This window comes from Anopheles moucheti, chromosome 3 (assembly GCF_943734755.1).
Source record: "Anopheles moucheti chromosome 3, idAnoMoucSN_F20_07, whole genome shotgun sequence".
NCBI lineage: Eukaryota > Metazoa > Arthropoda > Insecta > Diptera > Culicidae > Anopheles > Anopheles moucheti.
In genome coordinates this window covers 44457369-44744919 of record NC_069141.1, presented here as the reverse complement: position 1 = coordinate 44744919, position 287551 = coordinate 44457369, and the positions used below count along the sequence as shown (strand labels likewise).

Sequence of the window (287551 nt, the reverse complement as noted above, 5' to 3'; positions counted from 1 at the left end):
CGGAATTCAACTGAAACGGAACCCGACAATTTGTGCTGGTGACTCCTTTCACTAATACACTATTACTCTATCCATTAACGGCGCAACAGGCACCATTTTTTGCACTAATTGCTTAATGAGCAAACACACTAAGAGGAGCTTCCGATGACCCGTGTACACGTTTAATGGCAAGTTGCACATGATATCGTTGCTATGTAGTAGCAGGATTTGCTCTTTGATTCATGGTTTATGCGTTACTTACACCATTAGCTTGGCACGCACAAACAATGCACGGCCAACATTCACAGCAACAGATTTTGAAACAGATAACACACTTCCTGTGTTTAATGAACGACTTTCACTGGATATTTATCGGCCTGCGGTAAGCTCCAGCGTAAGATATACGAGGTAGGCTCTGGTTGCTATAACCCATATGTTGACAAGATTACGTTTGGGTGTTGAACAGATTGTTATATCAACACACTCCAACGTCTGGTTTGCACATGTGCTTTATTTTATGTTCGGCTACAGTGTAGATTTAGAACTTTGGATTTTTTATGTTACAATCATACTCATTTTGAATCAGTTTCAACATGTGCTTTAAGTTGATGCACCAAATACCAACACGTTGGCGTCTTTTAACGATTTTGTACGAGAAGCCACACCACACTAATTTTACATTTAAATTGATAGCTACTGCAAGCACCAGGTGATAATCACTGTGTAAGTCGATAGACTTTCCTTCAAAGCGATCCGCTTAGCACGGATGATTGCTTTCGAGGATTGTATGCTTCACACGGTGATACGGTACCGTGTCGCGCGAAGAAAAGAACAACTTTGCTCCTTCTAACTTTATCCATGAATTGAATAATACCATGCATGTGTATGTATATCGCATTAACAAATCTCATTTTACTTCTCGATATAGACTTTTTCACTGATTACGCAAATGCTATTATTCTTGGCGAGAGGGAAGTGAAATAACTCTGAAAGGAAAGGATTACTCCTCGTTTTCATTTCGATATTACCATTTGTGCCATGGTTTGTATAGAATAGCCGACAAGACAGACTGACTGAATGAAAAACGATGAAAATGATGGGTACATGTATTTGTGTTGAAATAAAAGAAGCTACATGATGTTTGGATTCCATAAAAGTGCTTTGAAATTTCAATTTTAATCACAACTTCAACTGTTAATTTAAGAGTTTTTTTTATATTATCGCCCCATTGTACACTCTTCAGCTCTTATTGGGTTAACTATACGATGAAAACCCGCCACATTAAAATAAATTACTACTAAATTATTGTTGGTTTTCCAAGAAAGAAATATCCCTAAAATATATCAAATCGAATATTCACTTCAATCCTTCATTCATTATAGCATATATAACTTTTTACGATTCAATTACATTCCTGATATTAAAAATGTCGCATTTCTATATATTGTAGTACAGAGTTAATAATTCGTCGTATGTAACCATTTTTGCTAATTGATATTTATATAGAATAATACGTGTGTGTCGATGTTTCTTGGCCATCTGATAGGTCCAGTGTCCTGTCACACGTAATAATTGCCCTAATGATTGATTGAACATATATTCTATTTATCGATGGCGTTTGCCCAACCTGGAATGAAAACACCTGGAATTTGATCCATCTAATGCAACTCAGCACCTCGAAATGATTAATGTTGGTTTGGTTGAATAGATCCCTGAAACAAACATTCCCCAACTTCCGCGAATGTAATATTGTGCGATTTTGTGTTCATATCCCAGAAAGAACTTTTTTAAGGATATATAATAGTTGATCATTTTCACTTTGAACCTCACAAGAAGCAAATTTACAGAGCTGTTTTCTGTAATGTAAAGTAATTACGATGCTTCTTAATTGTTTACCCTAGTGGATCTGTGGATCAGAAAACTTGAGTCCATACTGGTACGATAATATTCAGGTACGACAACAATCACAGAATCTATTAAATCTTTTTGAATTGAAGTGCTAGTTTTTCTTATAATTGCTATTAATGAACAATCTCCAAAAATAAAACTAACGAGATTTTTAAACTCCAACACCATGTAGATTCACAGTTAAACATTGCTCAAATCCAATATCTCTAGTTTACATACAATCGATGCCTTTAGATTATTAAATATTTAATATTGATAATATTAACATAAAATTTATAATAAATAAAATAACATAAATAAATAATTAACATTTGTCTCATTAACGTGACTCCCTGGTAAAGTAACTCCGTCATCAAGAGCATGTACGCAGTCATATGAGAAAACATAACATCTCATGCTTTCAATACCATTAGAATATCTTCGGTTAATTGAGGATTTATATTTGTTATATTCTACTACATGAACTATTTTCTTGACATCAGTGACATCGCTCTCCGTAAGTTCCATTTAGGACGATTTTTTTTGTTATATAAAATTTTTATGTATATTTATTTATATTCAAATCATCAGAATATCTTCAACACTTGCCATGAAACTGCCTTCTTGGCGGACATGGGATGATCGAAAATCAAGATTATGATAATTTAACTGCATAAAATAAAATCTCCACATTTGTTGCTAAACAATGATTAAGTGTATAAAAGCTTCGATAGAGCGAAAGTAATTATACTACTTTAGATATTCTAACCACTTCAGTGATGGACATGCTACTAATCTTAACACCTAAAGTATGATAATGGATCGACACATATGCTTATCAATACTTTAATCTGCATCCCCATGTATGAGGTGTTTGCCTACTGTTACTCGCCCCATAACTTAATGCAATTTCTATGACTTTTATTGCAAAATAAACTCTATTTTCAAGAGCATTATTGTGTTCACTACATGCATTACATTACACATTACGTAGATAACACAATTTAAACGAAGGCTTTGCGTACATATATAAACAAGAAACATGGAGTAAGAATAAATCCTAACTTTTCAAAAGCTTAATTATTTTATATATTTTATTTAATGTCTCACGGTCTATGCAGGATTGTCGAGCCAAATCTCGACTGAGGTTTACAATCATTTAATTCATTAGTAGACATTTCCTCCTACCAAACTGCCTTATCTCGAGCATCCCGAGGTTATAAGCCTTATTATGTTTAAGATGGTTAGAATAATTTTTAACAACATATATTTCTTCCTTATAGATACTGTACAGACTGAAAGACCATGCGTCTCCATGTGGGTGCAATTTCACCTACCACATTGTTTTGCTCATTACTTATCATTACACTACCTATGCTCATTACTATGATGAGTAGCAGTATCGTTTAGTTTGCCGTTTAACGGTGTTTTTCTTCACTAATGGAAAACTGACTAATGATAGCGCAAAACGTTACGGTGTTCCGAACCACCCGAGTGTATTTGTTATGCGGTTGGCTCCGGCACAGTGTTCTTACTTAACCCATGGGAATATTCGCGCTAGAGCGCAATATCACATGACAGATTCTCTCGCTAAAACGAAAATTTGCGCTAAACAACTTATCCACAACAATGCGTTTGAAACATAATATAAAGAAGCGAGTCATGTGGGGAGCTCGAAACCAGCTATGATCAATTCAATTTTCACAGCATGCACTATAACCGTACCGCCAATACTTTGGCTGCTACCTTGCACAATACGGTCAGATAGGTAAACAAATTTTACATACAACTTTTTCTTTCATCTTCACTTGTTTCAACTGAGCGCTGCGGGAGCTTGATCAAAGTTTATGAAATAACATCAGTACCCCAGCCGCCAGGAATGCTTTCCCTCCCAATATTGCCAACGCCACTGGTAGCGTTCTGCCGAGCAAGTAGAAACTGGTGTGAGTGATAATTTAGTAATCTATTCGCACGATTGCTTCCCCTGTAAATAACTGACAATGTTTCGGAATGATTTCATCTAACGATCTAACTGTGATTCATCATGATCAACAAAATTTTGAATGCAGACGAACCAAATCAGAGTTTTTGTTTTGCATTTAAAGACTTTAGCATACTTTTTTTTTGCTTATTTGGGAAAAACTCGCATAAATCACAAAATAACTGCTTGTATAACCTTTACGATTGAATTTCCTGCTAGGTCCAACTTGCCTTGAACTGATGATACCAGCGAGAAAAGGAACTTCAAACTTGCATCGCTTTAAAACACTCTAAAACCGAGAAATTATTTGGAGACATAAATTAACAACAAAAGAAAAAGAGACTGGTTCCAGGACATGTTCGTCCAACTTTCACCCAGCGAACGCTTCAACACAGAGCGTTTAACGCGCGCTACGGGTTATTAATATTTTATTGATTTTACATCATTTCCACATTTCTGATACTGATGTTATCGGGCAACTAAGGTTGCGCCTGATGTCCATATGCGCGCCTGATCCTGAGCCCGCCCAATGTGAAAGAATGTGATGCTCCGTTGCATGCAATGGGCCCCAGACGGGACCGTACCGTGTGTACACCGGTGGTCGTTGGTGGTGGTGCATCGGTCGCACTGGAAAGCAAGCGGAACCAACTTAGCAGAAGCTCTCCGTAAACGATGACAGAAGAAAGATACCTGTTGATTTTATATCCACCCGGATCGACCTGGGAGCATGTTTAGCCGTTTTCCTTTTCACCTGGCCCTGGCCTTGCGCCTTGCGGTGGTTTCAATTGGTTGGTATGTGATTCGCTTTATGCGAGCGATTGTTTTTGTTGTTGTACCACCGTTAGGAACGCTGTAAAATGCTCAAGTGCGAAGATGCTTAAAAGCAACACAAAATCGAACCAGATTGCTGCAAAAATAATATCAATAAAATGATACAACAATAAACAGCAGCACACACAAAAACACACACTCTGTAAACAGTTGCTCGCGAAAAAAATCTGGAGAGCAAAACAATAAATAAACAAAATGCCGTGTAATCTACTCTAATACGACTATCATTGGCATCCCGAATACCCTTGTTAACGATGGGTACGTGCCGTGCGCGAAAAATGCTCCGAATGATGATTGCAGTGCCATCACAGCAAGCTAACGGAAAACGAATCCACCAACGGGATGCACATAACTTTTTCCCGGTTCAATCGTTGGTCGTTCCTATGTTTCAATCCTACCCTGTGTAGGATGTACCCGATAAAACGGAACCCTTACAATAGCATAACCTTACAACCTTCGTAAAAACACCTGCAATTCGACTTTCCTAAACGTTTAATAGCCAACGCACCTTCGTCTAGCGCAACCGAGCGAAACAAATGAAATGCACTTTTATTTGTTCCCTGTGACCTCCAGCACCTCCAAGCTATTTTACACCGACAAGACATTCGAGACCCAGCTCTTATTGCTGCATTTTTATAGTTAAAGCTGTGCAAATGGTATTAATCTAACGCGAAAGGTAGCGTTTACCGGTAATGGTGACAATATGCTTGAACCGTTTGGTCCTAGGAATTGTATCCTCATTTTGATCCTTTTAAGACGGTGCCACCGTCCTGCGGTAAGCGGGTGAATTTTTATATCTTGTTGGGTACTTTGGAAATTAAATGAAGCAACAAATTCGTCCAAAGTGTCAATTCATACATAAAAAATGTTAAACTAAATAGCTGCATACCCCATTTACGTGTTACGTTTTTTTTCGTTTCTTTCCAGACTATGTATCGAATAAACCTGACCACGTTCACATTACTTTTAGCACTCACTGTAGGCAGTTTGATGTCGGAGTCGTTGCACCCATCTGACGGTAAGCGGCTGGTATTTATATGATTCCGCCTTTTTTCTCATTCATCAAGATTAGCGTAATGTTTTGCAACCGAACAGAGCACCAATACTTGTTGCTGTGGTAGCTTCTTATGGCTCATAAACTATAAAAAACGGTACAGCCAATCATCATACCACTTCCCATGCTGTGCCGAACAATAGCGTCTAAAACAATCCCAAAAAGCAACTCCAAACTCAAGAAGGCGAAAAGCAGATTAGGTCTTTAAGGTTCTCTCCCGACTCCACCTTACTGCCCCCGGAGCTTCCTATCATTCCACCGAGTTAAGTTTGCAGTTTCCACATTTTAACTCATTCCCCCGTTATACGCAATGCCGTAAGGGATGGCAAGGCTTCACGAAAACCTCGCCATACCCAACACTGACCGCACAGCAAATGGTCACGAGCGTGCAGGGGAGTTGTGGGACAGGGAGTAAATTGCAGAGCATCGGTTCGATCCGCAACTCCCTTGTCATGATACCTGCGGCACAAGGGCACATTGCCTCAGGTGCCGCAAGTGAAACGAAACAAGGAGCCCGGACCCGGGACGGTAGCGGACCCGCTCCAGGGGGAATGGATCTTTTTGTTTGACTTTTGCAGCGTCTTTGAATTACAAATGTTGCGCGAATTTAACCCCAAACTTTACGGTGTCACCCAAGTTAAGTATTTACATCTTACTCGGCACACTTCCTCTCCGCGTACCGCACGAAGTAGAGTGATTCCCTCTCAACTGACGTTAACTGATGAAACTGTAGGTGGAAAATACGGTGGGATTTTGCAAATAAACACCAAATGGATTTTACCCTCTCTAACGTCATACCCGCGCGCACACACACATACACACACACATACATACTTTCAACACGAAGTAAAGAAAAAAGTGCCGCAATCTGAGCGCCATTGTTGTCACCTTCGAAAAGTTGTCTTCGTACGACGAGATTGCCGATTGCCTACAGATGTAGCGATAGCGTGCAAATCTGAGAAATCAAATTAATAACGACAATGCACGTTTGCTTCAGATATAATAATTATACTGCCCACTAATTGCAGGTGCTATCAAAGATTTGTATGATTATCTTCTGCAACGGGAATATGCTGCCCCCGTATCATATGCTGATCACCAAATCAAGCGAAAGGCAGTTCGATCACCATCGCTGAGGCTACGGTTTGGAAGGCGAAGTGACCCTAGCGTGCCATTGCGCCCGGAGGTAAGACCAATAGCAATAAAGAAACGCAGCTTGTTAGTAGTCTTTCCTTTACTCCCTCCGTTCGCACGCAGGACGATGAGCTGATCGACCAAAAAGCTATACGAGCGCCCCAGCTTCGTTTGAGGTTTGGAAGAAATGACCCGCTCTGGACTTCGTTCAACGAAAACGCTCTGCTGGAGGAAAACTTTGAAAAGCGAGCACCATCGCAAAGACTGCGGTGGGGCCGATCGAACCTATTCGGCAATCTGGTCAACCAGGTAAGGGCGCAAAAACCCAACCAATCGGATAATGGGATAAGACGGCGGCCATCAACATTTATGAACACGCATACCCATTTCGTTTGCCAATACCATTTTACATCCACAAGTTCCAGCAGGACGATGTCATGCAGCAGAAAGCAATACGGGCACCGCAGCTAAGACTACGCTTTGGAAGAACCGATCCATCCTGGGCCATGTACAATGAACATCAGCTAGCACCCGGTCAGCAGACGCAGTTGGTCAATGATGCAAGTGAAAAACGGGCACCGACTCAGAGGCTCCGATGGGGCCGTTCCGATCCTGCATTATCGAAAGATTCCTCCGAGGTAGGTCCCGCATTTTAGACAAACGTTGAACAATTCGTTCGAAAGATATAGATATGAGCTACCGGTACGAAAACCGAATATAACTAAACTGTCCCACAACATACGTCGTACGAACATTACTAATCCAATTTCCTGTCTGTCTTATTTTGGCATCCAATCGTATCGGTTTAATTTGAATAAAACCCACATTCGTTTGACTGTGCCAGTATTCAACAGTTGTTTTAGCTTGCACACTCACCTTTTTCTCATTTTAATTTAAATCCTTTTTTTTTGTTTTGTTAGAACGGCCAGGCCGTATCGGCTTATTTTTACCACGTAGCCGGATAGTCAGTCATTGCTACTGAGGTTTGGTCCGGATGGGATTTTGTTTCGGTCTTGTCGTGTCAAAACCGTGTGGCTATACCAATACGCCACCAATCCGCGCCGATCCAAATTTATTACGAACAATAAATTGACAAATAATTCAAATTATATAATTCAGCTTTTTTAAGCACTGTCTCATGCTGTATCAACAACACGTTCCTTCCACCGACACGTTTATTCAAATTTTTGTAATGATCAATAACTCTAGCATTTTTGTGAAGTAATACACAATTCTTGGCTTGATAATAAAGATGATGACGATGACGATGATGATAAGTCGCACCTTTAATGACTTGAGAGGAACTTAATTTTCTCTACGATATTTTAAATACTTAAAAATGCTTTAAAATGCTTCAAAAAATTCTACTATAACTCGTTATAAGGGCTTTATGTTATCGTCTATTGTTTTAAAGATTATTTATTATTATCAGGGCTAACCTACGGTAGCCTAACCTAAGTTGACGACTTCAGGCTGGTTTAATAACTGGTTAATAACAACTGTTTAATAACTGGTTAATAACAACTAACAAGATTAACCAGATCCATCGAGCAAGGTAATCCAAAAGATCAGTTGAATCATGTTGGAGCCTTTTAGAAGGTTAAACTTACCTATCAATGATATAGGTCGAAATTATAGTCCAGGTAGTATGATAGTATAACTCAAAATGTAAGTAAAAAGAAGAAAAATTGATCGAAAATACCTTCCCTTGTCATATAAAACATTTGTTTTTAATTATGATAACGTTTTTTTTTTTGACAAATCGCTTTAATTTCTGAATAGACAAAATGCAGAGATATAAGTCAACTATGTAACTTTGACGTGATTGATCTCCTTAACGATTGTAACTGTTACTGACATTGTTCCTATTGTATTATATTTTACCGAAATCGAAACAAAAATCTGATTTTCAAAATCTTTGAATATTAAAAAAAATAATATTCGAGCAGATTGTTTTTTTTTTCTATAAAACAATGATATGAACGATTGTTGGTTATACAAAACGAAAAGTTTGTAAAGTGAAATGGTCACAATGAAAATGTTATTAATTAACGAGTAGCTATATATTTTTTTATTTATGAAGAACGGCCATGCTATACGTAGCTATACGTAGTTTTTATTTTTGAGAGTAATTAGATAATGATTAGATTATTCAAAACTCAATTTAAACATGAATAAAACATATTCTCCTTTGTATAGGTGTTTACCACTTGGGAATATTGCAATACAAAGTCGACACTTTATGTTCTTCCTTTTATGTTCTAGTTTCGTAAACTGTCGAACTGCGAAGAAGTTTCACACGATTATTAACTTTGTATCCAATATAGCCGATCTGGTATCTGTATCCAACCATAGAATTGCCAGAATGCCAATCAGAAGTTCTGTACTGGTAACCCAACAAAAGGGGGCACTATGAAGGATGGTACAGTCTCTTAATTTTCCTATAGATTGAAGCAGTCATTCCAACAGTGAGGAATCATCTACAGACATTATCCTAAAGTGAGAACTCACTGAACTCATTCAAGTCCATAACGGAGTGGCAGTTGATCGTCAAGACCACAAAAAAGCTAAATGCTAACATTTTCCCCTCTGTCCACCTTTGCTATAGTTCTGACCGTGGTGACATAAATCTTTCAAATAAGGCTTCAAATGAGGGGGGGATTTTTAAGAAGGCTTATTGCCTATAAGATTCAAGATTCAAATTTGTCTGATGGAATTTCCGTTACCAGTAAATATTGATTACAATACTCATTCGCCTTAAAATTAATTATTTAAAATACCCAGTGCATAATTGATGAAAATTTACCTTCACATTTATTTTATTCTTATTTTTTATTTGTTTTCCGGTTACCCTAATTGATGCTTATTTGCATTGCTTAGTATGATTGTATGTATATTCCTGGACAGTGTATTTCTGTCCGAAACAAACTAATGAAATCACTGTGAATGCATCATCCTTCCGCAGGACAAAGGGCTAGAAGCGGAGGAAAGGGAAGGCAACAACGCTGATGACAAGTAAACAACATGCACGGTAACTAAACTACCTGTATCCCATCCTGTCGTTGTCGTAGACGTCGTTTGCACATTCTTGTACCCGGAAAACTCCTAATAACGAAACACAAGACAAACCAGCTTCTATATGAAGGAAGAAACGCCGTACCACGTGGAAACTTTCCCTACTCTGTTATACGTTGGCTATGGCTATGCAGTTGGAAGCGGCTAATTCTAGAGATCGCCATAAACATAATACCCGTGTTGTCCGCAATACCATATAACCGCAGCTGGACATTTGTTATTTATTTTTGCCCCCTTATCAATGGCAAATTTGGGTTCGCACAAGTTGGCAGCCATTTATCCAGACGCGATCGTCTCGCGGCGATCTAGAGAGTAGAACATTTTCATCGAACAATTACAATCCTACTAAGTGCAGGAATATATTAACAATCGTGTTGGAGGCTACCGTTGTTATACATTTCAACAACAATTGTACAATGGCAAATGACACCTTTAACTGTAACTTTTAACTGCACACAACTTTCAATCGCAAATCTGTTGAAATTTTATTGTTTTCGAATCTGAAAAAAATATGCAGCAAAATTCCAACAGATTTCATTTCCCAGCAGCTAAATATTAGGTATATAAACAGCAGCAGAGTACACACTACGCGTTAACGATGCGATAATACGAACCACCTGCAATGGATGTTGCTAACCTTACGGCTCTTACGGTTAAAGTTTTGTTTTTTTTGTTAGTTGTTCGAAAAGCATCTGTCTATAACACAGCGCAAAGGAAACGAGTTACGTTCATGAAAACCAGAAGAACCGCGTGTTTAACGGGCAGCATAAATGAAACTTTTGTTCCATTTTTATGCTTTTGCCTTAAGACAAGCGCGTGCTAAACCTTTAGTTGCCTAAAGCTGACAGAACAGACCTGTAAGCTTTTCACTATTCCACCCTAATCGCGCACGAACGCGTCAATGGTTACGCGTTTGAAGTTAGTTCTCCAGAACAAAATGGAGACAGCCATAAACAGTGTGATGGCCACTTCATATCAAACATACACACCTAACCGAATCCTATGCTGCTGCTCGACATCATGCAACACAAATGCATTCCCATGGATATATTTAGTGCGGTATATTAGCAGTAGTCGTATGCTATAGGGGCAATAAGATCCATGATAGCATGCATCAGTGCATTCGGTGAAAGTTAAGCTGCAGCTTATTACAAATAAAAGCAAGTCTACTACATATTTTTAATGCATCTGCAGCCGATCGTGAAAGGATAAACTAACAATGATCATGTGTATGTACATATATTTATAAACAAATAAAATATTACCTAGCGGATACAACCACCTTTTGCGTGATAAACTGTTGTTTGCTTTTGAAACATGATGACATGTGTACCTTATTTTGGTGTGTTTTCAAACAATTTCTCCTGACGTTCTATTCTGCTGTAAATTGTAAAATTATGAATTTATTTGCTATACTATTCTACCAGACATTTTGCGTCTACTACAACATTTTATTAGAACTTTTTCTCATTAAATTTTGTAAATTCATTATTTTAATTTATCTTGTCCTGGGTTCGACCTGATTTATCTAACTAACTGATAGACATCAGTTCTACCTTCGATGCAGTCCGCCTCAAATGTGCAGTCAGCGTAGTTTTATAACTTATGTCGAGTTCAGCTGAGTTGTTTACTTTACTTACTTACTTTACCACGTAACCGGATAGTCAGTCCTTGCTATGGGGGATTAGTCCGAAGGAGATTCTGGTCCAGGTCGTTCGTGTGAAGAATGGCACCGCCACCAATACATTATCGGATGCCCGGCAAAATCAAACTGGCTGGCAAAATCAAATCAAAAACATTCAAGAAAATTTATTTGTTTGACGTACTGACATGAAGAAAATTTTCGAGACAATCCTGAAAAGGAAAAAAATGTTTTGGATTGATCAAATACATAACATATTTCTTTAGGGAGTAAACTAGCGAATCTGCATATTCAATTTTTAGCCAACTGATTTAGATTTGAACCACAGATCACGCGTTACGCGTGTAACGCATAACTTTGGATTCTTACATAAATTTTATCGAAAATGTTGCTCTCACACATAACTTTGTAACACATAACTTTGGATTCTTACATAAATTTTATCGAAAATGTTGCTCTCACACATAACTTTGTAACACATAACTTTGGATTCTTACATAAATTTTATCGAAAATGTTGCTCTCAGTTAAATGCCTTCTCGATAAATTTTGTTTTGTAGATTTTATTTTGTCATAAAAATGCTTAAATCGTTGTTACATCGATGGATTACTTGGGTTCGAGGACACTTCAACGTAAGAAAAGTTTATTTTTTGTTTGTTGCATTCTAGAAAATGTGCCTGTATACGCTTCACATGCACCTTACAACCTTCCGCGAATGTTACGAACGGTTGAGAACGGTGATTGTAAAAACAGCCATAATAATAAACACTTTCTTCAAGAAACATGAAAAGTTCATATTGCGAACATCTTATGCAGAGTTTATGCGCGGTGGTGATGACATTGAATGTTGCTTCTCCACACCACATAGGTACACGTAGTTTTATCCTCTTGAAATGCAACCGCAATGCTATAAGTTGCCAGTAGTTTAGGGAATTCATGCCAATATTGACTTATTTCGTACATACACCCAAACAATCACTGCAGTTGAAGGCATCAGAATACATGCGTCACAATGAGGACACAATCTGGTTAGTTCAGTTATTGTTTTCACCAAAATCAAACGCAGTTGACTACATCTAATCTGAACTTATTTGTTACAAACACCAAAGGCATTCTATAAATGAGAAACAAGTGTCCCCAGGCGTACTATTTGGTATTGTGATCGTTTCACAAAGGTCAAACAATGAGGACGGTAAGGTGAAACATGCAAAAAGTAAATAATTACCTTGTCATGACCAATCACTACCATTAGCCCGAAGCTGCGACAGTCTCCGAAAAAGAAGTGCATCACTTGTTATCGTGATTTTGTGCTAATCCATAAACTTGTTATTCTTTATTATAATAGACAAAAAAACATTCATTACAAAAAAGTATCATAAAACATGGAATGAAATGATAAAATACATGACGAATATATATAATGTAAATCAATTTGAATTTCGATATAAAATAAATTTATAAATTATTAATCCACTATGATGTTGTTGTATTTTCAATATCGTGCTTGCTGAATTTTAAACAATTCGTACAAAGCAACACCTTTTTGGATGAATATTTCATGAAACCATGAAACCAAAAATATATTTTAATAATTTTAGAGTTACTATCGTCTTAAAAAGTAAAGGTAATATGTACATCATAGCTTGAGAAGCAACAGTCTGAAAAACCTTCTACATGCATCTCTATAAAAACATCACCTCATGATGTCTAATCAAAGTTTATACCACTCTGGTGGCAGATAATCTCACACCATCAATTGTCTTTGCTTATTGGGTTTGCTAAACTCATGTTATATTTAATTGCCACTATTTTCCATATGTCTGAAACAATGCTTGGATTCATTTCGCACTTTTTCAGTCCTACTAGCCATACAGTCTGACGTCTCGCTCCAATCATCCGTGCTTCTCTAGCAGTGTCACAGTGGCCACAATTACAATGTGGTCGTCTGGTGTACAACACTTTAGGGAGTCCTATGTCTTTCATCACGGTCCGAAACGAAACCAAATCCTCCTGCCTGTGAACGATGCTATTTATTATTTTATTATGCTCGAGCGCTTCCTGCGCTGATGATGAGGCCAATGTGACACTGCAGCACCATTGCCGGCAGCTAGGCTAGCTCATGTCCGGCACTTGGGTGCTTAGACTAAATTCAAGGTACCAAACTGTTGTACGGATCTGTGTATAACATTTCCCCGTGTTCCGGAATACCCTTCCTGTTACTATTCTCCATTTTTCAGCTCATGATCGTTTGCCGCTTGGATCATTTGGTCTGCTTACAGTTTACACCGAGAAGCTGTGGCTAAATAACACATCTTCTCATTTCCCTTCGGCAGTTCAGCTTACCGGAAACAACGGTGACTTAGTCAGGAACTACACTTATGCACACCTTTTAGTGATAATATCTTACATCGTCATCCACCACCTTTCGGCTGCAGTCGACTTTTAATTACTATTTAAAATCTAATCAACAGTCTTAGTTCTATTTTGTGTATAGTGTGGTCGCTGGTCACTGGTATGAATTGGTATGGATAGCGTTTATTAATACATAGTAACAATTTTGGAGAGGGTAAAACATAAAAAAATATGTTGTACAGATTTTATTTAATTACTGATAGCTATTAGATAGTTACTCCAATTGTAGAGAAAAAATACAGTGAAACTGATTGCAAACAATATCGATTTCAAATGCCATTATCAGCCCACATTCGACTTCATCTTACTTACCACGCACACGACGATTGCTACAATCATATGTAGATTTGAAACATGCTACTTCCGGTACGAAATCACATGGCACATTCCTGCAGTTCCATTTCTCATTGATCATGGCAGCACCAATCAAATCGGGGCAGCACACTATCTCAAACGGTAATTTGAACCAGTGATACATTACAACTAGTGAAACAAACCTTCCGAGGAAAAGTGGCCAGGTGGGTGACACGTTTGTGCTCGGCCAGTAGTCAGTGAACGATTTCGACTGCACACGCTTTGGTGAGAAACGTTACGCGTTGAATAATGCCGCTAGCTACAGCCCTGATCAGTAGCAGTCCAGAAGGGTAGCGATTGCAATTTCCGGATAGGTAATCATTCACTTTTCATTGCGACAAACCTACAAACCATTTTGGGTGACATTTTCGTTGTTGTAAAATGTGGTATTTCTTTATTTATGCAATGTAATGGTCAAAATTGCCTAGCTCAATCATTTTAATTAAAAATTAGTATAACATACTGCATTGAATTAGCGAATTATTGTTTCATGTTAGATGGGGATGCCTGGTACTTTTCAAACGCGTGCATGATGTTTCGAACACAGACATGGAGGTGCCCGGTATTTCACACAAGCATTGCATTACTGCAAAGATACCATCATACACGAATATTTGCAATTTAACAAAATAACCAACGAATAAGATTTATAGTCAAAGAACTATAAACGAATATATTATGGTTTGTAGAAGTATATTACTATAATAGTCTATTAATTTAATTGATTAGTTTAAGTATTTATAAGTGCCAATAAATGGCACATGATACATCCTAACCGATAATTAATATTCAAATGATTTGCTAAAAGCTAAATGAAATGCATTTTTGTCGATCGCAGACAACTCATTTATTATAACAAATTATAAGGGAAAGCAAGTCTTCTTGATGTACAATCGTTAGAAACAAGCAATAGCAATAGGACAAATAGAAAATAGTTTAAAATTTTTCATGTTGGCAATCGTTTGTGCATGCGTATAGTTATAGTTTATTATTAGTAACGATAATCAAATAGTTTACCTAAATTTTCTCAGTTTTCAAATATTGATACGCAACATATTGAATTATAATTTATGTTGTGCTATACTTCATTTTATATATTTATTTATTAATTTTTACAGTAGATTCAATTTCTCAATGTCTTTAATGACCCGCGATTCGAAGTTTGAAAACTCGTAAAAAACCAATAGAATAAAACAAATAAAAAGAAAAGGAAGTAAAAGACACTGGTTTGTAAGTCGTATAGCTAATATCACTTTCATTTTATTATTCGCATCATACCGTCAATTCAACTGTTCCATCAACTCATGTACTCAATAATAAACTATAATAAACATACTTAGCGAATATTGCTACTATTGTTGACACTGATTCTGTTGTTCTTCATATTGCCGTTGTTTTTGTCATTGTTACTATTTGCATTGCTGCCTGCGGTCGTAGCTTCACTCACTAAAGGTACACCGAAAATATTTTCCCACAGATGGCAAATGACACTGACGGTGCTTTCTTTCGCCGTTGGGGTAGCAAAATCAAGACTCCACGTTTCATATTTGTCCTCCTGCTCGTCTATATAGTTCAATCGACACGACAGCTCATTCACATCATCCAGCTCCACAATGTTTGTCATGAGTTGAGCAAATTTTGGCTCCACAGGATAAGCTGAGCTTTCGTTAAGCCATCTGATATCCGGCGTTAACATCAGACGGTTTTCTGTTACTACCAGTGTGGACAACTGAACGCTTTCCAGTTCATCATGCAGTAGTACATCACAAAAGTTTATTATCATTACCATTTTTACTTGTTCATCTTTAGCTGCTTTCTTTAATTTGCCGTTCAAAAGATGCGATGGATCGTAATCTACGGTGCAATACTGCGGCAGAGGATTTTCTAAAAGTAAACAAAAACAATAATATATTCCAGATCAAAGTGCTGCACAAAACGATTGCTCATCCATATAGCAATAACCTACCGTTGAAAAACATCATCAACTTATCCGTTCGAAGAATATCCTGAAGTATGACGTGTACCCCTCCAATCGCACTTATAATAAATTTTATTCCAATCTTCCACGGCAGTGATTGAGCTATTCCAACGCGTTCAATGGTCCCAGACAGGTGCTTCTTTAACCATGTAGAGGGATCATCACTGTGAATAGGCCGAAAGTAACAAAAAAAAATACCATCAAATAATCTGCAACACTACTTGCAGCAAAACGGATTTTACTTTTCTGCAGCCACTTTCTTCATAATGTAGAACTTTGTAGACGACATGATAAACAATCCATCAAACCCGGAAGGCCACTCTTCCACACGATTGTCGTCGAAAATCACACACGATACCAGCCATTTCAGTGATTCTTGCACATCCTCAAACAAATTCTGATACAGGTACAGCTTTAAACGATGATCGACGTTGGCAAAGTCATTGTAGCTGTAACGTATAGGTTCGTACATTTTTTTCAACAAATTCTCATCCGATTTTCCTTTTGGGTTCTTTGCCATGAGCATATTAGTGGACTGGAACAAACCCCCCAGTACGCTGGTAAGCACGGAACTATCAGTCTTCGATGTACCCCCACTATTTGGTGCCGGTACAATTTCATTGAACTCTTTACGATCATCCATTGATTGTTCCAGCGGTTTACCATGCTCAGTCAGAGCAGATTCCTTTCCAGCGTTTTTCAAAGCAGACCCGTCAGATGATATTCCTTGACTGGATTCGTATGCCGTACATACACTATCCGTTACTGAACCTGAACTGGAGCTCTCGGTCAAGTTTACATTCGTAAGAAACGTTTTTTTGGTACCGTGAGACGTGTGCTGTTTCGATGCGTTAGCACTTTTAGCCATCAATGTGTGTTCCTTGGCACTCTCCTTAACAGTGTTGCCAAACGTATGCTTCAAAGTTTCGTCCAAACTTTCATCCAACTTAGATTGCATGGCTGCACTCACATCTGCACGCTCTAAATTACCACCCATGATCGGCTCTTGTCTCATTGAATCCACACTACAATCATTTATCGTATCGAGACCAGCAATGCGTCGTTCTTCGGAGGCTTTTCTACTGGGATGATACCTGCAAAAGCATATCTTTTAGTACAACTTTGCTCGCATGTATGCTGAATTTATATAAAACTCACCCTCGATCCAACACCTCAATGCTGCTTTGACTTGGGTTACTCAAAACTTCTATATCGCTCTCGTTGCCCAGCAAATCGGCATCTCGATCTCGTTCTGAGTTGGTGCTCCCTGCAACACTTTGATTCGAATCGCAAGAACTTCCCGGTTGCGATATTCGCGAAACAGATGAAGAATCATTGAATGATTCACCGGATTCTGAACAAATTAAAGCATAGTCATTAAGCTTTGTTTCTTCGTTCAATGATGGGAAAATGACATTTTTTATCAATCACATCTTTTCGTTTTCAATATACTACCATGAATTGTATTGAAAGTCTACATAAAACTAAAATAACAATTAGGTTACTACAATTCGACGTCAAAAAACATAAATTACTCTTTTTTACCATAAATTAACCCGCAATCCGTTTCATCGGTAAACTGTTATCATATGTAGTTTCTAGATAATCATATCGAAACCATGCATATGGTTGTGATGCATTACAGATCGATAATTCAATGTTATGTGGACAGATAATAGGATAAATGTAGCAAAATGAACTAATGAACTGTGTTCAACAACCCTTTAAACCGCTATAAAACATTGCACTCCTTTTGAGATCCCCCAACAATCGTTCATACATGAAGTGATGAAGTATCGGTTAATCGTGTGCTTACTTTGGTCATTTTTCACCGATGATTTCCATACTTCCGGATGCACTAGAGTTGCATACACACAAGCATAAACACCGCATTCAAAATGCGATCAGTATAATTGAACAGCGCATAGAAAGTGTTGTTACAGTTGTTAATTTCAACCACATTCCATTTGTTTTAGTGTTGAAAGTTGTTCATCAAGTCGTGCAATTAAAAAATAAAAACAAAATAAACAAAACATTAGATAGCTTACTTTGCATCGATTCATATTTAGTTCATTTAATCGATGATACATATAAAAGGAACTGAGGACATTAACAAACGTGTTAAGAATATTTCAAACGTAAAGAACTAATTGTTATATGGATTACCACCAGCAGTTGTTAGCAGAAAGGTATGCACAATCCAGTAAGTCATAATGATAATACTACAAAATCAGAAAACAAACTTTTCAAGCGATTCAGTGACATTAAATGCAACCAAAATTTTAATCGTAAACATAAAGATCAGCATTCATACGTACCAAGGCTATTTTTCGATGAGCTATTATGTATCATGCTAGGATCCAGCATATGTGTACCAGATGGTCCGGGTACTGCACTTGCAACGTCAAAATTGGACCCTGAAGTACTTTGTACGGCTGTTTTGCTATGCTCACCTCCACCTGAACCGGACGCAATTACCGCATCCTTCTCTAGCTGTTGTTCTTTTATCTCAATACAATAGCCTCCGAAACATTCTGGGCATTGTAGGTCTACAACGGAAGAAGTTCGATTTAAAAAAAAAAGCCAAATGTGCAATGCAAACAATGCAATGTAATATTCAAATCGATCACTTACCATCAAACATACGCTTGGTATTTACTTCACGTGAAAATTTGGCATTGCAGACTACACATTTGTATAAACGCTGATTCATTTCGGACAGCGGTCTCTGGGATAGCATATTGCGAAGTCGATTCTCCAACAATTGACAATCATGTGCGTCCATGTCGTACACACGTTCCCGTTTGTCACGTTTCATAGTGTCAAAAGTTAATGTTATCCGTGACGAAGTGGATCTTTCGCATGATTCTAACGTTTTGATTCCCCAGCGTGTTTTTGTTCTGTGAAAAGACAGACAACAGTGATATGAACATTGATAATCTCAAAACCACACATCACTGGCAGATTGCATCGTAACACTCACTTTCCGACAACATCCTTCTCCTTGATGCTCCTGTCGGAGACTACGATTGACAAATCCGATTCATTCCCACGCGAGGAAACGTGATACAGCACTTCATTATCTTCAACTTCCGACTCTGAAACAAGAGAGTGGGTAACTTTATTGAATTAAATTCAAAAAATATCGATCCTTAATAAATTTGAACTTACCCTCTTCTACATCTTCTTGATTTCGGTAGATATCAGTTAAATTCAGCGACCCCTTTATGCTCGTACCAATCGTTGTATCCTGATCAACCGATTCGTATTTCGTATCATCATTATTACCGGTGACGCTTTTGTAGTCAGAGATCGTAGTCCTAGTCTCCGATAAGGCTTCATCATGCTCGACTGGCGATACTTTCAAAGTTTGTATTTGAAACGGAGCACGTTCATCACCTACCGGAGTACTGGTACGTTCTGGTCCGACATGTTGATGCTGTGTAGGTATTTCAGTTTCAGGGTCTACTGATCCTGCTGCCTGCTTGTTAAGATGCATATTTGAAGGCTGGTAATGTGCTACGCTTTCATACTCCTTGTCCGTCCCCGGGTCAAACCCAATCACGTTTTTAACCAAGTGACCTGCTTGACTTTGCAACCATTCGCTTCCATATTGGTTACGTAGTTCTTCCAAAGTTCTTTTTGTCTCCAAATGTTCACGATTACTTTCTGAGAAATAGAAGTTATGTACAATAATGTTATAATTCTTTTATGAACTGTTATGCTCTTCTGCTTTCTCTTTGGTTGAATGTAGTCTTCATGTCAGCTTTAAAACCACTTCAGTTCAGCGTTACTAACCTGAGTGAGTTATCATAGAATTGATCGCTTTGCTAGCGTCTACCGAATGTTTTCTTACGTTCGTATCTTCAGTATCGCTTTCCGATATAACAGCCCGCCTTACTCGCAATTTCCTTTGGCTGATAACTGACTGGTTCATTTGATCTAATGAAAACAAAAAAAATAGAAACATGTTGGTACATTTTCATCATTCTTCATTAACCAAAGAAGAAAATACCTCTTTCATCTCCTTTGAAGCTTCCCGCCGGAGGATCACAATCTCCATCTACAACAGCTATTGTAGTGGTGCTAGATGCGGGTGTGTTACGTCCGCTCAAATTTAAATTCGACCCTGTTACTGCATTCGGCACCAATATTGCTTTGTAGCTGTCGTAATTCCCAGTGAGTGTCTTTTCGTACCGAGAAAGTGGCTCGTTGTCCAACATGAACTTCGTGTCGGAGGTAGCTTTATTGAGATATCGTGCTGTTGCCTGACGATGCTTCGGATGACACGATAGCGGATTCTCCAACAAATTTACACTACGCAGAGAAACCAGCGTACTCAGCGGCAGTAATGTGCCATGATCTACAATAAAATTCCCGGACAAGTCCAGCTCATTCAAAGAGCACGACAAACAAGCCAAGCCTTCCAAATCTTCCAGAAAATTGTTCGATAGCAACAAAATTTTCAACTTGCGCATTGCATCGATGTGAAAGACAGGGATTTGATTGAGACGATTGTAGCTAAGATTCACCACCCGCAAATTTGGAAGACTGCGTAAAGCGCACACATTAACTAGTTGATTATGGCTAAGATTTAACTCTTCAAGCCACGGTGCATATTCCAGTGAACAATCCACGTAGTCCAACATGTTGTAGGCCAAGTTAAGACTCTTTAGCGAACGCCATTGTTTGCAATCGACAGCTTTGTCGCCACCACAACCCAACAGTACATCGACGGAGTCTGAAATGCTTCTCATGCAAGTCAGATCCTGCAGCTGGTTTTTCAAGTACTGTAACCCAACGATTTGATTGATCGGTATCTTCTGCACCTCGAGCGTGCGTAAGCTTCGAAACTTGCTAATATCCACCGCAAACTCATACGGGTCATCATTGACGAACTGATTCAGACTCAGAATGACAGTTTTCTGGACGAAATCGTAGACGAACTGCAAGTCCCGAAACACGTCCGATTTGGCATTGTTCGGTTTCACCACTTGAAAGCTCTGGGGCGGAAGCGTTTCATTTTTGTCCACGATTAAACTAAACGAATCGTTCAATGCGCGAAGCAGCGATCCTGTAAAGATAATTGAATGAGTGCTTAAGAAAAGAAAACGTCAACCCCTACATGCATTGCAGCATGATCAGTCGATCAGTCTTATCAATCCGATGCAAAAGGAACCGTTCAACCCTACCTGATAGAGATAGTTTGAACTGTGAGTTCAGCACTTTATCACCGCTTTCCTTCAAAAGCTTTGCGAGCGCCGTGATCTGTGTCGGATCCATTTTTGTCTTCTGATCTCGTCTTCCCCACTGGTTGTTGATCATGCATAAACTCACAGGCGCAACAGAATTTATGTTCAGTGTGATTCATTCACCGCCATACGTTTTGCAGGACAAGCGTTAGAAATCCGATTATGCATACACCTATACCGCGTAAAGGAGAAACTAACATTATGTATGATTCATTCCGTTCTGGCAATTAGCGCAAGAAGCTTTTATATAATTTCTAAAACGCAGAACATTTACATTGGCTGCAAACGATTTCCACACACTGAAGCAATGTAAAGAAACAACAATCTCGACACAACTCACGATCGCGGTACTAAACTCACTCTCGAAATCTTTTCACTTCACAATAACCTTCATTCGAATTGCAAAACAAAGAAAGGCCACCAAGTGCTTGCTATCCCGAAATCGAACGCTCTTTGACCTATTTACACACTTTTAAGCTTCGCGAAATGATCTAGCTCGGCAAAAAGGTAAAAGGAAATATGCACAGACAAGCGATTAGATGTTTATGTTTCATTAAAAATAGACAACGAGTGAAAAATATGGACGATGATTCCAAAACAAATCTACCAACACACACACGCACACTTTCGCTTCATTCGCTTGCAGTCAGCTGTCTTTCAATTCGCAGCTGTCAAAATACTTCCAGGAAAGTCTGACTTTGCCGTACAAAGATGGCGTCGCGTTGACGTTTACATCGAGAGCAACAACAGCAAAACCGGCTATGTGGTATTTTTTATCAGGAAAAGTGGTTCTAGGTTAAGGGTTTGGCTGATAAGCACGAGCGTTGTTGGCTTGTTTGTTTAGTTTAGCTGGGTACACACGCATCTTCATCATGAAGCTATCTGTTTACATTTTTATAGTAAGTACAAAATTATCGAACCGAAAATACGGGATTGTTTGCGACCAAAGCGACGCTACGCCTACGGTTTTTCGCTCACCACCATGTACGGAAAGCATTCATAATTTGCTTTGCCACATTTCCAGATGGCCACTATTGGCATATGCTTAGTGCATTCCAAATCGCAAAAAAGTCCCGTCATCGACAACATCGCGGACATGAAAGAACTGAAAAAACTGTTTCGCACAAAAACAAACGTACTGATACTGTTCGTGGCCGGGCTGAAGGAAAACAATGCTGTGCTGGCTGCATTCAAAGAGGCTGCCCAAACCGTAAAAGGCCAAGGAACGATGGTGCTGCTTGATTGCAATAACGCCGAGGTGAAGAAAATCTGCAAAAAGCTCAAAGCCACTCCCGCGCCATTCGCACTGAAGCATTTCAAGGATGGAGATTTCCACAAAGATTACGATCGACAGCTAACAGCAACGAGCATGGTGAACTTCATGCGCGATCCCACCGGAGATCTGCCTTGGGAAGAGGATCCTGTTGGTGTTGACGTGATGCACGTTCCTGATGCGGTGGTAGGGATTTTGCATTTCCGACTTGTTCTAGTTTTCGCCCGTAATGAATCATAAATTTTTCAGACATTGGGAAAATATTTGAAAAAAGAAGTAAAACCAACGTTGGTCATGTTCTACGCTCCGTGGTGTGGATTCTGCAAGACGCTTAAGCCAGAGTTTTCAGCTGCTGCTACCGAACTGAAAGGACGATATGTGCTGGCTGCGATCGATGTGAATCGACCGGAAAATTCCATCATTCGAAAGCAGTACAACATTACCGGGTTTCCCACACTGCTATACTACGAGTACGTATGATACGCATTCGTCAAGTTCATAAAATGTTGGAATATTCGATATGCTTTCCCGTTTTAGGAATGGTCGCATGAAATACACGTTCGAAGGTGAAAATAATAAAGCAGGAATTGTAGCTTTCATGAAAAATCCGGCAGCACCTCCTCCAACGAAACCAAAAGAACCGGATTGGTCATCCGAGAGCTCCTCGGAAATTGTGCATCTCACAGTGGGGAATTTTGAACCTGCGCTGAAGGATGAAAAGTCGGTACTGGTCATGTTTTACGCTCCCTGGTGCGGCCATTGCAAGAAGATGAAACCCGAGTACGAAAAGGCGGCCGAAATCATGAAAGCCAAAAACATTCCTGGCGTTTTAGCGGCCCTCGATGCGACTAAAGAAGCCCCCATTGGCCACCAGTATGGCGTGAAAGGGTATCCGACCGTCAAGTACTTTAGCAATGGTGAATTTAAATTTGACGTGAATGTGCGCGAAGCAGACAAGATTGTAAAATTTATGCAGGTAACATCGCTATACAGTTGTTAAGGCTCGTAGTTGTTTGTCAGTGCCATAGCACTTATGCTTTTTATATTGCAGAATCCTACTGAACCACCACCACCTCCTGCTCCGGAAGCACCGTGGGAGGACGAATCTTCTGAGGTGGTACATTTGAATGAGGAGACGTTTAAACCATTCCTGAAGAAAAAAAAGCACGTTCTTGTGATGTTCTATGCGCCATGTAAGTTTTAGTAGACGTAGCCTACAAGATGTTATTAAAACGAATTCTTCTACCACAAATTCACAGGGTGTGGCCACTGTAAACGAGCAAAGCCAGAGTTTGCTCGGGCGGCAGAACATTTCAAAGACGATCCCAAAACCGAAGTGGCAGCAATCGACTGTACCCGCCACAGTTCAGTTTGTTCGACGTTCGAAGTCCGCGGATATCCTACTATTAAATATTTCAGCTACCTTAAAACCGTGCGCGAGTACAACGGTGGTCGAACGGAGACTGATTTTATTGCCTACCTTAAGGATCCTAACGCTGCCCCTACGAAGACTGATAAATTAGCTGAACCATTCGGTGATTTTCCCGGCTCTGATGGGATACTCATACTAACGGACACGAACTTCGACGAAATGACCAAACAGGAACCAAATCTTTTAATCATGTTCTATGCCCCTTGGTGTGGCCACTGTAAGCACATGAAGCCCGATTTCGCGAAGGTAGCTCAACTGTTGGCCAACGAAAAAGTGTCCGCCAAGGTTGCGGCCTTAGACTGTACGGTGCATACTAAAACGGCAGAACAATTCCAAATACGAGGCTATCCGACGCTTAAGTTTTTCACCAATGGACAATTCCAGAAGAATTACGAAGGTAAACGCACCGCCCAGGATATGTTGCAGTTTCTTCGATCTGGTGGATCATCACCAAACGATGAACTGTAAAACGATTGTCACCTTCTGGTCTAGTACTTTTGTTCTCTATTTGTCGATCAAACTTTCTTTAGACGGATTGTTTGCGGCATCAAAGGTGCTGAAAACCATTGTGTCCATATACTCACTCAGTTTGGCCTACCTATCACTGTTGAAGGTTAGGCAACACATTTTCTACCTCTTGTCTTACATTTCTCTATATTGTATTTTTATCTAAGTGTAAATATTGTCGTCTTTGTGTCACGTAGCGTGAAACTTCGTGTGGAAAGCTGTGCAAACGTTAATTTTTGAACATAACAGAATCTTCACTACATCCATTTCTAAATCTGACCTTTCTCTGTACATTGAAAGAACTTCCAAATCTAAAGGTAGTGCGATGTGGTCTAGTTGGTTTCATTTCATAGCGGCACTTCCGGTGGTCATCAATGTTATCTTCATTAAAAAACGTTAAACAGTGCTATTTGAAGAATCGTCTTAAGTGACAGTCCAATATCGACCACTTTGAAGAACGACACAGGCAAAGTGCTGGTAGCTGTCTTTATATGCACACTGTTCTACTATCTTGGCATACGATTGGCACAAAATCCATTACGGATCGTTCCTCCCTATGGATCAAAGAAGCGTGAAAGAACCTCCAATACTTTCTGAAGTGAAGAATAATAAACGGTTTGACTCCAATTATCTAACCAAACTACAATAACTCCCTCTACATCATCAACAATCCAAAGTTCTTTCATTTAAACCCACTGACAAGAACGCGTTCCGTCAGCGTCAACCCGCTCAAAAAAGTTTAACTCAACTATTTTCCACATCCACCATAACCGACGGGTGTCTGTTTTCTTATTTCATACTCCCAATATTACATTTTCCACCTGCCCGACGTGACCAAGCTTAGATGGTACAAGCTTAATGGGAACACGCAATCGACACATGGGCCACGATACGTTCTGAGGTAAGAGACAAAAATGAAACCATATTCCCACTGTTTATCGCTTTCCTCCGACGCGTGGTGCAGCCTTCTGCGAGACCTTGGCAGCCTTCGTTTTCTGCTGCTTAGGATTGGGCTGAGCGGCTTTAGGCTTCTTGTCGGTCTGCTTGGCCTTCTTAGCTTCCTTGGCAGCCCTGTAAAAATCATGATAGCAGCGAATTACATCAAACACTTTTCAGTGACAGACATCGATAGGGATTTTGGTCGGCCAATCAACATCTAACAAACAAATTCATTTCTCGCTGTATCGTGCCGGTTTCATCGCGACTACCAAAACAGTGCTACTTACTTGATTGCCTGTTCACGCTGGGCTTTACGAACTTCGGGCTTCATGTTTCGTTTCGCCATAATGTCCGCAAGTGACGCACCGACAATGGCACGCTGGAACTTTTGCGTGCGGCGGGTGCGCTTCTTGGCTGCTTCTTCCACAATACCCTTCTTGTGCTTGCGGCGGTACAGCACCGTCCACTTCACCTTGCGCGGGTTGCGCTTCATCAGGAACGAGCGTTCACATTTTTTGTTCAGGAACGTGAACGTCTGAAAACGAGTCGGAAAATGAGCACGAGCTGTATCAAAAACAACGACCAGGCATAGAAACTACAACTCTGCCGACGGGGGAGGGCTTCTCCACACTCACCTTTCCATCGGCTTTGACAAGAGTCTTGCCGCTGGCGGGGTAAATTTTGAACCCACTGAATGCACACAGACCGATCCTGGGAAATAGAAACACACGTTAGATACTCCATTCAATGAATGCGATACCGCAAGCCATTCTGGAACGATAATTACTTCATTTTTACAGGCCACCAACTAGCTTAGTTTCACAAGCTGCTTGTTTCCCTTCGAAAACGTGTGCAGAAAAGAACCTGCGGATGACAGGGCTGTCACGGTGCTGCCAGCATAGCGGACCGCAAACCAAACGCAACGCTTCGGAAACGCTTCCAGTTGTCACACATTTTCTGTTTCCTCAATTGCGTTGGTTTTACTTTTTTTCTCTCAATCTCCCTTTAACACCACTTAAAAATTGTCTCTCTCGATTATATTTATTTCATCATTTCTCGAAACTTTTCCATAAAATATCGATGCTAATTTTACAATTTCGGGATTTGGTAAAACTGGCTACCCTGTCATGCCGGAAATATTTTTTTTCAAGCAATTGTCAACTTCGTGAACGTCAGTTCAGTATTGTTTTGGTGTTGGAAAAAATCGAACGCAAAAGTTTGCTGAACAACAGTTTTCACAATGCTCAAGTTGTCTCTCAAAAGATTTGCCTCGGTTCTTTTCTTTCAAATGTTGTTTCTCATGGTGGATTTGGGAATAAACAGCTTTTCTTATCTTGCCCGCGGTCATCATTCGGCAGTGATTTTCCTGTTCATGTACGGAAAACCCTCCACCCTTTTTTATGAAAAATCGTCGTAAACAAATGTTTCTATTCCGTCTGTTTTAGTGCCCAGGATGTGTGCTTGATGCTTTCGTTCACGGCATTCGTGTTCAGCCTGTATTCGACCTACGTCTATCAGGCGGGCATGGCCAATCTGCTGTACGAAAAGTTTCGCACACCGCTGCTGATAAGCATGGTCTACTTCTTCCTCAGCATCGCTCTCCACCTGTGGCAGGTAGTTGGAAACTCCAGCGAACCGTATCAATTTCAGTGGCCCAAAGCATTGACGGCACTGTTCATCATACACCGACTGTGTAAGTGAAACGTACCACACGAAGGAGAAGCCGATGATTGTTTTCGATAATGTTTGTCATTTCTTCAGTTTCGCCCATCTATTATTACCTCTACAAGAAATCCGCATTGAAGATGAGTGATCCGCGATTCTACGAAAATTTGGATTGGATTGCTTCGCAACTATCGATTAAATAAGTCCGAAATATGAATGAGAATTTATCGAAATGCACTAAATGATACATGTGAAAACAGTAATTACACTCTCTACCAAGCTAGTCAGAAAGCATTACACTCATTCTGTGGCAGTATAGTTTCGGTACGAATAATTTTAACTTATGAGACTGAGTTTCCGCGAAATAAGTAAGATCATTTGCGTAAGCAGCTGGTAAACAAACTAACCAAAGCACAAGCACATGAGTTGTGTGCGAAAAAGTAATCTCATTCCTTACTGTGTCTATCTGACTAATTAATCGCAAAGATAGAACTAGGTAATCGTTATTTAAGGCAAGCACCGAAACAATTATGAATTGTTAGGGATAAATCTTTAGTCAGGTTTCGTCTGGCATCAGCAAAAGGTAGGTTTAGTGAACTCACGTAAATGTCTAATTTATTCCACATATCAGAATAAACAGTTCAGATTGAAATTCAATGCGTGGTGTGCAGTTTGAGAAATGTGTAAATTAAGTAATTCAATAAGCAAATAATTCGATAAATGCTCCAGTTCGTTTCACTCCAGTTATTGTGTAAATGAGTACTGTTTTACCTTACAATTCGTTTGATATCACTATTTTATTATTTGAAGTTTTTTGTCATTCGGCTCCCATTTTCCACGACAGATAAATAATGGTACAATACATTATCTTACTTTCTTTCTCGATGCAAAATACAATTAACAACACTCAACAGCTGACCTCATTTTGTGACATTGTTTATTTCCATTTCCGTATTATTTACGCATTCATTCACCCTAAAAATATAGTAATCAACAAACGACCTTTCTGATTGTATACAAAAATATTGTAACGTATGGGGAACATAAAATGAAAATAGAAAAACACAAATTAGTTAGAGCTACATGTTACTGATGTAGATGATTGCTTCTAGAGCCCACAATTGATACCGTCGATATTTGATCATGTAGGGTTTTCATGCATATAAAGAGATTAGTGAAATCAGCTAGGGAATTGTGTTACCGATTTAGGGGAAATTTAACAGTATAGAAGAATTTTTGCAACCAGTCTGGAATGGTTTCATAAACTTTGTCCGCTGAGGTTATTGTTTAGTTATTCCATTAGCGATTTGCACGATTCCCCAAACCGATTGCAAACTTCTATTCTGTAAACCCTACTTACAAAATTCCCTTAATCGGTTGCACGATTCCCTAACTGATTGTACCATTCTCTTTTCATGTATGGAAACTCTTAATGTGGCAGAACGTGGCCACGCTTAAAAATGAAAACCCCTCTGTTAGAACCATTTTTCGATGCAGCAAAACAAACCTCTTTAGTGCACACTACCGATTGTTGCACATGCCAATGGGTTGTAGTACTGCATCCATTGTAAAAATAGAACGGCCAATCCATTCAAAACAGGCTTACTACCCTCCGGGGTATTGATGTTCAATATGCGTGCGTGCTCATGTATATGCGCGGGTGGTGGTATGTGCAAAAACAACATAAAATGATTAAGCATACTTTGTTCCTACTATTGCTGCTGCTGCTGCGGCGGCACCGGTGTAGGAGGCGCTAATCGGCTGATGAAACCGATCGCAGCATGTAGCGCTTTACGCACAAACGGCGGAGTGCCGGTTCCATTGGCAAAGTTATCGGCCACTAATCGCAACTCGTAGAACACATTGCGGGTGTACGGATTGCGGCGGGATGAGTAGCGCATTACCAAGAATTGGAAGTACACCAAAGGCGTCATGATACCGGCTTTGCCCCTGAAAGATAAAAAAATAAATAAAATCACCGCGGTTTGTATATTTCTGATGCTATTAATTCTGATACTTACAAAAACACAAGCATCACCGTCAGTGGCATAATGATAATTTCGCAAAATGCCGCAAATCTAAGAATGTTGCGCGTTTGGAATTCAACCACCGAAATCAGCAAACGGGCACCCCACCAAGAGTTTTGTCCGAGTGTCTACAGCAAAATCAAAGCAAGAAAATGCAACAAATACGTTAAGATCAATATGTTAATACCGACAAGATAATGATTAAACTGGTATCAACAAGCTTACATCAAGTAGGGTCAAAGAATAGCTCGTGGAATGCAGAACGGAGAAAAGTACCACCGGCAAGATAATCACCAGCATCGGGTACACGTACAGGAATATTAAGGAAAACAATAGATAGTGGAACGAGTCCTCTAGCATTGTTTGCTGTAGATAGGCACGAGACAGTTGAAATGGAGGTAGACGTTGGTGTAACCGTATGGCGCTGGTGGCCGCATTTGCCATCAGCACTTTGTAGTATGCATTTACGGAATTACTGTAAGAGAAGAATAAGAGTATTAAATTGGATTGATCGGCTTTAAATACTAATGAAGATGTACGAGTATTTATCTAAAACTATCGCTTGGAAACCGAACCCCGCATAACTATAGCGAGATAATATAAATCATGCACTGTGTTCAACTTGGCAATGAAAAGTATCGACCATTGCCGATCAAATATGTTTTTGCGTGTTCCAACTAGCTCGTCGTATTAAAGCATTATATTTTAAATCAATATTTGAAGGAATCGGAGCGTAAACTGATAACATTGATGTTCAGTTCATACTAATTATACCTTTTATCATACATAACTGTTACAATTAGCTGTAGTGCTATCGATACAGCAGTTCCCTACCAAGAGATTCATTACAGCAACATGTGCCTTTTTCCACCACACCTCGTGGGGAAATCAACGACTAAGCGCGCTGGAACTCGTAACTTCGCAGTAAATTTTTTTTTCCCGACCTGGACATTTCATTACGTAAGCCGATATATGTAGTTCGTCATCACACGCTGGCCGCATGCATGTAAGCGTGGAGTTCGTTCGAACTGTAGATGTTTAGCATTCGGTGTGCTGTGATGTGAAAATCGTTATAGCAATCCTGAGCAATCGTCAATGCACTTTTTGTTCTGTTGCATGCATCTCTTTGCTAGCTCGAACGCAAGCTAAGTTATCCACATAGCATGAGTGCCTATGATGCGAAAGTATGGAGTGGTTTGAGCTTCTTTTTTGTCTATCCTCCCTACCTAACATGCATTTTTTACTTCGCAACTTGTTAGGCGACGACCAACATGAGAAGCAGAAGTTGTACGTGTACACACGATTTGACAAGACGTAATGATATCCATAGCACTTACCCGTATAGGAACGGTAAAACGTATCCTAGCGCAAAGTAGATAGTTAGCACGCGGGACACCCATTGCGTCGTTTCCAGTTTGTTTGCCAAAACATGCTCCTTCAGTGCGGCAAAACCAGTTTGCCTCTGTTGCTGCTGCGACTGTTGATCTCGCTGTTGATCGCTCATCCTGCAAAGCGGGTTAAGGGAAAGACGTATGTTTACTTAGCGAGTGTCTTTAAAGAAGGTTTAGCAAAACGAAAAAACGACCATGAAACACACATTAAAGCAGGCTAAGCTATCCGAGACGGTACGAACGAAACACTTGGCTGATAAGCGATACCTCTTCTGCTATTGAAGGTGTCCAATTTTGTGTGTTTTATCACTATTATCAGCACGTTATACGGATCACTATTGAGCGGTCGCGTATCGCAGCAACGGCGCCTTTTCGGTTTACTATCATTGCTCGCATCCATTCACATGATGTAATGGTAACGAACAGCAAAAAAAAAGGTGCTTGGAATTTAATCAAGGTAAACCTCAATTCACCGAGATTTATCTACGAAAAAATGGGTTCGCGATAACCATCAATTTTCCTACCACGATGTGAAAATGAGTGCGAGTAGAAATTTCATAATTACATTCATTTTACTTAGCCTAAACCTAGCGAAAACTAATGCCCAAAATGCAGAAAATGAAATGAAAAGCAGAGAAGGAAAAAGAAAGTTGCCGTTACACTGTTGCAATTGAATGACCATCGGTGTAGTTAAAGCAACAACAACCACAGAAACGGGGAACAGAGCAAGCGGTTGAAACAAAGGCCTCCTACAATTACGCTGATCGCCATGAAAACATGAAATCGTGTTTATTTCACCGCCTGCTAGTATGCGATTAGAGATAAAATGATAGATAAACTGATAAACTAATGGGCGGTCCCAGTGGCTGGGCGCTAGGTACAGGGCCCAGTAACATAGAGACGGCGAGTGCGTACCAACCGAGTCATGATAATTATTGGACGTGGTGTCCAACCGCTGCACCTTTCTCGAGAATTGTAATGTTCTCGCAAAATACTTGATATACGCAACACGCAGATAGTGTGCGCTAAAAATAAAACATCTCACAACGAAAAGAATGTCGGAAAGAATTCATATCCGAATCTCAAAATCTCCCCAAAAAGACAGAGCACACAGGTTGGCTTTGTTTGATGCTTTGAATATTTTATGCGCGTATAAAAAGCTAATGAACGGTTGCTGCACACACATGCATACATCACATGTCCGCTGCATAAACACTGTCGCGTATTTCGAAAGTTTTGTTTGCGACTCGCGGTACCGATCACCGACAGGTACGAGAAGGTGGAAGCGAACTTCAATTAGGATGCGCCTTGGTAAAAATCTGCGTTTGTTCATCAAGATGATGCGTTTGTTCATCAAGGGATACGTGTTAATAGGAAATCCACTTTAACGGGGTACTTTACCCCCGTGCTACCCCGTTTTACAACCCCTTTCAACCCTTTTACTACACACGATTTCACCTGTGTGAACGCACACCCTCAGCAATCAATCGATTCGCGAAGCCAGTAAATGCTGTCTCAGCACAGCCACATTACACACACGATACCGATTTCCTTTGCGTGCGTAAGAAATATTACCTTCACTGTAGAATTGTGCCGAAAGAAATGCAACAAATGTATCACGCTTGCTTCGAGTCAGGTTCCTAGCTAAATAAAAATTCGACTGAATTATCAAAATGAGATCCAATCAAATTCCACGCACTTTCGTTTCGCTTTAGCTGTGTTTGACGTTTGAGCGAATAGTAAGCAACATACTGTCATCGCTCGCAGGGCAAACGACGGGTTGCATCAAGTTTATTTTCTGCATGTCATGCCAGCTGTGTTCGGTCATTTATTTTTCAAACGAAAATACGAAATTATGCACATAATTTTCGCTGTAAACCTGACGAAAAAATAAAATTTTCAAAAGATACGAATGCTCCACATATTGCAATATTCACATGATGTGAACTGTCCGTTGGTAATGAACTATTGTCAAATCGTTCTACATTGTACAGCCCCTTCAGCTGTTGCAGGATGCGTTTATTTTTAATTATTTTGTTTACAGCAGTTTGCCTACAGCATGGCTTTCCAAAATCATGAATCGTCCTCTATCCCTGGTGAAGAAATAAGCGATGAAGAGGACTGCGTTCTACCAGCAGATACAATGCTCATCTTGCAGCAGTTTTTGCAAGAGAAAGCATTGAAAGAACGATCTGAAGAAGCCGGTGCTGAACCAGAAGGATATTTTGAAGAAAATTGGGTATGGAAATTATGCGTATAGCGAATGTTTAGACCACTCGCATTGTGTGAACTATTTCGTGCTCTCCTTCCAGCAACTAAGCCAATTTTGGTACAACGAAGACACAAAAAAGAAACTAGCATTTATCGTAAGAAAATTACAAGAGCAAGATATTTCAAATACGTTTCGAGTAGCGCTGCTGTCGGCGCCATCCGCTTTTAAGCACGTGTTCAAGGAAAATGAACAAGGTAAGCTGCTAGCGCGTACAAAATGGATGAAGTAACTATCCAACGTTTCATTCTAGCGATTTTATTTGAGTTCGATGAACGATTCGCTTCGTACGGGGACAATTTCCAACAGTATGACTACAACAAGGCTTTCGACTCGGAGTACATGGACGCATTTGCCGGTCAGTTCGATTTGGTCATCGCCGATCCACCGTTCTTGTCCGAAGAGTGCATTGAAAAGATGGGAGTTATCGTGAAAAAAATCACGAAACCAAATTCCAAAATAATTCTCTGCTCTGGAGCAGTAGTGCAGGACTGGGCCAAGGAACATCTAGGAGTTGATATGTGCCAATTTCGACCAGAGCATGAACGCAATCTTGGCAATGAGTTTTGTTCGTACGCTAATTTTGATTTAGATGGTACTCTAAATAAAGGCAGTTGATTGGATTATTAATTTATTGTTCGTTGAATTCTACCACTTATTATTCCACTGGCTTTCCATTCGTTTCGGTCGTTTCTGCCTTCTTCTGTTGTACCAGCTCGCGGAGACTTTCTTCCTGATCCTTGAGATTTTTAATCAAGAAGTCTTTGTTCTTCTCGCACTGTGCGATCATTTCTTCGTAGGAAGCTTGGGTCGTTTTTAGCTGTTCGGTCAACGTTGGAACATCATTCAGCACGTACATACGACCAACCGATGCGTACACTTTGGTAGTGGGATCAAGGTTGGAGATGTGTCGATTCGTTACTTCGATACGCTGCTTCGAAAGCTTCAAACTATCCGTCTTCATATGCAGCAGGCGAATCTTCTTGGTAGATTCGATCTTATTCACCTGCATTTCGGTAAATGCCTAAAATGGATGTGGGAGACGACAAACCAATGAATGATTTAACAAACGGTTAACACCAAAAGCCCAACGCTCGGTATACCTTTTTTAGTTCAGGATCCATCTTCACAGTTTGCAAGATACAAGGGAAGGTTTCTAGCTCGGTATAAAACACTGCTTTTTCGTACTTTGTTTTCGCATGTGCACGTACGGCCAAATGAGACAATTTTTGGAATCAATTTTATTGACAATGAAAATAAACTGTCACATTTGACGTGCTTGCTAGCCGTCTGCACTTTGAGACGTCTTCGGTCATCAGGGATGGCTTTCATGGAACAAATCGAATCGTTTGAAATTATTATCCGTTGTGCAAGTTTACATACAACGGAAAGGGCGGAATGACCCTTTTAGCTTCTAAAAGCTTTTTCGTTCTGGAATAAAAGAAACGAGGATAATTTTAAAGCCTAGTTCAAACATAAAACTCTAAATTATTCTTATTTCTTCTTCCACGACGAATCTATGACAATCAAACTGCGCTTACTCGGCAGTATCCGATAAAAACATGTTATTCGAGAACTTTGATTACAGCAAGACGCTATGTTGCCAATCTGAAATAACTACAAAAAGCTATCTATTTTATGCGCAAAAATACAGTTTATTTAAGAATGTCAATTAAAAATATGTAAAATGATTCAACTGATGTCGTTCTGATGCTTCGTGATGTCAATTCTAACTATATGTGCGATGTAAAACATGGAAAGTTTGTAAACATTACATCGATGTAAAATGCAGGCACAATCGGTATCAATGGCGTATACTACCGGGTATTATAAAACACGATGCCTAATACTATCGGAATAAAATGGACGGATTGTACCTTCATTCAGGATTAAATTCGCATGTTTTTGCTGGCACGCGCTCGTCTGGCGTTAATTACCACCGTCCAGATCCATAATCCAACGCAAACCCATGAACAGACTAAACCAATTATCAGTGCAGCAGCCGTATTGATTCTACCTTCGCGGCGTCTATCGAATGCAACGTCCAGATGCAAGTAGTCCATAAAATCAAACACCGACGAACACGAAATGCGACTCTGTATGATTGGCACCAAGCTGCCGTTGGCCTGCATGTACTTGATTAGTTCGTTGCGTTGCTGCTTGCAGGTGTTTAAGAATCCATCCAAATACATCGCGGCATGTACGAGCGTTAATACGGCCATCAAGCTTCCAAGTACACTGGCTGGTATCCAATAGTATGGATTAATGTCGTCTTCTTCGACATCAGTCTTAGTTGTCATTACAATTAAGTCCCCGGATCTGCAATTAATACAGTTAAGGAATGCATCCGATATTAGAATCTGTTAGCTTAATTGCTTAAAATCTAGACTAAACCGGAACCGAACCGATATTCATGGTAGAACTACAACGATTTTTAAAAAGAAATATTCAAAGTAATACAACTACAACTGTATTTCTTTTTCTTTTGACACTTTTGAAAAATTAAATAAATAAAACCTAAAATCATTCAGTTCAGATTAATGAAATCATATGAACAAAAACAACAGTTATCTATTCTCCTGTCTTGTTGTGGTCCCAAAAGCGCTTCTTATTCTTCCAAATACGCCTACTTACCTTTGTCTAACAGTGGCAGTTTCAGGGTAACGTCGACGTCGGCCAAAGCACACCCGGAAAACGTGAAATATTCCAAAGATAAAGCAGAATATAATGGGTAACACTAGTCCATAGGCCGCCCAGTGGCAGTACGCGACATGTCCCCCGGTGAAATGGGTAGGTGTTGATCTGCCATGTAAAATGCATCCGCAGTTCGTTTCAACACAAGTATCCAAAACGTAACGCCAGTGCTGCCATGCTACGGTTGTCGATATACAGCACACGAAAGATAAGGTTGCGATAATCGGATACAGATAAGCAAGTTGCTTTTCGCTGCGATACTGATTCATACTGGTATTGAGCGGCGCCTGCAAAAAGAACAAGAACGTAGTTTGAAAAACAACTATATAATCCAATCAATTCATATACATATTATTGAAGACAGCCAAAAGTCAGAAAACTGGGCGTGGGGACCACCATATGGATTGGCTCGAAAGCTTTCCCTATCTGGTCACTTTCCCCTTTTCAGAGTGGCTAGATCAATCGTGAAGCATCGAGGGCACTTGGATACACTTGGTGCAGTGCGCTGAACGTTTATGAGGCTGTACAATAGAAAGCGCTATACTTACACGGCGGGTTACCAAATTTCCAACTAGATTTTATAAATAAACTGAGAAACTGCAAATGAAAACACGATGGAATGTAAACAGCAAGCCAAACGTTTGACGTTTACAAGCGTCGCTTAGCTAGTGGTTACACCCAACATCAGAATTGTACTTGTCAAACAATTTGTGATTTTCAATCGTTGCATTTGAATACGGCGCCAAGAATTAGCAAAACAAATTGAATCAAACATGTTAAGAAAATTCATGATGAAATTCTGTTTTGCATGATACGAACTAGAGAATTTCGTTAAATAGATAACATACTCAAAATTGTTACTCTTTTTAATGAATATACGATTATATTTCGCTCAAATCAAGCACTGCACTTTCGTCTAGGCTTTTAAGTTCTGTGAAACGGTTATGCTTTTTGCAAAACCTGAGTGAAATTGAAGTAATATTAAAAATAAACCCAATTCACCATAGAAATCAAGAAAAATCGTGTTTTCGTAGCTCCAATAGTCTGTATGAGCCAAAAGCCGTTCATTAATTTATTCACTGGTAATGCTTCGCGTTATACGACGGTGCTGGAGTTATGCGATGTCGCAACATTAGAAGAATGGTCTACTACCTAAATGAGCCTATGGTAATACACAATTAGCTGAATGCTCGTAGTTAAACCACGCTTGCTCTCAAATGACTCCAACATTTGATAGCACACTGCACTGAACGATTCCCGGTACAGTTGTCACTTGAAGTATGTTTAAAAATTAACAGTACATTCTATAGCCTGATTTGTTGCTTTGATTACAAGTATTGTGATTTAAGATCGCTCAACTTTTTCGAACCACCACCAGCCATACACCAAAGCACGTACATAGACGATAGTGCCAATCCAATTCCTCCACCAATTGCACATTTCCTTAGTCCGGCTGTGGATTTGTACAGCAGTCCAGTGGCACCACCAGCAGCAATTGTGTTGATTTCATCGTCTTCACCCCGAGCGTATTGCAACACAACGCCAAAGGCGGAATACATAACCGCTATCGTACCGAACGTGTTGGCGGTCGCAGCACCTTGCTTCATAACGTGATTTAACAGTCTGTAATAGAGATAGGTATTCATTTACTGAATGGAATATGCGATCAATCCTACTAGCGCACATTGAGAATACTTACTGTGTTCGACGCAACTTTCCAGTCTGTTTAGCTAGTCGCGTTGCATTGATACCATTGTACAGCCCTCCCGCACCGCCAATGCAGGCGCCTATCATCGCTGAGGAACCTATCTGTGAGAAAGCAAGCTCGAATCTGCCCCGCTGTTTGGAGGCTCCTTCGGGAAATATAAATTCTGGTTGCGCTTGAAGGTATCGGGCATCGTAGTTTAGATACGGTGACAAAGGTTGCAGCTGAGGGCTTGCTGCGATTCCTGTTGACAGAAAGGAATACAGCGTGGTGTTAAAGACTGTTGCGTAATTTGCTTATAAAACTTGGATTACAAATAACTACCTGATGTCGGCGGTGCTCCAAAGGATATAGGTTTATTTAGATAATCGTCGGTCATTGCGTGTTGTGTAGTGAATTTGTTTGGTATATATGAACACACGATAAGTAGAATCGAGGAAATGTGCGAGCCGCTGATTTATTTTTTTGTTTTGATAATTTTTCTTTTTGACGTTACTGACAACTGGTAAACCATTGTGGAATGCGCTCGGTCATTACGTATGACACTGCATTCATATTCTGAAAGCTTTTACAGCAATCTGCACACAAACTCTTGGTACATGCAGCTTTCGTAATTTTGCTTCACTTTAATTAACGAATTGTCTAAATTTGAAGGCGCATTTCGGATTAATAAATGTGTTTCAATTACTTATCCAGCGCTAAACCGCATTCATGGCTTGTTACTGTCCACTAACTCGCACACGGCAAAGCACCATCCTCCACGCCATCTTTTTCGTGGTGTAAAGACCTGCTAGGTCATGCCTGCCATTTCTGGTTTGTTAGACTTATTTTACCGCGTAACCGGATAGTTAGTATTTGTTATCACTGTATCTCAATTTAGTCCTATCGCGCCTCCTCTGATCACGTGGACTACCTAAAAAGATTTTACGAACTGGTTCGTTCGGTGTCATTCTAATGACATGAGTAAGCCACTAGTGCCTGGCGTGTCGAATTCGCCTTACGGTAGTGAGTTTATCGCACAGCGCGTAGAGCTCCATTGTCCTTTCACACATACGGGGCCAAAACACCTACTATGCATCTTCGTTTCGAACGCATCTATGAGGGTTTCGTGAGTTTTGGACTATGTCCATTTTAAATGCGTATCATAGTACCGGGACTGTGTGAGTTCTAGCGTCCTAGTCCTAGCTCCAATCGTTGCGACAAGTGTTTTGAGTACAGAAGTTTCATCGGATCGTAGAAAACCCGTTCAGCAGCCTTAAGACAGCTAGGATTGGTAAAAGGAACTTTGAAAGAACATTTTGTGTTGTTGCTGTACTCCCGATGAACAATCAAGCAGGTCTTACCGTATTTGTACGTCGTTCTTCCTTTAAAATATTTCGGATTCTTTAAAAAATCATCAAAACAAAATGCTTTCTCCATCCAGGTACGAATTCTTCCTACAGGCAATCGGAGCCTACAATCGATTTGTTAAGCAGCGCACTACCATAAATTTAGTAAGTTCAATCCAACAATTTACATTATGTTTGAATTTTCTTTTATTTTCTGTTTTGTTCTTTAAGCTTATCTTTTCAATGTTTTTTTTCTTTAAATACCGATATTTCTTATATGATTAGATTGTTTAAACCTAAGTCTCCATCCTCAGACGTCACCGTTTTCTTCTTGTATTCGATTCACTCGCTTTGCTTCACTGAGTGCACCGACGTAATGGCCTCACTTACGCACAGAAACAAATATTTTTCTCTTTATGATGTCATTTTTGTGAATGTTTCGAATTCATTATCGTATGTCAGCTTGTCGGCGAAAACCCCTTTCTCGCATTATTGCAACTCTGGCATAATGAGAAAAGTATATGTTCGGCTTCGTTTGTTTGCCCGCCTGTGTTCGCCATCTGTACGTGGATGTTTTTATTTCTCCATGCTTTGTTTCTAGTTTTTTGTGTACACGTAAAATGTAACCATACTAATCGTATCAAGTTCTGTATTATCTCTTAGAACATTGTCTATTTTGATCATTTCAATATTCTTCCACTATATCCATCTTCCTTTTCAAATGCCAGTGGCAACAGTGTTGGGCGCGTGAGTGAGTGATTCGGTAGGTAGAAGTGTTCAGTGGACGTTTACTATGTGGTAGTTTTGTTTTTGTTTTTTACATTATTTACAATCAGCCTTCATTTCGGCTCTTTTATTTGCTATTTGCTATTACTTGCGCAATTAGTTTCTGTCCACGCTGTAACCAATGTATAAATCTATCTGTAACATTAGCCCTTTTGCATTAAGTCAAAGTTTTTCCCCGTTTAGTCCATTCTTATTGCAAAGTTAAGTTAAAACAAATAGAACATGCCAACCGAAAATGAAACAGAAACCAAAGCTTCGATTTTGTTTGCGCTTTAAATTATTTTGTCTAAGGAAGTTTACATGAACGACCGTGCCTCGAGAAGCTGCGCTTGAAAGGAACGATCCAAAAGCTTACTGGTACACTTTAAAATATCATTCTCTGGTGCGTTTCAGTTTGAAGGACATTATTGTTTGCTTCAATAAAAGCTGTGTGCCGCATATTGCCATCCGATTGTGTTCACCGTCCGTCGCTTAATGGAGCTTGGGTGTCTGGGTTTTGTGTGAGCAAAGTTCTTAAGGGCTGCCCTGCATGCTGTCGTCACTTTCGAGATAGGTTACGTATGAGTCCGTACTGTCCGGATGATGATGCCCGCTGAGATCCATGTGTGACCCTATCGGGGGGACCTGTCCAACCTGGCCCGGCATCGGTGGCATCCCACCAGGACCGCCGCCGGGACCTCCACCGCCTCCACCGCCATTGCCGACATCGTATCCATGCATCTAGAAAATGGAACAAAATAACAAAAAAAAATACATATTTAGTTATGATTGAGTTGCCAATTAACTGCCATCCACTGTCATTCAACATCAACTTCGCTTGTATAATATATGCAAGGATATTAAATTTCGAGATCAAACAAACTGCAACATACGCACAAATGCGCATCTGCCATTACAAAGATTCGCTAAGCTCAGTAAACGAACTCAGACTGCGAATAGATCCACCAACATCAACCAATGCAAACGCAATATTGATCAGTGCATATTTCTTGGATTGTTATAGCTGCTGCTACAATACGATCGAGTCATTTTGCGTGTTTCTTGATTGGCTTGGCTCTCGATCGTCGAGCATTCTTTTGCCATCGTTCTTCCGGCTTAATCAACGGATTAGTGGCGGCAGAGCTGGCAGCAAATTGTGTATATTTTCAACCATTCCATTCTCTATCCGTTCTTTGTTCGTCGCATTCAACGGACAAAACTTCCATTTTGTATGTTCACCGTCTTCCATGATAGTCTTCTGATTGCGATTCAACATCGGATTGTGTTGTAAATTTATACCCTGCTAGCGGTAACGTTGGGAACTCTGATGTCCTCGTATATGGCAGTGTCGAATAGTCAACAGTGTTTCGTGTTTCGTGAGGAAACACTGCCGACTGTGGCAGTTTAATTGAACAAAAAGCTATAATTACATCATCGGTATAATATAACGACAGCTTGTACTATATCTCCACTTAATTTATATTTGCAATTTAGGGTTTTAGTATGAAAAGTACTAAATAAACAACGTACCTGATTGACTAAATGCTGGAAAGCAGGTGTGTGGGTGTTGATCGATCCGTTACTATCGAGATCGGAATGGAGGGCGAAATCGGACAGTGCTTTCCACGGTGGTTGATACGCGGTCACTTCGAGGCCGTGCAGATTAAGCGGTGAGTCGTGCCTCACAGGTGAGCTGGCCACCATCGGTATACCCTGCATGCCATAGCCCAACTTTCGTCCTTCCTGTGGTAGTACAGTGGAATAGAAGTGAAGAGCAGTTGGCTTTAATTAATCGATCCTCGTGTTGACGTGCTGCTGCCAGTGAAAAGCATCGGCCATTCCAAAAGCTTACCTTCTCTTGCTGCATCTGCAATTTCATTTGGATCGTTTTTTTCTTATCCTTGCAGCGCTTGTTCTGGAACCAAACCCGTATAACCCGCGGTGAGAGACCGGTCATTTCAACTAGCTGCTCCTTCATCAGTGCGTCGGGTCGTGGGTTTGCATTGTAGCACGTACTGCACAGCGAGAGAGAGAGAGAAAGAAAGGAAAGAAGAAAGTGGACATGCAAACGTTAGAGTATATTATTGGCAGTGTAGCAACAGCTCGATAGCGATGCATCTCAAATTGCACACATGTGCATTATGTGTTTGGGTCGCGTGAAGCGCTGTGTAAACACTGTCTGTACAGCTGAGAGATTGTACGGACGCTTAGACGCGTGCTTGTACCAACGCACAAGTTGCCGTTCCGGGTGGCTGCAACTGCATTATGGTAATAATTTGCACAATTTGTATTTCGCTTGACAGTCAATATTAATGATGGGCACCACCGTCCACGCTTGTGATCGCGTGCGTGTATGCGTTTCTAATTAGAGATAATTCACAGGCAGACTGGAGAGTTCGCTAGGTCACAGCCAGGACGGCGCTGACTTGGAAGTGTCTCAAGTGATTCTGGAGACGTGGTGGCGCTTAAGCCGTCTGTTGGAAGATTACCCCTTTTGCATCCTCTTTTGCACATCGAACAGTAAAAGCAAATGTAAAAACCCCCAAAGTACCTTGTGTAAAGTTACTGTTTGTGTTTACTAAACAAAAGAACAAATCATCCGATCATGAGAAAAGTTTACGTTTCATACAATTGATTTGTTCCAACCGTACGTTTATCTTTCTTCCATTGCAGTCCAATCATTTAGACACAATACCTGACCAATGGTTCAAATTGTAGAGAAACGTAAGATGTAAGATTCTAAAATAAAAATCTATTTCTTATCGAATGGTGGATAAAGCTCCAAAGAGAAGAAGTAATAAAGTTCCAACGCTCAAGTCAAAATGGTGAAAATTCTGAAACGGAAACAAAGTTTTGAACCGAAACGCAATCCAAACGCAAAGAAGGATCAACTTTTGGGCTATATATTGTTTCTCTCCATTTGCTTTGAAATTTTTTTCTATTGCAAAGAACTTTTCTACATGCGAAGAACTTTAAACCTGAAAGTTTCAGATCGCGCACGGGTGTTGTGCAACATATCATGCAGTAAGAACGAAAATATTGAAAAAGTGAAAAACTGAACAATCTTAATGTGTAACAGATACATCTTGAACATAAATGATCTCAAAAATTGAAACATAAAAACTAAGATTAATCAGTTAATATTTTCGTGTTTAAAAATTATTAAATAAAAAAATCCAAAAAATCTTAGACAATTTTAAATCTCAGGCCAAATTCTGATGAGTATCACGTAACATAAAAATGCGTCCAAAGAACTTACCGCATCTTCATTTCTGAATGTCAATAAAAAAACTCTAGAGATTCTTCACCTAACTCTTTTGATAAACTTCCTTGGAATTCATTTAAACACATTGAATTAAGAAAATAACATTATCTCTCTCTTCAAATTGTGGTCTCCATTCTTATCATACCCTTTTTTCTGTTGCTTTAAAGCTACTTCAAATTTTTAATAATTAATATTTACTAGACTCCACCAACGATCGGAACGATTTGCTGGGTAATTAAGAATAGCTATCGAACAACTCCGCTTTTATCTCCGATATTCACTAGAGTACGAATGACCTGTAATATTCCTACCCTGAGTGTAGCTCGTATTGCAAGAGATTGTTTTATTCCTCAAAACAAATATTTCACCAAAAATTGAGATAGTTTTCGGTTTCGTCTTCTTTGGGATCTCTTTTCAACTTTGATTCAGCTGTGCCTAATTCGCCACTGTTTGTAACGAATAGCTCATACCATATGCACGGTCGGAAGATCGGAATGTAACGATCGTAATTTTCCCTTGCATGCACGGTACGGTATCATTATCATGAGCATGAACGTATTTCGTATCGCATTTCATTGTAAAGAGCATAATTACCGCTATTACAATCATGCGCCATTTACGACGTTGAGCAGAATCTGCTAATCCTTGCCATCCAGCTACATATCACATATCGCTAAATGATTGACGCAGTTGTGGCAATGATTATGGTGGGAATCGTTATTTACTGTTGAGATGCGATAGATTTGATGCTTACCGTAGCGTGTGTAGCTGTTTCTCGTTTAGCACCGTCCGCACACGTGTTGGTTTACCGTCCGATGGTCCGGTGGGTCCTTTGCCACGCAAACTTTTGTGAGATCCCGATTCACTGCCCGAATCTGTTGGTTTATAAAGAAAAATAATAATCACAAAAAAGAGTTAATCAAATGTCCAAACAAATTCCCAATCAAATTGAGGGTTTCACATTGGACCATGGTTTCAGTTAGTTAAAGTGTTACATTTTTAGTAATGCCAATATATTCCTGTCACATGAGTAACTCCTATTGTTTGGCGCATTTGAGCAAACTCTGTAAACTGCGGAGAGAAAAAAACTTCACTCTAGTACCGAAAGGAAATGAATCCGCAATGATTGAATTCATGTCAAAAACTTCGGTTCACATGAACTACATTTGTGCGCTGGGTCGGTGAAGATTGCTGCTTTGCGTCTTTCCCTGTACGTCTACCGACCTGCTGCTGCTGTCCCGGTGTATATCTACTACATCAAACCGCGAGCCAGCCGCGATTACATCTATTATTATTATTTCTCGTGTTTTATTGATTTGCCGCCGCACCACAAAGTCCGGCATTGAATTGTACTACTCCCAAAGCGCAATTGGGAACGAACCACAAGAAGGTATCCGCCGCCCCCGAAGTGAGTCAATTATTTCATGTAAGACAACAGTGCGCTGGTGTGGAAGGTCTGGGACTGGGAAAAGGCCATGGCCACGTAGCCTTAGCGTAGAAAAAAGGGGGTGAAGGTGTAGGGTTAAACAAGCTACACGGTGCAGCAAACCACCGAAGAAGAAGAAAGGAGGAAACAATATCGAAATATACACAACTCCCGCTGGACTGAACCGCATGTGAGAGATAGTGTGTAGGTGAACCCAAAACGGCCACCAAAGGAAAACGCACGCACAAACACAGTACCGCCAAATTCGGCAGAATAGTAGAGATCCGCGATCAGTACCGATAATTATCAATACACGTCTAATTACGGGCGGGAAAATCGTTACCGAAATCGGAAACTCGAGCCAAATGCTTGCCCCCCTCCCCCATCCCGCTCCATCTTCCCTTCCCCGTCCTTCCTCATGCTTCTGCTTGCCTTCAACCCATTGGGCTAAAGGCAGGAAAAGACAGACGTAAGGCAAACCACCACCGCCGGCACAGTCCAGTCCAGGGGAACGCATTTTCTCTGCAACATTTTCAACGATATTAAGTACTACAATGCGCGATCGCGATTGCAATTATCGGTACTGCGATACCCATGAGCAAACCGGCACGATACAAACGCGCCAACGAACATAACAACACCAAGGGGCACCTCCGTGGGACACACGGAACAAGCGAGAAAACGGTCGTGGTGATGATGGCGTTGGCGGGGGTGAGTTTTGTGGGGGGTGAACATGTTGGGCGAAAATTGGAACATTTGTACTGTATGTAGGCACTGTTTTATGCTTCGGCTTTATGTTTTATGTTTTGCGCTTTGCGCTTGTCTGCTTTTACTTCCTTGCGCGTCGGTTTGTGTCGTTTTATCGTAATATCGATCGAAGATGTTGAACAAGTTTAGTAGAAATCTTTGGGTATCTATATTTAGGGTTTTACTACGATATGCTTAAGTATCACGAGACTATTGTAACTGAAATTCACTTATTTTGGTGGTTGGAAACCCACCATTGCTTCGTCTTTTGCAGTTATACAATTGTGCAAAAACAAAATTACACCACGTTATTAGTTAATTTGTAACAGTTACACAGAAAGCAGTCAAGCAACTGCTTTCGAAGCTTTATTTAAACTGCATGCGTCTCCACTCGATGGATGGATTGTCGATATGGCATCCTTAATAACTTTAATAATAGGCCATCTAAAGAAAGGGCAAAGTGACAAACAGGAGCTGTGAGCTGATCTCCTGACTATAGACATCACTGAATATAAAAGAGAATAAAAGTGAAAGAGAATATAAAGACGAATAGCAGAAGTAAAATGACCTCTTCGTTCTCTCTGGAAGTTGAAGCGATCAGCATTGTAGAACCACCTTGACAAGATGTACTTAGAAGATGGACAGTATGGAAGTGTCCAGTTGCCGAAAAGACCAGTCGTCTAAAGGAAATTCCCTATCGTCTATAGATCTATGTTTGAAGATTACATTTTACGAAGGTCAACCGCGATCAGATGCGGAGTACAACACTTTTTGGGGTTAATTACAATCGGAAGATCTAATCTAATAATTTGAAGGTCACCAAGGAAAGATAGGTGATCACCAAGGTCACGAAAAAGCTAAACCAAATGTTTACACTTATGTTTTTGGCGATTTTAGCTAAGGTTGTGATCAATTGGCGTATAGTAATCCAATAAGGCATTAACGCCCTATTTTTCCTAAACGATTTTTTATCATAGAATTCAGGCAATCCTGCATTAGGTTATTTTCAATACATTTTTGACTGACTATCCGGCTACGTGATAAAATAAGCCGGAAATGGCAGGCCAGAATAGTAGTAGGTCGTTACGCCAACAAAATAGAGAGAGAGAGAGAGAGAGAGAGAGAGAGAGAGAGAGAGAGAGAGAGAGAGATATTGCATTTCTGGAAAGAAATCGACACGACGAAAACAATATGGTTGAGAAGCAAAGTCACTAAATTACAAACAAATGAAACAAAAAAAAAACCAAAGTGAAAAAAGAACGAAAAAATACATTCTGGTAGATAAAGCTAGAAAGCAACAAAAAATTGCGGCGCATAACCCGTTTGAAGTTGTTCCGCCGCACTCTCTATCATCAGTAGGCTGAAACTCCGAAAGGAGAGATTCCGATCGGGCTTTCCGCTTGTCGCCCTTTTTCGCATGTACCGACCGGTGCCGGAACAACCGTTCGTACAACAAACCACGGCCGGTGACAAGTTTCGGTCGATGTAGACCGTGTGTCTGGAGTATTTACACAACCGGAACATAAGTGGGTACAAGCTGATCGAGAATCAAAGCAACGGAGACAGGCAGCAAAATAAATACCGAAACCGGACATTTTGCGGTGTAGCGTGTGGGAGTGGGTGCCCCCTGGAAGAGGCGAATGATTGGAGGAGTTGAGAGAAAGGCAAGACGACGACTCATCATCATCATCACCATCATTATCATCCTGGGTTGAAGAAAGGGCACCCCAAACACGCCCTCGAGTGGATCGTTACTGGATCGTCGTGGTCGTCGTTGTCGCCATCAACCCGGACGTAAGTTTGCCATATGGTACCCTAGCGACAACCAAACGGGACGTTCGGCAGGAAGGGTAAAGAAGAAAGGGGAAAGCAGCAGCTGACAATATTTGTCCATGAAGCACTTGACCATAAGCATAAAGCGATGCCGATCATTGTTACCGTTTGAGTTACCTTCAAGCCGCCCAGACTCAGCCGATTGACTAATGCCGCCTGGCGGTTGGCGCAGGTTGATATGTGCCGGTATTTATTTGGGTATTTTTTGTTGCTGTTTTTGTGTTGCTTTGTAGCTGTGCCTTTGCCTATGTTTTTTTTTTCTTTTTATCAATGATGCCACCTGTCGTGCATGCGACGATTCGGTTTCAGAGCACGCGGCCCGGACAAATGCTTTCGCACAGAGTGAAGCGGGTGCGGCATTTGCGGTTGGTTGTTTGTCAGGCTGATGGTATTGATAAGAACTGATTAGCTATTCAATCGATAACAGTGCTAAGTGTCAAAGAGATCATTTGCATGAAAGGGGATCAGTTGTGCAGCATAGTTAATGAACGTTTATTAGTGCAGACATTCGAAATCGATTGCCAGTAGTTCTTCAACGTCATCATCCCCCTTTGCTGCAGCCCCATATTCCAAAAGCAGGTAACTTTTCGGTACAAAATTACACTAAACACAGCTTTGGATTTTTGCTATTCGAAAAACGTTCAAACGCTACAATGGGTTAATTTATTTGTGTGTTTCTATAGTCCCTGAGAACGTGAACCAAAAAAAAAAACGTATATCAGATATGCTCACTCACCTGACATGGACCCCAGTTCACTCGAGTGATTATTATTGCTTAAGCTATTATTGTTGTTATTGGTACTGTTGATGTTGTTGTTGTTGTTGTTGTTGGCATTGCCGCTGATATTGTTGTTGGGCTCGACGCCCTGTATGAGGCCATTTTGGGACGTTTTCTCCAGATGATCGTGGTCTTCCTTGCAGTAAAGCGAACCACCATCACGGAGCGCAAACTCATCACCTGTAGATGATAATGCAAGACCGTTAGTATACGCCGATGGTTCGGTGAGGAAATTTAGAAAAAAAAACCTCATGGGAAAACTACCCCTCCCATCGATATTCACCTGGTATTAGTTGCCGAGCGCAAGCCGAACATCGAAAGCATTCTATGTGGTAGATTTTCGTTTTGGCCCGCATCACGAAGTCGTTTTTGCTAAAAGAGCTACCGCACTTATCACATTTGGTACCGAATAATCTGAATCGGGAAGGGAAAATAAAGAAAAAGCAAAAAAAATTCCAGCGTTGAAGCGCATTGTGGTTGCGTATGTACTATGTGTGTGTTTGCGGAACTCGAAACTTACCTCACATAATCTCGCTTGCAATAGGTTTTGCCGTCACGCACGAAACAGGTACAGCTCTCGTCCAGAAATTGACGACATTCCTGACACTTGAGGCACGCTGCGTGCCACTCGAGGTCCGGCGCGACACGCAGGATGTACTGATCATGAATCTGACCACCGCATCCAACGCACAGGGAAAGGCGTTCTTTTTCTGTAAAACAAAACGTATCCTTTTTAGTACAGACGTAGTACATCCTTTTTAGTACAGCTCAACATCATGGCGCATTTTGAATAACTTCTTTCGTTAAAACAATTGAAAGACGAAATTTTTTAGTATTTTTCGAAAGATACACTTGCATTAACATTTAGAACAATCCTTTACATCGTTATCAACAATCCTAATGTAATGCAAGAATAACAATGCAAAGCAGCATTTGCTTAGGGATTTTAGATTCAACGAAATGAATAAAACTCAGCATATTGCTCGAGTAATAAGACCAATGTTATTTAAAGCTACCTATCACTATGAATATTACATGTGTATCGCATTGTTGTTGCTGTTTTGTTTAGCACAAAAAATTGCGGAACAATTTCCTGCATTAAAGCGTGAAATGATTCTTTACACATCACAGGTATATAAGCCCGTTCGCACACTACGATTTTACTTTGTAGGCGGAGCTAGCACGATGCATTCCACGCACACATTCGCGTGTGCTATACGCTCGACGTCACACACACTACTACTCTGCGTTATGTACAACCGCTCCGTACATAACAGCGTTACACACATTGTGACTTTTAAACCGTTGTAATTTGGACTATTTTGGTTACAAAAGTTTGATAAATCTTTCGTTTCTGTAAACAACTCACCTAGAAATATTTTAACAATAATAAGTAAATGTAAAAAATAACATTAATCATTTTTGTCCTTTGTTAGATTAATAAATAATAGATTTTAGAGGTGATTTTCACATTGTACCTTAATTGTTTTTTTTAAATAAAATAGATAAATTTAGTCATATTACGCTTAGAGCTCTTTTGCAAATTATTTTCGTACATTTTGTATAAATTACATCATCCCTCTTACTGGAACACGCCATATGCAAAATGTTATATCAGCAGTCAGACATTTAAAGGTCTGCAGCACAGTATTGTCAGACAAGAAAAGGGGACACGCAATTGTGGCATGTTTTTTGTAACATACTAGTACCTCCATAACACACGAAGAAAACATGCTAATTTCTGTCAGGCGATGCGAATGCACGAAACCCTCCCGAATGGTTTATGCTTCCTGATGACGGACCAATACATAACTGGGGCCACGATAGCAAGATTTCATGGAATCACGGGCAAGTATGCGACCACTGCTAATAATCGACGAAAATGTTCTCATCGGAACTGTTTCTTTGCTACACGCTAAAGCTAAAACACAGGGTACGGGAAGTGTACGGCATCATCGAGGTTTACCATCATTCGACGTACAGTTCCGAATTTTCCGAGGTTCGAACGATAACCCACCCCACCGTTTCGGTCGTTTTTCCCTTTTATCTTTATGGCGGAAAACACTTAAGCTAGCAAGGACTAACCAAGGGGCCTACGCTCAAAACTCAAATTTTCCCGATCTCAGCGGTCCTCCCTTTGCCTACTTCCCCAATACCATCCAGTCTACGCCCAACAGTTTCATTCCGCTGGGAATTTGTATTCCTCCGAACCCAGAACCGAACGAATAGAGACTAGTAGGGAAGCAAATCTTTCCATCAGTCTCCGATCCACTGTGTATCCATTTATTGCTGCGGTTTTTTTTTGAAGTGGAACGAGAAGATTTTCCCTCCAAAAGCCGTGCAACCATTTTCCATTCGGCTGTCCATCAACTTTGGGCGCCTACTTATACTCTTCAGCGACAGAATCGGAGAGCTCTCGTAAGCGGCTTTGCTTGCTATAGCTAAGGCATGAATTTTCAACAATTATTGTTATATTTTTCATATTTTGCCAAAAAGGGGTTTGATAGGAAATTGTTACTAGAAGACTCAAAAATTCTACGACTCTTAGTAAAATTTAGAAATGAGATGAGAAGAAAATTAAATTTAAAAGTGAAATTATTTTAGTTAAAGAAAATTTAGTTTTAAGTACATATGGCCATCTTATATCTAGACTAATTCGGTCTAGTATTATGCTGTAGGTTTTTTTACATACAATTTGTATGACAAGTTAAATTAGGCGTTCCTCATTGAAATTCATCGACCTGATAAAATGAAAAAGTTATGAAAATATGCTCCCTTCATTAATTTGTGGTTGAATTGTAATGAATTTATTCTAGCCATCGTTATTTTGATATGTAACTCACTAAAAAGCAATTGTCTCACATACAGCATCTTCAGGATGATGTCTACTAACATTTGTATGATGAAAAAATGTTTAATAATTTCATCGCTTTCAGAAATTCTTAGATTGTTTAGGAATTTGGTTAATTTTTTGCGGCAAAAATGTTATTTTTGGCATCAGTAACTTCAAAAGTTCTTGGGGGATATTGTGTTCTTCTGCGGGATGTTCTCAATACCTAACTAGTGACCAAGCTCTTTCATGATTTTGATGTTAGGTGCGTCTGAGGCGCGTAGTCCAAAGCCATTGCAAGGACTTCGCTTCCAAACAGAGAAATATAGTTTCAAAAGTCTTAATGCGAAATTTTACTCACTGTAAGAATTATTTTCATGAGTATATAGGAAGACTCGTTATGGTAAAAACTTGTTAAAAGGGGTGCTTGTTATAAAAATGGAAATATGTACTACTTATATAAATACAAGATAAACAAACAAAACAAAATATATAAAGAAACACAAAACTATGGATTCATTCGCGATTATTCGATCGATTTTTTTGTGCTTTTTACATTCTTCTGCACAAACACTAACACCGAGAAAACAAAACTGCATCAGACAAGAAGTAGCTAAACTTCTTGATAATTCCTTGTTTTATAACAAAAAAAACTTTGCTTGCTCGAAAAAGGATGTTGAGCCTCTTAAAAAGCTTCGTTCCTCCGCGTTTTATGATAAGATAAATGGACATCACGATCGTTTAGGATACCAGCGTTGAACCAGAGCCAAGAAGTGGTCAAACATTAGTAACGCTGTTGCGTCAGTTTACAGAAAGGGGTTGTGGTGAAAAAGGCGCAAAGCAAAAACATGCAAATGATTGTGTATGTGAGTGTTGGTTTTTTATACATGTAAAATTGTTGCACGAAATAAGGAAAACAGTTCGTCAGTTAACAAAAATCAACCTTAAAATAACCTCCATTAAACTTAAAACTTAAGGCTGGTATGATGGGTGTAAGTTCCAACACTCATAGGCAGATGGTATTAAAATTTGGACTTTGGGCTAACTGATCGTACATTGCTTACCTCGTAACAAACAAAAAAGACGAGTACAAGTGAAACACCTGCTTCAAAAATACGAAACGTTTTAATTATCGCGGCACACGTGGATCCACATTAACAACTTAATACGTTCAAATTATTCGTTCAATTAGTGACAGCATTAAACTGACACCATCAAAAACAAAAAAACGATGCCCAATCAACACATACCGCATCATATGGTGGATAAATAAATGGGTTTAACAGTTTTGGCAAGTATTTTTTGTTGCATCCATTCTGTAAATTGCTATGATTCAATTACCCTACATACGTAGTTTTGCATTCCGTGGAGTTTAATATTTGTCCATTAGCTTCAGATAGCTTTAATTCGTTTTCGTCTTTTCGTCGACCACACGTTACACATTACGTATTCCTACGGGTTCTGTCCCGTTTGGAAGATAAATATTCGTTGTTTGTAAGAGTCGAGCGTTAAATTGTGTAATTTTCTCCATACTTCGTTGAATCTACAAGCCGCTTCATCCTAAACAAAACACTGCAACTTTGAATGATCTTCCGTCACATTGCCGAAATAAATTATTCAATCAAACCCAAAGTCCAACAACGCCGATGCGGCGAATGAGCGTAAAGAACTCCGCCTGAAAATACCACGAGCTAAACAGGATTCAAGGCACAACACAATCTTCAATTCTTGCTACCGAACTGGCTGGCACGGCTGAGTGCTGACAGGCCAGTCCAGGAGTCATACGGGAAGCATCAGCATCGGCAAGCGGCCATCTTCATACCGGTTTTGCTTGCATCAACTACATTGACCAAACGCGTACCGTTTCGCCCAAAAACCGCTTGGGAAGACTTCAAAAAGTTTGCGCCGACAGTTCACGAGCCGCGTAGCGTGCGAGGCTGGGCAGGATAAAACACGTCCACCCAAAAATAACCATTTTGCATATTTCATTCTTCAATTGGCTCTTTAGTTCGTGGGGCGTGTGCGTTTTTTGGGAAGCGTAGCGTAAATGTTTCAAAGCTCTTTTCTTTTCGCTTCTTTTGGATTTCCTTTTGCAATGAAATATTCCATTCCATCCCGCAAGCTCTGAATGGCTGTTGGTCAAATCGTTATGATTTTGTGTGTTTGTAGAACGTGTTTGAAGTAAAATATGTAATTACAAAAAGACACATTTAAGGGAAAACTTCATGAACGTAAACAAAGAAAGAGGGTTACAAATTAGTATGATCGCTGTATGCTCCCACATCATATCGTGAACGTTTACAAAATGAGACAGCCTAACAGCTGATAAAAATACAAACAAAAAGTAGCTTTCGTTTCCAACTCCAGTCCATCTCATCTCGCTTTTAATTCGCGCCTAATCGGGCGTTTGCCGCACGCGCCCGCTTTTCATGGGGTAGAAAAGTTTTATGGTGATTAATTTTATATTCCCTCCTCCGCGGTATTCGACCCGTTGGCGGTTTGGGGCGCACACACAAAGCAGAAATGTCAAAGTGACAAAAGCCTTCACGATCGGTACCTTCAATAAAAACCCCAAAACAAACTCGGAAGATCAAAGTAAGCGAATTGTACAAAGACGAAAATTATATTCGATGCACAAATTTTGCTCTGAATAGAAAAACCGCGAACCACAGATCGATGGCAATAAAGCTAAAACAAATGGTAGGCGGAACGTGGGCCAAGAGTGCTCTAGGCCCAGCAAGTCGTCTAGTTCGTCGACTAGGGCGAGTAAATATCTCGAGCCGAAAAGGCTTCGCCGTGTTGCACCACGGAAATGCCTTTTTGCTTTCGGTGTACCGGGAGGGAAGAGATAAACAGCAAAGAGCAATCTATAGACGGAAAGATAAACTCCAAAAACAGGTATCTTGTTAGGTTAATTTGAGAATGTTTTGTTACTTTTCGGTTTGGTGCTGTTAGTTTGCTGTATTGTTTTATTGTTTTTAATTTTGCCGTGTCGTGCCGTGTGTGTGCGCCACCCAAAAACTGCTCGGTCGTACCGTACCTTGATCCTTGATGAATCGTTTGCATCGTCGCCCGAAAGGTCTCGGCGATCTTTTTGTTCTGCCGTAGCGATCGTCGCCGTAGCCGTCGACGTCGTGGTTGTCTCGTTTTTATTACATCTTTATGATCACTTTTTTATAGTTTTAGATGCGTGTTGCTTCAAATGAGAGACTCGGCGTGATGATCGCGCGTGTGCGTAGTTTTTTCTTTGCTTCTCGCTAGTTTTTATACCTGCTATCACCTCGAATCTTTCTTCTACGAGATTTCGTTGTTTATGGAGCGCACTACTAACGCTCTTTCGTATAAGTATAACTACTAGTCACTCTCGGTCCAATGCACCAGCTGTTGGGTTTTTGCGGGCCGACTGACAGCCAGTCAGCTCATCATCGGCGCGTCAGACAGACGGCGAAACGTCAAGGGATGATGTAAAACTGGCGAGTCGGAACCGGGCCATAGTCGTGCGTGTGTGCGTGCATGTATGTGTGGGACAAAATAATTAAAAAAAAAACAAAACGGGAGAAGTGCAACCCCCCTCCCTGTGATAGTCCAGTGCCACCAGTAATGCGATGGATTGGTACAAGATAAACCGATCGCAGTGCGCAGACTGGGAACCGTTTACTGACAGCGAAAGGTATAGGAGTCAGTGTCGTCGTTGCCTAAGCCGGCTGTTCCAACCGGGACCGAAACGATGACCCGGTAGACAGTAGTGTTTATCTAGTTTATTACGGACGCCTGTCCGTCGACGAGTCGCGCTAAGCAATCACGCGGTTTTGTCCTTGGTTGAGGCGAGAACCTCAAAAAAAAGCGACGACGACGCTCTAGCAACAGATAGAACGAACCCAGCATCCCTAACCACCGGCGGCAAAGGTCAACGAGGAAAGCTGCCGGTCTGGTTGATGGTTGGTGCCCGAACCATCGTAAATATGTTGTTTAGTTTGGCTTCCAACCCAGGCGCCGTCATGGTCATCGATAACTAGCTGTGGCTGCACCTCCGCTATGCATCGATGCATTTCTTCTCTATGCTGGTGCGTCTTTCGGTGTTTTTTTATTCCTTCATTGTTTCTTAGGACACGGCATGGTCCCGGCATCCCGGGCAAAGGAACTATGCTGCTGTACCGTTCCAGCGTTTAGCTGCTAATGATGATGAAGAACGATCGATTACAGTAACGATGCTGGACACCTACAAAATGTGTCACCTCGGCAGAAGATCGTTTACGCGTTGGAATTGATTTGATTATGGTTATCTTTCATTCGTAACTTTCGCTTGTTCGTGTCGTTTCGGTGCTTTTCAAAGAACGCTTTGCACCCTTCCTGTTGCAACTAGCTCGTGTTGTAAAGGAGAAGGGTGCCGTTGCGAGATAGTCATTTGATTGATAATGACACCATTATTGCAACGGGATTTACAAACATTCGTATCTGAACAAAACGTTATTGACTGTTACCTGTGCAGGTTATGGTATTGTGTAATGCAGTACTAGATAAATATTTAAAACAAATTCCTAATAAACCCCTTCCACACTTTTGCGGGCCATAGAATCTCGATGGAAGATCATGTATTCCATCTCGTGATAGTATTTTTGTACATCCACTAATTTGACTCCGCTGACTGGGAGTGCAATGGGATTGATATTTTGGGCTAGTTTTTTTATTTCTTGCACTTTCTTGGCTGTGTTTGTAAGAAGAAATGGTTGACTGAGTTCGAGTGTTTTCGAGGTTTTGATTGTTTTTTAGCTTCAATACAATTTCCAAGAAAGGTTTAGAATTTTTCTCCGTGAACCGAGTTTAGTTTTCATTCCGAGAAGCACCACGTCGTGTATTTGGTGGGACCAGTTGAGAGTGGTATATTATGAGCACCTAAATTTAAACGTATAGATCATCGAGTTCCAATGACTACAACTAAAGCAAACTACCTCAGCGCGTTGTGTTTGGACAAATTTAACAATGTGACTGAATTTGCAAATAATAATAAAAAATTAAAATGCTGGAATAATGAATAGAGCTGGTCTGTCATTAGATAAATGTTAAAAAATCGCCAGAATTAGTGGGTAGCGACGCACAATTCTTTGATATATTTTCCGATAGGAATAGAAATAATAAATATACAAATGTCCGAATTTAATATTTAGCTTCGGTCTGGTATAAAATATTGCAATGGAGAAGCTTTTCAAATTAATGCCAAACAAAGAACAAACGAATGTGTGATGTTGTATTGTAGTTTAGAATTGCTAACAGATCATCTCGAAGATCCATCCGTCAAAGTACTTATGGAGTTACTGCTGCCAAAAAATGCAACCAATGATTAAACAAATTCTCACTTTACCAATGATATTCTGAAGGTGTTGAAAGCTTGAAATGATGTTCTTTATATGATACCAAACATCATCCTGACGATGATCCAGATGAAGAGTGAAAAATGAAACAACCGACCGTAAATTCGTTAAAATCACGAAAACAAATTAAATTTAACGATGAAGAATAGTTGAAGATAGCAAACTTTCAAAACTTTGTCATTTTTATAACGATGAGGAACGGATTACTACGCACCTTTCGTATAACTTACTTAGAATAGATCATAGACCTTCCACATAACGAATGAAATAATGGAAGGAGGTTTTAGCTCGTTGGAAGTGGATTGACTGCACATTATCTCATAATAAGCTGGCGCCATGGCGTAATCAGCAATGGCATTATCCTGTAGCATTGAATATTATTCTTTATTTTAAAATTGAAAATTCTACGCAGTAATTTTGTAACAAGCTTACCATAATATTCAGCAGAAAGGCGATGCTCCTACAGTCTGTTTCCAACCAACCAGTCAAAACAGAACATTTTGTGGGTTGCTAGCTAATTCAAGAAACGAGTGAGTAATCGCTATTAATGACCCAATCAACCACAGCAGTGGTGACACATTGAAAATGAATGTCTGTCATCAAGTGGTTGTGGAATGACGAAAGCAATGTGGTCGTTTCCTTACTCTTCGTTCAATCAATTATCCTCACACCGAGGCGCTTTCCGGGATGTGTGAGGCAATGTTGAGTGAAGCGAAGAAAAAATTAACCACTCCAAACGTAAATGATTAAAATTGTAAACAATCTTTCTTTTCAATCGGAACGGCGCCATCCGTACTCATTACCAACGAACGGAAAGTTCACGCTCCGGCTAGAATCTTCTCAAGGCAAAGGAAAGCAAACGGGACAAATATAGCAAAACAATCGAAGTGTCTAAACACGGGAACCGGGAGAGGAATGAAGAAATGTTCCAAGGAGAAAGCCAAAAATCTGGTGATTTTTTTTTTTTTTTGAAAACTAGAATAACCGTTCGACCACTGAACTACCCGAGCTGGATGGCAATAATTCTCGTTTAATGGATTAATAATTTGTTATAAATTATGCTGATTTGCCGGTAGTTTGGCTCAGTTTTTATGACCAACCATAAATCATAAGAGTCGTCTCGAGAAGCTTTCGAGCCCGTGCGTAGCATAAGCGCTAAGCGAATTTCGGAAGCACTTTGGATACGGAGCCGACAGTAGAATACATTTTATGGAAACAGAGGATTCAACAAATCTACCTCCTGACGCATATGAGTAGCTCATTACGTACGATTTATTAGGTTTGCATGTAGGATTGTTCTTTTATTTTAACCATAGCATCTGGGGGGGGTTTGCTATAAACCGTAAATTGTACACTCAATACCCTTGAGCCATATGCAGTTTGCTTTGAAAATAATAGAAATATTGAAGATAAGTTACAACTATAAATTAAACACACAGACTCTCATTTATAACACTGCAATTGAAAAACTTGTGCATAAGTGAGAAGAATGTTCGAATGATCGTGTGTAGGTGATTCCATTAAAAAAAAGATCAAAGAAAAATGCATTCGCCCCCGGTGGTGCATGATGCAATCCGTGCGGCAAGCTGACCTTAGCGTGACCATGCTAGAAGCTCCTTGACGTCGGCGATTTTTCGCCACCTATCTGCCGCACAGCTCATTGGGAAAAAGTGTGCTGCTTCTTCCTTCTGCCCTCTTGAGTGAGCCCGAGTATTCTCCGAGCCGGTGGTACACTTCAACGACCATCAAAGCGCATCGGCCGAGTGGCAATGAGTTTCGATCGTAAGTTGGCGTTAAAATATTGTTCAACTTCGAGAGCAGCACATCACATCAGCAGATGGGGCTGATCGCGTTGGGGCACGATACCCGCAGTAATATGCATGCAGCTCATGCGTATCTGGCTCAGTTATTGCCGCGAATTTGCAGCGAGTTTGGAACCGTTTTCTCTCGAGAGACAGTTCCCCCCCTCGGGCCGCCGTTCGATCGCTACCCTTTGAAAAAAAAAACATTCTACAAGACAAGAGATTCTCGCGTGTGGAGAACAAATAGTTGGTTGTTCTGCGCTATGTTCTTCACTAAACCGCAATTTAACCATCTCCCTACATGGAGTGGGGACATTGCACTCTCGAAGCGTTGCCAGAAAAGCCCTGTTTGGCACTTGGGCGTTGTATCAATCTTTTTCTGTCCCGATTCTGTCTTAAACAAGCGCTTTCCTTTTCCGTCAGGGTGACTGTTTTGTTTGAAGCTTTGTTTTGTCGTCTTCACACCTAGCGGTGCTATAAAATTATAAATTTTATAACACCACGTCTGGACGTCCTTACCGCGCCGTATTCAAATCGCATTCCAACACTATCGCCACTGTCTCGGCAGAATTTTGCCCAACAATTCTTCGCGTGGAGTGATTGTTCGCTCTCATCACACAATTCACTCGAGATGATGAATGATTTCGATTGTCACTGGCCACGGTACGGTTGCACACCAGCGCCAAACCTACCAATAATACACGTCCGCGCTCCTACGCACATGTTTGAGATGCGCTTTTATACGCAACCACTACCATCGTAAACCGACTTCCTACGAGGTGTTAGTGTCCTTGGGAACTGATGATACACCCCGGCGCGGCAGCATCCAGACACTAGCGCGTATGTCACCAAGACTCTACCGTGCCGATGTGCCGATTAATGTTTGCCTTTCCGATTAGCGAGTATTAGCCATGTGTGGAGGGCCAATTAGCACGTGCGATCATTACCGAACGCAAGCCATCAAACGCCATGCACCTGTGAAGCCCATGCGGTTTCGGTTGAGGCAAAACCCGATCCAGCCCCAGCTCGGCCTCTTCCTCTGCCTGACACCGGCGGGGCCATAGGTAGCGAAGATAAATTAGCGAATATCACCGTGTCGGGTGATCGTGTCGCGATCGTCTCTCGCATAAGCGCTTTCGTCACCGGTCACCGATCCACGCCGATCCTTCGCACTGTCATGTCGCCCTGTCTTGTGGGCTTGGAACTTGGGCGAAGCCATAAGTCAGCACCAGCTCCGGCTTTAAGAGCAGAAGCGGCAACGGCAGCCAAACTTCAAACTGCTATTGCTCACCGTGAGGTTCGAGCATTTATTTTTATTTTTTGTTTTGGTTTTGTTTTGCTGTTCCGTTCTCGAGCCCGCGGCACTCGGTCTTGTACGCGGTGGTTGCTGGCATGCAGCACACATCCCATACCCATGGCCCATGGAGGAGGTCGGTGCCTAGTTTTATTTATCGCGTTTCTGTACCGCATCGCATGGCTGGCTACATGCAAAGCAGGAAAGATCGTAGCCTGGGCGGGGGTTGGAACCGGCGGACGGGAACCACGCAACCACGAACAACCACGACTGATAAGCAGGCATAAAACAGGACGAACCCGAACCGAAAAAGCGACTTTGATCTTTTGCCTCGGCCAATGGATTTTGCGGCTTGCTGCTGCCGGGATGCTGGGAACGCGCGTATAAAACAGAAATCGAACGAAATCGACGAAAAAGAAACAGGGCGATGATGAAAAGCGGAGTAAAGAACGGCATGAATAATGTCTTCCATCATTCTGGGTAGCGGCGCGCAAACTGTACGCCGAGCACGAGCACGCGGAAGAAAAACTGATGAAGTACCGACAGGCATTACCAAAACCGACCGACACTGGGAACCGGCCACGTGAAGGCTTGTACACTTCGGCGTGCCTGTGTGTGTGAGGTGGCGGAGAAGCAGCAGATTTTTCCCGTGCGTGGCGGAAAGATGGTGAGAAACGGTGACAAAAACATCATTTGGTTTTGAAACTGTATATAGGCAGTGGATGGGTTACCGCCTTGGAAATAAATCTTCCCGCATTCGGTACTGGTCAGGAAACTGGCAGAAGAGGAAACAGAACACTTTGATAATACAGTACAACACCGCCCAACAAGATCGGGCGATAATTTACGATAGTGCAAGGAATGTGTGTAAGGTGTACAGAAACTACAGTTGAGGATGCATTATTTATTATTTTAAGATGCGTTTTATTGAAAATAATCCCGCAAGTAACAGTCAACGCATGCACGGTAGTTGCTACCGTGACTCATGCACGGTAGTTGACACTTGGTAGTTCCACTTTTTCTTCATAAATTGTAAATAAATTCACCTTCAACATCGTTCAAATCGACTGACGTAACTACAGTAGCACTTGTTCGGAATCGATCAAATATTTTTTTAACACAAGTGTGAAAGCAGAGCTTACCACACGATGGCTTGTTAGTGAAGTGCGCGCCCTCGATCGGGTTGTATCGACTATGGGAAAACGGTCCGAGTTACCAACCACCAACCAGCCGTTCTTGCCCAATCCCACCAACCAAGAGTCTTTAACAGGGCCTCCTAAAGTGACGCTCGAAGCGCTCCGCATCCCGAACGGTCGTGCATTCGGTCGCGTAAGGTTTTGTTTCATCGTTTGCTCGCTGCGCTTTATACTGCTTTCACACTTCGACATGCTAATTTATGAAAAATGTGACTCTAATAAGAAAGGCATACATAATTTGTTTATAAATCTATAAAACCCGACCACACACAACGTGGCCGCGTGGTGATCGGTGGGCCACTTGTTGGGATTTCTTCCTCCGCGCTCCGCGGAGGGTGGTGGGGTGGGATCTGTGGAATCGGTACGGTCATCGTTTTGTGCTATTCGTTGCCATCGGCGTCATTTGTACGACGTTCCGTTCAACGACTTCTTCATCAACACAGGGCGTGCTGACAGTCAGACAGCGTCGGAAGCTGTGGCCGATCGGCGGAAAGTCACACGCACATGCGATCGGTGGTGATCGGTGGTCGCATGGTACCGAAACTAGCTTGCTCCTATGTCGGAGATTTATTGCACTAAATTCGGAAGGTGTAGCAAACCAACAGGCGAACAGTTTGCCAGCAGTATGAATCTTGCTGATATATCCGTCTTCTTACCTGCACACGTTTTATTGATCGGCAACACCATCGCTGGTGAAATTGTTTCGCACTGTACACCTTCCGCCCGACCTGGTGATGTGATCAAGCAGACGAAGCAGAAGCCCAAATGGAGCCGCCACAGGGTTGTTATCGCGCACCGCTGCTTATCGCATTTCCGATTGACAGATTTCCGATTCCAATTCATTTCTCTGGCCGGTGGTGCCCTTTTGTAGCGAGAGAGGAGCCGCAACTTCAGCAGCAACCACTCGAACTTTTCGAATCTGCGGCAATATCACAGGAAGACAAAACCAGCCAGCAAACGGTTCTCCAATCGATTCTGGGATAGGTCGTTTGCCGGTATCTGAAGGTAACTTGCGAACCCAAATCTCCTGCGTTGTTCTTTTTATCATCGGCGGAGGCTTTTTTTGTCTCTCCCATTCTCTCTCTCTCTCTCTCTTTCTGTCTTTCTCCCTCTCGTAACTCCTGGCAGCATTGCCTGCTTTTCGTTGCCGCCGTTTGCTGGAGCTTAATTTGCATTAACATGGCGGCAATTCCTTTGCGCGCGGTACGATCGCGGGTGATTGTGGTTTTCGTGATGGCTAAAAGTTGCCGGCAACGATCAGAAGCAAGGCAAAGCAGCAAAAAAAAAGACAAACGCAAGACAGTAAAAAACAAAACACACATATGGTGTACACCGTGCGATGAAAAGGTTACAAACAGGAATTAAAAAATCATTCCCGACTAGGACCATGCGTTGCGAGGGGAGTTTGCTTCGTTTTGGAGCTCCCATTATGTCTAGGAAGCCCTCTGCGGGACGGTATTTTTCAAGTATTCCACATTCAAAACGTTCATTAACACTATTTAGTGTCCTTACCGGGCGAAATCGTGCTAAACGTGGTGCAGCGGGAAAAATCATACAAATAAAATGGTGTCAAAACGGCTTCCAATGTTTGCGAGACACAGCATGTGATAGCAATCTCCAGCCATTGCAAGCCACGCCAGGCCAGAATGCATGCACATTTTTGTAACGCTTCCTTCGGTAAAGGGCAAAAAAAGGGCCCCGGCCAAAAGGAAACAAGGTATTCCGTATTCGTCTTCTGCCGGGTTGATATCGTTTCGTGCTGCTTGCTACATTCTCTTTCCTTTGCGGCACACGAATATGCCGCCCGACAAACAAAATCCCCGCCAACTAAACTGGCCCCACCACACGGAGCCCTCGACGTTAGTGTGTGTGTGTGTGCGCGCTTTTTTTTTTGTTATTTCCTCCCCAATAAAATAACCCAATGCGCGAAACAGGACAATCCCGGGCCCGCGTGACTTATAAGCGCTGAATGCCGCATGGTTGACCGAAATGGTCAAGGTGCAGACCGCAAGAAGCAAAAAAAAAAGTTCGGAAAGAACGGAACCGAACGAAATGGTAATCAAATTTGCATAAAACTGTGGTGGTGTCGTCATGAAGCGCTTTTGTTGCCTTGTTGTTTTTTTTTGTTGTTGTAACCCCTCTATTGCTATACTGCCTTGCACCACCACTTTTGAATGCCGCTCGCACGCGGTTTGTATTGGTTTTTAATAAATTATTTTGCAAATTTATTTGGAAGTTAATAGAGGAATTTCGGTAAATTTATTTTGTTTTATTATTATTCCGCGCTGTGCAGTGTGTGGCGGCATTATGGTGTTGATTTTTGCAGTGTCTTTAAAGTTGGCAAATGGACAGAGAATGAAGCATGCCGCCGCCGCCGCCGCTACAGAAAAGAGAGTACCGCCATATCGGTCCGGGTAACATCTGACTCGGAGCCGTGAGGTTCGATTCCACACGGTGCTAAAGGTGGTTTGGGTTTTGGGTGGCATTCTTGTGAGGCCGGGAGTTCGGGGAGATGAAGGTCGGGAGTTCTGATTTTTTTTTCTCTCGTGTGTTTTATTTTGACTTTTTCGATCGATCTTCCCGATCTATCTCCTTTGGGTGGACTTCTGTCGCTTGAACCGAACGTTCCGTGTGATCAGTATACGATCGCACACCCGTGCGTGTGTGTGTGTTTATAATTATGGAAAGTGAATCGATCGAGATTAACGCTACTGTTACACAACAACGCCAACGTGGCCACCAATATGGACAGTCCGTCATCACGCGGGTAAACGAGATAAATCCGAAAGCTCACCCGCAAGTGCTGCCAACCGCCGGATAGGAACCGGATCGCGCGGGGCACCTTCGATCGGATTCACGTCACGTCAGATTGACCAGCTGATTAATTCTTCTTCTAATATCGCTGCTAATGCCCAAAGTTCCATGAGCCGTGGAGATAGATTTTGTGTCAATGTTCATTCGTTGTCTTACGGGTTTCTCGCGCTGCACGCGGCACTGGGGAATGTTTGACGGTTGGTTGATGGGATCTGTCGCTGCCGATCGTGTCGTTGAGCTTGATTAGTGTACCACGCACCGGACACCGGACAGAGCTAGCGTGTGCGTCATGCACCCGGTAGCTAGCAATTAATGTTATCCAATTAGCGAAGGTCATGTGCCATCCAGTTAGCGAACTGTTGCCATCGAATATTTCACATAAACACGAACCATTTTGCGATTTTTGGATCCCACAAATACAAATAATTTGATTTGTTGCATTAAATGCATCTAAAAATCTGGCCGAGAAATCCCTCCTGTAATGTGGTTCTAGCATCCACATTCTATTCTTCGACCTTTCGTTCCAAAATAAATAGGAAACGGAAGTTGCTCTAGCACATTGGGGAATTTTCTAATAACGGTTGAGAATAAAACAGAAAGTGAAAAATGACAACATCAGGATGCAGCATCGTAAACAAAAGAATTTGAACCGAGAAAGTTATTTGTTCCGGTTGTGAAGTAGCAAATGCGCAGTTTTGCCTGTGAATATCAAATTCCATTTCCCATCCCAATTCCATTTAGTGTAAATAAAATACTCTCTCATCCGTCCATTAGAGAAATTGGTCAGTCGGATGCACCTGCATCATTTCATCATTTCCAGGTTCGACATGTAAGCGGTGGAAATGTGGTCAGTACAGGTTCTTCCGGGACGGAAGGAAGATTCCACGACACGTGGAGTCACTGGTAATAATCCTCGGAGATGGTCGCTGCCCGCCCGGGAATAATCGATAGTGATGAATGTGGTGTGGCCAAAAGAATGTAATCAATTTGATTCATATTTGGTTCGTATGTTTTGGTGGTGGTCTATCCGGTGATGCCATACGATCGAGACCAATTAGTAAAGGCTAGTGATACGCGTTTCCCACATTCAAAAACAACTTTCTCGCAACCTTGCCAGTTCCTCCGCCCTTGTCCGGCGATCGTCCATTTGTTTGTTTACACTTCGTCGATGGAAAACACCGAAACGGTTCGTTTTGTGCCGTTTGTGTGTGCCTCCGATCGAACGGGGCATCCGTCAACATGCTGTTTATCGAGCGGATCCCACGAGACCATGGATCGAATCACTACACCACCACCACCGCTGGGAACTTTCTTCTTCCGATCACGGTTCGGGTCAGCTTGGGACGACAGACCCCGGCGGTTCGGCTGGTTGTGCTTAGATGAATAATTTCTACTCGAATTGTAATTGAATAAACACAACACCAGCGACTTGTCTGCGATCGACGGCTAAACGCTCGCTTCCAAGTGTGTTGCTGCCGGCCTTTTGCGAGCCACGGAGGGAACAGATGTTGGAAATAATTGGAATATGATTGGATGGAGAGCATTGTGGTTCGGCGATTTCTGTGCCAGCTGCAACACTTGCGATGCGTAATGTAACATGCAACGCCGAACAGCAAGTGCAGAAACAAGACTAAACGAAACGGATCCGTGTCGTGTCGCATTCGTTGTTCATGTGTGGGAATCGTGGCATCGGGGCATCGAATGTTTATTCGATGTGAATAAATATATGTGTAGCAATTATAGAATTCAATTAGCCAAACGCACAGTGTGAGTGTATGTGTGTGAGAACGGAACGCTCTCGGGAACATAATGCATGCATGCAATTGCGAGGTTCCCAATTGCACACCGATAACGCTTCATCAAAGTCTCAGTTTCGCAGTTTCGCATCCGCAAGATATTCATACAATGTAAAGAAGCTATTTCGTTGCAGCAGGATTAACATAATTTCATAAACGAATCGTCGCAAGACTCGCTCCGGTGCGCGAAGGGAGTTGAACGAGTCGGCCACTTGGGATCTGGCCAGTGGGGATGGAGTGATCGCCTAGATAACGTCTCCGACTAAACTCTTCTGCAACTGCCTTAACGGATCTTATGACAAACGGCATCGCGATGACCAATATTCGTTGCGTCGGCCACCAGTGGGTTGGATAATGGAAGTTTAAGAAGACGATCAACTGTTGCTACTGCTGCTACTGGTTCTGCAGGCCTAATGAGGATGAGTGTGAGGTGCATTTGAGTGGAAAATAGATACAGTAGACGAGTGTCCAAAGGCATCCATTTTCGGCGGATGGTTGTGGTTTGTGGAAATGGCCTTCATCATTCCACGCCGAGTAGGGAAAATGGATGGTTTTATTTATTCTTCTACATAAGGCAAACCAGTCTTCTGTTCGCTAAGCCATGCAAAGGAAGTAGTAAGCCTTATTTATGATAATCCATATTCATATCCCTAGCTAATTCTACATTTTACTGATTATTAATCATGCGTATGAATAATTCGTACACGTTTCGAGCTGTTGCCCATATTCATCCGGGTTTTGCTGCGCTCCTTGACACACCATGCTAGCACCCATTTATCCGCCAGACACTTTTCGGGCACATGCTCAACCCGCCATCCAGTAACGCTATGCATCACGGGAAACAGTTGATCGGACGTGGAGGACCAAAAATTTCGCGGAAATTCATTCCCACTGCGGAGCGTCCCGATGTAAACGCCCAACAAAAAAAATGCTGTGATCTTGACAGTTATATGAGGCGCAAATAATCGCTTTCGAGGTGTGGTACAGTTTTATTACATTCCGCAGAAACCTTTACCTTGGGAAAAGCAACACCCAAGGAACCGCAAGTCCAGCCGAACAACACACAAAACAAAACTGTACCATTACGCGAAGTTACCATTTTGCACTGGCACAGTTCCACCGATTGGATAAAGAGATTGGGACGTGCAATGGTTCCGAATGGCCGAGCCGGAATGAAGGCTTCTTCTCGGTAATTAAATAATTTTCACTATCGTATCGTTACAACAGCAAATCTTGCCCCTTAATGGCATTCCCTTGCCCGTATGTGATGACGCGCGCGAGCGCAAAAAAAAAACACAAAAAGCGTTAAAACCCAACCCGCACCTCGCCAGGATCGCACCGATCCTAGGAGTGGTTTGGTTTGGGGACCGCGACCCGTCGGGCTTTCCTAGCGGCAATCACCTTTCTTCTTTCACTCTCGCCCACCAAGGGCGGTCGGTTACAGAATCTTCGCGGCAAACGACATTTCGGCCGGAGGCTGACTGACTGACTGACCGGAGGAAGAACAAGCAACAGATACGGACAGATCGTGGTCCGTGCTTCGTGCTCGATCGTAAAATAGTGTGAACTTTATATTCTCCTTAAATTATCTGGTCGTTTATCGGTTTTATGGAGGTTCCTGTTTAGAGGTTTCCATTTCTTCTATGACGCCGCACTGCCGACAGCCTGAGCTGTACGGTAAATACCTTTACTTTGTGGTTGCCATAGGTGTACACCGTTGAGGTCAACTGTGTGTGTGTTTTATTTTTTATTTTTGTAGTTTCACCCCTAGCTCGGTCAGGTGAGATTGCCTTTCGAATACCGTTTGGAAACTGTGTGTGATGAGTTTTTTGTTTGTTTGGACACTTGAACGTAAAGTTTTTTTTCTCTTAACGTCAAAACGAACCTCCGTTTGGTTGGAATGTCTTCGGTCGGTCCAATTATGATGTAACGGCGGGTGCCACTAACAGACCAACAAGTTAAGGGGTTTGAAACAGATTAATTAGAATATGAAAGAGCAACATGGTCTAGCCGACTTTGTTGAATAAAAGAAGAGGTATATCTATAAAAATTGTAACATGTTTCGAATTAGAAAAGGCCAAACTCACAAAATACGAATACATTTGGAAAATTCCGTCGGCGTGTGTGTTTTTTTGTTCAAACACAATATTATTACATCACATCTCATCCGCATGACAATGCTTTCAGCTTGATGCATGTTCTGCCAATCGATTTTCTATGTGCACTCTACTGCAACCGCAAACTCCCCAATTAAAAAACAAACGGGAAGCAAAAAAGCATACACCCGACACGAATGATTGACGTGCACAAACAATCAAGGCAGACAGATGGAGTAAATACTAGCCAATATTCCATTTGCAGCCCGAGTAGTGCCGACACATTCTACAGTAACACACTGTGGGCCCTGTACGCGCTGTATATTTATAAAGGCAAAAAGGTTCGACTTCCAAACACGTGAGTACACATGTTTTGCTTCTGAAAATTGCTTCAGATCTTTGGGGCATTTCCTTGCGCACCCGTTTTTCCGACGGCAAAACCGAAGAGCAACGAGTAAAAAGCGATCCTCGGGTTTTCACCCAGCGACACCGCACACGCTAGTTTTCGTTCCTCTTTTTTGAACTTCAGGTCTGCATCAGGGAAAAGTAGTGTCTGCTGTTGGGGAAAAATGACGAACAGACCGATCTGTCGGTGTAATGAAACTGAAGTGCATTATGTTGGTAGTCATAGTGCATTATGTTGGGCATCCGAACCGGAGCACAGCTAACCGATGCCATTAAACAGGGAAGTGAACTATTCAACACTGTGTGTCCTCCATTCCCGCCAATGAGCCGTTCCATTACAGTGCCGTAAGCTAATGGAGCCGGATGAACCGAAAATCTTCTTCGATCGTCAATAAAACACTTGCTTGCTTGCTTACTCGCTGTGATGATGGATGACGCGTTGAATTGTATAACAGCCCATTGTAGGGACGGTGGAGACCTTTGCTCTCGTGCGATGTTTTGACGAGTCGTCTGCGTTGCACCAAAGATTGACACTTTTGTGCGCCTGATGTGCGTAATGTGTTTATTGAAGATCCACACCAGCTGTTCCCGTATGAAGTGACGGGCAGGTTGGAGGGAGGGATGGGTGTTAGGTGTAAGCGGAGCATAAGAATGTTATCTTAAAAGCCATCGTGAAAAGCGGATGAGTAGAAATGTTATTTCGATCGGTTAAACCAATGTAGTGTCAGTTCCAATTCGTTCGAAAGAATATATTGCCGCGTTGGTGGTCGTCTAGTTGGAACATCAAAGGAAACGAACGATATTTCCTGGTTTCAACAAATCACGCTTCAGTCAAGAAAGTTGAGTGAAATACTCCACCAATGCACAACACTACAGCTCCACTACTAGCCGTCGGATAACAATTCCTGGGGCCAAAATGGTGCGCAGTAGTACTCATTTGCATTTCACGTGCAATTAGGCAATTGCAAAACCAAACATCATTCCAGTTTTTGAAACATTTCTCGTATTGTTGGGATTGAATGCCCGAGGATGTTATGGAAAGTGTGGGAATTCCGTGGTACCGGTTAAGAAAACAAACTGGTCGTGAAAATTTGGAACCGGCATTGGTCGGGTTTTCCAGCAGAAAAAGGTGTCTTGATTAGGCAGCGCTACCTTTTGGGAAGCATAATGTTACACAAAACACATGTAAACAATTTTAAACTGGTTCACCAATCTCAATGCACAACTTGTTTCCCAAAGGTTGTATCATTTGAAGCTCAAATTCGGTAAACGGTTTTATATCGAGGGTTATTAGCATGGATGTGTACATTAGAAATTTTGGAAACAATTGAGTATTTAAAGATACTATCAAAAACAAAAACAATCAAAAGTAAAATAAAAAAAAATATTAAAGTAATGGTTCGTCAGTAAAACTAATTTAATTATCGGAAATTCCTTACATATTGTGTAAAACATCCAAAACATAGAAATGGAAGTAAATCCTTACAAACAAATTGTGAACTCCATCAAAACTATTTTCTATTCAATGGAATGCAAATTTCTCTAATAATATATTCTATTTTAAGTTACAATGTATCCTATATGACATTTGCTTAATCTCTTAAACGGCACAAATTTGTGTAAATTAAATTGCCTGTGCTTATATATTGAAACAATTTTGAAAATTAATTGTTATTGTAATCTAAACAAATCTGATAATTTATGTGTAATATGGTTTACACCTCTTTCCTAGCTACATTGTAACACGTGCCTTGTACCACTATTATACATGACGCGCATGATGTTAGCTTACGGCAACTCTAAAATGTAACTTACTTGGATGAATGTTTGGTCCATGGCAAGTGCTGTCCAAAGCATCCAGGTGATGGTTCATTACCAGCGACGGTTGCACCAGTCCACCTCTATGATTGTGTAAGGGTAGTTGGTGTGCCAATGGGCCACCGATCTCTGCCATTACCATATAGGATGATTTTGGTGGGAATGATGTTGATCAGGACTTGTGTGGTGCCAAGGCGATGCCAATCAAGGTATCGCTCGTTTCTGCCTCCCCGTTCGTATATCTCTGCACTGGTTTTCACCTAAGGCACACACTGAATGCTTCTTTGGGCGTTTGTTTGCAAATCTTCGGAATTGTTGGCGATGTTGTTTTTATTAGATTTCGGTTTGACGCGTTTGAAGCTGCAGCATCTTCTAGCCAATTGCAGCACTACGATCGTACGCACTGTTTAGAATTCGCAAGATGATTACGATGCTTCATTCCAGAACACTGGTACACTAAAATTTTCACAATCCCGAATTATGGTACCGCTACTATTGCACAGCATTCCAAGCAAGGATTACACGCAAATGGCAGAGAAAAGCTTCAAAGAATATTTCAGATTGCTTGCAGATGATCACCACTGCTTCACACCAGCACATGGAACGGGAAACACCAAATTTCCAAAACGAAATTTATTTAAAATAAATTAACTTATTGGTACAATTGTCACTAAAGTCACAGCACTGGTTTCGGATTTGCATGAAATAAAGCTTTCATTTAATGCTCGATGATTATTTTTCTTTGCTCGACGCTGCTTTTCCGAAAGGGCTTTTGAACTCTCACTCTCACATAAATCCTTTGGCTGTCGAGAATTCGGAAAAACTACGCTGTGGAAAAACTGCTCGCACGCGGAGAACGCGCACGCACGAAAGCTGAACTAGAACTGAAAAGATATTTACAAGGTATGTATCTACGCACCCATATGTACGCAGCTATGTATGCACAGTAGGCGATGAAGGACATAATTTTTTAAACCAAACCGTGTTGTTCAGATGAATGCGTAAAGCCTTAACAAATATGGCATTTTCAGAAGATTTCTTTTAATTTAAAATTAATTGTATTAAAAAAAATAATTACATAAATTATTCAACACACTCCGTAAAAAAAACGTAAAATGATTTTTTTTTAAATGCAAATATTTAAAACTCAAAACAAAATTGTTATTAAAATGAAATAACTTTACCAACGTAACTGGAGTAAATTTTAACTTATGCAAAAATTAATAAAAATATTCTTCACTATTAGCCCATTGTTCGTAATCTCATTTTTCAATTCCGTTTTAGTAACACTTTTCGTAGTGGGTAATTTTGACTCCGCCCACTATTTGCCGCGAACACAATTTACACTATGCGGAAAAATGGACAAATCTTTCCTAAATAAACACACTCGTTCATCCCAACGCATGAACGCGTGCGCAAGTTCATGCGCGTTGAATGTAAACACTCGGCAATGTTGCAAATGTCGCCATTCGGGACGGAATTTCGACAAATCAAAAGATCTAGTCAAATTGAACATATTTCTGAATTCGTTGGATATGAAGGAATTAACAGAAAAAACACACACTCACAACAATAGCTTTGGCAATTGTTGACATTTTCGAAAGAATGCATCCCTCTCACGCGGACATCAATGCACCGCGATGTGTGACAATAATAATTTAAAATTGTCTATTGGAACCACGCACATTTGAAACAACATTTGAAAATGACGGCCATGATTGAACTACGTCTGGTAAATTTTCGAGGGTTGATGCGGAGTATTCGAAAACCACCCCACGCATCTTACCTTCGGTAGAGGTAAAACCTCGTTCAAGCCTCGTCCTGGCTTGAATAGGGCACCCCATCCTCTGGGGAGGTCATTGTACGTGATTTCACGTGTCCACACGGCGTAGCAGTTGTTGAAAACGGTATTTTGTCGCTTGGATTCGTTTGCGCAAGACTGCGTTCTTCGTAGTACCTCTGGACGGTAGCCCTGCCTCTGCTGCGCGCTACCACCCAGTCGTGGTGCGTTACGGGTTCTTAAAGGATCACCTCCACCGTACGCCTTTACTGCACGGTTTCCACAAAGTTTTTTTAATTTTCCTAATGGATATCGATTAGAGAAAACTCAACTGGCCCGGTTGGTCATGGACGATGAAATACGGAGGTTGCGTATTTCTAGTGTCTGTCGTTCCGGCGCGCCTTAACCCCTTCCGCCGCCACAATGCCACCTTTTCCTAGTCGTGTTTCGATTTTTATCCTCTGTAACTGGGAGTTTTTGTCTCCGTTTCGTTTTATGCTACTTTCAGAATGAACCGATGTTTTTCCTTCCCCGTAATAGAATGTTTCAATGAAAATGGCATAGTGGAGCGAGCTAGCGAGTCACGGGTTTCTATCACATCGAACGTCAACTTGCCGCTGAACATTTAAGAACGGCATAAACGTGATGTAAACGCGTGTATTACACAGCCATGCCTTGCGAATAACTTAAAGCTGAAGATGGTTTTTTCATCTTAAAGTGTGCAAGAAAAATATTGAGCACTAAATGGAGTACGGCAATGGAAAAGAACAAAAGAAAGAAAGCATATACTTTTTTGTAATTCAGATATAAGTCTTAAATTAGCATACATAACACTTCATACTTAATACAAAAAATACTTATCAGAGTAACCCAAGCTATTCAAAGCCACATTTTCACATAAAAACTTATAATTTTTTGAAGGGAAATAGATTTTAGAAATATTAATAACATAACAAAAAACAAACGAAATCAAAAATAGCAAAAATAATATAGCAATGTATATAGAAGCTATTCAAAACATTAACTAATTATTTATTATGCACAATAGAAGACTTATAGGATATATGAAAAGACATTTTGCTAAATTTTTTTAAATAAATGATATACAGATCATCCAAATATGAAGCGTTTCATGTGTCGAAAGATTTAATAAACCTATTTTTCATCACAAAAATCATAATAAATGGATCATATTCGATGTTGTACCTGCGTAGAAACATTTTTATTTATCAGAAAACAGCCAACAGAAAACATTGTGTTGAAAATTTTCATTATTTTCTCTATGTTTGTTTTCATCAATATTTATTGATTCTAGCATTGAATTTCAGTAACTTTAAAACTTGTTTTACTAAGCGTTAATTATATTTGGGAAACTGTTCTTTAAGTTAAAATAAATAAGACATTTATTCAACATTAGTGATATCCTACAGATATTGATGGCCTTTTTGCAGTTTTAATACGACAAAGTATAGATAATAATCCAAATGTAATAAAACAACAGCTTTTCGATTATACATAAAGTCGACAATAAGTGTAGTAGTAATGGATCAATCGAGTATCCCACAATCCCAGAATGAATAAAATGAGCTCCATTTGAGAAATTAGAACAAATATCAGTACAAACGTACAAAACAGGCACGATGATTACATGTTTTTTATTACAAGTACCTTGAAAGAAGTTTTCCTTGTATCTTACTACAAGAAGAAGCCTTTGGAAAATTATTAGAATGACTAACAGTATAATTAAGATTCATTCATTAAATTAGAACTTGATGTGTTGCTCGTCGATAATATAAAGAATTTACTAAATTGAATTGATTCATTTACAATATGAACGAGCTACGCTACAGACAGACACTATAATTTACAAAGAACTACGTCTATCTTGACCTGAAACATCATATGGAATATATTACTAGCATTTTATTAAGGCATACTCCACTACACTACTCCACGAGAAGAAGTATTTAATTCATAAATGGCTTATAGTTTGATAAAAAAAAACTTGCTCAAATACAACCCTTGTGCCAGAAAACTGATTTGCGTATCTAAGAAAACTTATCTTTTAGTGAGACTTTGACACAAAAAAAAACTAAAATTCTCATAACTAAGGAAGTTATAAAAGTGACTTTGAATTGGTTGTTTCCTTCCGTTGTGAGACTTTTAGCCGATTCCCGGAGAAAATGGAACGTTTCCCGTGCTGCTTGCGCTTGGAGAGGGAGTAGCGGCAAAAGTGCCACAATGAAGAAAAGTTAGAACTGTTCCAGAACCGTAATCGCATTTTGGTGACAGAAAGCAGATTCAATACAGAGGACACACCGAACGAACAACGAAACGAAAAAAAACGCACGCAGTCGCTTTTCCGTCATCTTTCCGGCGAGCGTTCGCGGGCAGTGCCGAGTAAAAGAAAACTGTTTCACCAGTGTCCTGCTGTCTGTGAACGCTGTGGTGGAAAATACCGTTCCCAGGACCACACGCACACAATGCGGCCATCATCCCGCTTCAGAAAACCATGAGAGCGGGTATTCAGAAAGTACTTGGGAAAAAATGGAAAGTAGTTTGAAATTTGATTTATGTGGCCGCTGTTTTTGTGGGTTGGATCCGAAGGCGCTGGAAGCTGGGTGAAATCGAAGGAAAAGCTTTACACTTCTCTTTTTTGGGGAAAATGTCTTTCTCTATGCCTTCAACCAAATGTCGATGATGTTTTTTTTTATTTTCCTGGCGGATGTTCTAAAGTGAAGAATTTAGTACTGCAAGATAGTACAAACAAGATTGATCAGATGAGTTACTGACTGTGGTACTTCAGGTTTTTATTTATATACCCAATTAAAACTACTACTTTAAGCGTCCATTATCTTCAGACAACCGCGTACTGCTGAACCTTGCGCATCATCAACTTGGGCCGTTGCTTTGAACACTTTAACTGCCCGCGAATAAACAAACAATGCATCACCGCCAACAGGCGCTTGAGGCCTCCGGTTATGGACTGGTAAAGGAGTTATGAAATTATAAACACTGAACAGAACGCGCACGCCACGGAAAACGTCGTGTGTGGTAAACACAAAGCCGCCGAATTCAGATGATGCGAGGGTAGATATGGGTTAAAGTGGTTTCAGCTTGATTATTTATCGGAAATTAACTGGAGACCGTAAGGTGAGTACTCGAATCGAACATTCCAATCAAAGGCACTATTAATATAGCTCAAAATTTCAATGTTCATAACTTCTTCACAACTTTCTCTCCAGATGCACCATTAGTCAAGGTAACAAATATGCGACGATATAATCCTGTAACAATGCTTCAAGCAGGATCATGCAAATCAAATCTAATCAAAGCAAACGGGGACTGGCTGGAAAACTGTACTCTCACAATTCCACTTACATACCGCATCAGTCCTGTTGAAACAATGGATGTTTGTATTGATTCGCTATCCAGACAGCTGCAATGAATTATGAACAACAATAAGCAGCATTGCGCTAACTGAGAGGGAAAATTCTCAACGGGCACAAAAATGACACAATCGGTAATCGCTTCTGAATCATTCCCCACATACAAACTGATCAGACGCCTGTGAAGGTGTCGAGTCGGTCGACCGATCTCCTGACCCCCACCAGTGCACACGGCTCGCCAAACTCTCAATAAGCGCGAGTCCCACACTTTTATGTTTCAACACCACTTTTCCTGTTGCATACCGCGCACAATACTAGCTGTGGAAATTCGGCAGCAATCTCAACACCGAAACCAGGGGTGCGCAGACCCGAAACGGTGGAACTGCAATGCGCTCGATGTGCACCTTTAATGTGACGCCTTTAAAAAAGCATTAATGATTTGATTTATTGTTATGACCGTTCCATTTCGGTATATTTTATACGGTTTTCTTCGATGAGTTTTCCGGCATCGATCATCAATGGATTGTGTTTTCTTTTTTATTATTCCCGGTGCTGCTGCTGCTAGTTTCTCCCTTTTGTTTTGCCCCTTCATTTGACTGGCAGTGCTGGCACGAGAGCAGCGAGAGCGTACAATAAAAACAGTGCCTCCGTAGTGTCGTCCAGAGGTCAAATTAGGGGTTGAATGGGGGTTGATTGTGTATGTGCGTTTGAGTTGTGTCGCCTGCTAGGAAATACGATATTTGAGGTCCTTCAGCAACCGTACTCGCAGTATTTCGTTACGCTTGAGCGTTAACAATGGGCAATGTTTGTTGTCGCTACATATGTCCAGATTTGTGGAACAAAAAGATTCGATGGTAGGACAGCAACCAAACCAACCAACAAAAAAAAAGTTCGTGTAAAAATATGCCATTGTCACTTCCGACTTTCGGTCGGAAACTAATCGAGCGAGGTGCAATGTGCACCTTTATTGTCGACCATAATTAATCAATGTGTAACGTAATGCATCTGTGCGTGCGTGTGTTGAGTTGTATGTCAGTCCCCTGCAATAAAGGAAGTTTTTTTTTGTTGTATATTGATCATCAGTATCGAAGGGTTGTTTTGAAGGATCAAACCGTTACCAATATTCTAGATGTAACAGTTACATCACAGAGCGATAATAAAATTTAATAAATTACGGAAAACAATAAAGCATAACGGGTAGAACGGGCTATATTGTGAAGTAAAGCAAAAAAAGAGTCGTTGAATTGTTCTTATTATCATAAACTATCATATTTCAATCCAGTACATACAACCAACAAAGATAATCTACGGCACTGTCTGTCGTACGGTCAATTTTCTGAGGATACGATCCGTTTCTTGACCCAACCGCCAACCTGTTTCCTGTTCTACCTGTTCCGGCTGGAACGGCTGGAAGTAGTATGTTTATGTTAAAAGTAAATATTATCATCGCATTAGTTGACGCTACCCAGACGATGACCCTGAACTGGCGGCGACATTGGCCATGTTCGGCGCAATTTGACTATCGGAGCTATCGTCCTGAACGCACCGAACCTAACCGGGCTAACCGACAGCCCACTGAGGCATTTGTGCTAAGGGGACAGGCGCCACATCAGGAACCAGCCGCAGTGGCGAACCAGGCACGGGACAGGATATCACATGCTGCGACCAATCTCCGTAAGTCGTGAAGGTAACGAAGAGCTAACGAAAATGAATGCGAAAAACATATTATTGCTGCTATTATTGTTCCTGGCCCGGCATCGAGGCTGTTAAGCCATCTTTATGGTATCCTTTCTGCCCACCAGCTTATCCTTAGCTGGCTGCTTTGGCGAAACCGAGAATGTTTGCTTGTGTTTGGGCTCGGTTTTAGCTAGGATTTGACGATTACTCGCTTTTAGCTTTTGAGTTGCTGGCCCGCCGGCCGGATCCGTCGGCAGTGCAAGAGCTCTTCCGCTGATAAAGATGTCCTATGTCGACCGTTCCAATTACTTCCTTCCTTCTTCTAGCCGCATCGGGAAGTATCCAATTGGCCCGGTCAAACTCTGAGTGTATAAAGTTTTAAGGGTCTTTATGACTTCATTTCGGTGAGTTTGTTTCCTGCTCCGATGGCAACTGTTTGTAGTGAGTGTTCCTGTTGTCGGTCTTTGAAAGTAGTTGGCACATATTTTATTACATGCTTTATCAAACAGCACATTTTGGTGCACGATCGGGCCGAGAAGCTTTCGAGCCTACCCTAGGAAAGCCCTATGTGTTGCCGATAGTCACAGCACAGCAACGAGAGCGAAATCGTTCAAATGCGAACACACATTACAACGAGCGCAGGATGTCACGACCTTTTTTTTCGGGTATGCGATGTTTCGAGTGGCTTAGCTGTCGATTCTTTAGCGTGACAATTTTAGGGTACATTCCCATCCACCACCAGAAGGCAACCACCGTCTGGTACGATGCACATTGCAGCCCGAAATGCCCCGTCCATGGTGGGCGACTGTCTGACGGTTGAACATGACAACGATTTGACACTGACTCCGGCTTACGCATGAAGTGTGCTGCTCATGTATTCCTGTGGGAGCCAATATGGTGCGGTACATTAGATTTTTGACATACGTCAGCTTCTGTCCGTTATTGTACCACTCTGGGATTTTTCAACCCCGTTCCCTAATATTCCATTACTTCCATCTTCCGCTTCATCGGTGAGAAGGTGCAACGTACGGTATTGGCATATATAGTAAGGCCAATTTATACCTCCCGATATTTTTAAATACTTAAAGTTACATAATTACTCTAATTCCAAATAGAATTTCTATGTAGCATTTAAATTATAGACAATCAAATTGCTTAAATCAAATCAAATAAGAGTTCTGACTAATAGATTATACAAGGTGCATATTAATTGTGTATTATATTTTAAAATCATTCATGAATCTTCTAATGGAGCTCCACTGTTTCCTACAAATAAAATCTACTCAAATTCAAATCTTTTTTACGTTTTGTTCATGTTAATCTTTTGTTTCTATTGCTGAATAAGTCATACTTACGTCAGTGACTCACCTTCTTTGTAACAAAATATTTCCTCATAATGTGCTAAGTTATAGAAACATTTCTTCTTAATTGTAAGACATTTAGAATATATTTCACTTCACTATACAAGGACTGTACTCAATTAAACGAAAACTTTCAGGCAAAGCTTCCAAGGTTCTAATGCCTTAGTACCATGAGTCATGCAGTAAGAATGGAACTACAAAATGTTTGTGGTTCTTATCTACCTCAGACTGAAACAATCCGTCTACACGTTGGCGACGATTTAGATTCCTTTAGGAACAAAAAGGGAACCAACGAAACGATCCGAGCGGAGTTTTCGGACTGTGTACGTGCGATGCTTTTTGGGAGCTATCCATGCATTCGGACATTTGAAGGAGATATCAAAAAGGCGCTCGTAAAACTTTCGCTTTTGATGGTCCCGTGAGCCATTCGCTTGCCACGGACAGGTCGGCCAGGTTCACCGCCGTTTTAATCCGCCGATCCACCGAAGCCAGCCAACCGAAACACACAAAAGTACAAAACGAAAACCGACCACCGGCCGAAATTGCTGTCGAAAAAGCATCTCCACCGAACCTGTAGGAAGATGTTGGGATCTCCTCGCCCTCGTAAAGGCCGGCCAGGTTTCGGCATTTGCCGCGTGTCGTAGTTGATAAGCTGACGACGTTTGTATGGTCCTGCGGGCGCCACGGTTGTACTGGCTGCCGCGACAACGGCGACAGATGAACGCTGTGGCAGTAAAAGCGTGGTCGGAGGATGGACAGGGAATGGGACATAAGAATGATAATAAAAAAAAAAGAGCAACAACAATACGGCCGCTAGGTGCGTGCAGGGCCTTCGAGCGGGCGGCAAGTGTAGAAAGCGAATGGGTTGAGTTGATATTACCGTGATTACGATTATTTTGGGCGCCACGCTTTATCTAAGCGCAACGGCAAAGGAGCCAAACGGATGAAACACATGCTGTCCACCTTAAGCAGCCCGGTAGTATGTGAAGAATGTGGCTGATAGTTCTGGTGGTTGTGTTTGTCAGGGTCTAAGGAATGTCTGACCAGTATTCGCTGCCCCGTGAGAGCAGTGCCTGGCTTTGCGGGGACGTTAAGTCCGATTTATTGCCTATACCGGTGTAAGTTACTTAAACTGTCATTCGTTCAGCGGACAAATTGAACGCGATAGTTTTGATGTGACCAACCAACCATCACCAGCACTGGCGGGTGAAGAAAAATTTTACAACAATTTTGCTTTCGTAATAGCTAATCATGGCCATAAGTTCGCGTATGAGAAAACATTCCTATACATGAAAAACAGTCTGCGAACTTCTTGACCGCAGGATACGGCTATAGTCCCATGGTGGCTGTTGGTGGCGCCGGCAACGTGGAAACAGCTTCACTTCCAAGCGAAGGCAAAGCACTTGAACATCATGTCGCGATGTATGGCACAATGCGTCTGCTTTGACAGTAGCAATTGGTTTGTTGCGTTGGTTCCCTCTAGAACAAGAGGCCGGGACGTTCATCCAGCCGAAACATTGATCTAGTCACCAAAAAGGACATGTACGCGTACATGGGGCGGGATCGATACAAGTATGCATGTTTGAATAACCGGCAGCCGGCTCTTCCTTGTGCAGCTGTACGCATACACGATACTGCTGCGTTGATCGAGGCTACTTAACCGATCCGTGCTATGCACAGCTCATAACTCGTGTCGCTATCTTTCCACGGTATCATTTGTTATGCGCTTCTTAAGGCAATACGGTGTGAGCGACTTCAGTGTCTTAAGTGGCTTAACTTCCTCACGGTACTTTGTGTGATCCTTTTTTACGGCGCTGTCGGCACCGTTTGTGCAGTGAAGTCATCATGCAGTGACCATCAAGGACACGAATTTTTTATGTTAAGCACACGTTTTTTTATGTTGCGTACAGTAGCATGGCAGCTTGCTGTAGATGTAGTAGATGATTTTATGAAAGTCTCATTTTTACAAAAGGTGTTCCAAACTATCCGATTGACGAGATTTGCAACCAATGAAATTCTTCGATTATTTCAATCCTTTTAATGCTGTTTCCCTAGAACATAACGCATTTATGTGCGATGCTTCGGTACAATCAACACAAAAGCTATCCAATTTCAATTGGCTTTGGATCGTGTTACACTTTTCAATTCTTTTCCGACGGTAGAGATGTTTGTTTGATGTACCCGGTTCTCTCGCATTATCAGTGTATCACGGCCCTTAACGAGTCTATCAAACTCACAGGGCTGGTGGTTCGATCGCCAAACTACACAACCCTCACACTTCGGTCCGTCCCAGCGGTCGGAAACGATGCTATCAGTCGAGTATTTACCACGAGTTCATTAAACGCTCATCTGCTACGGTTTAGAACCCTCAAACGAGCTCGGACAGTAGCATTTCACGCATTATCCCTGGTGGACAACAAAACATTGGACATCTGAAGGATACCCTTCGATTGACCCCTTTCGACGTGCGCTTTGCAGCTTGCAACTGCACCTTTTCTTCGTCGATCGAACGTGAATGACCGTGTAGGTTGCTTAACACACAAATGCTCACTGATGGACATTTTTACACTGACCCGGGTGCATCCTTAACGTACACTTTGTGTTCTAACCATGAAAGCTGATTTATTTTACGACTATGACCGTCGGGGGAATACAGCAGGCAGCGCATCCCTAGCGGTCATCAGCCAACTACACGACACACTTTACAACGTCTATCAGCTCAGCTGTACATTAGCAGGCTCGTGCCGTCTAATGTGAAGCCCTTCGTCGAAGGAAAAGAGACCTCGGGTCATTATCAGTGACATGAAATGCAGCGTTCCGGGTATTCGCTTCGCTTACACCGTTTATGTTGATCGTGGGTAAGTTTTACGCGTTTATCTGGATGGTTTCTTGCATGAGCTTAGATGCGAGTCTTATTCCAACAAGATGGTACATATGTTACGAATGGAATAATTCTGAAGCCTTTAAATAGATCATTTGACTTATTATTTTTTTAAATCAATAGTTTTTCATACTTTAACCTGATAATAAGTATATTTCATGAATACATTTCCGACGATGATGATGATGTCCACCTTTATATGTATTTTCCTCAACTTTATACAGGACATTCACTCTAGCTAATTATAAACCAAGGATGTGCCCTACGCGCTACGTGCGCTGGAACATCAAAACGTGTGTTTATTATCAAAAGTCATGATCACGATGTTATTAGTTGTGGCTCAACATGGGATTGTCTCACCATACTAACGTACCCCCCAAAATGTTAACCCCAACCAAGGTAGGGACTGATTGACTCGGTATCTTCCGATGTATTGCAATCAGAAACGCTAGTAGAATGTTTAGGGTGTGTATTGTCACCCCCCAAAAAAAACTCCCGCCACGCGATCGGCTCTGTAGATAGATGACTTTCAACTCGTGCTAACTAATGCCACCCCCTCACCAGACGGATCGTAATAGCAGGGTTTGGTTGCGTGCCATGTTTCCGGTACCTTTTGTGCGACGTCCTTACCTTGCGAGTTCTTGCCCTTGCGCAACTGACGCCACATTCGACACTGGGCTTGGCCGGCACATCACGTCATCAGGACAATCTGACCGTGCCCGGCCACACACGTTCCACCGCTTGTCATTGGGTGACTCCCTCACGTAACGATCATCCCGATGGGTGATGGGTGACGTGACGGTGAGGAATTCAATCGGGCTCGGATCATCTGTGCTGACCAACGACGACGTGAAGCGTTCACCGGATGGTCGCCCGTAATGTTGACGATGATTCATGTTTACGATGTATTGATTTCAGACACGCGAATCGGCACTCTGCCAGCTGACCACATAATTTATGATAATCGGACGACGCTGGTTCCGAACCGAACCGGAAACGCATAGAAAATGCCGTCCTGTGATGGACACAAAGCCTAGCAGAGCGGAGCGAAAAAATAAACCACCAAACGGCCCGATTTGAATGAACGCTTCCGTTTGCTATTCGGTTAAAGCATGATGGGTTGGTTCCGGTTCGGTCTATTCGTCTTCAAGCATCGGGATCACTGTCGCTCGAATGGATGAAAGATTTCGCAACAGTGCGTAGATATCGAATAAATGTCTTCTTGACGTCCGTAGGAAATGGCTATCATTAGTCAATCAATTAACAAAATGTGTTGCTAGACAAGCGATCGTTTTGTGACGTGCGAGATATGATAAGTCCATTTAATGGTGTTTGTCTAGCATTGACATTTCAATGATTTGATCAAGAAATCAATTGGATGAGATAACCGTTCGCTGCTTCCAGAGTCAAATGCAAATTAATCAACCGATGATTGCACGCCACACATTAGTGTGCACGTTAGCTTTATTGTCCTTGTACATTTTACTGTATTACTAAAATCTAAATTAAACCCGTACACTGGCTTTATTGTAGTGGTTAAGCCCGCTATCAATAACACTAATATTCACAGGAGTCTTTTCTAAGTCATTATTAAGCCATCATGGAAGAATTAAATGAATTAAAAAAATGTACCATTCTTTATGCAATGAGCGTACGAACCAGCTAACGAACCTGTTTGGCCGGTGGCAAGCTATGCCGTAAAAGCGTAGCGCATGTTCGCAACATATGTCCTAATATTTCAATTTTCATCATCAAGTTTCCACCTTTCCATCCCTAATGCACCCCTTATGAGCCCGTCAAATGCGCAATCCCTGTTTTTACAACCCTAGAGGCGCATACACTACACTCCTGCACGTTACCCGAGCTGCTAAACATCCTATCGTAAAACACCCGTCCGGAAAAACGCAAAGAGAACGGACACGCCAAACAACAACCTACCAAAAAAAAAAGGGAATAGGGAGCGTAGAGAAATGTAAATATTATGCGACCGCATCATTGGTTGCAATAGCTTATGAATAAATTTTCCCCTTAATAACTAACAATCATGCGGAAATGTGGCATGCTGGAAAAGGCTACCGAGAAGCTACCCGAGTCGGGTGGAAAACTCTCCGATGTCGAGTGCTATAGCAATCCCTCACGATGCACTGGGTGTCGTCGCGGGATTCACTGTCGAAAGTAGCCAACAAATCCTATATCAATCCGTCCCATCCTGCTAGGTCCTGTTTTGGGTTAGCAAAGGTACAGACTGTTAGTCATGGCAAAAAGAACATCGTTGAAAGAGAACGAATAAATAGTGTTTGAGAAGTAGATGAGGGTGGTGACCGCGTAAGGAATGTGCTTCCATCTTTCCATTGATTTGACCAGCATATTTCATATCGGGTGGTTTTTGCCAACTCACCATAATCTGCTTAAGTGAAAATCCTAATGTTCATTATCCACCAAAACGGGCTAATCGATCGTATCTGATCGTTCGACATGGCCGTAGCATATGGATGATTATTAATCATAATTATTTACAGTATGATCCTTTGTACAAACGAGACTTAACGAGATTCCCGAAGAGAGTTTTGTATCTCGAATAGATTTAAAACGAACCTTCGTGGGTTCAAACACATTGGCCAAAGTGCAATGTACATTGTACACAAAGTCATATAAAGATGACGTACTTAACGCTATTGCTGAGCATGTCTCAGTTTTCAACAACGATGTACTGGACATTCAACACTTTCAAACAATGTTATATCCATCCCCGTCAGCTGTGTTCCATTCTTAGTTCTGCTCATCACACGCTTAACAACTACAGTGTCACCGCATCGCTTGTGCACTGGACCATATGGCCCACAATGGTCCGTGATACTTGTTTCCGGGCGGGGAATTTCAATTGATTTGATATAAATTTCCTCTCCAGCGTACCTTTCCCCGTGGACCGAGGAAAGAAATCAAGGGTCAGGATCCTTGTGTATCTAGCGATCCGTAAGGACCCTGGAAAGTTGCTACTGCATTTGGCGAATAATATGCTTTACGGCACTGCTGTTGTTTTTGCTCCCTCTTCGCTTTCTGTTTGCACTCAACCACTCAGTCCCTCGTGTCCTTCCTTGCGCTGCAGAATGCAAGGAAGATTAAAATCGCACCCAAATGATGATTGTTTATTGTTCGTCTGGCGCGTACGGTTTTTGTGTTTGTGTCGCATTTTTAGAACACGACACTAACCGAACCAACCCCGATACCCGGGTGTTGGGGTGTTTTTAATCAGGATTGATTGATTTTTATATCTAGCATCCTCCGTGCCTGTGAGTGCCGTGCGGAAGCCTACGGGCAAACAGGCAGCAGTGGACGAATAGAAGGGTATGCGAGTACGTTTCTCCCGAGGGAGAAATCGAGGATGGTGAGGGGCTGGATGGCACATTCGAGGGGTTTTTGTGGGATTCCGGTTTCGGTAACGCGTTAGTACCCCTTTTTCCACCGCGAATGGATAACTTTACTCCGTTTACTCCTGCTGGCCTGCGTGTGTGCTGTTTAGGGCTGATTTACACCACCGAATAATCATTTCACGGCTCTATCTACCGTGAAGCGGTGGGCGAGCGGCGCTACTTGATACGCAGCGTGATGCTGCGGATGGGGTTCATCGTAACGTTATTAGTTGATTACATTACCTATTATCGAGATTATCGTCCCGGGAGTTTAGAAGAAGTCATCTACAAACGAGGCCAATTGCTGTGAAGCTTTTTTGAATAAAAGAATGCCCAACAACCAACAATGTGTAATCTATCTGCTTGTTTGTGGCAAATAAAGAGAACTCGTTTAGTAGGAAATGTACGAATGCTTACTAGTTAAATAATTAGTCTATGTAGCAAACTCCGAAACAGTGTGTTTGTTTGCATTAAGGTACTTGGGCTTATTGTCAAACATGTTTCAATCAGTACAAACTTGTCGATTAAATATATTTAAATAAATAATAATAATTTTCTTCCCTTTACAGTAAATCAAACATATCACTAATGGCCTATCGAAAAGTCTACCGATTCTAATAATAAGCTAAAATTATACAAATCATTTAGACCAAATGCAAAATTACGATATAGGCTGCACAACTGTGTATAACTGATTAAATCATCTTGCCATGTTTGTGCAGAAAAAGCTCATGTAACTGATTAGACACCCTAGACGGTTTACGTCTCAAAGGCTCAAATTGATATCCTGTGATGGCGTTGAGGTATCTGAAAGCATAATGAAAGTCGGGATAAAAGTAGAGACTAATCTTTTGGTATCCAACCATCTCTAGAAAAATCGATGTAAGGCAGATAGGGAGGTAAGGTAGCACTACTTCAACCACTGAGCATTCGATTTCTTAACATTCTCTATGTCGTTTGACGAACGGATCGCTGACAAGTATCTTTTCGGTAGCAAATAAGTCCGACATGCTTAACTCGTGCCGTGCCGTACTAATAATCTTAGTAAGGTTACACCGTAAGGTTCAGCTGACTCATGTGATGTCACGTCCAACGATAATTAAAGACCCGTGCTAGTAGAAGAATACCGGGCGTGTCAGAGTGCGACTTGTGTTCATGGAATCTGTAGCAAGAACATGGAGCATACTTGAAGTCCATAGCATAAGCTTTTCTCTAGAACAATGCGTCTCCGGATTTTAGGTATTTGGGTTATTATAATAATTTACGATCAACTCAAAGTAAAACTCCTCTGCTACAAAATTGTAGTGCTTTCAACTACCACTCTGCTTTCCAGCAGGACTCTATTACAGTCAGGGTATTAAGGTACTTCGTTTACGTCGCATTGATCCAATTCTTCAGATCTCACGTCATAAAATGTTATCAGTGTTGTAGCACTACTTTTGTAAGACGAGAAAGGAAACGATGTCACATGTGCGAAGTCTCTGTATCTCTGTAAATTTCTAAAATCTTCAATGCAGTTCAACCCATCATCTCCGAGAGGAAAAAGATTAATTTGTATCTTGAAGAGAGTGCTGTAAGTGGCGGGAGAATATCTAAACTTTCCTGCCATGCTACGGTACTATATTCAATGCGTATATTTATGATCTAATAATGCGGGAGATGCATTGCAAGTCACCTTCAAGATTATGGCAGCGAAAGGAAGTCACCAAAAGAATCTTAATACGAAGGAGTTTATTTAAAAACCCTTGCTAAATGATTGTAAAAACTCCTGAAATATAAGCAAGCTATAGCAATTTAACATTAAGCATATACGGACAACCTTTCCATTTACAGAGTACTATCTATGGAATAACAGTTCAACACACGAAAACATTCTTGGTAGTAAATTTTATCGTTTATGACGTTACATTTGCCTTAAAAGACTGTTTAATAGTTTGAAACCATCCCAACAGATTGTTGTATAATAAGACATATTTAACGCACGGCACAATTTACAACGAACTGCTCGTGAACGAGTTACGTGAACCATTGGTTTTGTTATAATCAATACATGCTAATTTCCTAACCAAATGGTGAAAGCCACAATGTGTTGCGCCCTATAGTGTCAAAGGAGCAGGGCTGGCTCCATAACTCAGCAGTTTGGAAGCAGTGTTAAACTTCTTTTCAAATCAGCCTTGCCGCAGAACGGTGCAGAACTGAATACTCCGGTCCATCCATCGATACAGCTTGCCAGCAGCAGCCGAACCTGGGGCGTAGATTAAGAAAGCGTTCGATGGCAGTGTTTGAAAATTCGCTTTCGTTTTCATCACCCCCTAAAAGCATGGAATGATTTACATGGCCCGTCGTCGTTTGTCGCTTGGGTTTCGGCTAATTAAAACACACAAAAGGTTTCTAAAGGTTACACGCGACGTCATGAATATTCACTCCGGCGTACTCCACCGCCTCGGCCGTGCTAGAGATATTGCAGGCCCCGCCATCATACCATCCGCTCGGGTCTGCCGAGTGGATGCAGAAGATTTTGAAACGCTTGTCGGGAGGCCGTACGGTGAGTATAAATAAAGCTAAAGCAACGAATGGCTCTGGGGATTAATCTGCACACTGTCTCGTTCGTGTCCGGATGGATGCAGGAACTCCGGTGTGGAACCGTTGTTTACTTTGATCACAGTAATGTTCTTTGAGTAAGTGAATTTCTAATTCTAAAAACATGCTAACGCTTAAAACTTCAGATACATTGTTTGTGATACTTTTTTCAGATTACTACTGATTCTACTATCCTGGCAACCGTCCAAAGCATTTCAACTCTTAGAAAATGCGAAAGTATACCAAGAAAAGTTAGCATCAGTGCAAGAGATCGCTTCATTCGTATGTATTAATCTACAGCTAGACTTAGTCAAATTACACTACGAATCTCAACTTCTTGCCAACGGAACTCAAACGCTGCGTCACATTTGTGAACATTTAATGGCCCTGGAAGACTATGATCCCTGTGAAAGGATACTGACTAGCGACTTACATAGTTACACCGCGCTGACTCACGAAGTGAGGTTAATACACAACATGACAACAAATAGAAGTGAGCGATGGAACGATTCCTCTATACAACCAAACGATCAAGAGAAACGTTATCATTACAAAGGAACAGTTGTGCTAAATGATCAAAATGCACATCGATTAGTTCAATTAAAATCTATAATCAACAATCAAACAGCAAACATCATGCCCACACGTTCTAATGTGGATGTCCTGTATGGTTTGCTACAAGACTTAGCACAAGCTCTGACTCGAAAACTGAAAGCAGTTCATTTACTTTTAACACCTGTAACGAATGCCTTTTACATGCAATCTTTGGAGTCGCTTCTGGCATTCTCTGAAAAGCAAGAACTGCTATCACTCCTAGCGAATCATGCTAGTAAGTACAACCATACAGTTAAATTTAATACAACCTCTTTGTTCGGCACTTTAAGAGTAACGCATTCCAAACGTTTTGTCTCAAAAGATCATATTTTAGCTAAACTAAGAATTGCTCTTGTAAGAAATAATCAATATACAGCACTCAAAATAACTGCACTGCCAGCAATGAAGGACGATCTGTTAATGTTTCCTCAAATTAACAACGACATAATTTTCATTGACAAAAACAATGACTTGGTAACGGCTGTTAACTATACCTCCTACAGAAACATCTGCAAACCTTCATCAAATACAGTATTTTGTGATTTTTCACGTGAAAAACAGGACAAGGATGTAACAGCTGCTTTAAAATATAATTGTTCGAAATCGTTAACTTTTGCACAACAAACATTATCATGCCGGACGTTGATAATGCGTAACAAACTGAACGTTTGGTTAGCTACACAAAATCCAAACATTTGGTTGTATATATTTCCGCACAAACAATCAGTTGTCGTAACGGTGAACGATAGACAAACCTTAGAACCCCTTTTTGGGAGCGGATTATTTAAGCTTGTTCCAAACATGACAGTTCAATCGGAGGACTACGTAATGCGATACGCAGAAACAGATTATCCTGCAGAGTTCGGGCAGTTCAGAACGTTACGATTTAATGTAAGCTATTACACTATGAGCGTTGCTTCCAAGTTAAATATTCCTCAAACCCATCTAATGAACAATGTTTTAATAACTGAGGCAGAGAAACATTCTTTCTTTGCTTCAGGCATCTCCGAAAATCTTCTACTACAAGCATGGGAAATTGAACAAGAGTCCACTATAGAGGATCCCAACGCAGTGCTTTACAATATGCTCGTTGTGATTGCGTTAATTATATTACTTCTATGTTTATTCATTGTTACAATGTGTGATACAGGCAAAAGGAATTCTTATAGTCATAGCGATACAGTTGGGGCTAATAATGTAGCAACACTAAATAAGATTATGTTGCATAAACACAATTTTAAAGATATTAAACAAAGTTCGGTCTGAATTTGATACACGTATTTTTTCACTGATATAATTTATCCAACTTATCTATAAAAGTCTCTCATATTATTTCAAATATTGTTACCCGAACAGGGACAGGAATATTCAAACATGTAAATAAATTTATCCGTAAACCATCCAAATACCAATTTTGCGATTTATATTGCCTACGATACGTCATTGCAATGGAATGTTTAAACACCGCGACCACAAAACAAACATTTTCCTCGTCCACCGGAAACAAAATCTCAAGGTTCTAAACCTGGCAACAACAAAACTATTCGATCATTTTATCATCCCGCGTCAGGTAAAAGTTGTGACTGGTTTTCGGGCTCCTGCCATAAAAAGTACATGTTGCAACCATATTCCAGTAGCATTCGAACTGCCCACAATCAGAAAGAAGTAGGGTTCAAAAGTGCCCAAAGCAACCCGAGAAAGGGACGCAATAGCTGATAAAGCTGTAACCTGCTGCTTCGAAACTTTGACAACATTGATCCTTGACATGACACAGGATCTACCGGAACTTACCGTTGTTAGGCTATGGGTTTAGCATGAGACGTCTATGGCCATCCCACAGCTGCACTGGCAATGGGTAGTATAGATAAGATAAATAAAAAAAGGCAACACACAGGACAAGAGCTTGTGTTAATAATTTCAGAACAGTGGTGGTTACACGACGGGAGTAAAATTGAACCTATTCAATTTTCTTTTAGTTTTAATAATCATTTGTGTATTTTAAATGATTGCTTTATAAATTAGAATGAAATGCCCAATCGCCAAAAACATACATACCCAAACACCATACTACAACAGTGAATACTGAGCTAGGTGATCGAATCTACCTCACCAATGCGCCCTAGTAGACTCTCTCACGCATTTTACCCGACGACATCCGGATATGGTTGTACTGGCACACGTTTAAGGGTTGATAAATTATTATTGTTTATTTTCCGCTTCGTGACAGCTGACTTTGGTGTGGTCTCGTGTCACATTTCCGCGTGAGATTCGACCAGAACCAGAACGATGGCCTAGTGCGGCTTTGCGCACCATTGCGCTTCAAAGCGAGCAACTTGCGACCATATTTTGACAATTATCTGTGGCGTATGATAACACGGCTCTAATCGCATTAATTTGGTGTTCAGCATATTTTTCTCCACATCATCAGCACAGTCGCTTGCGCTCTCCGTCGACTTGTGCTGCCTCCGCAAAAAGGGGTCTCCCTGCTCGGATGGGTGAACGGATGTGCCGAAATTGGATGCAATTGTTCGAGGCACGTGCAGTCGGCCGGGATGTGGTGTACAGTGCACGTGACGGGTACGCACATCACACGGACCGAACCGAACCGGAATCCGGCAGTCGAATGTGGATCCGGAATGGAAATACCTTAAATGAACCGCTGACATCGAGTGCGGTTACGAATGATTTACTACACCGTCATGTTTATTATTGCTGTGCGAGAAATCGACATGATATGTTCGATAGGGTATCGTTTTGCTAGGAAGAAGGGGTATCATGATCCAACTTTTAAACATTACACTGTATATGATCTTCCACTTAGTTGGCAGTCGTATATTGTGAGGAAATAGTTGTCGTTTTTGAAAAACTTTTACGTTGGGAACACAGTAGGCTACAGAGTGATTACCACGACTGTTTAACCCAATTTTCGGTCCAACTTACTTTCATTCTTATGGCTTGAATTAGTTGCTCTCAATATTGTGTCACTTTTGCTTGAAAGGAACAATCAAACAATCGAACGTTTCACCGAATGACCGTGGATGACGATGGGGCGAGTATATTGCATAAATTTGCATACCGAAAATATAACACAACACGTGCGCACCTGCCATAAACCGGCCCGAATCTTATCAATACCATGCTATGTGCGGTTAACCTGTAGCACAAGATTTATGAGTAATCAGGCCAGTTTTTTTCAAAGCACCAGTTCTAACCAGGGGCTCGGTAAATTGGTCTAGCGGGTTTCGCGGGTACGAACACTATTTGGTGGCTCGGAATTTTATTGTAATAGCATTCTAGAAGCTACCACATTTTGACCACTTCGTATGTTTTATCATGCAATCTATCACATTCCTTTTTTTTCGTACTGCTCCAAAAACCACGTTAAGAGGACGGGTGAACCTTTCGGTATTCGGTTCGTTTCGCCCTCGAACCGTGATCGTTTTATGTTTTTATATGTGCATATTATTCGCCTGTCCTATAAAATTACTCGTCACACCGTCAACCGACGGACGATTGTAAAGTTTGCACTTTTTTTTTTTAGCTCGGGTACAGCAAAACTAAATTTTGTGTGAAGGTGAACATAGGAACGATCGGTCCTTTCTCTTCTATCCCTGCCCTGACCAGAAGCCAAAGATCTAAACTAATACTCTGCTCGTGTATCGGCAAAGGTTTAGGAAGAGTACGAATATTAATTCAAATTAAACACATTTAAATACGATAGATTTGGATCTGAATTTCATACTGCTATCGAATAGTGATATGAGACAGGTGTCCAATGCAAAACGGTCGAGCCTGCGCCTTTTGATCGAGTCTGCGAGTCTGTGTGCACGAAAACAAAACACACGAACTGAACAAATTATGTCCAAACATACGACACTATATAAACAAAAAGAAATTCAACCAAAGCTCTTTTCTCTTGCTGAGTAGTTTTCATAAAATAATATTTATACATTAGGTAGTTAATGTTTGTTAAAATAATTAATTCTAAAGAATAGCTAGCAATCACATAAAAATCATTTATTAGTTTGTATCAATTTGTATTAAACAAAATCATCCCATTTAACATTTTTGACCACACTAAAGCTCATCTCTCGTCAACTGTTTCAAGCCACAAACTACAAATAAGTTATCTCGAGAGCTGAAGGAATTTCGGAACCTCTGCCAACCCCACGAATGATCCATTCCGGTTGACCGGTTTTGGCAGAAAAAAAGCTGGTTCCCTAAATAAAGTGTTGAAAGGTTTAAATGTTTGTTTTGTTCGACTTGAATATCTGCTGCCGTTGTTAGCCGCTGACCGGTGCCGGTGTCGAAGTAATGATAGCGTCATGGACGAATGGTAACCATATAAAATAATAAATTCTTGTTTATCATTATGATAGATGACATTTTATTGTCACGATCTCCACACCGTACGGGATGCCGGATAGATGCCGGTGGATCTGCGGTAGGATTTTGGATACCTCGCCTGCGCTTGGCACCAGGTGAACCATAAACAAAACAGCAAAACCGCGATCTGTTGATGGCAGAAAGGACCCTGCTCACAACGGAAGCAACGGTTTCCGTAAAGGCCCGGCCAAAAAAATGCGTCCTGCCAACGGATCCATGCGCGTTGGACAAAACCCGATGGAGGATTAAGATGAGTGTGGCCGTGAAATAAATTATCGGTTTAATATTTAGCGCCAGATGAGGGGCACCGGACGGTTGGAGCCGGACGTCGGACGTGTGATGTATGATGCTGGTGTTGATGGTTTGGTCGAAGGCTTAGAAGCAAGATAACGGGGGCAGAGGCAGAATCGTTGAAAAGCCCGCGAAGAGAAATGGCATACACATATACGAGCAATATCCCAAATCCGAAACAAATGAGTTGATTCGGAATGCAAACAGTGATGAATAAAACAAAAAAAAACACGAACGCATGCTAATGGGGATATAAAACGAGCGGATAAAAGGTACAATAACAAACAAAATAAAACAACACAAAACGGGAATGGAAAACCATAAAACTACAACAAACGAATGCGTAACGTTTTCTGGTAGAAACGCGCCAAAGAGGTGTTGAGGCGGCACGATGACACATAGTACGCAGGTGATTCATTGGCTGTGACAGTTGATAAATTATTGAGCTATACATCCTTTTCGATAAATCATTTGTTCCGCTCAGTTTGATATTATGGTCCGGCATATTGAGTGTACATCATGTTTGACTATTGAAATTTTATAGTTTTACTCTAACTTCAACTACAACACATACGTAATGTTTTAACTACATCAGTGTTATAGTTATGGTGTTTATGATGAGAAGCTTTAAAAAAACATGCGCATTTGGGTTTATTAGTTTCCGCATGCAAGACACTGCACCCACAACATGTTTAAGCGCTCCACATTTTTCGTGAACGATAATTGATTCTGTCGTCACTTTAAGAGCATTTTCCTTCGACGCCTTACGTCGGCCTTGATTGTACGATAAGCCCATCCGGTACAGACCGAAATAAAAAGTCAACAGATTGTACACTCAGTGCCAGTACCGCGTTATCACTCCCAGCAATCTACATCCGCACAACGCAATCTGTTCAGTTTTCTACCCTCCAAACGCATCACCCCAGAATGTTTACATCGTACGTGCATGAACTCCCTCGCAAAAACACCGATAAACATCAGGATCAGTCCGGAAATCTGATTGATAATGATAGGCATGGTGGTTCAACACGGGAACATCCCTCGGTTCCTGCTTAGACGGTGCTGGTTACAGTACCTTCCGTGCAGACCTACCGGTACCAAGCCCGCTGTAAATGTTCTTTTCTGGCAAGCGAATTGTTTTCTCTCGTAGGCCCTCAAACGAATATGTGAGACAGGGTATTATTTTTCAATTATCCTGCAATAAAAAGTGCTTAATTTGAATGCATGGGAAGCGCTAAAAAACGTCACAAAAATTACTAAAATATAGAAGAAGACACACATTCAATGCGATAAAAGTGGAAGACTGCATAAATAAATGAAATTATAAGATGTTTTATCTTAAATCAATGGTCTATGTTTTCAACGGAAAATAAATGCAAGGTCGTTTGTTTCTAGCTATTTTAGGTACTTTAATACCTTCGATAGATGTAAAAAGTTATTACCATTTTAAGTTATTTCGAGAATCATCATTTTTTTCGATCAGAATCGCTCAGTACCGTGAAAGCACAAACGTGACTCTGTAAAGGACTACACTATTAAAACCCTTGTGAAACATTTCGAAACAGTGTTTTGCTTTTAGAAACAAAAAAATTGTGTGCACATACAGGGTACGAATGGAACTGAACGATCGTGAGATTTTGGTAAATATCCTCCTCGAAGGAGTGCTCTGCATCTTTTGTGTGGTTAGCGGTGGCTAGAGAGACACTGCACCATGTCCCAGTGGTGACGGTCAAACATACATCAACAAACAGTCAAACACAGTCACTTTGACAAATATACAAACAAACTTAAACCCTCCTGCATAATGCGTTTTCTAGATCACTGATTGATTCGTGGAATCTCTCGGAAGAAATACACCCGAAGACCACATTTGGACGCACAGAGAGTAAGTATATTTGGTTTAACATGTACTCAGTGTACAATGTAAAAGAAATATACTGTTGATTTGCATAAAACAACAAGTTTATCATTATAAACTGGAACTGCCTTTTGCAAAGAACAAAAGAGTACATGATGTGCATTTCCCATCTTTAAGACACTCCAACGCTCATGAGACCGATACAGTGGTTGGTATTCCATGTTTTTCTACGCCGTGACCTATTTTTCTCACCTCAATCATACAAAGAAACATCATCTCGGTAATCCAGCATCCTTAGATACAAAGTGTCACAATGACCCCCTAGCCATGGCTTGAATAATCCGATAAAGCGGATGATATTACGAACAAAGTCCAACCGAAGGCGAGGCACAAGCGTAAGGAAAGCTAGAAAAGAGACAAAGACATTTCACATCAGATTACTTCGGAGTTGTCCTACCTTCATGCCGTACTGTAGTAGACAGTGCTGGGAGCACTGTGCGTCTTTTCAAGCCGTCTACTCCCGGTTCCAATCGGCCTGGAACGAAGCTGCTGTTGAGGATTCACGCAAACTTAAGAGGATGGACACAACAAAAGGACGCACTGACGCTAGTCAGTGATCTTTGACGTACCTTCGCACACATCCTGGGTTGTTTTTTATTCCTTCCTTCTTTGTATGTTTATAGCAGAACAGCCGATTCACCTTGCCGTTCCCAATGGAATGTGTTACGGCGATTGAAGCGCACTGATAAACACGGCAGGGTTTGCACCGCGTCATAAAAACGAGAAACATTTCGGAGCGACGCCTCTTTGTGCAAAAGACCGCGAAGGCGTTCGACGCGCAGAACAGAATAATGTCGAATGAAACACCAAACGACATACGGCTACAAAGACGATGATTGAAGAGAAGCATCGAAGGCACCGATGACAAAAACCACCAGATCGGATACTATGATGGACGATCGATGCGCGAAGATAACTTTCGGACGTCTGCCAACAAACGGCACAAGACAGCTCGGAGGGGCAACTGGAGGATACGGTTTCTTTCTATCCTTAACGTTTGCTTCGCTGCTTCTCCCAACAGCCAACCCAACACTAACCCTCGCTCCGACACCTCGTCCCGGCCTGACCAAGACCTACTCGACGAAGATCGTTTCTGGTGATATTTATGCTCTCCGGTGTGTGTGTCTCTATTGAATAATTTGTGTGCGGCTTGCCGAGCAGCTCTCAAAGCGCTCGGACCGCCGCACGGTGTGGAGAAATTAAGACACATTATGTCAGTGATACGGACATATCGCGCTCGTTTCATCTGTTCACCAGCGTCGTCGGCCAACATCCATCGGCATACCAGCCCTCCGATAAATGGACATCGATCGTAAGCCGAGCGGACAAAATACGTCTAAACTTGTTGTTTTGCTGCCAGCTGGCCGTTGATGTAGTGACAGCCGGAATGAGTGTTGGAGGACTGTTAGCCCATCACTTTTTTTAACTCTGATTCCCGACATTTCGATTATTGCTACTATTAATTGTGGCACAATATTGAGAGAACATTACTTTTTTTCTCGCAACAAAATACATACCGCATGTATTTAGTAATATATTAGCTTCATTTCCAACCAAAAACTGTTCTACGGTGGTAAAACAGGCCATGTACATCACATCTGTACCGTGTTTATTGATCTACACAGCAAGGTGGAGGTACATCCGCTAACTGACGTTGTGGTGGCTTAAGTAAACTTGATGAAACATCGATATTGAATTACATGCAGCTTGTATTGTTTGTCTTGTTCAAATACATCAAGGAACATACACCACCATTGAACAGGCCCTCGTAAGTTCTACCCCTCGCTATGTCGGTTATGCTTTCATGCATTCACTCCAACAGCTTCAACCCACAAACATTAAGTTAAGTTTTGGTCAGTTTTAATACTTGTTTTAATAAAATGCTGTGTATTACAGTGAAGCAATTAAAACGTTTAAACCCCTGAGAAGTTCTGTATACGAAGGCAGAATGTCCTTAGAAAATATTCATTTCAATACAATCCCTAACGGATATTAGCTACTTGAAAATGAAACTAAGAGAAAAATTATCAATAGCTATGTGCGATGTGATAGTAAGTAATGTGAATTTTGAAGAAAGAGATTCAATATTTTTGTGCCAGTTTGTCCAATTTGAAATTAATTTTATTTTAGTATGAGGGCTTTCGCCGTATTATCTCATTCGAAATTAACACAATGTTGTTGTATACTTTAGTTGTAGGTAGTTTCGAAAAGTCAGTCTTTTAGAAGTTTTGATAACTTCTGGAGAAAACTCTCTCTTTCTTCTTGGCGTAACGACCTTCCAAGGTCATTAATTAATTTTACCTCGCAGCCGAATAGTCAGTCCTTGCTACGGCGGAGTGCTCCCGGATGGGATTTTATACCGGTCCTGTCGTGTAAAGATCGGCGCCGCTACCAATACACCACCGGCCGTCCTATTGAGAAACACTAAAATAAACGATTGTTGGAATATTCTATTGATTCTATTTTCTAATGACAAAAGATGTTTTGCAATGTCAGAAAAAGTGGAAATTAATCGGTGATATGTCTGAATTACAATATTATGTCTGAATCAATTACGACTTGTTTGGTCGGAATATCAGAACAACGATGGAACGCAATACCTCTTCCGATGACCAATTCTGAACATTTCTGGACGTTCGCCTAGTTTCAAACGATTCAGTAATTGATAGTTGAGATTTGAATTTGATGTTCATAAGCAAGCAACTCATAATAAATGTTTCTCTTCCAGTCCCACCAAACACACGGCAGAATCTTCCAGTTCATTAGTTCTGGTTTGTGCTGCTTCGCCGTGCTATGACCACATTCGTTTTCGCACAGTTTTGTTGAGTTTGATCCAGTTCATGGTTTTTTCATGGATTTCATTCGTTTTTCATGTTAATTGGTTTGCCGTCCAAACATCACGCCTTTTTATAATCCAACTTTCGTTTCACTCTCGATTCAACTGCTTTGTAAACGCGTAAGTAATGTTTAAACAAATATATTGTACATGTATCTCATTTTAGGCACAATAAAATTAATTTATAACTTAACAATTTACTTTACCATCAAATTTACACATTGCGCCCACCGAAATCCAGATAGAAAAGTACGCTAATACAAAATAAATATAACTTAACTAGCTAACAACGAATATTCCTTTACTGCACCGCATTCTGCAATTTCGACTTCAGTATGACTATGACATTTTTCTTTTGTCGATCTCACAATTATCAACGACCATAGTATTATCCACGGGTACAATAGCGATGGAACCGTTTTTCAATTAGCAAACATCTTTACGCTTGCATCTGTGCGCACATACCACACATTCCACGCTTTTCGCTCCATGAGGATTGCGCTCGAACAACGCCAACACACCGACAAAGCACCCTGTACCTGTACCGCACAACAATGCCAACGCACAACATTGTCGTCTGTCGTCCTCACCATCATCATCGTCATCATTTTCATCATAATCAACATCAACTGCAACAATGAGATCACGCGTCCGACAATCGGTGTACGTACACCCTTGGTAAAAGACGAGCTAGGGGATCGGTGGATGGGATATATTTCTAATTAAAAGTAAACAAGCACTGATCTTCCGTATCGACCAAAAATAAATAGAGAGTGTTCAAAATGGTAAAAAAAAACGCGACACCGCCGTTCGTCTTACGGCAGAATCGCGAAAGGTAATCTCTCTAAAGGATTTGAAAACGAAAACATATCTCACGTCCGTGTACAGTGCCCTCAGCAGCAGTATGTTGGAAAAATATTCACTTACGTTGTTTGAAAAATATGTACTTTAATACAAAATGTGGTTGAACAACACTTTTGAAAACTGGTGGACAACTGGTGGATACTGTCAAGAAAAAACTTTCCACTACATGTCCTTTCCGCACCGCGCATCGTACGCAACGCACTGTATCGTTAATCACAACCGGGAACATGGGATAGGGAAAAGGAATCAGGACCACCTTTACACGGTAGCTTTCGCTTTCAATCCATCGCAATCACACGCTGATTGTTGGGCATTATTCTCACCGGCAGTTCTCTATCTATTGTTGTTGTGCACCCGCGTGCGATGCAGAGCGACTGTTTATTCCCCTCGTGCAAGCCCTCGCGGACCCTTGTTTGAGACAATAGAAACACATGGGATGACAATTTCAATTTTTGTTCCAGTCCGTTGACGTTTCGGTGACGTTTTGGTTGGATGGCCGCAGTGCCTGCTTCCCGCATCACCACCATTCCCACCAGTCCGACAATCAATTGGAGCAAGCCGTTCCGCGGAGATTCGTTTGCAGGATTTCAAGTCAATTGAAATGAGTTGACTTTTTCTTCGAGTTTAATCACAGGACACAGAACGATGTATGTGGGAAATTCGCGAAGGGATTAGTTCGAACCGTTGTAACGTGAATCGCGAACAGTAGACACGCTAAAGCATTATTATGCCAAGAATTCAGCAGCAAACGTTAATCATCTCTTTTCGAGTCGAATTGCATTCGTGGCGTTTAATAATACCGCCATGGATCTATGCTTTGCACCTAGCATGTAGGCGCTTATTGTCACAGTCATGCTGGTGTATTGTTTTAAGCTAAATTTCGCCACTGTCTCACCGCAGTGTCGTTCAGTTCCAGTCAGTGAACATTTGTGAGCACCCACATGGTCAGCTGTGTTTTTGTTGCGTGTGAATTCTTCAACTAGCCCCGACACATTTTTCCATTGATTTTATTACATTTCTACACTAGCGATTCGATGTCAACCATGGTATGTCCATCAAAAGATACAAACATAGTTTTGCTATGTTTCAACAACCACAACCTGTTTAATCTGTATGTTTTTAGTTATAATTTCGTTCGACAGTCAACGTTCGACGTTTTACGGTCGATGAATCGTACATTAGAAATTATGGAAAGTGTCTCAAAAATTCCAAAATCGTCAGAACAGTAATAGAGTAATAGAATGATGTCTAGATACTAGATGTCCACATTTCCGCATTGGTTGCTGCAACGTACAGCTGGAATACATAACGCTGTTGGGTGAGTTTGATTCCGATTAAGGAATCTGAATGTTTCTTTGAATTGAAAGAATGAATCATAACCTCTATTTAAAAAAGTTGGAAATCCTGTTAGATTCATTAATCATTTGAATTTAATTATTCCTCCATTATTTACTACCTCTACCTATGAGCTTATAGGTATGTCCCAATATGTCCAATTCCTCAAAAAAGATTAAAATAAAAACTCTTCCCAAAATATTCATCAGACACGACACTAGTTTCGAAAACATCATGTAATAACTTTTTTTTAAAATATTGTACGCCTCGTTGAATTTGACGTTGTTTTTTGTTTGGGCACAAAGGGGGCATCGGTGCCGGTCTTTAACACGACAGGACCGGTCCAAAATCCCATCCAGACCAAACCTCCGTACACATGACCGACTATTACGAGTAAATAAAGTCAGAGAAAGCCAGAAATGGCAGCCCATGCCTCTAATAAAGAAGAAGAAGCAAGAAGAAGAAAAATAAGAAAGAAGAAGAAAAAGAGAAAGAAGAAGAAGGGGATTTCCACTTCTTAAACCTTCGCGGATGTGGCAATTTTGAAGTGAGAAATACTCATATTAGTTTGAGGAATACTGACCCATTTTAGAGTCTGCATCCGACCATTTTCATAGTCCACATCATTTGGATTTTAAAACACGAACTATTTCTAGCCTAAAAGCAAAATGAACTCATGAATGAAGACAGGATCATCTTGGCTCGATCGAACCTCAAAGTTTGGATGCCTGTGAAAGAACAATGACAATATCATGCATATTTTTAAGCATATCTGTGTAATTAAAACTGATATCAAAAGCAGTACAAAACAAGTGCAAGATGCGTACCTACATAATGATAAATATTGGATTTCGAATTTATTCACACTGTAACCTATATTATGCGCATAAATCGAGAAAATTAAACGGTAGGATTTGCTTAAGAATCTTGGATTTATGCTTTCTTTTTTATAACTTCTGTTAGAAATTGTTAGAAATGTATGTGTAATGATGGAAATTTAAAGAAAAAATATCTAATACCTATTTCTTAAGCTAAACAAGAGGCAATGCTAAACAAGAAGGGCAAACAATAAATAAATTAAGTAATAAAGAGGGGAGGTCCGATAACTGGGGGTAGCGGTCCCGGTTATCACACGTCTAGAACGAACAAAAATTTCATCCGGACCAATCCTTCGTAGCAAATGACAGGCATGACCTAGTAGATCGTTATGCCAAGAAGAGAGAGAGAGAAGTTATTAAGAGTTTAATAAGTCAAAAATTAAAATTTAAAAATGTTTCTTAAAAAAGCATGTTTTGTATAAGTGATCCCCTTCAGTTTTTCGTCACAAAATAAATAAAATACTAACATTTGAAAAAACCAATACCGTTAATTCCAAGTCAGATGCAAAAACTATGCATTTCCACCTGTACTCTGTTTGTTAGATTACATAAAAAATATGGAAAAAGAAAAAAAGGGTGAGGAAAATTGCCTTCGTCACTTAACTGCATTTGGCTGCTAAAATTAACTTCACTTTATATTTCTAAGAGAACAAGTGCATACTGCCGGAGGCACTGTAGGCCAATATTATTATTTTTTGTCGTCCACTTTTTTACCCCGAGAATTCCCAACCCTCTATCCCAGTAGGCGTTATGTTTTATATTAATTCTCACACACCAAACGGAATCTCTTCCGCACACGCGTTTAATGAACTTCAACCAAACACACCACCATCCAGTACGGTGGTGAGCGTTCGCGGTTGGAAAGGGATTGGGTATGGGGACACGCGACAACAACGACGTACCGCCGACACGTTTCGTTCATTGTAAAGTCATTCGAGCGCTTCCCGTTGAACCGTGGAACCGAGGCGTCATTGTCACGTGGATCAATCCAACCGATCGATCGATGTTCCGGGACGATGTTCTACTTCTCGAGGGAAAAAGCACCACCGCCCCAGGGAACCGCACACTAGACCACCGGGTGTAGACCGATGGTAGATGGTGCCAATGCAAGCGTACCAAGTGTATAAATATTGTTATTATTCTTGTCCACCCCTCCGCTTCACCAAAAGGGCTCTGCACCTACACAGGCTGATAAATGGATGCGAACAAATGTTTCTTCAAGGGAGTGTGCTAAAGCAACAAAACACAATCATAACAACGGCGGCATCGATGATGGCCAGCGAAAGCAAGGGCAAAAAAAACCCGACACGCGACCTACTCGTAAAATCGGCACGGAAACTCTGTACCGTAATCGTTCCAAAGCGTCTGCCGAATGGGCTACTAAATAAGAGAAGCGAAATTTGTTTCCCTAAAAGAATGTGCTTTGCGCTTCCCCGAAAAGGAAGTTATCAAATGATTGCTCTATTTCGTAAAGTCATCATCGACCGTTGTACATTTCGTATGTCTGCCCAGGCCTCACACACTCACGTGCTTTCTTCACGACACGTGACTGAATTCGGTTAAATTAATATCAAAACAAATTACGCATACGGCCCCGAAGATCGGCCCCTTCTGTCTTATCCGCGTACCTCGCAACTCAGCAGGACCTCGTTTCAGTGTAAGTAGTCACAAAGAATACCCACCAATACGGTTGGACCGGAGGCGTTACGGTCTTAATGGAGAGAGTTCCTGTTGCGTAGTGTCATTTTGGTAGCGCATATGCAGATCGGTACAGTGGAAAACAGTTGCAGCGGGCCGTACGCAGCTAATTGTTGCCCGATTGCCACAACGAACGACCGAGTTTTCAATGATAGCTTTTATTAATGATGAACTTTTGACTCCCGGCGGTACGCATCGCCGTCCGTCCTATTATGTCGCAGGCAAGCAGTGGTCTCGGATGTTTAAGTGACTAATGATTTTTGGATTGATGCTGTGCTATTATCGCTGTTCCATGGTTCTTATCGTCGACAATGGGGGAGTTTGGATATTGTTGCAAAAGTCAAGGAAATAGTAAGGATACATTGTCTGGACGTGAGGAAAACGTATGCACAATAATAAATCCAGACACGATTTGCAATGAACGATTATTCGTTGTTGTGAGCGAATTCTACCCATAACATTATTTCCCTCATCATTTTCATCATTTAGCAGGAATCTTTAGCATGCGTTATATCCCATCGAAGTTGTAATAATTAAGAAAATGCTTTGGCGTTTCTACTAGACCCTCGTTAAGATTGATTTATTGCATTCTAGTTGGCTGAAATTTCAAATTTAATTGAAGTTGTCTTTAAACTATTTTATTTAGTTGTATATTAATTAAGATTGAGCCCCTCACAATAATAATAATTAATAATTAAATAATGATAATACCAAATTCAAGAATATCATTATTTTAGAAAAAAAGTTGACAAATTTTCCAAACTGTACCGACTGTCAAAAGAGATGGACGTATAAAGTATGACAAAAATAATATGTAATTATAACTGAGGTTTCGCACATTTTCGCTCATTTTTGAAGATTCGAAAATTCACTTAATTTTTAACGGAATACTTATGTTTCAATACGTGAAGTGTACACGTACACATTTTCACATATTGGGCCTCTCAAACTTATTTAGTGTGCATTTTATGCGATCATTGGCTTTTTATTGCGTGAAGTTTGCCGATCGGTGATCAAGGTAACTGTCGACTGTCAAGGGCCGTATGATCGACATAGTTTGTCGAAATTGAATGACTGTATCATTCAAATAATAAATCAAAATAAATGAAATGAAACAAGTGAAATAAATCATAAATAAAAAAAAAATAATAATAATAATAGAAATCTAAATCGTGAAGAAAATTCATTAAAAATTACAAAATTATACATTTTTGAGCCATACTTCGGTAATACTACTTAAATAGATGTCAAATGTCCTCTTGTACCAGATTTGATAAATATGTATCGGTTAAACTATTGTTTTTAAATCGGTTTGAATTATGTTCGCAAAATTAAACAAATATACTGAGGTTGTAGTAAAGGAAATAAATAGCATTGTACTTCAGTTTTCCCAAACTGATTAAACGACTTATTTGCACACAATTTTTTTATTTGCTTACGAAGTTTTACTACCGTTCATCACAAAATGTGTTTTGTTTAACATTTTCTATTTGTGTACGAACTAGCTGTATAATCCTATTGAAATGTACATACATGCAACGTGATATAATGATTGAAGTTAATGGTTTTCTGTGCCGAATATAAGTTACTGATCCTCATTCCTCATTCTATGGAGTTAGCTACATTTTTTACATTTTTCCTGACACTAATCGTCCATTCATTCAACCGTAGACGCTATCATTGCATACCACTCACCCAATTTTATTTGCCTTCTATCCCTGTTAGCGCGGCTTAATAGCTGTGTTAATGCGGTGGATCGCTTCCAATCGGTCGATGTCTTTGATGCCCTAATGTGTGCCATCGAACTATCTTGCGCACCCGAAAATTGCCCATTTCCATTAGAGTTCACACAGAACTCGGGGTCGCTTTACACATATAGAAAATAAAAAAAAACACCAAACAAGAACCAATCGGATGCTCCATTCCCAACCGTACTATCCGAGGAGTCACCTGATCGGTGCTATGAAAAACGGTAGTAAAATTATCACCCAAAAAGCAAACGACCAAAGATCGAAACATTCATTCAGCATGCGGATGAAAATTAAACAAAGGTGAGTGAAAATCAGAAAAATAATGGATAAATAAGTAAACAAACACCCACTGAAACCTTTCCTAATGGATGGATGTGTGTCGTGCAATTCGGTAGCCACAAATGGCGGTAGACACCGAAAAAGGGATTGTACTGCAGGACACGCGCGAACCGGGCGCGGCGTCCCGGGGGGTTGGGGCACCGTTCGGCCAACGGTTGAGGAAAGATGTGGAAAAAAGAGGAAACAACTTAATGAGAAGTGGGAAAACCATCTCAAATAATACCCACGAAAGCACTCTATTTTATAGCACATTCAGCAATTCTACCGTAGCCGAATGCAGTTTCTGAGTTCCGCGTTTCGGAACGCCTCGATAGCGGTCCGGGTTTGATATTTGAATTGTATTTATATAGCCTTTGTTTGAAAAAGGTTTCCATGGTGGAAACAAGAATTAAAAAGCGTTCTTAAAATAGTCATTCCAAAACGCTTTCTTGTTCTAACTGGAACACACCTTTGTTTTCGATTGTTCTGGACATATAATCTGTTAAATCGTTCTTGGGTTTTAGCGCAAGTAACAGATTTAAATCTGGGGTAGTGTATTTGGTAGTGGTACCGATCTTTGCTCGAAAGAATCGCTCCAAAATCCCATTCGTACCAATATCCAAGTTCGAACAGGACTGCCTACTGAGCTATGGGTAAATACAGTCAAACAAAGTCAGAAATATGGCATGCAAGATTCGGGCAGGTTGTTGTGCTGATAAAGAAGAATAACTTAAAAAAAAAACTGTAAAATTTAAAACTCACATTTAAAAATTAGTTTCCAGCTTTCCTTCCGTTGCACTATTCAAGTGCTATATATAGGATAAGAAAGCACATTCAGTATCAACTTCATCTCAAGTATCTTTGAAACAATGACATTGATTATAAATGTTCTCCATTTGTTCGGTTCGTCGCTTAAGACGGCATTTGGCACTTTCGGCTTTCGGTACGGTATGTCAGCAGCTGACAAAACCAGCACAGCACCCGGGCATTTTCACTGTTACCCTACCCTCCAAAAAAAACCTTACAGTCGCTTCCCTTAGGCAAACCATCGGAAACAAAATTGTTGATGATGGAAACTGTTAATGGCCACACTTTGCGCGTCACCAAACCTTCGAACGAAATCGGCTGTATCAACTGCAAACCGAACCACACCAGCACGCCGTCACGAAATGCATTAAGACGGCACACAATAAAGAACAAAGCGCGCCAGAAAATGGAGTTTATGAAGATCGTAAATCAAACCCCCATCATTGAGATTCACAAGCAACTGGAGAGCACCCAAAAACTCGCCTCGGGGAGGGAAAAATAAGCCTGTTGATGCCTCACAGTGATGATGAACCACAACGATCTCGCTCGCAAATACAAGTATGAGTTAACAATTAAACGCTGTTGGTAAACATTCAAATACATTATTATGTGTTGTGTCGTAATTGCATAGGAAATAATGTAACAATGTAAAAATCTTGCAAAGTAAGGTTGTCTAGTAGCTTTGAAAAGGCTTGAGCTTATGAAGAAGCGTATGAAGAAACAAGAACACTGTTCTGTTAGAAGCTCTCAGCTATATCATACGCATTGTACAATAAATTTCTTATGGAAACGCATTAAAACATTAAACTAAACATTTTCCATGGAAATCATACAACAGAATTATACAATATGATTATAATTAGTTATATACTCGTAACTGATCAGCTGGAGAACAGCACCGCTTAGACTAATTCTAAACAATGCAATGAAGAGGAAAATAAAGAAAACTTTTGAATTGATCAAAACTTCGATGTTCTTGTTATTTAAAAAAAAGAAGTACTATAAAATACACAATTCCATAGATTTGTGACTGTTTTCCTCACATCGGGACATTCAAAGCGTATTTAAACAAGATCGCGTTAGATAAACTCCACTCAACGCATGTCCCAGCAGGGGCCAAAGATTTCTTTTATTTCAATTTATGTACCGAGCGGCACTTTTGAAAGTAAATTCTTGGCTCTTGGTGTGTGTGTGTGTATGTCTCGTGGTCGCCTGTCAGCCACAGTCTCCTGTTCCTATTTGCATTTGCTTCACACTTTTCACCATGTCCATGATCCTAGAGAACGAAGTGAGAGAAAGCGAAAAAAAAACCTTCATTTCAAGCTGTCTTTCGGTGAAGAAAATCACTTTTCAGTAGTTAAACATTCAGCATTCAACAGCCATTTTCGACAGCATTCTGCTCTTGCAGTGGGTATGGGCATTGGCGGAGAACTGTGGCGGCGGGGTGTAAGAATGTTGGAAAAAAATAAACACATCACTTTTTTGTCGGATTCTCACTCGACTATCCCATTTAACAACGTATCGTATTGATTTATTCAGTGAGTTGGAATATATTGCGGTTACGGTGGTATGCTTTTGTCGGCCGTTTTTTTTGCGGCTTTGAGGTTCAAAAAGAGCACATAACAATATGGCAGGGTGGCGCTAATGTGTCTCCCTATTTCATCCTGTTCCTACGCGCTGGTGTGTTTGTGAGTTTTTTTTTAGTTTTGTTGTACTTTAAAATACATCACGTTTGCAGCTGAATGCATGCTGATCTGCATTCCACTCATTCGAAGCATTCGCAAGAAAACGTAAATAAAGATCACACATAGTGGGGGTATTGCAGTTACTTCTACCTCGTATTATTACATTGAGTTTGTTACCAAAAAGTACCTCAGCGAAACTGCTATGCTATTTCTAACATTTTAACTTTTGTGTAGATAAAATGACGTGGTAGACATAAAATACATCTTATACCTTGTGATTATACAGTACTTAAAAAAAATGGATTTAAGAATTGTTTTTTAATAATGTAAAATGAATTTCTTGAATGTTTCCACCGGGGATCAATAATACGCTGGACAAAAGTTTAAGCAGTGAATGTGTTTCATTAACTTTTAAAACGACTGATATTATGTAACAGTTCAATGCTTGGTAATAAAACCTCAACGAGACTATAACAAATCTACACGAATTGGATCCGAATGATTCAACGCTTGCTTCAGACCTCTATTAATGTACGCTGCCCCTGTATAGAAAAGTTGCGCCATAGCTAACTTAAAGAAATTACAAATTTGTCAAAACAAATTACAAAAAATTATCTTGAATGTTCCACCATGAAACCGCACTATTGATCTGCACAAAAGAACAAACTCCCATCTTATTATAAATTATATCGATCCGATTGCGCAAAAATGTTACAACTAATGCCAGATGAGTGCAAATTCATTTGTACAGTAGGATAATCTAGGTGATTTAGTAAGTAATTCAATTTTAAGTACTTTAGGTGCTTCTCTAGATGTAAGATAGTTAGTAAAAACTTTTTTTTCTGAATTTTTGGAAATAATTTTTCTCACAACATCAAGTCCAACAGCCATTATAAAAATTCAGCACCCACTTACACTAAAGAAAAAAATGTATAATAATAATGTATAATAATTTATAATTAATCAATTTTCAAAATCCAGAACTGCTTACAAATGTCTCTTATAGATGTCTCTAATTACGTTTTAAACATTTATCGTAACTGTATGATCAAATAACTTTCAACAATTTTAATGTGCATGGCTATTCCTTAAACTTATGGCCAAATAACCAGAATCAATCTATGAAATTTGTAAAATTATCAACGCCAGCCGAGTACACCCGCGATAAGGAGACCTTCCACTGTATTTCTACGCAAGAGTAAAACCAGGCGTTTTCATAAAAAAATAATCAGTTGCATAAAACCTGAAAAAATATTGTTTAAAATATAGCGGTTTAGCAGAATCCTGCAAAATATATCACTTTCCCAAAAATGGCCCGTTGCATAAATCTATTGAAATCTTAACCTAAGGAGCAGTTCACATTGTTTGGAAGACATTTCCTATTCCAAACAGGAAAAGAATACCTTATTCCGGGAAACTATCTAACTCTTATAATGGCAAAAATTCAAGATGCCGTGTGACAAACCACAATTAAGCATTACTTCTTAATCTTTTGGCCAGATCTGTTAAATATAATATCAAAATATTTCCTGGAAACATTCGTTTGTATTTTATTTCTTTAAAATCATTTTAATTGCAATATTTCTCTAATAAACGTTCTGATTACGTCAATACTAACTTCAAGTGATATGCGCGGTATGCCTTCAAAAGGCAAACATTGAGATGGAGTGATGATTTTGATTATTTCATTGATAAAATAAATAACTGTAAAAAATACGTAACACTTATATGCCACTGACACTTCAAAATTTTTCACAGCACAAAGCTCCAAATCTGAGCTGGCATCTATCAAATTAGTAACCTCATTTCAATTATTCTATATTAGCAATGCACTTTTCATTGCAATACAAAAGATTACACTAATGTATGTTTTAAAATGCTTGTTATCACAAAAAGGAGATAACCAAGCACCATGCAACAGTTTACAGCAAAAGGAGCCAACAAACATAGCAGTTTATAATGAATTGCTCCAATAAGGTAGGCCTCTTCAAAAGCCAAACATACAGTTGTGCAGCTGTAGTACGGACAGTGGAGTGTGCAAAAATTAATTACAATCCCATACCACAATGCAATGCTCTGCTAGTAGTAAAACACAATGTGCGATAGCGTGCGATCGTAACGAGACTTTAGTTGATTGTAAATCATATCTTGATGAATTCCGGATCTCAAGTACTGCGAAAGGGCTAGTAACTCCATGGGAAAAAGCTTCAAAAATATGTCAGGAAAAAAACCGTGTTGTTTTGAATGGCCTCTTCCAGCGATTGCGAATTGCGCTTCGCTGCGCAATGGAAACGTGCTATAAGTTACAGCTTTATCACAAACTACCGCAATCATTAAGTGCATTAAGAGTAGACCACCCTTTGGCAATGCCTTCACGAATGGAACGCCGAAGCTGTGAGCAGTTGTGCACAGGAGCGATAATTAACATTATGTATTGCCACCTCACACAGTGGAAGGCGTAGAACTTATTTCAAAACATCGGTTCCACTGAAACTAACTCAAACAGCTAACCGCATATACCACTCAGTTGAAATCAATATGCCGGGTGCATGCGAAGAAATAGGATCACATTTCCGTTTCCGTGCCGTACTAAAAGGACCACCAGCGCGGAAAACCATTCCGTATGATCCACGTGGAAAATGTCAAATGCACAATGCGTTATGTCAATATGGAAGGTTTGAATGGAAAAATAACACTTCAAACCACCATAGCAACGGTTAGCTATGTGACTGGCAACTGACGATGTGTGGCTACGGTTGCTAGGTCATACTGATGCTTCCGATCTTATTTTGATGGATTTTACTACATGGATACACTGCATAGCAATGTTTTAAGCACACGACAGTTATAAGTTCAACTGCAAAGTTCATATAACAGTAGCATAATCAACTTTTCTTAATATATTCACCTTGTTTTGTTTCTAAAACGATGATTACCAAGCTTTAGAGTTAAATTTATCGCTGTATACCATCTGCTAGCTACTGAAAAACACCTCCCGGGACCTTCTTATAGTAACAGCATACAACATACAAATATAGCATAAGAATGATTTTAACACAAACGCACATTAAAATGTATTCCCTCAGGTATTGAACTCCTGCAGACATTAAACCTCCTTTAATGTCCTACACTGTACCATGGCCATAGTATTCTAGTGCGATTGAACCGTCGAAGTAACGGCTGAGAGAAAATATGATATTTTTAGCAAATATCAAAACAAACAAAAACTTCCGTTAACAGCGAGAGTTTGCTCAGCCCATCTTGCTGTACCCCGGCTGCTGCTATCCGAAATCATACGCTAGCAATACAACCGAACACGGCCAAAAGGGGTTGACATTCGATATCCTCGGTACGATGCTGTTGGGTGCGGTTTTGGGAAAATGTGGTCTTCTATGCCGCACAGGCTGTCCTGGCTGTCTTTTCAAATGGTGCCTCCACATTAAACTTACCATTAACGCGTGGCATACATTTCAAACAACACTATGGTAAAGACATTAAAACAGGGCTGGATGTGGTTGGGTGTTGCTTATATATTGAATTGAATCTATACATTGAACTCAATTCACGTTACGTGCAGGACGTAGCTACGTCGATGGTTATCATCTTCCAACGTATAGAATGTTGATTAGTTTGATAGTTTACATACATTCAATCCAGCCCAGTAAAGTTCCAATATAAGATAATAACTTAAATGAATGAGCACGACAGAAAAGGTCATATAAAGGATCTCTTTCTTTTTTTTAGTACGTTTCTGGGATAATCAATTCTTGTCAAAAGAGATTGGTTCCATGCCTATCTATGTGTCATACTGCAAGCCTAGGCACATGATTTTATTCATTTCCTATATTAGTAGTGAATATACATACTCTCATTATACTGCTATATTTAACAACGCTATTTGTGGGACGTGAGAATTTGTGTTTAAAAAAGAAAAACTATCTCATTTATTGGATAGGCAGAGATTCTATTTGAAAGAAAACAAAAAAAGAAGTTAGTAATTTGGTAGTTTATAATTGGATTTGTATAAATTGCAAAAGTGTTTGACCGAACAGACTGGTCTAAGCAAAATTGTGTGCGATTGACACGGTAGTGCATGATCTTAGTTAAGAATTTGTAGAAAGGTGCCAGTCAAAATCGTCATAACATAGATTCATTTAAAATGCTATCTCCGTCATAGGATCGAATTCGTGATTTTTATACACAAACATCATCATTATCGGATAGCCAGAGAACATTTCCAAATCAAAGTCTAAGAAATTTAAGTTATTTTGAAAGAAGATTTAATATTACAAAAAAATCAAGTCATTTGTTTCACAGATTTCCTTGTATTCCTGTTATACTGACCGAAATTAAGAACTGTTCAAACTAGTGATGGGAAAGTTCTATCATTTCCGAAACGAATCGGACTACTTGTACCACATGTGGTCCGTGGAACATGGTCGTGAAGCCACGATAAATACATATTGAAAGTTTAGTAGGCCGCGCTACTAAAAAGGTTGAAGAGCTCCGATCTATTGTATATGTTTAAAGTTTCTATAATTTTATAGAAATATAACGGATAAAATGAAATCCGTCTTTTTAATATCAATCTATTTTTTATTCTCAAAAAGTATAATGATCAATTCTATCTACACTGAGGAAACATTGTAAATAACAAATGCTCAAACATATTACTTTGTTGAATCACAACAACATCTAATAAGTTATCGAAAAAAGAATTATTCTCCTTGGGGAACTCTATTCATAGTGTGCACATTATTTTTGCATTCCATCCATGTGGACGTGCTTGTAAGTTCCGGTTTCCTGCTATAAGCTACTTATTACATGTTTATGCCTTGTTGCTCTCTCTCTCAGTAAAGCGGCAGTTGCTGTTCACTGCTTCGCACAATGGTGTCGATTCATGGATGAACATTGATGGACGATTTCAAGCGCAAACGTAAAGAATGCTTTTAGTTTTAATTATATATTATTTGAATCCTCCTCTGCACAGCATTGCCCATCCGCTACGCGGGCGCATATTACGCCATCTTTCTCATGCGCGGATCAATGTTCTATTAGCTCTTGGCTTTTGTTCCATACAATTTAGATCGGCCTTTCTATCACTAGACGTACCAATACACCGCTGGTATATTTGCCGAGCCGTTTGCCATCCCAGTGCCTACAGAACACACTTCACCATTGAAACATGCTACATCATTCCGTCAACCAAGTTACCCTCTCTCTCCCAACTGTCAGCGACGCGGAGGAAGCAAACCTCTTCGTCGTTACCCATGGCAACGGCGGGGGCATGTGCATTGCTGGCAAGATGTGAAATAACTTGACTAGTATCAAATCAGAAAGGCTTCAATTTCTTGTGCGTTTTTCATAAACGCCTTTTCCTGCCTGCCGATCGAAAGAATACCAGTGAGCTAGAATGATTGAGACTGAAAACACCGAACGATTGGTCGGACCGGCTATAAATAGTTGAAAATTGGTATTAATTTTTGAAAATGGACCTTAAAAGCTTTTACTGCCGAAGAGAAGTTTCTTCTACGACCCTTCGTTGCGGCGCCCTCGCCCTTGCGCGTGACGTAGCCGATTCATTCTTCGCTAGGCCAAGATGGAAAGGCAAAGACGACCATTATCTTTGTCGCTCAATGCACTGCGTTCTGGGCAGTGCTGCTGGTAGAATCATATTTTCTTATTTGATTCCAAACATCAAAGCTATCATTTGCCCTTTTCCATGGGGTCTTTGCCGCCAACGTTGCCTAGCAACAGCGCCTTCCTAGCAATGCCTCTTCCTGCTTGTCTAACAAGGATTTAATAAGCCAATGAATTGGCCAAAAGTTACACAATCACCAGCCACCACCACACGAGTACACACTGGTCGCACACAGCACCTGTAATTATTTCGCTCAAATATCCAAACATCTAAAAACAAAAATCCACCTCCCTTCTGGCTTACGCGGGGAACGAAGGACTTGAAGAAAGGCAATTTTCTTGCGGCATTTCTTTCGCCGTTCTTTTCTCTTAGTTCACTGCCATTGGGGTACGATCAAAGTTGCCGAAAAATGGAATATATCTACGTCTGATGTACAGTCCTTAAGTACGCAAGCAGCATCAACCGAAATGTTACTGCCTAATTGCCTGAGCATGCAAGCCGCGTGACCTTTCAACGAGTTGCGGGGCGAATCATCGACCGACCTCCTAATGCATTAGAACTAATGAAATTAAATCGAATCCAATCAAACGGGTCAGTCTGCTTGATTGGCATTTGGTTAATATTTTTAACCCCATTCAGAGATATGGCATGCAAATGAAAGAATTCGAAGGAAAAATACAACTGCCCCACTATTGTAATAGATCGTAAATGGATGGAAGATGCTGAGCTGTATTTCTATTTCCAACGAAACGTGTCAAACAATTCAAACAAGACACCAGCTCATAGATTAGCTAAAAAGCTACCAAGAATAGAGCTTCCCTTTCTTTTACCTTTAGTTACCCCTCTTCTACCGGCATGGCGGCATGTTTCTTTTATACAGTAACTGATTACTTCTCAGACCTTGGATGGAAGCCTTCGTACCACATCAAACATCACTTCGGCCATAGTCTTGCATATCATCTTATTTAAAACATTCTGTGTACCGTACACTACACACAGTGTGAGCGGTTCTAAGCCACAACATAACTCAATAAAGAAATATCACACCAACTATCTTTCCCATTGCTATGCTCTACGATGCTGTCTCTTGAAGGTCGTCTTACTAATGATCAGAATACGTTGAAGAATCGACATCGGACAAGGCAGAATAGTTTTACGATCAAAATGCATTAGAACATGCTTGCAAAGATACACTATCCAGATGCTAGCAAGCTATCCGTTACAACAAAACAGTACGTAAATTACATACCATTTTGTAAAAATATGGAGCTCAACCTTTTTGTCTGATGACTCGGTGCATTTGGCATCCCTAAGAATGTTCAAATACTGCTGCAGTAAGCAACTTTCAACACCCTGTAAATTTCTGTCACTACCGTTGACACTAATATGAATGAATGTTTCTTCTGATTCAATTACTGTTTTTGCCAACGTTTAGTCCGATGAAACCGATTGCTCTGCACATTAGCGGATCCCTAGCTTTACGCGTGAAAACGGAAATGTTTTTGTGCGATGCCTCTTACAATTTTTCTCCACACCAAAAAGTTTTCAATTATAGTTTTTAGCTCATGTAACATCGGTTACAATCGCAAGAAAAAAATAGAATCTCACCATAGTTCTTCTAATAAACCACGCTGATGATTCCCTTATATTTCAAAATATGGTCAACATTTCATGCCGCCCCTCTTGCTCAATTATTTCCTTTATTCGTTCCTTTGCATATGACATAGTAATCGTTCTGCAATCCGCTTCACGGTACAGGGACATAAACAAAACAGGATTATAATCTAATCACTCTCATTATCGAATTAGACGAACAACGGCGAAAAGTGCAACAAGACGCTAGGAGGGATTGCAAACGCAAAAGTATTGGGAAAAAATACACGCCATATTCTATACACCCTCTTTACGGTAAACAGCGCAATCGAACGACATAGGGACATGCTGCGACTAACAGAAGCTGCCTACAACACATGTCTAAGCGACATTCGAGTCCCTGCTCTGTTCAAATAAGGACGCACTTACCGGGGATGATTTCAGACGGGCGTCCTGTGACTACAACACGCGGGGGAAGTAACGCAAAGCAGATTAGATGAATTTCATTATCGAGATTTTCGGGAGTAGTCGCAGAACACGTATACCGGACTATCGCTGCTTGTGACGGTGTAAATCCATTCACTTGCCAAACTCTGATCTATTAAACGAAGGCTAACGCGCAGAGGTTCGTCACCTCCCCCAACATACAACCTTACCATATGCGTTGTATCCCGAGGGGGGAATGCTGCTAACGAATATTTAGAGAACTGCACAATGAGTGCCATTTCGGTTTTCCTTGCTTTCCCACTGAAGGCACAAGAATGCACAGCTTATACGGAAGTTACTGCTAAGCAGTCGGAAATGTGTTTTTTTTCTGCTTGCTTTCTTTGGTCCTTCTCTTTTTTATATTTGGCCACCCTTGGATAAGTTTTTCTTGTGGGCCAATAACTCATGCTCACTACCACAATTCTTGCCCCATGAACGCTGTCATCCTTCTTAAAAAAATAGTGACAATAGTCGAGCACCAAAAAATAGCAAACGCAGACAATAAACGTCACGGACGGTCGCACACCACTCGGAAACAATTAACCGAATTATCACACCCATCGATAGCAACACGTGCCGCTTAAGAGGGTCACACAAAACGGCTCAACGCGACGAAACGATATTGATATTTTACTGGAGCCTGCTGAATGGATTATAGTTAATATGCGTACATAAGATGTAATTTTAATTTTCCACACTTTGCCGATTTGCTAATACATCAAAGGATAGCCAGTCTGCCATCATGCTCATCTACGGCGACCATTGGTCAAGTATGGCTAATTGGTGTGATCCCTGTGACAACAAGATTGGAACGGTTGATAACTTCACCATTGTCCAACAATGAACAACAACTCTAGTCTAATTTAAAATTTTACGAGATTGTGATTGTTTTCGCTTTAATCCTTCCTATCCTTTCCGCTGATGAACATTTGCAAGAGACTATGACATTTGACACAGCTGGACTGATAATTTGAAGTTTCTTTCGGTTTAATTGCTGGACAAAAAATCTCCCTTTTGTAAGTACAAAAGCAATCAGTTTATTGTTCATTTGTATTCTCCGATTCTCCAAAAATTCACCTCTCCAACTGTTAAATAAACCAATAAACTGAGATGCATTTATTTCTATGCTTAATGAACCTGTTATAGAAAAGCGATACAACATAAAAATACGAATTTGAGACTCTCCATCCATCTTTCATCTGATGACCGGGATGGCATTCTGACTGAAGCTATTTCTAACTAGTCTACTTGGTTTCGTTAGTGGAGTGTACGTTCTGTTTAGTTTGTGTTCAATTACAACCTAAAGATTAATCACAGAGTAGTAATGTAGTCTAAACGGTGCTGCGGACTACTGATGTTACTATATTATTTATTGTGCGATACGTCTAGGCTTGCGGTGGTTGAACAGACATTTTTAACGCCATTTCTGCAATCACATGAAAATATTCCGCTAGAACAAATGTTGTGGATGTTCCCCAAAACAATCCGAACGCTTGATTTGTGATTTGTCCCTTGGGACGCTTAGAATATGTTGAAGGCGTTGCCTAATTGGGGTTTTGCTGGTGTCATATCTGTTTGCTTGAAATCTTCAACACGCATAGTACATAACTTCGATACTGATGGGTGATGCTGATGATGCTTGACAATGCAGCCACATTTAAAGATGTACCATGCCGTTGGTTTTAGCACTGCAAACTTGTTTTTCGTATTTTGAAATGTATTTTATAACGCTATTGATGAATGTTAGGTAGTGCTTCTTTCCAGCGTTAAAAACACTAGCCATGAACGACATGATTGCAAAATTAACTGATGATCTGCTACATTTTACACCTGTATGGACCATCTATTCAGGTATTACATAGAACCATTGTTAGTAAGAAACTCTTTCTCCTAACTTTTCGCACTCCTTTTCGCATAGTTCTGCACGTCGGTTTTAAGCACACTATACCAGAAGAGATATAATGCGATTCTTCTTCGCCATATCGGATCTTCTAAACTCATCCAACAGCTACAACGGACGATGGGTCGTGTCAGCATCAAAACGCAGCCAAGGGAACACGTTCCAATAGAACCAAACCACGGAAATGATATAAAAAAGGACGAAAAATGAATTAATGTACGTTATCCATGCATCAAGCAGCAATAACTGCCATGAGATGCATCATTAGCAGTCGCCGAACAACACCAGAATAAAAGTTACAGCAGCATTATAGATTCGTTTACGCAATGCAATGCGTTTGAATCGACTATAACACAAATTTTGACAATTAAAACGAAAGAAAAATCGGATAAAACGAAATGCTTACAAACGCCCATGATTTTATGGTGGCGGCTTTGGACATTTCATTTGGAGTTCAGCTTAATGTGCTACACGAATCGCACATCAAAACATTGATTATAGCTGCACTATCACTTACCTCAACATTGAAATCTCTGCCGACCACGACTCTGGCACTTGCGTTGTCATGAATTATTGTGACCAACGTTGGATATGTGATTACGTCAAATTGCTTGGGTAGCTTGGCGAAATTTTTAACGACGCACATATACTGATCAGATGTTAATAAATCCTGCAACATTGAAAAACAAGAATAAGTTGATAAGACAGTTGCATTCGTAAATCAAATATGTCTAAAGAAAGAGTAAATAAATTCAGTTTTATTAACAATGGAATCAATCGTCTTTTTCAACATCATTTTTGCATATCCAGTGCTAAAATAATTAAATTATTTTGAATAACATTAGAAGCAACATGTTTTTCTTTGTCAAGTTGTTTCAAAATGTAATGTCGTATGTTATTTTAAAACAAAAACATCATCGAAATTTTCAAAATCATTGAAAATTACTTCTCCGATTGGATCTCTCTTCGTCCGTAGGCGGCAAACTGACCAAATTACAGTGTCTGTAGCAATTTCAGTAAAAAAAACACCAAAATATTTTCATCGTCTCTTCTGGTTCGTGAAACTTATCAGCCGCCTGGAATCAGTAAGATGACGCTGCGAAAACCACTGACTGACAAACAGACTTTGCTGCTGGCACCTTGTAATAAAAACTAAGGAAATCGGATGGAACTCAACCCATGTAAAAACAGCCAGACGATTCCTGATCAGAAGTGAAGGAATTGTCAAAAAAAAAGTAGGATCTGGCGTGAGGTCCTCAATGTCCAGGTTGCTTTGCGTGTTTTTATTAACCGAGATCAGTATAGACGATTTTACTTCCACATCGAGAAATTATTCTTCAACATCAAAGAACTCTAAAATTTGTGTAGGTTTATTTAAAACTTATAGCTCACAGTTTGTCAAGTAATATTAACTTACTAGGGCCGTGTACACCGGGGTATGATTCCCTTTTATGATTCGACGAAAACAAATGCCTATCAACAAATGTGAATTGTGGCCCCAATTTAGTTCCCAATAGCTACAATAAACACTGCCTAACCGTTCAGAATGAGTAAAAAACGACTTTCTACATTTGATAACTTACTTCATAATCTTACAGTAAACATTAAGAATGGAATTGGAATGTGCTATTTCGTACTATTTTAAAGCACTTCCTGTTTAACATAGCCATCATTCGTCGTTGATTGTGACCAGATCAACTGATCGACGAAAAAAATCACGAAGACATCAAACAAGTTACAAGCAGTACACTAACAAACATTTACCCAAGAATGAAGAAATGCAAAACCCGTTAACCGAACCCGTTCGAAAGAGCAAAGAAGTGAACCGCAGATAATAGTACGTTTTGTTATGACGTTATACGTAAAATCTTCGCCCAATAAAGTTCACCCAAGCTTTACTGATGAAGTTTAAGAACAGAGCTGCCGACTAGCAGCCTACAATGGCGTCCGTTCGGTTCCAACGCCAGAATGTGGAATGCTGTGAAACGAACCAGCGAAGATATTTGCCGTGTATATCATGGAGCCCATGGTGCGGTGGGATGCAGGCTGGCTTGAATGTGAAGATGTGCGGTCTTACAGCGAAAAAGCACGATGGAACAAAGCGATAGGGGGAAAATATGACTTCTCCGCTGTTCCCCGTTTTGAGAATGCTCATGACCACGCGTAAGAAGACAAGAGCAAAGGAATACGCGAAAGGGCCAATGGCAGCGCTCGATGGATAGCGGAAAACATAAACTATACATACATATAGATATGTAAGAGTTAGATTAGACAGAACAGAATGCACAAGACTGCGCGAAGGAGGAATCCACAAGTCATAAAAGTAATTTAGATCAAGAAAATTATTGCGGCACCTAAAAGGCTAATGGAAAGGCAATGGCTGAAAGGTGGACGCCGCCGCACAAGACAAGAGATGGTCCTGGTTGCTTTGTGGCAACGGTGGATTATTCTTCCCCTGCCTTGGAATCTTAACTTCTCACAGGCATTGTCTTACTTTTTCGGCTACGAAAAATGAAACATCAAAGCAGCTAAAACTACACTCAAAGCATCATATAAGCCTCGGCAATATCAGAGCCGGCATAGCCGGATAGGCCGATATCCAAAATGGCGCCATGAACTCAACCAGCCAGCTTGCACCTTTCCAGACTGGCTGAGTAAAGTGCTTCGTACAGAAATCAATAATACTACATTCTTACCTGATTGATTTTATTGTTGGCACAGAAGAAACCTAGCGTTGCTATTAAGTCGATTATCACAGTCTGTGTTTCACTTTTTATGTCCGCCTTTGGGACACAGTACTGCAATAGTATACTGATGACATCGAGGAACTTTAGTGAGAGATTTTGCTCTATTAATACTGCCTGCAATAGAGTAAAGCAGTAAAATTTCAATATTAATCTCACAGGAACACTTTTATAATGTAAATATTTCTAAATGATAATCTATTCATTATAATCTATGCCGCCAAGCCATCAACATTTCCTATCAGTTTTCCATTCGCGGCTGTGTAAGTTTTACGTCTGGTAGCTACTTTGGATATAAATGAAAGTTAAAGATTGACATTTTTCCATCAACAAAACCTACAATTTGTATGCTAAGAGTATCTTAAAGTACCACCTTATGTACCTCAGGTTTCAAAGACACCATCAGCCACATGAAGTGCTGGGTTCAACTCTTTCCCGGTCTAACAGTGGGATGATGAAGATGAAGTTGCTTGTTGTTGTTGGGTAAACAAGCAGAAGAGGGATAATACATAGTTACGGTATTTCCTGCCAAAATCGAAGAATGTCACTAAGTTCTTGGATCCCTCGAGTGAATCGAATCATCAATATCAAATCAAATGTTACACAAACTCTCAGTTTGCAAATGTTTTCACTCTTTGAAAAGTAGACTAATTAAATGAAACGATTGACAATTTGAAAATCCTAATATTTCATAACATTCTAGAAGAATAGCCTCAATCCCTTAAATGATTTATACTGGACTACGAAAGAGTATATGGATTGTGTTTAAAATGGATTACACAAGGAACATATATCGCCTAGTTACTTCTTTACCAGATCCTCAATTTTATTAAAATATGAATTTCAGCAATTATTGAACTGTTGGTTACATACATCACAGCCATTAATTTTGTTCCATCTTACAATTTGGACAATTTCGATCTATTATCGTTGATTGCAATATCTCAAGTTCTTTTTACGTTTTAATGTTATTCAAATGGATGCCACAAGCTTAGAATCACGTGCTGACAGATCAAATGTCTAGAAAAAAAAATTATTCATTGCAAAACAAACACATAACCCTGAATGGGACGCCTTACTACGGACTACTGTGCGTACCGAAACAATGAAAGTAAGCGGAAACAATAAAATCACACCATAAAACTAAACCCAACCGAAACGAAATGAGCTGCTGGTCCACGTTTACGAGCCACGATTACTTACCTGAAACGCTTCAATATTCAGGTTGGCAAAGGTCACCAGAAGATTAAAAGTAGCCGCCGCCAAGGAAGTCGTTCTGGGAGGAATGCTTTCACCTGCAAATTAAGAGAAGCCCAAAAGAGGGCGAATGATTCAATACGGTGTGAACATGGCTCTTTTATACGGTACCGAGTTCCAACAAGTGCGACGATCCTCATGGGAAGATGCTGTATCTGATTGCCGGCTATAATTTCCTATGTGCTCATGCACGAATAAGAGGAAAAGGGCCGGTTCACCTGCAACACGCGCAATACCGTTTCCGAAAACGGCTAAACATTCAGTTCGTGACGTTTAGTTTAATCTACTAATTAAACGGGCTCATTTCCGGTACAGCCTACAACCCGCAATGACCAAGCCCCGAAGAAAATGATTAACAGCCACTTGATAGATACGCAACAAATCTTATCCCCGACTGGTCTCCAAAAGAATGACCGCCGAGTCCACAAATCCTATCCTACAGTCCACAGGCCAAGCGCTAGAATCACAAGGCAGAATTTAAACAAAAACTTCCAAATTGTCTGCAAGAGCCCAATCTCACGTTCATGACTTCTGTTTTTACTACTGATTTTTGTTTTCTTTTCTATTCAATTAGCTTACCAATGGGAACAACAGCAGCATAGAGTAGAGAGATAGTGCCGAACAGTTCCGTTGTTCGTGCCGTCAGCATGAATTTGGTGATGTCAGGACCTGTGAAAATGTATAATTGCTCATTATAAAATCGTAGTCAGATCTTTATGCAGCAATGCTATTAGCTTCGAAACGCACCTGCTGGACATATTTCAACCAACTTTGTCAGCAGTCCCAAGGAGGCCAACAGCGAAAGTACAAGACTAGTTTCATTTTCGATTGATTCATGCACCTTATCGATTCGTCTTACCAAGCTCTCCACTAAGCCAATGCTTACGATATAGCTGGAAAAAGAAAAGAAATTAACAATTAATAAATTAAGTTATCAAACCCATTTTATATTCTCAATCTGCCCAGAAATATCTATCATTCAGTTTAACATTATTCACCAGCACCGTGTAACAGGACCACCATAGAAAACATTTCTTTAATGTTAATTGTCATGCAGTATTAAAGTCCTGCTGTTGATTAAAATGGTACTGGATTAATTTTATCCCGAGGCATTCCACTGTTGTATTCACTCCCTATGTCCATAGCCCTCTAGGTATGTCAACATTCGTTGCTGTGACAAAACAGTAATCCATCATAACAACGTACACCCCTTGGTACCTCTTTTAAAGCCTTTTTTGTTTAAATTAAACAATACAGTGTACCCTTTCACCGAAAGATTTAAAAAAGATCGGTTTGCCTGCCCTTTTTACTCAGTTGTACTTGCTATCGAATTTATATCGGAAAATGCTACCTCCAGGAAAACCATCCAAACAAATCTAGTCCATTTTCATTCCGTAGAATCTATTAGGTGTTGATATTTCTGCTAACGATGTAGAGTAGCCGCCAACGAGGATTTAATCGGGATCTGCTTTTATGTTCCACATTGTTTCTTGTGCCAACCGAGAAGTAGGCTATCGTCAGTGCGAAAGAACCTATACCCGCGGCAAGGGGTTAGAGAAAAACCTTAGTCGCACACAAGTTGACAGTTGACACTTGACAGCGCCGGGCTAATACGCAGAAAAGTGCAAACATAGATCCTGCGGAAAAATAGCACCATGTACCAAACATTGCACCGAGGGGTTGTCCTCTATATATCCCTTACTATCTCAGGCGCTACCGTTCACCACTCATGGACCCTTTTTATCCCGCCCTGTTAGTGTGTTTTCCCAATGGCCAGGCGTGGGTAGCTGTCAGCTGCAATCAAGTGTAACAAGAGGATTGCAAACAGCATAATCAGAGTTGTGAAGAATTAACATATGACATAGGTAAACAAAAACAGCTTTATTTGCGCACTCGCTCAGTCCCAACGTTCTGCGCGTTTGATAGAAAATTGTCACAAAAAAAACAGTTCGTATTTGCCATTTTTCTTTGCCAAATTACAGTAGAGAATCGCAGTTACAGTTGAGAAAAACAGTTGCGTGCTACTTCTGCAATGTTTTATAAATGTATAAATAACACAACGACATTGATACATCCGTAAAAACAAACTCATAATTGACCAACGGTTTAGACACTTGCTTGTCCCGGTTGGCTTTGGTGCTAAATTAGAAAGGGATACATCCATTCCGTTAGATGAACCATTCCGACAAGAATAGCTATTAATTTGATTGCTCTACTATATAAGCACTCACACAGCGTCACACAGCGCGCTAGCACCATAAGGACCTGTTGATTGTAATGCAGAAAAAGGGTTGCAAATGCAAACATTTCCTTACGGGGTTTTCCAAAACTCTTGCCTGACTAAATAAATCTCTACCCTCTCTTCCATTCATTGCCAGTGCTGACCAAAGGTAAACATTAATCTTCTAATACACAGCAAAGACGACGCGATTTTCTGTATACACGGTCAGTTTTTCGTTACGGTTTGCTCAATGTTTGCTTTGGTTGGGATTTAAAACAAACCCATAATTTGTATGCAAAAGAGGACCCACGGCATTACTGGAAGGATCATGTTTTCTTTTTCAGTTTGCTGGTGATGGTGCACTTTCCATTCAATTCTGCAGAATATCATCATCAAACAAAAAGGGGCTTAATTTATGCTATTAATTATTCAGAATAGCAATGCAACTTCAAACAAACGACCTTTGCTAATTTTGCTAAGCAACTGTCTTTTTGCAATACTATATAATGTAACGTTAAAGCTCTGTTTTGTTATTGAAAAACAATTCATACAATACAATGATACAAATATATCAAACTTTCATTATTCTAAACGGATCATTCTTGACTTTATGAGTTGTGCTGTTGTTTCCCCTGGGCGATCTTTTTTCAACTGAATTGATTTTTAATCCCACCCAACCGATCCAATATCTTTGTCCACTGCGATGCATTAAGATTACTTCCATTATCAACACGCCAAATGTTACGCAAGTAAAGCAAAGTCTAAAATAGGCCAGTTTGTCACAAGCGATTTGAACGTTCCATTTCAATTAACATCCACTTTCATAATCCGCTTAGTAATTTGAATACAAACTTTAATCCACTCTCTGTTGGTTACTTTGGCAAACCTTCCGATCAAGGATACAAACATGTGGCTAGTGTGTGTTTTCTCTTATCATAGCATCGTTTCATCGAATCAAAATGTTTTCTTTCCATTTGCACCCATTTTATGTTTTTTGTTTCCATTTCATCCCCCAAGCAAAGAACCGCATTATGAGCAATGGAATGGAAGATTGGATATAATTAATATGAATATATTAATTCGATCGGCCTTCAATCAGTCATGTGGATTTATATCTAAATTTAGAACGTAGTTCAACAAATTTCTGTTTTGCTGCACATTTTGCTTTATTCAGTTGTTTACAAGAATTTACAAAATTTAATCTATCTGAACTTGGAAAAAAATACACAAGCATTGAATATTACTACAGAGTAATACAGTAAGCCGTATAGTACTTGTAAGTCATACAGCACTTGCGCTTATCAACAACTGGTAAATGTGTGAGTGGTTCCGTCATTTTAAACACGGTAATTTCGACCAGCTCGAAGGCGACAATCATCTGTTTTAGCCACACAACCACTTCAAGAGGTCTAGACTTGCCATTTCTGGTTTTCTTAGACTTGATTTCCCCATAAATGGCTAGTCAGTCCTGCTTACGCGGGATTGAATCTAATGGGATTTTGGACCGGTCCTGTCCTGTGAAACCAGCGTTGTTACAACGGGCGTGAACGATGGTGGAATTACATCGGTATAAACTATTATGAGTTTTTGAATTAAATACGACCATTTTATCATTCCGAATTAAAAAGTCATTCTGTTACAAGGTGGAAACCTGTATAAAAATTATAGAAAGGGGGATTCTTCATTTATTTCCGTATCCGATATTTATTACACTATCACAAAATTGCTTAATCCATTCGATAACACATTATCTGGATTTGCAATTAGAGTTTTATAAAAAAAAAACTAAAAAACAGCATGATTCTTGGATTACTTCTAAAGATACAAAAAAAAACTTCGACATGAACATGAAAGAACAATATTCGGAGGTACTCAACATTTAAAATAAAATTAACAAAAGTGTAACAAATTTGTCAAACACCGACAAAATATAAAAAGCACGTTATAGTTATTGACGAATGTTACAATATTATTCTATACTAATATTTGGCAATTATCTTAAATGCAAGGCTTATTTAACAATGCCAAAATACATTGACTTGTGTATAAGATAATTCAATATTTACTCGAAACAATACATTTGAGCTTAGTGAAAACTAAAACGTTTGAAATGTTATAAAACACATGATAAACAAATATACATAATAAAGCTCCTTCGGAAAAAGTGGAAATAAAAAAAAACGAAAACAAACATTTCCGTATCGACAACAATAAAAAAAAATACAACAATATTGGTTCACAATTGCACCATGTGCTATTTTAACGCTGAGTGATTTTCAAGTGGCAGCCCATTGTCCCAATCGAACAGGGTGCGATATCATTGCGTACATACTATACTCACACACAAATAGAACACATTTCCACTACAGAAAGCAACATAACCAGCCAATGCTACGCATTTCCAGGAAAGATTTTGCAAAATGATCGTTTTGTACAGTACGGACAGTAAGATCTGTGTTGATATGTTTTCGTTTTCATATTTTTTTTTAAACAAACCAAGAAATTCTAATAATTCCTTGAGCTATGTTTTGCAATCATTTATATTTCTAGAATATAAAAAAATTAATTTAACGTGTTAAATGTTAAATAATTTTTAATTTTTACATTTTGCTTGAATGAGAAAAAAAACTCATTCAATTCAACAACTTTTCAATAGGGCATTCAATACATATAAAATCATTTTCACTGCATTGATTTGGAAAAATAGTTATGTGTGGATAAGTTTTTTTTTTGCTCCTTAAACACCTCAATAACAAATTTCTTCCTAACAAACAAATCCTAACGCAATGAATGGGACTTCGCAAAAATATTGGCTGTTTGTCTTTGCGCCATTGATCTAACTCTCAACGCGAACAAGATTATACTACTACTCCTCTGCAAACAGTCGTGCAAAGGCTGGGCATTCACGAAAGTTTGCCTCCAAATTGGCTACTAGAAAACATTCGCAAATAGAATTGTGTTCATGGGATGAAAATTGTGAAATTTCAATTAGCGGGCCAGATAAAGCCAAATATTTGAACTGATGTTCAGTTTTTCGTTCCGGCAGTGCTCCGGCCTTAGACCACGTGCTCGTACTTGCACAGCACCGTAACCGTAATACCGTAACGAGCAACAATCTATCCATCCCTTCCGAGGCTTTGCAAACCACCGTTTGTCGGCTCTTTCCCAGGAGAACGAATCCAGTCAAAGCAGCGTCAGCGACAGCAACCGAGAAGGATGCTCGGTAAACAGAGCGTAGACGTAAGAACTCATCACATCTCGCAAAGGTTTACCCCGATAGATTTTGCTGGTGCCATGCTAGAATGCTAATGATGTTCACGTGGCCTAGTGATGCCCTGCGACCAAAACGGTATCGACTGATTCGAACCCCATCCTGGGTTGTGCGTTGCGTTAACTAAAAACAAACATACACCACAGCAGCTATTCCACAAAATTATTCTACCGGTTCAAAGTGAGTGCATACTTAATGTACATGTAACATCGTTCATCTATTCCAAAGATAAATGTTCCACAGCATCTGACTCCTACCAACCATGCATCGATCGCGACTCTTCTACAACATATTTTACACTCTGTCCACGAGGAACTAATGTATAAAACGTGCCTTCTGCCTCTTCTTTATCGGCACAACAACCTCAAAAGATGTAAGCCTGCCGTATTTGACTGTCTTTGTTTTTATTTACCCGCGGCTGGACGGGTCCAGATAGGATTTTGAAGCGGTCCTTTCATGTGAAAACGGTGTCGCTACCAATACACCACTGGGCCCGTCCGATGTTAAATAAAACGTAAAGTAATAAATGACCACAACAAATAAATTACTGCACTTGATGCAACTCTCATCCTTTCCATTAACATCTCTACTAAATTCACTACTGAAATCAACAGTATACGATTTTAAATTTGGTCAATTCGTACTAAATTCAAGATTACACTGACACAGCACGACAACACTTCAGTGAACAAATGTACTGCAACCAAAACTTACCGTTCATAAATTCAACTACCCAGTGTGTGGTCTATTGGTCGAAAGGTGTCAAATTTCAATAAAGCCATCAACATGATCATCATCAGCTCTGCTTGGCACATCTCTGCCCAAATCTTGATTGTATATCGTTAACCCGCACGAGCCTCCATCTCTAGACACCGGGACAGCGAACAAGGCATAATAACATCAGCATCTACCGACGATAGCTCGACGCTGTGCCGTAGCGAACGGCAAAGGTGATTATCGTTTCCTAATGGGAGAATAAAAGATTGCCTGATTCCCCAGGGGGTCCTCGCCATCGGTAAAGCAGTATCTCTCCCTCGCTTTAAAAGCCGAAGAGTATCGCGGAAGCATGATGGAAGCAAATGAAATATTCGTTCCGATGGAGCACGGACCATTCGAAAAAGGACCCCGAAGCGACTGGCGGAAAGCTGCATGTTGCAAAAGTAGTGGCAAGTGGTGGCACTAGCCACTACCACAGCCAGTCGCAGCAAGAGGCTAACATAATACGGTGCTGCTGTGAACACAGACCCAGCGGGTGGCTCTTCTATTGATTGGCCATGCTACGGCACACAGCGATGCAGGTTTGCCTCAGCATAGAGATAAACAAAAGAAATCAGAAAAAAACACACGTATAAACGAACTGCACCCACTAATATCGATAATAACAACAGCCATGCAATGTTGCGCTCTTTATTTATACGTTATAAATTGATTCCACCCGATTGGCTGAAAATAAAGACTTAATCTCGTAAATAGAACCACTGGAGACGGCCGAACAAAAACCTTCAATGTAGTTTAGGGAATAATGGTTCTGCGTTTTTCCATCCAGCAGGACATTCCGTTTGCGCTTTTCAAATGGGCGTTAATAAAATCAAATCCCCGAGCACCGCGGGGTGCATCCCTGGCTGTGCCACAACATGCAGCCCGCCATGGTTCTGCGCCAAAACATGAGTACTGCGGCGATACGATGATCTTATCCCAGCGAGATCCCTATGCTACATTCAATCCCCTGCGGTCAAAGGGGCGTGAGTCTTTTCAGGAATCATTGCCGTGAAACACCGTCGTTGCACTTCAATTTGCAACCCCGGGGAATCACTTTTAGCGATCTACTAATGTCCTCTGACGTTGGATTTTGTTTGGAATCAATCACAGATAGGATTTTTTTGTGTTTGTCAAAAACTATTAAACAATTAAATATCTGACGGAAACTTTAACAAAAAAACGATAGAAAATTATGAAAAACATCAGCATCAATCCAATATTTCAAATAATAGTTCACCTTTCATAGACCTTTAGCATCATCACCATCAAACAAACCATTCAAAACCGGGTTAAATACCACCTGAAATCAGGTGAATTCATTAAATACAAATATTAACATGTTACGATTTTCAAATAAGAATTTTTAACATATTTTTTATCCCGTTAGAACGGCCAGGCCGTATTGATTTATTTTACCAGGCGGAAAGTCTGTTCTTGCTGCGGGGGTTTGATGGGATTTTCTCTCGTTCCTGTCGTGTGAGAACCGCCGCCCCTACTAATACATCACCGGACACCGCAGCAAACTTTAATTTTCAATCTTTTATTCTTTAAATCATTTCAAATTTAGGCTTACAAAAAAATTTTCGTTATTTTTTCAATATTATGGGTACAAAGCTGATGGGTACACATTGTCGAAAAAAAATGAAACAAAGATGATCTCGTATTTTTAACTTACGATATCTTATAATTTCCAATAGTTTGTAAGAGTGGAAGCGGTCAAAAAACATAGACCGGAATACGTAAATTAACAACAGGTTTGGTTTTGGATTTCGACTAGAGCAAGTTATGGGAATAATATAAAAGACATTAAAAATCAATTCAGATCCAGTCTAGACTATAAATCCACTAATAAAACGAAGGAAAAGCGATCTCTCGGCGAAATTGATAATTTTAAAAATTATCATACTTAAATTGAACTGATTCAATTAATTGAACTGAGAGGGGTCACGTGTTGGAAATGGAAAAAAAGCAAATAATCATGGGTTCCGCCTATCAAACGCCTTGTAAAATGAGATGCATCAATCGTAATAATGTGTTACATTGCGCCAACTATTCGGCCAACAGACCTCGACTTGCACCAAATAATCGGCAGTGAAATAGAGTCATGTTCGGCTTATTAAGTGATATTGCTACCCTTTTGCTCGTCCAAATGCCCAAAAAACAACTACATACCCCGCACTTACTGATGCTACCAATCTGATCTCGCTTCAAATGATAGCCCAGATTGAAACATATGCAAAACTGTACAGTCGATATCCGTTGGTAACGCGACATATGCAAACAATAGATAGGAAGCGCAACATCAATGAGCACATCAAACGCATTCGCAGAACAGGGTTGAAAAAGTCTACACTGGAAGCTGTTCACATCTCACGAAGAAACCAAACGTTTGTTACAGCACAGCAAACCCCTTTCTATCCCTTTTAACAACTTCATCTGGCACATTGCTAAACTGCATTCATTATTCAGGGGGTTTGATATACCTCCGCTTTGCTTAGGGTCATATTGCAACGTGTGATATAAAAATGACAAGAGATCGAGACCGTACCAACACGTTTGCCAAGGGAGAAAAGGAATGATGATGGTAGTCGATTTTTTCAAAGACAATTTAAATACGAAATAATTAACATGTTACAACGGCAAGTGGAATCGGATGGATGGGAATGAAATAGGGGGATTATGCATCACTATGATCCCAACCAATGGCTTTTAAATATTAACTTGAATATTTTAAGCATTACTTTTCGAACGAGCATTTGAAATATTCAAAAATTGGAAAAAAGGAATACTTGCTATACGCACAAATTTTTTATGCAATGTCTAAATATATCTTATATATCTTATTGATACTGGTATGTAAGATAAGCAAATTTTTGTAATAAACCTAGTTCAAATAGTTTACTTTTGTGTACCATTGAAAAAATCACTTATACTTAACACACGGGTGAATGAGAAATCGTTACAGACTGACCAGATCTTTGCATAGTAGCTCCAAATTTCTTTGGTGCAAACTCAAAATGCATAAAACCATGATTCATAAGATACATATATTTGAAAGAGTATTTATTTACGCTAAAAAGCAAAATAGAAATCAATTTAAAAATGTAATCTTTTTGTCAAATTTCGAAAAATTCATAAACAACATTGGATGAAAATTTATGAATGAAAAAAAAACTGGGGCGGCCCGGTGGCATGATGGTAGCGGAGCCGGTCTTCACACGAACGGACCGAACCAAAATCCCATCCGAACCAATCCCCCGTAGCCAACGACTGACTATCCGGCTACGTGGTACATTAAGTCGATACGGCCAGGCCGTTCTAACGAGAAAGATAAATAAATTGGATGAAAATTTCAAGACCACCGGTCCTTAAGAAATTATATGTGTTTAATTAAAAAATTAATTATGTGTTTCAAATCAATTTGTTTGACAATGCTCAAGTTGTAGATCACAAATTATCACAGATCCGCCATAAAAAATTATATGATACTTCTCGTTGGAAAATTTAGTTGACCTTGAGTTTTATACTAGTTTTACAGTTCAAAGCTGGTCTCAGCTTGACAGTGCCAAATCCTGTGCGAACCAGTTCTTCATATCGTAAAAACAAATTTGCAGATACGAAGAAAATTTTCATTTGAATTCAATTTTCATGCCATGACCAAAAAGCTTTCATTTCAGCAGCCAGCTAGTGATTGCAATCGATGGGGCAAATTTTAAATTAGTTAAATTAAACACGTAACAAACAATCCACATCAAATATTCAATTAGTGAAAATTGACGAATGCATATTTCATAACTTGCCTCACTCGTGTTCTCGTGTTCAGCAATAAAAATGACTCCATTGCTTGGGTTAAGCCTGGAAGGATAAATTCTTATAGGCCCTTATGGTTGTTATGTGATATTTTTTATTATATCCATTGATACTATTTTATTCACATAAAAAATTCAATTTTACTTCATATTCTAAGCGACGACGTGTAAAACATTGATAAAATAGCTGCAACAAAACCACATGCACATCATCACTTATGAGTAGCTCAAAACATACAATCAATATTTTACAAATCATCCCAATTTTGTCTCATTGTTGAGCTGCATTAAACATGTAGTTTTAACCAAGCTGTCGATGAGATGTCCATTAGCTCACGTATGCAGCCATCACCATTTCTCATTCGGCAGTCTCTAGCGGCGAAAAGTATTTTATGCATTTTATCATAAAGAAAAGAAGAGAGGCGAAAAAAGAATTCACCATATTCTCATCCATTATCAATACACGGCGGCACCCGGTTCGAGGGCTGGTGTTATGTTAACACATGTTTTCAACGCTTCACGCTTTAATGGCATGGTATGGAGAGCACATACACCTTCATTTTATCTCCCTACGCTCGTTCCAACAAACATCATTTCACAAGCAGCATAAATTGAACGTGATGAAAGGGCAGTTTCCTTTGCCCACCGACCTTCGCGATCGACGATCGCATAAAACTGTCAGCTGGTTCCGTAAAGTAACCGTAACTGATTGAGCAAATTGATTTGAAAAGCGCTGATGCACTTCCATCAGTCATTAAATTGAAGTTGCCTCTTTTTTATTGATCGGTAGTAAAACTGGGACCTACCAAACAAAATCAAATATTCAAAATTATAGAACTACTGCGTATGATAATGGTTCTATGTTTATTTTTCACAATTCGATATCTTGTGCATCGCTTTATTTTTATGTGATACATTAATTAAAGCAATAAATGATAATATACTACCCCATGAAACTCAACAGCGCAAGTACTTCTTCTGCTTGGCTCAATTACCAACTAGACATATCAAACGAGGTCTTTCAATGTCGGCACACGAATGAATTTTGAGAAGTTTCATAAATGTCTGAAGGAATCAGAAGCCACATAATTACTCATGCAAGATGGTTACAGCCTCATAATAGAATCCATTGTTTTTATAAAATAACCTGCGAAATTAGTTATCCAATGTATTTTTTTCTTGTTGAAAGTTGAAAGTTTAAAGTTCTTTAATGAATCGACTCCCATAAGTTTCAAGATTCTTGTGAGCAGTGGCGAATCATGACTTAAAGCTGAATTGTAATTGGAAACAGATTTTTAGAATCAAACGACTGAGGGGTAGACGGAGGGACTGAAGATGGCAACCAACTTCATAGGTGGATATAAATTTCATAAATTTTGGGTGATTCATGAATCTTCGAGGATTGATTAGTGTTTTAAATACAGATTCATATTAATTGAATCAGTTGAAAAGTTCATTCATATTCATGATCCTGAAACAGATGCACCCAACACTAGTTGATATTAATCCTGTGATATTAAATTTTACCACCATAGCATGAATAACATTCAGGGTACGGGTAATCTTAGCACGATTAGTGTTTGATTAGTGAAATAGAAGAGCTGTTTTGAAAACTATTTTTCATAATTTCGCACGGTGTTGCAGTATTCAAGTTCATTACAAAAATTTTAATATATGGGTTAGGGTTAGATACAACAAGACTACAATAGATACAGACATGATCGGTATTAGCCATAGAATTCCCTCACCCCTGTAGTTTATCCGTTACCACAAGTTATACATACATATGGTTTAATATGCATGTTAGAAAACCAGTTGATAAGTAGTGGCATCATGGAATTTTTAGGACACCAGGCTAATTCAATACAATATCAACTAAACTAGTAATGATAAGAAATTATCTGATTTATAAACTATGTAAACTCTTGCACGAAAATGTCTACCAAAGAATCCATACAAAATACTAGCTCCGGATCCTTATAACATGTGTATTAAGGCGGATATTCCACATGGGTAAAGAAACAAAATTAACAGCTAATGGAAAATGTTTCATCGTTCAACACAAATACTAATCAATTCCTAACGTAAATACCACCACATCATAAAGTATGTAGTACAAAATCGATTTAACGTAGGAGTAACTTTTCACATCTTACTTACCTCAAAAGATCTGGGAGCCGTTCCGCTACCTTTGGGTGTATCGCCTGCTTCGCCGAAGGACTCGATGGCAAAAGAGCAACAGTACAAGCCAATATAAGCTCTGTCGATAGTTCCACCGGGAATAGACTATTTTTTTCCTCAGGCGTCTGTTTTGCAAAAGTAAAAATTGATGGAATATCATACAATATTGGTTGTTGTTGTATTAGTTTTATGGATTTCTTCGAAATAAGAGATGCGCTATTCGAATACTCTAAACTTATTTTAATCAGTTAATAACAAATCCGGATCGGCAATAAATAGTACAGCAGCTTTCTTCAGTTTAATGTTTCCCAATATTGTAAACACTTTCAGGCTTTATAATAAACTATCAGCTTGTATTTGCGGATTCCGTGAAATAGTGCTTGTGCCGATGGAAATTACGGAAAAACTTCATCTCAAATTCATCGTTCAACTCACATTATTATAATATAATGGTGCAGGAACGTCTGCCTTCGCATTTAGGAGAACGTATTGCGCGAGGGACGGAAAAATAAACTCATTTTTCACGAAGAGCAAATGTCCCTAGAGTGCCTAACTTGACGACAAGAGCTAGACTCTCGTCGTTCTACAAGTTTCACAACGAAATTTCAAGAGATATTGTGACCGTGAATATGTTAACGGAGAAAATTACTAAATTAAGTAGTCTATTCTTGAAAGAACATAAAAATTAAACAGTTGAACAAATTAAACAGTTAAATAGTGAAACACATACGAAATTTATCTTTGGCTATATATATACATACAGGAGTAGACGCAGCAATCTGTCGTCTCTCCGAATTTTTTCATGTATAGCTTAATAGACCAATCGAAATTAAGTTCAAATGTGTAAATTCAATATCATCCGATTATTCGACTATCTCAATTTAATGTAGGGATTGGTGGGCTATCATCATAAAAAATTCTCAGTTCTTTACTTAAACATATACATACAAACAATTATAAACTTTGTCCCTTCTCTACATGTCTACTCACCTTAAGAGAAATCAACAAAGCATTCAATAGCACCAGCACGGAACTTCCTAAGACAGCATGCCGAGCAATTTGCGGACACAATGTACACGCATTCCGATACAATTGCACCGATAGAACTACAGCCCTGTAAATTAAAGTTAAATAAGTTCATTAATTTTTCAATACAGTGCGTCAGGATGTACTAGATCCTTCGATAGATCACAGTAGGAACAAGTAAACAAACGATACTCACTTCTTTGACACATCCGTACCAGGATTTAGGCCGTTTTCAATTACCGTTGCAATCGTGCTAAGACCATCCAACAGCCACAATGATTGAAAATCAGCAACCTCCGCTTTAGCTATCAACCGTAACAATTGACCGATTGGTCGCTCGACACCCAACATACCGTTTCCTCCTTTCGCGATAGTGCTTAATAAACGAGGCACCTGGCTTTGTTTGCGTATCGATGGTGCCAAAGGATTAAGCTCGCTGAGATACTCTTCTGCCGCTGATGCCAACTTTTGGCGTAACTTTTTCACTCGTTTCTTGTTCACTTTAGGCACTACATTTGATCCACTACCGTGCGAACTTTCCTTTTCACTTATGCTAGAGTTTTCCTCATCATGCTCTTCATTTCTCAGCTCATCCGCACTACGACTGGGAATGGTCGCCAGTTCGACGGCCCGTTGGCGAATTTGTTCGATATTTTCCTCATGTCGGCGAGCCGACTCTTGTTGCTTCTGAATAATCTTTCGCTGAAGCTCTTCTGCCGTTGCCAGCTTCTGTTGCTGCAGCGCTAACAAACGTTCTTCCCGGTCGCGTGCCTTCTCACGGGCCAATGCTTGACGCTGACGTTCCTTCTGTTCCTGCATTTTTCCGACCCGTTTTTCCCGCTCCCGTCGATTTTCACTCATTTGTTGTAGTTTCTTTTGCCGTTCCTGCTCGATTTCCTGTCGCCGTCGCTCCACTGCCGCTTCTTTCGCTGCTTTCTCTTCTGCACGCTTCTGTCGTTCCGTTTCGAGATCCTGCAGGCGTACTTCCTGCTCTTTGCAGGACTCTAAGAAATCGAGTCGCTTGTTTTGTGCCTCGAGATTTTTAATGAACGCAATCTCCCTTAACTTTTCTTCCTCGTCGTGCGCTTTTTTAATTTTATCCTTTATATACTGTGAACGATTCTCAGCCGCTCGCTGCAATCTTTCCTCCATCCTCAACCGCTTCTTCTCTATCAAGCACTGTTTGGCAGCTTTCACGTCTTCTACGCGCGCTAGCAGATGTTGAATTTTAAGCGCCTTTTCTTTCTGCAATGCTTGACGCTTTTCTAGGGCTCGCGTCTGCTTGGCTTGATATTTTTTCAACGTTTCGTGCAATGAGCGCCTTCGTGAGGGACTGGACAATTTGGCGTGTAGCTGCTGGGCACGACCGGGATGACGTGCCACGATAGCCTTCAGTGTGTCGAGGGTACGAGCTCTATCAATCCAACTCATACCTGCCAGCACGTGTTCGTAACGTGCCTCCAGCGTGATTTCTTCATCATTCTCGCCTTCCATACCCGTACAATCGGTCTGTCGTTCTGTTCCACTTTCAACAGTGGCATCGGTGTCCTCGAAGTCAATGATCGCTTCACAATCCGTCTCGTCGGTTTCGGTATCGAAATCAATTTCTACAATTGTACGAACACAATGTTATACATCGATAGATTTTGCCAGAACATTTATAACGAACAAAAACTCACCCGTATTTTCCAGTTCCCGTATTTGAGCTTCCAAACTTTCCTGCTCCTCCAGCAGCTTGCGCTGATCTTCGTCGCTTTCCATATCGTCACGTTCTTGCTCTTCCTGATCATCACTGGTACACTGACTAGCGATGTCGACGTAATGTGGGATTGATTTTTTACCACCATACATTAAGTCTGCCGATTCACCCAAACAGCTTGCGTATAAACTATCGATAGCTGTGATACTTATGTTCGTCTGAATGTTCATGTCAACCATGTTTAGGTGACCGAAATGATCACCCTCCTGCGCACTTGAGCTTAACGTTTGTGCAGTGCATTGTGCGTTGTCATTCACAGATTTCACACCATTCGACGATGCAGGAGGTTGTTGTTGATCCGAATTTTTGGACTTCATTTTCTCACTACGCAAAAATTCCTTGTGTAATGTTTTTAATTTTAAACCTGTTAAATCGGACTTTTGTCTTGAGACGGATGTTCGACTATTCGCAGCTATCAGCTGTTGGTTATTGGATCTGTCCACTTCTGTAGATGAATGAATCGTTTTAATCAGTTGTGTTGTGTTGGTGGGAGGTGGTTTTACAATTTTCGAGCACGTAGTCGAAAGTGCCGGTGGTCCATTAGATTTTGATACCCCCGTGCCTCTTGTTTGTAGCGTTGCTGGTTTCGCTGATTTTTCCATCGCACGCTTTGATGCGCGTTGCGTATGATTGATTTCACTGTTGAGCTCGTTCACTTTCACGCTTTGTTTTGGGGTTTGTGGACCATTTTTCTCCACCTCTGTGATGTCATTATTGGTGTTTTCATCCAACAATGCCAATGTGGGCAAGCTTGCATAACCGGTGGGCTGGTTGAATCGCGTCGCCCAAAGCAAACTAGATCGCCGTTTCGTTTTTACCGTATACCAACCATCGTTGCTTGTCGTATCTGCAGCCGATGGTAGTGATTTTGGTTCGGAACGACGGTCAACAGTCTTCGCATGAGGCGGTATTGTTGGCTTCACTGTACTGCCGCTTGCAACGGAGTTCCGTGAACCTAACCGATCGGTGGACGCTTTTAACGTTGAGCTAGAGCTATAGATATCCTCCTTTGATCGGTTCGCATCGAACGAGAGTTTCGTAGCCGAACGTCGCTGTAAACCGTCGCCGGCCTTATTAGTAAATGACCGGTTTGTCCGACTGTTACAAGTAACTTCTATCATGGTTTTTGAACGGACAGATAATCTTGAAGCAACCGACGCCATACTACTTCCTAATTGTGGTCTCGGTGCAGGGCACGGCTTTAACGTCTGGTATATTTGCTTGATACCGTTTCTATTCCTTGCTACCGAAGCCGTGTTCGACGACATACTGGACACTGTTGCACTTTTGACGGGTAAGTTGGCCGCAATCTTCACACTAGATTGCGACAAACTGCCCGCTGTAGCCGATTTGCGGACCAAACTCGTTTGCACAGGTGGACGAACTACATTGCCGCGAATTCCTCCTACTTTCGGTACCGTGGCAGGTTTGGTGTGCAATCCTCCTCGTTGCGCACCAGGTTTTGATGAAGCTGCCATGTTCACAATGGAAACATTTTTTGATACACCTTTAAGCACAATATGGTCTCCCTTTGCATCGCTTGGTAAGCTTTGCTTCTTTTCGTCAACAGTGACTTCGGCGCTTACCCTATCTTCTAAGGGCTCATCATTTCCACCTTCACTTTCACCCGTAACAGGTCCGTTACAATGCTGTTTATCATATTTCTCCAAGTATTCTGCCAGCGTAAGATTTTCATCCTCCAAATTCGTTTGAGTATACTGGTCGAGTTTTAGCACATAAGATGATTCGACAACTCCATTGTCATACGCTGTTGTGACTGGTTCTTCGGAAGGTGCTACTGAAGCATCCTTTGTTTCGTGACGTGACAATTTCGTGCAGCTTCCCTTTTTACTGAGACTCTCTGTAGATGAATGTGGTTTCTTGGGAGAACTTATTCGGCCGGATTCTTCCGCCACAGGGCAGGGACTATTTTTGCCCGAAAAGCTTGGACTAGATTTTCCTGACATCCCAGGACTCGAGAGTTGCTTGCGAACACCTGTCCAGGAGAAAATATAACTATAGTAACTATTTTTCTAATTTTTAGAATTTCGATGCAGATCTTTCCGATAGAATTTGGAAATTGAATTAACAGAATTACAAGACAAAACTCACATCACAGAAAACCTTGTAAATGGTACATCAAATATACTTACGCGGGACTGGATTGCTTTTCCGCACTTCCCATGCCAACGAGTGAGGTCGCTGTGGTAATGGAGTAGCCTCATAATCCCAGGACACTTTGAACCATTCGGCAAGGGCTTTAAAGTCACGAATGTAATTTTCCAATACCAAAATTGCTTCCTTGCATGATGATAGGTTTTCGTAGCACTCGACGGTTAGGTAGATTTCATTAACCTAAATTGAGTATACGGTATTTAGTTTCTGATATACTAAATGTTACAAATATTACAAAACCTCTACCCACCGAACGCTCCAAGTTGCCAAACAGAAAAGCCCAATACCGGGCCTGTAGTTCGGATTTTTTATCACGTCCCGTCGAGGCACTTCGTACACGGGGCCCTGATTTGGTTAACGATTTTTGACGTTGCGACACATGCGATTGTAAACAACGTGGTCTTACACCAATCGGGGGTCTTTTAGGAGGACTTCCTATGGGAACGATAGCAAATAAACGACAGAACTTATTAAGATAATTGCACGTAAGGCATTACCAGATTTCTATCATTATACTTTCTACACTTACTCTGAGATTCGCCACCACTATCCGACAGGTGGTAGAAGTTTTTCGCCTCCTTGCCTTCCTGATTGAAGTACTTTCGATAATCCATTTAGATTTAAGGAGAGTTTCCTTCATTCCTTAAATCAGCTAATCTGCACTGGAAAACAGATTGAATCCGTGAGCGAATTGAAGCACATCACCAGCAAACAAAGAATCCTTCAGAACACATGAACAACAAGTCCTAATTTGGTAATATGCGATTCTTGCACAGGCTAATGCGATGAAATTGTTTTCATTCCTTTCTTTAACAGTGGAAAACTGATACCTTCGGACGTAATTAGTGTACTCATTAAATACGTTACCTCAGAAAAGCAGCACCTAAACAACATGGAGAAATAAGGAAAACTTGCGATTTTACTCAACACAACAAAGTTCACACTTCGACGAGGTTTTTTTTAAGTGGGAAGCCAAGGTAACAAAAAAAAAACAACAACAACAGTGACAATGGCGCGCTGCAGGACATATTGTTTGACTTCATTTATACGCTTGAAAACGTTTAATTGCGTTTTTATTTATTAATAGCGTATCAAGGTTCGAACTTCGCAATTCGTGTAACGTTAAATGAACTGTAACCAACACATTAATTGTTGCATAATTTAGAATGAAACAAACATAATTCTAAATATGAACCAACCGGTTCAGACGAGCGGTTCAAGAGAAAATTTGATACTTGGGGCTAAGCTAAATTGTTGGAACTGTCATTTTCAAGCTCAACGAATATTGCGCCGAACGAATATTGTTTTGGGTTTGTTCTTTCAGTACGGCATAATTTCTACCTCTACAATGGCTGAAAGTAAATATTCTAACCAGATTACCAAAATGAAGAAACTAAAAGAAAAACTGAACACATTGTATAAAGGTAAGACAACCATTTTGCCCTGCAATATCAAACATCTCTACAATCAGTCTTTTGTAGAGCAATCGGATGAAGAGCAACTGCAACATACACCGTCACACTGGGAAACCATTTATTGCAACGTCAGTAGTGTAATGGAACAACTGAAGATACATAATCTGAAAGCGCAACAACTTCAGCAAACCGAACCCTGGTCCGAAAAGGATGTTGTGAACTTGATGAAGATTCTTGAGCTGGCATACACCTGTTTTAAGGATTGCGCTTACATCAACCTACACTCAGATAGTTATAATGATGCTAGCAGTCCCACAACCCATCAACCCGCGTTTGGGGAACAAATGACCAAACTAAAACAGCAGATTGATGTTGCTTCGTTCGAAATAACCAAGCTAAGAACGGTAAAAGAGGCTCTCGAGAATATTTACTCCAATTATAATATTGAACTAGCCGTTTCATCGAGTGATCAGGATAACGAAGAGGAAGACGATGTTTTCATGTGATGTACTTCCTTCATTATGTTGTACTGAATCATTTAACCTAATATAATGCTTACAAATGGTAATCTGTTGTTCTATTGAGTAATAAGACACGTAAATTAGTCAAACTGCAGGTTAGTTGCAGATCAGCTATGATTATTTTCAACAAAAGCAGCTTTCGATTGCTATTCGTCCTTGTTGGTGTGATGTTTTCACCGCAATAAGTGTGTTCTATCTTTAATCAATGTACCCTTTCCACCGGTTCCAATGCCGGCGTAGCAAAAGCCTTGCAATTACGTGCCTTGATGGAACATACAGCGGCCAAAATATGGTTGTCATTCTTCATATCGTGTTCAAAATTCACCGAGCGTTTGTTTAGTGAAGCCTTGGCCAGATGAAATGAAGAATTCCACTCGCTCACAACCAAGATGCATATAGCAGATGTGTGATGTTTTATCGAAGGAATTGCACACTGGTTGATTTTAATAATGTAAGCAAATCGTTTGATAGCCCCATTTACGAAAGCATATATTTGCTAGCTGTTATTTACATATTGGTATCATAGCACTTCAGCGCTTATTACCATTACCTCTTCGAAATTTTAATAACAGTCAGTAAAATCTAATTAAAATTCTTCTTTCCGACATAGCAACCTATTAGGACATTGTTTTTGACGAAATTCTAAAATAATCTAAATTGAATCACAATTTTTTATATAAAACAGTAAACAATTGTAAGAAATCTAAACACTTGCTCACTGCATGGCAATGCAGAAAAATTACTCTCTTCCTTCATTTTCGTCTGTTCTAGATCAGTAATTTGCCCATGGATGGCGCTGATCTCATCACATAAATACCCCAAACTAGCGTTTAAATGACGCCAGTAGAAGACAGCAATCGACAAAAATAAAGCAACTGACGCCAGCTAATTTCAGACATGCCAATTTTTGTTACGTGGGAAAAGTTGCGTTCCGTCTCGCACTCTGCCGCGGTGGCCAACAATTTCTAAAAAGCAAGTGCAGTCGAGAGAAAAATCAGAAGGTTTTCCTGTTTTGATACGTTTTTTTCTATAAGCACAATACTACAGTCGTGCTTTGTTTCATGTGCTCCCTTCATCATTGGCTTCCGCGCGGTACAGTGATACAGTTTCCAACGTACACTGGAGTTCACCGTTTTCGATGTTCGGAGTGAAAATAGAAAAGAGAAACGGCCAATGTCACCCAATCGTTTGAGGTGGCACAAGTGTAACACACCTCCCAGCCAATGATACGGGGGAGCAGAAAAAAACAGTGCTTATAACCCCCAAACAGTGTAATGACTAGCACAGGTTTCTTTTATCGTGAGGACGCATAAAGCCAGCATTCCGCCACACCGACGGGGGCAACATTCCTTTGCGTAACTTGTTCGACGCAGTGCCAGTAGGTCTGGTGCACGAAGCGCCCATCTTCACCTAGAATTACCACCACCGAACAGAACTCCGACCGCCGTGCCTCTCCACTGATTGCTCTACCCTCCGATCCTATTGCGGAGCGGAGTGTTCTATCAGGAAGCCTACTGAAAAAGGAACACACATATAACCGAAAATGACATCATCATCAGAACTGGACACCTTGCGGTCCGAAATCGAGCGCCTAACGCGGGAGCTAGACCAGGTGAGCAGCGAGAATATTCAATCGGCCAAGTATGGTTTGGGGCTGCTGGAGGAAAAACAAAACCTGCAAGTGAAATGTGAGGAGCTGGAATCGCTGTACGAGAATACCAAACTCGAACTCGACATTACACAAGAGGTAAGTTTTACATGTGTGTACATACAGTTCATTTGTGGTCATTCAAAAGCCAAAAGAAAAAACGGAAGTGTGCAGCTGTACGGTCAAAGTAACAACAGATGCACCACCAGGTTGCCATACAAGCAAAGGGGAAAGAAAAGCCTATTGCCACGCCAACCTCCTCATATACAATTATAACAATCTAATGATTCACCGCACATTTTGGTCTCATTTCGTTTTATTTCATTTCACATCCCCATGGCACAAGCGAAATGGGTGAAATTTTTCGTTCGTGTTTTCTCGCCGATGGAGCCTATGATTGACGAAGGCGGTAGGGGTGGTAGGTGGCGACAGAGCGTTATTGCTTTCAGTTATTGTAACTTCCGATGATCGCTACAATTTCATTTGAAATGCTATCGAAATTGTAATTGATGATTTGGCGTTACTCTGTACATGAGACCCGCCTTCCAGTAGGTTCAAACGGATGAACTATATTATGAACATAACAGGCACACTAAACGAATGCACGACTGTGTGGCATATGTGTGGGTATTTTGGTCTCATTCCCAGAGACTAACGAGACCCTTGGAACAAATTCGCGTGCTTCGATTGTTGAATTGCTTTCCAATTAGGAGATAAGTAGTGAGCTCATGGTACAATTCTTCTGCTCTAGTGCTATTGATCAATTTCATAACTGCAGGCGAATGGAGTTGTGCAAATAATTGTTTTCATTTCCTTCGGGTTCCGTTCGTCCAATCGTCCGTGGGTCATCTTCGTGCTTCAACAAGCATGGACTGTCGTCGGCATGTGTGTGGCCCATACTCGCAACAACCCACCCACAAATTTTACCCCGCAAGAAAGTGTGTACCACATCACACCTGCCCAACATCCAACACTTGCTACACTTGCTCTCCGGATCGGGTGGAAATTCATACAGTAAATCAAAGCGAAACTAAATAACGCGTGTAACATGTGCAACGCGCGTTGTGGTTGAATAGTTTTTTTTTCTTCTCTTCTTTCTGTTGTTTCCTCGAGTGCGATTTTCCTTCAATTTTCTCTTGCCGTCGATGTTGCATGCCAGATAGCACCATAGATAAAAGCTCCACATTCGCGCACCGTTGGGCTAATTTATCAATACCGGCTCGTTTTGTCTGTGCCATCATACAAACGTGTAGGTCTGTGCTACACGGCCGGCGAATTCATTTTGAAGGTCAACAATAAGCTCCACAATGGTGTAACAATTTAAAACGGATACGCTGACGCTGCGCACCACCTCATTAAAGAAAATTTGTTTACCATCATTTAACGCAACAGTAGACGTTCCGGATATTGATCCAAGTAGGCGGAAGCCTAACGAATGAACAGTAATCATTGTCGTTCATCTGTTTCGAGCGTATTTGGCTGAAATGTTTTAACCTGTTGTGTCATGGAGCGTGGACACAATTTAGGTCAGGATTGTGAACGATAATATCAATTCTGTGAAAATGGTTTTGTAAAGCCAAATACTAATGAACGAACATGTCCATCCTAAAGTTATATTCTCCTACAGCATTTCTTATGCCAAAGAAATTGTCCTTAAGAACATAAAATAATCCGTACATTCAATGGGTTGTTTTAGGCTTTACAAAAATTTCAAAAAACCCAACAAGTCACCACGAAGACAGGCATCGAACAGGAAGATGCATTGCTCAACGAATCGGCGGCGATGGAAACATCCCTCAACATGCAGATCGTGGAGCTGGAAAATGAAACCAAACAGCTGCGCCACGAGCTGGATCGTGTCACGAGCGAACGGGACCGCATGCTGCAGGAGAACGCCGAAATTGGGCGCGACAAGTCCGGCACCGAGGCGGAACGGGCGCGGCTTAAGGCCGAACTGAAGGATATGAAGTATCGGGAAGCCCGTATGCTGGCCGATTATTCCGAACTCGAAGAAGAAAACATTTCCCTCCAAAAGCAGGTGTCCAGTTTGCGCAGCTCTCAGGTAAGTCAAGACAGCGGAAATACAGAAAAACGTTATTATTATAACGATTCTTCTTTCGACAGGTGGAATTTGAAGGCGCAAAGCACGAAATCCGACGACTCACGGAAGAAATTCAATTGTTAAATTCGCAAGTGGAAGAATTGGCTAGTCTTAAAAAAATAGCTGAAAAACAGATGGAAGATGCCTTGACTGCACTGCAAGTAAGTAATAAAGAGTGAGTCATCACTTTATAAATATATGTAGAACATCTATGTAGAGCAGTAAAGTAATACTATTTGTCTTTATTTGTTTTTTTTGCAAGGTTGAAAGGGAGAATAAATACGCTTTGAAGAAAGAGCTTGATGCACATATCAACCGTGAATCGATGTACAATATAAGTAATCTGGCATATAGTATACGTAGTATGGAAGAAAATGCCCTGAACAGCAGTGACTGCGAAGAGGAAATACCATCATTAAGGTATGTATCTTGTGAGATGTAAAGCAATTGGACAGATATGAACATTTGTAGTTATTGAATATCTTTGGTTGAATTTCGTATCACGCAGAGATTCCACCCTAAAACGCTTGGAAGCTACGCTCGAGGCAGAAACAGCAGATCTGAAATCCCCCGATGGCACAAAGGGTGACCTGTTCTCTGAGATCCATCTGAATGAACTTAAAAAACTCGAGAAACAACTGGAAACGATGGAAACCGAGAAGCTCTGCCTGACTGCCAATCTGCGCGACGCTCAACAGAATCTGGATAAAAGCCAGAACGATTTACAAAACTTTATGGCAAAGTTGATGTTGTTGGCAGCACACGTGGACGCACTGCACACGCTCAAAAAGCAGATTCAAATCGAAGAAAACATAACCGGTGAGTGTTTTATTAACTGACTGGCAACAGAACTGTCGTATAGTATTCAACTGACTTACTGTACATTCTTATATGTCATATTCGTTCTAATTTTATATTGTTTCATTTTGGTTCGCGCGCCTTGTAGTGTCTGCTGCAAAGGACAAGGATGTGAATGACAAATTGAACGAAGCCATCATGCAGTACTCGAGCTGGTTTACACTAAGCTCAAAGGAAATTGATACTCTTAAGGCTGACTTGGCAGAACTTCAAAAAGGATTGAACTGTTCCGATGCAATGACTGTACTGCGTAATGAAATTACGAATCTAAAGAACAAGGTAACAATAATTGGTCATGACCGCTTCCACCTTCTGATCACCAATCCATCTTCTAACGGTGTTTCTTTATTGCAGTTACTGTCGGTTGAACAAAAGTCCTTGGACTTGCACAGTGATATTCAAGTGCTTACGACACTATCGCAAACAGCCGGCCAGAGTTTGAACACGACGCGTACTAATCTGGTTGCATTGAGTGACGATTTAGCGCAGCTATATCACTTAGTATGCACGGTTAACGGGGAAACTCCAAATCGTGTGCTCCTGGACCACAAGAACGATGACTTAAGGTAACAAACAGTATACAGGGTTAATATGTGGAGCATTTAAAACATTAACGCCAATCATGTCATTGTTTACGCTTCTATGTATATTTAGCTTCGAGAACGACTCATTGACGGCGATTCAGTCGCAGCTGAAATCGGACATTCTCACCTCGAAGCCGCATGTATTCGAAGACCTGCAAGCATTGAGCGATGCAGTTGAAATTCGCAAATACGTTGACACTGTGAGTGATCAGATTCGGTACCTTAAAACGGCCGTCGAGCACACGATCGAGCTGAACAAGGATAAGGTGGTGACCGATTCGTCTGTTACATCGTCGGGCGATGTAAAGGAGGCAAAGGAAGAGATTGCCGATTTGCACGAACAAATCATCAAACTGCGCAGCCTGCTATCGACAAAGCGAGAACAGATTGCAACGCTGCGGACCGTTCTTAAGTCCAACAAGAACACGGCCGAGGTGGCACTGACGAATCTGAAATCGAAGTACGAAAACGAGAAGCTGGTCGTGAGCGATACTATGTCAAAGCTGCGAAACGAACTACGAATTTTGAAGGAAGATGCGGCAACATTTTCCAGTAAGTTACCGTCCAATACCTAACGTTGGTTGTATAACAAGTGAAACAGGTAGTTTATGTAATTACAACGTGTTCCGCTCTTTCGCTCCACAAAAAAAAACAGGTCTTCGCGCTATGTTTGCTGCTCGCTGCGAGGAGTATGTGACTCAGGTTGACGAACTAACGCATCAGCTTGCAGCAGCTGAAGAGGAGAAGAAAACCCTCAACCAGTTACTTCGATTGGCTGTACAGCAGAAGCTAGGATTGACACAAAAACTCGAGGAGCTTGAGATGGACCGGTAATGGAAGGAAGATTTTTTTATACGAATTTCAAGGACACGTTGTTAATTTCTGTTTCATCGTTTACTTTTCTAGTGAAATGCGTCATGTGCGCCGTCCTGCAGCTTCTCAGCGTGGTGGCGGTGGTGGTGGTGGAGGAGGAGGCGGAAAGTCGGCCTTCTCGCGTGGCCAGCCGGCCCGGAACAGCCTTCAAAACCCGAACAGCAACAGCAATAGTAACAATCCGAACCAAGCTTTCTTCTAACATAAGGTGAGCGTACAACGTAAAATTCTGGCGTTCCTTTACACGCTGCTTAAGCTGTAAAGCGGAACTTGTACCGGGGTAAGGGGTTGTTGTAGTTTTAGGTAACGATAAAGTGGAGGGATGAATTACAACCAAAAATTATCATCGGCATATGTGAATCTTTCATCGATCTCCAGGGTTACGATTTGGTTGTGTCTTGTTTTACGCTCTTTTTCGTAAACGTTCAGAAAACACAGAGCTATGACCAGGTGGTCCGTCCCACCAATGAATGAATGAAATCGCGTAGTTGCGTTCCTGTAGCGAATGCAAATGACCACGAGTAGCTGTTTAACAAAGAAAAGCATATTTCCATCCATTATGAAACGAACGAGAATTGAAAAAATTAGTTGCAATATACAAACTCGTTGTAAAACGTACAGAGCAGCGTTAAGGGTGGATGTGTGTATCGGAGAAAGGCAGAACACAGTGCGTCCAGTAAACCTGTGTAATTGTCCGAAGGACACAAACGAGCGCGCCGCTTTAAGATATATTTATTCGCACCGAGTGTGGCAGCTGCAATAGCGTTTGAACAGATTATTGCAACTAACGACAAGCCCGAATATATGGCAGCCTAGTGGAAGTGAGGTAAATGGAGAGATGACTGATTGAGAAGTGACGCAAACTGATCAAGGTACACGTTTTGTTTGGATTATATTAATTATTGAACATTAGAAAATGCTTATCACACGGTTCGACAACTTTATGTTGAACGGTGTCGGTGGTTGTGGTATGGATAATATTGGATGGCTATAGCATCGCAATAGCATGAGTAGCCACAGTGCAATTTATTTCAGAAATTATAGATAGATGTTATTTATTAATTCTGCAGGAAACACCAGACCGATACTGTAACAGAATTGTTACCGAATACTTTAACTGCAAAGAAACGACGATGCGATTATCCAACTAACGGCGAAGTTCTTATCTTTACCCAGGCACTCATGTGACACAATTTAACGAAAGGGACCTTTTGTTCAACGGTTGTATTGGTGACATTGTAAAGCACACGACGAAATCTGGACCAACATTTTTACGACAACTTCCCACTCGTTCCTGATGCTAAATTAATACGCATCGTAGTATTTTATCACGTATTTACTCTCCGATGCTGCCATAAGGGTGCGCAAGGAAAGTGAGAAGCATGTGGGTGGAGTGAATTTGTCACACTTGCGGAATGCACTGGTATGGTGTGTAAAACTGATTTCAATCCTTCAAGATTATTCGACACCACTGCTTCTACTGCATTTTACATATGATAATAGCAATGGTACAGCACTTTTAGAGGACGGTCGTTTTTTCTTGAACACTAAATTTGCAAAGTTTAATGAAAGGGTTGTTGGTAGAAAATCCTTTCAGCAGGAAATTGGTCCCATTCGGTGTCTAGCATCGCACTTCATTTTTATATTTTATTAGGTCTTCCCTAGATTGGTAGAGTAAAAGTCATTCGTTTAAAAGTCGGTTGTTTGACACATTATAATCGCGGTAAAATGTTAATAGTTAGGCATCCCTCACACTAGAAGCGCGAAAATTATTTGCTAAGTATCCGTTCTTCATTGATACAGCAACTAGTAACTATCTGTCCAACATAGTACAGGTTAGGTTTTCGAAATTGTGATTTTTGTCAGTTACGATATGCAACATATTCTCACAGACATTGATAGAGCAAAGTAAAATAGTGAAAATCTTAGGAGAACCGTATCAGAACAGGTGTCAAAATTAATGATAAAAAACACAGAAACAAATTAGTCACCACTAGACGCACTCGTCGATGTTCTACGTTCTACGAGTGTGGGTCCTCATAGAAAAAAATCTTCTATTCGTCCAAAATTAATTATTAGAACGTTATATCCTCTAATCAATCCATTTGCCAATATTTTTGAGAAGAAACAGGTTATGTGAATAATAAAGATATTATAACAACAAAACTACATGGACATTGAATGTAGCTGTTTGTTGTGTGTGTGCGTGTTGTTGCATCTGATCATGGAGGAAACGAACAGCACAGTCACACACGAATGACACGAATCGTACCGGCAGAAAGAACATCGCATTAGCGTATGGTGTCCGTAAAAATCCCGTAGAATTGGATTTAAGACAGATATTTGATTAAACATAACATTGTAAAAGTCTACCGAGCCATATATTTATTGTAACATAGTGGAAAAGCAACGAATATCTCGAGGCGTGAAAACGGAACAGCAGAGCAACAGTTCATAGGAGTATCGTTCTCAAAGTAATGTTTAAGAAAAATATTTGAAAAAGCCAAACGTTGCAAAAGAAAACTGGGTCAATATGACTAACACGTTAAATCCTGGCCGTTCTAAGGAAAAAAAATCTGACACGCTAAACACGGAGAAACAAAATCGAATAAAGAAAGGTTAATGTTCAAATTATTGTGCAATAGCAACTAAGGACAGGAATAATTGTCATCAGGCCGACATTTCGTAGCTACTTAAATGGACAGCATTGAAATTAGCACAAGAAGATTAGTACGAAGTGCGATACGAAGTATGAACAGTATGAACTACGAAATTAATAATAATTAATCACCGTCCCTTTTTTGAAATGATGATGTTAGGCAGATGGCTCGAAAGAGTGTAATAATTAACTATACGAAGATGGTACGACGGCGAAAGGCAATTTTTTGTACTTACCTAGAGTACATTTGATATCAAATCGACATCACACGGTAAAGGTAGAACAATTGTTTAGAGATATTCCAGCATATTGAAACCAAACACTCATTTGGATATCTCATGTATTGTGTATGTGTGTGTGTGTGAATGTGTTTTCCCGTTTTATATTGTAATTATACAATGAATCATATGTAACACGTTTATGAGTTATCTTTAGCACACAACCAAATGCTAAGAAAATCACAAGCATCGTGTGTTGTTTTGATTTCGTTAAATCATGAATTGAATGTTCATTTAATTGCTATTAAAAAAAGCAGGTTAGGTACTATGATTTGATAAATCACGGTTAAATCGATTATACAATTTAAAGAACACATACTGTTAGTTTCCGGTATATGTGATAGTGTTGTTTCAGTATCACCTAGTTTTGTTACAGAATCGGTGTAGAATGAAAGACACAACAAAATGTAAGCTGTAGAAGCAACATACAATCCGAAAATGGTAGTCCACAAGTGAGTAAATTGTACTGCAGTACAGAGCAGGAGATTAGCAGCTTATTGTTTTGACACTACTCAATGTAGATAAAATTGCGAAACAAAACACACTTATAATGCAGAATAGTGTACCACGGAATAACAGCAAACGATTGGAACGTTAGAAAGGTTTTAGTACACCAATTACTAGCATGATAAAAGTAAACCTATGGAAATAGTTTCTACGTCTCATTTCGATTGAAACCATGAGTTGTGTTCTACGAGTACTGAATTGTCAGAACACTTGGTATATGTAGTGTGCAAAAATCCCTCCTTTTGTATCCATATTCGTAAGGTTATTTCCAGAACTATAGCAGCATAATGGTAGTGTTCATTTGATTAGCAGCAGTTTAGTAGGTGTAGTGATAAACTGTAAGTAATTATCAAAAACAACAATCGTATTCCCTCCTAGCGTAGTGAAAATTATACAATACTAACCATAATTCGTTCGTTCATTTGCTACGTCAGAAGAAAACAATCAGGCATAGGTTCCCTACAGGACAACAAGAGTGGAAAAAAGAGTAGAGAAGGAAAGTGAACGAACAACGGTGGACTACTAACTTCCAGGAGACAATAGTAATCCACACATGTCCATATTGTGTCTATTCTTCGCACAGGTTTGAGTAATGTTTTGTTTCTGTTGGACACATAGCAACCATTAAACTGGTAAACGTGGTAAAATGTTTAAACTGTGTTTTATTATACTTACGTTCGTGCAATTTGCATTCTTTTTTAAATTTTTTAAAAAGCATACACATATTATCATACAGTGAACATACAGAGGCCTATTTCGGCTATTTCTCCACAACATGCATATTAAACAAGATAACCGAGTCAAATTCCATTCAATTCAAATTTCAACAGCAGATTATTTCTACTGAAGTCACATTTTCAACTTTTACTATTTATTTTATTGGTAACCTTACGCTCTTGAACATGCTCTTGGTCACGAAGAGCAGTAGAGAACATATCTAACATTCGTGCACTACACTAACAAATATACACGATGAACATCAAAAGGTAGGCAGTGAGCATGGCACAGAAAAGGATACGATCAAGTGGCTGCACTACTTCCTGCCACTTAACCTCACAATCCTCATTCCCGCTAGAAGTCATTTCTTCATCCTGCTGCCGTTCGCATGCGTCCGACGTTTGTGTATTTTGCTCCGCTTGGGTATCGTCCCATTCGTTGGACAATTTTTCTACCTTGCTGCCTCCGTTTAAATACCCGATAGACAGGAATGATGCGAGCGGTCGATTTTTTCTCAAAAATCCAATCATCTGCGCTACAGTTCGTGGACAGTGGGTAAATCGCTTACTGCTGCCGATTTGGCGCCGAACAAAATATGTCCAACCGCATGCAATGGCTCCGAAAGAAAATGACCCGAACAACAGATGTGCCAGAGAGATTACCGGTTTCATTTTCACTGTTCCGTACCAGTAGAGAATGATCAGGAAGAGGCTTTGCATCATCGTACCCAGAACGGCTGCGATCGTGCGTGCGCTAGAGTTTATGTTGAACCACAGACTGAACAGATTCAACAAGCAGAGTGCTGTTACGGAAGAAAGAATTACATATGTCTAATTAGAAAAAGGGGTTTGATGCGGAAAAAAATCTACACGTGACACTTACCGACGATCAATACGAGAAACACTACCAAATGTGAACCGATCAATCTCTCGATGACAATATCCATGCGAAACTCCGGGCTCATCGTGCTATTGACGGTGGCCATCTGGAACGAGGTAATTTTGTACGGCAGAAGCGAATAGCTCGGGTACGACAGGCGACGTTGGAAGTGGAACAGCGATAATTGATTGGTATCGTACTCGACGGAATAAATACGCAACGTGCAAATCTTCGTATCGAACGCCCAGTATCTTGGTTCTGTGTAGCAGTCAACGGTGAAGGTGCACAGAACCGTATAGATAACTTCCCCATCGTAGCTAAGATGACATTTCACACGAGAGCACTGTTTAGTGCTCTGGATGCGGGGCGATCTGAAACGATACCAATCAACGTTAACAGATAGAAGCAATTTTATTTCGTTTGACACCAGTCCAGGGTAGCATACTTTTGAAACGATTTAGCCCCAAATGTAGGAGTCCAAAGATCCTGTTCGGCGACGTTTATAGTTTCTATATTGCCGCTGCTTCGTTTGTTCCAGTGCAGGAACGCGTCGTACCATTGCTGCAAAATACTTTCTACAACATCATGCCCTCAAGTGGTTAATTAAGAATTTCAACATACCATCAGCAGCTCTAGAGTTATCTCCAGCTTCGAGTCGTCATTGCGGACCTAAATTTGACGAATTCAGTAAAAATTAAACGTTCTCGTCCACCTTTTGGAGCATGCTAGTCAAAACGCATAACACAAGCGTTACATACTTGTTCAACATTGATCACTTCAGCACCAATGTACATGGCGAGACGATCTTGCTGATACTTTACTGGCCGGTAGCGTGGGTTGTAGCTGGTCCCACAGAAGAGCGCATTTTTTAATGCTCCTTCCGTACTGTTAATTTCCATTTGATCCACACATAGAAACGGTTTTGGGTGCTCTGCGGAAAAAAAGGGTTTACATAACGAAGAGTGATCTGTCTCAACGAATCATTCTTTAACAGTAAACCAATGCATGATTAGATGCTTCTTACCAGTAGCTGCAATCACCATTAATCCAGCTAACAGCACAATTATTCTAAAAGTGACGATCATTTCGAACACTTGCCGATCCACCAAAAAGTGTCTCTGTGTAGCACAAACCTAATCCACCATCCACTATCAACTGGACGCTAGCGGTAGAATGCAGTTTTGCGCGCTGCAGTTTATGTCCCATGCTTAGCGCATTGTACATCTCTCGCGACGTCGAGAGAAACCGCATCATCAATCAGCACATTATTAGAATTAGTCAGCTGGATGCTGTTGGATAATGTTTGTTGCGCAGAGGCTGATAAATGCATCATAAATGCACGTACGCGTCGCATACAGTGCGGAACTGCTCGAATGAAACAAGGCAGAACAGGTGGTGGTACTAGGCTAGGTATGATCTGGGCTGGTTGAATGATGGGTAGGCACGTAGCGTCATGTTGCCATGCGTATAATCATCGTAAATTGGAACGGAGACAGCTGCTTAGGCAGACGAGCAATAAAATTACTTCTAAGCCCAAAGATGGAACAGACTTAGGTCCAGAGCCTGAGATCGTCTAGAATTCAGCGAAAGAATCTCCAAAACTTAACAACGAGTTGAATACGGTCGTAGTTTAGCATATCAGCGATCTTGAATCGGTGAATTCCGATGATAAAAGATTACTTTTGACAGATAAATCGAATTTGGTTGACCAGATTCCGACGATACGATCGACAAATCAACAATTGAATTAAGATCCACTTCTTGTTTTCGAAGTAGAGCAATTCAGCTAATTATCAATTATAGTAAGGCAACCATCAATTATATAATCGTAACGCCAGCGCCAGAGAAGATCACGAAGAAGACAGTGCACCACATTTATCAACATAATGTTGAAGGAAATTTGAGGTGCAGCAGAAAGATAGACAGTTAACGAATCGTTGAGGAAAGGATAAATTGGAGTTTAGATAGGACGGAAAATGTTGAATTTTGAAAGAACTGCTGCATAAGCTGTGGAGAGCAAAGGTGGAATGGGTAGACGATGGCACTTGATGGTCATTTCAAGAACTCTTGCAGCAGATCACGACTAAGCTAAGCTTGTACAGATTGAAAAATAATTAAGTGACAGGTACATTTTATTAGTCTTTCACAACAGTTGTACAGTATATTTTTAACAAAAAAGCCACTATTTACAAAAATGTTAGTTAGTACACAGACGAAAACACCAGTCACGAATTAATACTTTTCTACAGATACATCCATGGTACTCTAGCAGTACATATCAAACATATTTCACTAGAATTCCTATACATCTTGCTAACATCGTGTACACAATCTACAGCAATATGTTGAATATTGCTTATAAAAAATTGCAATATATTGATAATTTCAATCTCTAGCTTTTCTTTTCTTTTTGGTAATGTGACGGTGGTTGTTGCAATAATTATATTCTAATCGATTTTGATTTCCATTCCTCAGACAAACTCAATATTACGAGTTAAGTAACGATTTGTAGTAGTTACAAGAAGCGTGATCATCGTACAATGTGTGCTCCCTGTGCTTTAAATTGATTGTTTTTGACAATGATAATGACTAGAGGTGCGATGGGGTGGAAAATTGTGACCGCAATTACTGCTAATCAGTTTGAGGTTGTCACATACGATTTGGTTGATTTAAATTCGACCAAACGACATGTAGCACGAATGTGATACCAGCTGAATACAGCTTCAGACTAGAGAAGGCAACGTGCAGTCGAGGAATATTTAAAGTGGATGGAAAACCACAACTAAAAATAATACCCAAAAAATTATTGTTGATACGGGAGAGCTTTTCTGTACGATGTCAGTTCGCTTCCGACAGGGTTAATGAGATAACGAAGCAAGTTTTGGTTCAGATGACGACCAAACAGCTGATGCGGATCGTAGACATTTTTCCGGAATGTAACGCGATTGGTACCACAGAATCAAATTTAACAATATCGACCAGGCCCGAAGTGGTGTTATGATGAACGCGAGCAATCCGTACGAGTTCCAAAATATTGCCGCCAGCAATACTTCTACGGTCATAATGAGAATAAATGCAGAATTTTTCCACAGCGCCATCATCCATCCGTAGTTCCTCTCTCCCGATCGACGATAAAAGCTGGAAAAAATGAAAGGTTAAACAGTGTTAGATGCTGTTGGCAACCTGTTGTTAGCTAACTGCTCGCCCTTACCATCGTACAACGTTGTTGGCAAATATGATGGTCAACGGTAGTTGACAGAGCATCAATTGAAAGAACCCGTACAGATATGTAAGTGTTCCGGGAAGAAAAGCATTATTCACAAAAATACCCCACACAAAAACCACTCCCACGTGACCATCGATGACTTCTCCGATGGACCATGGTCCGCAGGTTAGATACAGACAGTACCCTACAATGGGAAACATTAGGCGATCCACGGTCGATAAAATCCACATCTTTCGAATCCATCCTCCACAGCATACGGTACGGAGTCGGGGCCTTGACAAAGTACCTTCTACAAAAAAGGGAGAACGAGAAGACTATAAACTCCTTTTAAACAGCTGTTTTAATATTTCAAACATACTTCTGACGAGTGTATGCCATATCCGAAACACACACAACGGTACCAGATAAATGATCAACGCCACACTGAAGAATGTCTGGAACAGCTTGTTCGTATCGTACATCAGCACCAGTTTCGCGAGAAAATCGAACTTCAACCGCGACCCGTCTAGGGTGAACTGTTGCTCCACCACACGGCTTCTGCCATCCGCGTCTAGCACGTAGATCAGCAGCTTATGAAGTCCACGCTTGTAGCGGCTCGGTTCCCAGGGCACTACGAATAGTTGGTGGCTGGCTCGTTTACAATCTTGCCAACTGCCACCGTCTATTTTTGCCTGGCATTCTACAACCTTGGCTGGAGAAAAGATAAGCATGCGTATATGCGTAGAATCCATTATCGTACGAAGATCTTCCTTTCCTGGAATGTTAAACAACGCATCCTTCGGATTTGTCACCAGAACCACCGGCCACTGGTTATGATGGATGTCGACAAACGAGAAGAGACCGTGATCGAACGCAGCTAAGCGATAGCGTCGGTTACGCATCCAATCGCCAAGCTCCAGCTCAAGAAAGCCTTCCTCCTGCAGGGTATACATGCGCGGTACAGCTCCCCCAAGGGTATGAAAATGGCCTGAAAGGTACGCATAAGCTTCCCGATACCGACCGATCAGATTACGGATTCCACCCGTACCTAATCCCGGTGTAAGAATGCACGAAGTAGGATAGTGTCCGAACCAGATGGTATAATTCGTTTCGAGTTCACGCGACCGCTCGGCAAGATTTATCAGATGTTGCGTTTCATTGCGCGACAGCATCCCGACAAAGTTGAAGGGCCGCTTAGGACCAGGATCCAAACAGGCATCTACCGCAATGAACGCATATCGTTCGCCTCCAGCCGTCAGTTGATGCATGTACGATCGGGTATGATATTTGCCTTGCGCCGAATAGTTCGTAAACAGATCCTGGCGCGTCTGCAAGGCGGGCACATTGAAATTGTCATGATTGCCCCGGATGTCAAGCCATACCGTTTTGTTTAGCACGTTTGTGTCGCGCAACACTTCGTGATACCAGCGCCATTCCTGTTCGTGCTGCTGGGACCCGAGAAAGTTGGACGTTTTCGCATCGGTAAGATCACCGGATGCCAGCACGACCGATGGTGCTATAATGTCGACAGTGCGATTGCAAAACTCAACCAGCTGGGGGACACGGGCCGGATCCAGATACATACTGATATGTATATCAGACACCTAAAAGAAATAACATTTAGTTTAGTTTCTGATGAGCACGTTACCTCTGTATGGGTGTACTTGTAAAAACCACATCAAATGGTTGTGCTGATCATCCAGCTTCAGCTGTTTGGGTTGCCGCTGATGTCCATCGTGCGATGCGGCATCTAGCCGGTTACTCAGCTGCTTGTCGATGCCGATCAAGTTGGCAAGGTTCGCAACAAATATCGAAAACACCACAATAAACACGATCAAAGCGAAGGCAACCGTAGTGAAACGCATCGTGTACACTCTGTTATCAATCCACCGTTTCGCGTGAGTAATTTAAGGCCGCGTAATCACTGAAACCCTCTATGCGTGAGTTCTACGCATTCGTTGCAAGGAAATAAACCATATTTTCACACTGTTCTACTGTCACTTCCGCAGTGAGACACTTTATTTTGCAACGCTATTAAGAAACATATGTGAATGGTGAAGGGAGTACGTTTTTTTGTCGAATCTACAGAACAAAGCTCTTATCACTCTCGGGGGGATGATGATGACGGTCTAATTTTTTCGTTCCGTTGTTGTGTTATGAAAACAACAAGGCTGACCTTGAGGAGATGGATTTTTGACAGTTGTTAACGCCGGCGCACAGCTTTCTGTTTACAAAATATTCTCTCTCTTCCGAGCGGAAGTGATGGGAAAAAGTAGGCTTGTGGCTGTGAACCAGTAGCAACAGCATTTGCAGACCGTAATTGGTGGCAGGGCACAGGCTACACACAAATCACTGCGTCGTCGTCAAAAGTCAAAGCAGCAAAAACGCAGTATCGTTCACTGCAAAGCGTGGGCCCCTCATCGACACAATTCCCCCTAAAAAATACGGACCACAGTTCAGGACGTCCGGGCTTCGTAATAAAAAAGATGAGCAGTGATGAAGAGATCGGTGAATTGAAAGTTGTGTACGATTTCATTGCACAGGGCAAATTCAAGAAGGCTTTTGCCAGTGCCACGAAAGTTCTCGACCAGCGGTCGCCCCCGTCGCCGGCGGCCGAAGAGGAAGATCCGCTGCGGGAACTGTTTCTGTTCATCGTGACCAAGCACGCGGAGCAGCTGGAGCAGGAAGGCAAAATCGAACAAGTGTTTGAAATCATCGAGCAAGGATTGGAATACTTCCCCGAGCATCCGGAGCTGCTGAACGAGACGGGTGTGCGGTTGCAAAGGTAGGCGCAAATACACCCACCCCCTCCATAGCTGTTGTTCGCCCTGCTGTAGTACCGTGCCACAGTAAACGCGCGCAATACGCACTGAGTGAGGTCAAGAGTGGTTCTTCCATTGTCAGGGCACACTCACGGCTAACCTGCCTAATGAAGGACATTTATAACCACCTGTCCCGTTGCCTTGGGGCTAAAATAAGGGCGAAACGCAAGATCAAAGAAATAGCCGTCCAGTTGTATGCGATCGATAAAGGATTTAAGCTAGGATTCTTGTGGGACGTTGGGTTCCTCTCGATGGACGATGTAAGGCAATTGCTTGATTCCTTGAAGGGAGCCAATCTGTTACAAAACTCTCTAGCAATTGTGCAGATAGGACAGGAATTGGGGGCAGACTTTGGTGTGTGCGATGTGAATCGATGGTATGTCGCGGGTCAACAAACATCGCGGCGCGTCTTTATCGATGTGTCTGCAGGACACTCGATACCACGCACGGCGGATGAGCGTGTCATAACTTTGCATAATGATTTGGTCGATTTGTTGCGATCTCGACTCGCAACTATTAAACATTGCAGCCGTGGTCAGCATGGTTCCCAAAGCAAAACACAAATCGTACATTGGCCACTCGGTGACGATGTTTGTCGTACGAGTGCATACGGTTTGTTTATTGGCTATCCCATAATTTATTGGTATGAGACAGCAGCTACGCAGGACAACTGTTTATCCGAGGTACCTCTAGCCATATTACAAGCAGGATTTAAACGACACAGGGATGAAGCATTTGAACCATTTATTTCGTTCAGCGTACCAGCCGTACTTTCAAACGAACCAGCAGTAAAAACTGCCCTTATGTTATGGAAAGAATCTGTCACGAACAACAATTTGGAGTGCATTACTTTCTCTAAAGTTTTTAATACTGTGATTATGTAACAAATAAGCCGATTATGATGGGAACCACTTTTTTCCGTCAACACATCAATGCCACTCAATGCATTCAGTTGCTTTGGAAGTGAGAAAGTATGCACACAGTTAGCAAACTTTGATTGAGAAATAGTTTTATATAATCCGTAAGCAACGATAATAGCATTATTCGATATTAAAATAAGCAACCTTACCTTAACGTACGATGAATAAGATGAAAAGGAAATAAAACAACTGCACATTCGAAAAAACTCCGTCCACGTTGAGATGAGCTATTGAAAACTGGAACGAAAAACATACAGGAAAGAAATCAGAATAAGATTAGCGAAATTAGCCACACTTGACAGTATTGCTTTATTTCATCTCTACTGCATCTTACCTTCCAGATATGGCCGCTCGTTGGAGGCTTCCATCTGCTTCGAACGTGTACTGTTGCAGGACTCCCGTTACCTGAAAGCCTACCAAAATCTGCAGAACACGAAGTGCGAACTCGTGGAACGATGGCACTTCCGCATGCTGAACGACGTTGTGCGCAATGCAGCGTTTCGTGCCGCGATCGAAAGTCAGATCGCCGAAGGATACAACGAAGTGCTGGACATCGGTACCGGCACTGGTTTACTTTCGATGTACGCATTGCAATGCGATGGCATCCGCAAGGCAGCAGCTTGCGATGGGTCGGAAATTATGGTGCAGATCGCACGGGACGTATTCGGTGCTAATGGGCTTAGCGATCGGATCTGTCTGTTTCAGAGCTACTCGCAGGATTTGAAAATCGGCGAACGGTTCTCGCTGATAGTGACCGAAACGCTTGATTCCGGTGCGTTCGGCGAGGGAATTCTGGAAACGTTAATTCACGCCAAACGGCATCTGCTGCTACCGGAGGGGAAAATCATTCCGGCCAAGGTCACGCTGTACGCGTCCGGATATCAATCGCGCGCCTTAACAGCAAGCAATATTTTAATCAACGAAGCTTTTATAGAGGATTTCTCATTGCCCAGCAATTGTTTGCTTTCGAAGGAAGGTACAAAGTGTTACGATGCGGAGGATATTGGGCGCATTCAGGCAAACGATGATTTTGAGTTCGTGACCGATACCGTCGTCTCTTTGGTGGTGGATTTTAACGATCTTGATAGCCTGGTACGCTATCAGGATGGTACGGAAGTGGGCGAAGTGGAACTGACCTGTCTGGACGATGGTCTACTGCTGGATGGTTTTGTTGTATGGTTCGATCTGCAGCTTGATGAGAACCAAGCCATCAGTACGGATCCGACCACCAGCACGTGCTGGAATCAGGCGATCTTTCGATTAAACCAGCGCCTTCCGGTTGCGAAGGAGCAACGTTTGAAGCTGACGATGTCCTGCAAGGATGGTGCACTCTCCATTGCCCACAATCTCAACTCGGTGGAAAACCAGATCAGTGTGCACGAACACGTGCTGGAGTTTCTCAACGATAATGAGTACTACAACAGCTTAACGGAGGCTACCGAAGCGCTCGACGATATGGAAAAGGTGCTTGATCTGTCACTCTTTCCCTACGCTGGCTTGAAGCTTTTGAAAGAGGGCAAAGCCCGAATGCTGTTCTGTCTCGATCAGGCGGAAGATTTGATTGAGTTTGTTGCAAATCAAAATGACATTCCAATGGGTAGCATCATGCTAGTCAACTCACTCCAGGAGATATTTCTGCTGAACGATTATACGCTCGATCTGATCATTCTGCAACCGGTGGACGTTTTCGGACAGATAAACAGTGAGCACTTCTGCCTTTACCAATCGTTACTGGCGAAGCTAAAACCGATCGGTACGGTTATACCATCGTCGCTAGAGCTGCACGGCAGCGTTATCGAATCGGATTGGATCGTTAAATGTAGCCGCGTCGAAAATCCAGAACTGGAACAGTTTCAGATCGATAAGTATCTCGCTTCACTGGAAACGGAAAACCATCTAGACCTGGGCCCATTTTCCTACCGAAACCTTTCCCCTACGATTAAGCTAGCGGACGTGCAGTTCGATGGAAAGCTGCACGAAACTGCATTGGAATTGGGGCTTGCCGAACCGACCGATCCGAAACGGGTGCATGCCATACTGTACCACTACCAAATCGGGTTTACACCTGAGCGACCATTACTCGATACGGATCGTGCTCAGTCCTTCGCAAAGCGATCCGCCTTTATCATTCCTAAATCTACATTCCACGGACCGTCCGGAGAAACCGACGAGCCGACTGCTGATCATGCACAGATTGAGCGGCTCTACATTACCGTACTTCAAAATCATGGAGTCATTAAATGTGATATTGCTTCCGTTGGACAGTAATGCAAACACAATGGTCTGCCAGGCAATGGTCGCCTACTGCAATGTACCATTCACAATTCTTACTAGCAATTCCTAGCCACGTGTGAAGCAACCAATAACCTCTGATTATTACACCCACCCACTATAGATGAAAGGAAATCACAGGAGAACTGGGATACTGAGATGGATTTTAACGTAGTAACTTAGCTTTAGCAGTGCAGTATTAGCAAACCACACGTAGCAATCGTACATAGTATGCATTCCCGTTGAAGCAAAAGCAATGTAACCCATCATTCACTCTGTGAGTATGACACATCAAATAATGTACGGAACAAATCTAAAATACATACCAATCATAGTGAGAGCAATCTTAGTAGTGCGTTTTAGTGCATCAGTCAATGGACAAGAAGAGTAACGAAAAACCTCGTCACATCGCACCCACCCTATGGGAAGGAACAGAATTAGGCGTAGTATAGCATGGATAGCAAAAGCAATACAAGCAAGTAGAATAATATTCTCACGATATCCCGCACGCACCATGAACCAGTGGAGAGAAAAAAAAACTATCATCAACAACAAATTGTGATTGGATGTTTGCAAATACACATATCAGCATTAACCGTTGATACGATAGTGTGTTCCGATGCGCAATTGCTGTAATTTCGATTAAATGTACCAGTTTTAGCAACACAATAAAATAGGATCATTTCAGTCAATGTGAGACTTCGATTGTGAATTTTTTATATTGTTTTGCCGCTTTACCATTATCGACAGAGTGGAACAGTAATGTTGAAAGCGGTACCATAGTCTAGCTACATTCCTCTTCATCTGCGTCTCTTTTCGTTGCGTTTGTATTGCCGATGACTGACAAGACTTGCCCTCCAACTCAAAGTCATGTTGGAGAACCTGCGGATCTTAATTGTTTAGAGTCCTTTAGGAAGCCATACGCAGACTATTCTGCACCCTCCCAATTTGATAATATCACCCATCCTCTCAAGAGATTAGGTTTCCCAGTGCATCCAAGCACAGATATTGGGATAGACATGCTGTCGTTCTGTAGAACAGGATGTTGGAACTACACTAGTTACTTTATGATTTTTAATTAGCTACAGATACCCCAGTTGTGTGAGGGTAGCGACATGACCAGTGTCAGGATTTCATTTTCTGCTACGAGTAAAATACAAATCTACGAGAACCACAAATAGTAAGATAAGATATCCGAAGCTTTAGCAAAACAAACAAAAGGAAGAAGTATGTTCCCTGGAGATTTTTTTAGAGATGTTAATGATGACTAAATAAACATTGCAGGAGTCATCAAAACGCCAAAGTTAAGTAGTTTCTTCTGCCAATTAAATCTTTTTCTGTCGGTTCAGCTCTGGCAGACGCATCAGCTGCATCACTCAAGTCTACCAAGCCTTCTTTAACCACGTGGACTTCCTAAATGCGCTTTACAGGTGTTATTGTAATGATACGACCAGCCCATCGGGGTCTGTCGATCTTAATTCACTTTACGAAAGTGAGTTCATCGTCACTGTAGTGGCTCATTCCTTTTTTTTACTACACATGCGGATTGGGTTTTTACTACACATGATTTACTTGCCAAAAATCTTGCTCAAGAGCGTTTATCGGGTTTCCCCAGTTTTGGGCAGAATCCACGCCTCAGAGACATAGGCTAATATCAGTAGTGCCGGTATATAGTGAAACTATACATGTTTTACGTAGAGCAGTTTCCGAAGATTGTGAAAAGATCGGTAGGCAGCTAACACATTTATCATCATCAATGCTGTTGCCAGTGCTGTTTTTTATCCAAACTTCGACTACCCTCCAAGCCGGTAGGAACAACTTCAAAATGTGTTAGCGCCCGTACGCCACCCTTGTGTAATTTAGGATTTGGTGAAAATTAATTCCATAATTTCGACCTTAAACCTGATTCGCGTCTGAACAATGGATATTGCCCTATTTCAGGTTTCATTCATACCTCCCTTTTCAGTTAAGCTTTACATGCTGTAATACGTACCTTAATCTAAAGTCTGATGTAAAAACTGTTTGATAATAATCACTATGTTTCTACTGCTCCTGTCTTGCCGTGTACGTACAATTTCAAACTATCCGCTTTTCCGCGTAGAAACGCGGTTCGGTGTGACGTGATCTTGTTGACAGTGCGCTGCTTCTCGTATGGCAGGGTTGCCATACTTTCTGGTTCTCAAAATTTATCGATTCCAAGGTTTATAGAATCAGCTATCCAAAACTTTATAAGGCAACGGTTTCATCCTCAATAACCACAAATTGTATGCCTAAGAACGTCAAAAAATAATGTGAAACATAAGCAGCTATGCTGTAGTATATATCAGTTTTTAAGAGCTGAAAATCATGCATTTCGCAACCGAATTTGCCTGCCTGTAATGTCACTTTTGACATTTGTCATGGTGATCAGTGCTGTCAGCGTACCTCATCCGTACGCAACGCGTTTATAACCACCTCCGCTGTACACACTTTGCTTCGCGCTTTGGAGTGAAAGATATTTTTTACCAGCGCGTTTTTTGTATTTTTCTCCCTCTTCGATACAAGCTGCAAGGAGCACTCTGAAAACAATAGCGCGAAACGTTGCATTGCAATTGATTAATCTCATCGGAGACAACTCATATACACGCGGCATTACCAGCGCTACCGAATGAGCAGATAGCCAAGACGGCTTGGGAAGCGAAAAATTCATACGGTTGCTGCTGCTTCCCCGCCAGAGACGGGAAAAACGCAACCTCGGTATGTCGTGCTAGTGGTCAAATATGAACGGTGAGTATGTTTTTGGGGCGGATAATGTTGCGTATAAGTAGTACGAAAGTGTCCCGAGAGCCAAAAGGATAAGAATATCGGAAGGAAGGTACACGGAGTAGCCTTCCGTTTTTTTAAGCCCAACAGGAAGAAAAGAAGAAAGGAGGAAGGAGCCGTATGTCAGACAGAGTGTCGAAGATTATTGTTGTGTTTGTGTGTCGTATGCGTGTGTGCGTGTTTGTGTGTATTGTTCATCGTTTCCTTTGCAAGCTTCTTGCTAATGAGCATCCTTAAAATGTGTTTTTTTCTCTCTTTTTCCCAATAGTGAAGTGCATTTAAATGGCTGGCCCTGTATTTCCAAAGCGGTAAGATAATTGCTTTTGCTCAACACCGTTTTGTATGCTTTCACGCTGTATGGTTCCATTTATTCCGCCGGGCTGGTGAACTAAACATTAGGTTTAGGGTGTAAATAATAGGTTTTTAATAGTTGTTAAACATTTCCAATGTGTACTTCATAATACGCGAATCAGTGCAATCGTTTTCTGTGCAACACATTACGAATAGCGCCTAAAAGTAAGCTATTAAATTTACCCGCTTCCCGTTGAAAGGAATCGTGCAATTATTGTCATACGTTAGAATACGATTGTGTGTGCGTGTGTGTGTTGCACTTAACGCATGCATTTTCTTTATATATCTCTAGTGTTCTGAGAAATTAGTCTTCTATCGTTAGAATGTAAATAGATTTGTGATTTTGTTCTAAAAAACAAATCAATGACTTCTATGATCCAGCACGTTTCGGTTTTATTTTGACTACTTGCTCACTTCAGCCAAACACCAACGTACTACTGTCAACCAACACATGCATAATCAAACATGCACGCACACACACGTACGAACGAAAGCTCAGGCTACATTCTGCGTACAATGATGTGTATGTTTATTCTGGCATTAAAAGATATGTAAAATATTCCTTTCGTTTCAGCTTTCAATCGTGTGTTGCCTAGTATGAATCCACAGGAGTTTGGTACTATGGTTTGGATGGGACAGCTTGCATCGCCGCTTGATGAGAACATAACAAATTACTACGGACCACCGCCGGTACCAAGCGTTATGGAAGACATCACACAACAAACCCAAACTATGGTAAGGCAATTGTAAATATTTCCGATATACATGTCCTTTCCTCTTCAACGAGATATGTTTATCTGTGTTCCAAGTATGCTTAACATTCCGGCTTTCTGAGGCAGAATATAAGTTTTAGCATACGCATTTCACTTTATGTGATACCAAAAAGTATTGCTTTTTTCTACTACGTAGTCGTTAAACACAAACAAAACAAACATTTGTTTGGCATCAGGACACCCATTCTCACGTGGCTAACACCAAAACAGCTATTGCTTCAGTTGCTGTATGTTTTTTGTGTTTTTGGTTTTTCATCTTGTCTAATTTGCATTTCTTTTTTCTTCTATTTTCCCCCTTTTATGCTTGTTTGGTTTTGTCTTACGATTATGTTGAACACAAACACACAAACAATGGATCTGATGCACACCACCCGCGCCATCCTTCATCATTGTAATGTTGTGTCACCGTTGAATCGGAATATGTCTCCTGAACAAACGAAATTGGTAACAAATGTACCTTCAATTACTCGTATGATCCCGTGTTTTCAATCGATGCTGGATGTAATTTTGAACTATTTTAATCGAAAACTGTGGTCATAAACTATTTCCCACTCTAACTCTAACGTCACTAAAAAAATAACTGTTTTAACTTGCAATGTTTATGTTTTACATACAACCAATTATATACGTGTGTATTCCGGTGTTAATAACTGTTGACGTTAATCATTGTTAATTAATTAATGTGTGCATGTGTGTATACACACGAATACGTGTCGCATTTGTGGCGCATGTTGTTGCTCGATCAAAACGTTTTTATTCGGGCGAACGCAAATTTAATCACCACTGGAACTGGCACGTTCTTGGTAACGAGCAGGACATGAATCCTGCTGCCATTAGTTCGCTCATGAGTGAATACGGTGGTCACTTGACGGCTATAACCACGCCGTCCGGTTTGTCCACAGTGCCAAATGCTGCGGAAGCACTGGCACTGACTAATCCGGAATTGTTCAATATTCAGCAGCAGCAGCAGCAGCAACAGGTGCAACATCATCAGCAGTTACTGCAACAACAGCTTGCACTGAGTGGATATGGATTTTTGGATCAAACCGCTGCACTAGCAGCTGCGAGTAACGTCGCAACACATGGCGACGCACCACCGACAGCAGCAGGTCTGGCCGGTATTGGCATGCGTCTCATGGACGCGAGTGGGAAACTTGCGGTCAACAGCAGAGCACTTTCATCGGCAGGTGCTGTAGCAGCAGCATCATCTCCGGCTTCGAACGATGATGGCAATAACGAAGGACTGGAGGGCCATGGAGAAGATGAGGATCATGCCGCGTTGCAAAATTATGAACAGTATCAACAGATGATCAATAATGGCACAGGAAGCGATTACCTTTCCGTGTCCGGCCAGGACAATTTGCTACCGTTCAAGTTTATGAACGATCCAGCTATGCTGCAGCATCACTTGCTTGACTATGACGTTATGGCGGATGCATCGAACAGCAACAGCAGTAATAGCAATAGCCGTTGCAGTCCCGGCACAACGGAAACAATGGACGTAGACCATCAGAGTGTGGTATCGAACCAATCGAATTCGCGATTTCATCAGCACCAGCAACAGCAACGGCAACCACAAACACTTGGCAGTGGAGTATCGTATCCTGCTACGCTTTACGGCTGTCCAGTGCCGGTTGAGCGATATGCGAGTAAAAAGATTAGACCAGTGAAGCGACCTGGCCTGGTACTGAAAACCCCTATAGCTTACAAAGGTGACATAGATCCGTCGGTGATTCCCATACAACGCGATGGCATGGGTAGGTTTTCTTTAGTTATTATGTTTTTTTTTTATACCATATGATATTTATTTGCCTCCATTTCGATTCGCTATGATTTCACTGTGTGCTGGTAGTACTAATTAGTCTTTTATGTTAAAGTATTTCTCTCCCTGGCATTTACACATCACGCCATACACACGGTGCACTTCTTTTACTTGGTAAAAGAAAAGAAACGACAGATCAGTTTTGGATTTATTAAAACATTCATTAAGCCATCAAGATATGGAATGATATCAATCTTGTAGTAAAAATAATGTTTTTTTTTAAGTTTGCTTTATAGGCTAATTTTTATTTAATAAATTCAATGTTCCGTTCCATACAAAGTAAACAAAAAAAAAGAAATGTTTCTTTGTCGTCTAATAAGCCCAAAGTTACTAAATCCCTTCCTTTATTTGTGATAATCTGTCAGTGATAAGATGTTCTAATGCTTAACCTTATCCTGGGTTGTTTGTTTTTTTTAGCAATCTGTGAAAAATGCGGTGCCATCGGTGTAAAACATTCGTTCTATACAAAGCAACGGCGGTTTTGTAGTTTGGCATGTGCTCGTTCATTCGAATCACTACGCGTGTACAGTGCACCGTTCCGAACAGGATCTGGAAACAAAGTACCCGGCACGGCAAACGACGACAACAGCAGACAACTGGCCACGTCCTCGTCGACCGACAACACATCGTCCTCCAGTATCGGGTTGCTATCGACACCGCCCGACCAACTAATAGACGATTCGAATCTGTCCACGGAGAACGTGGATAGCAAACGTGTGCCGTTACAGCAACTGCATCAGCATCAGGAACAAGTACAAACGATCGGCTATCGGTTTAAGATGTCTGGAACATCGCACACTCAGCCGATATCTGTCAGTGGCGGAGGTATCCATAGCAATAGTAATAGTCATGATGGCAGTAGTAGTGCCACGAATGGTATGTTTGGTGGTAAGCTGGTTGGTGGCGCGAGCATGCTACAAGAACTATTGCCACAGGAGGAAATTCCTCAGCTACCAAAGGGGAGCCGTTTACCGTCCCCATGTCCACAGGACGATCGTATCAATAGCATTCGTCGGAAACCGAACGAGTTTCACAATTCTTATGATTGGACGCAAGCATTAGCGGAACCAAAGTTTTACGCCGCTCCCGTCACCTGTTTCAAGCACGCGCCCGGTTACGATATGTGGCCGAACGTAGTGATCGGCATGAAGGTAGAGGTGGAAAACACGGACTGTGATGTACCGCAGGCCCTAATTGGTGGTATACCGCACAGCTTCTGGGTGGCGACCGTGTTACGCATTTGTGGTTACAAGGCGTTATTGCGCTACGAAGGTTTCGATGGAGATGCTTCGAAGGATTTCTGGGTTAATCTATGCTCGGCCGAAGTACATCCGGTGGGTTGGTGTGCTACACGCGGCAAACCGCTGATTCCACCAAAGAGCATCGTAAAACCGTCCCCGGATTGGAAGGAGTTTCTCGTGGCCAGGCTCTCGAATGCGCGCACACTTCCGTCGACATTCTACAATAAAATTAGTGATAGTTTTAAGTCACGGTTTCGTGTTGGTTTGAATCTGGAGGTAGTGGATAAAAATCGCATCTCGCAAGTGAAACTAGCGACGATCAGTAAGATCATCGGCAAACGATTATACGTACGGTATTACGATAGTTCACCGGATGATTATGGGTTCTGGTGTCACGAGGATTCGCCGCTGATACATCCCGTCGGTTGGGCAACGACGGTGGGACACAACTTGGCGGCACCGGAGGAATACATGGACAGGATGAATGGTATTGTATTACGTTCGCTGTTCAATCGCACGACATTGTTATGTGGCTATATCAATTTGTTTTGTCTTTCATTATAGCGGCAAGTGATCAAATTCTAGAGCCACACGAAGACGATGCTACGATGGACCTTTTTAAAACGAACTTCCAGTTTGAAGAGTATTGTTACGATGGGAAACAAACAGGGTTTGAGGAAAACATGAAGCTGGAAGCTGTCGATCCACTAAACCTTTCCTCGATTTGTGTTGCCACCGTGATGACGGTACTGAAGTTCGGCTACATCATGGTACGCATCGATTCGTACGATCCGGACGTCAATGGAGCAGATTGGTTTTGCTATCACGAAAAATCGCCTTGCATTTTTCCGGTTGGATTCTGTGCAAAGAACAGTATAACCCTAACGCCACCGAAAGGATACGATCATAGTACCTTCACCTGGGAACAATATTTGCTGGACACCAAGTGTAAACCGGCCACGGAGGATATCTTTCATCGAGACCAAATACGGCAACGTTTTAAGGTAAGTGCCTAGTGGGATTCGTACCCGCAAACAGTTGCAGTTTAACATGATTTGGTGTGTGCGATAGGTTGGAATGAAATTGGAATCTGCCGACTTAATGGACCCAAGACTGATCTGTGTTGCAACGATTGCGCGGGTGGTTGGACGTTTGCTGAAGGTACACTTTGATGGTTGGGAAGATGAGTATGATCAGTGGTTGGATAGCGAAAGTCCCGATATATATCCTATTGGCTGGTGTGTGCTTGTCGGTCACAAATTGGAGGGTCCACGTATATTGCCAAAGGTCGTACCGACGCAAAAAATTTCACCCAAAACGACGAAAAAAGGTAAAAGAAAGAAGAAACTGAAAATGGAGCCTCCGCAAGATGACGGTAAGTTGAAAACATACTTTAAAATTAAAAAGTTTAGTTTAGTTATTCAGAATACAATGCATGATGTACAGGCTGTAGAGTGAATGTTGAATATTCTAATGTAAATTAAGTTTTGAACTAGTCCATCTGATGGAAATGGAAGATTGCTTACTACGATGCTCCGACACTAGTATGTAGTGATTGTAGATAGTCGAATATTTATTTTTAATTTATTTAAATTCCATTATGACGGCAATGCCGTATTTTCGAGATAGTCGAATATAATTAGGTTGATATTATTTCCGATATATTGCGCGTATTAAATGCTGCAACAATATAACCATTATCATCATAAACACGATTAACACATATTAACTTTCCTCTCATCGATCTCAACCATTTATCTCGTTCAGAAATAATAGGTTGTACATATTATATCGATAATTTTGCAGCCCAACCAGCGCCCACGACACGAACGGCAAGAATAAAAAAGGAACAAGAACACTTTGAGCAGCAGAAACTGTTGTCCGCAAACCCTGGCCAATTCGACTATAGTTCGCTCGGCCACATGGTTTCAACCGAACTAGGCGGTCAGCTATCGCAACAGTATTCAAGTGACAGTGGCACCCCATTGCTGATGGAGAATCAACTACAAATGCAACATAATCATCAACCACCGGAGCTGGGCATTGGATTGAGTGGTGGCGTCACCAGTGCATTACACACATTTATCAAACACGAAACAAACCACGACACAACAACATCGCTGCTTGGTGGAACGAGTGCGCTCGGTCCAATCTTCGATCAATCGTCCAGTGGAACCACCAGTGGACCGGCAACCGCCACTGTAGGGCCGGGCAACACGGATACGGACGAAGTAGGTATGCGTACGGAGGACGAGGATGGTGAGTCCAGTTCTGCTACCGGGCTTCCGTCTACAGCACCGTCGTCGGAGATTGCGGACAACGAGATAGATAAAACGATACCTCGACTTATTCATCACGATTCAGCAAATAGTGGTGGATCACCAGACTCGGTCGGTGGTGGTGCGGCCGGTGGTCTCAGTAACTCGAACGGCAGTAACTCCGGTTTGGTCGGTGTAGGTGGCATGCTGAACTCAACGTCCCCCTTCGGTATGGCAGTTTCGAACAGTGGGCAGATCATGCCTGAAAGCTGGGAAGTGAAAGACGTTGCTACCTTTCTTACGATCAATGATTGTGCCGTACATGCGGAACAGTTTGTGCAAAACGATATCGATGGCAAACGATTGCTGGAACTCAGCAAGGACGATATTATTACGTTGCTAAATCTGAAGGTAGGCCCGGCGCTAAAAATCTTCGATCTCATTCAGCAACTAAAGTGTAAAATCGATCCGACCAAATTGCGCCACCTTTCTAAAGGCACTGGCAAAAAGTTTCTCTAGTAGCTATCACTTTTGCAGTCTGCAGCTCCTTTCTATAAAGAATGGATGCGTTTTTGGATTTTTTTTTGTTTTTCTTTCTATTTTTCTCTTAGCTTAATTAACGTCACTGGAAACTTGATCAACCTACACGCATTGCCCTGTAGTTGAATCTTTTTATTTTTTTTTCGGTGCAGCCACCTCTCTTTCATACACGATCTTTTTTATCGTGTTCTTTATATTTGGTTTGAACTTTTCAATGATAACAGAATTACGACAGAATTATACTTGAATGCAGTTCAGAGTTACTGATCATAGCACTGCAATAGTTAAAATCAGATGATTATGTTCTATAATTTTTGTTATATGTCTGTTCGAGTAAAAAACTCGAAGAAATTAGTAGTTTTGGCGCGATACATAACTATTAGGCAGTCGTATATAGTGTTCCTTATGGAATCCGAGTTTTCAGTTAAAAATAATTGGGTTTGAAATTTGTTTCAACCTGGAACAAAAATACTACACAAAAGAATCCAATAATGTTTCGAAATGGCAGAGCAAACATTACACTATTGGCTCATTTAATATTTCTATCAAACGTTTTCTTCTAGCAACACATACCCAGTTTTTGTACACGATGATGTTTTATTCTAATGAACTTGAAATATACAGAATTTTTTCAACCACGGTTAATGATGGCCACTCACCTTTCAGCTACAAATAATAGCGTCAAAACATCGTATTACAATTAGTTGTTTTAGATTTTTCTTGCGCTAGATGAAAGTGTCATACTAAATTGATTTACTAAACAGGCAACCAATTTCATGAATAATGTATCCATTGAAGGATAATCATTGAAAGGAAGCGTTCTTTCGAAAAAGAAAATGTATAGCAAAAGAAATGTAGGAACAGTTGATTAGTAAGTTTTGTATAGCAAATTCAGGAAGGAATACAATACAAATCGTACTATCAGTAGACTCATCAGCAAACGCGTACAATGAAACATACCATAAAGAAAGCACATATGTTAACACAACTGGAACACACGAATCAGGGATATATATCCAGCAAAACAGCAGTTGCATCGTACGGCGGCCTCTTAAACAACAGAGCAACAGAGAGGTTAAAACACTTTAGTTAGAGATGAATCTGACAGCCATCAGAAAAACAATACAAATCCAGGTCTAGTAAGATTTAAGAATCTTCCAAGGATAAGCCTAGCAGCAGTTTATAAACAAAAAAAAAAACCTGATCTTAATCATGCGCAACAACAGTACAGTAAAAGCAAATTGGTTAATTCATATCCATACCAGTTTTTATTGTACGCTTTGTTTAAAACAACACGATATCAAATCAAATTGTACTTTGCGAACGATATCGACCAGTCAACAACGTAACACGAAAATAGTAAACTAAAACGTCGATATTGAGTTACTGCATCATATTCGATTTATTTAACAGGTCGCTGTGTAAACTTGTAAGCAAATAAGCCAAGCCATAGATCAATCGAACTACACGATCTACTTTTTTATTGTTCTATTGTTGCATACTGCAGAGTTTTTTTAGTTGCTACCTGACTTACCGTGGACTTATCTTGAGCTCATGAGCTTCTTGAACTTTAAACTATGTTTGGGCCATTATGGTAAATACTTAAGTAAAAAAATCCAATCGAAGAAAACTCAGGCTAAGATCAGTTCGGTAGAGAAATGTTGTCTCCCATCATTGCAAAAGACAATTGTTCAGCAATGTTAATTGTTGTTTGCTTGATCCGTACATAGCTAAAGGATCTATCCGAATTCCACTTGATACTCGTTGTAACTTCAGCCAAAAATGAGCCACCTTGTTGCAAAGTATCTGAAACCAGTAGAGGATACTAAACGATGAGATACTAAATTAATTAACAGAGACATAACCAGTCTAATTTTAATACGCTGCAGAACTGTAACCTTTTTAAAATAGCACTGATTTGTTCTAATGTACCTTTAGTGTTGTTTTTGCAAATCAACGTGTTTGCTATTAATGGCTTTTTTTTTCTCCAAACGAAAGCACACACAGCTGCTAATGAAAGGGCACGAACGTAACAAATCAAAACTCAAACTGCACCAAATGTCAGGGTTAGATTTCATATTAATTTTCACACCGTTAGCTGATTAGCAAACTACACAGTGAAAAAACAGTGAAAGCTGGTTGTAAGGTTTATTAAAATGAACCACTGCGCTTCTTCAGTGTGCGTGTGGACAAAATAGAATTGCCGGCAAAGAAATGGAGCGTGTTGAAAGTTTAAAGTTTGGTTTAAGTTCATTCTAGAACATTAAACTACCTTTATTCGGAAACATACTGTAAAAAGCGATATCGTTTTAAGTACGGTAGCCTCCCTGGTTAAGTTATCGCCAGACCAAAATGTCTGAAGTAGATATTACAATTCATGAACCGTACAGCACAGTTGCGGAAGCTGGTGAAATGCGATAATGCAGTGAATCTGAGTGAATGGAATTAAAAGTTAAGCGTTGATACACAAAGCAAAAGATAAACTGTACAGCTATATTATAGGGTGTATGCTAGTAGGATGAAAACAGTGCAGCACGTATGAGTTTAGAGTATGTATAACACGTTAAGATGAGATAACTCCAATTAACCGGATATGAGGAGAATTTGAGGAGTCTGTGCGTGCAAACGCAAAATCGAGTAATTATTTTATTAAAAAATATATCTACACACAAGGATAGTGCTGTTGGTTGGGTTCTACTTTCAATAATAGTGACCGAAATTGAGTTACAATGTAATTAGTAATTTTATACAGAAACACAAAAAGCAACTAATCTGTATCAAAACTAATTGAATGAAGCTGCTGAAATTCGATCTTTCTGATGATAATGATTTATGATTGTTTACAGAAGTTCTCTTAGTCGAACACGGTCGAATTCCGTTGTCTGTCAATCCTTTTTAGCAGGCACATCAACGTCATCACTCTATCATTACCATCTCAATGTGGACCTGCCTAGTCTGCTCTGTCCATAGGGACAACCTAAAAGTACTATACGGGCTTTACGGCGGTTCGCATTCGCTTTATTAAAATGAGTTCATCGTACAGCTCATAGAGCTCGTCATTGTGGAGGCTCCCACATTACCCTTCCTTCTTCACTGGAACATCCTACTGAGAACATCTTCCCACCGAACGCGGCCTAAAGGATGTCTTCAATTTTCAACGAGACATATGCAACTCTTTGGGGAACGATTGAACTATTTCACCGTTATCGATGGAAAAAGTAAATTCTACTTATTATGGTACAATACGACACTACAGAACACTCCGGACACTACGGACCATCCATACTGTATCATGCACTTCCGGGCGTTACAATGGCAGTATACTGTTAATCTTTGCACTGCTGTGATCTTTTTTAGTCCTTTTTGTTCATTGTTCAAAATGAAATGTTATGTTCTGTTTTTTCTTAATTTTGTTGACATCTTTTTTCGACCCTTTATATACTATTTTATCAGTTCGGATTCAGTATGTGAGAAAATTTGCATCATATTTTGGTACTTTGATGAACCAACGTACGTTTTGAATTTGAACGAAGAAATGTTGCTTGGGTAAGCTTTTCGTTAAAAACAGGGGTGGTCGATCAACGTCATTTTTACACAGGCATCTAAAATTTAAATTCGCACAGTTAAAATTCGAAGATTTTGGCTGTATGTACAATTGCTTGTGTCCAGCTTGTACCAGTTGACTTTAACCGGCTCAGAAATATGATTTGCGGTCAATAATTAGCTTATTGATAGCATATTTAGCAGATTTTTGAGTTTTTTTATTTGTTATTTTTAATTGATTAATTTTACGAAACCTACCTAAACTTATATTAAACATAATCAAAATAATTATCATAAACAAACAGAAGTACATTTATCCCAACTTATACACATTGTTATACAGCGAGTTTCAATTACATTATTTAAGGCACTAAGCGGCACGTAACTGACGGTGAAATTTGTTAAATGGAATCGTTGCTCGCTCGTGCGCACGCACACTACGTTATTTTTAAATTTTTATTCTCATACGCCCTAGCGTTGATTCTCACACAACTAAACTCCTCTGCCCATTTCTCACACAGGCGCAAAGCGTCGCGAGAGTTGTGATTACCATTCGTGTTTGAATATTATTTATTTCATCTATGTTTACACAAAGTACGGTAAACAAACGCACAACAGTGCAAAATAAGCCAACAACGCCGAGTTTACGGTTGCAAAACGTCGATTCCGGTTCACAATTCAAAGCATGTGAACACCCCTCTACGCACACTACTGCATGGATCGGAAAGTAAACGACATTGTGTATGGATGTGTGCACCTGGGTATGCGCGAGAGAGAGCGAGAAAAGAGAGGATTTTCCTGTACGCTTTATATATGCACCCGGCATACGCGAGCTGGTCGGCCAACGTGTAAAAACACCGAATGTACATTATTTACCCGGTGCGGCGTTAGTGTGTGTGGTGTGAGCAAATATCGAACGCGTTCGACTCAGCTGTTTCCCGCCACCTAGAATTCCCAGAAATCAACCGAGAGCCATCAAAGCGTGTTGTGCGTTCGGTTCGCTCGCTCAGAGGACGCTTGTGTTCGCTCGTTTCGTGCTTGTTATTCTGGTGTGCCTGGTTAGTTTCGCGCATTCTACGTTCGATCGACGGAGCATAGGAAGTGTAATTTTCGGTGGCGTTTATGCGATGAAATTGCCTGGCGTTTTGCGGTGGAAGTACGGTGAAGCGAATAACTGCAAATTATATGATTCGCCGGTGCTTGTCCAGTGATAGTGAGAAATGTTATCAGAAGTAAGACAACCGTAACAATTGCAAGAAAAGTCACCACCACCATCATCAGCGCTCAAACAAGCGGTAAAACGCAATATCCAGAGTTTGGGGGGAATGGATTATATGTTAAGCTGTGTATGATAACCGTGTGTAAATGCTGTGGCATCCAAAGTGTTGTTGTTCAGTGTCATCTTCACAATCAAACTCAAGCTAGAAGAAGGGGGGTGCTAGTGAAGTTCTTGTTGTAAGGCAATTTTGGAAGGTTGTCAACCCCCTGAGTGTGAAGAAAGGATTTCGATAGCTACTTCGATCGGCAACCCAGTGTACGCGCGTGGGTCAGTCGAAACAACGACAGTATGGTGCACAGGAATTATTACTGTTTATTTATTAGAAACATCTCTTTTGTAGTTCTTTTGGGCAAGGTAGACCATGGAGTGTGAAAATGCCGCACAAAAGAATACATTTGGGAGGACGTGTGTGTGTGTGTGCAAATATTCCTGTGAACGTGTGTTTGTGTGTGTGTGAATAGTTTAGCGGATTTGTTTTGATTCTCTTCACACTTCGAGTGGATGGAATTGGGATGCAAATCGGCTCGCCCTGTCGGCCCTGTATAAATGGCTTCTTGGGAATTGTAATTAATTTTTTTTGACTGTGTACATTTTTTCCAGAATACGAATATAACAAAACCGAGTCATTTGAATATTTATCAAGAAATTTGTGTGACAGTGTGTGCGTGTACAGAAGGAAAGATAGGAGCTAAGCGTACGAGCAGCAAGGTAGGAGTTGTTCTGTGTTTGATTTAGTGTTCCGACAAAATAGCGCTGTTGTGTTAACACACTGCAGAAACAATAGTTCCCGGCGCCTGTGTATGTGTGTGTGTGAGGGAGTGTCCTGTGGTGGCAGGGGCATGTTACCCACGAGTGTCGCGTGCAGCAAGTGAAGCGGTGTATTGCGACCCGCCTTATGGTGTTTGCGAATATTCGCGCCACGGATGATGTCGTTGGTGGACGTTTGGAACAGAAACGAAGAATCTCCAACGAAGAGTGATTGTAAGAAGCAAACCCACTACACCGGACCGCACCATATGCAGCTAGACACGATGCAGGACATCATATGTGAGGACGACACAGTGAGGTGAGTTTTACCCATTCACCGAAGTAGGCGCAGCAAAGTTCACCAGGAGGCGGAAAAATGTGTAGTAACCCACCACCAAAAATCGATATTTTCTTCTTTGCACACGAACCACACGACCATATTGTGGTGTTTGTGGCCTAACCAGAGACACGTACAGTGCCCATATCAAGCGCACACCCACATGTACACGCAAGCGCGCGCCTATGTATATGCCATTGTTCCGTAGTGTACAGATTGGCGGCGTGGCGTTGTCCGTGTTTTTTTTTACAAAATACACGGGCGACAAAAACGAGAACGAAACGTAATAATACTTTTTGTAATATTTTAATCAACTGCTTAAGAGTTATTCTCACATCTGCTGGAAGGAAAAATCCTTTCGCAGGCCACTGCTACGTGGGATGACGCGCGAAGGCGTCGCATACTGTAAAAGGTGCGTGAATGGACGCTTGATGCTTGTGTGTGTATGTGTGGGTGGTGTTTCACATTTAAAAGGGAAAAGGTGTTTTCTCCTTCAATGACTACACTGAGGATGGATGGGTCGGCTCAGCTGTATTTCGATGGTGGTGTGTACAGGTTTATTCTCTGTCGCCTCTTAACACACAATACAAAGAAGAAGAGCAAGAATGCATGTGAGCGAGAAAGCATGTGCTGCTGAACTTCGCGGTGGAATACTGCGTCATGGCTAGCCCTATATACTTGTAATCAAATTTAGACGAGCGCATGATGGGAAAAAGCTGCTTTTCCACCCTGCATGCATGTATTGGGAGGGTAGAGCAATGCAGGATTTGATGGGAATGAAGAATGGCCTTTTTTGTTGCTGCTGTCGTTTGGCTCCCGTTTTGGAACTGCCTATTCCGAGGGAAATTCCTCAAAGGTATTGGTCATTGTGAAATTTCCTGAAGTGTGTTTTGTCCAGGGGAGTATGGGGTGATGTCTGGAGATGGTAGGGCCTCTCTTTCTCTCATTCGAATGCAGGGTCCTCCAGGGTTTGTATCGTAGTGTTCCGCACCAATACTACTAGGCATATGCAATACGCTGCTGCTGCTGCTACCCGTTGATGCCATCCTCGTCCAAGAATATGATGCGTAACTTTCTGTATGAGAACGATTAAAAGGGAGCGGCAACAATGGTCAGAGCTGCAACTCAAGCGTAGAAGATGCGGTGTGAGAGAATTCATCCACCTTGAGCAGGATAGAACGAACAAGCAAACCTTTCCAAGTGTGATGATGTTGTATGTTGCAACGCATTCTCATTTTATTCCCGTTTCCCGTCCGTTCTCCACCGCTTCCCTGTCTCGTTTTGGTATCATCCTTCGGTTTGGTAGTCGCTATTCTCACCGCTAGAGGGCCGGGCGCATTTTTTACGCCGATTTTCCAGTCAAAACATAGGGATGTGATGTCGTGCAACGATGCTAACGCTGATCGTTTTGCTTTGCAGTGGTATTGGTGTATCCTGAGGGAGCGAGCGTCGCATGCTACGATGCATTGTACAGGGACATGGAACTTACTTTCGATTGTGTGCGGGTTGCCTAAGCGACGAAGCGCAGGGCAAGAACGCTGCCGAATATATACAGACAACTCCCAGACACAATACTGTGGTGTGCACGGATCGATGTGTGAGTTGGGTGTGTGTGTGTTTTTTTGGATTGTACATATTTTCTAGAGACGCGTCCGTTGTTGCATCGGGAAAGAGGGAGCGTATTCTATGATCAGATGTTACCAAAAACCATATGTTGGTGTAATGTAATGCATGTTATTTTGCACAACTTGGAGTGTTCCTTTAGCTTTTATCCCTTTTTACCTCGAAATGTTCTGTTTAAATGGCTGCTAATCTGATGATGTCTTACTGCAGATGGATACCAGCGTCGATTGTTTGGAGGTATTAAATTAGCACCTACGCATGCATTTTACAGCTCTTGTCAAAAACTGCCCAAAGTTAAAGCGATGCAGATAGGCTTAATAATAGTTGCGGCTTTACTAAGCGGTTTGTGAACGTTGGGGGCGGGGGGTCAGATTTGGCGCGCGCTTATCATACCCTCCGGCGCCCCCCGTATGTGGTCTGGGGGTGAGATAAAGTTTGCGCGCGCGTATTGCATAACCCCCCGTATTCTACGCGGCGAAAACATCATCATCTGATTTGCACCCATGCAGAATGAATGAGAAAGAAGAAGGAAAGCCCGAAAGAAAAGGGTGTACTGCTGCTGCTGCTGCTGTGTTGTGTAGTATTGCAAGTGTTTCCGAGAGCGCGCACCTTGCTGGGTCTCCTCCTTACGCGTTTACCAGCTGTAAAGAGCGTTTCTCTTTTCCTGTTTTTTTTTGTTTTCTCGTTGTTGGTGCCTCTTTCTCTCTAACGTTCGTTACCCACCGCCACCATCGTCATCACCCTTCAACAACAGCTGGCGTACACCGGGGCTCGCGGGGTTGTGTTTTGTGTTGTTTTATTGCCTTCGGTGAATGCGATGCTTCCTCCTCCCCACCGCACCCTTCAACACACACACACACACACCACCCCTCCCATCCACCGGCGTACCCTAACGAGCCAACAAATACAATCACTCTGAGTGTGCCGCGCCCGCACACGCCTCCTCCTGCTTACACACACGGGGCATCGCACACATCGCGCCCAGTGACGACGACGACGTTGTTTTGGTAACGAAATTACGCAGTAATTTTTATACCATTTTCTTCTTCTCGACTTTTTTGTGGACGTGTGTGCCTCGTTCGCGTTCTTTCCGAGTGCTAGGAGAGGGGAGGGAGTAGGGGAGTGTGTGTGTGAGGGAGCAAGAAATTCCCAAGCGAGAGGGAGAGAGGACACTAGAATCGGAAGCACACAGTAACAACCCCCGGTGGAAAGGCAGGCAGCCTTACAAAAACGTTGGATATTTTTTTACAACATCAACATACCCTCTATATGATGAGCATTGTCTGCTATTATTAAACTGCAGCTAGAAAAACCTTTTCCGCACGTTTGTAAAGCATCGTTGGAATAGAATTTAAATTGTTAAACGTAAACTCCCCGTACATGAAGTTGTAATATTGTTCTTACGTGTAGTAACGCTTTTAGAATATGCGATGGGAAATGATGTTATGAAAGAAAATAACATTCGGTGCGATTACGATTTGTGGCAGTCAGCTGTTGTTGATATTTCGAACCAGCTGTGTGTAGGGATGTGTTTGTGATTTTTTTTTTTGTTTTGAATGCATCAGTATAGCGCCCCTGGTCTGATCGGTCGTCGGCTGACTTAAACTGCCATTCGGAACTAATAACAAACCCCCACAGCTGTTCAGCTGTCGATTTGGACCCCCCCCCCCCCACCCTTTCCCCCACGCTCCACTCCAAACGCCATCTCGAGCACATCAGCTTTAATTTTTTCGTTTAATTTATTGCATTTCTATGCCTTCAAAATTGTAGTTATTTGAGCATGATGATGATGTTGTGGGTGGTGGGTATTGTTTGGGTTTGAGTTAGAAATAGATTTTTTTTTATTCTATGCGTCAATGATTTAGAATAGTATAAACAAATAAAAGCACGAAAGAGTTATGAATTTCAGCTGGAATGTCGGAAGATTTTTTTATTCCTCATGATATCATATATTTTATTCAGCCTAGCTTTCGATAGTGCAGATCAATTCAGAGATAATATAAAGATGTGCCTTAAATTCATACAGATCTATTATTATTATTTGGAAAACCATTTAACTCTTAAGATTCTTTTAGAATAACTTGAAGCATTTTTTAAAAAGATTCTTGAATATTGATAATGACTCACAGATTCATGAGTCTTTTGACAGCCGACTCATGGTTCGAGTTGCACCTCACTTAAGATTCGCGAAGATGAATGACTCTGAGAAACAACCCACATTTCGGATTTCTGATAAATATTCTCTTTCGAGAAGGTGCACGAAGGTGTACGAGTAAAGTATTGGATAAGCAGGAACAAGAGCAAAGAAAGCTAAGAAACAACACAAGTTCCCTCATTCCTCAATGTTTCGTCTTGGTAGTGTGTTTTCCTTTTCGATGCGGTTGGCCGGAGCCATCACGAACAATTTTTATGCTCGTTCTAATGTAATTATGAGCTACCGAATAAGGCTTTTTCCTTTCTACTGGAAAACGAAAGCGGACAACGCAAATGGTTGTTATTTCACATTACAGACAGGTTTGAAATGCATGCAATGCATTTGTTTAAACGTTTGGATAAAATTCAGACTTACTCTTACTTACTCTCAGTAATTCAAATGCATCCAAATTCAGGTTGCATTTTGTCTGAGAAATATTCCTTTACAAGCATTTGCAGTACTCTGTATTAATAGTAAACTCTGAATTATGGGACTCCAAACATCGCCACTAGTGGCCGTATGTTAGAATTGGTTAGAAACAAAACACGGTGCGTAGGAGAAACAAGGAAAAAATGCGCCACCCTCAAAAAAAAAAAGGTAAACATGAACGAGAGGAGACGTACGGGCGAGAATGCCGGGAAAAACAAGTGCTTGAAACTATTGATGTTTTGTCGTTGTGTTAGTAAGTTGGTGCATATGGTGGTGGTACCCTTTGCTATGACAACAGCGTGTATTGTGGCAACAGTGTACGGTCGCAGCCAGTGGCACATGGAAAGGTTTGTTTTGTCAGCTGTTTTGTTGTAAGCCAGCGATCCAAGTACGCTGTGCGCGTTTTTTGTTTCCACGGGAATGTCGTTGTGAAGTCGTATTTTCCAAAGCATCCTAAGACGGAGTCGATGTAAAGTAGGACAATATTGGGTTTTGTCGCTTGGAAGTTGTTGTGCGCTATTGTTATGAAATCATTTTTAAACATATTGTGCTCCACAAATATTTGCATACCAAATACTTCAAAATAGCTCCAAAAAAAGAAGTTCGCTCATCAGTAGAGTTTTTTTTCAATAAATAATCAATGTACGAAGCAAAGCTCCTGTAAGTCAGCATATTTTTCGTATCAATAATGCTCACATGTGTGTGCTGCTGTTGGTATGCGATGTTCCCAGTCGCTTTACCGTTCCAAACGTTCATGTCTTCCATTTGCGCCAAGAAAGCAAAACAGCTGACCTGGAAGCGGGTTTCGTCGCAGTTCTTACCACCATCCCATCATCATCGGCCATCACCACCACCACACAGTCAGTGCGCGGCTGATTGATGTGTGTTGCGTTTGGAGCCAGAGCGCCGGTGGCACAAGTGGCGAGAAGAGCGAGTGGATGTAATCAGATGGAAGTTCTCATTATCATGAGTCAGATTTTTCAAACGCAGTTGTGTGCGCGGGGTGGTCGCCGCCATGCTCTGGTGTTGGGAAAAGCGCATCCCGAGAGGGGAATCACATTCCGCGGGACCTTCGGTTCCCGACACAGTGGCAATATCATCCACCCCTTGGGGGAGGGGGGAAGAGAGTGGTGGCAGAGTAATTACAGTCGCTAAAAATAGCATTTGCGCCCCTATCTTCATTCAACAGAGTCGCTTACTACTACTAGGCACCACCACCATCATAGCGAGACTTATTCGCGCGCATCCGCTTGCCTGTTGTTTCTGTCCGTGTCCGGGCATTTCCGCCATCCGCTAATAGGCGCGCCCTGGAAGGAAGCGGGCGAGGCACAGCATGTGACGTTATGGTTCTCCCATTTTACGTTCCCCCCGCAGCTGCCTGGATGTGTGTGAATGTTTACATGTTTGGCACAAATAATGGCTAAGCATCACTAAATGGGGGATTAGAGAGAAAGAGATAGACAGAGAGAGTACATGCTCCTTCCACTTTATGGAAATTGCAAGTATTAAATGTTGGTTTCTTTAAAAAAAAATAGCCAGCTTTAACTTTCACTTGTTCGATTGCATCTTATCAAAAAGAGTCTAGTACTACGAGTATAAAGCGTAGTAGTAGTGGGCCTTCGTTATCAAGTGAACCAACCCTGGAACCCTGAAAGTGCCAGCAAGAGGAGTGGTAGAAGCAAAAGGCACAAAAAAAAATCGATCATTTATGTCAAGTATGTGCAATGAGGCGACGATGATAAGCGCGTGGATTTGTTGAGCAATCCCATCGGGTTCGAATGCGCAGCACACCACACAAAGTCCCCGGTGCAAGTTTACAATGTTAGCATCAATGCAATTCTGAAAACGGGTGGCCCTTATATGCGGTTACAGAATTATGACTCAACGGAAACCGATTCGAACCAGTTTCGCGCTTCACGAAAAGATGATCCCGCCGCCGCCGCCCGGTGCATTACGGCGTTTGTGCATTTGGACGACAGCCAACGCGGTGTGGGTGGGTGGAAATGGTCGTCTAGAATACGGTGACGACGTGTACAAAGTTTCACTTGTTTGTATCCATGGTGAGGGGGGGGGGGGGGGAAGTAATAGTTTGTTTTTGGCGGATGTGTTGCATGCGCAAAGAAGCGCAGTACGCGCCTCGTTTTTGTATCCGCGCGATACAATGTTTACTGGCGAAATAAAATGTTTGTCCGCTAAATACCACCACCACCACCCGACCTTCAATGCCGGGCGAAGCCAACCTAAACCGGCACAGGAAACTTTATTAGTTCTCCCCAACCTCAGCACACAACGATCTGGCAGTGGCTTTATAGTTCCGTTGAAATGATCGTAAATCATACCATGGTAGCGTAGCGCGTCATTTGTTATCGTATCGTGGCAAAAATGGCTTGGTAACGGTTCGGTTTGGGTTTTCCAACTAAGATGAGACATTCTTGGTACAATGTGTAAGTTTTGTGTAAACATTTGTTTCAGTTGTACATTCCAATATACCATTCGAAATGTATATATTCAGTAAAAAGGGATATTTTTCTAGCAAAAAAGCCTTAAAGAAGAGGGCATTAGAATTTTGCAAGTTTGAATAACTTTGACGTAAGAAATGTTTGGAAAAATTCTAAATAGATTTGTGTTGTTCACCAAAAGTTGGCCGATTTTCTTCTGTTCGAAAAGATTTGCCAATTCTGCTCGAAAACTTCAACACATGCAAAAAAAGGTTAGACGAAGGGTGAAATATCGAACAGGAATTGTATCGTGTGAACTTAACTAAAAACGTGCGACTACATACGAAGATTCGAGGAAAAACATTGTATCCAATGAGCCTCTATGACGTCCGCCGATCAGCTGATTTGTCGACGGAAGTATTAAGCGTCACCTGATGCTAGTAATGTGCACAATGATTCAAACTGAATGAATGTTTTAAATCATTCTAGGGAGTGATTCATGTCTCGAAAAACAATATGTATAACTCCTACTTATACTCGTTCACAATACCCATGCACTATATGTTCATAAAATCATTCAACATAATTATGATTTAACTCTTCACGGCGATCTTCAATTGCGAGTTGACCCTTATGGAAATTAACTCGCGAATTGATTTTTCATAGCGATCTTTAAATTAAATAAGTAAAATAAGTAAAATAAAGGAAAATAAGTAAATAAGTAAAATGTAACCATCCAACTATCTAACTATTCTTCACTGGGTGCATCCATTCATGTGATAATCATGGATAGTCTACGTAGTATCAGAAATTGAATGATATTTTTGTCCTTTAAAGGACACAATTTTAATCCCAGGTGTTTCAGCTGTAACACATGCAATCGTTTTCCTTCATTGTATCCCGACTGCTACCGGTCTGTGTCAGTCCCTGGTGGCCGACTCTACGCAACTCCGTTACCGGGGCACGTTACACTGCATGTGCATATGTTGTTGCTTTGGTCGACCCGTGCAAAAAAGACCCAACAGCGTCGGAGAATGATCGTTCCGACGACCTTCGCGGGATATCTAGCTGCCTGGCGCGTTGTAGTCACAATGATTACGGATCGGTGGCTAATGATGATGATGGCGCCGATATTATAGATAGGAGGCGCCGTTAAGCGTTGTTGTTTTGTTTTTGTTTTGCGATGTAGTAGTGCAACGCGGTCGGAAGAGTGATTGAAAAAAAAAACCAGATTCCCGCGAGGGTAGTTTCTAATTCCCCATTCGGGGGCAATTTCATTTCGTTTAGTGTAGGAAATGTAATCGGTTTTGCTAGAAATACACACAATAGGGGGATGCAAAAACCTTAAACTGGGAACATTAGGGAAGTGATCATGAGTGCGTGATTATTCTACACTATGTAGTTAATCGTTCGTAGAAGATTGGTTTTCGAACGATTAAACACTTCTTTCACCCCCCTTTTTTTAAACAAAAGAGTAATTTATTTTAATTGCTATGTGTTGTAAATATTAATGCTTTTATGGCTGAATTTTTGTGTTTTACTCTTTCGAACCATTGTAAATTGATATGCTGTTGCCTGGCGGTCGTATCGATTGCAGCGATGATGCACACACACAATTAGTGACGTCGCAGAACAGCAGCGAGCTTTGGTTTTACGCTTCAACTGCATCAGAGTGCATGCGATCACTGTCATATTGCAGCACTTTCTCTCCCTCAACCCTTCGCCCTTCCGGTGTTCGGGTGGGGGTGTTGTGATATTGTTCAGCTGGAACTCACAGTGCACCCGTGCACCGGGGGTTGTCCTTGCGTGCGTCATTTTCATTTAGCGTCGTAATTTGCCTTCAGCTCCAGGAGCGGTTTGCGACGAGCGGCCGCAGTAAGAGTTATTGGCGCCAAAGGGTTTTGTCGAATGAGGGAAGCAGTGGTTTATTGACGTGTGTAGTGCTGTGTGCAATGTTTATCCATTCCATTGGCAAGGTTGCATGATGGGGACACGAGGTGCTGGAGCTCTAGCGCGAGCGAGAGAGAAACAAAAACCACGTTAACGACGAAATTGTGGTTTTACGATAGACGTACTCTCATACACATCAAAGAGGAGATACACATACGAAAAAAAAGGCCGGTACACAAGGTGTGTGCTACGTGGTGTGGTGTATACGGTGTACGGTATGAATGGTTGGTTCCCCATGCGTGTTTGGAACACCCTTTCGTCGTAGCTGCCTTGTCTGAAACGCGCGTCAACTTCGATCGATACTATGGTCTCCTGAGTTAGGGGAAGGAGATATGTTAGAGTAATATCGATTGGAAACGGCCGCCGCCTCTCTTATAGGGTCTGCATCCACATGTGCTTAGGCATGTGATATTGTTAGTCGAACGGATTTTTCAAGAAACTTTACTTGATAAGCTTGTACCGTGGAATGAATCGCCCAGTGATGAGACACTTTTTACCAACGGGGTTTTAATTATGTGCCACGTTTGTTGTGCGTATGTGTTTGGCCCACCCAATACTTTATTATATCAGATAACAAATTGTCTCAGCAGGTGTATGAGCCGACAAATGCAACTTGTTAGAACAATTTGTTTAATTATATCATTATTAATGACATGAATTTGTCAATATTCTTGATAGTGTGATAGATAAAATTCATTTTTTTATGGAGTCTGATTAATCGTACAAGAAACTTATGGGAAAATTCCTCTAAAAACACTGACAAGGCTTACTGATGTCTTGCTGAAAGTCTTAGAAATCATCTTGAAAGTGGAATAAAACACAAAATAACAGTATAAAAATAAAAAACCATGGTAAATTTCGAAAAACTGTTTAAAGAACTATATAGTTACACTATATTCCAAAATTTCAATGGGAATAATAATATAATAACTGTGGGAAATCTTAATGCTATATATAAGTAATAAGTAAAACCTGATGCGAAATTTATGAAAAATTATTATAACAACTGTTTGAAACTCCCCATCCAAACACTACTCAAATAATCCCTAGTCGAATCCTGTATTGATTGCTGTATCGGTTCCGGAATCAACGCCGGATTTGACACTGGGTTCAACTCTGGATCAAGTACTACCGGCATATTAATCGCATCAATTCTTGTAGTAATCCGGAACGACGACATCCAGAAGCAATCCCAATAGCAAACGTTTAAATGTAGCTTTATCTCACGCTTTCTGGATGGTTCGAGAAATGGAAAATGTTGTAATTAGCAAAGAAATAAATCAATAAAATACTGCAAGTGACGACCTGCAGCATAACGAATTTATATTGTTTCAGTTGCATCGGATGCACTTGCTTTGCCTGGGTACGCTGTATATGTTTATGCATGAAAGATGCCAAGAGGAAGTGCTAATGTTTCTTCAATTCGTTCCCAGCATATATTATTTTGGTTATTATTCCCTGATTGGTTTGATAATGTATTGGTTATCAAAATATGTTTAAATGGGCGCAAGGAAATCCATAGAAATACGTCTAGGAATTATTAATATATAAAATTATCCTACATGCGTTATTTCCCGATAGTTTTATGTATAGCACAAGCATACAAGGAGTTTAAACTAAGCGTTTTTTCAGGATTAAACCGTATTATTTGCGCATAGTGTTTGTCAGCCGCGTGTACCGTGTCCGCGATAACACACAAAGTATCTGTGTCATTTTGTCGTGCTGCGCGATAACTGTGCTACTACTACGCTGCATTCGCGGGAAGAGGTGGTGATAAGAAGCCAGTGAATGTGTTTTTTTTCCTCGAAAAGTAGTTACGGGCGAAACCCCATCCCCAGACTGACGCGCCGCGACCCCCTATAAAGGAGTCAGGTGTTGCACGTGAGAGATGATAGGAAAGGCGGCGGCGTCTTTTGCAGTCACCACATTGTGCGCACACGCTCCGGACGGAAGGAACCGGCTTTTCTCTCGCTCGGGGATGTGTATCTGCACCCCCCGTCATCGTCGGCTTTTGGCGCGGTTACATCGAAGGTAACAGCGAACAATCTGCCTGCCTGTGTTGTGTGGATTGTATGTGTGTTGGTTACCGCCGCCGTGCCTGGCTCGTCATCATCATCATGCTCTAGCCGGGAAGAGAAGGAGTTAGAAACACGTGCTCGTAACATGTGTTTTACGGGGCAGGTTTGTGGAACCGCCCGTGTGCCTACTAGAGGTAGCTTCAATGATTGTGGGTTATTGGTGCCACTCGACTGTAAAGCACCTCGGGTTTTGGTTTTATCTGTTGTATTGCCCAACCAGCGCGGCATTAGCTGTCGCAAAGTTTTCAGTGCCCAAAAGAGTACCAACGCAAAACAAAAAACATTGTAAAGGGTTGTCCATAAAATATGCAAATTGAGGGACAATGTGTGTGAGGAATGAAATCAAAATGGGGAAGAGAAATATACGCCGTGGTAATAGAGTGTATTAGTAAAATTGAAAAATGCGCAAAACCTCTCGCGTACAAGCTTTTGCTCAGTACGATTCGATTCACGCTAGCCAGTGTGGCAACCTCTCCTCAACCGGACGGAACACGGGGGACCGCGACCGGCCGGGTATGTCGACGTGTAAAGGTCGACGCGTTCATCGTTTTGGTGAATAATTTATTCCGTCATTTGATGTTTGCTGCAGAAGCACACATAACCCGGCGGCGGCGGGTATGGCCGTGTTTTCTTTCTGTGTGATAGAAGTGTATAATTTAGCCCCGCAGCAGCAGCTCATGGAGAAAGCGGGTGGAAGGCGCGAAAATGTAATCGCGTCGAGACATCGAAACGAGTCGTTTGACCGAGACCATCGTCGTCGTCGGAACAGCTGTGTGTGCCGTGCTGGGCGCGCAATTCTATGTCGATGCCCTCACCCAGGGTCAATCCGGACCCGATGGTTGTGTGAAGTTTTGGGAAAAATTATCATTTTAAAGAAAGTACACCGCAGAACCGGCTGCCCGACGTCCTGATTCAGACACTGAAGTTTAATAAGTGCATGGCGTGTGCATGCGTACAGCGCGCGCTTAATGATCAAATGGCCGAATAGAGAATCGCTCTTAGCTGTACGCGAAATTTAGCTGGCACGCCAATGATGATGTGGTGTGTTGGCCAATTCTCTTAGGGCGGGGTTTTTTGGCCAAGAAGGTGTAAGGTGCAGATCTATTTTTGAAATTTTGCACTCATCGGCCCGTTTCGTAATCTCTGCCCGCTCGCTGGCGGGGCGCGTCGTGGATGAGTTCTATAGCCAGCCAGTGTGTGCATTTTGCGTGCCGTTGAAAATTTCACTTTCGTTCGCGAATATGTGTAGGTTAAATTTGCCACAAATAAAACACAAACCCCCCCTACTCAAGAGTAACGCAGAGGAGCATCACTGAAGGGAGGCGACGCTATCGCACGACCGAAACACCGAGTTTTGGCAAAGGTGTGTGTGGTTTTCGCTTTTAACGACCGTTTGCAAATTTTCACTGGTCAAAATTGAAAATAGTTGCAATCTACATAACGCTTAAGTCTGATTGCTTGGTTTATGGCAGGCCACATAGCCTTCTTCTGTATGTCTTACAGATAATTAATTTGTTGGAGATCACGTCACTGAGCCGACCAGACAGACATCAAGACAATGAATCACGTACTTGAAGCGAATGCGTGGTGTTGGTGGTGGACATATTTGTCAATGAATTTCATTTGTCCGTTCTACGGTTTCCCACCGTCTGTTGGACCACCAACGCATTTCCAGTATGATCAATAATGTCCGTAAATGTGTGGTGTTGTTACAAGCGCGCTTGCCTGTTGTGGAATTACGTGGTGGTTTTTGGTGTTCCAGTTTTTGTTGTTGTATTGAACAGGTGAGTTCATCACACCACAGCACATCGGTATCACATGTATGACGTGTTAGCTGTGTGGATCGATTGACTCAGACCAGTTTCTTGTCCATCGAAATTGATTGATTCCATCAGCTGTGTCAATCTTATCTGCTGGTCGTAGTAATATGTAGCTACAAGCATGGCATATGTCTATTTTCGTTGGATTTAGGGTAGATATACCAGGGCCAGTATGTTCGAGAAAGTCGATTTTTTTCTATTTGGAATGGATGATTTGATGAATAATTAACAATAATATAAAAATAATATAAATATGTTGACATAAAAATGAACTTGTAGTCCAATGGGTTCATGCATCGCCATTCAAACTAGAGATGAGAATAATCACTCTTTTTAATGATTTGAATCAGAGTCAAAGAATGGGTTTAAAGTTTTGAAACCTTTACTCACTCTTTTAAGGTTCATTAAAAAGTATTGCTCTGCATTAATGTTCTTATCACTCGCTTGCGTTTATACTCTCACTCTCACTTTCTGTGCCGAATAGAAACTCACTCAGGAGTGAGTAAAACTGTTTTATCACTCTTTGGATTATAATCACTCTGTAAGAGTGAGTAAAATTGTATTATCACTCTTTTGAGATTGTAAACACTAATGATGAGTGAGCAAACGTGTTTTTGTCACTCTCTTTGGATTTCACTGCCCAAGTGATTACGGAGTGATTATAAACTAAAGAATAATAACACAGTTTTACTCACTCCTAAGTGAGTGTCTAGTCGACACTGACGGTGAGAGTGAGTATAAACGCAAAAGAGTGGTTAAAGGAGTCATACAAACTCTTCGTGTTGATTTATACTCATTCACTCTCTCGAAGGTTTCAACTCACTCACTCACTCACTCTTACTCAGCGTGCACATCTCTAATTCAAACACGCATATGCTTAAATGTTCAATAGCTTATCCATCGAGCAAAATTGTCATGCTTTCTCGCTTTGGCAGGTTTGCTTGTAGATCAGTTAGAACGAGAGAGTATGACAATTTTGTTCCTGGGGTAGCTACCCATCATTTTTTGGAGTTCTGAGAACTGATTGTAAATAAACAAAATATTCATACAGTTGATTAACAAGTACAAGATTTAAATAATCTTGGTAAGTAGTTCTTTGGGATTTATATATTTTTTGTTGGAAGCACTCCAAAGAATGAACAATTAATATATATTTTATTGTTGGTTTTTATATATGTGGATACTTGCAAACCGAAGCACTTTTCATAGTAGTAGAGTTAGTTTATATTTTAAAAAATTCATAAAAAATAGCTTTTTTCGAGCTACTGTGAGTGTAATTCTTTAAAGGCGTATGCAAATAATTATACTTTTTGAATTTTTTTTATCAAGTTTTTACTCACTAATGAACGAATTTAAATTATTTAAACACTGAAATCTTATCGTCAGTACATATTGAAACTCTATGAAACATTTTACGAAAACTTCTTTCAGTCGCTGTGTCTCGGACACAGGAACGGGGTGGTGACTTTTTTCAGCGGCGCTGGTCAGCAACCGGTGCCGCCGACGTTTTGTCGCGACGGTTAAATAAGCTGATGCAACCCACACACAGTGTTTTTCGGACGTGTGCGAATATGCATACGCCCACCAAGCAGAAAACGCGCGAAGAAGATTGAATCGTCTGGCACGACGGAAATGGATGGGTGGTTGGAGAATACAACAACACTGCGCCCCAACATTGTGTGGTGTGCTCTTGCGGGGCACGATCGTTAGTATTTTCTCCCCCGTTTTTTTTTCTTGCTGCTTTTTCCGTGCCTTGACGGAACTTCTCGTTACTCAGCGTTACGTTACGTATATTTAGCTCGTATTACGCGAGGCGCCACCTGTCGCGATCTTTTGGGATGTGTGTGTGTGCATGTGATGGTCCATTCACACGAAGCAAAAATATCAGGAGCATGATAATAAAAACAAATGTTAATACACTTGAGTGGCACGATTGTGTTATACTGTCGGCTGTCGTTACGAAGCAACCGAGAGCCAATCGTTTTTTTGAGACATTTTTTTTGTTGGCGAGTAAAATAGAAGACTGTGAAAATTCAGGTTGCACTACCCCACGGGATATGGTTTGAGTCACGAGCCGGAGATCTGTCCCGCAAAGCACAAACCGGCTCGTCTACGATGATGCTTGTGAGAGGCGATGATGCGGAAACGGCCATCATTTTGGATACGAAAATAGCTGTTGTCGCCGAGTACGGAAAAGTGGTTTCAATACCCCGTACGCCGCGTTTGTCTTTACACCATAAATCTATTTTTTTGTTCGTTGTTTGTTGAATATTGAAAAGTTATGTTGTTGTGTCTAGCGCGCGCGATGGCGTTTGGGGTGGGAAAACATCGCGCAATTAAAAGGAGATGACCGTAATTGCACGTGATGCACCTACTTCTTCCTGCTTTGCGCCAAATTGGCCTTGGCTGTTGCTGGCATGTAAAATGTGTACTGTGGGAATGCTTTGCCGCGTGTGTACCCGACACCCGACACCGATGTAAGTGTATAATTGATCGCGTGATACTGATCCGTTTTGTTTGATTACTTTCTCGTCTTGATCGGTTTTTCGTACAGCAGCGTTAATTGGTGGCAATTTCTGTTCATTCATAAATGCGCTCGAAACGATTGCGGTGTGTCGGTGTGATTGAAGCACAATAGCGTTTCTGGTGTTTTGATTTATATTTAGTGTTTGTGTAGTGAGGAGTTGCTCTCGGCGGTGGTTTATTGATTGCGGCGGCGCCGGTGTTTGCCGCTCGATCAACTCGCCTCGAAAACCCATCCGAGATCTTCGAGCCGGTACGTCGGATCGTGGCGTGATAAAAATAATTCTAGAAAGCTATTAGAAGTCATGCAAGCCTCTAGTAGGTTATTAAGGCACAAGCGTAGCAAGTATAGTGAGCTGTAATATTTGTAAAGTGACACTTTTCTGCGCAATAGGTTCGCACAATAAAGTGTTTGCTATACGATTGTTGTCTTCTACTGGTCATTCTCGCTTTAGCACTGTTACTCCACAAGGACTGACGAGTTCAGCAGATCTCACCGTCCTTGACAAATTGCAATTGGTGGGTGCAACGAAGAAACATCCTTCTGGGGGACCACATTGGCGGAGATCGCGTAGACAGTCCTTGAAAATAGACCGAGATAAAAATACAATCAACACATTGACTCTTGGGGCTTGAGAGAATTGTTTTGCACACGTTTGGCTGCTATACTGTTCTTAAATTAGTTTTAATCGTTGCGGTGCGAAAGTGAACTTCTTCTGTCATCTTTATCATGTGCTGCTGGATATGTCTGTCTAAAACTTCTATGCAATCTGAAATCTCTTACCCTGGCATGATCATCAGAAGGAGTAAAGTGACGTATTCAGTGGCATTTAAATGGGTTTAAGTATTTCTTCTTTAGAGCGTTTGCTTATTGCCCCGTGGTGCTTATTTTATCTCATTCGAATCAACCCCCAAGTGGATTTAATCCCACATGTTTTCTTTTCCGCCACAAGAAATTTGCAGTCTCGGATGATACTTCTCACTTCTGTTCATTCCGGTTCCAACGGACCATCGTGTGCTGTTCCCGAACCGTGCGTGCATGTTAACGACGGGCTGCTCACAAGCAATGCTATCTTTAAACTGATTCAGCCTTGAAGAAGCAACACGGAAACTCCAACCATTCCACATCATGCCACCGTCACCACCCTGCTGCCACGACCTACCCAGTCGTGCAATGTTCGTGCTTCTGTTGATATTAGTTCTAAATTTCGCCATGGCCTATTTGTCGAATGGTGCTCCCATTCTTTCACACCTCCTGTTTGCAGTTTCCGTCATTAATGCGCGCAGCGCGAATCTTTCGCCGCGGGGAAACTTGTTGAGCTGCTCGCACCTCCAATATTGGTCCTGTGCTCTTCTATCTGTGCGTTGTGCGTTGTTTCCGCGAGTGCTTCTTCCTGTGGCAAAATTTAGATTGGCAATGGCACACACACTGTGCTCGCCTCAGCTTCCGAACCCAGGCGTTTCGGGTCCCGGTGTCTCAACTTCGATGGAGTTTTTGGGCAAAAGAGTATGAATCATATGGGCATTAAAAGCAAGGGGGACCCCTTTTTGTGTCAATGACAAAATGGAAGCATTTTTTTAAATCTTCTAAATGTTTTACGGTTTTGCAGATTGTAGTGAACTTCTTGATGTAAACGTGTCAGTATACTTGAAATTTAACGTTCTCATTATCTCGTTACTGAATTGAATACTTCGATTTTTAACATAAATTAGTATCATAATGTTTGAAAATCACTGTTACTGTGTAACTGTCACTGCAATTTGTTAGAATTGTTGATTAAGCAACTTATGTTTTTAGAATTTTCGAACACAGACGAATAAAAGATAGTAAATCGTAATACAGGCGAAATACAATAAGTTTTTACAAAAACATAATTACCATTGCTGTACTGAATGAATCTTTTGCTAAGAATCATCGAGATCGAGAATCGAATCATGAGTCGATTCTCGATAGATTTTTCTATGAAGCTTAATGATATTCTGGCATGATCAGCCAACTTGGGCCTCAAACATGAAGAGAACTCATCAAAGTAGCAAGTTCTCGAATGTCCTTTCGCAATTACGGGGGGTTATAATCCCTTAAATCTTGAGTTACAACAATCATGAGAGATTCATGATTGTTAATAGACGATCCTGCCATCATAAAATCTTGAATGAATCTAGCATCTTTGAAGATTCGTGAATGTTCACGATAGTGATCGAGAGTAATTCATTTCCTGCAAGGATTCCATTACCCAATATTATTGATTTTTTGAAGTATAATATTAAACAACAAGTACAAGGAGTTGTTGTGTTCAAACGAATGGGAATTGTGCATTAGATTAAGCTACCATCAGTTATAATCAATACGGGCCTGGCGTGGTCTTTCGAATCAAAAAGGAGGTTGTGATGGGTGTTGGAAATAAGCTACAAAAGTATGGAGGGCCGATTGCCGATTGAATTGATCACTTATTAATGAATGCACTTAGCGTTTGTGGTACTACGCAAAACGGTTTTGTGCACTTTGCGTATGAATCGCGTTCCATAATGTACCAGATGCAGTATGACATTAACCTGACAGTAGCAACAGCAGCCCCACGTACACACGAACTTGGTTGTCCGTCAGTAGTGGACTGTTTAACGCAAAGTCAAAATGCTAGCCGGGCAGAACGCAATTGGGCGCAAATGCCGGGCAAGAAGAGGGACGCGCGCGCATCTACTGCCGGTGCAAAAGTAGGTCATCAACACGCGCAAACGCACATAAGTCGTGCTCTCATATATGTGTATATAACAATGCCCCCCATGTACATACACCCATTTATTGCATAGTGATGTGCGGCTCCCCGAAATGCAGACTGCAGCAATACATATATTTAGTCTGTGCTGTGTGACTCGCTCACCCGCACTTGCCGCGCGCACCACTGGGGGTGCACTGATGAGAAGAGATGCGTGACGTGGGAGTATACGTGCAGGAGGAAACGAGAGCGTAAAAATTGCACGTCTGCTTTCAACTGGCCGACCAACCCAACCAAACCATCCAACTAGCTAGCCAGCCAGCCAGCCAGCCAGCCAATCGACCCGGCTGATCTGTCTGCACCAGTGCGGGGCCCGTAGCCTTTATCGCCCCCCCAGCCGTGTGTGGTGTCGATTGTGTGGGCCGTCATAGACCGGGAGATGGTGGTGCTGGGTGTAAGCACCAGGGGGGACGCGTCTGCTGCACTTCGTAAAATGCATTTCGTTGCGGGCATGCGCATGGCGAACGCGCGACTGGCAAATGGAGACGATAAAACAGAGACATAAAATACACTCTCGCGCGCGTACACACCGAGTTGTTGCAGCTGGTACGGTGTGTATGCACTGCTTTCGTACTTACTCCCGTTTTTACGACGATCCTCCGACCGATTGTCGGGTGTGTGGGGGGTTTTTGGGGTTGAGGTTACCTTAACTCTTTGCTGATTCCCTCCCTCCCCCCGAACGGTACCGACCGACCGTAGCGCAACGGTGAAGATCGCGGTGGTGGTTGGTTGCAGTGACTGTCGGCCCCCAAGTCTGCCTTAATGGAGCTCCCCTTTTCCCTCGTTCATCCCCCCGGGTTGGCGCTAGTCGTCGGTTGGTCAGCTTTTGAGTGTATCCTGAACAACACCGCCATCATCATCAGCCTTGCCTTTCCATCCAACTAGCTCTAGAGTAGGTCTTGCAGTGAGCGAGAGCGAGCGAGTGAGTGAGTGAGTGAGTGAGTGAGGGAGAAATATAATCAACGGGTAAACGAAACGGAACCTATGCACACGGGGTCGCTTACTATCACCGTCTTCGGATCGTCTTACCATCCGTTTGTTGTCTGTCGACTGTCCGACCACTGGCCTGTCTGTCTATCCATCCGTCCGTCCGTCTGTCTCGTCGGTTTGCGTCGATTACGCGAGGGGTAGGACACTAGAGGCGGGTAAGCAACGGAATGAGGCGAACATGGGTTACATTAACATTTTCCTCATTGCAGGAGAGATATGACCTATCCGAAGCGGCGCTTATTTGCCACCAAGAATACATGCACGAATGCTTGTACTACCAACATAATAAACCCAAACGTACAGGACTTTTTGATTTGCAACTGTTTCCAAATTTTTGGACGAAAAAAGAGTCCAATTAATGGAATATATAATTTTAGGAAGGTATTTTTTCCTTTTAATGTGTAAAAATGTGTCGTTATCGTGGAGGGAAATATATCAACCGACACCCAAGGCCCAAGGCAAGATGACATCAAGCAAGAAGCAATGTCTGAAGCGACTAATCAGTACATGTTTCGTTGGTGCATATGTTGTGTGCTATCCACGAACCACCGTGTATGATGTGCTTCCTTCTTTTCGCCCACGGTGGTACTAAGAGAGTGTCCTCCTGCATGCAGGGAGTTTCACTATCTTTTTGTGCACGTTCGTTCCGGTTAGTGGGTTTCGATGCGCTCCCGGCACGACGAATGGATCACCTTGAGGTTTCGCGAGTGGAGTGTGGAGTTGAATGAGATGTGATGGTAAGAGAGGCGGCCAAGGCTCTCTACGTGTCTCGTTTGTGGCGGCCACATGCAGCAAATGAATGATGAAGTATATGCTGCTAGGGGGGGTTGTCTGTGATGTGTGTGTGTGTGCAGCATTGTGTCGGCGCACCTTTTACTCGGCGGACGACGGACGAGTCACCCCTTTGTCAGGAGGGGGCGGTCAGGGAGTATCTCTCAGGGGCCTGAAACACCGTGCTGCGAATAAAAAGGGATCGACCCCCTCCCCCACCCCGGTAAAGGGTTAAAGGAAATGATTATCTGCTTTCGGTCGTTTGGTGTGCCTTCATTTGCGCGGTGGCAAAAATGGTGGCAGCAGGGTGTGTGTGGTGGTAGGGCCTTGGCAGGCGTATAATAAACTGGTGCAAAACTTTCTGGAGCATATCGTCTGGTCGAGTGGACCTTTTTTTTGTTGTTTTGTTTTGCGCCACCCACTGGTGTAGCGTCTGCCCTTTCGCTCTGCTGCTACTCTGCTGTCTTACTAGCCCAGAGAACTTTCCTTGATGTTGGCAATAAATGATGATGTGTCGTAGGATCACTCTGCGTTGGTTTTTATGAAAGCCCTTCTGCGAATATCGTCTGGCGTGTATTGCTCCAGTGGGAGATACTTTAGGTTGGTTACTGTTGATATTGGAACTCGTAGTGTATTAGTTTGATATTCTAAGGACTAAGAATTCGGTAACTAAGAGAGAGTAATTTGGTGATAAACTGCTTTTTGTACCGTAACTTTCTTTTGTAATATCAAGCTAAAACCCTCATTCTCATGTCCGATGAGCATGAACTGTTAAAATGTGAATAATCGAGTAGTATGAAGGTCGACACGTACGTATCCCCAGCGTTCGCTTTTGCATCATCTCGGGCTTTTTAAAAAACTCCAGTGGCGCAAAAGGCAGCCGTCTTTTAGCCTGACGCCGCTCTGGAATCGTGGTTGATTCGAGTTTTCCGTTTTTCTCTCCCCTGTACTTACCGAGTTCGGTCAATCTTTTGCCTTCCGCTCATTTTCTTGTTTTCATAATAGTGGTTATCCTTGGGCCTCGCTCTCCTTCTGGATGTAATTGAAGAGGGGGGGAGGGAACTGGATATCGTTTTTCAGCCATTATTGGGTCTCGTCCCGTCTTTCGCCTTATTGTGTACTATTTGGGACGCCGAATCTACTTTCCCACGATTGTGTGGGGCGGTTTGTTTGGGAGGCACTAAACATAACCACTGGACTGGAGGGAAGGACTCTACTGCCCTTCGGTCGCGTTCGGTTTCACGCGTGTGTTGAAGGAGTACAAGGAGTAGAAACGAAAAGAAAGAAGAGGATGATGCTCGTAGGATAGCAGTGTGTCCTAGATTGCACTTTCTCAGCTTTTTTGTCTCAGCTATTCTTCGGGGTCAACTTGTTTCGCAACGAACCGGAGAAAGCAGAAATCCAAGATATAGTCTTTGTGGTTTTTTGGTCAAGATTGTGCATTTTGATGCATTTTGATTTTTGATGCATTATAAAGCAGTGTATCAATTCAGTGCTCGATTGTTTGCCTTAATGATCGATTAATTTCAGTGTAAGGCATCGATTCGGTCCTTAGTAAGCGATATCTGTCGAGTCTGGAAGGGATTTGTTACCGGACATCGGACCATCTGGACATCTGGACATACGGTACAAATTCTCTTTCTGATTATAGAAATTATTTATTGCGCATTGATGAACAAGTTGCCCAAATATTTATTCAACAACATATTCGATGATTTAATGTCCTTGTTGGAATTTATACGTTACGATTAGGAAAGAGTGCATGAATTTATGTGTTGTGTTTGTTACACTTTGACAACACTACGAGCTAGCAGTATAAACGGACGCATCATGACAGATTAGGAACACTATAGAATTGAAACGAATGAACTACATGTAAAATGAATTGAATGAACGATCGAATAAACAGTTGAAAATTGAAAGCCCGCAAGAAAGGACATACACACCACGGATAATACACACTATTGGCTACGCCACATCTTAGCACCCTGCCAGTGGAAATTTCTTACAGTCCTAATACAGGTGCATATCACTTACAGAGCCAAATGTTTAACGACTTTGCTCAGAATCAACAACGGTTGAATTAGCCGAACAAACTGGACGTGTAGGATAGAAACTTTGTTTAATGAGTAGATCATTTATTCATTTTAATCAATTTAACCAAACAGTTAGCAATGTTCAATCGATTCATATTGCATGTGAATGAAGTATTCGCTTCGATTTTGTTAAACCAAAACCACATGGGAACACAACAGCGATGACTCAAAGTCGAAAACCTGTCAAACATGTGACTCATTTGCGATGGCAGCTGCAAAAACACTCACTCACTCACACGCGCAGAAAAGATTTCCGCTGAAATTTGGAATTCAGCTGAAAAATGGCCATGAATTCGACGAACTGTCTCGATCAGCAAATCGCAATCAAGAAAGACGCACCTAATTTAATAAAGCCCTGCCGACATGACGAGAGAGCACAGTAAGCAAATCGTACGGCATACATCATCAGCATAGCCTTTTTTAATTTTCTGCGCTGGAACTAACCGCGCTTCAAAGAGCTGAAGGAGGGAAGGTGAAGGAGGGAACACTGTGGCCAAGACACATACCATCCATGCTGACCACACGGAATAAGACTAGCATGATGCGGATTGTCGGGTGCACATGGACGCAGGACGGGACGATACGTTACTTGTTGGCGCGCAATATCTCTTTCCCCTCCATGCGCATCTCTCCACTCTCACGTTGGAGCGCTGCTACGCGCCTGTTTCGCGTCACACACACTTCTCGCTGCTGGTCTCTCTCACCTTGAACCTTTCTGCCGGGGGTGAACGTTGGCGCGCACGGTCAAATCAGCCGATTTTTGCGCATAACACAGCTGTCTGTCGTTCGCCCCCCTGTCGGTGGTTCCGTTTCGGCGCCCCCCGCTTTGTTAATACCCGGGGATGAGATTGTGCGTTTGATTGAAGTTGTGGCACGGATCGGGGTCGGGAGAACGAAACCGGAGACGACCAACAACACAGCGCGCGTTAGTGCGAGAGAGCGAAAATCATTCTCATCGCGCAGGAAAACCGGGTAGTAGTGAACAACCTCGGTCGTCGTATAAAGCGTTCGTGTGTGGAGCTAGAAACGTTTCGACTCCCCCCCCTCCTCCCACCATCATCGATCAACGAGTTTGGCTAGCCGACTAGGAGGGGGGGTCAAACGCATTTATTTCTTTCGCAAAGAGACGCGCATACCCTTGATGTGTGTGAGACGGCCATTTAAATCCACCCTTAGCCAAATGAAGTAGGAAGTGAGGAAGGAAAGCGAGAAAAGAATGTACGGACGAGAGAACACTTTTAAATGGCACGCACACACGCGTAACTACCGCCGTAGACACATAATACCGTGAGCCTGCCAGAACCGGATCGCCCCCCTCCCCAACCCTCCCCCATCCCTTTTTTTTTCGTCCGCCTGCCCCCACCATCCCAATGTTCTCTGCCTTGCTGCTGATACGCACATGCTGTATCGGGTTTTTAGGCGACGATCATCTGCGCGTCGATCGTGCATCGTGGATCGAGGAAGGAAGCAGTAAAGTAAGCAGAGCCAGAAAAGGAGCAATCCAACCACACACACAGCACCACCTTACAAAATGTGTGTGTGTATCGTGCGTTTGGTGGCGCTCCAAACATAAATTCTTGCTAGTGCTGCTAGTTTTGTGCTGCGCGAAAGAGGCAACCATTTGGTGGAACCCCGAATTAGATGGAATAATTCGCGAAATTCCTTCCGTCCGTCGTGTCCCGCCGGCACACACCATTCGTTGTTTGTTTTTTTTTGCCGACTTTTTTTTGTCAAAACATGGTCAGGAGAGGGCGGAACAGCAGAGAGCGGGGACCGTTTTTGTGTGTTTGTGGTGGTTTCAAATTTTTGGATGTTCCCCCCCAAACCGTCTCGCACCGCTGGTTTCGCGATTTGACCAACGCCACCCGTGTGTGTTTGCTGGGGTGCCGCGGTTGTATCCGCGACGTTATCGCCAAAGTTCGCAATAATGTAGGCTAACCTTGAGACACACGGGGGAGCGCACGATTCACATGGTTTTTGCGTTTCATCCAATGGGTTCAGTTAAGGCGACACACACACAGCACACACTTACACACACGAAAATTCGGGGCCCACGTTTTGCCTGCGTACAACTTCTTTTTTTTTTTGGGTAGTTTTATTTGGACAGTGCTCCTCGCGCTAGATAGAGTTTCAATCGCCCTTGTTACATTTTTCGGACAGTTACTTCCTGATTCTGTCGTGGTAGATTTTCACTGCATGGTTTAGTGTTACTAAGTTTAAATGTTAAGTGACTGAGATTGCTATTGATATTGATGTCACATCAGCAGATAAAGATTTAATGAAAGAAACGCGTAGTTCATTTATTTATTTATTTTTTTGTTTAAAATAGTTTTTGTTTTCGAAAATTTCTCTAATGTAAGTAACATGAAGAGATAATTACAACAGCACGATTTCGGTTTTCCAAGCGGAATGCATCCCTACTGGCCTTTTGAAGGTCCGACTGTTGGGGCTTCGGGTGCAAAAGGCAAATTCATGTGTCACAAATTAACATAGCGATAGGAGAAAACGGATTTTGTTTTTTTACAGATACACGTCACTTATGTTATCACATAACGATGCTAAACATAACGAGCAATCGATTGTGGGTTTGTTGCTCGTTTCACTTAGAGGTTTCCTCGTTGTTGAGGAAAATAAACGCAATTTGTTGGTTGGAAAGGGATTGTATAAGTTTCTTTGTTAAGCAACTATTTAACATACTGTATGAGCTAAAAGAGTTCGTGAAACATAATTAACATTTTTGCTGTTATATTTCCCCCCCACAATCACAGTGGCAAAGTGTTGTTTATCTCTCAAGTATCCATCAGTTTGCCATATTTTCAGCTGTTCGTCGACAAATCATTCGTAAAGAGGAACCCACTCGGAGGGACCATAAAAGTATGAAAAGTTTATGCGTTTCGATTTTGTTTTATGCAAAAACTACTACAGCCCCGAGCAAAATGCGGTGAAAATCGTTCGGTTGCTAGCAAATATGACGGGGGCCTCATTCGTACGCTTGTCCGAGGCATATTGTTTACGATTGTTTCCACGTTTGTGTAGCTGCTTTTTCCCAGCCGAGGTTGTAAATAGTGAGACTGATTTCCATAAAGCATAAAACTATGCGGTCGTAAAACTTGGTAAGAGGTAAAAATCGACAAGACAAGATAATCGGATTTGTGTTATGTTTCGACTGGAAGGAGGAGGAACCCTTCGAACGGCGGGCCCCCTTCGGCATGAGGACACACTGACACGTAAAGAACGCTCAACGTTTTGTGCGAAGGTGGTCCTCTCTACGTGCGCATCGTTGGAATGATCCTGGAAATGAAATATTTGTTGATGTGAGGGAACCCTTTTACGATAAACTGCACCAATGCTCTCATTGTGGTGGCAGCTGTCATACGATATGAGTTGAAAGGAAAAAATATTACCAAACATTATCGCAGCTTTGCTACATTTTTACTGCCACGTACAGAGAAGAGCATCGTCTCTGTGCAAGGACAAACTAAATTAACAGCAAATGAGTTGAATAAATGTGTACTTGAGCGCATTAGCTGGGCATAATGTTGTAGGATTTAATAAAAATAACTAACTGAAACAATTATTTTATGCATTATAAAATGTTTAAATGTTTTTAGTATTGATAGGTGTAGCGATTATCAAGATATTTAAAAATATGTATAATAGAGACGAATGATAAAAATGATGTGTGTTTTACACACATGCGTCTTCTCGTGACGGAAGAGCAACTATGTCACTGAGCTGAGGACATTTCCCTTTTTGTCGTCGTGAAAAAATAGATTGTCATAACTAGGTCAGCTACACCTGTCAAAAATGACGACGTTTTGTTGAACCCCGCCGCCGTCTGGCGGTAAAGGTCGTACGTCCATTTACTCACATGGCCCCTAACACTGCACCAACGTGTTACATCGTGCCGTCGCAGCATAGAGAGAGGCCCTACATTCGCTGAGCCAGGCGAGAAGAAGGCGCGTGTGTTAGCATGTATATTTTCGTGTCATGAAGCGTGCCGCCAAACACGTACGCAGCAACACAAAACACACACACACAGGTCACACGGGGAAAGCGCCACGGCCGGGGAAGGATGATGTGCGTAAACTTTTCAATGATAAAGGTAAAATGATATACGGTCCCGTTGTACCGCATCTTGCTCTAATCTTGGCGGCTAACCCGACCACATAATCGTTTAAGGAGGGAGGACGGGTCTATTTTTGACTAGTTACATAGACCGGTTAGTGATTTCACACCACCCGGCACACATTGACCGGGAGCAGCGCGCCGAGCCGAGTACGGTTGAAGATGAAGTAAAAATAACCGTTTTATTGTGCAAACGTAAGAGATGGCATGGTGCCCCATTGGGAAGGACTGCCGGTATTTTACGCATGTCGATCTCGACCGGCTTACACTCTCATTTACCCCTCATAAGTTGTGGCATCGGGTTTGTTAACATGACAGACAGGTAGTCAACGAATGAGACTCGTTTGCGGTAGAATTCAGCGACAGCGACATGTTGTTGTGTTTCTTCTATTTTCGCCTTTATTAGCCCATGCCGCCGCCGGGCTGTTGACTTTGTGCGATTAATTTAATGTTGGTGGTAGCCGAACTGTCAGGATTTTTTTGTTTGCAAGTCTGTGATTCTTAAAAATTAATTTGAATATCAATCTCCGTTCGGCATGTTAATTTACTGCATGTTATCAAACATACAATTGAAGACACACAACCGGTATAATGTACCCAAAAAAATATTTTGTATATTGTTCTTTTCTGTACAACGAAGTTTCTTCTATTTTGTTATTCTTGTTTTCAGTTCTTTTTAAAATTTCGTGTTGGCTGTTTGAGTGCACATTGTAAAAGTAGAAGTAATTATTTAATTGTGATAATTGGTTATCGTTTTTCGCTACCAATCCAATCACTATTTCTGTCTAGCCAATGTCGATTCCCAATCGCGTCTCAATCAAATCCGAACCGAATCCCAATCGGGTCCCAAACGAATCCCAAGAATTCCTGTTTTTTTGGAATCCCAGGATCTTAATCGGATCGACTCCCAATCGACTCCCGATCGACTCCCGATCGACTCCCGGTCGACTCCCGACCGAGTCCCAATCGACTCCCGATCGACTCCCGATCGACTCCCGATCGACTCCCAATCGACTCTCAATCGACTCCCAATCGCTTCCTAATCGATTTCTAATCGACTTCCAATCGATTCCTTATCGAGTCTCCATTGATTTCTAAAGAGAACGAATGTGAATTAAATCGATTGCGATTCTAACCCGCCAATTGCTTTAATCTGATTGGAATCACGTAAGAGGTTGAATCTTCGAACATTCCCGAAGTTCGAGTCCCGAAATAGTCGAACTTCTTTGTTCTTCCACACGTATAGGGGGCTAAGGATTATGTTGAGCTTTTTCCGCACAAATCCGTAAAGAGGGATTTTCTCTTTCACACAGTCCATTTTTCAGAAGCCATTTGTCTTAATGTAATGTAATAGCAAAACTTTCAGTTACCATAATTTTTACAAATATTTTTTTCGTTGTTTCTTCTTCCCCACAGATATGTGCGCTTGAAAAGTGAAGAAAACGGTAGTGCCGGAAATAACAACAATAACAGCATCAGCAACAATAATAACAACGGTGTCAACAGTTCATCGTCCAGTAGCAGCAACGGCAACAATCTACCGATGGATAAAGACGAGAAGCGTATGCGTCGCGAAATCGCGAACAGCAACGAACGACGTCGGATGCAGAGCATCAATGCGGGATTCCAGAGCCTGCGACAAATGCTACCACACCACGAGGGCGAAAAGTTAAGCAAGGTAAGTAAATGGTGACCGGTAAGTGGGACCGGTCCAAAATCCCATATCGACCAATCCTCCGTACGCGCCGGACTGATCATCTGGCTATGCGCAAATAAAGTCAAAGAAAATCAGAAATGGCAGACCTCAATCTCTTGAGGTTGTTGTGCCCGTTGTTGTGGAAGGAAGGGTTTGAAATAGTTCCGTTGCTATTTAATCAAATAATATAAGTCAATATGCAATTTCACAATGGCCAGGCGTCTCCATCGGCTAATGGATTATTAAATTCATTTATTTAAAAGGAAATTTTCTTGACGTTAGAACTGATGCAATTTTAATTCTATAGACGTAGTAATTCTTCTCAGGTCTTTAGGATCCTAAATCTTCAGCTGATTATTCAATGTCAACAGAATGTTTGTAAAGAATAATTTATAAACAATTTTTATTAACAATTTGTTTTAAATTATTTACTTTTGTGTAATTAAATTTGATTAGCAAAGATTCATACAGAGATCAAACATTATTTTTAATTTGGCTGCAAAAACTATGGATAACTACCTAATACGTTCGATGAACATCGTTGATCGTTGATCGTTGAACGGTACAATGTGTGAAAAAGCTTACAAAATATCGCAACCACCACCATAATTCGTCGAGGCAACGATGATAATAACCGGAGAGTTATGGAGTTGTTTTTTGAATTGCTTTCGCGTGTTAGTCGTTTGCATATATTGATGCCATTCATGCATCGCGTAACAGTAGTCATAATGCAATGGATGCGCAATAGAAATTCCCCCTAATAAACATCTTCCAGCAAGGTCCTTATAGACGTGTAGTTAATAAAAGTAAAAAAATATATTTCATCATAAAGCAAAATAGTAAGTAGTAAAATAGTAAGAAGTAATTGAACAGCAAAAAAGCAAATGTTTGGAATGTCAAAATTGCGCTGTAAATGTAAAAGGCAAATGTCACGGATTCTGAAATCTGTCATTTGTTGACAGCTATTACGTACGATTGCAGCACGACTGATTACAACATGTTTTACACAATGTAAAATCACCATAATGTTAAAATATGGCAATAATTTACAACATGATAAAAACATATTTAAATTCATAAAAAATGAAATGTCTTTGGGTGCAACTGGCATCACACTACGCTCATGCAAAAGCACAGTTTGATGCTGCAACTACGGTTATGACCGGTACGAATAGTTTTGTTCCACGGGGTAGTAGTCGTAGGTTGTGCCTGTGTGCCGGCAATAATGGCGCCACCGCTATAACACCCCCCTTTGCCCTCCCGCGAAGTGCAAGAAACCAGTTGGTGAAGTGCATCATTTCCACTTCGCTCCATTCGCCAATCATAACCATCGTGAGTTGTATATCATCTCACGAGTGAGATGAGGGTGTGAGCAAATTGAGCGCAATTTAATTTGCAACATTGTTACAAACTAACACCACCCCCTGTGTGCCTGTGTGTCGTCCTCTTCCGTGCTTCCTCCATTTTGCCACAAGATGGGCCACATGGCGAAGGAGAAAGAGCGTCGAAGCCAAAGCCGAATGGAAACGGCTCAGATGATGGGTGGTGGTGGGTCGTTTTGCGACTGACCCTCTATCAGCACCCTTCACTGTGCCCTTGCCGCACTGTTTACCGTCTATGGGGCGGGTGTGGATAGTGCAGGGCGTTGTTCCGCTTACCAACGTCACCACAATTATTCCACATCACGATACGATAACTTATGGACCGACAGCATGCAGCTGCATGGACACGTAGCGTGTGTTGTTGTACGTTCGGTATGCACTGTCTGGATTTCATAGCTCGTGGAAAATGATGACGGTTATGATCGGCACTGTTCACGATCGGTGTTGTGTTTGAACGTGTATAAATAGAGATGCACCGTACGGGGGGGTGCACAATCGGAGGATGCAGGAAGGCAGATTTGCAATGATGTGTACACAGGTTATCGAGCCTTGTGATTGTTAATGCCGAACATATTCTAACACATTGTCTATAAGATCGAATCATTGAACTGTTGGAGATGTAATGGCTGGACGTGAAAGACTTAAGCACACTAAAGCAACAGGCGAATTGAAGCACTTTGCGCTTGCAAGGGCAATGTGTGTGAATTTGTGCGTGCTTTTGAACGATGATTGACAGCAAATGTCACTATCAAGGTTAGTTAGGTGCACTGTAAGCATACCGGCATTGTGCTAGTACTATAAATGTATTTACATAAATTGGAAATATTACACCAAATCGATCGACATCGAATGTTTAAAGTGCCGGTATTAGGTTCTGTAACATATCGGAGAATGTCAAAAGAAAAGTAATTTGCGTTACGTACACATAGAAGATATAAGCTGCATCCAGGGTCGGCAAACACCAGCTGAAGTGCGAACGCAACAATGTAGCGCACAAGGTTTGAGGTGGTTCAGCATTTTGCTGAATGAGGTTATTGATTTTTATTGAAGTACTTTATGAACCCTTACGTTTTACCACAAAGTTATTTCATTTTTTTTTATTAATGTTTAAATGGTGTTTTTGCAAGAAGCCATCAAAGTTATTTTTATACATATAGTAACATTATTAAATCACAGTTGGAAGGCCCACGCAGGAAGCGATGAAAATTCCTCGCTCGACAGTTTTGAACTTCATTAAATTCGACAACCCAAAAGGTAAAGCAAACCCGTTTATAAAGGAATTAATTGCAAACTTAAAGAAGGAATTAGTGAATGTAGGAAACAAATACAAAGTGAAACCTATTATTGTGGTTTTTTTTATTAATCTGGAAGGTTGTTTGGTAAATGGGGACAATGAAGAACAACACTTGATCCCTGAGCTTTCATTTTAACTTAAGAAACAGACGTATTCTTAATATTTACATTTGCAGTAAAAAAAAACTTTTCTTCTCTTCTTCAGAGGAAGCAAAAAGAGAGAAAAAATAAACAAATAGCGGACGTGTAGGTTGTGTTAGTTAGCAAATTCAAACACCGATATTCACTCGAGCTCGACATCCGCGTGACATACGCGCGCATTCATACGAATGTAGGTCATAGTACGCACAAACATTGTTTGTCATCGTTTTGCAAATTCACACAGTTACTGCCATTAAATATATTAACACGTTTTGCAGGGATTATTCTTTATGTACTTTGTAATATAATTTTTATTATTTTATTATTGTTAAATAATATTTATTATTATACTGGAGCAAGTGAAGTAAAAATTTGTGAATTGATTTTATTTGCAAGAACTATATCTAAAAGAATAAACTGAACCAAACCCAAAGGTGTGAAATTGTTGCCAACATATGGTTATTACAACCTTTTTTGTGCTCCTCTGTAAATTAACCTTTTCCGCACCGGAACCGAATTGGCTCCTCTGGAATTCTGTGGCAGCGTCTCGATCGATCCCCCCTTACTTCGTTCATAAAAAACTGCATCTTGATAGTATGAAACAGGGAGAAATAGGCCAAAATGTTGACGGATAATTTATAGTCTCGCCTTTGGCTTTTTCATCGGTTTTGGTGTTTGCGTTTGTGTGCTAATGGTTGTATTTAGTGTGCCCTGCAGGGCGTGTTGATGATCACAATATCATCTGGCTATTGTATGGTGGTGTGAGGTGTACTACGAGGTGGGAATGTAAGTGTACTCGCTGTCGGGTGCACTGGAAACATACGGTCGCGGGAAGGAGTGAGAACGAATGGGTTTATTTGACACGGTAGAAAAAGGTGGTGGTTAACGAATCCGCCGCCGGGTTACCACCCACCAGATCCTTCCGGTAATTTGTGGGCAGTACCGCACACACAACAAGAAGGCATGTCAAAGTCGGCAGACGGGGGCGGTAAAGTAAATGCATAAACATTACCGTTTCTCACCAACGCATCCGCACACCGCCCGGCGGCAGATACGTACACAATCATCAACATAAACTGTCGACGGCATCGGCATGATAAAGGAAGGCAACAATGTTGCAAAATTAATTTAGTTTGTTCCCCGCTCCGCTCCCCTTTTCGGGAGGACGTCGATGCGGTGCAGTAATGTTCTCTAGACGCCCGGTGGTGGCAGAATTATCATATTTTACGATCGTTACAAGACGCCAGTTGCAGTAGTAGTAAACTTTGTTGCTAGTACGTGTGCACACCACGTTGATATTTGTACGTGTGTTTCTGCGTACCCAACGCGGAGAAAGCCGGGTTAAAGTGCTCCGAAGCAAATAAGCTACCATTGCTCTGGATAATATGGGGACAAAAATAGGAGAATAGCATTGTTTTGGTGTGACAGATATTGAAAACCTCTTACTACAGGCAATATTAACGAATAACGACACACAACGACCAAAGAAATTAAAATAACTAACAGAGTATTAACGGGCCATAACCTCTTACCATTTTGGCTCCACAAAATGAGAATAGTATAAACAGGAATTTGTGAGACATACAATGCACCAAACACGGAACGACATATGGTATTCTACTGTAAAACATACGAAATAAACAGAAAGGATATATCATTTGAAAAACTAAAAGAAAAATGGAAAGGAAATCAAAAAGATAGTTAAATTTATTAAAACCAACGAAATAGAATATTAAAGAAAAGAACTGGAGAACATAAACGGCAAAATGACAGCACAGTTAAACACAATGTAATGACCATATGACGAAATTGTCAGGTTTTAATGCCTTGAGCTAGAGTGAGTAACCCTCTGATTGTGTTCACAAACTGCTGGTCGGTAAAAAAACACAGGAGAATGCATCCTCACTCTCAAACGAAGAAGAAGAATCATTATAACTTTTTAAAGAGGAAGCTATTTCTTCCTGGGGAGCACCTATTACCAGGCAGTGACATTTAATGTGTTTACTGCTGGCTTTCTTTGATTTGATAAATTCAAGGGCACTTTCGCGGATGGGTCTCGATCCGATCATGTCAAGACTAACGCGCCTATAATGAAACCATCAGACAACCTTCATGGGAGTAACTCTGTAATGTAAAAAGATATTCTTGAATACTTCGGCCTTCGTTTCATGTTTCGAATGGCCCTTCTTGAAAGAGCACAAGCTTAGTCATCATTTCTAGGATCTTAAATATGATTGAGTAACGCATCTGAGTACAGCAAAAATGTTAGAATCCATTTTAAAAAACGTGACTTTTACGTTATACAAGCAGATTCTATGATTTGTAATTTACATGCAACTATGTAACACTACGCCTCAATGAAATAGTGAATGTAATGTCAGCGACTGACCGACCGGTCGGTTGTGCATTGGTTATGCGATCCTCATAATATGAAACTATTTGATTTAGCATGTAAAACACGTATAGAGACGATCTAAGACTTGAACACCGGCGTGTGGCACTACCGTATCGGTGTTGTATTGCACTGCACTTTAAAACACACTGCTACAGGCTTCTAATCAAAAACGGTACTTCGTTTGATTGAGCCAAACCGCGCGGGCATTGTTGTCGTAGGTCAGTGTCACTGGTGAAGTGCATCGGCTGGCTGTTGTGTGCGAGTGAGGTTTTTTTTTTGCTCTCCTCACAGTGAGCGGTTGCAATGGCGGGGGGGTTAGGTTCGTTGCAGCTGGTTTATGATTAGCGTGTTTATACACTCGCCGAGAGACCTCTGGCAAAAGGCCACCGAATGACGCCTTCCCATTGACGGACAACACCGCCCACACGACGGTGGTGGTGGTGTGTGGTGCAGTATTATGCAGTCGTTATTTATGGAATGTAGGCGACTTTGTTTTGTTGATGGCTGCGCTAGTCAGTGCCAGGCGTCTGGGATACATGCAGGTTAGCTTGAGCTTAGACTACTGCTTGCCTTATAGTGTGTAGAATTTCATCGATCCAACGATTGATCATACGTGAGATCTTTACGAAGGGCGTGTAGCTGTTTTGCTGTGAAAGGATGATCAATGTATGAAAAGGAGGGGGAGGGGGGGGGGGGTATGTACATATATGCCGTATTTATCCACTATTACGAAAAGCTAATTTTAAGTCATGACTCACTCCTCTATGCCGGGATGAATGCATCTGTGGCGTGGCCCTAGCGATTGATCACTGCAAATGTGTAGAGTGACTGGTTGGAATTAGAGAGCCTCTACCGATGGCAGCATACACCACACCACACAGTTGAAATGAACTGCAAACGAGCTGGATTAAATGGAAGTCGGTACGGGCCAAAAGGGGGGGGGGTTGAAGTACGAGCAGATGGGTGGGAATGTAGCGAGCGCACTGTGTAGGCCCGACCCGACTAAACACAACAGTGCATGTATGTGAATGTTTCGATTGCTCTTTGTTGTGTTGCGACGACGTCGTCGTCGTCGTTGTTGTTGCTGTTGTTGTTACTCTGTGTGTTGCGGCAGGTCTTTTTCCTTTCATTCATCCATCCATCCATCCTATTCCGTCCGCGTTCCGTTTGTTGTACAATCGCGCGTCACTTGTGGGTAGGGTTTGTTCATTCATATTAAGCCAACGAATCCGTCCGGTCATTCATTGGACGAAAAGTGGGAGAAGAAAAAATAACTCTACACGCGACGCGCGCGAGATAGTTTATGAAGGGAAAAAGTGGTTTCATTCATAAACACCGTTATCTGCGGTACGGTTGGGGGGGTTGCTGTGTGCGCGGTTTGCGGGCATCGCATGTTGTGCGTTTGATCGTACGAATTGTTTAGTGGCAGATCAAAACCACAAGCCCCATGATTCTGGTGTTCGCATTTGGTAAAACGATCTTTGTGTTTATTGATTTACAATTCGGTCTTCTATTAAACGTTTATTTGAAACAGCATTCAATTTAGCTCAAATATGCTATTAACTAGTTTAAGGTCGCACGGCGCATATATAAATGGCGCTGTATTCAGATAAAGCAACCATGCAACGGAGTGTTTTTCTTACTTAGTGCTTCAAATCTACAACGGCTGCTGCTGGGGTACGTACGATCGCAGATGTTGCGTTGTGCGGACGATGGTTCCAACCGTGGGTTTTCTCTTCGAAAGACTTGATTAGGAAGATGAACTTCCGTTTTGGTCGTACGCGGTTGGACGGGAGGAAATAAAATCATGAATAATGTAGTCGATCAGTCACCGTCTGTTAGCGTATTGCACAAATCGGAAGAAGAATGGAAGATACACACAAGGCGAATAGAAGAATAGCGTGTCTCAGAGTGACTTTGGAATAGAAAGAGGAAGTTAATCAGTTTATCTGTTGGAAATTAATTTCATACCAGCTTGTATGCTTTGGGTGCAGGTTGATTTCTTGTTTGGTTTATGTTGAAAAATATGTTACCTATTTACCTGGAAGCTGCAATGTGGAAAATATAATTGAATCATTTTTTCCGCAGCAGTGTTCCTTTTCAAACCAGGTAAGGCCCGTTGAGTGTTTGTCTTAGGAGCATCAAATGCATTATGCATTTACCAGCATGAACATGTACGATAGCCATATTACATTACTTCACGCAAAAATGGTGATCATTTGTGCTATCAATCATAATGTGCCCAGCCACCAGCTAAATCAGGTCCACATCGTAATGATGGCCCGAACCGTATGCTGTGTCAAATAGATTTATTATCGTTGTTATCACTTCTATTTTTTAAATGTTACAACGCCGTTACCACGCCCTCCGTTAGCTCCGGTGGATCTCGTGCATCTTCGACACACGAGCGATGACGCTAATGATGTGCATTAAGCAGTGGAGGAAATGCATTAACTTTCGATCCGTATACTATTACGAGAACCGGCAATCGGGTGCAACGCAGTAGAGCAACGGGTTGTACAGATAAAAAATGCGTACACTTTCACAAGCACGATTGGCATTTCCCGTACATGGTGGCGGTGCACCCTGTTTTACTGTTAGACGCTATTATGCTTTATAAATATATCCCGTACATCGTTTTAAAGCTGTGTAGCCGCTCGCATCAGAAATCTCTACCTATAATACCAAAAATCGACAATGAACACACAATTAGAAGGAAAAAGGGTAAGGAGAGAGATTCGACGTCATTAAAAACGAATTACTGTAACCTAGTTTTAAACAATAACTACGAACCGAATGAATCGTTGTTACATGCAACTCCACCTCGAGTTAGCTAAAGATTTTAATGTTATGCCATTAGTCGTGAATAGTCGGCTAGGTAGCAACAACGGATAATCGTATCAAACGATGTAATAATAATGCACGTTGTGAAAAGATTTTAATATAATAGCTTCTGTATTTAAGTTCAAATCCACTAAACGCAATACTTACTAGTCGTGTTGCTTGGGTATGCATCACCTACATGCATTTTGCGTTGCACGATTGTAGAAAAGTATGATCACATGGCTATAAAAGAACGGGCAAGAACGGAATGGAAATGGATTTTATTGTTACGAACCCATCGTGGTAATTGCAATGCTCTGCAGCTTTTATGCGTGTATGCGATCGATAACTATCGATACGGTTATCAAGGAGGATTAGTCAGCGACAAGAAGACGTTATTTGAATATCCCTCTTAACATAATGAAAACGCATTTAATAAAAGAGTTCGTATAGATGAACATGCAGCTCTAATACCAATCATTCGCCAGATAGTGGGACTGTGGTTTTTTATAGTGGTGCTTGCGCATAGAACTGGGTTTTTAATGACGATAAATTAGTTTCTTCGTTCTTCTTTCGAACGTGGCATATGTCATGGCACGATAAGCACACAGTGTTACACTCGGTTGTCCATTTTTCAGAATTACCCAGTACGATGCACACGATAAATTGAAATAGTTTCGATACCGAACTAACTCCTCGTAAAATTGTGCATCGTTAGGATGAGATATTGAGAAGCATGTCCTATAAAAACGAAATGGTTCGTAGAGAGGGCTTCTGAGAGAGGTCCTCTAATCATGGCAAGTAATTGAATTCCAGAAGCAATTGCTTGGTTGGTGATAGAGTTAAAACTAATCAATTCCGCGTCTCTTATAAAGAATTACTTACTTAAATAAACACTAATAGAAGATTTTGTTTTAGCAAAAAAGTACACACGATCCTTCTCAAGTATTACATGTTTATTACGAAGCCTTTTTTGAAGTGAATATTGCTTTAATGATCATTGACGTTGTTGCCACGTTGTTGCCTAGATATTCTAGTCAGAGGCGGCGCCATAAGGCTCCAGTTAATCAATCTTTTAAATGGGTTTTTAATAGTTCCAGTCGTATCGTCAGTTTTGTAAAATGACCCGATCAGCAGGGGGGCCGAAGGCTGATCATCCCCAAGGCAGAGTCAAGAGACACGGTGTATCGTGCGCCCGGGGCATGGCCTGTGCAAATGTAAATAGAATAGTTTTTTTTCTTGCACTCGTTGCAGTTTCCATTAAACGTTCCCCCCCTTTCGGTACAAGGTAAACAAGTTTAAAGGAAAGCATGGTAGCATACAGAAGGGTGATTTGGCCACTATATTGATACTACAGCCAGCTATAATATCGTCACAGCTAGGTAGCAGTAGTCCCGTTTTCAGAAGAAAAAGGTATACAAAACGCGAGCCGAACGAGAAGGTCTTTAGTCTCAAGGTAAAGTGCATTTGCTGCACTGATCTCTCGCTTATGTATTTCATGCTCTTTGCATCTGTCGCGAGGTAGTCTCCGACCGCTAACGTTACTAGAGTTGATCCTGTACGTAATATTCAGATCTCATAAGGCTAGCCGAACACCGATGGTGTATCGCTACCAACAGAGACGCAAACCACCACGGTCTACGAAGACAAATTTCCTGCCAGTATGACCGTAGCCTTTCGATGCGCTTTCATTCAACCCATGTAAATGCGGTCCAGACAGGTTTAGTGATCACACTGTAGACGTAGTTGAAGGCTTTCCACTTTTTGCAAGCTTGTTTGGTGTGGGTCCTCTTGGTTGTCGGTCTTTTTGCTTTAAGTCTTCTTCGAATTTAGTTACTTACGCTGCTACCAGCAGTAGTGGGATAGCTTACTTTTTTTTTTTGCTGATCCTTCAAGGTTCTGAACGATTGGTTGGTTGGGATATTGTTAAGGAGCAACCGAATCCTATAAATCATGTGACATCGATGGTGGCGAATTTCTTGGCTTGGAAAATCCCACGCAAAATTATTGTTTGTTTCATCATTGCATTGCAAGTAAGAGATTTGCCATTTTTTTCTCGCAAGTTTCGCAAGTGGTTTGCAAACCTTCCAGAGAGAGAGAGAGATGTTATGTGTGTGGGCCTTTTTGACGACAATGGTTGAAAGTAAGAGGCATTCTTTTGGCCACTTTCATGGATCTATTTTTGGTGGCCTGCACGAGTTTGTTAAAGAGGGTGATGTATGAACGAGCGTGTAAATAGTATCTCTACCACCGTTGTTTTGTTTTGTATTTGCTCCGAAAATGTTAACATTAGAAAGAGCAAAGAAAACAATTGTCGGAAAATAGGTCATGATCGACCGAAAAGGGAAACGTTCGAGAAATGACCACGAACCAAAATACGAAATTTAGCGAACAAAGTAGAAATAAGTGTAGGTGTACGATATTGCGTCGAAAAATACACGAATATTGTTTGCTAAGATAATATTTATTTACAGTTTCTCCGTTGTGTAATTTTCGCCTCTAGAAGGTAGGACACTATAGGACATAAGGACTATTTTTTAGAAAGAGTAATTGTTTCGTAGAGTTCCTTATTAAATATGCACCAATGATTTGGTGTATTTGAACAGAAATAGGTTGACGCATGTTTTGTTGATAAATGTTTGCAAACTGGCAAAGACCCAGTCCGAAAGAATAAATACACCCTGTCGGTAGGAGGAGGTCGAGGCAACATCTCTGCGACCGACATGTTATGCGCAAACTGCGCAGTTGTTGAATAGTTCTAACAAGGTCGCCACTCAACCTAGTATTCGACGTAGTTTTATTTAGAGTGCATTCCACCGACTGGGCCTAACTGCTCGTTTGCAACTTTCTTCTTCTTTTGTTCCTTTTCATTTCATAATACTGATTACGCATGAACTGATTGTTTGCATTTCATATGCGTATTCATGGCATTTAAGATTAATCAGCAAAGACGACATGTTCATGCAATATTTTTGAAAATATCGTTACAGTGAACTCAGTACAGTGCGAATCAGTAGATTCTAGTGTATAGTGATTGTAGGATACAAACAGAACTTTAGAAGATAACAAAAGAAAATGAACACAATAACAGAGGAGAAGCCATAATCATTTGGCTTAGTTCTGGACGTTTAAAAGACGTTTTTAGATGCTTCCTTTTGGAGTTTATTTTATTATTCCCTTTTCCATATCGAAAGTAATAAATAAAGTAATGTAAAATATTTTATAACAATACGTAAAGGGCTATATAAACTATTACTCGGAATGCGATGTGAAGTAAAGAATGCGAAGCTTTAACATAAAGAATATGCTGCAATAAATTAAACATATAGGCCATAAAAATGGAAAATAGTGTAGGAATAAATTATCGTTCGTTCTTTGACCAACCGCTCCATCCTCCACCAGCTGATCGTAATTTGGGTGCTATGAATTGGAATCGCGTGCATATTTTCGTTTAAAGATCATATGTATGCATATTAATCACACCAAAGCTAATTCAATCAGCCAACCATTAATTATATCAATTCCTACCCATAATCAATTTCCGCCTAATGATGCGAAAAGCTTTCTTTATCGCGCACGTGGAGAAAGGAAAGTGTTTGACACACAACTGGAATGGAATGACGTTATATTCTCATCCTGCGCAGGAACGGTTGCTTCATAGTTATGAGTTGAGGCGGTAAATATGTTTGGCAGCTGGGGTTGCAATGGGGGGCTATGAAGAATGCTACTCAACTCAGCAACAATGTTGCATGCACGCCCGTTTCTAAACGTTTTACCGCAGAAAATCGATCATTGTGTTGCTCCGTCTTCTGCAACTGAAAGAAAGGTAAAGAGAGCTAAACATGAAGAGGTGTAAGACACACGGCGTCGAAAGCAAGCAGCTAGGTCCAATGATTGGATTGTGCAGAACTGTTCGGTTCGGTTTGTTGGTGTGGTTTTGTTGGTTCGGTTTGTTAAGTTGAATGAGCGCGCGCTGGCTTTTACAATTCGAGACGGCGAAGTGTCACACTTCAAGTGCATCCAAAGTGGTGGGCGGACGCAAAGAGGGCTCCGCGTAGTTAGAGCTGCATAAATAAATAAATTAATGTGTGTTACCTCCGTGTAAGTAAGGCGAAGTTGCTTCCGTCGGCGTTCCTCCCCGATCCTTCTCGCCCAAGCGTTAGACCGCGCGACCGTATGGAGATGATGGTGCAGTGGTGACGGAAGTAGGTCCTGTGCGCTATTGCTGCATCGGTACGATTTTGTTGCACCCATTGCATTTCGCTGCTGCAAAGCAGCCGTACAAGTGCGTACGAACTAATATGCAAACTGGTCAGCCGGCGGTTTACATCGAGACAACGACGCCGCCGTCCGAGGACGATGCCTTCAATAGGTTGTGGAGGCCATCAGCGCGACTGTCGCAGTCTTAGCAGAAAATAGCTAGCAGACGTGATATGCAAAAGAGGTTTGTAGGGTTTGTCCGAAACCCGACACTCTCGCATAGCTTCCACCAATTGGTACAGTTTCTGGCATTTCTGCTACGCGTATCACGTAGCCATTGCACTTACGCGTGTGTAATGCTTCTCTGTGCAAGCAGGAACGAGGTCGAATAGATCACGCGCTTCACATGCTGTTGGGGTGGTGGTCTGTGGGGACGTCTTTTTATTTAATAGCTCGAACGTGGTTAAACATAAAGTAGTGTTCTATATGTGTGTTATTGCTGCCCTGTTAAGATGAACTAAAAAATCCATTCACTTATTTCTCGAATAGTTATTTTTTTACTATAATTTAAATAACAGCGTTTAACTCATCTTTTCAATACTAGTTGTTATTTTTATGTTTTACTTTCCTTTTTTTGCATTGCATTGAGTCTTTTAACTTCCATTCCTCATGCATGCTCACATGCTCCATGGAGTGATGGAGAATGATAACCTTGCATACATTTGTAAAGAGCAAAAATAAAAGATCTCTTGCACAGAAGCATAAAACGGCGGGTAGTGTGGGTCGTTTAAGAGAATCATTTTATCAGCGTTAGTTCAGGTCCCACTGTGTGTATATATCTTCCTTCTCATTTTGTCACTTTTCTTGGTGCATAATGCAGTTTCCTGCATCGTGTTGGATGCTGTTGGGATGCGTCGGAAGGAGCGCAACCTATGTACAGAGACAACGAAGGAGATTATGTGCTCTATTTTTCTTCCTATATAAAACGGTGGTTCAGTGTCCTCGCGAATGCTTTAGTGATGGTGGCGACGCTAATAGTAGTAGTATTAGTAGTAGTTTATGGTTTGTAGTATTACAATTGACGTAATATACCACGACGTCAGCGCACTGTATTCGTATAGCTGAATATGGGGGGTTTGTACATAACTTATGTCGAGAGCAGTAGCAGCAGCAGGAGCAGCAGCAACAGCAGTATCAGCTGCCAGTGCATCTCTTCTGCAGCATTCGCTAAATAAATCCTTTTGCAAGATGCGTTCATCCATCCTAGTAGCAGCTAGTAAAACCGATCGATAATTTGTTACACGCTTGCTCTCATATGAAGGTGCTGTGTGTAGATGCAGAAAACTTAAATATATTGTATCCAGTACCTTTTCTTATTGCAAGAATAGCGTCTTACGAGGAATAATTATTTTTTTTATATATTAAATTTACACACTTTTCCTTCATAAATTGTTATATAATATTTTTATTGATTCACCTATGCTGGCTTTCTTGGAGCTGTTGTTATTACTTTTGGATTAATAAAAACTTGCAACGTGATTTGCTCGAAAGTCATTCTACAACGATATGAAGCTGTAATATAGAAAGAACAGCATTAAACAATGAAGAATTCAATTCAAATTCAATACTCTGCACACAAACAATAGTACACAATTTGAGTGTTAATCTCGAGGCTCACGCTACTAACGGTATTCGTAGTAAAATATCAGCTGCTCTACTCTCATCCTTTTTGGTACGTACTTAAAGAGAGAAAGAGCGTATAGCTGCTGGAGAGTAGAAATGCAAAATGATGCAACAAGCAATAGAGCATCGTTGGCTGAACAAACCAAAAAATGTGGGCGGCAGGTGAAAGAATAAGGATCTATGTTTCGAAACGAAATAGCTTGTGTTTATTAATTAAATGAGAAAGTATCGTTCAAAGATTCTCAAGTTGATTGCGATTACGTCATTGCAAATTCGGATTTTTAAACCAAATGTTTAGAGATAACATTTTATAACTATTGCTCAGCAACTGATTTTGGGATGTTAAAGTTGCAATTGAGTAATTTGAGCGATCATTATGGTTATGATAAGCTGTAATTTTAAGTTTCTGATTAACACCATTTACTTTCGTATCGCCCGCCTGTGCAGAGGTTACAATAATCGCAAAAAAAAACTCCAGCCCGCCCGTATTATGCAGCCCCCGGGGTTTTGCAGAAAAGAACTGCAAGAAAAAATGTGCCTTAATGCGCATGCTCCCACAATCACCATTTTCCATGTACCGGACTTCATCCGCAGATAGAACGTATTTATCAGTTAAAACTACCATCTTTTCAGATACTCTGCTGGGAGGATTTTATTTTACATTCCTTTGAATTTTCTGTTGGATAATTTTCAAATGTTTAATAATAGTTTTTTCCTCTTATGGTATTTTTTTATGAAACGAAAATCGTCTATAAAACGATCAGATTTACGTTTAAGAATGGGATGAGCTAGTTATAAAAAAAACTAAGACAATTAGCCTCGCTTATTAACTTACTATGATAAAAAAATTCCCATGTTGTACTTAAATTGTTGAATAACACATTGACGGCATTCTTCTGTCCTTTCTTGCGTGATTAGACAAGATTTGGTAAGAAGTGGAGCAAACGAATCGAAATAAAAGAAGCGATGCTGTCAAAGCAACCGGTGAGTTGACATAGTATTTTGAGATGGAGCCGCCGGGTTGGTTATGTTGCTATGAGCAACCAAGTTCTCTGTTAAAAAGCAGCGTGCTGTTTTATCGATCGAATTCGTTCTTACCGACCGAGTTTACACTCGCCCTGCCAAACTCATTGCGGTTTACAGGGCAGCTAGGATGCTTCATCTCGATTTCGGTTGTAGTTTTCGAGGAGCGAAAGAGAGCTAACAACGAGAGACAAAGTAATGTAAGGATCTTTTAGACAGTACAAGGGAATTCACGATGGGTTTCGGTAAAAATTTGGTAAAACTTAACTGAATGCATACCGTGTCCGCGTCCTTGCTGGTTGAAGATGTTCCTTCCGGAGGATATGCGCTCCTGATCCACCCTTGTAAGAAATTTGTTAACTGAGTGCCTTGAGAAAAAAAATGATGGACAAAATAAAACATCCTTGTTACATCAAAGCTGTGTTCCACAGCTGTATTTCTAAAGAGAATGCTGTACAGAGTAGTGAAAAGCAAGAGAGATGCCCCAGTATGCCCATCTACAAATTTCTGTTACAAGATTTGGCTCCGTTTGCTTACAATTACATCGCCGAATCACATCAGAGTTACAGTGTCTGTAAGGCAGTAACAGAGCCGCAGAACGTCCAGCTGGTAGCTCAACATGAACCCTGCAATGGGCTAAAATCCACCCGGCAAAACACATACACACATATACAGATCTAACTTTTCATCCCTTCATTACTTCACCTTTGCCAGTGTCGTGTGTCCCGTCTTATAGTACACCCACACTCTTGTCCAACCGTTTTGCGAAGGTTCGACGCCCGCATACAATGTTTTCCAATCTGTTTCCCGTTTTTCCTGTCGGCACTCTCGACCGTGCAATATCCCTTCAGTCAATGTGTATACACATGTGATGGAGAGCCCATCGTGTGGTCTTCGCGCGCCCATGCCCTTGTGTTGGCGGGAACTGAAGGTGTGTGTGCGGAGAACCATTCAATGGTTGATGGTTTGATGCGCGAGCATGCCCATTGGTACAGTAAAGATGGGCCCTGGGTTGGGTCGTAATCTCTCCGTACATCGATGTGGCCGAGTACAACATTGTTGCACATAGAACACGACACTCTGCAACCATAGAACCCCGTTTGCGAGTATGCGGGTTTAAAATGTAGGAGTGCGAAAGCATCGGACTCTCGCATTACTACAAACACGATCACACAGCCTGGGTTTTCCGAGAGTCACCCTCCTTTCGGTGGAGGCAGGATTGTTTGCAAACCAGAACCAGCGCCAATGAACATTGTGATGGTGTGCGTAGGTTTCGGTGAAGAAATTGGGTATGCTGTGAAACATAAGGCAAAGGCAGGGCATGTAAAAAGGCATAGATGAAAGTAAACGAAAGTCCCTCCTGTTCTACACCGCACGGACGTAGCGGGTGCTGTAAATTGTTGCAAAAACTGCAAAGGTGTGCGGGCGATATCAGTCAATGAATTATGGGCTGCAAAATGTGATAGTGTGTGAAATATTTATGTCAGGCTGGGCGTCTGATAACCAGAGATCACACGCTAAAAATCAGTGCCAAATGAAATACATGGTACAGATGAGTTATACATATTTGACAGTAATATGAGCGCGCGGGCTTTTGGCTGGGTATCGTAACTCGGGCTCCTGGTAAACCCTTTCTATATGAATGAGCAACAGCAGGTCGATGTGATGCTGCTTATCAGTTACAAATCCATATCTAAACGTAATATTTCATTTGGTTATACAACTTGGAATATATAGTCTATCTATATACATACTGCTGCCTCCAAAGTACACTTTATGCAACAGAAAAAAAAAATGTTGTTTGAGGATAAACCATTACAGGTCATACTGATGAATGCACATCTATTCATACCATTCAGTTACAAACATTACATGATTGAAGCCAGCATTTTTATTCATGACCAAACGTGACATCAACAAGAACGAGTAAAACATGAATAAAATTCGGTAAGGTGGTGGTAATGGTTCAGCTGGAAAAGTACCAGGCGCCCACGCCACAATGTCTAGGGCCTTTACAATGTAGTGCAGCCAGGAATACTACACCCCTAGTCAGTCAGTCTCTCTCCGGATCATCGTCATTACCCGTCCTGTGTTGTTACAACATTTCTTTCTCGTTTTCCCAGTCTATGTTACGAACACATATAAAAGACCACTATACATAGACGCAGCTTCCATAGCAACATAATCGATCCATATCGCTTGCCTCGTGTCCGTTCTGCTTTGCTATCTTTTCACAACATTTTGCGTGGAAACGATGGATAATGGAGCGACGAGATAGGCGTCGTACTTTACAGAACATTATTCGGATGACAAGTCGGATGACGGGTTCGAAAATATAAAATCCTGTTCCAACTGTTGCTTAAATGAATTGAAATCTGTAACACTGGATACTTTCACACGTTGTTCGGTGCATCTACTATGTGTTTTGTGTGTAATAGTTTATGAAATCTGGTTGACGAGCTTTTTTTCATCATATAAAAGACGGTCGACAACAAGGATAGCAACATTTTATTCTGCATCAAGTCATGTTTAATTCGAATGAATGGTAATTTTCGATGATTATTAATTTTGATTGTTTATCTTTTCAGGTAAGAACTGTGGCCTCAACTTCAAGCTTAATATCAATTTCGTGGTATGTTACACAGACAGTATCGTTAGACATTCGTTTATATATTGCATAGTTGTTAATATAAGTATTGAAATCACTGGGTGATCTACAGTTGAAGCTTTGTAATGTTAGAGTTATTAAAAAAATTACATCAATATCTCTATCCCCGCTACCCTGCTGAAAAACTATTAAATCTAGTGTACGGAAATGAAGTCTTACTTAATAGTGGATTCTCTATAAACCGCCGTGCTATTGAATATCTTGTGGATCCTGACATTCAATGCTTATGACTTTTCCAAAGCAAACTTTACGAAAAAGTCAGTAATATTCCAAAACATTCACTGTGACTAAGTTACAGGTGGATAGAGCCATCTATTACAGTATAACTTATCAGTATAGGCGATTGGCAAACGTAAACGATCCTCGATCACCACAAGAATGATTTTTATCGTATATGAAGCATTTAATGTAATTACTACTACTATTACTCTCTTTATGTGAAAGTTCTGCATGTTATATGCACATTGGTCAAAGAATGAATGATGATGTCCTAATGTAATAATTCTCTTCAGGGAGCTTTTTAAATGGCTTTTAAATTTTACACTTCGGTACCTTGAACAATTACTTGCTTCAAACATTACGCTTAAAATTGTGCTCTATTTCGAGACATTTGTATCACCATCATGGTAAAACCATCATACCTCGTTATTTCGGTAGGAAATGTTCCCACGAGTATAGTTAACCGGAGAGTAATGCGTTGGTGCGTTTGGCAGTTTGGACCTATTCCGCTGTTTCTCAAATAGCCCAAAAAGGAAGTAAGGAAGAGGATGGTTCGCCGAGGATAATGGTAATGAAAATCGTGCCTTATCGTTATATCTCATTGGTACCGGAATTGAGTTTTGGCAGGTTCCGGTTTTATCAACAATTCGTCCACTTTTCCTGGACTATATGCTTATGATGGGTGTGGGAGGTCCATTTTTTTTATTTTGTTGTCGTTTTCAGGCTGAGGAATCAGCTTTTTTAAGTGCTAAAAAGGTGTTGACCATTGACAGTTACGAATATGTGCAAATTGGGACAAACGTTAAATTTCATTAAAAAAATCTTGAACTACTACTTTCAGTACATATTTGTAATTTGATATATAAAAAAAATTGAAAATGCCTATACCTGTACAATAAATAAGTAATTTGTTTTTTTATTAGAAAAAGAGTAACGGGCGGAGCGACTACAATCCGCGGGAACATAATAAAAATTTAAATTGACCTCTCAAAATCACGTACCGACGATATGATTGAAAATTTATATGTGCCTGGCGCACATAAATATTTAATGATATGATTTCCATTTTTTCTACCATAAGTTTCTTTTTCTTTAGTCGCATGTTGTGTATTTTCTGCATAAAAAAAAAATTGTCACTACGTACAAGCATGCGTCGTCCCACGTGTCTTGTTTTGTTGTCTCATACATTGAAATGGGACGCCGCTGGCAGGATTCGGCTGGCGTAGAGAATGGGTAGAAAGGACCGGGACCAGTAACGTAAACAAAAAAATCACCTCACGAAGACGCGGTCCCAAAAGGAAACAGTTGGCGGCGCAGGTTTATGTGCGTGAGCAGGCAGGTTTGTTTGGCAACAGCCAAAGCGCGTGCATGCGACTCCCATGTTTGCCATCAATTGTCCTGTTCCAAAGGACGTACATTTGGTTGAAATTAACTGTAGGAATAACGAGGCAAATGTTGAAGTTTATGGCACAGTTTATTTACAACCGTGTGCTTCCACCAATCGGTTGGTAGTACATTAGTCCTTAGTTAAATCCTTACAACTTTGGCCTTCGTCGATATAAACTGGACTGGAGGGGGCGCGTTCGTATCGATAAAACCAATCCTACTATTTATTGCTGTGCCTTGCGATTAATATATGGTGGTATGCGAGCATTGATGATAATACATATGGTACTGGTCATGCGGATTAGATACTTGTTCTAACAGTATAACAATTATAAATTAGCTGAACTGGTATAACTTATCCCAGTGCTATCCTTGTGAAAAATATATTGTTTGTCAAGAGTTCGCTAAACATTATCGCAAAGTTGCTTTAAAGTTATATATACGAAATTGAGTTTTTCCAATATTTTTTGACTTATTAGTCATTTTATTTGAAATAATGGGTATCTTTTGAACTTAATTTTTTTTCATTTTGAATAAAAAAAAGTTCAACGCCGAATCGTTGCCCATCGGTATGAATAACTTATCCTCGTCTTTCCTTACCTGTTAGTATCTGATTTCGATTCGTAGTATTCGTTAATTAATTGGATTCGATTGCATTGCTCGAAAATGGTCCAGTGTTTCCAGTGATTCGGTTCGATTTTAGCAACTAATAGTAGTTTACACCGATCTCGTTCATTATTTCATTGTCTCAGAATGCTTTTTGGCATTACATTTTGAAGATTGCGGGTTTTGAAGATTGAAGAAGCGGGTTTCAAGGGACAGCTTTAAATTACCCATTCCTGACATCTTAAGGAAGCATCTATGAACACATTTACTAGGTTTGATAAATATGAGATGACTCACTTTAAAAACAAAAAGTAAGGCTTCACTCATATTGAGGATTTATAAGTAAATGATAATGCAATAATTAATTAGCAACTCTATAAATGCAGCTCGTTTACTATATGCCCTAACATGATCTATGATGTTTCAAGTATGAAAAAAATAAAAGATCACCAATGGCCAAAAAGAACACAATTTTAATCTCTCAATCAATGGAATGGTTATATTTTGGTTTTCAATGCTTTAATGTAATATGAATTACAAGATTTAAAAATAAGATAAACCAGTATTAACCACAGCGTGGTCCTACTCTTCTAAAAAAAATACTGTCTCATTTGTATGTATTTTTCTTTTGTTTACATAACAATGTTACAACCCTTCGATGCATGAAAGCTTTGGGTTTCACTCATGTGTTTGGTGAGCAGCGAAAGAAACCTGTACTCTGCCTGCAATTTATTGCCCGCAGAACTGTACGTTCCCGCCAAATTTGACTGGTCAAAAAAAAAAAAAGAGAGAAGCAACTTCCAAAAACTTGAAATACCAGCACAAGAGAAATCGGATTGATTTTCGGTCGCTTTTTTTTACACATATCAGTATGATAGCATATTGCGCGGTGGTCGCATGTTGTTTCAAGTTCGCTGCAAAATGCATGCAAAAAAATATTACACACTGCAACCGCGTACGCTACAGCTAAGCCCCATAAACAGAGAGAGAGAGAGAGAGAGAGAGAGAGAGCATCATGAACGAAAAATGCCATGTGTGCAAAGTTTTTAAATGTAACGGAAAACATTGCACTAACCGGTTTCGACGAATGTTGATTCAAAAAAAAAAAAAGAAAAGAAAAGAAAAAATGACAAAACTGGAATGCCAACGCAAGAGGCCGGCAATCACCCCCTTGGTTTTTGCATGAAGTGCATAGCATGCCCGTTATTGTGTATGAACTCTCGAAAATTGAACGCTGAACGTAAACATGATCGTACGACGTAAACACACAGAACAGGGCAACACAGTTGCGCATGAATGCGCAGCAGCTTCCAGGCTCTATCCTGTGTGCGATCGTTCCATCCCGCGCGTACTATGATCGATCGGTCGGTTCAATTGGCGTGAAAGGACATTTCATCTTATCCATCATCGTCGTCATTACTGATTGGTCGTTTCTTCTGTTTTTATCACAAGAATGAGCGTATTTTTGCGGCAATTGTACGTCGTCTCGTTTTTCGTGTTGTTGCTGCTGCAAGTTTACGGTACAATGCATTTTTGTTTTTACAAAAAAAAAGGAGGACTCCATATTTTGTAATTTGGTTTGAAATGATGATGGGGCCATGCTTATTAACGTTACCGCAGGGATGTGCACCATGAGCCCTATAATTAACCATTTCCTCGAGGTCATTGAATCAACAATGATGACCATCAAGCAGGCGTTGCTGGTGAGCAAGACAACGGGAGATGTTTGCGTTTTTTTTTGTAGTTATCTGGAAGTTGTGTTTTTGGTGAGAATTTTACCGCCATTTTCATCTGATTTGCGCGAAAACTCTACTACAACGATTCTTGTTTTAAATTTCTATATTCCTTGCCAATTTTTCATACCATTTATTACACCGGCGATAATTTCCATGTTCCACTTTTTCATATTGTCTCTTATTTAATGCATATAATATGCCATTCATAACCTTTTTTTTTGGTATTTCCTATAATTGATTATGAATAATTTTGGTGTTGGTTTGCATTTACTTCACCGTTGTTGTGTTCATGTTTTATTTTCACACAGTTCCATTTTAACTGGTTCGGTCTTCGATACCCTGACAATCGTGTATTATCGACCGCACACACCACATTTGGTGGTCAATCTATTTCGTCCTTATACGGTGATAGTTAAAACCTGCATTTTGCAGGCGCGCGAGTGCCAATAAAAAGAGGAAGAGATTAATAACGTATAAAGAAGGACAACCGACGAGAGATTGGCCTTTCTCTTCGATCTTTTCTTTTCTTGTGGCTAGTGATTCCATTCGGTGTAACAGTGTGTGGGTTGAGAGATTGCTCTTTTGCGAGTCAGGCGAGGGCGCCAGCCTTTTTCCATTGCAAAAACTGTGGCTATGTTTAACGTGTGTGTGTGTGCATTTGTGCTTGGCGTGGGAAGATCAGCAACGCATCTAAACAGGGGGGATTGCGTAGGTTTGTTAGAATGCGTCCGACACGCGAGACAAAACGCGGAGGCGGATGCAATAAAATCAGCCCAGCAGCAGCATCAGCAGCTGGCCTTTCTCTACAACTGCTACACCGGTTGGTGGTTCCTGCAATCCGGCGGAAGCTGAAGCAGCTCGTGATTGCGTGTACGACCACGACCATGCCCCCTGGACGATCAAACGATCAATCCGTCCTGTTCGAATAGATGGTTTATATTAATTTTTCTTTTATTGCTCAATTAAATCGTGGGCGACTGCTCCTTTCAGGTGGGTTGGTGGAAGGATAGGATAGCGATTCCATCTGGAACTACATTTCTCTTCAGTGGGGGGTCCCCAATGTTGTGGGGGCCTGGGTGTGTAGCACATCACATTTCATGGGATCTCTTCGTCCTCCTGATTGGTCCCATATGTGTGGAGGGAAAAGGGAAAGAAAGCATCGTTTAGCTTTAGTGTTTGCGGTGGTGTAAAGAAATAGTGTGGGTTGATTCAAGCACGAGAGCTCCACGATGACCCAATCGGGGCCACTGAGTGACAATAAAATCGCACGTACTAAGGTGCTTGAGAAAATAATTCATTATCATTTAGTAGTAGCAACTGTTGCTAGAATTGCTCTTGTGGTTGTGGGTAGGGTTTTGGTATTCACTTTTTGTTTAGTTTTGTTTTTCTTTTATTTCGGATGTTTCCAATTCACTCCGAATGTGCATCGATCTATGTTGGTGGGTATGTTAAGGGCTGTTTCGCCAACGCATTCTATTACCTACGCCATTGCGAAAAAATGCAACGTTACCTCCGCTAGAGCATGGAAGGGAATGTGTGAAATGCATTGATTAAGCGGGCGACACATTTGGAAGAGTTTTCTATCCGACCACACAACGGAAACGGAGGAGTCACTGTGTGTCGCTCGTTCAAAACACACACACACATTTTGTTTGGATTTCTCCCGGGAAATGAATGTCTTGACGGAAACGAGACACGACAGTCGTCTGACAATCCCTTGGCAAGATTGGCGTTTGAACCGATGTATGAACACACCGCCACAGTTGCAGCGGTAAATGGTTGTACTAGTTTTCTTTGCAATAGAAGAGGAGGAGCAGGAGGAGGCGTTATGTGGCCGCTCAAAACTATCTTTTGCACCTATTCTTGTACGAGCAGCAGCGTGACTTCGTCTATGCTTTACTTTATTTAGTGCGTGTTCGTTATTGACTTCTTCTTCAAGCACTGGACGCAAAATGTGTGTCTTGTGTACGGCGAACGGCAGAAAGAAAGCGGGCATCCATTTCCGGTGGAGCGCATTCCTTTTGGCAAAAAGTTGTATCGGTGTAGTGCTGCGCTGAAAAAGCGGTGTGTGAACTGTTTTGAAAGCAGTTTACCGGTTGCCCGTGATTCATGCTTCTTCTATTTCTGTGTTGTACTCGTCTAATGGAGAGCATGTTGGTTTGTTAATGCGTTTGCCGAAAATTTGAGATCTTTTTTAATGATCTTCATTTGCAATTTCGTGAAGAGAGTAGAAAAATTGTCGTCTAAACATCAAAAGCCAAGAGCACTAAAAATCTCAATGCTATCACAAAGTCTAAAATTAGCAATTGGTTGGCAGTTTTCAACTTACAACTTAGTAAATTACTGCTTGAGGAATTCTCGGGGAACTCACCTTCATATTAAATACCTGCACGACGCACCATAACACGTCCTGTTTAAATCCCCGACGGTTTATTTATGATTCACCAAAAAAACCCAAAACGAATGAGCGAGAGCCCACACATAAGGAGATAGACGAAAGATTTCTCGTAGGGGTTGCTCTCTAGCATACCACTCGTTCTTCTTTTTTGTTTTTGAAAATCATCGTTACCCACCAAACCCCCCCCCCCTTTTTGTTGTGTTCGACAATTCGCAAATTGACGTTTTGGCATGCATCACAATGTTGCCTCCATTGCGTCGTTTCCAACTTCTTCCGTCGATACACGAGCAAAACGAAAACCCCAAAACAGCAAACGAGAAACGGCGCAGAGAAATAAAACAAGCGCAACCAAGCAGGAGATGCTTGCCAAAATTGCGCCAAACTACTCCGCACGCCGAATTTGATCGAAAAGAACGTACTGAAGCGGTGCCTATAGGAGAGCAGAAGTTGATTGAAAAGTAGATTGCGATCGTAGGCATAAGGAAGGGAGGGATATATAAGGAAGAATGTAAACACTCTTATTTATTCATCCACTCTTCTGGGCACGCTACTATATCGGGCAGATTGATCGTTTTCAGATCTATTTTTGGATTTTTGCGGTCGTTGATCGCTCGGCAGCGGGAGGTGTGTCCACTCTTTTGTACGTTACGTTGGAATGTATTCATCATCATTTGTATTCATCATCATCATCAAAATTTCGACTGCATCATTGACAACAGTATTATCATCGTCCTGTTGCAAACGCTTTTATACTTTTGATCGCATTCGCATGATCGCAACGTTTTATATTGCTCTTACCAAACTCACAATAAAAAATAGAAGTTCTCGCTGGTATTTATCGAAAGAAATTCGCAATCTAACTTCAAAGTAATGTAAACATTATAAAAATCAGTAAGAGATATAAGATACATGTATGTACTTTTTATGTTGTTTCTAGAATAGCAATCATCTATATAGATCTATACCTAAAATCAAGGGTATGGTATACAAGCATCATTTTATATATGGAGGAAATATGGTACTTCTCTATTACTTCATTATTGTCGAGAAAAGCATAATGTTTTTGTAGATGCTATTGATTTTTTTTTAATTATTGAAGACTTATGGAAATGAACGGAATTAAATACAAATCAATTTTTAAAGTTTCATCATTTGATGTCACTCTTTTATCTGATCAACATTTCTTCAACAATTTCACTAGAACACTACCAAACCTTATTATGTATGTCGTCTGCAGCCGAGGTACGAATAAGTTTCGAACAAATGTTGTGCTGTTGTAAGTTTTTCGCGTGTTTGATTGATTTCTTTGCGGTACTGCCTTTAGCCGTGCAGTTGTTCGTTTGTTTGTATTTTCTTTCCCATTCCCGTCAGCTTTGGCATTGTGGTATCTATTTTTAGCTCACCACAACAACACCACGGCAAAACCCATTCCATACCACGTCCATCATCATCATCATCGTCATCAGTAAAGCCACCAGCCGGACCCACACTTTCTCACCTTGCGCACTACGCTCATTCATTCGCGTTTTCGGCACAAACAACACCGATAGTGGAATGGCGATGGAAATGTGGAATGATCGTCCACAAATGGAAGCTGGGGAACGGAATGATGAACAATACGAAACAAAAAAAAGATTTGTTAGTCCGTTGACCTACGAATGTTGCTTTTTAGTAGTGTAAGGATTGAAGAGATTTTTGCGTGTTTCTGCAAGCCCACTGTGTGTTATAACGCGCTATCTTTCATTGTGTGCCGTGTACGTATTTTTACCACTGCGCTACCACGTGTTGCGCACGGACGTACCATTCGCCTACAAAATAACAGGTGGTCCAACAGAGGTCAAGCACAATGCATAGGGTTAGAGATTTGCAAAGTCAAATTTTGATTTATATTTGCCAGAGTTAGTGTTTTTAGCTTCTGTTCTAGCAAAATCAAGTAAAAAATTCGTAAGTATCATATCAAATGAGGTCAACAAATTATCAAGACGTTCGTCTTCTCGTCAGCTGTTGAAGTCTTTCTGGATTGACAATTACTTCTGAATTTAGATATCGGAATAACATCACATTGATTGAACGTTTCTCAAAAGGAATGTATTGTTTACAAGAATGGGATGGTCAATTATTTTCCATTTAAGCTAAATATTGGATAAATAAGTACAAGAAGTTTGAAGGTTTGATTATAATCAATATGAACGTATCATCTAACAACATAATGCAATTTGCAAGAAGTCAACAAACCAAACCTGGTGTTTCATATTTAAATTAATCACTATGTTTATCGCGAAAATGCTAATACCGCTAACATGATAATTGCCATTTATTATTGCAACGGTGCTGAATGGTGTCACAATCGGTTGCGAGCGTAATGCAGCGGTTGCATAGAGCTGTGTGGTGCCGATGTGAAGCGAAATTGCTGCGAGGCATTTAACAACAAATGTGTTTCGTTCGGAGACTTGGTGATCAACATGGTGGTGGTGGACAACCGTCATTCATGGATTGTTTCATCCTGAAGTATGTTAAAGTTTTGAATACCCTTAAAACCTTTGTCTTTTAAATCATTATTCATAAAGCAGTTCAATAATGTTTGTGGTAATGCTTATCATAAAATAGAATGATAGGATCATGAAATTGATAATAGTTCGGTGCAATAGACTATGAGACGGAAAAAAAGAAGACTTGATAGTGGCTACTAAATTTAACATTAATCGAATCAACCAAACCAGATCTAAGTGCAAACAATCATCGCCACTCCTAGCGCCACCACCACCTGGTCGACGTCCGTGGATAGACGGACCGAGACGACGAGAGCCGTAAGCATCGTTAATGGATGTTGCATCTTTGTGGAATGTTGTTTCTGGTTCGTGACTCGTCAATCGATTACCACCCGCCGTTCATCTTAGCAAGCGTGTGTACAGACGTGCCTGTCGGCCTTCCTCCGGTCTAGCCAAAGTCCCGCTTTTAGCGGAGAGGTCACTCGGTACTCTAGTGCTAGGTAGTGTAAAGGGCCTTCGTTTCCATCCCGGATCGCGCCACCTTCCCTTCGACGTGCGGTTCGGATAAAACGATTAACAACTCACAACTGGTGTAGATCACGTTCGTTTCACGGCCAAATGCAGCCCGTTACATTGCTCGAAAACTCATCCATGCGGGAAAATCTGGACGAAAGACCTAACTCAAGAGTGTTAGCCCTAGTAGCGGCTACTCTCATAGCAAGCACCATTCGTTGCTTATCAGCCCTTCGGTCGGTTTTCTTTATTTTGTGATGTTTCCTAGACGTTTCTCACCGCCCAGCTGTGTAAGTATACGTTTCGATTTTATCCTCCCCAAGTGGGAAACGATTGGTGGCAGCAATAACTAACTTGTTTCTACCGTCGTTAACCATTCTGATAGAATCGAAGAAAACAGCACGAGCACTTTCACTTCTTGATTGTGTGAGAAAAAAAACTCCGGTTACGGTTGTGTGGAAGCCGGCAACGTCGGGAGGATGCGATCACGAAGGAAAAACGCGACCTAATGATCATTACAGCTTGCAACGCAATAGATGTATAGCTGGAATCAGCTAGTATCGCATAGCATGAATGGAGAAAAATGCTGAGCTACTGGAGATACTGGATAGAACTTATGAACTGTTCGGTTGAAACTAGAAACAGTAGATAAGTTCAATTCCTCCAAACAAAATCTCCAGCAATAAATGTGCTTTTATTTGAACCATTTCGAACTCATTGCACATTCCATCCGATAGGGTATTCCATTCATCCGTTGATAATCATGTGAGTAGATATGTAAGAAATTCCAGCTTAAAAGATTCCTAGAATGCATCTATTCGATTGGCATGCAAATGATCATGATCGGATTTTCCTACGACCCATCATGGAGCTAAATATAGCTTCCACCGTGAGAAGCGTTCACTCTTTCCATTGTGTGCGTGGTTCAACTCAACGCTGAATGTTTGTGTGTTCTTTGCTTCACGTACGAATAATGCCCACCACGACCCAAGCGTCAGCCTCTGACAGTCAGCTGTTTTTTCTATCAATGGAGCTTTAAATGCCACCTGGTGGTAGTGGTGGTGCTGTTGGTAGACGACTTGATGCGGTAGGCATGAAGCCGCATACACAAGCTGAACAACGGCGGCCCTCTTGCAGCGCTGGATGACCTAAACCAAACCTTCCGAAGGCTACCAACAAATTCCATCACACGTCGTGTACGTCGACGCCAAAGTATAAGGGCCAACGAACTCGTCGACCGTGCGTTTGTCCATGAGTCGGCCTAGTGGGACGACAAGTTCACCTAAACTTCAGGCACGACGCGCAGCAGCATGCATGCATCAGCAGTGCGCTGTAACTGTGCAGCAGCGCAGCCCAGGGCCGATAGAAGTGACACCCAATCGCCTGTCTCCTTAAGGGCATTAGATAGACACACACATACACACACACAAAATACAGGAGAGAAGGAGGTGCACTGTAGAAAGGGTGTGAAAGGGAAAGGAAACTGAATTCATCCAGCGAGCCACTGAAAGGCAATGTGGCAGGAGAAAAGGGGGTTAGATGAGGCGGCGGTGGTGGGGATTGTGGTGTTTACGGCCCTCTGGAACAAGTTGCAAGTATTTCCAGCGAGATCTCAGCGAAAACCACATTCCATTTGTGGGGGCTTCATGGGGCTCCTCCGTTCCGTCGCGGTCCCTCCTCGATCGTGCGAATACGAGTTGTTATTTCTTATTTTCTCGCTCTCTGAGGCTTTTGCCGCCGTTTGCCTCGCGGATATGCTGACCGACCCCGTTGGTTGTTAGCATCGCTGGACACCGGAGTTGACCGGCATAATACAGAGGCAACGGCGGTGTACACATATGGTGATAACTGCGTCCGATCCCTTTCGTTTCCACAGTTTGTGCCGTTTGTTGTTGTTGGCGGAGGTTCTGCGGTTGTGGGGACCCCGGGATAAATTCCTCATCAAATCTCGTTAGATGAAATCATAAAGCAGAGGAATGAGTAGAGCGTTTTTGGTACCTTTTTTTCCTTTGCCGCACCAAAAACTGCTTGCGATCGAAGAAAGGTGGATCCCGACATCTCCCGTTTCGGTGTGTAACGTCTGCTGAAATTGAAGTAATATGAAGGGACAGGACTGTGTGTGAGATCGAGAAACGTGTGTACTGTCCCCTCCGCACGATCACTCCACGTGATAAGCTCCGGTATTCTAATGCTGTATTGAAAAGGTTTGTTTTGATTTTTGGTCGGGTTGTAACACCATCGCAAGCGCCTAACAACTTGACCAGTCTGTGTGGGAACAGAGCGGACACAGAGCCGGGCGGGTATTTAATGTCGGAGGTCTCGAAAATGATGGAATGTATGCACATTCCTCATTGACTCTCCATACTTGTGGGCCCCATTCTCTCTCTCTCACACAATTCTATCAGCTTCCTCTACGCTCCACGACGTTCTTCATTCAATCGCGCGCGTCGAAATCTCGATGGGAAGATCACGCGAACTACTTCGCGCGCACGAGTTCCAAAGCACCAACCAGTGAAATCCGGTTGATCGGAAACAGAACAGAGATTATCAGTTTGGTATTTGTGAAAGGTGGCTCTGCTGCTTGATACGCGTATACAACTGGTCGGCTGTGTGGGGGAATGTGCGCAAAACACGACCACGTGGCAGAATTTGTGACACTGTTTGCACCGCCATTGGTGGACAATTCATTACTTAAATCAATTATGAAGATTCGAGGAATTTCTCGACACACTTTATGGAGAATTTAGCTACAAGAGATAAAGTTACGATGTAATGCCCAAAGTCCACATCGTACATTATCTTCTGTATTTTTTTGTGGGCATTTTGTCATTGCCATAATAATGCCAATGTCATTTTTAGGTATCACGCATTCCACACCGTAGTCCGTTCATGTGATATGGACTTTTTTGTGTATGTGTGTTGTCTAAAATCAGTTATGTCATAGATAATGGTTCGCAGGGGTTTAAAATCTAAAAAACCTGAAGCGATAACGTTTTCAAGTCAGCGTAATGATACTACGTTGTGTGATATAGGAGTAAACTAACCAGCAGGGTGCAGGGGTTGATATCACGTTTCATGAAATGCGAGTTAGATAAAGTGAATGAAAGCCTTACAAAAGTAAAACGCAAAACGCATCGGAGAAGTCTATATTCTACACGATTTCCGGTTGCGGCCGGTGAACGGTGGAGTTGTTGCGAAATCATCTCCATCCTGGTGGTAACTCTGATCGCTGGAAGTGATAACACATTGCAAAAATACGACTCAAAGCTGGCATTCAAAATAAGAGCAAATAGCGACAGGCTCTGCTCAGCAATGTCACATGCGCGCGCGGTAAAATGGCGTCGCACAATCAGCTGAGGTGTGGGGAATACTTTTTGAGGCGAGAGATGCGCGAGCGCGCGCGTTCATTTCGGTCAGCTGATCGTCTGCTCCGTGTGTTGCGCTTGTTGAATGTGGTCTCAGCTGTGGTGCGTAGTTTCGTTTTGAGAAGGGTGTGGTACACGACGTCGCCACCACCGACACTCAGCTTTGCACAACCTGTACACACATACACACTGTGAGAAAAAGGTGCACAATGTCAGCTTCTCGTGACTTGATAAGCGTTAAGGAGGCGATAAGTGCCAATGGAATTTTGCCGTTCTTTTTGCTGGAGGGTGTCGTTGTTGGTGTACTGGTGCAAAAAAAAGCCATCGAAATGTGTGCCATCAAATCTTAAAATATCGTTCTGACGCCATGACACATGGAACGGCAACGGCAAGAGATCTCGCCAACCAACGAGCTTTAAACGTGATGATGCGCGACTATGAAATGTACTGTTGCAGACAATATGCAGAGAAGAGTCACGATTGTGTTGCGCTTTTGCTCTGGCCGCGATGGTCATCCCCATATCAACGAATGCAACCTTCAACTTGTTCAACGGTCTCTTCTCCACCGAAGCAACCAGAGTATACACTGCAAATTCCATTAATGACCGGGCTTATCTCTGTCGTGGCCTTTGCTAATGACTGATTTTCTCACCCTGTTCAGGTTTCAGTGCAAATAAAAAAAGTTCTAAAGTCACGTCCTTGAATTAAAAGATTAAAGATGCATAAAAATAAGTCAAACAGTACGATTCATTGATCTTTTGGAGCGCACACGATCATGCGTTTTTGTTGATCAGATGGATTAAAATAAAGTAGTCTAATGATTGTCTTCTACAAGGAGTTAGATTTGGGCATTATTTCTGGTCATTCTGTTGCTTAGACCGTCTGCCCCAGGAGAAGCAAATGCAAATTCATTTACAGAATATATTAACGAAAAGAATCTGAATCTAATGAGTAAATGTAAACGAATCTTTGTACTGATAATTTGGCAGCAAATACTGTCATCACCAAATAAATGAAACTTAGTACGGGATACTGGATCACTCTACATCTCTATTCTGAAGATTTATGATTCCTCAAGGATTCAAAACACTGTAAAAATTTTAGAACTGACAATGATTCAAGGATTATCGTAGAACTTCGTGAATATTGTTGAAAGTCGACTGAAAATGCATGTGAATGTCAGTTCTCTAATGATTTATCAGACACAATACTAGTGTTAAGCAATACGTAACTATCGAATTCGAGTTTGTATATTAATTTGATGTCTTTTCTTTTCTTTCTATTTACAGGTAAAAACGATGCGTTTTTTCAAATAAACTTGACTTATTTCTATGGTATGGTATTGGTATTCTACTTTTGGCATTGTTGTGATGTATGTATGAGCTCTTTAAACACTTTTTCTTTTTTTATTGTTTTGTAACAATATGTCTCCCAAATATGATTATGAAAAGTAATTATTTACGTTTGTGTCCCTTATTTATGTTAATTTTAAGTTACTCCGTTACTTAAACTAATTGATATTATGTAAATTAGGCGTATCAACAAAAAACTTATTTGATGATGATGATGATGATGATGAAGGCAGGAATTAAAGTGAAGATCGTAACCAAAAGCAATGTGATGTATTTATCAATGGCATGAAACGATCACGTTACAGGTGTGTGATATGATACGTAATGTTTTGATGGCCACAGCGCGCGTAAGAACACTTTGCCAATAAGAGGTAAGCGGGTTGGTAAGAGGTGATTGACACCCATGCTAATGTGCAAAAGTCAACGCCAGCGTGTGTGTACCGTTGTTGTTGTCATCGGGCAGTGCAACGTAGCAACATTTTATTTTGCATCAAATGTCCCCGTACTACAACATCTCTCGCGCTATGTGTGGATTCCTTTTTTTCATGTTTGGTTTTTGCAAAACCCAACCGACGCGTCGTGTCTAGTGAAAGGCACTGAAATATGGCGTGTCGTGTTTTTGTTTGTACGAATTCCAGGAAAATCTGGTTGCGTGTAATTCGATCACCGACGCAACCCCGCCAATATGGTTGTTGTGTGAACGCATGTGGCATGCAATTCTAGTAACCGCGTCGCGATGGTGTGGTGGTTGGATGGTCAAAAACCCTACAATGCAGTTTGCCGATCGTATAACCCCGCAACCAGAACGTAAACATAATGGGCATGTATTTTTGGTACTACGGACGCAGCCAAACGCGTAAAATTAACGCGCGCTGAAGCGATCCACCCCACCCGCCCGCCGCGTGTCTCGTCGTTCGAATTTGCGAATGGGGCGCTCTCAGCGACGCGTTCTAGTCTCTTGGCTCTTGTACATTTTTCTCCATGCTACTGACCGATGACGTCGGGTGCGTTCTCATTTTATGTTGTATTTGCGTTTATTTATGGCCAACGCGCCAAGCACCGACGTATGGGAGCGGAAAAAGAACAACATGAAACCGAAAGAACGAATGGATGGAATAAGAACAAAAAAAAACACGACGGCGACGGCGATGAAGAAAATGAAACCAAAGCGCGCGCGGCAAGGAAAAGTACAGTACCGTCAAAAACACATCGATTTCAGCCCAACACACAGAGCAGCATCATCATCAGCCGGGTCGCACGAAGCGGCATAGCAAGCCATGTTTATGGAACAGCCGTTTTAAGCGTAGAGTAAGAAGGGGTGTGTGTGTGTGTGTGAGCGGAAGGAGAAGAGAGCGGGCGGTGTGTTGTGGAAGAGGAGAGACGAGAGCAGAATGGATGCGACGCGCAGGTTTGGCGCGTGTATGAGTGTGTGTGCGTACGTAGGTCGAGAGCGTTTGATGCGGTGCGGCTACACGGGTATTATGTAGAACGCGCGGCATAACCATGCTTTTACATAAAGCGTCTTTTGGAAAGAGAGGGAATGATGAGTAGCAGCACACACACGTGGTGTTGCGGTGGTGTAGAGTGGAGCCCAGGGGGGTGAAGATGAAATATTTATAAACATAATAAAACCCGGGCGCTTACACACACCTCACAAACGAAAAGCGATGACGATGATGAGGATGCTAGGTGCGAGTGTGTGTGAGTATGTGTGGAAATGTGTGCGTCGTCTGGGTTGTGTGAAGTGGTTGGTAAAGCAGGGGAAAAGAGATAGGGAACGATCATCGTCATCATCATCATCACCACATGTGTTTCGTGCAGAGAGCGCGATAGCACTAATGAAAGAAGCGAGAGCGCAAAAGAGTACCGGCTTCCCTCTTATGTACGCGCGTTCACTCACCCATACTACTGCACCGGCTACTTGCTGTTGTTGCGAGTGACTTGTACGCAAGCGTGTAGTGTTGTGCTGCATCCCAACGCTGCGCCCTGGGGCCTCTGGAACTGGGAGTACGCCGCGAAGACGGACGTACAGAGAGCGCTTTCTTCCAGAGTTTCCCACATCAGCGCCACAGACAAGCGGGGCCGACCCCAGCGTGCCATAGTATAGGTGCGCGCTTTCCCAGTGTCTACAGCGCGCATACGCACGTACGCACATTATTGTGGCCTTCTTCTGCTTCTTATGCTGCTGGAAAGGTGGAAGCAACGCGCCAAGCCACACGGCTTCTTCGACCCATCTTGTTCCTGTGATTTTGAACCACTGGGTTGTATGTTGCCGGTGGAGACCACACTCTCGTTCTCGTTTTCTCCACTTCTTATCCATTTCCGTTCTCCGACCGCTTAAACTGCTGGGAAGCTAAAGAGAAGAGGGGCTAAGTTGTTTGCCGGAGGGTAGGGTGGTGTCTCTTGATTTACGATGCCAAAGCCATTCAAGCCAACCAAGAGAATAACCCGGCTACCCCGTCCATCCCGGTGTAAAAAGTTGCAGTTATGCACCAAGAGAGAAGAAGAGGAGTGATGCAGGTGCTACTACGGGACGGATGAAATTGGAAGAACTTTAACTTGATTCTTACTCAAAAGCGATTCTTCCATTTTGCGGACATATCTAAAACATTAGATAGAGTCTAATAGTCACTCAAAAAATAAACTTCCAAACTTGAGCTGCACGACTTCAACGAAAGTCGATATTACGGCGCTCTGCCTTCACAATGTGTGGCATAGTGTGTACAGTCAGCCCATCAACATCACCATATGGTGTTTTGCTTTCGTCGGTGCAGATTCCTGCGCATCAGCAGACCCAGCAGGTGTTGTTATTGTCCAGAACGAGTAAGGTTAGGTTCCCTTTAAAACTGGCTCTTAACGCGCGTCATCGTTATGAAGCACACTTCGTGTTTCCCCATTTCCTAGATGTTGTTGTTTTTTTTATTACGGAGGTTTTCTTATATTTCATACTATCTTGTGTGGTACAGCAAGCTCAAGCACGATCATCAAAGATCGCCTCCCAATTTGATGCGTGTCTGCTGCAAGTACCTTGGAAGTATTGTATAGAAGTTTAGTCGTCGTACAGGAAATGATGAAGCGCAAGACGGTAGGAACAGGTGGACATTTAAATATCATTTGCTGTTTCCCCTCATATGCACCGGAGATTATTTTTAACTTCAATTGGAAGAAACCGGTTCTGCTCGTTACTCTGTCTACAATTGCATCTGCTGATGCCACGGTATGACTCGTGTTGCGTGCGCCAATGATTGAATTCCAATACTTTACCTTTGTTTGTTGTCTACTTTATCGATAGACTTCTTGCATTTGCTGTAATAGAACGTCGAGTACAGGTTTTTTTCTGCAGTATCGCACTGTTACTATTGTCAGCATGTTGTGTACCACTGGTTGTAATGCTTAAACGATACGATGCCGCTGCGTTTTCTACTACACTGGGCTGGGAACCGGTTATAATGTGAATTTCCCGCGCAAAACCGGCATTCCAAATGTTCTCCGGTCGCGTTTGTGGTTGTTTAGTGTGGCAAAAACGAGAGAAAGCCGGTTATAAAGACGGTATAAAATGTTTGGGAATTGGATGGATGTATTTGCCATATGGAAATAGTTGAGTAATAAAATTGTGTACTTTCTTGTACAGCAATATGTTCTGTACATTTCCGATCATATAGTTACTCGTTTGTTCGGATACATCAAACATGTTATTTTGTTGTCGAAATGTTCGATATTTGGATGCACGCAAAAAGGCGCGAACGATCATGTGCTTTTTGGGATCCGATCGTCGAAAGCTTTTTTTGCTGACCCGTATATACTACGTTACATTCATGATCGCCGAATGAGATGATTCGTATGTGTGTGTATGTGTGTGTGTTACACACGATCGAATTTTTGGCATTTGGCGCGTAATGCTCGTGCATCGAATTTGTTTTTTTTTGCGAACCCAAACTGTACTTTTCCGTCTTTTGCGGCGCTGGTGTTCATAGTCATGAACAACATCAACAACGACAACCATATCCCGCGCACTACCTCCATTCATCATCCATTTCTGCCTCTCGTTTCTGCTGCCGGTTGGTTGGTGGATACGCAAGTCGGTGGAGCTTGTTTGCACGGTGCTATGTTTTATGCTTTCGCACCAGCAAGCGGCACAGAGTCAAGGTTTTGTTGCTTACTGCGGTTGATGCTCGTCATCGTGCCCTGGTATGTGTGTGTGTGGTGTGGTGGTGCGTTCGATTTTTGCGTATTTCCCTTCCAGTCACGCGGGGGGTTTTTTTTCGGGTTGACCATGAGATGCTGTGTGCCGCCGGTCGACGAGGAAGTAGTGGACGGAGAAGAAGGTGTGCGAAAATTAAGTTTCGCACATGATCTGCACACTACGTAACGAGTGGCCTTTATACTAGCCACTATCTAGTTTCGTATTCTCCAGTTTTGTATTCTCTTGTCGAGGTTTTCGGTGAATTGTAGAATAAATTTATTATTTTATGTGCTGTTTTGCTTCACTTTGGCTTTGATTAGTTTTCTACATATTATTCTGTCAAGAAAATATTCATTTCTGTATGATATTTGAATTGTTTTTTTTTTATTTTCATTGTTAATAATCAAACTTATGTGATTTGATAGTTCTTTAAAAGTTCTAAAATTGTGTACGTGCAGGAAAAAAAAATCTGCTGGTCTGAGCGTAGTTTCAGCTGCGAGTGGTTTGCAATTTGCGAGAAGTAGCTTAAGAGAGCGAAAGAGAGGATAAATGTGGAATAATACTGCGCAATTTCTTGAAGTTTGGGCCACGTTCACTTCAAAGGTCCAGTTCGGTCTTCGCGGTATTATTTGTTGCATTCTCCTCTTCTCGCCACCTTCTGCGTGGCATCAATTCGCGCAAGCAGATTTATAAAAAGACCACCAGTGTATATACCAGCGCCGCAACATCATCTGTTTTTCGCATATTCGTCGTTTCGTTTTCTTCTGTTTTCTGTGTTTTTCTTTACTCCTTTTTGTGTTCATACTAGGTGCATGCACGTGAAATTCGATTGCGTGAGGTTGAAGAGAAAATAAATCAGCGGCAAGACAAGCACATGCTACGATTTCCGCATATTGCGAAGGTTAGGAGTACCGTAGCTACTAAAGCATGAGTTAATTGATGTAGTAGTTTGGAAAGAATGAAAATAATATAATTTTACCCGACTTTGATCGCCTGCCGGATAGTGGGACTCAAGTTTTACAATATTTCTGCTATCTGCCCTGGCTCTTTTATGCTTTTTGTGGCTTGACTTTATTTATCCGCATAGCTGAGCCGAAAGTTATGGACTTTTCGAATAGGATTTAGTAGTAGTTCTGTCGCGTGAATCGTTTTTCACCTGACATTATATTTATGGGCCGCTCTGAAGTTGTATATTATCATCTTTTAATGGACTGTTTTTTGCAAGGATATATGCAAGTATTTAATGATCTGATTGATTGATCGTATAACCATTTACAGCTTCTTTGTGCCACTTCTATCGCACTAATTGATAGTAGGTTATGAATGAAGCGATACATTCCAAGTAATAATATATGTTAATCATCTGTCGAATAAGAATTTTGAATTTTTGTTTTTGGGTTGTTGAAAAACCTTCTTTGGGGAGTTAATTAAAATAGCAATGTTGAAGAAATAATTGTTTTTATCAAAAGAAGAAAATCTAAACCTGAGATCACTCGAGAATACATAACGACGAGACTGTTGGTGTGTTTTCGGTCGACTTGGCAATACGCTAGCCCTGAGCATACCGAGTAAGTCAAGCGTCCAATTTTGGGGGAAAAAGGTTGAAATCACCGGAGAAGTTCTCGGGGTGCCACTCACATTTCGGGGATCCTCGGGGAGGGGTATATGAGAGTCATAGTGCTCGTGTTCCGGTCTGGTAAGCAAGCGGCGGCACCAGGTATATTCGGGGTTCACTGAGTTTTGAAAACCATAAGTGATTAGGTAGAGGTGCATTTCGAATCAAGAGTGTGGGAAGGAAAAGTGCACAAACGTGGGGAGGTGCCGCTGGAATGAAAAGCTTTCCACGATTGGCGGATGATACGTGGCGGGGCCATAAAAAGGGAGAAGGTTTGATTTTTCTTTTAATTTTCCTCATTATAGCTATTTACCCGAAGCTGCGGTGGTGATGATGGTGGTGGTAGAATCTTAATGGGGCATAGTAGTGAGCCCGTTTGGTGTGGCATTTTGAGTTGGGCAGGTTATGAATTTTTTGTGGATGATTTTCGAATTACAACTAACGAGGGAGGAAGAGGTTGTATTTAAGAAAAATAAAATAGTCAATCGGAACTAGGTTCCAGTGACTGGTTGAACCATACGAGCGAATTCACAGGCGATTTCACAGAATGTAAAGTTAACTGTAAATGTATCAATTGAAGAAATTGATTTCCTAAATTGTACAAGAATTCACAAATCGTGAAGGCAAGATGGAAAATAAATACATTGAGACTGGGAACTTTTTCCCAGCCGGCTAAGACTAGTACTGCGCTGAAAGTATTAATCATATAAAGGGAATAAAATGATCAAAACGTTAAACAGTTTGGGAATTCATTAAAAAATCATTAAAATTTAGTTCAATTAGTTGTCTCGTGGGGGATAATAGATTTTTTTTTGTGTCAGGTTTGTGGTCACCCGGCTGGGATGGAGAGACGGATGATGTGCTGACGCTGGCTGGTGCCTTTTTGTTGTACCGGGCGGGCGTATACTGTTATCGATCGATCCTTGGCTTGAAAAAATGTGGTCCTGCTGGTTGGTTGGTTGGTCATGTGTGAGAAAATGTTCGAGTTTTACGAACACACACACAACTGTACATAATACACAGCTTCGCGCTTACCAAACCAGCGAAAGGATGGGAAAACTCCAAACAGATGATATTACGCTGACCGAGCCTGGCTGGCACCAGCTTCCAATGGAAAGCACCGGATTTTACTACCATCCTGTGTGTGGGGTACGGTGTTGTATGGTAGGTCCTTTCGGGGTATGAATGAAGAAAAGAGAGACAGTACCTATATGTGGTGCTGGTAGAGAGTTTGGAAGAGAGCGCGAACGTTGTGGCGCGCGCTAGCAAACCGGGACCAAAAACTGAGCTGTACCATCCTACGCTACGTCATGTTCCTCTGGTAAGAAAGCGCGCCGAAACGCGCGCATTTTCTTTCATGCCCCTTTGTTGGTGAGCGAAATGAAAATAGTGCATCTCCTCTCCGATTTTGTGTAAAATGGAAGCAATTTGTTAGTGTGTAGTACACTGCAGTGGGTAATTTTGATTTTGACTTACAATGAATTGGGAAAAAGGGAGAGTAGCAAGTTGTTTTACGGATAAAGGCAGCGATGAGCCTTTGGTACACTCCACGATGGTAGGTTTGTGTCGTAACCGATTTTTTTTCGAAGAGACATTAGAAAAGGCATATGGTCCAGCATATGTGTGTAGCCAGGGAAAAGAAGTGTTTGGCGGGTTGAGGGAGTATACTCAAAAAGCTTCAGGCGAGAAAATAGTAAAAACGCGCCTGCGCTCATGAACCCTCTGATGTGTCTCGCCGTCAGATCACGTCCGTCATATCGTGGCTTTATACGCGGCAGTTATGTATTTTTCCTGGTTAGTAAATAAAGTGATGAGCCAACACCCGAACGGTAATAGTAGTTTTTTTTATACTCGTTGTCTGTCTGCTGTATGACCAGAAAGAGAGAGATAGTGAGAGGGAACAAGGGATGATGATGATGATGATGATGATTGTAACCACCGTCCATGGCATTGTAATGATGGGAACAGTTTTCGTCTGGCCATGTCCTGGGATAGGATTTCGGAAGCTTTTTCGATCCTTATCGCACCCGACACGAACGAAACAGCTGGTAACAACAGTGGTAACACATTCGGGACGGTTTTTGCTCGACGGCACGCCGAAGGTTTAGGCGCGCGCACCGGACCGGATGTGTAACGCAAGGAGAGGAGGCTGGCTGTTTCGCGGGATGTGGCGGGATGTAGGTTTCGAAAGGAGAAAATTTTTGCCGGAACTTCCGTATGGCCGTATCTGCTGTTCTCTCTATGGCAACACACAACTACCAACGCGTCTCGTGGCCGGTGATGATGGCACTGGCAAAAAAGGCACCGACTTTTCGCAACCTTTTCATTCCCATACACCAGCGCATCCATCCCACAGCTGAAGCGCTCGGTGATTGCAGGAAAATTTAAACAAAAAATCAATTGGCTCTCAACTCTCAGCTGTGTCTGCGAAAGGATATAGCTCTCAGACTGTTGAATGTATTTCTGCATGATAGCGTTGTGACAACGCCCATTTTAACAGCTCTCAGACATGCTTGGCAATTTTTCGCCGTTTCGCCGCGTCACAGTTTGCGTTCACTTATGCTGATATGATGCAGAGTTCGGTTTAGTAGCATCAAGGAGAAACTGGGTCCACAGATACAATACACAGTCTAAAATCTGATCCACGTAGTACGTTCTACGCCATTGGATTATAATTAATTGAGGTCACTTTTATGTTCCCCAGAAGAGGAGCACCGTCACAACCCACACACACCTCTTTGGCGTGAATTCTTTTTTTTTCTTCTTACGTTTGTTATGTACAGCACACCACCAAGTACCGGAGAGCATAAAGCTCTTTCAACAAATGGGAAGGAAAATTATGTGACTGTGTGTATGCCATGTATGCAGACAGGGCGCTGCCGGGGATGTCGCATTGACGTAACGTGTGCGAAGCAGACAGGCCTGCTGTTGGGAAGCTGATGCGGATCGGAGCTCCATTAGTGTATAGTCGTATCTGGAGGGATCTGCCCGCTTCCCGCATTTCAGCAGACTGTATCAAATATAGTAAATTGTAACCCACCGGGAATGATGCTTTTCGCCTGTCGAGAGGCACTCTTTTTTACTCTATGGCCACACGTCTAGCCAATGTGCAACAACGTGTAGCGGGGTTAGAGGGAATCATTGGCTAGACGAAAACGATTAAGTTTGTTTGGATATTGCTGAACTATTTCGCAGATTTTGTGGTGTGTGTACTGTGGTCCCCCCCATGGCCGACGATGTGAAAAGTTGTCCCGAAATTAGTATATTAGTATTGAACTAACTATAGATTTCCTGTAGCTTGAAGATTTGCTCATTGGTAGATTCGATACTCGATACTCGCAATCCTTCCAGAGAGAGTCATACTGCCGATCTGGTTTGTGGGAACTCTCAACTCTTTTGCTGCTACTGGGAAAGAAGTTGCGAAAGGATACATGATTTTTAGTTTGAAAATTGAAAATGTTTTGGAAACTGAATAGCTTTTTTATAGAAATCTAGAAAAGGAGTGTGGTAGTGTTGCTTGAACCCGACTGAGATTCTAGGATCTGTAAAAATCTTTCAGCTGAATGGAGCTCTGAGGTCGCATTATAAAAATTCACGAAACTTGAATTACAATGGTCTACGTGTGCATTATTTAGTTGAAGGAAATGGCAAGCACTAACAGTACAGTAACAGTACTTGTGATGTTTTATAGACTTACGAGACTAAGCAGATATATTTTACCAACATAAGAAATATAAGAGAGTCGGCACATAATTCGCATGATTCTAGGTGGAAGATTTACATAAATCGCAGAAGATTCATTAAGCATCATAGCAGCACTATGGGAAAGTTCTGGAAAGACGAGCTGATCAGAAGGAAAGGGATTACTATCTGCATTTCGGACAGCATCTCGGTATTTTGATATACGAAATGAAAAATTCGGTTAAATTGTTGCAGTTACATCATAAGAAATGTAAGAATTGTCAATAACAACTCATATTTTTGGTACGATAGGTAAAACCATGGGTAGATCTAAACTCGCAAAGCACAAATTTGCCAACTGAGTCTTTGCCAAACGTATGTGTTTTTTACAAACACTATGATTTATAGCGTGTTGCACCACAGATCCGCGCGATTGTTGAAAGGTAAAAGTAAACTCCAAGTCCGAAAGACGAAATCAACGTTTCCGATCTCACGTTTAGTTTATGGTAGGGTTGTTTTAGAGTTTTGCCGCGAAAGCAGGAGTTTTTTCTTCTATTTATCTTTCTGTCGAAATTGCCATCTAGCGGGAAACGAAATGTTGTACGGCTTAGTTTCTCTATTCTTCTCAAGAGCATAAAGCCACTAGAGGTTGTTCACCTGAACTTGCGAATCCAGCGTATAGTAGAGCCAAATACACAAAAAAAACGCGTACCCGTAGCGACTAGAAATCTGTTCCCGAAAAGTGGCGTCAAAAGTGTATGTGAGAGGAGGGATGAAGAGAACGTGAAATTGCCAAAAAAAAATAGCAAACTCTATCTAGTTCACTTACTACGACGAGAAGCCCATGAAATTCGCAATGAAACGGACGAACGCGCGGTTCCCATCATCATGTTCCCCGGGCGGGCGGTCGGGAACATTCGACTTCCCACCATCTGTGCAAATTCCAGCTGGTTCGGTTGAGTTGTATTCTTTCCCTGGTCGTATGTTGTATGCCTGCGCGCTGTGTATCTGATTTTACGCTTCGGTTTCCACACATTTATTTTAGCTCCCGAAACGTGGCGGCGCAACACACCGCATTGAACGAAACAAATCTTGGCGGGGATAATACTGGTCGGTTGAATCGGTTGGTCCGTAGCTAAGTAGCTGTAACAGGGTAGTAAGCAGCAGCAGCAGCAGCAGGTGTTGCGGAAGTAAAGATTTGCGAATTTTGCGCAAAAGTTCGATCGTGGTGAGCTCCGGGAATAGAGAGGTTGAAAAGGGAAACGGGGTCAGCGAAAATGGCATGCAAAAAGGGGCATGGAACAATTTGCTAAATAACTTCCTGTGGCAAAATGTATTTTGTAGTTACACACACACACACACGTATATACGCGGAGGGCATTTTAAGAAAAAAAGGGTGTACAATGTATATTTTGCACAGTGGAGATCTTGTGGAATGTAAGAAGAAAACAACACCAACCAAGGGCAGTTGCCAAAGAAAAGAAATTATTCTCTTCTATGACGGATAGGCAAGGGCAAAAGTCAAAACGGCCATTATAATACCCATCCATTGTTACCTATCTCATCCGCTCAACAGTGCATAACCGTTGCGACCTCCTTTAACCCATGGTGCTCCAATACGCCGCGTGTATGAATTTAAAATTTAAAAAATCCTGCTCCTCTTCGCTTAACTTCATTTCTTCTTTCGATCCATCACGTGCACGATCGTACGCACCTGTCAATATGCGAATGATCAGTAAAACACAAGGCAGGCTTATAAGGGTGGAGAATAAAAAAAAAAAACATTGGCTCTCGCTGAGCCTAACTCTCTTCACCTGTGAAGAGTGCGTATTTTTGCGTAGGAAACAACAAAAACAAAGCTGTGGCTCCAAACACGATACCGGCACGACGAACCACAACACGCTTACGGTTGTCTCTTTTCGACCCCCCCAAAACTGACTTGCCATTAGGTAACGCAGGAAGAAATTCCTCCAACTTCCTGCCCGAAACGCACGCAACAGCAGCCGTACGCGCAAAACGCGCTGTTGGCGCAAAGTGCGTAGAGAGAGCGTCGTGGTATTCTTACGGTTGTGCCTTTGTCCGTCTTTCTAAACATTGCCCACGAATGGAACGGCCGCAGTGAAACGGAGGAGAATAATGCGTTCACCAAAACAAGTTCGCGATCGGGCATAATCATAAGATGCGTAAGGTCTTTTAAACATTCATCGTCAGCAGCACCGAAAGTGTTGCGTATGGTTTAAAACGCTAAACCCATTCACAAAGGCCTGTTGTGGCCCTGCGTTACCGATTCATGCGTACACCATGGTGTTGTGCTGTGTTTTTCGTCTGTATTTTTTTTCCTATTCTATCGTTCCACTTTCTCGCTATAAATTCCATGCAAAGATCGAGAGTAACGCGTTTGATGAAGCTTTTCGTGTGGACGAGTGTTTGTGAGCGAAATGGATTTGAATTTTCAAGTTCAATGTTTTTTGATGTGACGTTGTGTATTTGTTTGTTAGCTTGACGTTTGTTTTGATCAAGCTGTAGCTCCGAGCCTTTGTTGTTATAAAATTATCTATTTTTGGTTAAGGTTTGTCATGGAAATGGGAAACTTAATAGAAATATAAGTAGATTTTGTAGTTTAACGCAACATTGATAGGATAATATTGTGTTACATTATAAATTAGAATTGAAACATATTTATTTAATTTAATTGGTTTGTGTTTATTTTATCCTAATAGTTTAATCAATCCTAATAGAACTGTTATGCAAGGATCGTTGCGATTGATTATTCCGACGTTCATAACCTTAATGATAGACATGACCCAGGGCACGATCGGATACACCATTAAAGAGGTTTTTTAGCTGCTGTGCTAATTCCAGTCCACTAGAACTGGAAAAATATAATATTGTCCATCGTACCTTGGCCCGTATGGTCAACGGTCGTGACCTTAAAATGAATGCCAATTTATAATTTACTTGAGTCTTGTCAGTAGTCTTGACAGTAATGTGTGGCAAGCATTAACTAACATGGCTGACGTACGTTTAAATGTAAGTTACTCGCTGCTGGTACCGGAGTCATACACCGTACCAATCTTTTAATGATTCTTAATCGCTGCCACTTGGTTGGTACCCTACGATGGAAGCGAAACTGTTGCTGGAGAGTAGAACGAGAGAAACAACACATCTGTAAAGATAGAAGACTTTTTAAAGGCTACATTTAGTTTATCACTGTTTCACTTGGTGTGCAAATCATAAAATACGTTCCAAATACAAAATGTTTATGCTGTCATCTGTCTGTGATAAGCGGGACAAGCATTTGGAATGTATAAGCATTTCCCATGCGTTTTGGTCTACTCACAATTGAGCACGTTGTGCTAGTGATTAAGGGACTGTATCAGCAATCCTTTTTCGGTTCACGCAAAGCAATTTGGATCAACTTGAACTCCCTTCCATAAATAAAACGTAAATGCAACACCAAGAAACAAGTGCCAGAAAAAAGGGCATGCAAAAACGGGAAGACGAGTTTTAAATGGGGTTGGAAAAAGACACGCGGAATAAATCGTTTTTCAAAATTCGCTGGCAGCGGGTTTCACCGTTTTGCATTGGGTGTGGTCATGTTAGCTTCGACTCGTGTACGCTGCAAGTGTGTTGCGCACATTGTGTAAAACCTCTCGCGTAAGTGTGATTACGACTGCCGCCGTGGTGCAGAAAGCATATGGAAAAAAGAGAAAAGTATCGGGATGAGCATGCGCAGAACAGAACTACAGAAATATGCCGGTAGACAAGAGAAGCGTTGGAAGTTAGTTTTCATTGAAGAATACGGGAATATTCAATTTCTGCAATGCACAGACGATGGCAATGAGAACGAACATTTGTGTAATATGTTTTCAAATTTGAATTTTCGTTTCTTCTCTATTGGCACAACAATTTCTTGCTCTCTTTGACATTATTTAGCTGGATAGTCAGTCCTGCGTACGGGGAATTTACGTATATCCCGTTTTAATGTCCATTTCCAAGTGATCGTTACAACTTTATACGCTACCTCACATAACATGGATTCCGTAGCGTTTATTTAAAAAATCTTATCTTTATACGGTTTATATGTTGTAGTTTTATAAGTTCTTCAATAAATGTGGTCGAACGAAAGGTATTGCCTTCTTCAATAGTTTAACTATTTGCTTAAATCGCGATTTGATCGTTAATGATTGCTGATCGTTTCTTATGATTGTTTTACTTTCAGGCCGCAATTTTGCAACAGACCGCCGAATACATCTATTCACTAGAACAAGAAAAGACTCGTTTGCTATCGCAAAACTGTCAGTTGAAACGGACAATTGATCAACAAGATCACAATGGAACTCCAGATCTATCGCAGAATGCGACACAAATTGTAGCGAGCAATGCGACAAACGGCGGTGCTGTAGTGGTCTCCCAACAGCAACAGCTGGTGGCAAATGTTGGAACTGGTGGAAGCGGTCAGCCAGGAGCTACGGCAGTGGCAACCGTTGCCAAAAAGCGTAAAATCGACACCATCGTTACCGCGCAGCCGGTATCAGATTCATCGGACGAGGGATTAGGGTCAATGTCGCCGGAACCGGTGTCGTTACGCGCTGTGAGCGTTACCTCGAACGGAAGTAACTTATCTAACGCGCATTCAGGCACGACAATGATCTCAAGCCCGTCCACCACCCACGGGAGACAATGTACGACGGTGAACTTTTCCGCAAAAGACTACTTGGAATTGAAGCATCAGCTTGAAGTAGAACGACGGCAGAAAATGTTGATTGAGGATCGATTGAAAGCACTCGAACGCCAACTCTATCCCACCAGGATACAGTATCAGGAATCTTCGGAACTGGTTGTACCCGACCTCAGCAACGAACCATCATCAGTATCATCACTTGCTCCGGAAGATGTTGCGGTTTCGATAATTCATAAACCGGTCAGTAGCGGTGGAACAGCCATAGCTGGTAAAATACCGCGTGTTCCTGCTGAACTGGAAGGCGGTATGCAAGTGATCTCCCTAGATGCTAACAGCCTGGGAAAGAATCAGCATGTAGTCGTATGTTCTGGTGAATTGATAGAAGAAGCACTTTCTATGCAGACGGTGCCGGCAGCACCGAAACAGCTGGTTATACCGATGAAGGAGGAAAAAATGTACATCAAACGGTCGCGATCTCGATCACCAGCAGTAGGAGAAGCGACCGTGGTAACGTTGCCCCCTAAGAAAAATCGTTACCCTTCTATCTTAGAGGCGGCCATCAAAGCTGAACCGAAGGTGGAAGTGGAGCGTATCGATTCACCCTCTTCAATTGTGGTTACTGATGATCAGATGATAGTGTCAACGACGGGTTCGCACCTGGTCGGAACGGGTGCCAGTTTAGCCACTGTTCAGCAACCGCGGCTCAATTGTAACTACCGTCACAACCTCGAAACTATAGTTGAAGCAATCCGTCATCTCGAAGGTGATGCATTTGATGCAGTTGTACCAACGCAGCAACAGCAACAGCAACAGCAACAGCAGCAGCAGTCATTACATCAACCAGTACAACAACCTCAACCCACTCAACCTCCAACAGTAACATCCCAATCGACTATACAACAGAGACCTATGCAGGAAGTTCCGCTGGCGTTGACAACAGCGAGTAAACAACAAACTCCGTTAATGCAGACGAAAACTGATCGTGATCATCGTCAAATTCAGCTAGAACCGTACCTGAAGTTCCGAACAGCGCCAAATCCAACCGCAGGTGCTGTACTTCCGTCGGCTAGTGCGTCCAATTTAGTCGCCGCTGCTGCTCCTAGTGTCGTGACGGTAACGCCCCAGGCGGGCTCGATCATTTCCGTATCAATTGCACCAACCGGAAGCGGCACGCTGCCGGCCGGTTCCAACTGTCATTCACCTGCCGCCGCATCTTCGACAACAACTACGATCGTGGCCAATAGTTCCATCGTGTCGGCGAATATGCCGCAGCAGCAGCAGCAGCAGCATCATTCGAACACGCTCACAACGGCAGCACAGCTTTTGCAACAGCAGCAGCAATGCAGGCCTGGTGTAATAGTGGTGAAGCAAAATTCATGATCCGTTACTACTGCGTCAGCGATCGTTGGTGGCTGTAGCAATAATAGTGGTAGCCATAGCAGCTCAACCGTTGCCCCGTCCTCATCTAGTACCATCGCATTGTTTTCGGCTACGGCCCCCCATAAGGGAAGTAACAGTATCAAGAGCAAAACTACTCCGCTGCTGGTTAGCGTAAGCAGTAATTTTAGTAAGCTGAGGTATGGCAGCAGCAGCATCAGCAGCAGCACCAGTGGAAGCTTTGGTGCCGGCAAAACAACAGTATCAGCTCCCGGTGGTAGCAGTAGCAGTAATGGTGGTTCCCCGAATGTTGTCATTACATACCAGAAAACGATGGATGGTGCTTGAACGATTCTCCTAGTGAACAATATCCCCGATTTATATGATTTGTTAATTATTTTATTAGATGTTATATTTTTGGCATTGCATTCTTTTTTTTTACAACATATTTTGCTCGTCCTTTAGCCACGTGCCGTAATCTTAAATCTATATCTAGAAGCTCCTACACATTAGCCAACCTACCAACCTACTTACCCACCATATTGTGTAGGGTTTAGCAACAAACAAAGCTGTATTATCATTAGGTGTTAATTGGTTTGAAAACACATTAACACACCTGGTTTGCTTTATACTGGGATTGGACAGCATCATTCTATACAACTGTTAGACTAAGACATCCTCAAAAGCAAGACCTAAAGGCAAGAGAATTTTTTCTTGCTTATTTAATTCTAAGTATACACAGAATAATGCATATTATAAGATTTGATTTAAGATTTACTTTAAGATGATGAAGCAAATGGTTAAGGCTGTAATGCTATAAACAGCATACCATAAGGGAATAGTACTAGCGGGCGATAACATCTTCATGGAATGATATCAAAAGTAATGAATAAGCGAATAACAAACAAGAGGAAGTGTAGCATTGTGTACAGCAAACAAAAAGATATATGGGACATAACAGATATTTCAAATTTCGGTTGAATGTTGAGGTTGAGACTAACACAGATAACGCAGAACCTTGGAAAAATTACAAACAATTTGACTAAATCGGAATATATACATGCGCAGAAATGATTTTTCTTTCGCTGGCCAAGCATGAGAATACATACTGCAAAATGGTTCGTGTGGAATTGTGTACAAAACAGTCGCAATCCTAGGCATAGAATAGTTCGATAGGGTTTCATCTGCATTTTTTGTGTTTAAGGAACAGAATAACAGTACCGGGAATAGTATAACTTTCATAAGTCTTTATATAAAACGTCTAACTGGATGAAAGGACACATTTAAGCGCCATGACGCAATAAAACTGGCTTATGGCGATGGTAATACTGTAATTGATGGTGATATCTAAGATGGAAAACAATTAACCGCGGGAAATGAGAACAAGAGAGTGTGTGTGTAAAAAACGTGCTGGCAGATGATTTTCTGGGGTCTGTAAGTGTGCATTTTTGTAATATTCGCATGATACATAAAAGGACTTCAGGACTTCGGAAGAAAACCGATCCAATGAATATTGGCATTCAAAAACTCCATTATGTTTGGTTTTTGAGTTAAGGAATAAGTTTTGCCTGGATTTTGCCGGATTATTTCTTCTTTAGCGGCACAATAACCTGAATCATCGGTCTAGATCTGCCATTTCTGGCTTTCTTTTTTCTGAGAACGTGAGATTGATCCGAGAATGAGAAGTACCGGCTTGCCATGTGAAACCGGCACCGCTGCCAATACATCGTTGAGGCGCCCCAGACGCGGGCTGGGTTACATTCAACTTGTATTTAAATATTTTCTTTTAAATCCATGTCTACTTTCCAGTTTGAATAATTGTATTACTGTGACAGTAACGCATTTTTTTATTGGGACATGCTTCTAACCGTCGCCATGGAGGATATTTAAGCCTTCCTAAAGCAGCCATTCTGCAACCCATGAACAGACATGAGTAAGATACAATGATATTTAATGACCGCCAGGCCGCATTGCTACTATTGGTAACTAATCTATGGTACAATTTACATTAGTTTAAAGACATTTCTTTTTCCAAACAGTGAAAGGGCACCTTATTCCAAGTGTACTCGGCCAATTTTCGATCCTGTAAAGTTGTATCATCGAATATTCCAAGCGTTGCACGGTTCACAGGTTGTTACGATTGAACGGTTCATAACAGTAGCAAACAAAACGCAGAATCTGTCGAATAAAATTCGTCCGTTTTCTACTAGTTTCCTCTATTATTGAACCGCTGTGTGGCAAGGAACATAAGACTCCAGAAAATTCAAATGAATTAATTTGGACGAAAACTATGTGATCTTCTTTAACACAGTCGTACATTCATTTTAATTTCATTTTTATTGGCGTCTAGTTGCATATTGTCCAAAAGTTTAGTTTCTGTGTTTATGTTTTGTTCATCATCTAAAATTCGGAAACTGAAGCTATTTGAGCGAAACTAAAAAAGCTTTCGGTATTAGATAATTTTTTTTTCTCTAGACAAATGAAAGAGTGAAACGAAACCTCTCAAAACGCATCAATCGTAAGGTAGTGGCGCAAATAGCCTTTTAAATCAATTGCGTTAGCAAAATTTGCGGAATATTTTCGTTCATTTAAGGGTAGAAAAGTGGAAGTGTTAGGAGAAGATAGAACAACTAACTTTTCAAATAATCTTCCGTAGTGTCGTGTCAGTTTGGGTGAGTTCTGTTTTATAACATGTGTCAAGTCTTGTGAGCTTATTAATTATAAGAACAGATTATTCGGATTCATCATTATTTGTTTTGCATGTTTCTTGGTTCCAACACATTTCACTTAACCAGAGTGTTTAAATGGGTTGAAGTTAAGAAAAATTATAGGTTCTGTGTACTATGTAGGCTTAAGACTGATTACCAATAAACCAGGAAACATTTAGCATAGCGTAATGAAGAAACCATAATTGCAAAGGTCCTTAAACTAAGGGAAAACGTAAATAATTTATTATTTTGATTCCATAAACCGCGTTAGTGCGGAATGGTTCTTTTTGTTTCAGAAATTTTTATAAGTAAGCAATACGCAACATCAGTGGCGAACCTGAAAACGGAAAGCAGCAAACAATATGACGCTACATAATTCATTCGCAAAGATGCAAAAATTGGCGCTAGCAATGCATTCAGGCTACAAAAGGTGTAAAACATTTTAAAACTGACAAATCTTCAATTGTCATTTTCCTCGCGTGAATAGTGCATTTTTTATTTTAAGAAGAATGATTAATTTCATCCAATAATCCTCGCTGCTGTGTGCTTGAACACATGTGTGTAACGGAGAAAAGTGCGCTAACAATTGATTTGCGCGTCAGCTGGTCAGTGGATCAACTGATTACATACTTACTAACCGAGCGAGAAAATATGTTTGATACAACAAACGTGTATTGCGAACCAAACTCGTTGGTTTGTTAAATCGTTCGTGACAGGTTTCGTTGCTAATCTGTACGATAATTATAAACTCACAAGACGGGGAAAGACGAAGAAAGCATGCAAAATGTGCAACTAAACATTGTAGCTAGTAAGTGGTATCTAATAATATGAATATGACAACTGCAGAATAATACAATTAAAAACAAGGAATTATATGACCAAAACGCCCACCAAGGAAATGATACAGGGGGAAAAGGGATTTGTGGATAAAGACAACTGGCTGCTGTTCCATTACACGTACGTTGTCAGCTCAATTGTCAGCAGCGCACCCTCCCTTTGATGCTCTTTCCTTGGCAGGATGTTGTGGCAGAATAGAATGCTGCAATCGATCGGACTAAATATGATTTAGAAAGCGTTCGTAAGTGGTAGTCATAGAAGAAGAAAAATCCATGGAGCCAGAGTACACACGGAGTAGGAAAATAGAAAAAAAGGTTTGCTTTTAGTTGAACGATAGGGGTGAAAGCATTAAGATGATCATCAGAACGTAGAAGCAAAGCCAGAATAACATTAAACTATACAAAAGCTAAATGGCACACGCATGCACACCTGTACACGTTCATACAAAACATATATGCAAACGAAGAACGGAATGTGAAATTATAACTGCCCATGAAATGCCTGAATTCTTATCCTCCAGAACCAGTTTTATCGATGAATGAATAATAATTGCAACGATGGGCGGAAGAAGAGACGTCCTCCTGACGCCCTGGTGATGCTGTCCGCAAGTAGCATTTTGAGACGAGATCGAAAGAGGAACAAAACACATACTAAACACATTATAAATATAGGCAATGGAAGTGTGACGCTTACATCATACAAGACGTACAATTGCAAAAAAAAACAAATATGAAACATTCAAAAGAAACCGTAAACCAATTGGCGGTAGCTGCCTGCAAACAGTGAAATACTCAAAGAAGAGTGAAAAACAGAAGTGAAACATACGAATGAAATGATTCGATGGGTTAATCAAAAGTGAATATGTCAAACTGAAATGAATTTCCATCGAACCGCAAAAAAAAAATGGTTCATACAAAATTCTACCAACTTTAAACGTTCTTTTCTTTCCAACTACACACATGCTCTGTACTGTGCAATTGATGCAACACAAAACTGCGGGTTAGCATTTCTTAAAACTTCTTCAGTATATTCTGCGAATCGATAATTCCAATACAAAAACAGGATAACGCAAAAAGGGAAATGGATGTGAAAGGGATGACACACACACACACAAAGAACAGGCGTTGTAAAACAACATCAAACGTATTTACACAAGTGTAACAGGTCGTGGATAGCTAGAAAGATGAAATGGTACACATTTTTTAACACAAGTCGCGTATAACAGTTTTTACATCTTTTACATGTTTTGCCCTAGCTGCCCTTTTCGACAAAAGAGGAAATACTGCACACCGTATGGTGGGGATCATTTAAACAAGTAAAAGTGGTCATTTTCGTTAGATCTATTGTGTAGATCACCGTGCACGTTACATTAGATGAACAATTCGCTCCAGGATTTTCTAATAAATTCGTCAGTTCAGATCGTTTAATTAGTTCTTGATACACTTTTCAAAAATTTGTAGTATAATGTTTAGTTTGAAGTGAAAATTGTGTACTATGGTTTGTGTGTGTGTGATGTGATCCACCAGCAATGAATCGGTATGATCAGCTGCAACACAAACACCCTTGTGAACAATTAGTCCCTCTTCAACTCTCCCCCCTTACATGTCGTCCATACTCGAGACTACACGCCACACGTGCGATAACAAAAAGAAATCAAGAAAATAAGACAAGTAAAGCAAAGCAATTTATATAAATATATACATGTACCCCCAAAATACATTAAAATACATAACATTTGTGTATATAGCGGTCCTTTGTAAGTTTATACGTAAATATGTTTACATATTTATATATATCCTTATATATATATATATGCACACGTAAAAAAAAGAATGCCCTAAAATATATTGTTTTAGGTCCAAATCATACGTCAAACCCATTCTCTTTGCCGATGCCATTCGATCGGGCGTGAAGGATGGGAGGTAATTTCTGTGAAATTATTACGTTTTTTAATTAGAACATCGTTTGTTGTGTGTGTATAAAAGCAAAAACAAAAAAAGAACACGAAACCAGTAAAATGCGCGCGCGCAACTTCCGCATATTTAAGATATTCCGGGGTAGGCGTGTTGTGCGTAATAGAAAATTTTATCCTAATAAATTAACCTGTTTGTTTGGTTGAAATAGAATACACAGCAGAAAGGAAACCGTCAATGCGATCGAAGAACTCTGTAACACTGCGTTCGAAAAGGACATTTGCGTCGACCAATAGATTAAATCCTTATATACCTTATTTCTCACCTCCCTTGGTACGCGCCTTTCTTACTTGTTTCTGTAATACCCCATCATCATTACCTATTGTCATCCCCCATTTTGGCTTATCTCACACTGGATGTAAAGACTGGAAAGATAAGTTTTAGTTTGACATACTTGAACTACAGATATAGAACCGCGAGTGTGAAAGAGAATAGTTAAAGTAGTGGTGCCGGATGAGAAGCGTAACAGAAGCGAAATATCAGCCGGAGTTGGTCATATTGGTTTTTCCCCTTTAAAGCCATTCGAGATCGGCAACTAAATGGTGATGCCCGATAATGCTGGTTCCGAAAGGCAGCAAAGCTTGCACATGACTCTCGATTTGAAAGCTGTTTGTGGGAAACGGAAATCTACAACCCCATAATAACGCAAACAGTTACTCAAAATATTCATGCATGAAGGCACGGAACGGCGGAAATCGGAATATGTTACGCGGCACACGAAGAAGGGGCAACTGGCCACAAGTTGTGGAGTGGAAGAAATGATGCAAGCTACCAAATTCAAGCGTTCGATAGGATTATACAAGGTGATATAAAGAATCTGCGTGTGAGTTGTGGAGTTGATGAAGAGAGTAGAAGAAATCATTCTAATCGTTTACACTACTTCTAACTGTTTGAACATTCTTCCGTATAATATATTCTTGCAAACTGTTTAAAGCCAAAAATTCAAAACAAGATTGCAATACAATTACAGCTGAGAGGCAAATAAAACCCGCTAAAAAGGCTCTAAAAGAAAAGAAGAGGAATTGTGTGCTGATAGCGAACATTTTGAACAGTTGTAATGAATAGGTGAAAGGAAAAGAGAAGAGCTGATCGTACAAGGAAGCATGACGATCGTGTATAATCTTTCTTCTTTTGTTATTTAACTCTGTTAACATTTGTTATCGTGAGCTATAGGTTTCTGCTTGGGTTGTGTATGTAAACATATTTGGTCCACTTTTAGTTTGCAGGGTCATATTATCGCCGTTCTTTCTGTCGCATCTAAAAAGCAAAAAAAAAACAAACACACACTAGACACATTTGTGTTTGTTTGAAGTAAGCTTTTCATTTAATTTGTAGCGTACCTAGATATTTAGAATTTTTGTATATTTGTAAAAACACAAGCAAAAAATTGTTCCTTTTTTAAATCTTCGAATAAAGATTTAAAATTTATGTAAGCGTAAAAAACGATAGATTGGCGACAAGCGCATAACATTAATTAAACAAAACAAGTGAGCTACACAAGGAAAACAAGAAGCAGCGAGAGATAAAATGCAGCATTGGAGGCGGTAACATAAGAAGCAAACTTTTGAACTATTTGAACTACGTAATAAAACACGATCACACACCGCTACAAATCGAAAATCGAAGAAAATAACCGCATTCGAGCTAATATTATTTAACATGTAATATCTTTCTTTGTGAAGGGTTCGTGAGATAATAGAAACCGTGAAGGACACAACTAAAAATCCAAATAATTGTAAGGCAAACAAACACACGTTTGCTGCCCCTCCAATATGTTCAGTTTCAGTTCTAATGCATCGAATGTTGTGCATCATCCATTGGTTTGAGTTTCCGGTGTGAAAACTTTTTCCTTAATGTTAGTAGGATAAGTTTTTTATCGATCGTTTTTTTCCTTCTATATTGACTGTAATAACATTATTTTGGAATGTTTCTTCACACTTCTTTGATGATAAAGAGAAATATATAAGCTTAAGAGTATGTTTAAAATGTATAGCGTTGTGTTTGTTTTTCATTTTTATTCCGAAGCAACTGATCATTTCACTCCGTTACACCGTTGTTTGACGGTGAACCAACATCGTTAAACGTTTCATTTAAATAAAAATTAAGATTGTTTAAATTCATATAATATGTATGTTTTTATATTACAGGAAATGGTAGCTAACAGCAGGAACATCCTTTGCCACTCAATCAATCCCCTTGGAGGCCCAGGGCGGAATTATAGTTGGGGCCTCTAATTTTAAAAAACGATGGAGGAGGGGGGGGGGGGGAGGGCATTGAGGCCCTTGAAATGATCTGCAACCACATTTGTAAAAATTTTCCTATGATAGTCCCGGTGCAAGAGTCGGTTCCTGTCGTGCGTCGATCGATCGATCCAAAAACCTTCTTTCGTACGGATTGTCCTTGGACCATCATTGCGGGCGGATCCTTCTTCATCTCGCTAAAACTTTCCGCCGGTTGATACGAAATTCCATACAAAACCGGCTGTTTTCCGATTGCCGATACCAAGAGAGCATCCAAAACAGAAGCTGACATCAATTCCCCTCCAGTATGCATATTGCTGATCCGCTCGCACGTGTTATCATTGCGCGTGATAGAAGAGTTGGCTATTATTGCAGGGTTTTTGGGGACTATATTGACATGTTCAGCGTGACGTTGTTTGGCTCGTTTGGTATCTCATATAATCTTTTAAAAAAGCCGGAAATGGTAGGCTTCAATATCCTGAGGATGTCGTGCCGATAAAGATAAAGGTGTTTGAGTACACTGCATACTTCTCTTGCGTAGCCATGTAACCGGGCAGATATAGCTAGTCAAATAGAAACAAATGTTTTATATAAACAAGGAAGATATTTTCGATAATTTTTTTTACCTTTTTAATTAGATTTTGTGCTATAGCACAATTTATAAGTTAACTCTGCTGTTAATTCGCGGTCAAATTTCGCCAGGAACCTCTTGTGGTACCCCTCTAGCCTAAGGAGAGGGGCCTATGTATACACCTTTTACTATTACACAAATTTTTTGGGGCCCCCGACACGGCGAGGCCCTAGGCGACCACCTACACCGCCTAGCGTTTGATCCGCCGCTGATCCTTTGAACAACCTTTTGTTTAAACAACGGAAAAGTACTTGCCATTAATTATCACAATGAAAACACGGGTTATTGTTTCCAACAGTCGATTTAAATATTTTCAGTAGAGTTTTACTTGTTCTAAAATATACAGTCAATACTCGAGTAACGCGGTTTTCAATAAATATTAAAAAAATAAATAAAAATAATTCGCTTATAATTTTGTTTTATCTTCATAACCGTAGAAATATAAATTGTTTATGTGCTTATGCGTAACGGTTAATGTGCGTAACATCTCTGCCGAACGGAAGACAGTTTTTCTTTTCCATTCCTCATGTTCAGGAAATATCTCGAAAAAATTGTATGAATCATTTGTAAATGCAGAAAAACAATTAGAATCGGCCATTACTGTGGCGTTGAATGTTTTTCACCCACAGTGCACAAGGTGTCTGCAATGCAGATGATAAATATATTCACAATGTTGCATGTCTTTGTTCATGTCCGTGTGGCCGACTGCAGTGCAACAGGAAAAAAATAATTGTGTTTACAAGATCGTCTCGCATTAGCAGCCGCTTGGAATTGCGCTAATCTGCTGCGTGTTTTTCCGGTCTATTAGAACGGCGTTTTCGTAAAAAGTAGACGAAATTTTGTGCGGTTTTAGAGAATCGTAAATCATTTACATAAATTTGCTTCGGCTTGTGCTCGTTACTCTTTGCTACATTCGAAATGGGTACCAAACGAAAGAATATGGAGGATGAAATGTCTCGGTAAGACAGTGAAGCTTTCCGGCTTTTGTTGGTGTGATTGCAAACAAATTGATACTTATGCGATTCAATTTCAGATTCGAGGCAGAGATCTCTAGTGCAACAGTGTCGTATGCGGCGCTTCCATCCGTGCCAGCTGTATCTGGCAATCCCTTCATACCTTCTCAGGTACGAACAGTCATCGGATCTCAAACGTACAATCAGGTGCAGCAGAAATTGGCGCAAGTACCACCCAGACTGCCACCGCCACCTATGCCTCCCTTTATGCCAACATACAGTGCTCAGCCGCAACCATTAATGCCGCAAAAGTCTTATTCAACGGAACCAACGCCGGTCATTGTCAGTAGTGCACCGAAACTGTACACCGCCCGACCTACCGTAGGCATTGCAACAAAGTCAGATTCATCTTCTGGTCCATCAAGCAGCGGCATATCGGCCGTCCAATCGGTAAGTTTTAGCTGAGAACTGTAACTTTTAACTGAATACTAACCATATCGATCTTTGTGTACATATTAGTACGATATTGCAAACATTCAGTACGAAGTGACGACCAAGATTAAGAAGCCCAAAACGGAAAAGTCTGGACCAAATCCAATAGCTGAGGAAGCGATTAAAGCAGCCCGGGCTTCCTCAGCGTTACAGTCCTTCGGAAACAGCGAAAGACGAGGGAAGAAAGACAAAAAAGTGAGTATGCAATAGCAGAATCATTTACTGTTGTAAATCTACGAGGGAACCATATACTGGTTTATAGCTATGTAATGCAGTTAACGTTATGAGTTTCTTCTACTTTCCAAAGCGGTTTCTTATTCTGAATCTGTTAATAAAATGGACAGGTTTTTTTCGCATGCCAGAAAATAGCACCCGATGCACAATAAAAAGGGGAATTAGGTATGCTGATGCACATAACCGGTATTAGAGTGGACAAATTCAACTACCATAGGCCATACGAATTCCCCCTATAGAACATCGAACAAAAACAAACGATTTATTGTTTTGAAATGGTCATTTTTAAAAGTAATTGCTTAGGTAAACCATATTCCCTAAAAGGAAGTTCCGAAAACATTCGGATTTCTTAGATTAAAAAATATAATAGGAAAAATATGTTTTTTCTAGTGTCATCAAACAGAGCTCAACAACATTATGCTATAATTTACATTCTTTTCATAGCAAACAGTACGTGTGGCCGGCGGACAAACATGGGAAGATATGTCATTATCAGATTGGCCAGAGGACGATTTTCGCATATTTTGTGGCGATCTCGGGAATGATGTGAACGACGAACTGCTGACGCGAACATTTAACAAATTTCCTTCATTTCAACGTGCCAAAGTGATACGTGATAAACGTACGAGCAAAAGCAAGGGCTATGGCTTCGTGAGTTTTAAGGACCCGCAGGACTTCATACGTGCCATGAAGGAAATGGACGGTGAGTAGCAAAACAAATCATCAACTGACAAATCCAGCAATCTCTTTTTGATTTTATTTAGGTAGCAGCGTTTTTGCTTGCATTTTAATTTTCTCTTGTAAATTACATTACGACATACAATGATTGCTCCATAGTTACTTCATGCACTTTTATATTATATATGTGGGAGTAATTTTACAGTTTTTATTTGGTTACACTTAGAATGAAACATGAGCTGAAAATCGGTTTTTTTGTAAGGATATTTGTAAAATATTCCGCTTCGCATACGTCCTGCACACTCCAATAAGATAGACTATTCTCGGCGGGTCTAGTTGATTTTTGGAACATGTCCAAGACTGTTTATGTCCTTTATCCCATCGGTCCCCAACCGTAAGATACAAACAACTGCGGCACGGTGTACTGGCGGCGTGAATTATTCACCTTCGATGTACGTACCGATGGCGCACTGTCCACGTAGTCGGTGTCCGTGCGTAGCTGTTGTGCGTGTACAGCATTCGGCTCAGGAGCGTACTCGGTGCCAAAGGGAAGTGTTTTCGGTGCTAAAGGATAGCCGGTATCCTTGCCCGTTGTGTCTTCCTGAGATCCAACAGATGGCCGATCCTCTTGTATCCTTAAGAGTTGTTGTTCCTTTAATGGTTGCTCTGGTTCTTGTTTCTGTAACTGTTGCTGGTTTTGTTGTTGTTGCTGTTGCTGCTGCTGATTCTGTGCATATGCTTTGTGTGCCTTCGTGTAATGATTCAGATAGAACATCGAGAACGGCATACCACCAGCTCCCCAACCACGTGACATAAAGAGATCCTTTTTGATTGCCGACGGCGTCGACGAGGCTACCGTTGGTGCCGCCGCCGCATTGGGAACACCCATAGACTTTGATCCCGATGCAGAAGCTCGGTCCGATCGTATGGCGTTTACCGTTTGACCATTAGCGCCACTAGTGCATGGCATTGAGATGACTCTTTGCGGTACGCTGATTACCGCCATCACCACCAGGCCAAACCAGATCGAAGTACAGTGACGACTCTATACGGTAGATAGAAATACAAGGTGGCAAGAGAGGATGAGATAAGAAATTTGATGAGAATGTGGCGTGCACATAACACAAAAATAAAAAGATCAGTATTTTACAATGTATGTAGCATTGTACTTCTGTCCTTTAAATAGTTTCCATGGATAGGTTTATGTTTATGTTATACTATTGTTGAATTATGTTTAAGCTGCGACTCATTCTTAGGCTGTTTGAAATCGTGTGCAATATGAGGTTAGCCGTGGATGGTGGATATATGTAGATGATAAGTTTTACAAGAATTAAGTGACAAGGAAGTTATCTGACAGATCAATGCATTTAAAGCGAACTTTTACCATAGAATAGACTGTTCTAGAATGATTTTTGTTTATTGAAAACAACCGTTTGGGTGTAGCAAAAGCAACAAAATTAATATGGAATGATTAACTGTAGGTACTTTGATCCAAATAGCCTGCAGTTTGTGCAACTAAAAAACTCGGCGATCAATTGTATTGTCGAATCCAAATGTGCTCCGTTTCTGTGTAACGTGGGAAGCAGCTGGAATTTCAGCCTTAGGCAACAAAACAACACTGCCAGAAACATGGCAACTACTTGTGGCGACCCTGGCCAGTAGATGGACTTTTCTAAAAGTTCACAATCACAATCAGTTGTAAATATGATCGTAAATAACCACCTACCACACTGTTTGTGGGTCTCGGGAGGTTTCCAACGTTTAAATTAATCGGCCACATTCGCTGGCGATAGCGGGCATCAGACCCATCCGTACCGTACCGTCCTGCCAACCGGTACGTAGTAAAAACGATGCCGTTCCTATCACCGTACCCCTGCATGCATGCTGCTTCGCGCGATCGCTTGTTTGTTTCTGTCGCTTTTCTTTTTTGCTCCCCGTTTGTTGGTATTTCTTTTAGTCTATTTTAGGCGCTGGAGAGTTCTGTGTGTGTGGGAACCTTCAAGGGTGGGAATATTTATACGAACTAAAAATGTGCGAGTGATACGATAATTGCAGGCCAATTCAAGTGCACTGATGTATATGCACTGATTAGAATTGTAATTGTAATTAATTTCTTCGCAACGTTGAACAATATGGAATGTGGACGATAATGCGCCAAACGTTACTGGTGTCATTGCATTGCTGAGTAGTGCACCTACTGCATGTTTGTTTTTGCTTTTGTTGAAGGAGGAGAGGGAAACTGCCCCAAAAATGAATAATAAACTAACACTGAACTATAGCAAGTAAGGTGGTTTGGGGGTGGATGTTATCACTTGATCGAAGCGATCGAAGTTCAGTTCCGGATCAAAAGGGTATGGTAACATTTCTACGCCTCATGCAATCATTCAGTTCCATGTGATGAACCAGTGCCAAGTGGGTTACATTTGTTCTCACAGAAAGGCACAACAAAACCAGTGTACCAGTCAATTCAGCGGTTTTTCTGATGGGGAGCTTGGTGAGTGCGTGTGTACCATCTGCCATCTGATTAACATTGTGGAATGCTTTAGTTTTCCTAGACATGAATGTGACGAGCCTGATGCTCACAGGAGTAACGATATCAGACATTACGTTTATTGAAGAAACGTTCACGAGGGATTGGATTTGCAAACGTTTCACAGGCAGCAGTACATTAGTGCTTTTTTGCATCGTTATTTAAACGGTTTCCATCTTAGCTGGTGTGCCCGGATCTTTGTGTTGAATCTAATCATTAGGTTGTATACTTATTGGTGCCTGCACATTGCACCCTGTGCCTGAGTGTCACTTACCATGCTGCGAAGATGCAGCGAGATGTTTGTAAGTTTTGTTGAATGTAAACATGACGGCATTGAGTGAAATGATGGTCTCTCGCCATTTTAAGCTGAGAAGTGATTCAAAATGGCTGTATGCATACGTTTGAAAAATTAACTTTAGCTCAATTTTAGTGGAAACTCTGCACAAGAAGGCAAAACATTGATTTATGGCATGCAATAGCAGAGAAAACTGATTGCAAAAATAAGAAAAAACAGTGGCTATTAAACGGTTGGAAGTGCGGCGCAAAGATGGCTTTAGGGCGATTGACTCAATCGGGAATGCTGAAAGGCATCTTCGCCAATCCATCGAGTTGAAACGTGCCAACCAGATCGTGAAACGAATTAAGGCATACCAAAACTTTGAAATTCAATAGCTTTCTTTCAGCTTTATCTTTGAGGGGTATGCTTAGATGTTACGGAATCCTTACGGAGGTTATACGTCCCTTGTGTTCGTCGAACGGCCCAGAACGATGTAGGAATGTTAATTTTACACCTTTTTTTTATCCGTTTCCCGTGCCGGAGTGTTTATGCAGGGCTGGATATTCTGTACGCGCCAAACCTCAAACCTTAGAAGCACCAGCAGGTAGCAGGAATTCTTGTGCCACTCTTAATTGGGTTTGAATCAGATCGGTTTTTGTTAGTAATAAAGTTACTGATCAATTTTTAGTCTGTAATTAGCCACAAAGTATCTACATCATTTTATCAGCCCCAGCACATGCCAATGCGCCCATTAATTATTATCGAAAGTTGAATAACGTTCGGTAAAATCTTATCATTAATAGAAGTAGAATTGATTAACTGAAGCTTAGATAGCTGACTATGTAATAGAGAAAAAGGCGTCTAACTTATAGGGTGTTATCTTTAACAGCATACAAAATCAGTAACTTAATTCTAACATTGCATTTCTTAAATTCTTGCAAAATTTCGAAAATTGTATGCAGAAAATCAACCATACTTGGTTCAACACATCGCTTTAAACCACAATTACGCTAAATGCGTTTTTAAGTGAAGAAAATTCCACAGAATACGTTTGACATTTAGCCAGTTGAAAGAAACCCGCAAACACACAAAAACATCCGCAAAACAATTACGCACCGCTTGACACACTCCTCACCCGCGGCAGCGTTTATTGGTTACTAGGCGCCTCCATTGATTTTGATCGGTTAATCGTTTACTTCGCTCAGCGAAATAATCTCGCGTACTCCGACCGGGTGTGTTCCCAGGCCAAAAACGAGGACAATATGTTGACGAGCTTACCTCGCGGAAACCGACCTACCGTTCTGCGCTATCTTGTTTGTGTGGCATACGCAGCTCTCAGCTGTAAGATTGATTTGGCTGCGTTCCGCCAACGGAGTGGCGGAATACATACGGTGTTGCGTGAGAACGGTTAAAACTTCAAAACAAACCCAGCTGTGTGTTTTTTTTTTGTAATGAACTGGAGACGAAAGCATTGGTTCGCATTGGTTCGCTTGGTTCGGCTCTCAATTCTGCTGAGGTTTTATTGTGTTACCATGCTCTGTTCCGGTGCCATCTTGTTACTACTCCTAACATGTGAGTGGTCATGTATCGCGCGGGTCGGTTTTGGTGTTAGAATATAGCTTTGAAGATGTTTAGTGGAATGTGTATTGTTTTGTGTTACCACGAAACGTGGTCTCATGATGCTCGAGAACGTGCAGAATTTTGATCCGATATTCTAATCAATAATCGATAAATAGGATAGGAAAGATGTCCGGACCATGTTCCGGTCGGCTAAAGGTACGTAAGGTGTTAGCAGTTACTGCCGTATGTTTGAATGTGTAATCCGGGTTAATTTTGTGTCTTGTACTACCGTGCCCGTATTCTCACCTTTTCCATCTTAAGTATGTTCTATTGAACAGGATGTAGCACGAACTTTCCTTGGATGCCGCCGGTCACCTTACACCGCAGATGAGATTTGCTGATGTTCGCGTAAGACACCGTAGATCTTGTTTCAGCACAACAACCGAACAGAAACGCTTCTTGCGCTTCTATGGTTTAATGGCTGGACCACGAATCGTCCTGAGTGAGGGTACGCTAAAGATCGCCAAGGACGGTGGAGTTTTGAAGTGTAACCGACACTACTCTTCCGAGCATAGTTTGCACAGCTCAATCACAATTAATTCAATCCAGCAGAACATGTGTTAAGCGAAGCATAATGCTGAAGAAAACCCACCCCGGTGTTATTACCGCTGGAAGCCAATTAGAAAGCACTATTTTTCTACGGATATTCCACTGTTCACTGCACCACTTCGTTGGCAACACACGGTGGCCACCATGTAGAACCGATGCAATTTGGAGCCATCGATGCAAATGGAAACTATCGTGACCGTGTTTTGTAGGGTTGTATCCTGTGCTCCCAATAAGGATGCTTTCGGCAGAAGGTTGCCTCAGCCTTCCAAACCAACTACCGAAGAGCAGCAAAGTTTCGAACCGACACTCAACAACCCGGCACACAACCGAAACCGTTGCGGATGGTTTGAAATTCTGCGACAGAATGTTAGCAACCGGCTGCGGGAGTGTGGCTTTTATCAACATCCTCTCATCCTGCTACGGCACGGTACGTACGGAACGTGAGCGACAATAGAGATAGAGAGAAGCGTATGGATGCTTTCGTTGTTATCACAGTTTGGGTTGCGTTGGGTTGGGTGGAAGCACACAGCAGCAGAATGTTTAGTAGTGCTTTGGTGTGCCCGCAATGAGTGTCCTCCCTGCCCTTCCCTCCTGTCCTCAATCGGTAGTGAGTGATTGAGTGCGTGAGGGAAGAGACTGATCACTGGAGCCTTGGTAAAGGATTCGAGGAACTACACCCCGGAATGCCGACGATTGGCATATAGTAAAGCGTGACAAAATAGCAACAAATTGTGTTGCAGTGATGAATGCAGGATGCACATGGTTCGAGATTGGACTTTGGCATGGTTGCGCGCCAAAATGTTTTTATTATATTTTACCGCTCACTTGAATCGTGATCGGGTTTGCAGTGCGTGTTTGTTTTCCAGGAAATTGTAAAGGAATTCATAACCCCTTGTATCAACCAGGATGGATAGAGTTCGCGCGGTAATATGTTCTTTTAGCAAATATTTGATCGTGTTATTTTTTTTTTGAAATAATTGTTAAATAGTACAATTTAAAGCGTACGCTTATTATGTGAAAAGAAACCTAGAATTATATGATCATTCCTTGATCGTTCTACCCATAGAATCATATATGCATACTGATACAAAAATAGCAAAAATTAAAAATTTGGTACAATTTCCTTACCCGTTCTGGTCTTACCAACCTTGGCTGACATTTGATCTACATCCGCCTACATCATGTGGAACCAAAGCATCACTAGCCCACCATGGCGTTAATCCGTGCCCATGTTTAATCAATTCGAAAAACAAGACCTTTGGCTGCAGCCGGCAATCTACATATTTTCGCTATTACTTATCAATATTACCAATGGACGAGAAAACCCGATCCAGGCAAATACGAAAAATAGGGAAAAAAGAAAAGAAATAGCTGGTTTACGTAAGCGCCTGCTTATAAATAACACTGATCACGCATCCTTCCGTTGGCATTGCGTGAGAGGATTCTATACCACGTAACAACATGATGCGTTTGTTATTAGATACATTATGGCATGAGTTTCAGCCGAGCGAAAAGTCAATCCTCAGATGCTTTGACAGCTTTGCTTGCTCCTATTGATATGGACAGGTTAAAAATGAGAAGAATCGATATAATGCATGACTCTAAATAACATCTGCAATGGGTGCAATTGTTTCCTGGACCGTGAACCTCTCAAATCCAGAATTGTCTATACGGCATTTCCCATAACAATTGATTATGTTTTAAATAAACAGGTATGATCATTGCGAAGGTTCTATTTAATTTCTGTTACACATTACCGTTTGTTTGTTTTTTTCGTTGCTTGTCGTTGCATTGCGATCCGATAATCATTTTTTTATTTCCTCATCGGCAAAAGAATTCCGGTGTCATTATCATGACGTGACCAGCCCACCGAAGCCTGGCGAGTCTAATCCGCTGTATGCGCGACTTAGTCATATTCACAAAGAGATTTTGTCGGTCTTTCCTTACTTAGTTCGTGTGGTATCGCTGAGATCAGTAAAAGAATGGAAGCAAAGAAAGGATAAAGGTACACAACAGAATAGTAGCAAAACTTAGCGTAAGGTGTGTTCACGATGAATAGTTCACTGCAGGTGTAGTGACTTTTTTTTTTAATTCTGCATAATTTGTTGACCATGTTGTCAGTTCCATTCCAACGATGTTATTCAAATCAGATTTAAGGCGTATAAACAAAACAAAATCTTGAGGTAACAAAACAAGCTAAGGTAATAAGGTTGTGCTACAAGGGCGCGCGGAAGCGTATGTGATCCAATTCGGAGTCGGTGCCTCAAACAAAAATTAATTCCCGTTCCCGATCGACGATGATTGTAAATGGATGAATGCACGTATTTTTTGCATTTCGTCAGCCAGCCAAGCAGTGTAGTGTGTTGGGACAATGTTAATAGATGCTAAGGAAAAACATTCCAAAGTCGAAAATAAAATAATACCGAATATACCGTCCTGCGTCGCAGATAACGTCAGGTCAATCAGTGATTTGCATTCAAAACAGTGGCGAAAGGAGCATTAGAATTTCTACAACCCTATGGCGATGATGTTCCTTTGTAACGATCACAACAGTGTACCGGTTGCCATTTAGCTTCCCCAGCACCTTGTGTCACTGTGGTACTGTAGAAAGAACAAACGACACGTTGATAGCGTCACCGGTACGGACGACCTTATTTACCTGCTGGAAGTCGAATATTTTGCATCAATTGCACCGAACGCCGATTGATTGTGCTGAAAACTCGTATCAGTTCCACGCGGACTTTTGGTTGTTCGGGCTCTGTGAAATGTAGCATGTTGCCACATAATTGCGGAAACATAATAGCCTTTGTGCAAAATGCTTAGCCACGCACAGTACAAGTGACTCAGTCGATGTGTTCCACAGATCCCATGGAAACGGCGTAACATCGTAACGGTTTATAATAGACACATTCACAAAGTGGGGTAGCATTTTGCATTAAGGTACGGAAATGAGAAAAAGGGTATCATATATCGTTGGAGTGTTCTCGCACATGTAAACCAACTGAAATTTTCGGCGAGCCAGACTTACTGTTTAATTTGTCGATTGTGCTGTCACCGGGAGGATGTTTTTTGGAAAGTAACCGTTTCGTACACGTGCTCAGAAGATGAACAGGTTTCCAAAAGAGCGTGGGATATTGGGACTATTGCAAATGATGTGAACACGTTCTCGGACGATTGACCGTTACTATGAGCGCTCAATCAATAGCTTCGAGGCTTGTCAGAGGAGTCTATTGGACTGGATTGTAGGAAGATGAATGAAACTGACATTGAGTAAGCCACATGTAATTACCCACTAACTTTCACCTTTGGTCATTTCGGCCGGTTTGTTTCACTGTCATCACCGCTCCAAAGGTTACAGCATAAACCTGGTACTCTTTGGTAATATCAAAGTGAAGCCATTGCCGTGGGAAACGTACCCAAGGTATGCAAATGTCACCATAAAGAATCGCTGTTAGAATTAGAAAAAAAGGCAGCGTATAAAGTTCTTTTACTTCCGCACAATAACTTGCTTAATTGTGTGGAGCACAACAACTCCAACCAGAACAGCCCAAGACGATAGAAAGTTTTGCGAAACAATCTGTCGGTATAGGTGCATGGGGTGCGCTATGGACTGGATTTGAGTGCATTTAATAACATTTATGGCGGTTGATTGCATGTCGCATTCGAGAACCCACAACTGTTTCTGCTCTTGACCTGCAATGCCGGATCTTTATTAGCCACCGGCACAACACGACTGTGTGCGAAGTTTTGTATGTTTTTTGCTGCGTACCTAATATCGTAGCTTGTCAAAGTTGACCTAGATCGTTCGTTACGCATACGTTAGGTTCGAAAATCGCCTAGAGGAAGTTAGGCGTTGGTTTCGATTAGTATTTTTGGGTTAAAACCTCACACAAAAAACCATACTACTGGTCATGATGAACATCGTCTAAATAGATTTGTGCTTTCTTTTTCATTTGATGCACAGGACGCTACGTTGGAAGCCGGCCAATCAAACTACGCAAGAGCACGTGGAAAAATCGGAGCATCGATGTGGTACGGAAAAAGGAAAAGGAAAAACAAGCGCTACTAAGCCTCTTCAATCAGAGCTAGTAGATTAGTGAGCATCATCATGGAGCGAGCAGTGGTTTTGTGGACAGTCTTCATTTTAATTGATCATGCTTCATTTGGAACTACATTGGATGTGTGACCGTACCGCCCGGAACAAGATGAATCCATTGTGAATTGTGAACAGAAAAAAAATATACAAAACATAAAACAATATTGTAGATGAATGGGAACCAACCAAGTTGTGCGTACTGTAAAGCATGTAAAAGCACATGAAATAGATAATGAATAACGAGAAAATTACCGAAACGTCTTTAAAATGGTGTCCATTTAAACGACAGGCTGGATTTCTGAGGTGAGTATTGTTTTGAAACAATTTTCTTGATAAAGCATTGCTGACATTTTAATGCAAAGTTTAAAAACCCTGAAAGTAATATTGTTATATGTACCGATATTCTGAAAATGTCTCATCTTTAAAAACATGCTTCGAGCTTATGCCAGCCATATGTTTAGTAGGTTTAGTTCAGCGGGTGAGATCTTAGTTCAGACGCATATATAACACCAATCTACTTTTGAACATCGATAATCTTGGAGAACCATCCAAAGGAGGTATGATACACACTAAAGTTAATTGATTGATTTGGATAAATGTGGATTTTTGTAATAAATGATCTTTGTATAGGAAATATTGTATGCGAGTGTGAATATTCTTATAATATGAATACAGTCATTTGGGGCGGCCCGGTGGCATGATGGTAGCGGAGCCGGTCTTCACACGAACGGACCGGACCAAAATCCCATCCGGACCAATCCCCCGTAGCAAGGACTGACTATCCTGCTACGTGGTAAAATAAGTCGATACGGCCAGGCCGTTCTAACGAATAAAAAAAAAAAAAAAAATACAGTCATTTCCCGAGTTCGAGAAACGCGAATCTTTAATTTTTACAGTTTGTGTAATTTTGTGTAAGGAATTCATTTTTGTTATATGCCAAATTTAACATTTTTCCGAAAATACGTTGCATTTTACTTTAATAAAAATCACCTTTAATAAAATTTTACTCAAATTGTCGAAATAAACAAAAAAAATTAAATATGAATGTGCTTTGTAACGTGCTAAGAAGAATTCGATTCCTGAATACTTAATATAAAATATATTTTTGTTTCGTTAGAACGGCCTGGCCGTATCGACTTAATTTACCACGTAGCCGGATAGTCAGTCCTTGCTACGGGGGATTGGTCCGGATGGGATTTTGGTCCGGGCCGATCGTGTGAAGATCCGTTCCGCTACCATCATGCCACCGGGCCGCCCTTAATATAAAATATATTATAAAGAGAATTCGACTTAATATTCGAGTCACGCGAATTTCTCTGACACACATTATTCGTATAACTTGTAACGTAACCCATATTTGGATGATGCCAATGGTTACCGCCTGATGCTCAAAAATGGGTGATGCGCTGTACAAAAAATCAAGTAAAACCAAAATGCAAAATCGTAATATGCTTATTTTTTAATTGCGAACACGGCGCTAAACGTGTTAAACCGCGTAACTGGCAAAAAGCTAATTTCAGGTGAAGTTTGTCTTTTTTTACAGCATCTGTCTAGTGATCATTGATGAATTCATTTTAAATTTATTTCGCAAAATGAGTGCAATCCAACAGGATTGTGGAACGTTTGAAGGGCCGGATGAAACGCAAGTGTGTCCTCAAGATGCTGCAGTGAAACAACCATTGTCTTCGGAAGCAAACGACAAACAAAAACAATCTCTAAACAACGAGGATTCAGCGTGTGAAATAAAATTGAAGGTACTTGTGTATCATACAGACTGACTGCTAAATTGATCTACTGACATTTACATATTTCCTCCTTCTATCCTCCTTCTATTCAGCGATATGAAGGAACGAGAAATTGCAGGAATGAACCATCTGGTAAAGGAGTGGCCAAGTATACGAATGGTGACCATTATGAAGGCTCGTTCAGGAAAGGCAAATTCTTCGGGGAAGGAGTTTTGCGGCAACGATCGGGGCATAGCTATAGAGGAGCATTTCGCAAAGGTCTTCGCGAGGGACGTGGCATTCAAACATATCCTGACTGCTCCACATACGATGGTGATTGGTTGAAAGGAGTCCGTCATGGGTATGGCGTATATTCATACCCAAGTAAGGATGTTTACGAAGGGAACTGGTGCATGGATAAAAAACATGGCATTGGAGTGTACTCATTTAACCAAAACGGACTACGTATGCGTGGATCGTGGACCGAAGGGCACTTGGCCGGACCGGTGGAGATACTGTTTGGAAGTGTTCGTTATCACGGGATATGGGACGGAATGGTCCTGTCGGAGGCTGATGAAAGTGTTTTTAATATTTCGTCCAAATACTTGCTACGAGGCATCATAAAACGTGGTTCCTTCGATGAGTACGCGTGGACCCCGAGTGAAATTAATCAGTACAGTTTCGCCCGCCTTCCACTGGAGCCGCTCCCAGTGCCAATTCCGATGATGGAGTGTCAGGATAGCGACAGTTCAGAACAATCACTGCTGGATCCTTAACGGTTAATCAGAGATTTGAACACTTCTTCATAGTTGCAGCTAATTTCCATAAAGTATCTGGCTGTTCTATTCTACAAAATCAATACTGTAATGAAATTTTGAAAAGAATCTTCATAACTTCTGTTCATTGCAATATGTGCACGTTTTGAAATACAGGCTTTTCCCGAGTTACGCGAATAATGCGTGCCAGAACAATTTGCGTAAATCGAATTCCCTTTATAATATCGTTTATATTTAGTATACAGTGATCGATTTCTTCTTTGCACGTCACAAAGCGCTTTTATTTTTGATATTTTCACGACCATCAAATTTTTACCAAATTAATGTTTATAATTTAAAAATGTAACGTATTTTTGGGATAATTTGAAATTTGGCAAATAAAAAAATCAATTCCACATACAAAAATTACACGAACTCTCAAAATTTGGAGATTCGCGTAATTCGGGAAATGAGTATATAAAAAGTTAAAACAATTGCTTTATATGTCCAAGGAAGGTATTTCGTTCAATTTTTCATCATTTTGCTTAGATTTTTTGCTTCAAATCTGCTCAGCAGTCAAATTTCCAAAAACCGCGTATCTCCGAATCCGCGTACAAGAGCAACTGCGTATCTCGGGGACTGCCTGTATATTACTTATTGCATTGTTATTGAGCTCTTTACTATTACAGTTGAGTAGGTACCCAAAATTTGCATTGATTAGATTCCAAAAAGTGTAGTAAAATGGGGGATTTGCTATTTTTCAAATATTCCAAGAACTAGTAACAATTCTTCATTATTTGGGTGATATCAAACAGTTACGCACTGTATGCATTGAATTGTCAAATAACGCTCGGGTTGTAGTTATCTTGTTTTTTTTGCGGTGTTGTCATCTGTTGCGATGGCTGTCAAACGTCAACAGTGTTGGCATTTGTACAAACAGTCCGTGGAGCCCTTCGGTTTAGCAAACAGAAACAAGAACGTGGAAAATCTATTTTATATTAGTTTAAGGCATAAATTTACATTCGTTTTGTATACGGAAACAGAAGATCAGCCTAGAAGCCTTCTCGCGCGCTGGAAGAATAGAAGTGTAGCATCGAAACGCAGGAGATAACTAAAGCTGAAAATGACCGACAGGAAATCTCACCACCAGCAGCAGCAGCCAATTCTATGTTTGGTCATTATTGTATTACTAGCTCTTTGCCACAAAACTCCCGTAGTCAACAGCGTCGAGTTAACATTCGAGTTGCCAGACAACGCGAAGGAATGTTTTCATGAGGAGATACAAAAGAACCAGACGGCCACATTAGAGTTTCAGGTAACGGAACCTAGCTGTTTTGATGATTACGTGTTACTAGTGCGGTGCGACATATGCGGTATGAGCTTATAACAGACAATTTTGCAATTTAAGTTCAGGAGCAAATGATAGAAACACGTAAAGTCGTTCAATGGAAACTCTAAAACATTTTTATTGCATAAATAGTATTTTACAAATCGATAACTGCCGCTAACGATATCATTTATATGTTTTTTTTACATCTGCATTCCCCACAGGTTGTCAGCGGTGGAAGGTACGATGTTGATGTTACACTCGAGAGTCCTACCGGGGAAGAAATCTATCGTCAGATAAAAACACAGTTCGATTCCTACCAATTCGTCGCTGCGGTATGTTGCTGTACAATACCTTCTGCTAACCTCCAGTAAAGCTCATACAAGATGGATTTCCTTTTCCGTAGGCCACCGGTGTTTATGTTGCATGTTTCAGCAACGAGTTCTCCACGTTTTCACATAAAATTGTGTACATGGACTTCCAAGTTGGTGAGGAACAGCCACTTCCCGGCCTGGAGGAGCACGCGACAATGCTAACGCAGATGGAAAAGTCGGCCCAGGAAACACATAAGGGACTGAACGCTATTCTTGACTACCAAACCCATCATCGGCTGCGAGAAGCACAAGGTATTGTAAATGAACAATAATTTGGATCATTTTACAATAATGTATAACCAAATTTTGCCGTTTTGTGTCTGTAGGTAGGAAACGTGCGGAAGATCTGAACGAACGTGTTTTGTGGTGGTCGCTGACGGAGACCGTTTCCATCCTGATCATCGCCATCGGTCAAGTGCTAGTGCTAAGAAACTTCTTCTCGGAAAAGAAACCAAGCCAAATGAATTATCCCCTAATGAAATAAACAAAAAATTCGTCAACATCACATTGGCCAGAGCGGCGTTAGACCAATTTAATTAAAGCGAATCTTTGTATGTTTACCAGAGAACCTTTTAATGCCTTTTATACCCCCGACATCCGTTCATCCTTCAAACGTTTCTTTGAAGTTTCAGTATAATTGGTCTATATCAGTTTAGTAGTATTTTATTGAACAATAAACATAGGGACTTCAATGTTTCATGATTAAGACATTTTAGCTTGATTATGAAAGGAATACACATAAAGCATAATATCAAAACTGTGTTAAAATAAAACCAGCATAGAAAAGATCGTAAACAGTAGCGAGGACGGATACGCTATCAAGTATCTCTGGTGTGGATCGCCAGTCATGAGGCAAAACATTCGGCTCGAGTATACCGTGGCTAACAGAATGGAAGATCCGGCAAGCAGCATGCCGTACAAGTTGTTAAGCGAAGTAAACATTCCAATCACTGCTAAGAAAACGACCGGCAGCATGCTGTAACCGAGCACGCTGGCCACACCAGACACAGTCACGTGCCATTCGACCGCGTGGCACATTAGCCAGATGAGACAGTACATTGCCAGTACGGATATGGTCGACAGACCGTAAATGTAACCGAACTGAGCTTTGCTATTCGAGATGGATAGGCAAGCGGCAAGCGTAAGACAGAATATGATCGGACCAGCTAGATCCGTTTCCTTGAACAGATAGTCGGGGGTGTCCACCATCGTGCCGGAGCTCTGGAAAGGATTTAGCACAGCAACTGCCTTTTCCATGATACGTCGAGGGTAGATCTCCAGTTCGTCTAGTAGAGGCGGCTCGTCGAACTCCGTCGTTTCGATACCCATGCCAGGGCTGGATCCAACACCATTGTCATCGACATAATTCGGCGTAAATATTGAAGGTCCTGGTCCGTAGTGCGTTTGCTGCTGCATCATGCCGTACGGATCGCGGGAAGCCGCATCTGGTAACTGATTATATCCTGGATCCGTTTGGGATGCATCATTCCAATACGCCGTTTCGTTTGGGTTGAATGTTTGAAAGTCGAGCACCTGCGACTTATCGTTGAATCCATCATACATATCCTGCGGCTGATTCGCCCAGTACTGGTTATCGGAAGTGTTGGACATATTTGGAGAGCGATGTTCGATTGAACTGCAAGACGACTAAGCGTGATGTTGTTTATTCAGCGTCAATCACATACCCTCGATCTTTATCTAGTTATGTGAGACTCTAACTTCATGGACTTCAATATATGCTTGATCAGAGTCTTAACTTACTTATATCTTGTTCAGCACCACTCGGGAATCTTTCCAAATAAAAACACTGTCCAACATAGAGATTTTTAAAGCTACGTCAACGCAATGATTTGGAACTGTCATGTTATTTTTCATTGTTATTCCAACAGCTGTCCGAAAAGGCCTTTTCACCGTATCGATACATGCAATAAACCTTGGTTGTCTATTCCATTCGCACGCTGCTAAAAGGGCCACCTTTTCTATGCTTACCTTGTGCTCATTTGGTCAAAGTGTCAGCGGAAAAGTGCGCCAAAAGATTCGCTTCGTTCATTGTTTTCCCTTGCGTGGTGCTGTGTGGAGGCTGACTTTTCTGCTGTTTTACAAGTGTTTTACAATTGTTTTGTGTTATTTATCTTATACTTACTTTTCGTGTCCATCGATTTCCCTGCAAGATGGTTCTGAAACCGAACAAGATGTATGTCTTCAAGCGAGGTAAGCAACTTGCATAGCAAACGCTCAATGTTGTGAGCCAATATGTACCTAATGGGATTGTTACCTTGCTTTCCATTTCGCAAAAAAGATGGCCGGAAGGAGGAAGTACACTTTGACAAAATTACTTCGAGAATTCAGAAGCTTTGCTATGGGCTGAACATGGATTTCGTCGATCCGGTAAGTACGCGGCCATGTTTACATTTATGTGTATTAGGCCTTCTACACATGCTGGTACGGAGCCGGGCATTCCCGTCTGAATGCAATAATAAAAATTATTCCATGCTTGCTTTTGCTTGAATCCTTTCACTATTTCCATCGACTTTCTGTGTAGGTTGCCATAACACTGAAGGTAATCAACGGGCTCTACTCGGGTGTAACGACGCAGGAGCTCGACAATCTAGCTGCTGAGACGGCTGCCACCTTGACGACCGATCATGCTGATTATGCGATCTTGGCGGCACGGCTAGCCGTTTCGAATCTGCACAAAGAAACGAAAAAGCAATTCTCTGGTAAGCAAACCATGCGTTCTGTAGCATGACGATCCCAGTCGATTGTTTGTTGATAGGATGACAGCTGCGTAATAATGCATCAATGCGGGTGAGGCAGCAGCACCATACAGGAATATTCCTGTATAGCGTTTCAACCGTTATTCGTAATGGCGGTCTCGTGTTGCCAAGTGTAGGATGTCTTTGCAATGTGATATATCGTTTTTTTTTCCAATTGATTAAGTTGTAATTTTATCCATTTTTTTTATTTGCTGGCACTTGACTAGCAAGAAGAATTATTTCAAGTATATGTGTATGTTTCCTTGCAGAGGTTATGCACGATCTGTACATGATGGAGAATGAATTCCTGAAAACGAAATCTCCCATGATTTCCGACTTTCACTATAAGGTGATAATGGATAATGCGGACCGGCTGAATTCGGCTATCATTTACGATCGAGACTTTGGATACAACTATTTCGGCTTCAAAACTCTGGAACGGTCCTATTTGTTGAAGATTAAGGGTAAGATCGTTGAGCGACCACAGCACATGTTGATGCGCGTTGCGATCGGTATTCATGGCGAGGACATCGATGCAGCAATCGAGACTTACAATCTGCTTTCGGAGCGTTACTTCACCCATGCCTCACCGACCATGTTTGCGGCTGCCACACAGCGTCCGCAGTTGTCATCCTGCTTTTTGCTCACCATGTCGGACGATAGTATTGAGGGTATCTACGATACGCTGAAGCAGTGCGCACTGATATCTAAGTCTGCTGGCGGAATTGGTCTGAACGTGCATTGTATTCGCGCGAAGGGAACGTACATTTCGGGCACGAATGGGATTTCGAACGGATTAGTGCCGATGTTGCGCGTGTATAACAATACGGCTCGATATGTGGACCAGGGTGGCAACAAACGACCAGGAGCGTTTGCCATCTACCTCGAACCATGGCACGGAGATATATTCGAGTTTTTGGATCTCAAGAAAAACACCGGCAAAGAGGAGGTGCGAGCACGCGACATGTTCTACGCTCTGTGGATTCCGGATCTGTTCATGAATCGGGTGGAGGCAAACGAAATGTGGAGCCTGATGTGTCCACACGATTGTCCCAGATTGGCTGAAACGTGGGGTGAAGAGTTCGAGGCACTGTACACTAGCTACGAGAAGGAGGGTCGCTTTATTCGCCAGGTAAAGGCACAGGATTTATGGTTCGCGATCATTGAATCACAGGTGGAGACGGGCGTACCGTACATGCTGTACAAGGATGCATGCAATCGCAAGAGCAACCAGCAGAACATTGGAACCATAAAGTGTTCTAATTTGTGCACCGAGATTGTGGAGTACTCGTCGAAAGATGAAATTGCGGTTTGCAATCTGGCCTCGATCGCACTGAACATGTTCGTGAAGCCAGACAGGACGTATGATTTTGCAAAGCTGAAGGAGGTCGCCAGGATTGTCACGCGCAATCTGAACAAAATCATTGACATAAACTTCTATCCGGTGCCGGAAGCAAAGCGCTCCAACATGCGCCACAGGCCGATTGGTATCGGTGTGCAGGGTATGGCCGATGCATTCATTCTAATGCGCTATCCCTACGAAAGCGAAGAGGCCCAAAAGCTAAATCAACAAATATTTGAAACCATCTATTACGGAGCGCTGGAAGCGAGTTGCGAATTGGCAGAACGGGATGGACCGTACGAGACGTATGAGGGTTGCCCGGTGAGCAAAGGCGTATTGCAGTACGACATGTGGAACAAGGAACCGACGAATCTTTGGAACTGGGCAGAGTTGAAGGAGAAGATTGCAAAGCACGGAATTCGTAATTCGCTATTGTTGGCTCCGATGCCGACGGCCTCGACCGCGCAAATATTGGGCAATAATGAGTCGTTCGAACCGTACACATCCAACGTTTACAACCGACGTGTGCTATCGGGCGAGTTCCAGGTGGTGAACCATCATTTACTGCAGGATCTGACAGCGATGGGTCTGTGGGATCTGGATATGAAGAACGAAATTTTGTCCAAAAATGGATCGATTCAAAGCATTGAATCAATACCGAAAGAAATCCGAGACCTCTACAAAACGGTATGGGAAATCTCCGTGAAAACATGCATTAAAATGGCTGCCGATCGAGGAGCGTTTATCGATCAGTCACAATCGTTCAACATACACGTGGCCGAGCCGAATTATGGCAAGCTGACGTCGATCCATTTTTACGCCTGGAAGATGGGACTGAAAACGGGCATGTACTATCTGCGCACAAAACCAGCCGTAAACGCAATCCAGTTTACGGTGGACAAAACCAAACTACAAAACGCCAATGAGACAAATATCAGTCGCATGTCGAACGGAGTTGAAGGTACACCACCCCGAAACGGTCAGATGCGTTATTCAATGATGAACGGAAGTACCAGCACACCTACACGCAACGAGCAGCAGCACCATGAGTCTAATGGTTTAATCGAACAGCAGCAACATCAGGAGCAACCACAGACGAACGGCTCGTTTGCGGAAAGAAACCGGCGAATGGCGGAAATGGTTTGCTCGCTAGAAAACAAAGATGAGTGCATGATGTGTGGATCGTAGATCGATTGTAATCATATTTTCTGTCCTCCATTTTACATTTTCACCATGTGTTTAGATAATTACAATTTATATAGAAGATTTTGAATAAAATATAGATCCTTCGCTTATCTAATTCGGTAAAATGCTTCTCCGGCGATCCTGTTTCATTGTACGAATTCCAGCAATGGTTTCAGCTATTATTATTTAGTTAACATGGAGAACTCTTATCTGTTTTCATTTTTGCTAGTCTCAGACAAGTCACGGAAGAGCTAGATGTAAAAATGTCCTGACTATCAATAGTCGCGCGAAAAGATAATTTAATATGTTCGATATTATGGGCAAACAAACAAATTCTTCGATATTTACTTCTAGAATGAGAGACAGCAATCTTTGCTGTCTACTAGTGCGAGTGAATGAGAACGAATGTAACAAGTGGATGCAGATCTAGATTTGGTAAGTGTCAAAGATATTGAATGCAGGATAATATTTACTTGACTAATTGCTGCTGAGATGTTTTCAGTCTCTTTCAATTCTATTTCTACAGGCAATGTAACTAATTTTGTTAAGACAGTACAATGGTTCCTCGAAATTCGCGAGTTTTTAACTCGTTCCGGTACCACGTCACCCAAATATATGGGTGACGCTCTGGTGTAGTGTTGGGTAATTTGGATTCAGATTCATTGATCTAAATGAATGAATCTGAATCTGAATCCTCATAGATTAATGAATCTCTTTGTAAACATAATTTTGTGGTATTTGTTATGATTTTCGCATCTAAATTAAGAAGCTATACAGATGAAGTTATTATTAGCACTGCAAGCATTCTTAAAGCTTCAAGGATTCATAAGCCTCTGAGGATTGATGATACTTTTGAGAATCGACTCATGCTTTGAATGACCCCTCTTTAAAGATTCATTAAGCACAACACTACTCTGGAGTGTTCAGAGTAAAATATTAGTTTCCACTTTTGACGCGAAATTTTTTATGGTGGGTTTGGATAGTTCTAAAAGATATTATTTCATCAGATTTATCCTTTCGTTTGTTTTCTCTGTTGTTTATAACATGGAAAACCACAATATGTTATTCGATAAATTGTAAGGTAAATTATATACTTGTGTAAAACTCACTGCAGAGCGATGCAAAAGTCTAAGAAAAAATCCCCACAATTTATTTTAAAACTGTCACCACGTCAACACCGGACTTAATACCTGTAATAATATTAACTTTGGAGTACATGGACTTTGTCCAAAACTGACGAAATAGAAAACACATGTTTCATAAGACAAATGAAGGTATTTTCGACCAAATTGCCACCTTTTTGTTGAGATTTTGTGCAACGAACCAATTCCTCTGCCAAATTTCCAAAAATCGCGAATTCGAACCGAATCCGCATAGAGGAACCGCGTATCTCCGGGACTGCCTGTACATCCTGCTGTGGTCCCACCAAATACCGGGCATGATGTTTTGCGCGTGAATGTTCGGCTCGGTCAGTATTTCTACCAATAACGGTATGTTTTTCTTGTTTTTCAGAAATTAGAAATGTTTTATAACGTTTAAAATCGGACTCGACACACTAAAAACATCGATGAAAAAATAAAACGGGTTTGACACCTTTGCCAAAGACGATTGTACTTATACGAAAGCTTTAAAGCTCGTGAGGTGTTATGAGATGGAACATAAAAAAACATAGCTTTCAAACACTATGCGTATACACACACACACACATGCAAGAGCACACTACCTGATTCCCAGCTGTTCGGTAAAGAGAGCATTTGATGATTCTTCCTCTCTCGCTCTCTGTACATCAGCTTTGCCGGGCGTAAGTGGAGTGGAAATATTCCAACTTGTTCGACGTAAAGTTCCAATCGTAAAACCTGAAAAGCTCGTAATGAATTTGTAAATTTGTAACAAAGTTTTAAAGTAGATTTGTTCCCTAAAGTATGTTAACGACCGTATCTTCCGGTTGATACCATTAAATTTCATCCAATGGGTATTCTCGAACCATTTCAACTTTCTTCGAACGTTTCGGTTATTCACTCGTAAGTTTTCTCCAATCGGTACGCAATAGTACCTCCCCCTCCGGCAAGACTCCCGATGGCACAAACGTTTTGTAGAGCAATCTTCTCTGGCACAACCAGCTGAAGGTTCGCGGTGCTGCTCGTGGCTTTTTCAGTTGGCCTATGCTGATGTTCGCCGGTGTTTTCAGTTCGTTCGAGCAAAGAGGCCGTCCCGTTCCTGGTGAGCGTCGAGGGTGTTTCGAGCATATTGTTTCTGAGATTGCTTTAGATACGGTGCCGTGGAGTTGAATTTAGGATCGTCGTGTGATCGGGGGGGCTATTGAAAGTGCAGAAAATTGGTACACCAGGGCTGGAAAGTGCAAACTGTGTGTCTGTTGGCAATGTAAAGGCTGTGCTCGAGCCGAAATCGTAGGCATCCGGGGCTACTCGCTTTTTGCGTGTGCGTCCGGAAGGTGAAAAACTCTCCGAAGCTGTAGTGTAGCGGGTTTGTCGGTGATTGATTGGTCGATGGTGTAAAGTTTTACTGTACGATAATTGGCGTGGAAATTATAACACTGTGCGTGTGTGGGCGGGATGTTCAATATGGTGTTTGGTATAAGGAGGGGGTGCTCTTGGCTTCAAGAATTACAGTGTTGAGATAACTAGACCAAATTGACTTTCAGGAAAGTGTTCAGTGTGTGTCTTATGTACTATGATGCGTAATTCAGTGTGCTAGGTATTTTTGACATTCTACACGAGTGTCGATCAGAAAAAAAGGATTCAACTCAAGGATGTGCATGTTACTAGAGGTAAGCGCTTCAAAGAACGTGTGGAAATGCAATTCGATCCAATATTCACATATTGGCACGCTCGGTTTCGACCTTACAAGCTTGTTAGATTTAATGATAACAGCATCTCCTTTGCTGAGAAATAAAACCCCAATCGCACGGGAATACATCAAACGTGAAAGAGAAATTGGGAGAGTGAGCGTCGACGCGGCCGACCGGGGAGAAATACCCGAAGGAAAAGAGCATTACACCGGCATTATTGTTGGGTGGGTGTTGAGGATGAATGCGGCAGCAAGGGGACGTGGGGAAGGGGCAAGAGGGCAGGTGTGATGGAGGTAGCCACGGCACCCACAACCCAATTGGTACAAGATCCTCTTCCTCCGCCCATCACGCGCGCGAGAGTCCTGAAAGTACCACTTTCGTTTCGCGCTTGCAGCCACGATGTGTTGGTGGTGATGGGTGGCCTGCTTTTGCGTTTTTCTGCTCCGGCTGCAGAATTCATGCCCCGGCCAGACGGTTTGCGGCTGAGGAAGCCGGAGATTGGCGAAGTTTGTCCCACTTTCTTTCTCTCTATCTCTCGCGCAATATGGGCGGCGAAGGTTTGTGTCTTTATTTTGCTCCACTCTTTTGTGTACTGTGTGTTGGGCAGCGATTATTTTATGTTTCAATAGTGAATGCGTGGTGTATTCCGGTACTACTACTACTACAACTACCACTGCTATAACTCATCCTGATGGCTATGTGTGGTTTGCAAAGTTCTCAGATGTTTAGTTTTAAAGCACCATTTTCCCGGCAGTAGGTGCATTTAGTTTTTTTTGCCAAACATGGCCACTAAACTGCACTGCATGCCGTACACCAAATCCACCAGCCACACCAGCCACGCACTGTGTGGCAACTTTTACGGCAGAAAGCATGCCGCGCATGCATCCAAGGGCAATCGTCGTCGCGTATGCAAATCTGCGTTGTCCGATTGGAATAATGTCTTTCAATGGTCAGCAGGGGAAGGTCAAGGCTTACGGGTGATCATTCCTTGCGGTGGATCGGCTAGATTGCCGCTAAGTACTAATTCACTGTCCCCGCCGATCAAAGGTGTTCAAATTGGGGTTGAGAAACTAATTTATCGTCTGCAGCACCTCACGGGGTTTAAATGATGCATGATTTGCATCGGTTGTCTTCTGCCACCATGCATGCCTTTGCAAATGGAAGCCATCGTTTGAATGAAACAGCAAAAGGGCTGTGTAACGTTTAGGAGCACGGGGGGATTTTTTCGTTATCGTGCAGCCTGAATTAAACTCATTTTTGGTTTGAACTATTTTCGACCGCTCGGGCAAACATAAAACACACACACCGCACCGTGGCCCTGTCTACTCGCTGGGTGAAACTTTTATTATGCAAACAAATCGATAGTTTGCTTGTTTTATGTTTTGCTTTACCGTCGTACTTCCGTCATTACACACATTGGGCCGGGCCCACCAGCGCGCGTATCGCGATCGCTTCAAGTGCTTGTTCCTTCCTTTACCAATTGGCCGAGCTTCTGACAGTAATGCACTTGAACCAGTGGCCTCATTCTGGGGGGTTTGTGCTTTGGATGTTTACAACGCTATGTGGAGAAGTTGTTGCGTGGGGTTGTGGCAAAAAACATACCCATTCTTTCGGTTGAATCTTCCCAGTTTTGAGCAATTTTACGATCCATAGGTGAAATCTATAGGCGAAACATACCAAGAAATTTTAAGAATTATATGTGGTATACCCAGCTCTGCTCGTCTCTATCTAGGCAGATTGACGAGTTATGGTTCAATAAATATGAATTGTATTTTTGACTTATATTTAACATTATTAGTAGAATTGATTAACGAATTATGTGGCCCGGATGCCATGTTGCTTCGCATTGTACCAAGGCCTGCAATCACTCGAGAACCGACGAAAAAACTTGCATAGTGTGTTCGTCGCTAAACTGCTAAGAAATGAAATTGACGCGCCTTTGTTGCTAAAAAATGTACACGTACGCACTAGCTAGAATTCACCGACATAGAGCTTTTCTGCACAACGAATATAGAACAACGGTAGCAGCGTACAACGAACCATTTTTGATAATGTGTTGGCAGTTTAACACGCATTTTAACCAATTCGATTTCAACGTGACTACTCAGTGTTTTTAAGATTAGGATTTTAGAGTCGTACGCCATCGACAATAGGCACAACTAAGCGAATACCTTAATTTAAGTATCCATGCCGCACCAGCCCCATCAATCGTTAAAAAGAAATAAATTAACAACAAGAGCGACCCAGTGGCATGATGGTAGCGGAGCCGATCTTCACACGAACGGACCGGACCAAAATCCCATTCGAATCAATCCCCCGTAGCAAGGACTAACTATCCACCTACGAGGTGAAATAAGTCGATACGGCCAGGGCGTTCTAACGAAAAAAACAATAACACATTCACATTTGCTGCAAGAATATCATATCAGTATCTCCAAAAGTTCTTCAGGAGAACTTCAATGCATAGTCTTCCCTGTACTCCATTAGAAACTCTTCACCGTTAATGTATTCAATCCCTTATTCTAACGTTTCACAAGAACTCTGACTATATTCTCTGAGTATTGACCTCAACAGCTCCCGAACACTTCATATTCGACCAAAGTTTCTGCAATTCGACGACTTCGGCACCGAGCCGGGATAGCGTTTCAAGAAACCCAAATACTAGTTTTGCGAGATTTCTTTTTGCTTATTGAAAGGGCATCAGTGTCTAGCTTTGCCTGTTATGCTAAAAACGGAAAGAAGGATCTCGTTTTGTGAGGATTGAGCTGTATTTTACAAACGAAGATCTAATGTGAAGGTACTCACACACTGATTTTGAGGTTCCTTAGAGGCCCATTGCTACACCGAATGCACGGAGCGATAGAAACTCATCAGTTTGTACAACACAATACCATTTTACACTGGTATTAAAGATGAAAACAGCTAACAGCCTCCGTACGCACGTTCCTTTTAGCCAACTATCACTTCGAAAGCTCGTTCGAGACAGTCTGTAAATTAGCGCAAAACTTAGTTCCGGCAGTATTCCGGACGTATCGGAGGAAGAGAAAAAAGCAATCCAGCATAAACGTGCTAATGCAACGGTCAAGTAGAAAGCATTTCGAAGGCACTGTCAGAGTGAACCATGATGGTTCAATGTTTAGGTATTTGCTTTTTTGTTGCTTGTTGTTGTTTCGCTTGCCTCTCCGAAAGACGCCGTACAATTTGCTAATAATGTAACCCCAAAATGTCACGTTCGTGAAGTGAAAGTGATCCACTGGGCGGGAGGGATAGTGGCTTTCTTTCACGGATTTCATCCGAAGAGCTAAGTGTGAGCGAAGGGCCCTGAGATATTGGCCTGAGATATACATGAAGATATCCAGAACGATGTTCCGGCTCCTCGTCAGACGCTCCCTCAAAGTGTAATGCAAAAGAAAAACAATAAAAACCCACCCACTTTCTATTGCCCTCGGAGTTGAGATTAAGCAAAAGGCCAAAATATTGTCTATAACAAGAGTGACAGACGACTGTTGCTAACAAAAAAAGCATTATTGATGCTGTGAAGTGAACGATTCATCTGATAGCGTAAGGTGAATGAACAAATAGCAGCGATAAGGATGCAAATAATGTCCCGAGAAGCTTGTAACAAATCTCGTTTGATTTCACCGTTAATTTTGCGTTCTTTTTGACCTCAGCGAGTATCAGACACATCAATCTCGTTTCTACTGGATTGTTCTGGATTGCATGTTTTGGCGATTAGATGTGAAGTGTTAGTGGTGGCAGTATAATGGCAGGCCGCAGATTACTTGCACATGTGCCTCATTATGTCTCATTCGGTTGAGATAAGCAATCTCTTGAGTACCAATTCCCCGATTACTCTTTTGGAAATTGAAAAACTGTTGAATTTCTTGAATATTGAATTTCCACGATTGTTTGAAGAACGTTTAAAGAAACACACGCAACATGTTATTTTCGATTGAATTTATTTCTCTGTTCGCTCCATTGGGCGATTGTGAAAGACGGCCGGGTAGAATTTGAAGAATGTGTCATTTTGTTGTAATGAAACATTCCACGCCAGATGCTGTGAACCACGCGTCAGGATCCATTTTCCTTGTCCCTGTCGTCCATCATCGTGCGCGTAGGTTTGTATATTTGCATACCATGTTTTGTCGTCCACATGTTGGAATACACCGTTGGATATGATACTACTAACTTCTTTTTTCTTTATTTAAGACTGGCTGGGCTGAATATCTGCGTTTTAAACTTATGTATAATAAAAAGAACTTGTCTACAGTATCATGAGTCTTTCGCGAATCTTCCAGAACTATTAGAATTGTTTTCTTTGTGTTAATAACTACACTAATTTTTCGTTGTCCGGAGGTGTATTGGTAGTGGCGCCGGTCTTCACACGACAGGACAGAAGTTAAATTCCAATCGCACCAAAGCTTCGTAGCAAGGACTGACTATTTGACTCCGAGGTAAAGTAAGTCGATACGTCCAGGCCATTCTAACGAAAAGAAACGTATACTATTTAAGAGATGTATACACGTAGTTGAATATTCAATTTCAATTATAGGTAGGAGTCTAGCCGAGTAGGATTTGATACTTTTCATACACCAATTTTCCTTACCGGTACAACAGCCTCAAGAGGCCTGCCATTTCTGGCTTTCGTTTACTTAATTTATCCGTACGGGGGATTGGTCCGGATGGGATTTGGTCCTGGTCGTGTGCCGCTATCAAATACACCACCGGGGACCGCCCCAGTCATACAAAATTGGTCTACCAGAAAGTGCAACCACTGGAGGAATCGGATACTACAGCATGCGTATTGAAGATGAGTGTATTTTATTTGATTTTGTCGTTAAATAAATGTATAATTTTTCAGAATATGACTACACAGCGTTCATATGAGAACCCGGTATAAGGGCCGGTTTTACGCAAAAAATCTACGAACAAGTGTTTGCATAGTTTTGTTACGCACTGTAGTAGTAACAAAACGATCGGTAACTATTGCAAATGTAAATGTAATAAAATTTCCTTCTAGCTACTCGACATATAATTATAATCAATATTTTTGGGTAATAAATCGTACAGCTTCGAAAGCTTCGGGATACGAAGGTGTAGATTTAGACAATAATCAGAAACCTTGACATTACGGTAGCGAATGGTCAAGAAAAGGTAAAAAAACCATTGCTCATCGAACAACGGAGCTACTACTAGCACGAAGTGAAAGGAAATCCATTAATTTGTCCTGTGGTTAAATTTGCCTATTAAATTTTACAGTTTTTGGGCCTTAAAAGAAGCTTTTAAACAGTAAGTAATGATGATTTATTTTATGAATGTTCAGGAAACTTTGGAATCCAGATGCTACATCAATCAAAACTGCTGTACGAATGTAGAATTCCTTTATTCGTCGCATAATTTATAAGCATCATATAGAGCGCAAACAATTCGGTTTTTGTTTTACTTACTATTCAGAAGATAGATTACTATTTGCCTTCAATTAACTATTCACTTTAAACGGACCGATAGCGAGGCCCTTCATCAACGCTGACACCGCTTCATTGTCAACGTGTGAACCTGACAGAGATATCGTCCGTTCGCGCTGCTTCACTGTCGCTTAGTAAATTGGTCCCTAAAGGGATCCCTATTACCGCTGACCTACCGGAGCGAGCTTCTTGCTGGCCGTGCGTCCTTAGCAAATTTAGCGGACATTTTGCGCGCTCAACGCGTGTACGATGCATGTGTGTTTGTTTGCCCTACTGGCCATAAGTGACCGCAGCGACCCAAATTACGGTTCACACTGTCCTCTCCTTTCCCCCACCGATCTCATGCCGTGCTCGGTGGAGGATGTGTCTTTTACTACCTTTCACTTTTGCGACCCTGCCGAGTGTTGGTGCAATTGCGATGTACTGTCACCGACGACGTCTGCAGTGGCGGTCATGTGCGGACGATGAATCAGGGAGCAGTACACCGTGCCACTACCTTTTGCCGCCTTTGCTGGCCATCGGGTATGATCTGACCGAACCCGTAGTATGTTCACTTTCTTTTATGTTGATGTTTCGCCCAAATCCATGCCCATGCTCTCGGATGTTGGTTGCATCATCCGTGGCTGTTCGCGTATTGTTCGCACTATGAGACAGTTTATTTTGGAAATATATTGCACGGTTTAATTGCATCCACATATGGTGAGCAGTACTGTTATCCGATGGTCGGCAGGCGTATTATCGAATGAAATCGAACAAAATTCCGTGTGTTCTTGCGATATATTTTAAAAGTGCCTTTCACATTGGGCCACGCGCATCCAGTTACAGGTGACTAATGTGAACGGCTAGAATTCGGCTAGTAGTCGAGCGTGTATATTAACTCAAGTCGAGTTGGCACTAGTTCTGCCACTTCACCCGATACGTCAGCACCATTCGCTTATGCATTGGTTCGGTACATTGAAGTGACATTTTGTGAATAAGAAGAAGTTTGACATCCTTGTCCACCTCATGGACGTGGTGAT

General features: G+C 41.3%; 24 protein-coding genes across 29 annotated transcripts; 13 read left to right on the top strand and 11 right to left on the bottom strand.

Moving 5' to 3' along the window:
- Positions 1-5608: 5608 nt before the first annotated feature.
- Positions 5609-10132, top strand: LOC128301650 (short neuropeptide F). The gene is made up of 5 exons (XM_053038234.1): positions 5609-5696; positions 6761-6918; positions 6990-7175; positions 7286-7504; positions 9832-10132. Exons 1-5 carry the CDS (start codon positions 5609-5611, stop codon positions 9883-9885), a joined length of 705 nt encoding a protein of 234 aa, XP_052894194.1. The 3' UTR covers positions 9886-10132.
- Positions 10133-15586: 5454 nt separating this feature from the next.
- LOC128301338 (uncharacterized) lies at positions 15587-21989 on the bottom strand. 2 transcript variants are annotated; one of them, XM_053037764.1, is made up of 13 exons: positions 21854-21989; positions 21520-21772; positions 20343-21401; positions 20126-20269; positions 19499-19996; positions 19311-19425; positions 18962-19227; positions 18646-18876; positions 18144-18185; positions 17486-17681; positions 16570-17421; positions 16316-16491; positions 15587-16233 (listed from the first exon to the last, which is right to left on the bottom strand). In XM_053037764.1, exons 2-13 carry the CDS (start codon positions 21650-21652, stop codon positions 15686-15688), a joined length of 4260 nt encoding a protein of 1419 aa, XP_052893724.1. In that variant the 5' UTR covers positions 21653-21772; positions 21854-21989; the 3' UTR covers positions 15587-15685. The 2 variants fall into 2 exon arrangements, with proteins under 2 accessions (XP_052893724.1, XP_052893725.1); XM_053037765.1 differs by lacking the exon at positions 18144-18185.
- A 327-nt stretch (positions 21990-22316) lies between these two features.
- Positions 22317-25053, top strand: LOC128301818 (protein disulfide-isomerase A5). The gene is made up of 6 exons (XM_053038451.1): positions 22317-22478; positions 22604-23038; positions 23102-23322; positions 23390-23828; positions 23904-24045; positions 24112-25053. Exons 1-6 carry the CDS (start codon positions 22452-22454, stop codon positions 24750-24752), a joined length of 1905 nt encoding a protein of 634 aa, XP_052894411.1. The 5' UTR covers positions 22317-22451; the 3' UTR covers positions 24753-25053.
- A 489-nt stretch (positions 25054-25542) lies between these two features.
- LOC128301819 (60S ribosomal protein L24) lies at positions 25543-26600 on the bottom strand. The gene is made up of 4 exons (XM_053038452.1): positions 26518-26600; positions 26366-26441; positions 26018-26265; positions 25543-25862 (listed from the first exon to the last, which is right to left on the bottom strand). Exons 1-4 carry the CDS (start codon positions 26520-26522, stop codon positions 25727-25729), a joined length of 465 nt encoding a protein of 154 aa, XP_052894412.1. The 5' UTR covers positions 26523-26600; the 3' UTR covers positions 25543-25726.
- Positions 26601-26934: 334 nt separating this feature from the next.
- Positions 26935-28106, top strand: LOC128304164 (transmembrane protein 138). The gene is made up of 3 exons (XM_053041317.1): positions 26935-27104; positions 27176-27423; positions 27492-28106. The coding sequence occupies exons 1-3, from the start codon at positions 26971-26973 to the stop codon at positions 27596-27598; spliced, it is 489 nt and encodes a 162-aa protein (XP_052897277.1). The 5' UTR covers positions 26935-26970; the 3' UTR covers positions 27599-28106.
- A 209-nt stretch (positions 28107-28315) lies between these two features.
- Positions 28316-32529, bottom strand: LOC128302523 (Krueppel homolog 2). The gene is made up of 5 exons (XM_053039363.1): positions 32389-32529; positions 30760-30927; positions 29648-29897; positions 29417-29550; positions 28316-29345 (listed from the first exon to the last, which is right to left on the bottom strand). The coding sequence occupies exons 2-5, from the start codon at positions 30924-30926 to the stop codon at positions 29108-29110; spliced, it is 789 nt and encodes a 262-aa protein (XP_052895323.1). The 5' UTR covers position 30927; positions 32389-32529; the 3' UTR covers positions 28316-29107.
- A 340-nt stretch (positions 32530-32869) lies between these two features.
- LOC128303396 (protein-lysine N-methyltransferase CG9154) lies at positions 32870-33705 on the top strand. Its single transcript, XM_053040335.1, has 3 exons — positions 32870-33052; positions 33126-33294; positions 33336-33705. The coding sequence occupies exons 1-3, from the start codon at positions 32873-32875 to the stop codon at positions 33698-33700; spliced, it is 714 nt and encodes a 237-aa protein (XP_052896295.1). The 5' UTR covers positions 32870-32872; the 3' UTR covers positions 33701-33705.
- Positions 33566-34288, bottom strand: LOC128303397 (prefoldin subunit 1). Its single transcript, XM_053040336.1, has 2 exons — positions 34186-34288; positions 33566-34106 (listed from the first exon to the last, which is right to left on the bottom strand). The coding sequence occupies exons 1-2, from the start codon at positions 34204-34206 to the stop codon at positions 33741-33743; spliced, it is 387 nt and encodes a 128-aa protein (XP_052896296.1). The 5' UTR covers positions 34207-34288; the 3' UTR covers positions 33566-33740.
- A 441-nt stretch (positions 34289-34729) lies between these two features.
- LOC128304259 (uncharacterized) lies at positions 34730-36397 on the bottom strand. Its single transcript, XM_053041419.1, has 3 exons — positions 36325-36397; positions 35717-36063; positions 34730-35401 (listed from the first exon to the last, which is right to left on the bottom strand). The coding sequence occupies exons 2-3, from the start codon at positions 36043-36045 to the stop codon at positions 34972-34974; spliced, it is 759 nt and encodes a 252-aa protein (XP_052897379.1). The 5' UTR covers positions 36046-36063; positions 36325-36397; the 3' UTR covers positions 34730-34971.
- A 292-nt stretch (positions 36398-36689) lies between these two features.
- Positions 36690-37959, bottom strand: LOC128303458 (mitochondrial import inner membrane translocase subunit Tim23). The gene is made up of 3 exons (XM_053040418.1): positions 37806-37959; positions 37476-37725; positions 36690-37399 (listed from the first exon to the last, which is right to left on the bottom strand). The coding sequence occupies exons 1-3, from the start codon at positions 37858-37860 to the stop codon at positions 37105-37107; spliced, it is 600 nt and encodes a 199-aa protein (XP_052896378.1). The 5' UTR covers positions 37861-37959; the 3' UTR covers positions 36690-37104.
- Positions 37960-39044: 1085 nt separating this feature from the next.
- LOC128302073 (insulin gene enhancer protein isl-1) lies at positions 39045-69310 on the bottom strand. Its single transcript, XM_053038797.1, has 8 exons — positions 69041-69310; positions 48144-48333; positions 47907-48037; positions 47582-47803; positions 43594-43714; positions 41427-41589; positions 41105-41317; positions 39045-40315 (listed from the first exon to the last, which is right to left on the bottom strand). Exons 1-8 carry the CDS (start codon positions 69183-69185, stop codon positions 40109-40111), a joined length of 1392 nt encoding a protein of 463 aa, XP_052894757.1. The 5' UTR covers positions 69186-69310; the 3' UTR covers positions 39045-40108.
- Positions 69311-114263: 44953 nt separating this feature from the next.
- Positions 114264-137247, bottom strand: LOC128301343 (S phase cyclin A-associated protein in the endoplasmic reticulum). The gene is made up of 14 exons (XM_053037771.1): positions 137172-137247; positions 136834-136966; positions 136555-136739; positions 136283-136484; positions 134050-136125; positions 132567-133977; positions 132335-132458; positions 131324-131469; positions 119851-119996; positions 119683-119772; positions 119050-119141; positions 117799-117963; positions 115620-115772; positions 114264-115210 (listed from the first exon to the last, which is right to left on the bottom strand). The coding sequence occupies exons 2-14, from the start codon at positions 136916-136918 to the stop codon at positions 115145-115147; spliced, it is 4941 nt and encodes a 1646-aa protein (XP_052893731.1). The 5' UTR covers positions 136919-136966; positions 137172-137247; the 3' UTR covers positions 114264-115144.
- A 373-nt stretch (positions 137248-137620) lies between these two features.
- On the top strand, positions 137621-138225 carry LOC128302740 (uncharacterized). The gene is made up of 2 exons (XM_053039601.1): positions 137621-137728; positions 137786-138225. The coding sequence occupies exons 1-2, from the start codon at positions 137653-137655 to the stop codon at positions 138223-138225; spliced, it is 516 nt and encodes a 171-aa protein (XP_052895561.1). The 5' UTR covers positions 137621-137652.
- A 968-nt stretch (positions 138226-139193) lies between these two features.
- On the top strand, positions 139194-148395 carry LOC128301090 (protein bicaudal D). The gene is made up of 10 exons (XM_053037410.1): positions 139194-139987; positions 141585-141950; positions 142013-142150; positions 142252-142409; positions 142498-142808; positions 142936-143126; positions 143202-143413; positions 143502-143983; positions 144087-144261; positions 144338-148395. The coding sequence occupies exons 1-10, from the start codon at positions 139784-139786 to the stop codon at positions 144504-144506; spliced, it is 2406 nt and encodes an 801-aa protein (XP_052893370.1). The 5' UTR covers positions 139194-139783; the 3' UTR covers positions 144507-148395.
- A 93-nt stretch (positions 148396-148488) lies between these two features.
- LOC128303494 (5-hydroxytryptamine receptor 3B-like) lies at positions 148489-150528 on the bottom strand. The gene is made up of 6 exons (XM_053040467.1): positions 150369-150528; positions 150103-150275; positions 149966-150013; positions 149790-149905; positions 149348-149715; positions 148489-149267 (listed from the first exon to the last, which is right to left on the bottom strand). Exons 1-6 carry the CDS (start codon positions 150427-150429, stop codon positions 148705-148707), a joined length of 1329 nt encoding a protein of 442 aa, XP_052896427.1. The 5' UTR covers positions 150430-150528; the 3' UTR covers positions 148489-148704.
- Positions 150529-151464: 936 nt separating this feature from the next.
- LOC128301929 (transmembrane protein 62-like) lies at positions 151465-154543 on the bottom strand. Its single transcript, XM_053038607.1, has 4 exons — positions 154214-154543; positions 152929-154153; positions 152556-152859; positions 151465-152482 (listed from the first exon to the last, which is right to left on the bottom strand). Exons 1-4 carry the CDS (start codon positions 154412-154414, stop codon positions 152203-152205), a joined length of 2010 nt encoding a protein of 669 aa, XP_052894567.1. The 5' UTR covers positions 154415-154543; the 3' UTR covers positions 151465-152202.
- A 229-nt stretch (positions 154544-154772) lies between these two features.
- LOC128301928 (protein arginine N-methyltransferase 9-like) lies at positions 154773-159259 on the top strand. The gene is made up of 2 exons (XM_053038606.1): positions 154773-155334; positions 156633-159259. Exons 1-2 carry the CDS (start codon positions 155036-155038, stop codon positions 158557-158559), a joined length of 2226 nt encoding a protein of 741 aa, XP_052894566.1. The 5' UTR covers positions 154773-155035; the 3' UTR covers positions 158560-159259.
- A 3029-nt stretch (positions 159260-162288) lies between these two features.
- On the top strand, positions 162289-171016 carry LOC128303193 (polycomb protein Sfmbt; the record flags this gene model as incomplete). Its single annotated transcript, XM_053040060.1, has 6 exons — positions 162289-162450; positions 163303-164245; positions 164728-166038; positions 166116-166555; positions 166623-166926; positions 167319-171016. Coding segments are annotated over 6 exons (4170 nt in total), but the record flags the coding sequence as incomplete, so codon positions are not given.
- A 1872-nt stretch (positions 171017-172888) lies between these two features.
- On the top strand, positions 172889-250342 carry LOC128301312 (formin-J). 3 transcript variants are annotated; one of them, XM_053037717.1, is made up of 4 exons: positions 172889-172950; positions 173772-174237; positions 201486-201747; positions 247139-250342. In XM_053037717.1, exons 2-4 carry the CDS (start codon positions 174095-174097, stop codon positions 248978-248980), a joined length of 2247 nt encoding a protein of 748 aa, XP_052893677.1. In that variant the 5' UTR covers positions 172889-172950; positions 173772-174094; the 3' UTR covers positions 248981-250342. The 3 variants fall into 3 exon arrangements, with proteins under 3 accessions (XP_052893677.1, XP_052893676.1, XP_052893678.1); XM_053037716.1 differs by lacking the exon at positions 172889-172950 and adding an exon at positions 172995-173187; XM_053037718.1 differs by lacking the exon at positions 172889-172950 and adding an exon at positions 172999-173124.
- Positions 250343-258096: 7754 nt separating this feature from the next.
- LOC128302473 (RNA-binding protein 42) lies at positions 258097-269034 on the top strand. Its single transcript, XM_053039302.1, has 5 exons — positions 258097-258325; positions 258400-258769; positions 258839-259006; positions 259490-259748; positions 268664-269034. The coding sequence occupies exons 1-5, from the start codon at positions 258285-258287 to the stop codon at positions 268786-268788; spliced, it is 963 nt and encodes a 320-aa protein (XP_052895262.1). The 5' UTR covers positions 258097-258284; the 3' UTR covers positions 268789-269034.
- A 1353-nt stretch (positions 269035-270387) lies between these two features.
- LOC128302739 (radial spoke head 1 homolog) lies at positions 270388-271295 on the top strand. The gene is made up of 2 exons (XM_053039600.1): positions 270388-270549; positions 270633-271295. The coding sequence occupies exons 1-2, from the start codon at positions 270388-270390 to the stop codon at positions 271293-271295; spliced, it is 825 nt and encodes a 274-aa protein (XP_052895560.1).
- A 919-nt stretch (positions 271296-272214) lies between these two features.
- LOC128301140 (transmembrane emp24 domain-containing protein 3-like) lies at positions 272215-273716 on the top strand. Its single transcript, XM_053037474.1, has 4 exons — positions 272215-272589; positions 272826-272936; positions 273008-273227; positions 273302-273716. Exons 1-4 carry the CDS (start codon positions 272398-272400, stop codon positions 273457-273459), a joined length of 681 nt encoding a protein of 226 aa, XP_052893434.1. The 5' UTR covers positions 272215-272397; the 3' UTR covers positions 273460-273716.
- On the bottom strand, positions 273623-275168 carry LOC128301139 (protein YIPF5 homolog). 2 transcript variants are annotated; one of them, XM_053037472.1, is made up of 2 exons: positions 274737-275168; positions 273623-274622 (listed from the first exon to the last, which is right to left on the bottom strand). In XM_053037472.1, exon 2 carries the CDS (start codon positions 274584-274586, stop codon positions 273738-273740), a length of 849 nt encoding a protein of 282 aa, XP_052893432.1. In that variant the 5' UTR covers positions 274587-274622; positions 274737-275168; the 3' UTR covers positions 273623-273737. The 2 variants fall into 2 exon arrangements, with proteins under 2 accessions (XP_052893432.1, XP_052893433.1); XM_053037473.1 differs by having other exon boundaries at positions 273623-274611.
- Positions 274997-278377, top strand: LOC128301138 (ribonucleoside-diphosphate reductase large subunit). 2 transcript variants are annotated; one of them, XM_053037471.1, is made up of 5 exons: positions 274997-275186; positions 275275-275363; positions 275518-275695; positions 276001-277991; positions 278160-278377. In XM_053037471.1, the coding sequence occupies exons 1-5, from the start codon at positions 275147-275149 to the stop codon at positions 278259-278261; spliced, it is 2400 nt and encodes a 799-aa protein (XP_052893431.1). In that variant the 5' UTR covers positions 274997-275146; the 3' UTR covers positions 278262-278377. The 2 variants fall into 2 exon arrangements, with proteins under 2 accessions (XP_052893431.1, XP_052893430.1); XM_053037470.1 differs by having other exon boundaries at positions 276001-278377.
- Positions 278378-287551: the final 9174 nt, after the last annotated feature.

Excerpts from the sequence above, each read along its gene's own strand:
- LOC128301818 (XM_053038451.1), top strand. The coding sequence starts at position 22,452 with ATGAAGCTATCTGTTTACATTTTTATA. Across the intron at positions 22,479-22,603 it reads TATCTGTTTACATTTTTATA|ATGGCCACTATTGGCATATG; the intron begins GTAAGTACAAAA and ends CCACATTTCCAG. Across the intron at positions 23,323-23,389 it reads CCCACACTGCTATACTACGA|GAATGGTCGCATGAAATACA; the intron begins GTACGTATGATA and ends TTCCCGTTTTAG.
- LOC128303396 (XM_053040335.1), top strand. The coding sequence starts at position 32,873 with ATGGCTTTCCAAAATCATGAATCGTCCTCTATCCCTGGTGAAGAAATA. Across the intron at positions 33,053-33,125 it reads GATATTTTGAAGAAAATTGG|CAACTAAGCCAATTTTGGTA; the intron begins GTATGGAAATTA and ends CTCTCCTTCCAG. Across the intron at positions 33,295-33,335 it reads ACAAGGTAAGCTGCTAGCGC|CGATTTTATTTGAGTTCGAT; the intron begins GTACAAAATGGA and ends GTTTCATTCTAG.
- LOC128303397 (XM_053040336.1), bottom strand. The coding sequence starts at position 34,206 with ATGGATCCTGAACTAAAAAAG. Across the intron at positions 34,107-34,185 it reads TGGATCCTGAACTAAAAAAG|GCATTTACCGAAATGCAGGT; the intron begins GTATACCGAGCG and ends CATCCATTTTAG.
- LOC128302739 (XM_053039600.1), top strand. The coding sequence starts at position 270,388 with ATGAGTGCAATCCAACAGGATTGTGGAACGTTTGAAGGGCCGGATGAA. Across the intron at positions 270,550-270,632 it reads CGTGTGAAATAAAATTGAAG|CGATATGAAGGAACGAGAAA; the intron begins GTACTTGTGTAT and ends CCTTCTATTCAG.
- LOC128301929 (XM_053038607.1), bottom strand. The coding sequence starts at position 154,414 with ATGCGTTTCACTACGGTTGCCTTCGCTTTGATCGTGTTTATTGTGGTG. Across the intron at positions 154,154-154,213 it reads ATTTGATGTGGTTTTTACAA|GTGTCTGATATACATATCAG; the intron begins GTACACCCATAC and ends TATTTCTTTTAG. Across the intron at positions 152,483-152,555 it reads GCCAACAACGTTGTACGATG|CTTTTATCGTCGATCGGGAG; the intron begins GTAAGGGCGAGC and ends CATTTTTTCCAG.
- LOC128301090 (XM_053037410.1), top strand. The coding sequence starts at position 139,784 with ATGACATCATCATCAGAACTGGACACCTTGCGGTCCGAAATCGAGCGC. Across the intron at positions 139,988-141,584 it reads AACTCGACATTACACAAGAG|GCTTTACAAAAATTTCAAAA; the intron begins GTAAGTTTTACA and ends GGGTTGTTTTAG. Across the intron at positions 142,151-142,251 it reads ATGCCTTGACTGCACTGCAA|GTTGAAAGGGAGAATAAATA; the intron begins GTAAGTAATAAA and ends TTTTTTTGCAAG.
- LOC128301312 (XM_053037717.1), top strand. The coding sequence starts at position 174,095 with ATGATGTCGTTGGTGGACGTTTGGAACAGAAACGAAGAATCTCCAACG. Across the intron at positions 174,238-201,485 it reads TGTGAGGACGACACAGTGAG|ATATGTGCGCTTGAAAAGTG; the intron begins GTGAGTTTTACC and ends TCTTCCCCACAG. Across the intron at positions 201,748-247,138 it reads AGGGCGAAAAGTTAAGCAAG|GCCGCAATTTTGCAACAGAC; the intron begins GTAAGTAAATGG and ends TTTTACTTTCAG.
- LOC128301928 (XM_053038606.1), top strand. The coding sequence starts at position 155,036 with ATGAGCAGTGATGAAGAGATCGGTGAATTGAAAGTTGTGTACGATTTC. Across the intron at positions 155,335-156,632 it reads ACGGGTGTGCGGTTGCAAAG|ATATGGCCGCTCGTTGGAGG; the intron begins GTAGGCGCAAAT and ends CTTACCTTCCAG.
- LOC128303494 (XM_053040467.1), bottom strand. The coding sequence starts at position 150,429 with ATGATCGTCACTTTTAGAATAATTGTGCTGTTAGCTGGATTAATGGTG. Across the intron at positions 149,716-149,789 it reads GGGGCTAAATCGTTTCAAAA|ATCGCCCCGCATCCAGAGCA; the intron begins GTATGCTACCCT and ends GTATCGTTTCAG. Across the intron at positions 149,268-149,347 it reads GTTTCTCGTATTGATCGTCG|CACTCTGCTTGTTGAATCTG; the intron begins GTAAGTGTCACG and ends CTTCCGTAACAG.
- LOC128301338 (XM_053037764.1), bottom strand. The coding sequence starts at position 21,652 with ATGATCAACAACCAGTGGGGAAGACGAGATCAGAAGACAAAAATGGAT. Across the intron at positions 19,426-19,498 it reads TCAAGAAGATGTAGAAGAGG|AGTCGGAAGTTGAAGATAAT; the intron begins GTAAGTTCAAAT and ends CTCTTGTTTCAG. Across the intron at positions 16,492-16,569 it reads AAGAAAGTGGCTGCAGAAAA|TGATGATCCCTCTACATGGT; the intron begins GTAAAATCCGTT and ends GCCTATTCACAG.
- LOC128301819 (XM_053038452.1), bottom strand. Across the intron at positions 26,266-26,365 it reads TTGTCAAAGCCGATGGAAAG|ACGTTCACGTTCCTGAACAA; the intron begins GTGAGTGTGGAG and ends ACTCGTTTTCAG. Across the intron at positions 25,863-26,017 it reads CAGCGTGAACAGGCAATCAA|GGCTGCCAAGGAAGCTAAGA; the intron begins GTAAGTAGCACT and ends TGATTTTTACAG.
- LOC128301138 (XM_053037470.1), top strand. The coding sequence starts at position 275,147 with ATGGTTCTGAAACCGAACAAGATGTATGTCTTCAAGCGAG. Across the intron at positions 275,187-275,274 it reads GATGTATGTCTTCAAGCGAG|ATGGCCGGAAGGAGGAAGTA; the intron begins GTAAGCAACTTG and ends TTCGCAAAAAAG. Across the intron at positions 275,364-275,517 it reads ACATGGATTTCGTCGATCCG|GTTGCCATAACACTGAAGGT; the intron begins GTAAGTACGCGG and ends CTTTCTGTGTAG.
- LOC128302073 (XM_053038797.1), bottom strand. The coding sequence starts at position 69,185 with ATGGTAATGGCAGAGATCGGTGGCCCATTGGCACACCAACTACCCTTA. Across the intron at positions 48,334-69,040 it reads TGGACCAAACATTCATCCAA|AAAAAGAACGCCTTTCCCTG; the intron begins GTAAGTTACATT and ends TTTGTTTTACAG. Across the intron at positions 43,715-47,581 it reads TGAACTGGGGTCCATGTCAG|ATTCGGGCAGTGAATCGGGA; the intron begins GTGAGTGAGCAT and ends ATAAACCAACAG.
- LOC128301343 (XM_053037771.1), bottom strand. The coding sequence starts at position 136,918 with ATGGATTATCGAAAGTACTTCAATCAGGAAGGCAAGGAGGCGAAAAAC. Across the intron at positions 133,978-134,049 it reads ACGGGAACTGGAAAATACGG|AAATTGATTTCGATACCGAA; the intron begins GTGAGTTTTTGT and ends GTACAATTGTAG. Across the intron at positions 132,459-132,566 it reads GGTACGGATGTGTCAAAGAA|GGCTGTAGTTCTATCGGTGC; the intron begins GTGAGTATCGTT and ends TTTAATTTACAG.
- LOC128302473 (XM_053039302.1), top strand. The coding sequence starts at position 258,285 with ATGGGTACCAAACGAAAGAATATGGAGGATGAAATGTCTCG. Across the intron at positions 258,770-258,838 it reads GCATATCGGCCGTCCAATCG|TACGATATTGCAAACATTCA; the intron begins GTAAGTTTTAGC and ends TGTACATATTAG. Across the intron at positions 259,749-268,663 it reads TGCCATGAAGGAAATGGACG|GACGCTACGTTGGAAGCCGG; the intron begins GTGAGTAGCAAA and ends TTTGATGCACAG.
- LOC128303458 (XM_053040418.1), bottom strand. The coding sequence starts at position 37,860 with ATGACCGACGATTATCTAAATAAACCTATATCCTTTGGAGCACCGCCG. Across the intron at positions 37,726-37,805 it reads TGGAGCACCGCCGACATCAG|GAATCGCAGCAAGCCCTCAG; the intron begins GTAGTTATTTGT and ends TTCTGTCAACAG. Across the intron at positions 37,400-37,475 it reads GGAAAGTTGCGTCGAACACA|ACTGTTAAATCACGTTATGA; the intron begins GTAAGTATTCTC and ends TCTCTATTACAG.
- LOC128304259 (XM_053041419.1), bottom strand. The coding sequence starts at position 36,045 with ATGAATCAGTATCGCAGCGAAAAGCAACTTGCTTATCTGTATCCGATT. Across the intron at positions 35,402-35,716 it reads ACTGCCACTGTTAGACAAAG|ATCCGGGGACTTAATTGTAA; the intron begins GTAAGTAGGCGT and ends TATTAATTGCAG.
- LOC128301140 (XM_053037474.1), top strand. The coding sequence starts at position 272,398 with ATGACCGACAGGAAATCTCACCACCAGCAGCAGCAGCCAATTCTATGT. Across the intron at positions 272,937-273,007 it reads CCTACCAATTCGTCGCTGCG|GCCACCGGTGTTTATGTTGC; the intron begins GTATGTTGCTGT and ends CCTTTTCCGTAG. Across the intron at positions 273,228-273,301 it reads TCGGCTGCGAGAAGCACAAG|GTAGGAAACGTGCGGAAGAT; the intron begins GTATTGTAAATG and ends TTGTGTCTGTAG.
- LOC128302523 (XM_053039363.1), bottom strand. The coding sequence starts at position 30,926 with ATGAGCGATCAACAGCGAGATCAACAGTCGCAGCAGCAACAGAGGCAA. Across the intron at positions 29,898-30,759 it reads GTTTTACCGTTCCTATACGG|TAATTCCGTAAATGCATACT; the intron begins GTAAGTGCTATG and ends CTTCTCTTACAG. Across the intron at positions 29,346-29,416 it reads ACGGTGATGCTTGTGTTTTT|GGGCAAAGCCGGTATCATGA; the intron begins GTAAGTATCAGA and ends TTTATCTTTCAG.
- LOC128304164 (XM_053041317.1), top strand. The coding sequence starts at position 26,971 with ATGCTCAAGTTGTCTCTCAAAAGATTTGCCTCGGTTCTTTTCTTTCAA. Across the intron at positions 27,105-27,175 it reads GCAGTGATTTTCCTGTTCAT|TGCCCAGGATGTGTGCTTGA; the intron begins GTACGGAAAACC and ends CGTCTGTTTTAG. Across the intron at positions 27,424-27,491 it reads GTTCATCATACACCGACTGT|TTTCGCCCATCTATTATTAC; the intron begins GTAAGTGAAACG and ends TCATTTCTTCAG.
- LOC128302740 (XM_053039601.1), top strand. The coding sequence starts at position 137,653 with ATGGCTGAAAGTAAATATTCTAACCAGATTACCAAAATGAAGAAACTA. Across the intron at positions 137,729-137,785 it reads ACTGAACACATTGTATAAAG|AGCAATCGGATGAAGAGCAA; the intron begins GTAAGACAACCA and ends AGTCTTTTGTAG.
- LOC128301139 (XM_053037472.1), bottom strand. The coding sequence starts at position 274,586 with ATGTCCAACACTTCCGATAACCAGTACTGGGCGAATCAGCCGCAGGAT.
- LOC128301650 (XM_053038234.1), top strand. The coding sequence starts at position 5,609 with ATGTATCGAATAAACCTGACCACGTTCACATTACTTTTAGCACTCACT. Across the intron at positions 6,919-6,989 it reads GCGTGCCATTGCGCCCGGAG|GACGATGAGCTGATCGACCA; the intron begins GTAAGACCAATA and ends GTTCGCACGCAG. Across the intron at positions 7,176-7,285 it reads TCGGCAATCTGGTCAACCAG|TTCCAGCAGGACGATGTCAT; the intron begins GTAAGGGCGCAA and ends TACATCCACAAG.